Source organism: Bacillus rossius, chromosome 12, assembly GCF_032445375.1.
Source record: "Bacillus rossius redtenbacheri isolate Brsri chromosome 12, Brsri_v3, whole genome shotgun sequence".
Classification (NCBI taxonomy): Eukaryota; Metazoa; Arthropoda; class Insecta; order Phasmatodea; family Bacillidae; genus Bacillus; species Bacillus rossius.
In genome coordinates, this window is record NC_086339.1 from 14493194 (window position 1) to 14781551 (window position 288358).

A 288358-nucleotide genomic window follows, 5' to 3' on the forward strand; every position below is an offset into this window, starting at 1 on the left:
AGGAAAAAATAATAATAAAAAATAAAAAAAATTAATAAAAAATTTAAAAAAATAAAATAAAAAAATACATAAACAGATTCTGCTAGCTTGTGAACTTCTCATTGTTGAGAAAAGATATAGTTCTAGTGCAAGCCAGAATTTTATGTATTTTTTTATTTTATTTTTTTAAATTTTTTATTATTATTTTTTTATTTTTTATTATTATTCTCGGGAACCTACGGACAACCGAAGTCATGAGAGATGCGCTGGAACTTCTCGGATGTGAGTCAAATGTTTAACCGTTGCGTCATATCTGCTATATGAGGAAAGTCCAATAAATACACGTGTGGATGCGGTGGCGTTTGTTCGAGCCTGATGCGAGGATTTTTTTTTAAGTAAAATAGAGATAGGAGCCAATATACGTAATATTGTATTCAACAATTATTTTGTCAAAACAATTTTTAATCGATCAGTATTAAATAGTTGTTTTCGTTGGAGTAGAGATTACATTTTAAGAGATTTTCGTAAATATTGAATTCAGGCATTCCACCAAGTCGTGTTTAATTCTTTAAAGGAGACAAGTTTAAAAAGTGAAAAAAATATATATATATATTTATATGTAGTGGCCTAGAATATGTTTGAAATCAAGATGTCGTATTTCAGTCCTAATCTCTCCCCTTATGACGGCCAAAAATCCGCACGATGGTCACTTTAAACCTCATAGTTTCTTAAAACGATCGTTGAAAAGATTCATATTGTGCCAAGGATCCTTACAGAGTCTCCGATGCAGTTATTCGTGGAAGGATGAGACTCTTGCGTCCTTTGAGGATTTTGTGGCACAATCTTTTATAAAAAAACGTAACTTTAGTGTAATAGCTTAGCCAGGCTGCTTCCGTCTACGCCCTTTTCGTGTTTTTTTTCAGTTACCTATTATTTTTCTATTATTAACTATGATGTGCAAAAAAAAAGGATTTTTGCTTGAAAATAGCAAGGGATAGTCACGTATTCATGATTGCATGGTAACTGTGTGTAACTGATTATTTTCATTCAGCCAATTGCTGCGCCATAATGGTTTAATGGTCAAAAAATTAGTGGAAATGTAGTGTTTTGCATTGTAGAAAAAAAAACAAAGAGATTTTTTTTTTAGTGAAAGTGGCTGTTGTATATGACGGAGATTCTAATCCATAATTACAAACTATAACAAGCCCCATTTCCGCATTGTTTTTGGTGGGACAATGTGGCGATGTCAAGGTTAACAGGTGACAAACCCGTAACAAGATGCCGTCTTCTGATAATTACTTACTCAGAGGAAAAAATTCTTTAAAAAAAATTACTCCTGAAAGAAAAAGGAAGAAGTATTCCTTTGTTGAACAGCTCGTTGTTGTTTTACCCTCTCGCAGAATGGGCTTTCCTGATGTCTCGCACCAAGTGGCTGAGCCCAGACGCAGTGACGGCCGCCGAAAGTGCGCTGCCCCCCGGCTCCTACGTCATCACCGATCAGACCTACTGCCCCGCGTACACGTGGGCCAACATCTTCCTCGGCTGAGGCGCGAGGACGTGCCTGACCCTCCGTCTGCCCCCGAACCTTGCGGCGTTGTGGAGCGTCTCGAGACACCGGCTGTGATCGCCGGCCCCCCACGTTACTCCAGCTATGCCCCTGTGTGAGGACCTTGAGGAGATATTAAAAACTTCTAATTATTTACAAGATTCTGTGCGATTTATTTCTCTTCCTCGATGACACGCCTGTTACCTCCAGCATTCCTTGCTCGAGGAATTTTTATGACCCAAAATCCTGGTAGTTGAGCGAAGTGCATGTACAGCGTTCATAACAAATAAAATTAAACCAGAAAATATTATGTTGAAGGGGAAAACAATATTTCTCCGTCCCCAATTTCTCATATTAAGAATATTACATTTTATTCTTGGTTTAAAAAAAATAATTTAACATTACAAACATACCGCTTTATATTTTTTATATAGTTGTGGATTGAGTAAAACCATCTTATTTCATTAAAAAAATAAATGTTACAAAATTATTCTTTAAATTTATGAAAGCAGAGTCAAATTATTATTTATTATACTAATGTGTCAAATAAAATTACAGTAATTTAATTTCAATAGTATAAAAATATCATTACATAATATGTTATAATACATCTATAAATGCTTATGTATTATTTGGCATACTGGACTTCCATTGAATGACTAAAATATGACGAAACATGTAAATTGTTTTTACCACAAACGTACGAATATAACTGCATACAAACAAATTTATTTATATATTTTTGCTTCGAAAAACTTTTCTGTGACCCCGTGTGGCAGCAAGCCTTAAAGACTGGTTCTATTTCCTAATGCTTCCTTTAAACGCCCTTCTAATCTAAGGTTCTTTGAAAAGTTCCTTTAAAAGAGCCAATAAAATCGCCGTTCGAGGAAAGGACGAGTTGCCCGCATCCTGGTGGCCCTGAGGGCTTTGCGACGCTGCCTTTTACAAGGTGACACAGAAAAACGCCTAAATCGATTCTCGTGAACTAGGGAACTTGTCACCACCTCCTCCTACAACCTTCCCCCCCCCCCCCCACAAACAGCGATTTTCTAACAGAGAGAGCCCCGAACATCCATTCCAGGCCTTTCACAAACCTTCTGGGTCTCATTCCAGAACGTTTAAGCCCCTCACCCTTCTCCTACATGGTTCGGGCCAGCTGCGTTAGTCTCGGAGTGGCCACATCAGCATGATTACGTGCTAAAATGTGTGAAGCCGTTTTCCTTCGGCTAATTTTTGCACCTTATTGGTTAGACGCCCAAAAAATTGGCTGAAGTGTAGGGTTTGCAGTATGGAAACCGTTTTAATTGATATTGTTTATTAAAGTTAAATTTGTTTTAACGACGGAGATTCTGATCCAAACTTATTACCCCATCATCGGACTTGGTCAAGCGTCATTCCCGCAATGTTCTTTTTATGGGCGGAACGACATGGCGGTGGTAAGGTCACCCACGTCACAGCGAGCCGCCTCCTGGTGCTTCCCAACTGCGCGGGGTTGGTGCTCCTGCGGCTCGAGCTACGAGGGGCGGGCGCAGTGTCGCGGTAACACGGCACACGGCAGCGCGGCAGTCGCCGGCACTCGCCGCTGCCGAGCTGCACCGTCGTTGCTGCAGCATCCGCTCAGAGTCCGAGCCGCCAAAGATACCGCTCAACATTATTTGAAAGTGTGTTATTACGATTATATAAGACACCTTGCACTTGCCTATAACTTTTCCGTTTAATGTTTTAATCTATAATAATATATTTTTGTTTTGTTTTGGAAAGTGAAAAATTTTTAAAACTTTTTTCTTTTCAAGGTTTTATCATTCTAATAATTATCTTAATCCTTGGTCCAAAACAAATATTTTTATCTGACCACATATAATTACTTGAAATAAAAATAGTGTTTTCAAGGTCAAAAATCATTACTACATTAGTATGCATAATATGATTTTTTTTAGACTATTCAATGAAGGATGCATATAGTTAAAATCATTCGGAGAAATTTCACTGTCATGGTATATGAGAAAATGTCAATCAATTGGAATATTGGGAAACATATAGGTTGTCACATAACTACATTAAGATCTTAAAATGTTCCAGTAGTTTAAAGAAGTTCCAAGAACATTTCCAACGCCTGTAGGCTGTTCCAAAAGGGATTTAATTATGTTTCGTTTCATGGCGACAATTATTTTCCATACATCCACATCCAACTACATATTTTCAAGAAAATAATTTAACCAACAGCGATATTTTTCAGTGGTTTAAGATCTTTGTTCATTTAAACATCATTCCGATATTGGTACCTTATTTTACACTTTCTATAGTTGATTTGCATTTAAACAAGGTATTCCTCTCCAACTTCTAAAAGAAGGACTTTAGACAATAAGTCGAATATATTAATTTAAAAATTAAAAAATTTATATATATATGTATATGTATATATATGTATATATATATATGTATATATATGTATATATATGTTTTCACTTTAAACCTGCAGCCGAACTTTGTCGATCGAATTTTAACTAACGATGTATTAAATTTTAATACATATTGAAAACTGAATAATATATTTGAGTATACGGATACAAAAGTACCATAAAAGCATATGCCAATGTTTAACCTACTCCGTTCGTATTTGCAAAAGAGGGAGGGGGGTTGTACGGGTCACAAAATCGGTTTCGCTGATAGGGAAAAAAGGCTCCTGACAGTAATATTGGCTCTGTCTGTAGAAAACTGAACGAAGCCAGGGTAGGCCAGAAAGTACATGATTTGCCTCTAGTACTGCCATTATATTGAGGAACTGAGAAAATTCGCGCGTTCATTGACCTCTACGCAGGACTCACCAGTTCTTCTGCACTCTCAGGCACTGTATAAAATGTTTTTTTTTATGGAGAATAAACTTACACAACGTTTATTTTTGTTCATTTTAAAACAGTTTTTAATTTAAATCAGGGATACTGTGTTTATTGATGGTGACATTTTCTTTGATAAGTTTGAAGGTACAATTATACCTCTTGTAACACAATTTAAAGCAATAGTATGAAGTTAGTCATTTATAAAGTTTGTTGCACTATTTGGATCACAATATAAACTTGCTTTTACTTTAAATTTTCGTGTTTAAAAAATATTTTTGGAAGCTTCATAGAACTTGGAATTAGTTTATATTAAAAAATATTTTAAGCAGAGAAACTAACTGCATAGTGTATTACGTGAATGCTAATTTGTAATTTATCTCAGCGAAATTGCCTGAGGTCGATATCTCCTTAATTGAAAATTTCCCATTGGTACACAGCCATCCAGAGGAATTGTGGGCCGAATCGCAGAAGCACTATAAATATGAAGTTATCTTAAGTTTGAAAGCTTGTGAGAAATGTGTTCACGGCATTTTTTTCCTCTCATAATCTTTATATTATTACAGCATATTCTGTATACATAAAATTGGAAATCTTCATTTGGTCGAATTATTATAAATTTCATAACTGTTATGCAGAATTATGTAACTGGAGTAAAATTTGCTGATCTCGCTCAAAAATAAATTAATGTCACCCATTGAGATAAGAAAACAGGGAGGTGGCGTATGCAGTCAATGCGCTGTTAATAATCTTATATCTTTAAACGAGCAATTATTATATACATATATATATAATCTGAATCTCGGAAACAACTCCAACGATTTTCATGAAATTTAGTATGCAGGGAGTTTCGGGGGCGATAAATCGATCTATCTAGGATTAATTTTCAGAAAATGTCGTTTTATCAGTGTTTTCAATTATATATATAATCTGAAACTCGGAAAAGGCTCCAACGATTTTCATGAAATTTAGTATGCAGGGAGTTTCGGGCGCGATAAAACGATCTAGAAATAATTTAGATGTTTAACGTGAGCGTGCGTCACAACGTGTGGTCGCTGAAAAAAATATTCATATTTCATAATTTCATCAGTATGTAATTCGTATTTAAATATAAATTATAAAAAACACAATTTACTATATATATATATATATATATATATATATATATATATATATATATATATCGAGCAAAGCTCGGTCATCTAGGTATGTACTTGAATTTTAAAACAGAAAAAATTTAGCAAAAATATTTTTTAAAGTTAGTTTAAAGCTAGTTACACGATGATTTGTTGTTGGCGTCTTTGTTTAACAATACCTACTTAATTTAACAATACTTAACTTCGTTATGTTATTTTTACGATTCTTCCTAGCTAATCGTTTTAAAGGTATGAAACAAACTTCTAACATCCGATACATAGCTTTACTTAGATTTGTTAACCAATTGCTAACAAGAGCGACATCAACCTTATAAAGACACGCCAAACTTTCAGGCTTTTAGATATCCCGTGACTATTAAATAGCATGTGACACAGACGTTGTCGGTGTGTGTTTGTGTGTGTGCGAACACGTTCGAGCCTCCAAACCATTCCCCCACTCCCCCCTCCCGGAGCGATTTGATAATTCAGGGGCCGGACCCCGACGGACCAATGGGCGCGCAAGGCCGCGGCGTGGGGCACTCGTATATAAGGCTGGAGGCGCGACGCCCTAGACATAACCCTCCAGGAAATATTTGCTCGAGATGACGTCCGTCGCGATCCTCGGAGGACTACTGCTGGTGGCCGTCGGCTGCTTCGCCGCCTGCCCCGACCCCCCGGCCTTCTCCGGCCTCGACATATCCAAGGTGAGCTTCCGACCAACCGTCGACTGCTTCCAGAAGTCCTCAGGACAGAACATGGCTTCAATTGTGATCTTTTTACTAACTGGGATTGACACTTTCCATGTACTATACATGTACTTATTTTTAGGGTTCTTCATCATGCAAGACAAACACAGCGCAAGCCCGTTGATTAATCTGGCGAGGAACCATACCGGAGTTGTTTCGGGGAAATCGTGAAGGAAAATATTAATAAATAAAGTGAGCTAGTTTTTTTTATACTAGCCAGATATTTGTTATATTTAATCTATGTTCGTATGTTCTCATTTGCAAAAAAACATTTATAATATGAAACTCAGATACGAAATGTAATGTAGAATTCTTAAATATAATGCTGAGCATGACCAATATGTACACGTCAATTGTGTTTTCAACTAATTTTATTGACGGGAATCACACGTAGTTTCCGCACCCACCGCTATAATTAGCTGCTGGAGCAACTATGTCGACAATCGAATCATTCAGTTTGCTGGGCGAAATTTTAAATCAGATAACAATACATTAAAAGCGTAAAAAAAAAAAAAAAATACTTTGTATGAATACTCCACAACGAATTTTGAACCAAAATTATCAACAAGGTATTTCAAGAAAATATTGCCCCTTTTTAATAATTCATTTAACAGTTAATACTCTATAGTTTCCCTTTGTCTTTGTGAACTTTGGTTCGCGCCATCCGCTACACAAGGCTGCGCCGTGGTTGTAACACACGTTTCACGCGACTTCTGTTCCATCCACGGAAGCACTCCTGCCAAATGCCGCAAGCCGAGTGCTGAGATGCTGCACATCAGAAGGATGGCCGGGGTTTTGGGATTCCAGCCCGGATCCTCTGGTGGTCAGAGTCGCGTGTCCCGCGACTGCCCGAAGAGCTTCCCTGACTCTCCCTGTTCGTGACCGCAGGTCGCCGGCAAATGGTACGGCTACAAGCTGCCCGCCGAGTTCCAGAACGTCTACAAGTGCGGCGACATGGATCTGAAACCCAAGGACGATGAGATCGTCGACTGGACCATCAAGGAGTACGACGTTGCGTGAGTGTCTTCGGTTCGACCCTGCACTATGCGCCAGAATAACTATCTCACCCCGTTAGTATTTAAGAGTGGTTAGACCTCACCATCATGCAGTTTCAAATATTTTGATACAGTTTGCAATAATGCTTCCATAGTAAAGTTTCTGGTTTAACGTGGCATAGGACTTAGCTTTTGCTGCTTGTTGAAGTCAACACTTGTGAACTGGTCTGATAATCATGGTAGTTGCAGTCATCTCGCGAAATGTTAAGTTATTATCTCGCGGTGTTTACAGACTAGAGGCCAGTGGTGGATCCAGGATTTTGGTTTGGGAGGGGCTTGTTCCAGCTGAGGCTAGGATTTATCAAGGCAAACACTAAAACAATAGTGGACCCAGATGCTTTTGGAGGGGCTTGAGCCCCTTAGCCCCTCCCCCTCTGGATCCGCTAATGCTAGAGACTGTTAGTAAAGATGTGGTTACAATTAGGAATAGAAGGTCTGGGATCGATGCCTTGACATGCCAAAATGTTTGGCCATATTATTCAAGATTATAATTATATCAAAAAGAGGGGAAAATTCAAGAATATAATCCCTCTCATCTAATAGAGAATGCATGTTGAAGATTATTAAGCGATCTAAATATACGGCTACTGAGTCTACTTACTTTTGAACATGGGGTCACAAGCTTCACGTTGGCAAGTTAACAAAACCTTCAATTAATTGGAAATTTATGCAACAAACACTCGTCATACTTCTACGTACTTGAGGAAGTCGTAAGTAAGCGTATGTCTTCGAGGACTCTGCTATCTGAAATAATGTAAAACTTATTTTTTTGTTAAATTTCTTGATGAATATTTCGTGAATTTGTTACAATTTCCAGCACTGATAAATTGGGCTGTGGCGGATAGGTGGCTGCATAAAGCACCTTCCATCAAGGCGGGACTCAAATCCAGATTTTACACGAGAGAGAAAGTTCCTTGGTTGTTGCCATGAGTCGATGGTATTTTTCTAGGTGTACTTTCTTTCCCAATCTCCCCATACATTCCGTCAAGCATTCCTTTCTTATAGCATAACCCCTCGCTGCCTCTAATGACCCGGATGTGACTGGACTTTAAGCCTTAAATCACACTCTAACCTACAGAGTGTTTCCAGCCAGTGAACGTCCAACGTAAATAGGCCCCCAACTGCCAGGTACCAATGAAAAGAAAAACATAAATGGGGATTTTTGGGAAGGTATTGGAAGCCGCATCCAATTAATTCTAACAGGAAATTTTTTTGGTTCCATGCTAAGAGTACGATCTGCTGGACTTCTAGGGGATGTCATTGATTAGTTAGCTTTTACATTCTAAAAAATATTTTAATACTTACTGAATCACGTTTCAATCGTTCAGTGGTGATTATCTTCAAAGCAAGACAAAAATGGTTACTGAAATAATAATAATAAAAAAGGCATATGAGCTCAAATGAAATAGGTTTTACCAGATTGTATTGCGATGATAAACTTTTTTCCCTTACTAAATAATGTATCCCAATTTCTCAATACTAGTTTTAAAAAACTAGCTAAGATGGCTGCTTTTTGTACTGGATCCATGTGCAAATTTCTCTCCGTTTGAACTCCTTCCCACGACGTAATTACAACCCAGTTGTGTGCTTTTGTTGCAGGAACTACAAATGGAACAATCTCAGAGGCTCCATGCATAAGATTGGTGACGGAAAATACGAAGGTTTTCGCGTCGGAATCACCGGAAGTAAGAATTTTTTTTTCTTCTTCTTTACATCGTCTTGCACTCTTGTTTTGTTCAGGAGATCTAGTCACTAAGTTATATTTAGTTTTAAATTATCGAAATTGTTTTCACGGAATCGTAGGAATCCGTCGACGTTGTTAGAGCGTATATTTATTTTATTTTATTGGGCTTATCAACAAACACACTGTGATGTTTCTTTGTATTCGAACCCATCGTGCCTCTTTAGCTAAGTAGAGGCGTTCTAAAAAATAATCAGCTTTAATATTGGCACGTAAACTCGTAGTATCCGGTTGAATTAATCGAGCTTTTAGTTCGCCAAGTAGCAGAAAAATACTGATTTAAATCGCCTTAGAAACATTTTTACTGATATCTTTTTATTATTCTTCAATAGTCATCACAGTATAATCGTTTATGCCTTATCGTTCTTATGTTAAATATTTTGCCAAATTTAAAAATAATTATTACCCGCTAAGCTTTAAAATTCAAATAGGGGTTGTTATTCAAATAATTTACAAACAAAAAAATATACATTAAATTTACTAGTTTATTTGCATTAAAAATCTGTATAGGAAACCAATATGTTTCAATTACTTTAAAATTTATATTTTAATATTTAACTTGACTTTAATCTTAAAGTGTGATGTTAAAGTATTTGTGTTTATTTAAGATATAAATGAACATAATATTTTATAAATGAGTTTCAAATATAAACACCAAATCATAAATTTGAATCCATTGTTTTAAAGTTTAGCTTGTTTGGGTTTAAAAAAAACTAATAAAATATTTATTTAATATTATACGCAGAAACAATTTAAAAAAATGATAATCAGTAAAATTCTACTGTTTAGTAGCAGTTTTAAATGTTTTATATTAATTTTTTATTTAGGTAAGCCGCCTCTTGATTGTTCCAAGAGCAATGTTAGCTAGAATAATACATATGCTGACTACTCTTAGATATTAGGCATTATGTGGTCTGACTGAAAGTGATGGTGGTCTACTCGTTGCAGACGTGAAGTGGAGCATCTTGGGAACCGACTACAATAACTGGCTGGTCTACTGGCAGTGCCACGAGACCAACGAGAAACGTGAGTATTTTAAGAATCTGCAAGTCACGCAGAAACAAATAGATATGTTCTGTAAACACGTTGCTTTAATTGAAATTGTAATCAAGATAAAACAGATTTTGACAAAAAAAAGTATAATTTTATTTTGCTATGAGTTGAGAATAATTTATATTCAGTGATTACGGCAATAATGACTGGTAAATATTTATAACCAAGATATTGATCTGATTTTTGTAGGGATGCCTTCACTGGTTGAGATTTCCGCCAATTGTGTTTATTTCACAACATGTTATTCTTTAAAGACGTGTACATATATTTGTTTCCCGCTCTGTTTCTTAAGAGGCCGCGGTGTTCTAGTGGTCAGAGCAGTCACTTCGTATACTATGGAGATCCGGGTTCGATTCTAGGTGGGGATTAGATCTTGTTCTTCCTTTGCACTTACCCGATACGGGAAACTGAAAAACTTACGAATCCAAAACCGATTCACTCCTTTATTTCTCCAGTGGCAAGGTTCAATTACGTGTTTCAGAGGCCATCAGTTCATGAGTCTGCCTTCAAATGCAAAGTTGTTTAAAAACTATGTTCGAGGACAGTGTTGCAATTATGATGTTTGGTGGGTGATCGTATTTTCACATCATTAATTGTTAATTCCTACAAGTGTTTCACCATAGACGCATTGCAAATTACTTTTTCCCTTAAAATTTTTGTAGAAAGTAAAAATATTGTTAAAATTCAGGGTTTTATTCATTATTTAATTTTTTTTTTTCCTGCTTACTATCTTCAAGACCTGTCACTACAGGTGCGTCTTCTGATTGTTGGGCAATTCATTAATATTTAAGTTTATGGTCTCAGTTTCGAAACAAATCTTCGTATATATCTGGATAAAAAATTTAAAACATGTTGGATGAATCCGAATACTTAAACGCTACTTGCAAACTGACTCCACTAAGAATCCTAGTCCAGTTTGAAACACGCCTGAAAGTCGGCGCTACGTCTGGCGAACAAAGGCAGCTCCATGCACATCTCTTTGTTTTTGTTATGTTGCTCGTCTCGTCAAAAGGTGATGACGTCAGATATGGTTGCCCGCACTGAGCTACTCTTGGACGTGGGAGGAAATCGAACCTAGCGGAAATTCGTGACGGCAAAACGTTGGATTGGCGTTAGCGGAGGTTCGGAACTCTGTTCGGGCCACAAAGATCTTAGTCATCCATTGGTTCCCACGGAATTATCTCCAGGCAAACGTTGTGATGATTTCTTAACGATTTCTCACCTAGCTCTTTCGACTTGGCAGATGTTTGTCTGTCTCTTTAACGACCTCGTTGCACACGGTACGCAAAAGCAAAGTAAGCAACTGAGTCAAACTACGAAAACCTTGAACCTTATTTAGCTGATTCAACCTTGTTGATCAGCTCGTTGTTGTTTTGCCCTCCCGCAGAATGGGCTTTCCTGATGTCTCGCACCAAGTCGCTGAGCCCGGACGCCGTGCAGGCCGCCGACAAGGCGCTGCCCCCCGGCTCCTACGTCATCACCGAGCAGTCGGACTGCCCCGGGTACACGCTGGCCAACACCTTCCTCAACTGAGGCGCGAGGACGTGCCAGCCTCCCACCGGCCTGCGTGCGCCCCGGACCCCTCGCGGATGAAGAGCGTCTCTACTCCAGCCATGCACCTCTGTGAGCACATTGTCGGAGATAATAAAAACTCATTATTATTTTATTTTACCTTACACCATTCTGTACGACTTATTTCTCTTCCCCGATGACCCGCCTGTCACCTCCAGCGTTCCTTGCTCCAGGATCGTCGCTGACCCGAGCGCAGGGCAAAAACCGCGTTCATAAAAAAAATTAATTGAAACTATAAAATATTTTGTTTAAGGGGAAAACAATATTTCTCCGTAACCAAATTCAAAAATTAAAATTATTACATTTATATTCTTTGTTTAAAAAAAATAATATTTTAACACTACAAATATACTGCAGTAAATTTGGAAATTTTGTCAATACAAATCTTATTTGAAATGTAGATCTCATTAAAAGTTAAAATCGTCAAACGCTGTAAAATGTTTGTTTCCGGTGGTTTTCTTTTCATGAGGTTGATGACTTCATTCACAGGCCCAGGACTCAAATGCAGAATTGTAGCCCAATCTTGTAGTGTTGAAAGTCCTGGCAACTGAAGTATATAATTCTATAAGCTTTATCTTTAATAGAAATATATTGTGTTTATTTGTAAAATCTATACAAAGACTGTTTCTCGGGTAGTAACATGTCTTGTTTAGCTTTTGCGTTTACACGCATGTACCAAAATTTGAGCTAAATGTTTATTTTTGGGGAAACTATCATACTTTTTTTTCGCTCCCTTCCGATCTTTTATTTTGATTCGGTCAACCATGTACCGCACAATTTGGCAATTTTTACTTTTCAAATATTCAAAATTCCATTAGATACAGTGCTAATCCAGCGCAAATATCGTCTGCCGTATCTCCAACGTGACGTATGTGCGCAGAACGAGAAAAATAAAATGTCCGCGGATCTGGCAGGCCTGTATATTACTTAGGCCATGCGCACTACGCAGCGTATAACGCGCAGCCACTGTTTTCTCCGTGGCCCAATTTGACTTGTGAACGTGTTTCACACGCAGGGAGTGTCCGCGCGTGCTTTGATCCGTGGATACCGAGTGAAGCAACTCTTAGGGCCGGTTGCACCAATAACTGTTCGGATCCGAGATCGTAAGATCTTTGTTTCAGTGTGATCTCAAGTCGAATCTGAGATACAGTGGATATGTGTTGCACCAAAGTGAACTTACGAGTTCAGACATTCGATCTCACGATCTAGGTTTAGGTTGGTAAAGATCGATTGTAAAATGAAAGCAAGTTTTCTATTGGCTACTGAATTCCGTCTAGTCACGGAGAATATTCTTTAGAATGTTTGAAGTTCTTGCTGTAAATGTTGGCATCGTGATATTTACATACAAGCCTATTTGTTTATTGATTAAAAACTTGTGGTCGGTTGTGAGTTGACTGGGGTACACATGACGATGGAAAATAAAATTTCAGTACCTAAAAAAAGTTTTTTCTCTGAAAAAGAAAAAATCATCCTTGTCAATTTGGTACAAGAAAGGCTGGATATTTTAGAGCGTAAGAGAACTAATGGCATGTTTTGTAAGCAGAAGGAAGAAGTTTGGCAAGAATTGGCATCATATTTTAAATAAAATTATAATGATAATTACCATACTTCGGGCATACCTAAAAATATATCGGCCTCAATTTCCTGAAAACTATTGTAGCCAATTAAAATATCAATTGTAAACAAAGCAGTATCTATGCGAACACGACTACAAAACACAACAAACCAACGAAAAATACACAAGATCTCGGATCCAACTGCCCTGAACCATCAATTTCGGTGGTTCAAACAGTGGTTCACCTCAGTCCTCTGCCAGAATGTGAACTCGAATGGTGCAATCCGTTTGTGTGACAATTCTGGTTCATTACCTCGTTTTATCTCGGATCGACCAGCGATCTTCAATGGTGCAACCGGCCCTTACTCCAGCTGATGGAGTGAACCATGTTTGTGGGACGCCCAATACATCGGTCCAAATGTAGTGTCTGCGTTGTGGAGACAGTCTTGAAGAACTGTACTTCATGGAAGTAACTGCGTCCAACTACGGAAATTATAATTCATACTTATTAACCATTACCAGGCGCGGCCAAGCTCACAGAAGAAAAAAATCTGTATTTTACAAAAGATTGCCTTGGAAACAAGTTGCTAAGAAATAGTTTGTAATTCTATAATAAATATATTGTAATTTTGTACATATTTTTGCATATATGAAAAACGTTTTTCAAGATAATATTGAATATTTTTTTACGAAAATTCGCACATATTTTAATATTTTAATTGGTCCCTCATTATAAAATATATTTTCAAAACAATGGAAAAACAAGTAGAACGTGCAATAATTAGATTTTATTTTGTTTTACTGTGCTTATTAATGTGCGCATTTAATACTGGAAAGCTATTCAGGGAACGGTTTACAAATAACTTTAACTATTGGAGGTACTGGGCCAACACAAAGCATAAATTATCGGATAAGAAACCGAACCCAGTGTTACATACTACGAACACTAATTTGTATTGATACATTTGTTTTCATGTAAATGTACAAGTTTACCTAAAAAAAATTATTTTCTATGACTTTTTGTTTCATTTACAAAAAAAAAAATCTACAGTGTGCCCTTTTCCACGATGTATTGGGTGTTTCAGGGCGCGGTTACACGGGAGTCTGAACTACTTCAGGTGAACATGTTCAGCTGTTGAGTGCGGTTACACACAGTCTGAACATGTTTCGTTCGAGGCCATTTCGCATTTAACTTAAACAGGTTGGCAAAGTAGTTCAGATCGACATATCTTCTACATTAGCCTCTGATTGGCTGTTCAGAATATAAACAGTCCTTTGCAGAAAATCAAGATGGAAAGTGTTCCTGGCACAAGTTTGAGTAATATTTTACCGAATGCAACAAAAAAAATCAACAGGTAATTAATTGATCCTGACCTTAATTTTCTTAAAACTGAGATAGGTACTCTCGCTCAAAAAATAATAAAAAATAAGTTTAAAAATTTTTACTGATTTCCCGATTTGTAAAAAAATATTGAGCAATATGAAAACACATTCCATTTCTGCTGATAATGCTGTATAAACAAGTGAGAAAATCCCGCGTTTTCTGGATACAAAATAGAGAAGATCAACAACACAGTCATTCGTTGACAGTAGACAATCGGTTTTAGAGCTGAACACACTTTTAAGCATCTACCGTGTAACCGTGCACTTTCGCGTTTGTAAACGTGTTTACTTAAACATGTTCGCCTGAAGTAGTTCAGGGTCCCGTGTAACCGCGCCCTTAAACCACCCCACATCATGCCATATCATAACAAACCCGAACTCCATGTTTACACTATCCAATTTGGATATGGCTGGCGCCAGAGAATACAGCACACGGTGCGTTGGCTCCTGCGATTAAAAAAAGGCATTTTCCGTAGTACGCAAAGCGATTTGAAGTCTTACTGTTAGTATTGAAACCGAGAGATTTTCTAATCTCGTGTAAAAATATGCCTTGTTTTAAATAATTATTTACTTTTCAAGGCACTGTAGGCTTATTACTTCCGCTATTTTATTTGAAAGGCTACAATAATAAAATATGAAAAATATGTATGTTAAAACTGTTAGTTTGGTTTGTATTTTCTTTCAAAATTGCTTGAACTTACTCTAGTAAAAAAAAAAATACAAAAGTAGTGAAAATATGTGAGTTACCAATAGTCGTGTTGCAAATCCTACTACAATGCCAGAATTCAATGAAAATATGGTCGACGATATCCAACATTACCTATTTAAAGATTTTTTAATTTAATAATTGGTTAAAATATTAGTTTAAATGACAAAATTAATTAATTGAGGTATTCCACCTCCAGCTTTCCGCTTTCCAGTCTGGTTACGAGTCCAGTGATGAATTTATTCATGGCAGTAGTATAGAAAAGGGGCTCCTAACGACCGCCATCTTGGATTTGTGACGTTACGACGGCCATTTTGGACTAAAAAATTACTCAAAATGACTCAAAATTCCTAAAAAAAAATTCCCGTTTTCGTGGGAAGAATTCCCGTTTTGAGGGAAAGATTTCCCGTTTTTTCCCCTTAAAAATGCCATCGACTTCGAAATTCCTAAAAACGGCTTAAATTCCGCATCTACAGCCTCCGATAAGCCGCACCTAGGATTATGACGTAACTATTGCCATTTTCGTTACTGCCGCCATCTTGAAAATCCGTAATTATGATCAGGGCCGAACAAATGCGGGAGCTACAGAAGCGTCGAAAAGGTAATGAGAAAAAAAAATGATAATAATGCGTCATCAGTGGTTGAGCCTACAGCGGATAGATTGTGTGTGTGTACGTTTTTGTCGCGCAGTATTTGTTTTGCCTGTGACGTCATTGTAACAGTGTAGGCGCATGCGTGATTTTTACGATTGATAGTTATATTACATATTGATACGAAACACTTTAAAGCCGGTCCCATCTGGTCGCAAACACTCACTGCAAGCACTACTTGGTTACCAGATCACAAGTTAAACACTCGCTTCCCCAGATGAGGCCTAACTTGTATATTTAAAAAAAAAACTCAGGAGAAATAACGTAAATGCTGAAAATTTTAGAATATGGCAGAACATTAACCAGACAAAACAAGTAAGATCCATTATTCCATTGTAAATAAATATGCAAAACATTCCATAAACAACACCAAAAAATATGATCACATATACATTACGTTTTTCAGGTACATTGAGTTTTTATATATATATATATATATATATATATATATATATATATATATATATATACACATAAATCACACGAATTGATGTCAAAATTTTCAACTGTTAAAGATATATAACTCAAGTTACTTTTATAACATATGTTTTTGAGCGATAAGTTCTTAAATCTCTGAAAATCAACACAACATACAATTACAAATAATTTCAAGGCTTTGGAGAGTTAAGTTACTTTTACTACTCTGAAAAAAAAATATTGCCACCAAGTAAATAGCACAGAAGATGCATAAAGTGCAAACAAGTGCAGAGTATTGTGAGCACAAAAAAAAAACAACTAACATTCACTTTACTTAACCAGATGCATCACACACAAAAGACCGAGGGAAAAGGTGTCCGTAAACATTAGTGAAATTTACTAGTAACCTTGTACAACAGCAAACATATCAAACTTAGAAAAATTACTGGCCATTAAAGAAAGTAACGAACACAAAAAAACTACACTTAGCTCTCCAATAACCACCATACTCTCGTGGACAACCCCCCCCCCCCTCCTCCAACTGATGTCATTGATTCATGGTGACGTCGTCTTGATAGTTATTGGTGCTCCATCCTGAACTGCCTAAAATCCAGAATATTTACACCCTAAATTCCCCATCTCTCACTCTTATTGCATCTCGAACTCTCTAGGATGAAATATAAAGTCTGGGACGGGTTAGACGAAGCTCTAGAAGCTTCTTTACTGCAGTCCAAACAATAGATACACAGGTTGTGAGTCTTCCGATTGTATTATTCTTCTTGCTAAGATCTCGGTTGGTACCTCCGTGAGTTTGAGGCTGTTTTTGGAAGGAACCCTTGTGATTTTGCTTGAAAGGTTACTGTCTTAAACAAACACACAGCATTAGACTTGCGATGTCACGAGATGATGCTTCCACGTGGTGAACAGGTAAGGTTATGTTTCTCTCGTGTCCTTAATTTTTTTTTTAATGTAGAGAATCAAAATGAAACGTCTCGTCACCAGTACACACGGTCACATCTTGTAATGATTTCACAACGACGTTTGCGATAAAAATCTACGCATGAACACGAACTGTGCCTTTATTCTTTATTTATTTATTTATTCATTTATTTATTTATTTTGTTCGTCTAGCAAGGAGGTGCAGCTCGGGAGCAGCCCAAGGCCGAGATCCGCACGTGTGGAGGATGTTCTGGGTGCGGGAACGTGTTTGGTAAAGTCCTTGAAGGGGTGCAGGTGAGAGGGGGGGGGGGGGGGAGATTTTTTTTTATCGGTGACCCCCCTCCCCTTCCCTGCGCCTTCAAAGGATCCGGAAAGTCACCGACCCGTCCCGTCTTGTCCTCACAAGGACGGCGACGTTGAGGCGTTGAGGTATCCACACGTGGCGCTCCAAGGACGCGCCTGAATAAGCTGCCGCGCCCTAACACCAGTGTCGCACGGGCGCGGAAAAAAAAATCTCGCGTTTGGAAGGAGGTTTGCCACGTGCGTTACACCCTGCGGGAAAAAAAAAAACACATGGAAAATATTTAAACCTTAAAGTTCCGGTTCTCTGTTTTTGAATTGTAACGTCTTGCCTCTCCCGGTAAACTGCATTTGGTGGGGGTAATTTCGTGAATGGAACGGAAGTCGCATTGAACGGATATGTGTAACGATGGTCTGCTAAAGGAAAAGTTGTATAGTATAAACTGTTTTAATTTTAACAAGATTGGTCACAATGTTAGTATAATCCCTTGTCGAAAATCAGGTCCAAAGCCGGGGTTTAGAAATTTTTTTTTTCAAGTCTTTTTCGCTTTTATCGGAGCCGTTTTATTATATACATTAAAATTACGGTCTGCTTATCAAATTATTCAATGTTGACGTAGCTGCTCCGGCAGCGAATTCTAACGGTGGGTGCGGAAACTACGTGTGATTTGCGTCAAGAAATGTAGTTGGAAACACAATTGCTTATATTTACCACGCTCGGTATTATTTTAAAAGAATTCTTCATTACATTCCGTGTCCAAGTTCCTTATTATGATTGTATTTACAACATGATAACATATCAATTTGTTCGTTACAGAGGTTCGAAGTTACACTTCTCTGGCGAGTACTTAAAGACTCGCTCAAATTTTTTTTTTCAGTTACAAATATTTCTACTCTATTGTTTTTCTCGCATTAGCAGATCTGACTGTCGTTTTACTAAGAAAGCGGCAATTGCTGTGTTGGTACGCAGCATGGAGGGAGGGAAGATGATTAACTTTCCCAATATGGAAATTGTTGACAGACATCTTCTGGCAAGGAACAACATCCCCTTGGATTTGGAAGAGCTGAGGTCCCTGCTGCGTGCCAACTTTGAGAGGCTCAGAATATCCATTAACTTCGACGAGATCAAAAAGCAAGCTGAGATGACTTATGGTCGTTTCGTGTTCGACCATACCAAGCCATTCAAGGGATATGAATTGGTGAAAAGACGGTGAAGTCATCCAGCGAACAAATGCAACCACAAAACACGAACAAGGACGTGACAAAAACCAAGAAGAGGAAGAGGACGACCAATAACAGGAAAAGGAAGTGAGAAAATTTTTTAAGAAGAGACGAAATAATCAATTTTAATATCTGGACAAGCATTTTAATAAAGATTTTAGAGAAAAACGAAATCAATTGGATATCTTACATCAGGACTTGTGATATTTTTTCGGAGGCACATCAGAGATAAATTTTAACCAAAAGAGACCAAAATTCTTACCTGACTGACAACAGAAGAAGGCACAGGAACGCAAGGACAGGAACAAGAGAGCAGGCGCAGGAGTGGGCCGAAGGTTCGGCAAGAAGGACAGGAATTACAAAGGACAAGTCACAGAATGGCAAAGATCGAGAACACCCAGAAAGACTGTGGGATCATTGCCCATGCATGTACGTTGCCCCGGGTACTGGTAACCGTCCCGGAGCAACGGCATACAAGAGATCCCACGCGGAGTGACAAGCAGTGTTTTACCAACAGCCGTCGTGTTTTTAAATATTCATGGATGTAATTGACGTGGATTTGGAAAAAAAAAACTTGACAAAGCTTTATTCTGGCTGCAGGCACGGCGGCTCAAACAGAATGGATAAGTTGTTTCTGGTTGAGGCTATAGAATGGTACCAACCATTCAAATCTTGGCACATGGAACATCAAAGGCCAAAAATCCAGATGTCATCGAACACCTGATGCCATCTGGAGGAAGAAAAGTTAGTGCTCCTGGAATACCCTAACGGGTTCAGTCCTAGGAGGTGGAGGTGGTGAGGCTAGGCCGGGCTTCGGCCCGAAACAACTTGTCGTTTTACTAACGTGAACATAGGCTCCCGTGGAAAGAATTTAGATTCCAGCGGTCTTAGAAATGTTTCTCTGTTAAGGGTATATAACTCAGCAAACATTTGGTATACATAAGGCGCAACTGATTTTTTATGTTGCAGCTCCTATGCCTTTTTTTACTGTTGGAGACGAAGAATTTGGTATAACTTAATTTCTGCTCAAGCTTTACGCGGGTAATCATTTATCAGAAAGAAAAGGATTTCCAACTATCGCCTAAAATTTGCATGCAGGTACAGCTAATGTACTTTCGGAATTCTGTCTAATAAATGGAGAATATTCCATAGACCATTTGACATAGTTCAAGCCAGTTGTGTTTTACATAGTTATGTCCGTGAACATTGATGGATTTCATGTATATGATAAATTAAAGATACATCATAATCAGAAATTGCCAATGCTGGGCTTATATTCAAATACTTCGAGATACATTTGACAATTATCTTAACAGCGAACATGGGGAAATATCATGGTAATGCAGGTCAACAGCAACACAACGTATTTTGCAAAACTGAAATGGTGACCATACTGCTGTTTTAAAACCAAGGTAGGCAATGCCACCACTGCAAAAGCTGTGTTGGGAAACAAAATATATTAAACTTTGTTTTGCATAAGTCAGTGCTTCTAGTGCCGACATATGTAAGAAATATTGTTTACACATATGCGTATTTGAAAATATAATGAAAAAACAGTGTTTTGTACCATATCACGTTCGAATACCATAGTGAAATCTGTAGCAGATATGACGAAGCTGACTTTTTTTTGACAAAAATACGAAACATTTACATTGTATTAAAGAAAAATGTTATGTTAAGAATTTTAAAGTTTTGTACTTCTTCAGTATTATTTTTCAAAGACGTTCCTATTTCTAAATGTTAGAAATTAAGCTACAAGTGCTATTATATATGATAGTGCTTAAGGTTTATTTTTACTGAATTATAATAAATGTTTTAAATCGATATTTTATTCTTTATCTTTTGAGTACCTATATAAAATTATTCACTTTATAATTACAATTTTTTTATCTCTTTTTCCTTTTATGTCTATATTATCGAAATTCTACTGGTAACTTGGCTCCAACCTTCTAGATATTTTTTTTGGTCAGTATGTGTTTGTAAATATGAATCCCACAGCTTGGATTATGCTGACTAGGGCCGCACTTACGCATAGGCTATCTATGCCTATCAGCCCGCACCGCAAAGAGGCCTTCGCCACAAAATTTTGGAATTTTTTTTTTAATGTTTATAAACAAAAAAAAATTTTTATCGGGTGTTCTTCTCGACGGGTGTCCGCAGTGACGTACGAAATGTGTTTCATCGCAGCCCTGAAAGGACGCAACCCGCTGCTCTCCCCAGAGCGAGGGCAACTCAGCTCGCCTGTGGGTTAGGCAGCCCGCGAAGGCTCTTGTTCACCTTGACTGTTACGTGTCTTCCGCCCCGTGCTCATGCATTCTGCGCAGCTTCGTGTTCGTAATGACCGTTGCCCCTGGAGGGGTGTACAAACCCCATTTATTGAAAGGGACTAGAGAGAACGCCAGCACCGACGCTCCAAGACATCTGAATTTTTGCACAGTGGCAGAGACGACTATGCTTGACAGCATACCGACATTTTACCGCTGTAGACCTGGTGCAACGTCACCGAAAACGTGCAGTTAAGTCCTAGATGACAGCAACTTACAGCAGTCCCTTAAAATGCTTCCCATTTATACAGTTTTTGAAAACACAAAAACATTCAATGTTATATATATATATATATATATATATATATATATATTCCTAGTGTTAAGATTAAAGATAAGAATTAAATGATTAATTTATGAAATAAGTTTTTTTTTTTTTTTTTTTTTTTTTTAGCTCTGGCACCCAGATAAAAATACAAGCACACTGTAAGCAGGTGCACACCAGACCTGCTCACTTGGAGCTGGTGTATTTGGTGACAGCCTTGGTGCCCTCGCTGACATCGTGCTTGGCCAGCTCCCCGGGCAGCAGCAGTCTCACGGCCGTCTGTATCTCGCGGCTGGTGATGGTGGAGCGCTTGTTGCAGTGGGCGAGGCGGCAGGCCTCCGCCGCGATGCGCTCGAAAATGTCGTTCACGAAACTGTTCATGATGCTTCATGGCCTTAGATGACATGCCAGTGTCCGGACGAACTTGCTTCAACACTTTGTAGATGTAGATTGCGTAGCTTTCCTTCCTCTTGCGCTTCTTTTTCTTGTCGCCCTTCGAGATGTTTTTTCTGGGCCTTGCCCGCCTTTTTGGCTGCCTTACCGCTTTGAATATATATACTGTATAGAAGTCGCCAGCCCAGGTTAAAATTTATAATACGGTTTTGAGGTAGTTGGTTAATTCACCGCCGCAATCGCCACCATCTCTAGGGTATGGACTTGTGGTGGTCCCTAGCGGACAAGTGTCGAACTCTTCAAACACCCCTTCCCCCTCCCGTAAACGACGTTGAGCTGCAGTGAATGATGGGTGGGGGGTGCGGGGAATGACAGCGGGCTACAGCGCTGCGCTCTAACGTGTAAATAACAACTAAGACGATACAAGGCGTTACGGCAGCGCACTGCAGCGGTGAAGTTCCCAAGCTGCTCATCATACGCTTCTGAAATACGTAAGAGTAAATCCTATCCACTCGCGACTTCTATACAGTATATATATATATTCAAAGCTTACCGCTCGTCTTGGGGGGGGGGGGGGGGCATCGTAGGTCTGTACACACAACTGAAGAGCCCCTTGCGAAAAGCTTTTTTCTTAATTTTTTGAAGTGAAAACTTCTTTAACCGCACTAAGCGATTTTTGGTAGGGGCAAAACTTATGGGTTCGCGTCACCGACATGCTAGTGACGTGTTGCGCCAGACTGGCTACGCGCAGCGGCCTGTGTACATGTATACGCATATATGCACTAATACATTGCATATTACTCGACTGTATCATGTGCGTGTTGGACTCTTTTCGGATGGGTAAAATCTTGTGAGTTCGCGTCACCGACATGCTAGTGATATAATACCAAAATCATTTTCTTGCGTACATTTGACGTAGACATGATGTCATATCACACATTTAAAAACAAAGTTTTAAGTTTTCACTTCTGGCAGTCCCCATGACTGACTTTTCGTTTTTTTTATTATTGTTACTAAACGTAACAATTTTACAAATATTTGCCTTGAGTTCTTTTTTACCTGTATAGTAAGGAACATTTGTACTATCTTTGTTTTACCAATATTTTTCATCTTTTAAAATCTGAATGCTCTGTCCCCTCCCCTGCCTGCTCACCCCCTTTCCAGGAATGTAAAAGCCCCTCGCTATTTGAACCCACTTGCGCTTCAAGAAGTGTAATTGCGAAACAGGGATGTTAAATGTAATCCCACTCCCCCTTCCCAACCCTCAGAGAATCCTAATGATTTTCACCCCTCCTTGCGTCTATCGAAGAGATGATAGGTGAGGCCCTGTTGCTAGGGTCGCTTCAAACAGTACCCTGCTGTCAAGTATGAGTGCTTAGATTCTACAGCTCTTTTTAATTATATGACGGTACCTATTAATGATATTATAAAAATCAAGCGGCCACCTGCCAAATTTTTTAGACTGTTTCTCCCTACATCTGCAGTTCACAAAATTTACTTAACTAGAGACTGATGAAAAATTCATGCCACATTTTCAAATAGCTCAAAAAGTGTTTCGCGATAAATGCACACAATTTTAGTGGCCCAATTAAAGTGTGTTTGCAAAGTTTTTTTCTCTTTTCAACAGATAAATAATTTAAAGCTGTTTCCAATTTCTATGACTATTGCCTTCGACTGCAATAAAGATTTAAATTATTATTAAAATACACATATTTCACAAATTAGTAAAACCATTGTAATCTGTCTGCAGTAATTCTTAAATATGTTCATAACCTGTCTACGCTTGTGACATACCATAACAGAGAAAAAAATGTTAAGGTTAAAGTATAATATTTAAAATATAAATAATAGCTTTTCCAGAACCAGAATTAGTTTTAGGGAAATAATATTTAAATTTTAGTGTTAAAATTGTTTTTAAATTATTAATAAATTTTAATTTTCATTTTGTATAAAAAGATTTCTGACATTAAAATAATGCCATAACCTTAATAGTTTTTTCTAACTGCCAAAAATTAGAGTATTAAGATTTTTGGTTGAAAATGTCAAAACAGTACTTCTAATTACAACTTACCATTTAAGCCGCCCGCGCTCGGGTCGTTAGGGTTGCCAGGGACGCTAACAGCAGTGCCCGGCTGCCTAGTTTGGGAGTTTGTGTTCTATAACGTTCTTTATTCTATGGCTTTCATATTCATTTAACTGTTGGCCCTAGTTACACACTTTTGAAGCAGCCGCCAAAGATTAAACATAAAACTTTACATTAGCACTATGTATATAATATTAAACACAAAGAAAATATATAATTTATGAAACATAACATAAACTGATCTTTTACATAGACAAACATAGTAATTTAAATACTTCTATAAACATTGTATTCTTACAGTTAGGGAAAAAATTATACAAAGAAATGGAAAAAAAAACACACACACACACTTTTTGAAATATTACAGCTAAAGATGATGCAGAGAAATCATTGGCAACTGCATCTCCACTGAAGATGTATTTTTGCCCCACATGTGCCTGAAAGGTAGTTTAACTATTTGGCATAACAATTACGTATACACTGTATGTGTAATTTTACACAGTTTGGATGAGCAATTTTAATAATTTAAATGTAAATTTACTCATACATTGTTTATGTAACTATGCATACATAACATGGTGTAAAGTAACGTCAGTTTTATCGAGATGACGGACTGGATAATTTTTCTAACCGACCTCGGTCAACCTGAAGCTCTATCCACTCTTGAGTGTAGGCCCGATGCACCAGCTCGCGACAAAAATACTAAATTAATAAAGTTTAATTAAATTTACAGGTAAACAAATAACTTTCCCTTTCTTAATTTAGTTTACGCTGGCGAGAAACGATGAAAGTCACCCCCAAAACAACCAGTGCCACCAAATGGAAATGCGTACAGCAATGTCCAAGTGCCCAACCCCCCGCTCTTTTCTACTCTGTTCAACTCTTCTTCCAGATCCATCCTTCTGTTTCCCCGTAACCAACCAGCATGCATAATGCATGATTTTTGCACCCCGCCTATAAGAGCCCAGGGTTTTCCCTATGTCTATGTAGGTTTTACCTGGGCCCAACTTATCTAGTTTTAGTCTAGAATAGTCAGTGAGGGAAGATAGTCATGGCACCAATCGCTGCCCTTGATGTCCAATCCCCTCCTAGCACATGATGCATTCTACCCATCCTGCATGGCTACCCCTGCATGATTAGAGTGTATAGGCCTCGGCCTGAGACGCACTTAGTCTTTCCTACCCAGACCCTCACGCACACTCATGGCTTTAAGTTAGGTTTGGAAACAAAAATCACCCGTTTTATCTTTGTAAAATTATGCTGATATACATATGTTTCTACCAATCATCAAATAAAATTATAAATATTTTTTTTTGCACTTTGTACGGCATCATGGAAGGTATTGTAGTTAGCTACTATAATGTTGCTGGTGTGGCTTCTTGTAGATAATTTTATAAAATTCTGAGTGTGGTGGCATGGGCTTAAACTATGGTCACAGATCCTCATATCATGCTTTGAAAACAACGATCTTCACCATTAGGCTACATAATAAGTTCGGAAATTTGGAATTAAAAAAGAACTAAGAATATATTATTTCAATTATAGATAGGTCCCTAAGAAGCCATTGCGATTACTAGGCATCATACTCGTAGGACATAATGCCTCTGATAACATGACATCCTACCCTAGTACAGTCTGAAACCAAAGTTTTCGAGTACATTCACCTGATGTCCGCAGCACCGCGGAACTACTGGGCAAGTCTGGTCCCATAGTAGGGAGGACTGTACACCACACAGAGGAGGCTGGGAATGACCACTTACCTGGTGCACATGAGCAGAGAGAAATTGAAAAGATCTACTGGGATGTCCTGATACTGGCCAACTTTCCTGGATACAGACCACGTTGGAGTTGAAGACCCGTGACAACAACTAAGTATTTAGACGTATAGGGCTAGCATGGCACTCACCTCTCTCTCTCTTCCCCCCCCCCCCCCTACTAACACAACTCCGGGTCTGGAGCACGATATCGGGGATGCTGGCAACCTTCTTCCGTAAAAGCCACTTATAACAAAAATTAAGTTTAGAAAACTAATAATACGTCATCCTTGTGAAATAGTATAAAGAAATTTAATATTTATTAATAGTTTGCCCAATTTTTTTTATATTTTTAGAGTTGTCAACAATTTTGACTTTTTTTTATTTTCTGTAGTAGTTTTAACTGCAAATCTGCCACTCCATTCCCTGAACTTAACTAACATGCTTTAGACTTCTATACTTTTATTTTGTTATTTAAAATACTGGTAATTACCAACAGATGATTGTCTAATAATAAAAAAAAATTATTTTTTGAGTACGAGTACTATTTGTCCTGAAGGGAGGGGGGGGGGGGGGCAGAAGACTACCATAATGGCGGTATTCCGCCTGGCCTCTTCGAAAAAGGCGGAAAAGTACCAAAACGGAAAACTGCCAAAATTTCATAGGACGAGACGGAATTCTGCCATACTTTCTTTCTTATACACTCCATGGAAAGAGTACAGCGGCATTGCTCTCGAAGTAGTGTATAGAATACTCGGTAGATAGCGCTGTCAAACCTCTAGCTGTTTCTCAGGTTAACTTTAAACTTTACAGATAGCGCTTCTGACGGTGATTGTTGCAATAACAAATCATTTCCAGATCGCGGACGAGGAGAAAGAAATGTTTCCAAAAATGTATTATAGGGAGCAGCACAGTATTCTTATTACGACGATTTAAAAAACTAAATATGCTAGTTTTCCATTATCGTACATTTCCTCCTGTTTTGACGACAGAAAAGTACCATAATGGAAGACTGGCATAACAAAAATGGACGAAGGGGAATTCTTCTAACATTTCTTATACATTCCACGGAATGAGAAAAACGGTCTTAAGCATAAAATCGTAATGTCAATAACTGCATAGAATTTACATTTTTGCACACTGGAACAATTGAAGTAAATGCAGATAATTATTAAATGAGTGCAAATCCAACACAAATATTCAAGGGTTTTCTTATGTAATGTTTTCATTATTAGGGTGATGGAACACATAAATCTCAGATATTCAGGTTTTTAATGTCCATATTAAATTAAAGTCTACAAAATGTATATTTAAGTAGCTGAAATTCGATTGTGTAGTGTAGTTTGTTGGCACAGGTTCAAGCAGCACATGCACGTCTCGAGACATAGGCTCGTTTATCGAATATTGGTGGGCTTTACACAGGATTGTAGTCTTTCAAAAATAAACTCTGCTCAAATTTAAGTATTTTTTATGTTATGAAAAAAAATATATTACTATGCGTAGCATATCATTCTGCTTCTTTAAAACTGTCAGATCAATTTGAAATTCGGTTTTTTGTGCCTTTCGACACTTATAAACGAAATATGACACATTCATTAAAAAAATAAGTACCATATAAGCACATTAACACAAGACATACAATGATACATATCAATAACTTTACGATAAAACACGAAAGAACACAACACACAGATAGATATCGATTGATAAAGTTCATAGTAACTTATTGGTTTTAACAAGTTACGTTGGTTTTCACAAAAATCTTAAACAGAAACTAAAATGGTGTTTACAAAACAAATATGTAGATTATAAAAGTTTTTTAATAATGAATGTTTCTAGATTATTGAAAAAGAGTTATAATTTTTTACAAATTTTATAGTTACTAATGGTTTTAAAAATTGTCACTAATTCTATAATTGCATTTTGAAATTCTTAATCCAAACCGAGATATTATGTCTGAAGCATCAAAAATGGTAATAAAACGTATATACCTTAATAAAATGTGTATAACTGATTGAACGTCTAGAATATAGAATATTCAAATTATACTTATATAGGAATGCAGCATATTTAAAAGGAATTTAAAAGCCTGAAATTTTAAAATATTAATTTAGGAATATTTTTTTGCATACCTTAAATTCTATTACAATCCAAATTAAATATGTAATTCCAAATTATGACACAATATTATACTTCATAGCTAATCAAATTGAAGAACAAAGTATACAATCAGGTAATGATGCAGAGAAAGTTATAAGTTTAATAAGACCTAAGACCTTCAAGTGCATCTACAAGTTGGTGAAAAATAAAAAAACTCAGCATACAATATAACTCAAATGTATTAAAAGTGGACACCACGCTTAATGTCATTTCTTACTATGGGATAACTCTAATTAATTGAATTAGTTTTTTTTTACTAGATGTTATACAATAAAATAATTCAGAGACGTTTGTAACTTGAAAACCAGATCTGGCCAGCTGAAATATCTTGCTGAATAGTTTCACAAACATATTTTTTTTATCAGCATCTTTTCTTGATCAATTCTGATTACAGTTGGAATATCATTTATTAAATATTAAAGACTAGTTGAAAAATAACTACTACTTTGCAGAACATCTAATACCATTCAATTACATTTGCAAATTTGACTGCAAAGCGTCTATTTGTAAGATAATTAAAATAAATATATATATATACCACGCATTTCTTGACGAGACCTTAAAATTGATAATTTTTTAATAATAAGATAGGGTTGAAAAGTTCAAAGGCTTTGCTCATGTTGAAAAAATAGAATATGTTATTTATATCTGGATGTTATACTGGCGCACACGCGCGCACACGCATACACACTGATATATAATATAAGATGATTTTCCTTGTTGAAAACTACGTGGTTTTTCATAATTTTTTTTTTTCCACAAAACGTCTAAAATACTACATAACAATAGTTTGAGACTAAAATTTAACTGTCAAGAAAATATAAACCGATAAATGGTTGAACACACAACAACGGTAGGTATACAACAACTCACTGACTGATACACACTTAAATCAAATATTTTATGTACAAAAGAAAAAAAAAATGTTTTAAATGTTTGTTTAAGCTTTATTTATAACATGTTGGAATTATAATGCTACAGTTAAAAAAAACTTAAACGCTACAAAACTACAAAAAAATATTTTGCAAAACTGCGTTCCCCCGGAGAAACCCCCGGAATGGCCACTGCATGGGGAGCCCAAGAAAAGAAATGGGCTCCCCATTTGAAAGCCACCTGGAAGGTTTTTTTCTGTTCCACCCACCGTTTCTTTGGTAGCCTGACTTGTTACAAGGGATTATATTCCTACCAGAGAACATGCCACCATTTTGTCTGGGCAATCCGCCTTGGAGGAGCCGGGGCGCGAACCCGGGTCCTACAAGTTACTAGGCAGGCGCTCTACCCCAGAACCAGAGTGGTAGAGCGGATACTTGCAGTCTTCTTAACACTAACATGATTTTATTCCACGAGTTTACTGTATAGTTTCTTGTGTCATTAACACGTGCAGTACGTGTACTAACATCTAACCTCGGTAACGAACAAATTTATGTATTCTTATGTTCTTCGTTCAACATGAAGTGTGTAATTTCATAGCAGTGAAATATACTCTGGCAATTTTTTTAGTTTATTTTCTACAAACAAAATTACAGTCCCGCTGTACAATAATTATCTAGAACTATAGACTAGTAAAAAAATATGTAAAGAGCTTGCACTGTCGAGGGTAAAGTTATTTTGAAATAAATGTTAGATATTAAAAGAGTGTATTTAGTTAAAATATGTGTGTGCTTACAAGCATGAAGTTATTGTATAACATTTTATTTATTTGGTTTTAAAGCCACAGAAATGTTAACCTTGTTATTTCAATTTTGGCTTTTTTTTTTGTTGTTGTTTTTACCGTGCTTAATATGTGCAGCTAATACTGGAAAGCTATTCAAGCAACTGTTTGCAAATAGGCATTTTCGAAATCTTAAATTAAGTACTAAACATGAATCGCTCTCACTATTCCGTATTCACATTTGTGATTGTTTTGATCTAGTCTTAATGGCAATTGTTTTTCTCTACATCTATATGTTAAAATACTTTTCTAATGGTTTTCACAGCACATGCTATAAACATAATGCTGGAATCACAATACCCTGTAATAGCCCCGAGATGACAAAAACAACACCACAGCATTAAGAAGTAAGGTCGTAGTGAAGTCAGCCCACGAAAAGTGAACCCCAACAGCCCATCAGAAACATAATGTGGGTTTTATTAAAGATGAAGTAAAGTAAACATTTTTTGTGAAATAATTCATGCTTAAGTTTAGTTTATCGCTCTTTTGATAGACATGATGTCAAATAAATTCAATTTAATTGCCACCTCAGTACTATAGATGACTATACGCCTGATGGTGAAAATCTGTCGTGGCATTTCAAACATATGATATAAATCATGCAATAATTTACTTACGTACTTAACCATCAGTTGTCAGGTAATTGTGATTTTCGGTCACTAGATTGCATTTCATTTCAACTAGTTACCTGGAGTTAAAACATTAATTAGATTCACAAGACTTTGTATGCTACTTGTTTATACAAATTATTTCTAAGATAGACATAATTTACTCATGTTTTTCGAGTATTAGGGCTGTATGGCCGCGTTTTAACTTATGATAGTTTAACATTATGGCACTTTTCCGTCGCCCCCGGCGAAATTCTTTGATTATGGTAGTCTTCCAGTATGGCAGTCTTTCGTCGACCCCGTCAAAACAGGAGGAAATATGCCATAATGGAAAATTACCATATTTTTTTTTTTTACAGATCATGGTTATAAGTATACAGTGCTGCTTCCTATAACCCATTTTTGGAAAAATTTGTTTTTATTAGTGCGCGATCTGTTGAGTTGATTTATGACTGGAACTACAGAAAGTCACCGTCAAAACCACTATCTGTAATCTTAGTTAACCTGAGAAACAGCTAAGGGTTAACAGTACTACCTAGCGACGTGTTCTTTACACTACTACTTCGAGAGAAAAGCAGTATTACTCATTCCGTGGAGTGTATATGAAAATATGGCAGAATTCCGCCTCTTCCTTTTATAATTATGGCAGTGTTCCATTATGGTACTTTTCTGCCTTTTTCGAAGAGGCCAGGTGGAATACTGACGTTATGACAGTTTTTCAGTATGGCAGTCTTCTTTCGCCCCGTTAAGGTTAATAACCTTAGCCCCGTCTTGAAAAATGATGTTTAGATTTTAAATGTTGCTAACCTAACAAAACTAACAAATTATACCAATTTACAGTATTTTATATGCAGATTCCATAACTAACCAAAAATTTACATCATTTTACAGTGTTTGTAATAATCAACCATTCATACAATTTAGCGGTATTTTTAATGTAACTAAACCTAACTAACTATTAAAATATTAAAAGTATTTTATCTAATTTAATGTAACTTAACATTCTATTAAAATGATAAACTACCTGTCAAATACTTTAAATATTTAAATGTCAATTTACAGAAAAATAACATATCTCGTATGAATGCCAATTTACAGAAAATCAATTATCATGAAGTAAACAAAAAAAATACAATTTTCAAAATTTTCATTTATTTTTGGTATAAAATTACTGATTTTATAACCATCACTACAAAGTAAAACCTACTATGAAGCATAAATATTGATATTTTAAATTTATAAAGCTTTTTTTTATTAAAATTGATATCAACAGACCATTTCAGAAACTATACCTTAATTAACAGAAAATATGTCTCTTATTTTTAACAAGTTATAGGTAAGATCACTTTCTTAATAGAGGTGGGTTGTTACAGCAATTTTCGATATCTGTTCCAACCTGATACTGATACAGTAATGTACTAGTTATAAGTATCTGATACTTTTGTATCAGTTAGAGCAGTAGCGGTCCCAGGACCGTGGGACCGGAAGGAGAATCTGATACATTATTTATCACGCCTGGTAATTCTCTACCTCTGTTACTCTCATGCCCGCCTAATACAGCCAGTATCAATCAGTTCAACATTCACTGCAGTTCGTCCTGGCCATGTATTACCATGTACATTGTTGCGGGCTGTCATGCTTTGTAGTTAGTATATTTATAGTGAAATAAGGAATGGATAAGTGCAGGAAAAATACTTCATTTGTGTGGAATTTTTTCACGGAAAATAATGAGTTTGCTAATTTTAATTTGTGTAAACAAAAACTGAGTTATAAATCATCATCGACTAATCTGAAGAAACATTTGAAACATAAACATCCAACTGTACAGTTACCTGATCAGAATCAAGATAGTTTAACATCACTATCACTGTCCAGAAGTAGGAGCGATGATCCAGACATCGCAAATACGACACCGTACCTCAGCCGAAAAAAGATTCGTCCAGATATAGGAATTCCTTCTACAAGCAGTTCGTCGGTTCCCAAACAAGCTGTGTTGGAAAGAACCAATGTACATGACTGTAAAGTAAGTGATTTTGTTGTAAGAAAACTTTCTGTTTCTGCTAAGAAAAAAATTGATGACCAACTGTTAAATTTATTTACTGTAGATTTTCAACTATTCTCAGTTGTTGAGGACAAAGGGTTTCTAGGATTTGTTTATGCACTAAATCCGTCGCATACATTGCCAAGTAGGAAAACTATAACAAACACATTGTTACCAGCTGCTTATGATACTGTGTACAATAGCATTCAAGTAATATTAACAACCACTGAAATTAGTTGTCACACTAACAACAGATTGTTGGACTTCTGTTAATACTGAAAGTTTCATGGCGGTGACATGTCATTTCATAGACTGCAATTTCAGATGGATTTCTTTGGTGTTAGATTGTTGTTCATTTTCTGAGTCCCACACCAGTGCTTACTTAGCCCAGGAACTGAGTCGTGTAGCAAAATAATGGAGGTTAGAAAACAAAATTTTACTCTGTGTTTCTGACAATGCAGCGAACATACAGAAAGCTATAAAAGACGAATTGAAATGGAGGCATTTCGGGTGTTATGCACACACGATCAACTTGATAGCTAAAGATGGGTTGCTTAAATTGCGAGACCTTATTCAGAAAATTAAGGCAATCGTCCAGCATTTCAAACTCAGTGCAACATCAACAAAAAAATTAATGGAGCTTCAAACACAAATGGGCTATCAACCCAAGAAACTGATCAGTGATGTTGCTACAAGGTGGAATTCCACATATTACATGGTGGAAAGGTTCGTAGAACTAGAGAATCCAATACGTTCAGCACTCGCTCTTATAAATAAAGATATTCCAATGCTCAGTGCTGAAGAATGGAAGTTAGCTGCGAAACTACAAGATGTTCTCAAGCCACTAGAAGAGGTGACTAACATAATGAGCGGGAAAAACTACATCTCAGCATCTTCAGTCATTATCCTAACCAAAGGCCTTGAAAGTATTTATGCAGAGATAATGACAACAGAACTGCCAACAGAAATTCAAAGAGTAGTATTTGTAATCAACGAAGGCATTCGTACTCGTCTAGGAGATTTAGAGAACAGTAACACACTGTTACTTGCTACCTTTCTTGACCCTAGGTATGTTGGGTTTAGTAACAATAACACAGCAGAGAAAGCAAAGAAGATGGTTATAAATCTGTTGGCAAACAAATTACAAGAATCTGAATCCGAAACACATTTAGGTCTAGGATCAAAAGTGACAAACAAATCTCAGGAACCCCAGAGAAAATTTTCACTTTGGACTCGGTTCCATAAACAAGCAGCTGAATTTAAACCTGCTGGTACTTATCAGTCCAGAGCCATTGTTGAAGTACAGCGATACATTGAAGAACCATTGTTGGAACTTCATGAAGATCCGTTAAAATGGTGGAGTCGACACTCGTACAACTACCCACATCTCAAGAGAGTAGTCCTAGAGAAGTTTGCTACAGTTGCTACCTCTGTTCCTTGTGAACGATTGTTCTCAAAAACTGGAATTATTGTGTCTGATCGACGTTCCCGAACATCAAGCGAGAAAGTCAAAAAACTTGTTTTTCTAAATGCCAATAAGAAATATTGTAAATAGTGACTTAACTTGACTTATTGTGTCTGACCGATGTTCCCGAACACTAAACATGTAAGTTAAGAAAATAATGCAATACTTATTTGTTAAATAGTGACTGAACTTGCAAAGTGTTTTTTTTTATCGATATTGGCACTGCTATCTGCCTGATGTACCTAACTCAAATGTCTATTTATATAGTATGCTCACTAATGTACCTATCTGTTTTTTTATTTTTAATTTTTGATAAAATCGTAATCTTTTAATGTATGAAAACACTAGTTACTAATTGTTTTCGAAAAAAGAAAGTCCATATGTTGATTACATCTGTTATTAGTGTCAACTGAGAATTTATTTGCATTTTCATAGCTGTTAGGTGCACAAATATAAATATTATATCTTGTATTAATGTACTTTTTAATATTAAAATTTCATTAGTTTTATTATTGAACGAGACGGTGCACGCACTGCGCACTGAGCGTACTTTGATGTGGGACAATAAACAAAACGACTCGTAACAATTTCGCTCTGTGCCTCTCCTTCAACGCCTTCCCCTGGGCTTCCACCCCTACATTCTTTCCCTTCTTTATCCCTTATTCGTCATGCCGCTAACCTCCCCTTTTACAAGCTCCGCCCAAGTGACCTTCATCTGCGATCGGGTTCTGCGCACGCGCACATTGGCCATGGTGTTGTTCCAGGCGAATTCTAAACTGATACTAAAGTACTTGATACTTCAATAGTGTACTCGTTTGCAGTACCTGATACAGTCGTGTATCAGTTACAAAGTAGCAGGTTGATACTTTTCGACCCACCTCTGCGTTTCTTATGTTTGCCATATTACACTGCCATCTGGAAATGCTGAGTCAACAGTTTCAGCAAGACTGCTAGGAACGTTGTTTGATATCCAGACACAAAATTATAATTCTTATGTACAATTAAGCAGCATCAGAATATAAAGTCACGCTCTTCAGTAATTTTTACATGTGATTATATAAAACGGAACCCAGCCCAAATATAACAACAAACTTCCCTTTCCTAAAAGTGTAATGGCGAACGTGTTGGTCATATTGATTGTTTAGACGCCTTCGTCTTAATATTTGTGGGAATTATTTTATAAATTATTTGTAAGACATTCAGAACCTTCTGATAGTTTCCTCTGTTTTGGAGGAGTTACTTTCAATGTAAGTGCGTATTTTCTTTAATTGTATTTTGTGTTTAAGAATTAGTTGGGGAAGTAATGCCGGTTACTTAACGGAAATGTAGGCATAGCGACGCATAATGTGATTTAAAGCAATTGAAACGGAAACGGGAAAATGTTAGGTAATTACCTTAAGTGCCTTGAAGAGGGATGTGCTAAAATAAATAAATAAGTAAAAAATAATTAGAAATCCGTAATTCGCATTAATTTTATTCCTGACATCTAATCATTACCTATATATATATATTTTTTTCAAAACTAAACACTCGATAATGGAGAGGCGTTGAAGTCGAAGGAATTTGTGATTATGATGAGTTATTATTCCGTATCACGTATCCAAGTTTCTCCCTTGACTGATGGCATTATCTTGTATACCGGGGATACTTTTTTTTTTTAAGTATTTACAATTTAAATTTTAAATCGTTAATCTCCTTTGAAGTACTCTCGACTGGCATTAATGCAATTGTACAATATTTTATTCTATTCAAAACATTTTTTTTAATTTGTCCTCTGTAATGCCTGACAGCACCGTAGTTTTTTTTTCTTAACCTCGGCAACGTGGACAAAACACTTTCCTTTCATGTCTCTTCATTCTGGGAAATAATAAAAAAAAGTTGTAGGGGAAAAGTTGGGTGATTTTTGGTCAAAAATTAGTGCACAGACAGCTGTGTGAGCAGGGGCGTTATCGTGGTGGAAATATCAGTGCCTAACTTCCACAAATCAGGTCTCTTCTGCCGTACACTGTTGCACATTTTTTTTTCTAAATTCCTTATAGAAAGCATGTTAGTTGAGATTCTTAAAGAAATAATTTGTTGCTGCAAGAAATTTAAGAATATTGATAGCACCCACAGCTTATTTTTACTCTGCATGGAGTATAAATGAGTGTGAATTGCTGATATTTTGATGGGAGACCATGCAAAAGTAGAACTTAAGTTTTTCTGTTTTATGTGCTAGAGATTGAAGTTTTTTTTTTTTTCCCCAGTGTTTTAGTGTCTGCAGTGAAGGTAGAATGCCCAAGAAGCCTGATCCGAAGGAGGTGGAAGTGATTTGTATAAAGGAAGGAGACTCCTCTGATGAAATGCCAGCAGACGAGGCATCAGAGAAGCCCGAAGAGGGTGAAAAGGCCAAAGAGGACGCAAAGTCGAAGGAGAATGGGGAAGGGCCGGCTGGCAAGAAAGCCTTACTGCGACCTGTGGTGATTTCGCTGAAAGCAATCGTGGACCAACTGATGGAGATGACCGATCCAGATTTAGACGCGGAGCAGAAAGACGCCAACGTCTGCACTAAGGCCAGGAAGATCAAGCAGCTAGCAGATGACTTAATATCTCTTGCTCTTAGGGTATGTTTAAAATATATAGACTAACGATATGTAATGTAAACAGATTATTGTCTTGCGTACATGAAGCCAAAATTAGCTTGTTATTTGCCATCAGAAATGTCAGAATCAGCTGTAAACAAATGATTCTAAAACAAGTTAGAACCATTGAATGCAAATGAGTATTATATGCAGAAAATATTGAAATTAACTTTTAATGAAATAGCAAACACTAAGTGCATGGAACCTATTGACTAACAAAGTAATACAAAATTAATAGAGTTGGACAGGAATGGCATTTATTCTTCGAGATGGGATTGTCAGGAAAGATATTGGATTTTCGGGATAATTGGGAGCAACAGCATCGTAATTATGTCACTTAACTTGGTATAGAGGAAAATATATTTACTATTAAAATTTACATAATTATAAGTCTTGCATAAACCATCTAAATTAATAGTCAAAATGATTTTAAGTTCATAAAAAAAATATTGCTCGACACTTACGGAAAAATGAGTTGCACATAATGGAAATAAAAACAAATATGTCATGCCCTATTCTACTTCAAAATTATGTGAAGAAATACTAATTATTCAACATGTTTATTTATTTTGTTATTGACACTTTTGCCAGCACTAGAGCAAACATGTTCACTGAGTTGCTGTATTTTTATTGAAGAATGACTCACTCATTTTGTGCTTTAGAATGTTTATTACTTGCCTCCTGTTGAAGCATATTAATTTTTCAGGACAGAATGATAAAAGTGCAATGCATCCTGTTATTAGGTTATTTCTTGAATTTCCAAATGAGGGCTGAAGTAACACTAGGATCACCTTTGCCACTGCTGCCTGAAATGCCAAATTTAGAACCGACACGTTTTTATTTATAACTATGGAGGTGCCGGGAATTTTGGCAGAACTGTTTGAAACTTTTATTTCAATATGTATTTCCATTAGACAAGGCCAGTTAAGTTTCCCTCTTTTGCTTCATGGCAGGATTGGTAGCTGGGTTTTCTACCTCCAGGACAAAGGATCGTGAAATCGGAGAGTTCAGTTTTAAATGTTCTCTCCGTATATTGCAGATTAAACTACTAAATTGTCATGAAATCATCGAGTGAACTGTTTTTCTAATAAACACAAAGGTAGGTAGTCGCGGAGAATGAAAAAGTAATAAATGAGAATGAAAGTAATAAATGATTTTTAATCTCAGTGCTTTTAAATGGTGAAGTGACACTGGTCAAAGGTGGTTTTGGTGAGGTGTACAAATATTGACAACATCTGAAAGAGAGACTATCATGTAGTAGAGAAACCTGGTGCTATGGGATATGGTATTAATTTCACGGATGGTTTTTTTTTAACTAACGTAATCACAGTGATAGTTGTTAGAGTGTCTGTAAATGTATATATTTTATTCCTTACAGAAAACACAAACTAAATCTCCAGCTGAGTACCAGTATGTTACCAAGGTCCAAGGTCTTCGCCCACAACATTTCAAGGTATTTTCATTACAGCTAATGTTAAATTGGGAGGTCTTCAGTTGGAGGATTACCTTAGTTTCTTTTGTGTATAAAATTTATTTTTACATGATCTTACTGTGCTCTCGGTACCAAGAATGCAGGGTATTGAAAATTCTTGCATTTGCCTATTTTGTTATTCTTGGCAGATAAAAAGAAAAACTTTTTCTCCCAATTAAACAGAAAAGTTTTTAAAACTTGGAAAAATTAAAATTTGAGTGGAAATATTGTATTTTGACAGTCTTAATTTTTAAATTTTTTTCATAAACTGCTGAAATTTTTATGTGTAGCCAGGATATGTGGAAAATATCAATTGGTTTTAAGATAAGCATATACCTATTGGCGTGGGGGGGGTGGGGGGGGGGGGTGAAATGTTAGTAACGCTGTGTGTTGTGTGTGCAGGATATGAGGAACTTGCTTCAAAACGTCGTCGGCCTGGGAATGGTGAAGATCTCGACCGGGGCTCGCAACTCCCCTTTTGTGGACATCAACTTCCTCTCGAAGGAGTGCATGGAGAAAGGCCTGGAGATCATCCGTGACAAGCCTCTGGGCCTTTCGTTGAGCGTTGTGAGTTCAATTTTATTCCTCTCTTTGATGTTTGGGTTTATTGTAACTGGGCCTTCTTGTACGTTACGTGCACCACACCGCCTTCTAATTCCCTACTCAAAAGTTCACACGATATTACAAGGACCTGTAAATGTACTGGTTAATAGTCACGAAAACAAAAAAACCAGAAGCGGAACCTCTGAGGCGAGCGTTCAAATTTAGTGTTTACACTCTAAACCTAGTTGGTTGTAACGGTGGATCAATTTAAGGAAAAATAAAAAAATATAACAACACTGGAATTTTGTTACTTATCGGTCATTGTTTTAATGTTTCTTTCGTTTCTTTCTTTTTTCTTTTTTTTTTTTTGAGAAGGCAGTAGCGATGTTTCTTTTAGTTGTCATTAGTACATGTTATTATATTAAGTAATGGCAACTTGAAATTTACATTATCTTTGCAGAACAATAGTTGGACACACATGAAACTGTAAGTACATTGGCCAGCCAAACCTCTCTTACCTAGTAGCTTTACTTTGGATATTTATCTTTAAATTTAACCAATAATTTTATTTATGTTTAACGATGACATTTTGATAATCTTAACAGTTACAGATAGTATCTTAAATTAGAATGAAATTACATGTTATGTTTTCTTTTCCCATATAAATTATCTTCTTGTCACTACAGTAGAAAGTCCGTGCATACTGTACATAGAACTTACAATGTAAAAACAAACTTCTTACATTTTTGGTTTTAAACTTATCTGCCTGTGAGCGCGAAGTGGAGGCAGAAGAGATGGTCCTGAAGAGGTGGGGGGCGGAATGGAGACTGTTCGCCGAAGAAAAGTGCAGCTCAAAATCAGTACTCGGTGCGGGGCTCATAGTTGCTACATGTCACTGGAAAAACCCACTGTGAAACAAAAGTGGTAAAAAAAAAAGGTTAGGGTGAAGGGTAAATGCTAGGGGCAGCAAAGGGCTAGTAAAAGGTTCAAAAGGAGTGGAGTTGATGGTACTACTTACCAAAATGTGGGGAACTTGGGTGGTATATAATCCATCGGAGAAGCAGCCCGCGGGAGCAGAGACGCGGAAGCAGTAGACCGAACTACAAACTAACACACTACGAGAAGAGGAGTAGAAGGAAATTTTTTTTCTGTGGCTACATTTCACGTAGCAGACGGAAATTCTTTATCGCAAGAGATGCTGTAGAACGCAGAAGAGCTGGCAGCAGTTCCACACACAATCCAAAGGAGTTTGCCCGGCGACTACTCACAAGGGCCGGAAGAATCACCTAGTTAAAGGTGCCCAGGGGGCTTTCAAAAGGAGGGGTGGGTGGTTAGAGAAAAGAAATGTTGGCGGAGCTACGAGTCATAGGGAGGAGTAACTGCTTCCTGAGTGGGTAGTGGCCCCAGGTGTTAGAGTAACAAACAAAACAAAAGTTTGAACGGCCGCCGATAGCTAACGCGCCAGGATTCAGCAGTCGTGCGTGGAGCCTGTATGACATGGCTCCCGTAGAAAGTCACCCGGGAAGAGGGGTCTAGAGAGTAGGGATCTTGGGAGAGGGTAGGTCATCACTCTCGACACAATCTCTCGGAGAGACAGCAAAAACTGAGCGGGTGCAAAGTTGTGCTTGCGCTTTGCCACGCTGACACACACATACCACACCAGGCGTACTCCAGAAGCACTAAAACAGGAGCGGGGCGCCTAACCGAAATCACAAGAGCCCGTCCGGTACTCTACCGTTTCCTGTTGTGAGGTGGGAAAGTTTTTTTTTTTTTTCCCCCAAAGGAAAAAGCTTTATCTGTAGTGCGAAATTGTATACATCCTATCAGTGGAATCAGCAGGAGTTGTGGAGTTTGTGTTTCGTGTCTAGTTGCAAAGGTGGTGCTGGAGTGTCGGACTGGTGGGTGTCGATGCAGATCGAGACGAAGATGGTGGACAAGTCCCGCCTGCCGCCGGAATGCGTGCTGAGCCCCTTGGACAAGGACCTCGACACGACGACCATGCTGAAGGAGTCCCTGCTGCGCACCCGGGAGCTGACGGAGGAGGAGTGCAGGAGACTGGTACTGGCTTCCCTTCCCTTGTGTGCTCGTCACCTGCGCGGATCGTGGGCGAGGTTCAGGAGGTCGCGGGTTCAAATCCAAGTTCATCTCTCTTGATTTGTTTTTTATTATTTTTTTTCACTCCTGGCAAATGCTTCATTACAATAGGCTATGGCTAGAGAGGTTGGAAAGTAGCATTAAATAATGTACCTACTTGCATTTATTTAAATTTATATAGTGCTTATTAACATTTACACATTTTGCGATCATTTCGAAATATTGCTACTTTGATAGATTTCTCATATATGTTTTCCTCGAGTTAATGAGTTCAGACAGGTTTACAATATTTTAAAAGTAGCTGACAAAATGCTTATGAAAAATGACGCATCCGAAGTAAAGTGCCCCTGATTTTGTTCAGCCCAGTGTGTAATACGAATATGTTTAAACATTAAACTGAATTTGTGTTTATTCTGCAAGAAGTAAGTAAGTAAATGGTTTTCTCTTGTGCGAGTTTGGCATATGGGACTTTTTTGTCTTTAGGTGCATTTGTTAACTTTCTATTTCTGAATGATGTAGGTGTGCTTTTAATTTTTTTTTTGTTTTTGCTGAAAGATGTGAAAATTATTTTCATGTGGTGAATCTGTTTTGGTGGTAGGTGGAGTGGAAAGATAAGTTTGTCCGACATTCACTCGCAAAGATGTGCGAGAGCATGGACCCCGACATCCACACTATCGTCAAGGACCGCACCGAGGGGTATTTCTACAAGTTGGAAAAGATCAGAGCCACCATTCCACCTGAAACCGCTTCTGAGCGCTACCAAACGTACAGCGGTGAGTGGCTGTTTTCAACACAGAGTTGTTTCCTCTCTAACGACTTCTTATGTGTTTTTCAAATACCATGAGGATAGCTGTTTGGGTGATATTTTCATCGATATCTGCAAGTTGTTGAATTATTGATGTATCAGTTTCATTTTGTACGCTACCATGTAAGTGAAAACTAGCAAAAATGTTGTGTGTTTGGTAAGGGTTTGGTTTTCTTAGGGTGATTCTCGTATGTTAGTATTGAAGCATGCTGTCTGTCTTTGGTGACGAGCTAGCTGTCTTTTTAAACAATAGATCATACAAACTGATAAACACAAACAAGAGTTGAAAACATCTTGTATGCTGACATACCGCATTATTTTCTGGCAATTTTCAGACCCAAATGATCATATAAATCAATGTAAGTTACTTTTTAAACTTTTGTTTTTGAAGTAAATTTTCACTAATTTGTGAAAAATTTTGGTTTTCGGAAAAGAAAAAAAGAGAGAGAGATTCTGATAAAAATTCAAGTTATTGCATGTCCCTATGTATTTGGAACCATAAACAAACAACATTTTATATAGTCGTGTTAAAAAGGTCAATAAATACAATAGCCTAATTCCCGTATTTAACAATAAATTAAATACAAATAAAATAGTACTTTACCTTAACTGCTTAACTAGTTACCCTCTAGATCAATCATATTTTATTCTAGTTTGAATCAGTAGGTGTCTTGCTTATGTATTGTCCAGATTTGTTTGCAGTGTGGTCTAATATTGTGTACTTTTGTTTTTATATTTTATGTGTTTGTAATTGTATTTTTTTCTTAAGTAGTTTTGTGTTATGGTTTGTTTTTGTGATTATAACTGCTTATTTGTTTGTGCCCATCATCTAAGACATTCTTGCCATAGGTAGGCATGTTAGAATTATAAATAAAAAAATTAATAGTAGTGTGTTTTAAAATGCAAGAAAATGAAAGATGGCCAGACAAATTTAAAACAGAAACTTTAATTTTGAAAATTGTTTTGTTGATCCAAATTACAATTATTTATATTATAGCTAATAAAATTAATCCTAATCACAAATTATTTGTTACATATAAAAAAGCATGTATGTACAATGTTCCAGAAGACAAATACGTATTAACTTTTGAATAAATCTTGGATTCACACATGTTACACACATTTCATTTGATTTTTTTGTGCATGAATTCCATTTGCTGTATCTATTGGTGACAAAATAGGTAATTATAAGAATTTATTCAATTGAAAATGTAAAAATATACAAAAAAAATTGTAATAAAATTTTTTGAATACTGACAGTTCCCTAATAAGGTCAAGGTCCTTGAAACATTTTAGTTCCCATGAGAGTAGAGTAGCAGTGTGCTTTGTTACAAAGCCTTTCACAGGAATTATAAAATAAGGTTCTATTATAATCATAAATCGGTTGAAATGGTTTCAGGTGTGAATCCAGAGACTGGTAAATTGGAGATGGGCTATTGGGTGTTGGGTAGCGATGTTCCTTCACGGTACCCACGGAGCCCATGCATCAAGAGGACCTTAAAGGTGCGAGCATTGTCCTGCTCATTGCGCAGTTTATGGTGTGGTGCGACTTGGTAGAGGCAACATCACAATATGGTTACAATTTGCATTGAAACCCTAACTTTGCCTAAATTAAAGTTACCTTAATGCCTAGCATAAAACTGAAATTTTAATCAAAAACCATAAATAAATTCATAAATAATAATAAAAATAATGTTATAGATTTTCATTTGGTAGATATGTAAACTGTTGGGGATAATTATTTGATTATCAAAAGGAAATAATTAATTTTAAGCATAAACGTAACCAACGTTTTGAACACTTGAATAAAATAAATTAATCTTCGACTGCATATGTAACTAAAATGATATTCAGAAAAACGTCAAGTGATTAAGAAATTGGTTTTTCGACACTGCTATTTTTTATAATTTTTACATAAATTCCTTTTTATAACTTAACATAATTGGACAGTCACAGAAGATAAAATTGAGTTAATTAGTAAAGGAAACCATTACTTCAAACAAATAAACCCATGCTGTCAATTAAACATAATTATTTAAATAAGACATATAGTTACAAAATTTTCTTAAAAATTAGATGAAATATTGAGTTCATCGTTAATTTAAATATTTCATGCATGCTGTCTAATGCTCGTATTCAATTGATTTGAAAAAAATAAATTAAAAAAAAAATATTTAAAAAAACAACTATAAAAAAATTTTTTTACAAGTGTATTGGTGTAGGGTCTTCTCTTTACAGAATTCCAAATTTATGCTGTATGCTGAATACACGAAAACAGGAACATCACTGAAACGCTGTAGATATGCTGTTCTTGCTTTTGAAGTTAACTATTATTATGCATGTGCAATTGTGCATACAACCCACACTTTCCAACATAAAACAGTCATGCACGTAATTCAAACTTCACCATGAATTCAGACTTACTCATCAGCTTACCAGAAAAAACATTGGCATGTCATGGCCTTGCTACCTGCTGACTACCGTTGGAAAATAAACCGAAAATTTCTATGTTTTTCGACACTGTATTTCAGTATTTGTCCAACAAAAATAAATTAACATTTTTAGTGTATAATCCTGTAAATTTTGCACCATCTGCACTGAACTCAGAGTTTATCAATCACACTTTTCGAAGAACACAGCCTTGGTATCGAAGACACCATGGTATGGTAAGCTATTTCACAACACATTTCAACGTGCACAATGATTGACGTGGAAATTTTTGCGTGAGGATATCCTCTGTATTTTTCATGTGGGCATGCAAGCAGTTTGATACACTTGTTAATATTTTGTATTACATAAAATGACATCTATCTGACAGGGCCTTTCTGTCAGTGCTTACAGGAACAGTATTGCAATATGGTAAGAAACAATTTCATTAGTGGACCTGTTAAAAACAAAAATAACCGTTTTTATATTATCGAAGTCATGAGAATGAGGTTACTGTCATTGCAATGATCTTCCCTGACCATTGCTTCTCAAATACTGCTCTGACTCACTGTTGGTCAGGCCAAGGAAAAAAAATATCTTATGTGCCTCATTCACCTTCAGTGTGTGATTTGTCACTGTGGCATTGAATGTATTGTCTCGTAACGTGTGTAACCCTCGACTACCAACCCGTTACATGATCTTACATGCTTACGTAGCATGCAGGCCTCCACACTAGATACCCATATTTGAGATTAAGTCTTGGAGGTCAAGCGATAAATGCTTTGACTCACATTTGCTCTTAAATCACAGGTCAATCCAAGACCATTATGTTTTAACACATGGGAAATGTGACAATATATTATTACCAATGGACAGTGTATCTTGTCACTGTCACGTTGAAAACATAACCTCATTTCATCGGGTCGGGAATGCGACCGACCCCTCAAAGAGTCCCTTCCACGGGGCCCAACGCAATTTTTGCGGCCATTGCTCCTCGGCGCACGTATTCTTTTGGTAGTCGAGGGTGAGACTTGTACACTCCGGATCTGTCCTGCAGGTGTTCACAGAATTCATGGAGTCATCCGGGAAGCCCTTGTACGACCTGCGGGTCCGTAAGGGCTACTGGCACTCTATAATGTTTCGCTCGAATCACGTGGATGAGTGCATGGTGGTGCTGCTATTGCGAACCGGGAACAACGCGGACACGGAAAAGGACTTGGAGGCCCTGAAGCCACAGCTGAAGGAACTGGTGGAGACGGGCCCCGGCAAGGACTGCGGGGTCAAGTCCATCCACGTGAAAACTATCAGCGAGTAGGTATCACCCGGAGCCGTTCCGCCACACAGCGGGGGCTCGGAAGCACAGTCCTCTCCCTGCTCTGTCCTCCTTTCCTGTGGTCAATTCCAGACTGCACTGCCGATTTTACTCAAATTTTCGACTTTCTCTGCTCAAATTTTTCACGGTTTCTCAAAAAACGGTCGTATAAACAGAATGGACGCATCAGAGGGGGGGGGTCGCATCGGCGGGATTCTATTCTACTGTATATCTGATGGAATTTTTTTTCTCCTATCTGGATAAACACTTGCAAATGAATGTATGTTATTTCAAAATGTTAGTATTCGAGATAAAATTGAATACGAATAATAAACTATTTGTTTTCGTATCTGAAAATTTGAATATTCGCATGCCTAGTATTTGTTTCGAGCTATAAAAAAAAATTGCACAGGTCTTGAAATCAAAAGTATTGTGTTTTGATAAATAATAAATATTAAATTATATATTTCCTTCCCAGTTTAAATGTAAATACTGTTGTGCATTTGAGATTTTAGTTTAATTCCTTTAAATAATTCAGAGGTTTTAGTTTGGTATTTTGTTGAGTTAAAGGGGTTAAATTTGCATTACTTATTTAAAAACTTCTATTTCATAGGTACTTAAGTAATTTTGTATCAGTTTTAAATTTTTTTTTAGAAGTAGCTTCAAATATGTGTTAAACCATCCTTTTTGCTACCTTTGTACCTAATCTCCTCTTTATTTCAGTCCATCTTACTGTTTACACAGTCAGCAATTTTATTATTTTAACACTTAAAACTGCTTATGTTTCTTTCCAATGGTTCGGCTAGAGCACGATCTTACAATACAGATTCTACAAGCGATGATTGTCGCAGTTCCCTCTTAAAAACGAGGCGAAGTGGGATCAAACTAAAACCAAAAACTATGTGCCATTCTTGAAACTCAACAGACTTTCTTGAAACTCAACAGACTCACTCGTACCTCATTTTCAAGCAGAAATATCTGCTTTTTAATGTCAGTTTTACACAGAAAAAAAATTTCCACCCGGAACATCTGTGCCTTACATTGGCATGTATAGATAAAGGACAGAACATAATTTGTGATTATTGAATTGGTCCAAACCTGACCTACATATTGACACATCTACAAAACAGTAATAATGTAATCACAATATTTTCAGATATCCCTCAAAAAGTGGTTTAATAAATAATCTACATATTTTTGAATTTTTTTTGCGTGATATTGAGAGCTATACTATCTTAATCAAATTTTCATCATTATGGTAGTGTAAATATTTTTTGTTGTTTTTACTTATAATCGAAGTTAATGTAAGTGTGCTGTGTCAGCTGCTGTTGAAAGCTAACCACTATCTAATGAAGTGTTGAAATTCAGGTAAGTGTGTGATTACATTTTTGTTTAATTTCTTTTAACCATTTTTTGATCAAGAACATTAGCTGTTATTGCAGCTGTGTTGAAATTTCTACTTATCCTCTGATCGAAATAATGTCTAATATTTAATTATTTAAGATTAAACTGTTGGTTAGGTTCTGTGAATAATACGTACTGTTTTCTTTGGAAATAAAATAAAAGGCTAGACAACTTATTACTGTAAATATTGTTTCGCATGTATTTTACACCAGATTATCAAACATAAATTTTTTTGTTTGTTTATTTTGATTTTTATGATATTTCTTGTTACAGCAGTGTCTTTTCTTTTGAAGTTATCAGTGGGGGATCCAGGATTTTGGTTTGGGAGGGGCTTGACCCAGCTGAGGCTAGGCTTTATCAAGGCAAACACTAAAACAATAGTGGACCCAGATGCTTTTGGGGGGGGGCTTGAGCCCCTTAGCCCCCCCTCTGGATCCGCTACTGGAAGTCATTATTTATTTTTTATTTATTTGTAAAATGATTCACAGGCTAATTCCAAATGGTACCAGTCCTGAATTAAAAATTAATTTCTAACTGAAGGATTTCATAGATGAAGTGATATAATTTCAGTCTTTTCCTGAAGTACATTGAACTCGAAAAGCCCAGCCAGGACCCATGCTAGTTTTGAGCAAAACTGCATCTTTTTTTTTCCTGCTTTTCGTACTGCTTTATTATTTGGGGGTGGGGGGGGGACACCTGTGCCAAATTCTCTTTCCCCTCCCCCCTGTTAGGTCACCTTTTATTCCTGCACTACTTAAAAAAATAATAATATACAAATTTTTTATTCCCATTTCCCTTCCATGGTATTGCTGACTTGTTTAGTACAATGAAAGGTATTAAATCAGGAATTCTGTGGTTCGCCGGAACCAATTGATTATCCCGCGTTCAGATTTTTTCGGGTGGATTTTGGCAGTGCTAGGTCGCATTAACTGCACTGTCAGAGTTTGTAGTTCCCTCGGAGTTTATTGTTACTGTCGGTATTATTTTCTGTACAGTATTTACTGTTTTTTAGCGAGTTATTTATCACATTTGGTATTTCCCTTACATCTACAATGACGTTAGATAATCCGTAAAAATCACTGATCTGTAGGGACAAGATTATATGGTAAATTGCAATAAAACCAAAACGAAGCTGAAAAGCACATAAGAACACAGCATAACTCCGAAATGCAAGTTTATATAACATACAGTACTGAAATATAAGTTATATCATGGAATTAAGTTGCATTTAACCAAAACTTATTCAAATCATTAAAAAATATTAATCTTTTAATGTTTTAAAATGCAAGGAATGTAGATATTTTCGAACAAAAAATTGTACCAAAGTGCATACATCAGAAATATTTATTTAATTTTCTTTACTATGCATCCTTTATTGAATAAATTTTAAACCACAAATGCTTGCTAATTTATTTTTTATTTTTGCGACTGTATCCGTTTTAGACCATTTTATTAAAAAAAAATTATTTAATCGTAAAAATGCAACACTTAAATTTTACCCCTATTTTGGTTGAATAAGTATTAAAAAACGTTAACTAAAATAAAAACAATACAACTGAAATCCTCTGGTTTAAAAATGTAATTTGACTAAAAATAAAACCATAAAATCTTGCCTACTAATCCAGCATGATCGTAGTTCCAAACGTGCTGGATAAAGGGGCCCGCCACATAAGGGTTTTATCTGTGTTAGTGAGGCGGGATGGTAAGTGCGACGCTCACTGGTGCTTCTAGCACAATGTCGCCTCTGATCTGGCACGCTGTTTTTCTTCTTGTTGTATACAGGTCAGCAGTAATCATTATATGGTGGAGAAATTAAGATGAAGTTTTACTGCAAGTCCCTTTGAGTGCTTTTGATAATCTTGTAGCGGTTGTTTCATTTGTAAAATTTGTTCTGGAAAGAAAAGCGTTTCAGCCATTTCCACTCTTCTGAAAACGCAGTTTGGGGACAATTTTTTGGAAATGGAACCACTCGTCTGGCCTCGGTGTATACTTGAATGGTTTTCGTGGACAGATCCCACTCTCGATACCTCGGGCAGTTTCTTTCAGCCCTGCGCAAGGTGCGCGAAGTACCGGCAAGAGTCCAGGGGCGCAACAACAGGGGAGGGTGGGGGGCAAGGGTATTTTGCCCCCCATCCCCCCCCCCCCTCTGAAACCTTGAAGTGGGGGCAAACGGGGGGCAAAAGAAAAGTGCTGTGTAATCAATTTTTAGATGATAAAACTGCTTAAACAGCAACATTTTCCACCTTGAAATGCGAATTTTCCCTGGGGTATAGCTTCAATAGGGGGGGGGGGGGGGATCGATGATTCTTTATAAAAAGGTATATTGCCCCCGCTTCAATAGGGGCGGGGATAGATGATTCTTTATAAAAAGGTATATTGCCGGCCCCCCTTTGCGCCCCCGGGCGGAGACGGCGGAGACGGGGCGGGGACACGGGGGTTGGTTCGGGCCGCAGGTCTGGCCGGTCCGGCAGCTGCCACCTGGTGCACGGGGAGGAGCACCTGGACGACGAGGTGGCGGGGGTGAAGCTGCGCCTGTACCTGGCCAGCCTGTTCTGGACGGACTGCGGCTCCACGGAGCTGGTGTGCTCGGCGCTGGCCGGCGAGCTGGGGCTGGGCCCCGGGACGGGCGTGCTGCAGCTGGGCGTGGCGACCGCCCTCATCTGCATGTACCTGGCCCAGGTACGCGAACCCCACCTGACCCGTGGCGGGGCATCTGAAAGGGGCCGCTGTGGGATGGCTGTGGAGGTAGAGCAGCGCCACTCTACCTTGCCTACAGTGGTATTTCTTCAGTGAATACTAAAAAAAACATGATGTCCTCTGCATTGGCTCCGATTCACCAGGTCCAAGTTAAAAATGTTACAGGTAAACAAGTTGTAAAAAAACCGAATGAAATCGAGTTCTACGCATCTACTGGTACTGTATAATTTTAAATGAAACTTAAAAGGGCTCGATCACATTAAATTTATTATTTAGTCATATATATATATATATATATGTATATGTATATGTGTATATATATATATATATATATATATATATATATATATATATATATATATATATATATATATATATATATATATATATATATATATATATATATATATATATATATATATGTGTACACTTATTATTAAATATCAGCAAATGACATGATGGGGCATCTGAAGGGGGGAAAAAATGTTTTTCGCAAACTTTACGCAAACCAAACTACCAATTTCAAGAAAAGGTAAATTAGTACTCTTTACATCACACCAAATTAAAATTTATGTACATGCTGTATTGATACATTTATTTTAATTACTAGCACCAAGAACTTTGCTTTACTGTTATCAACTAGTGTTAATGAAGAGGCTGCATCTTATAACCAGCAATAATATAATACCTACTTCAGAATTGTCAGAGTCCAATTTTGAAATTTACTACATTTCTTTGATATTTTTTTTTTCAAACCTTTTTCCTCAAATATAAAATATTTTTTGAATATTAAGATCAGACGGTATTTGTATTTGGTGAATCAGAGCCAATGCAGGACATTCATTATGTTTTTTTTTGTATTTACTGAAGAAATACCATACCGTTCTTTGGTTGTCGTTTATGTTCAAAATTTACGCAACCAAATTTTTGTTTTCTTTTACTAAAGGTATTCCATTTTCCCTAAAGGTTTTCCATTTTACCAGGCTATTACTTTTTTTTTACTACTACTGCATGAGAGGGACTATCTTCTCCAAATGCATTGCAGTCTTCATATTGGTAAACTTTTAAAAGGTTATGAATTATACGGACGGTCTCCGGGTAAAAGGTAACAAGTCACATTTTGGTGATTTTTAGTTTATTCCAGCATTAAACACTTTAAGCATACTTAGAATATGTAATTGCATTTTTTAATCATTGGCAACTATGTTGGTAAATATGTTGGTGAATAAAAAGAATAATGCAAGAAAAATTTGTAAGTATTTAAATTCAATTTTTTATCTAAGAGTTTTTTTTTTTTTGTTTCTCCTGCAAAAAAGTGAATTCTTGACTTGTTACCTTTCACCCGGAGACCGTCCATGTGAGTTAGGGAAACATTTGGTTTTGACTAGAACCGAGTTGCGTTCTTTGAATGATTCTTGCAGTAGGGTAGGTAAAACAGTATTTTTGGGCGCGGGAAACGATTGTCTCTGGCGCGACCTCTGATCCCGGTGGTGGCCGTGTGTGTGCAGCGGTGCAAGGTGGTGTGCGCGCTGGACCGGATGCAGACGGTGATCCCGCTGGCCAAGGAGAACGTGGAGCGCAACGGCCTGAAGAACGTGGTGCTGGTGCAGGGCAGTCCTGCCACCACGCTCACCTCGCTCAGGACCCACTTCAAGGAGTGCGAGAGCGTTCACGCCGTCGTCCTGGAGACCTCCAGCAACTCCCGCAGTGAGTCTGTCTCTTCGCCTCCCCGTCGCGCCTTCCGCGAATCCTGTGTTTTTCTTTTGCGAGTACATCCACTGATATTTTTCAAATCTAATCTAACTTTATTTTCATACTAAACAAGTGTCCACAAAAAATTAAAAAGAGATTAATATATTTAATATTTCAGGGACAATAATACACTGGTGTAAAATGCAAAAAAAAAAGGTGCATAACTTTATTTTCATATTAAACAAGTGTCCACAAAAAATTAAAAAGAGATTGATATATTTAATATTTTAGGAACAATAATACACTGGTGTAAAATGCAAAAAAAAAAAAACTCTAGCAAAGAATTTTTTCAAACCAAGGAATTTCTAAGTTTGAAAATTGTTTTGTTGATCACACTTGATTGTAGGATCTACAGAACTTTTGAAACTCCCGCCAAGGTGCGGTGTGGTGCCAACCGAGCAGTGTGAAAAACTTGGCGGTACTAAACTAGGCGGTAAACGTGTTGGTGCCTCATTTTCAGAACTCAAGCTGTTATTAAGAGTATAATCAAGTGTTTCCCTTTACTACGTGTGTACGTGGTAAGAGATATTTGTTCGTGCACAGCTTGCTGCTGTGGAAGTGCTCATCGTAGGTTGCAAACGAAACACTGATTATATACACGAAAGTAGGGATGAACATGTCGGTTCTTCAGATCTACCTGGAATCGGAACCGTCGATTCTCGAGCTTTAAGAAAGAATCACCCATTGTTAACAGTCAGTCTGTTTAAAGTCTTTATTTTCTTGCCATAACTGTTATATTTTAAATTCATTTATGTATTATAATTAGAGTCCCGATTTTATGGTGTTATTTTTTGATCAATTTTGTTTTAAAAATATGAGATTTCGGTGTTATCGGTTTTATTTTTAGTAAAAGTTAAAAACCATTGTTTATTAACAAAACAAAATTAAACCAGCATTTTATAACTTACAAGAAACAGCAATATACAACAATACTCAATACAAAAACAGCAACTCAAAAAGATGTATTTTAAAATGTGTGAAAACTCAATGGCTAGACGCTAGAGTACTGTTTCAGTGTCGCAAAGTACTAGTATACCATCCTTATTGGAACATGCTCTGAGATTTTTTCCGCTTAATCTAGGTTTCACGTCTTTTCATTGTATGTATCTATGGACTCTATGAAGTGAAGAATCAAAACAAAGCACGGACATTGTACATATAACCTGTATTTCATTTTACAGTGGTCTAGAATGGAATTCAAAACATGCCGAGTTGATTCCAGCCATAATGATGCTACGGAAACCAGAAGTTTATGTTAAATAAATAATAACAGCTACTGAATGTTGCCTATTTTCGTGTTTTGTCGTGTGTTGACATGTTTTTCGGTGTTTTGTCGCACGTTAATGTGTTTTTCGATGTTATTTCGTTTTATCGCCATTCACCATATAATCGGGACTCTAATTATAATTTATTTTAGGTAGTGTCAACAAATGCCTATGTTACATTTTGTTTTATAGACAAAGAAGAAATTTTGAGTTTACGCAAGTCACTTTGGATCAAAAAGGTGGCATATATGATTATTTCATACAAGGACGTAACAACCTCTCTTAGGCTCTTGTGCAGTAAGAATACAGACACTTCGGAGCCATTTGTAATAGTTAAGGTATGTTAAAACACCTTAGTTTTTCATATTGTATGCATATGAGATGTGTTTTGTTTAACCTTGTATTGTATTGCATTGCATGCCACAAGCAAAGCTTTGTTAAAGGAAGCATATTTTTAGGGGACATTTGTGATATTAATTTTTTGTGAGTTTAACTCTTCTGAAAGAATTTTTCTTTGGCATTTTGCACAACTTTGACGTGCATTACGAATTAATTTATTCTTGGATTTTTCACAATTCATGATATTTTTAAATTTTACAATTTTGAAAGCCAGTATCTCTTAAAAGAAGCAAATCTCAGGGCTAAATGTTTTGTAAATATAGTGCATTCCTACAAATAAATGTTGAGAAGACTTTTTTTTTAAGAATGATATGCCTTAGAATTGAAAATTTGTAATTTTTAAAGCCTTAGCTTTAAGTAAATTTTTACTATTTGGGGTGCAATTTTACTTAAAATGTGTACGGGATATTATAAAGGCTGTGTTCCTGAATAAACTGGTTTTTGTTTCATCAACCAGGGGTTCACCAGTTCCGTGTAATATGAGTTCACGCAAAAATCAGCATGTTTTGTAAAACAAAGATGGCTGCAATCAGAATTCAGAATTCAGAAAAAGATAAAAATTTATAATTAGTTTTTTGGGCTCTCTATAATCATGTAGGAATCAGCAAACAAATAATCATTTGATTATAAAATGGTCAAACAACCACCTTATCACTTGACATGGAATGATATTTATAAGAAATAGTCAGTTGAAGAGTCAGCACATTTTTTCCTGTACCTTACTTTACAAGTGTACTTTCCTTTCATTATTTGAAAATAAAACTCTTATTACCCTAGTATCATTTATTTTCTAACTTCATTTGAGATACCTTACATTTGTAAATAAATACATTGTAACATTGAAAGATTTTAACTGTTATCTATACTCCATGCTTATGGTAATAACTAACAACCAATAAATATTAGATGTGTACAAGTATACAATTAAATAAGTTGTAAAAATTAGCATAATTATTTTAGCAATTATTTTTAATTATTAATTTATAGTAAAAAAACTTTTTTTTTTTTTTTTTGCAAATATGTCTATTATTTTCCCATCGATATCTAATAAATGAATATTTTTCATAAAATGTCCATGTGTACATGAAAAATACAATTCACTCAACTCGACTCAATTGCGAGGAGTTAAAGCTTAGGATTTTATTTGACTTCACTTGAAAAACCTTATCTCGATGAGGTGTCTTAATTTTTCTCTCTTCGATTTTTTATTTTAAATTTTTTTTTGTATTTACTGTCTAAAATTGAAATGAAGCTTATTTTTGTGTCCCTGTGCGTGTTAAGTGCGAGCTCATTTGTTTGGGACACCTGGGGGTGTTGCTCGGTGCCAGCTGGCCTCATCTTATATTATTGATGTCTTCAAATATATTTGAGGTTGTGTTTATATTTTTGGAATTATGTTAGTGGGAGGGTGGCGAAATATCGTCAGATATATATTGCAGAGGGGGAAGAGGGGGGAAAATCTCGTAGTGTGTCGGTGCGGGGGGTTCCAGGTGATCCCCTTCGACGTGACCTCGACGAGCTTCCGGCCGGACGTCCTGCTGATGCTGGAGCGCCCCTCGGTGCTGGAAGGCCTCACAGAGAAGCGGGTGCCCGCGACCAAGCCCGTCAGCCGGCCGGACGTCGCCAGGCCCAAGGCCGGTCTCCTGGCCAAGAGACCGCGGCTGAGCAACGAGATGTCGCCGTCTGGGCTGCGTCCCCGGGCGCTCTTGTCGGTACTGTGGCTTCGTATTACAAAGTGTTACATTATTTAAAAAAAATTTTTTTTTTTTTAATTTTTTAAAAACTTCATATTAGAGCATTATGGATTACAGTTCTTACCTTTTTTGCTTCTGAAATGTGGCATTTCAGAATTTAAAAAGTTACATAGCTAATTTCAACAGTCTGTCTGAAATTTTAAATTTGTATTTTTAAACTGTCTGTGACAGTTTTTTTGCTTCTTTAAAATATTTATCTAAAACTTTCCCTAATAATAAAATTAAGCTTATTGGCTACAAACTACCAAATATGCGATGCTAGCTGGTGTGTGCAGGACAAGAAAATTGCCAGTGTGAGAAAAAAAATTCAATGAAGAAATGTACAGGGTGGCCACTCAACCGGGAAATCGGGAAATCCGTGAAATAACCGAGAATTTGGTGAGCACCGGGAATACCTTGAAAAAGCCAGGAATTTTCGTAGAGAGTCGGGAACGTGTATGTGCGGTATTTTATCATCATGAAATGTATACGCATCAGCAGTAAATAACCTTAGCTTTCCAATACATTTGTTGTATAAACTTTTTAAATAATAATAATCTTATGAAATGTAAATTAAAATAACGCATTATGATGGCGAGTAACCACAGTTTTCGATTGTCTATGTCTATTGTTAAAAAATGTGACGAGCCTGCTTGTGCAGTTACGCACGCGCACAGCGATCGATCAATATTTCTCCCAGCATGCATTCTAGCAGTCAAGTCAAATGACTTGTTTGCTTCCTCGTTCGCACGCACGCTTCGCCATCTTTGTTGTACAATTTTAGTGCTCGGACAAGGTTATACGATTTTCTACGCAAGTGAAGTGTGTTAGATGTTGGAATATTACGTTTAGAAGTCCATACACGCAGCATTTAAGGTTTTATCAATTGAAGTATTTTTGTGCGTGGCTCAAGTCCGTCTTATTTTTACAGTAATTGTTTAATATAAATCGCCGTATTTGAGTTTGATTTTTCATATATTTGTTTTATGATGAATATATCCTATTTACGTGAACAACAGAAAGAGTTTGATGTATCAAATATTTGTTTTATGATGTAAATATAACTATTTTCTGTACAGTAAGGTTATGTGATCTGCAACAGTGTGTATTTAATATGCCGAAGTGTTCCGTTACCACGTACAGTGATAAGTACAAAGATGAATTTGAGTGGGTGGAAAGGGACCCCAAGTGTAGTACAAATGCATTGTGCAAATTGTGTAATGTAAAAATCACTGTTAGTAGTATGGGTAGAACTGCCCTTGTTAGTCACGCTAAAGGTTCAAAGCACACATTTGGGGCATCAAATAAGGCAAGATCTTTACCTATGAAAGTAACAAGTAAGTTGTCCATTTCTTGTTATCTTCTAAGTGTATATACCTAATTCAATTGTAATAATTCCTATGTAGTTCAATGATTTTACGGCGTTAAAAAAATCTTACAGCCATTGTTTGTTATGATTTATAATTTTTAAGTTTGTTGCCATGCAATTTCAGTAAGTTGAGAAAACCTGGAAAAAACCAGGAATTTCAAAATGTCAAATGGGTGGCCACCCTGATGTAGTTGTATCATGCAATTAATAAGTTGTCGATTATCAATGAAAGATATTCTCGACTAATATTTTGTTATTCTAAAGGCTTTTTGACAAACTTAATATAAACCCTTCTATCCTTTTCATTATTATCTGAATTTTGATTCACGATTGAGAATGCAAAATGGTAACATAACAAGCGTCCAAGTGAATACATATGCATGTGTTGAAAATTAAATTAATTACTTATACTATACTTCAAGTTCTTGACTTTCATCCTTTTTCCAAATAGGGTTGGGAAAGTTATGACTTATTTTTTAAAACCTTATGTCATGTCATAAAATTTGTTTACTAAGACCACTAGGGATGTGCAAATAGTGGATTTTGATGGTCGAATATTTTCGAATCGAATAGTAAAATTTTCGAATAGAATGCGAATAGTTTCGAAGTCGAATAGTTGTAATATATATATTTTTTTTATGTTACCACACTGAACAATGGCGGGCTTTCATATATTTAGTTTATACAAGATATTTTCTGTGAATGAAACCACAAAAAAATAAAAGAGTTCACTTAGTATTTTTAAGAGTTATTGAGGACATGAATTTTTATATCATATATAATAATATTTAATAATTGTTATCTATTTTGTATTTGATGCAAATATTGGTCCGAATATAAGGCGACCATTTTTACATAAACGAGAAACGAGAAACGAGAAAATTGGAAGTCGCCTTATTTTCGCACCTAAGACGTCAGCACCGCAAACATTAGTTCCAAGCTGAAAGCTACAGTAGAAACATTGTTAAACAAAATGTTCACGATTTTTTATATTAACTAAAACTTCGTTACCTCACACGGGGAAAACGATAAATCCACCCAATATTGCAGTAATTCACAATTGTTTAAAGTTGAAAATTAAAATATTTGTTCTTGAGTAAAAATGTGAATGTTGAAGCATCTCAAAATGGCAACATTTTATTATACATATCATATTTGTACTTTGTGTACAATCGCGTGTTAACATTTTCGTTAATTTAATTTCAGATTTTTAACGGAAATATTTGTACTAAAATATCACAGCAATTTTCAGAACGATTGTTTACGTTTACAAACAGAAAATGTTAAGTTAAGAACATTTCAGATGTAATGTTTGGAAATTCATGGCTGCCAACTGTCTTTCCACAATATTTCTTTGTTGTAAAACGAACGTTGCCGAACACGCACGAAGACGCCATATTTACAGGAATTCGGTACGTTGCTTCAAAAGCTATTTTAATAATTTCACAGTAATCCACTCTTTATTTATGTAAAAACCTCTCAAAAAACATAATTATCTTAGATTATTCTTTAAAATTCATAGGACAGAGACTTTCTGTCAGAGAGTAATATGGAAAAATATTCGCGGTCACGTCACCGAAGTTATTCATCGCCGTATGCTTCACCATGGCAGCTAGCCACTTGTTTTGTTCCGGCAAGCTGCATTCTTTGTTTGCTTTGTTACGTTTAACTCACTACTAAGGGCCGATATTATGACCTCCGGCTAAATCCTCAGGTTAGCTAGCCTCCAGGTAAGGCTAGCCTCCGGTTAACGAACGAGGGGTGTATTATGACCCATACTTAGCCTGCGGTTGGCTAACCGGAACCTGACGAAGCGTGTGGTGTAATAATGGGTGTGTTGGTAATGAAATAAACCAGAATTTGGTAACTTTTGTTGCAAGACAGTTTGTTTTTCTGGTAGAATGTTAGTCAGCTGTTTGTTTGTATTGTGATTCGGAATGTTTACAGCTGTAGTAAAGAAATATGCCGCGAACTTTATCTTGCAACAGATATAATTAAATTAACCAAAAACTACTTTGACGTCAAACCTGCTTTGTATTAAACCATAAAATTACAATTTACGATTCAAAACCGTGTGTTTTCAACTTTACTCTTGTATTGAAACTCATGATTTTGTTAGGTTATATATTAAGCCAAAACTAACGAAGTAATTCTATACCAACAAATAAATAGGGATGACATTTTTGCTAGAGAACACTTATTTCTTTCATAAATTTCTTTCATAATCAAATAATATAGACCCCGTTTCGGGAAAATACTTGGCGTTTTTCATTTCACTGGTGTAGGTTTCATTTTTGTACTAATAGTTTCGTATCACGTATCCAAATTAATCCGATCCTGATGGAATTAGTTTGTGGTATAGGATGCTTGCTGTTTTAATTTAGTAGGTCGAGAGATCCTAGATATATTCACTGGGGAAATAATTATGATTGTAAAATGTATACGAAATAAATATATTTTTACAAGACCTGACATAATTTGTTTGCATCGTGATATGTTAGGTATTTTGTGTTGTGTACAGGATTTTTCAACATTCTAAATTAAAACAGCAAGTATAATGTAAAACAAGACCAACATATAAAGGGTCATGCCGATAGGATCAAGGGATAAACTTGGATACGGTAAACAGAATAATTCCAGTGCTGTTTTCGTTTTGCACTTGCGTGGCAGGTAGATAATAAGTACCTAATGGTTTGTAAGATAGGGAAGGGATAATTGGGTAACATTTATTTTCACATTCAATTGTATTCATTGAATTAGAACCACGTCTGAAGTCGTATGAAGTGCATTTCATTCCCGGCATATGTCCACTGTATTACGAATAAAAATTCACAGATACAACTTCCACGAAAACACGCATTTTATAGGTACCTACCGGTAATAATAACCCTCGTTTTGCAATTTTAAAATTCACTTATTTACACATATTCTTTAGCAGGAACATTTAAGTTTATATACATAGCATACGTTTATGTACTTCGTGATCAATTAAAGTCAAATAATAATACACGACTCGACGAGAATAGAAAAGCGTGACTACACTTTCATGCCATGTAATTTTTAATAAAACTTTGACGAATGCGAAGCATTTTACATTTAGTAATAAATTATTCCATCGCATCCTGCAAATATTCAATAGAATTCCTCAAATAGTCATCATCACTAACAACAACTAACCTCGCCTGATACATCGCCATTTTATTTTCTGTTGCTTAGCCTCCGGTTAAGCAGCTAGCGGCCGGTTCATCCACCCGCTAGGTTAGCCGGAACTTTAACTGCAAGGTAGACGTTAACAGGGAGTCATAAAACCGAAATAAGAGCTAGCCTGAAGTTAAATTTTAGCCGGAACTTTAGCCTGAGGTCATAAAACCAACCCTAAATAGTAATACGTAGCTGTGAAACGGAAAGTTAAATGCGGTATACATAAATGCAAAAAGGATTTATCAACGCAAAATGTATGTCTAATGAATTTTCACATTGATTTCTACCAAAATTATTTTTACATTTTTTTGGCCTCCTGAAACTGCAGGTCGCCTTTTATTCGGGCATACAGTATTCGCAATTTTAAATTTTGCTATTCGACTTACGAATGCGAATAGTTCGTCAGTTACTATTCGCAACTATTCGTGTTTATGAATATTCGCACACCCCTAAAGACCACATGAGCAAGCTCTTCCTGTTAGTAGGCAGTTGAATTTATCCCAGTTTTGCCATTTTGTACTTTCACAAAGGGACACCTGTAAGTGGTAAATAAAATCTTATCAATTTCGTAATCAAAAATGTGTTGGAAGCGGTACTAAAAGTCTGTGAATAAACTGCAAAGTAGTGTGAAAATGTTGTCAAAAATTAAATAAAAATGTTAAACAGTTGTTTGCTGAAAACATAAAATTGTGTTAAACCATCTGAATACAATTTAAAAAAAAAAACTAAGATAAATATGTATATGTAGGGATCAAAGTAATACACAAATTACAGGTAAAATTTGTAAACCAAAACAACACCTAAACCTGTTATAACATGAAAGTGAGGTATTATTTTCATCTCTCAGTTTATGAAATTATTTCCAAAATGGCAAACATCACCGTGAAACAGTAACAGTTCCAAACTGAGTAAACAGGTATGGAGCTCGAGAAAAAATATATAAGGACATAATGATTTACCTGAATAGAGGCCGATCCCTACTTTTGGGTGTCTTCTCCACCAAAAAATATATTTTTGTTCTTAATCAGAATCTTTTCCACCAACACGTTTTTATACATCCGTTTATTTTTCCACATCCTCTGCCACTGCAAATTATTCTCTTGGAACCCTTATTGGTGTGTTGCAGCATAGTTGTTCATATGTTCAGAATGGTACACAACTTTGGGGTTGTAATTACTTTTAAGAGAGTTTCGTCCTTGTTTTGGAACCTGAGATGTAGAATTAGGTAACATGTTTTTTGACACAATCATAAATAACAGGTTAATATTTGTAAATCTTATGAAAAAATAAAATGTAGATTTCAATTTTGTGCCACATGTCTACCTTACAATAATTGAGGTTAACATTCAATTTTAAAAGAAAAATATTTTGAAGCTTTAAAAAGTACATCTACACAAGACATAAATAGGTGTTCATTGAGTGCGTTATTTTAGTTAACATACACAAGAACTTGTGCTTCACTTTTTTTTTCCCCTTCAGACTTCTAAACAAAAGTAATGAAACACACCCTGATTCAGTTGCCATGTTATTTTCTTTGTAGGTTTGTTATCCTTCAATCAAATATTCTGTTTACATTTTTTTCCTGGTTTGAGAAAAAAATATGTACATACGTAAATTTATTTTACTCTATTTAATACAGTATCATTTCTGTTTAGAATATTTAAATTTTCTGCAAAAATGTGATGGGCTATAAAGCTTGCACTCTACAATATTTGTAATGTTTATGATCAGTCATTGGTAACATTGTTTATTCACATTCATTTTTTTGCTTTTTCAAATATATATCATATTGCATTAAAAAAAATTATATGTGAATTTCACTTCTCATACTACTATTGAGAAAAGTGCATCTCCCAACTTGTATACCTTTTCCCTAGCAGCAATTGTAATTGATGTTTAGTTGTGACAAAACCAAGCCTCCTGGAGAAAACATTTATGGAAATTCTTGCTCTTTGTAAACTAACCTAAAATTTATTGGAACTTTATCATTAAGTTCTATTTAACATTTATAACAATTGCTATTTTCACGTACGTCTACATATTAATAAAAATGACGAAAGTTTGTTATTTGGTTTTTAATCTACATAACAATTATAATTATAATTATACTTTTGTTCTGCTTCTGCCATTTTCCTACGACAGTTAAGACAAGTAATCTCGCTCGTTCGGCAACCAGTGAACAGGCGACATCTTCCAGAATGTGTAAAGGACTGTTAAATTTATCCTGTATGTGACTGAACAAGTTTTTTCCAGTCACTTGTTCAGTTTTTAAGACTTGTTTTCATAGCACTTATTCAGGTGAAATGAAGAAAACCAGCAAGCCAGAGCAAAGACATAATACTGTGAATGATTATTGTTATTTTTAAACTGTTTTAGGGTCCCAGTGTTCGTCCCCCGCTGATGCGAGAACCACTCTTGCCAAGCAGTAGGTGAGAATAAGTTTACTTCCAGTGTACTGGGTTTCTCTGTTAAGTACTGGTACAGATTTTTTTTGTGTTTTCTTTATCGATTAAAGTGTAGGTACACCCATCCCTCAAAGTAACACTAATTCGTTCCAGGAAAACCAAGTACTAATCAAATACGTTTTTTTTTTTTTTTTTTCCAAAATTGCATGTTAATCAAGATAATTTGTTTTCCAATCAGGTAAGTGTGCCTGCTGACTACTTTAATTAAGACACTGCTCTCCTTAATATTAATTTTCAGAGTAAATGTGTGTCTTAATACAGTTGAATAAATACATTTAAATAAATGTTGAATAACATTTTGAGATTACACACTGTCAAATTAAATTTTAGGAAGAAATAAAAATTTGCGTAAAAGAAAACAGTGATATTTCAACTCAATTACTGCTCTACTTCAAATCATTCTATTATTTATTGGCGTCGTTACTTCTAGACTGCACTATGTAATCAAACAGCTTTACTTCAAGGGGTGGGTGTATTGAAATACAGAGTTACAGACTTTTCATTAATTGTGATACTGATGTTGGTTATTACTTTTATTGTTTTATTTCCAGCTCATATCAGATTCTGGATCTTTAGTTTACAAAATTTGTTATTTAAAAATTAGTTACACAATATTTCATGTGTTGTGGTACAGCTGAGGAAGTTAAGTTATTGTAATATAGGTTTAAAATAAAATAAGTAATTTTTAAAAAGACTACTAATTTTTAGTACAAAAAGCTCTAGGTATCAATGCTAAGTTGTGCCCTACTAAATACTATTACAGAGAAATTCTGTTACAACGTACTTAAGAATAACGTATCTTTCAGTTCAACGTATGATTTTAAATTCCCGCTCAAAACACCAATGTAAACAATGTAAAAATATTTCACTTTAACATTAAAAATGTATCCTTCCTTTCAATACGACCATTCTTTTCCAGTTATCAGGAAAATTTTACATAATTGTTACTGTGTTTGCGCAGGGGTTCTTTAATATAAATGTACATTATGAATAATTTTTATCACTTTCAAGAATCGTTAATAAGTATAAAACACTGTCTCAACGATTCCTAGAATCATAGTACAGTATAACGCGCCATTCTTCCTCCTCCATGGATCACACACTTTAGTGCACGAGACTATCTAAACAATCCATTGCTGTCTCGTCCCTCTTCAAGACAATAAATTGTTTTTAGCTGCGCCATCTTTTGGTTATTTGTAGAGCACGTTTTAATTAACGCAGATACAAACGTTAAATAAATATATTCTTTTTACTTATATACGAAATAGAAAATCCAATAATGTTAATTTATGCAGGTTCAGTTTTGAACTGTTTGGTGTCACAACATGGCCGAGACGCTTTAATTGTGTTGCCATGTAGGTCGGAATGTCGCCTGGCACAGCCATGCTTGCGACGCGCGCTACTAGTGCGGCGCTATGGTTATCTATGGATGCGAGGTTTGTTTACGTTTGACGTGGCGCGAGGCAAGCAATATTGTTGATTGAATATTTTAATCAGAATGGATGGCTGAAGAGATAAAAAGAAACGCAAGCAGTTCACTTGGAAGGAAAACGTGGAAATTTTAAAAGAAGTTGACAAAGGCAGGAAAAATGCAGATGTGGCACGGTCGTTTGGTTTGGTGCCCACTACACTGTCAAAAATATTAAAAGATCGTGAAAAAATTATTAAACTGTACAAACAGTCATCTTTATCTGCTGGTCGCAAGAGACTTCGCCTAGGAGATAACAAGGGAATTCTATCCCAATAAATGTGCATATCTGCAAAATAGTTTAACCCATTTGTCATTTTGTGTTCGACAGATATAAATTTTGTTTATTTAGGCCTAGAATTTAGGCTACTGTATTAAGTTCAGTAATTTTTTTTTATTCTTGTTGTTTTACAAATATTTGCTTCCAAGCTAATGTAACATTTGATCCCCTAATACTTTATTTTTAAAATTCAAAAAACAATGTTTTAAAGGTAAATATATAGACTTTCAGAATAAAGTACATGTATACTTTCATTACTAAGTATAAAAGTTGAAGCTTTATTGATGTACTTTATAATGAGATTCTACTGTAGAATGAAAAACCATATGTGTTACCTGTTTGCATGATACCATGTTTTCTCACATAATTGTCGCACCTTTTATGCTATAATCAAATTTGAAAACAAGGGGCATGATGATTATGTGTGTGTTCTTAAATTAATTATGAAACACATAAATACACGTTTTTGCAAAGCAAATTCTTCCTCTTGCCTTCAAAATGGTTTTTATTTTATTACATGATTTTGACATGGAATTTTATATAATTTTTTAACTGAGCCAAAGCAATATAAAAATATGGTGGTTTTCTATAAATGTTTTATTTTATAGTTGATTTGATAATTTCTTTTTTTCTTTCCAGAGGCTACATGGACAGAGGTTTTGGTCCCAATCCCGAACGCAATATAGGTTATGGGTCTCAAAGAGGCCCCAGTATGGATTGGTCGCAAGGTGGCAATGTAAGGCGTACATTGCTGCCATTCGACAACGAATCAGCCAGGATCAGGTACAACAGCTGTCTAAATAAGGAAGGAGACATTATGAAACTTTTTTTTTTCCATGACCCCCTTGTGATAGCGTGCAATAGCTCAAAAGCCCGTTAGAATATTTAACATGATTTTCTCAGGTACAGTGAAGCCTGCCTCTAAAGTTTCTGAATTTTTGAAAGTGGTAAAGTTAATATTAGAAAGGCTTATTTTTTTCCCTAATTTGTGCACAAATGTTTAAATGGCATCGTAATGTTTTTTTTTTTGTTCTAGTTCTAGAAAAGATTAAAATTAAAAATAAAATTGAGGCAAGTCTGTGAATTTCATATTAATAACTATTTAAAGTGTAATTCATGGAAATAAGATTTTTATTTTCATAACTAGGAAAATTGTAAGAGTTAAAACTACCATAAAAAAATTATTTAATAAAAAATATGGCATTACAATAATTAATAGAGAAAAATAGAGAAAAAAAATCAGAAATTTTCTTTCCAAATTATTTTAATGTTATTTATTTCATTTTGAAATTTCCCCCCCCTCCCCCCCCCCCCCCCCTATTTTGTTCAAAGTTACTGTTTCCTGACAAAATAAAAGCATATGTTATCATGGCCACTAGTAGCATTGAATATATATAATGTATAGAAGTCGAGAGCCCAGGTTAAATTTTCTGGCCGGTTTCGCAGAAGAATTGTTGTAGTAGGAAGCTCCTTCGCAGCGATCGCTTCAATCGCTGGGTATCGACAGCGCACGCCCCTGGCGTTCTTAGGACGTACTACGTTAACCAGCCAGTCATGCCACCTCCCTTCACCCTACCATATACGGGAAGCTGGTATCAGCACCGTTCGGCGTCCTTGACGATAAGTATTCATTACCACTGCCTTTGAGAGCCATGAAATCCCGGGAGAAGACAGTTACTGGGATCACTGTTGGAGGGATTGTGTACCCTAGTAACATGAAAATTAGCTCCTAAGAACTTTGTATCAGGCCTACAGTAAGTGTTGAGTTTAAAATATGATTTAATTTAAAAGTTAACTACTTATTTTAACTTTACTTCGCATTGATAATTTTATAATGCCAAACATTCTGAAGGGTAAGAAATGTGCGTACACGGGTTGTCAGAATACGAGAATCAGTTCACGAGGCACATCAATGTTCTGTTTTCCAGTTAAAAATAAGGACAGGGAAGTTGTGAATTATAAGTTGCCAATTTTGTTTTACATTATTTATCAGTTAGATACTATGTAAAAAAAAAAAGTTGACGCGAGTATGCAAGGAAAGTCCTAATTATTTGATATGACTTAGTAAAGAATACTTTTATTTTATATTTAAAATATCCACGTTTTATTTACTTTAAAATATAATTAGATTACAACAACCACGTATTTTTAATTACATCATTTTGACTAAAACCGAGCGAACGTGAGTTAATTTTCGATGTAAATTTTAATAAACGCAAAGTTTTAGCCAAGTACTGCCCACGTCTGTTTCACATAAAATGCATTTGTTAGGCAAGTGTTTCAACAAAACTTTTAAGATCAATTGCAAAATTTGCTTAAGAAATAACTAAACAATTTATTATTTGTGAGAAGATAGACTGTAGCTGCATTAGTATTTTTGTGTTTAATACTTTACAATATTAAGATGTTAATGGTATAATGATCAGTCAAAAAACGTCATGTCAAAAATTTTGCGATTATTTACCTGAGAACATACTTTGTAAGTGGATTAGTGTAAGAAAAACATAAGTTCAAACTTAAGTTTTATATAGGGATGGGAAAACCGATTCCCAATTTCATCGATACCTACCGATTCTACTTAAATAATTGATAATCGAGAATCGATGATAAAAGTCGATTCCCGCATGTAGCAAAACAAATCATTTCACAACATTGCAAATCAGTCAGATACAATTATTTAACGACTCTTTGAGGGGGGTTATGACTGACTAGACGCATATATAACAGTCATATTTCCCCAAATAAACAATATCTAAAACTTGGGTCGATGTTATACACAAGTCAAAGTACAAAAATTATATATAAAAAAAATTTCATTGCGTATTAGTAGGGGCCTGTTCTTTTCGCGATCGCAATTAAATGACGATAAACGCGAAATCACCGTAAAATACAGTTTTTACGCGAAATCGCCACAACACAGCGTTTTTCCACGAAATTTAGTATTAAAAAGCGAAATCATAATGTTTTACGGGAAATTTAAATACTGGGTAAAAGACTTGTCTCGTCACTGGTAAACAAACACCGCAACATGGCCGCCACTGAACATTAATCATAAATGCACTAAAGCAAACAAAATCTTACACACGCTCACGTTATAATGTTAAACCCAAAAATATACTGTAAAAATACGCAAAACTACGGCGTTTATTTTCATTTCCGGCATAATGTTTGGATAGATAAGACAAACAGGCGAAGTTTTAAAGCCTACGCACACCGCTCAGGGCACTGACGACAGCTTGGAACAGCGACAACGGATAAATACAAAAGCAAGCAAATGATTTGGCGAACGTTTGGAACAGCCTTACGTAAGTGGCCATACCACGTCAGACGGGGGCACTGGCATATGGTTGGAACAGCGTCGTAGTATCAAGCAGATTATCGGGCGAATCAGGTACCAGGCTAGGGGAACCTTGGGAACTATCTATTTGTCACCCAGCCGTATGGGACAGCACAAGCATTTTAAATCGCGCCAAAAAGCGGAAAAATGTAAACAAACATTCATTTTCGAATGGTGTGACGATGATGATTAGTTGGTCAGTGTTTTATAGATTTTGTTGGATCGTTACCACAACGCTGAAATAACAGTGAATGAATTTGTGTTTCTTAAATGTAACTTAACGCCGAAATACCACAATCAAGTACAACACTTTCATTTGCTAGTTCTCTAGTTGCTTAATTTTGTTACTGTTTCATTTCACAAATTTTTTAGTTAATTTGTACCCTTCTCTAAGTTAGGCAAGATGTATGAACGAAAATAATTTATACTGCTAAAGGAAAGCTTAAATTTTTTTTTATAGTTTATTCCATATTACAAAACAAATTTTAGATTAGTTTGACCCCTTTGACATATGAGCCATTGACTTCTAATGATGTAAACATTTACAGTGAAACCCCTTATTTACGTTACCGTTATTTACGTTTTCCCGTTATTTGCACTATATTCTTCAGGTCCCGTTTGGTTCCCATTTAATCCAATACAATACTTTCACGCGAATTACGTCTCAAAATTGAATCCATCCCGCTATTTACGTCACGTAACAACCATAGTAGGCCTAAAAACATTGTGAAAAACGTAAATTTTATAGACGGCAGTGAACATTTTAAATCGCAAAATAAACATATTTTATAGCATGAAAAGTTGCTTTTATTTCTAAACATATAATAATTTAAGCCTAGGCGTGTAAAAGTCCGAGTAATTTTAGCAGGAGACAATCTAAAATGCAATCGGGAAAAACGTAAACTCACGAATGTATAAACATTCTGATACTATATTTATGTCACAACTTAGCCGAAATACTGGTACGAGACATAAACTTCACTAGATAAAATGAGCGGAGTCTTGGTAACTGTTTTAAACGTATTTTATAATTTCGGAAATATTGTACAGTTGACGCATATTTTTTTTAAACTAACCATTTATTTCTGAGGATCGTAAATAATTAATTTTTGGTATCAAGACATCAAGATGAACGTAAACTTGAACACTTCACGGCAGCGAGAAAACTGGTGCGTATACCAATAAATTGGTACACGGGAGGTGGAGATTATATTTTTTTTCCGCTAAGCTCGCATCTATTGGCTGGCTGCTGATGGAACGTCACGAGTCTGGGCGGAGCGTTGAGTGAGTTATACTGCGCTAGGGTTGTGCGAATGTTCGGTATACCGATACCGAAATCGAAATTTTGCTACTTTCATTTTCGATTTCGGTAAGAATTTCATCTGTCGAAGTTCGTTTTTAGCGAAATATTTCGAGCCAAACGAAAGTTCAATAGCTTACCGAAGTTCGTTTGTTCTAGTTGAAAAAGAAATCGTAATTTAATAAAAATGTACAGTAGAATACCGGTACAATAACGTACCTTATTATAAAGTATATTTCACTTAACGAATTTTTTTTAAGTGCCCGCCAAAAATCGTATCTTCGCCATGCAAAACGGTTTCAGTTTAAAGTATCATATTTTCACTATAACGTATAAATTCTACTAGTAGCGTGGCATTACTACACCAAAATTTACTTAAACGGGTAAATAAATTTCCAGCTAAATGATTAATGTAGTAGAACAAAGATACACAAATACCACCGCAACGTATTTTCTAACCTCTAAATTCTCAAAACAAAGTTAACAAACAGTTGCGCGCACAACCGTAGATTATACCGTACGTAGTATGCGACGTGAGCAACACAACACCATTCGATACATCGAAAGACGGAGGTTTGAGAGAAGTATTAATTATTTAGACAAAAGTGTTACGCTACGCTAAAAATACTGTTTGATGTCTTTGCCGGGATTGTTTATTGTTATTGTTGAGTTTATTTTCAGGTTACGTTATTTAGACACCGCATTATATTTGTGCTACAATATGAATGATCCTGGAGATAAAAAGAAACGAAAGCAATTCACGCTTAAGGAAAAAGTGGATATACTCAGAGAACTAGACAAGGGGAAAAAAGCAAGTCGCAGTTGCGAATACATATGGCATTGCGGCTCTCCTGTAGCTATTTTTTTTATATATATTTTTCTCTTTGTAAAGATATGTATGCATGTTTCAGTACTAAGTACAAAAACTTGAGGTACCTGTAAGTACTTAGCACTGGGATTCTACTGTAATGTCTTTATATGATTTGCTTGTTATTACTAATAATGTAATAACATATGCAAATCATATAAAGACATTAATTAGAAAAAAGATTTCCATTAAGATTAATTTACGTGGTGATGAAAAAAACTCATGTTAATGAAAATACGGTAAAATCATAATTTGAACAAACATGGCAGATAAAGTAAACAAAATTCAACCATGATTACAGTAGGCCTAGGTATCAAAACAAAATCATGCAATATTTGAAAAATTACCTGATTCATTTGCTTTCAAACAGTAGTGTAGGTACTATATTCGTAAAACATACATTCCAGAACTGTTAGTACACTATTTAGTATTTACCGTATACACATAAACAAAGAACGTACCTACTTTTATTCGCGCACAGCCAAACAAAAACATTGTCGTCTGCTTTATTTAAAATTTACATACTCTGACTGGCATATAAAATCCTCATAATATACAGCCAATTAGACAAAAAGGTCAACAAGTCACTTGGCAGCAACCATTTGTTATGTTTTGTTTTGACCATGTCCCTTGCCTGGTTTACAGCTTCCTGAGCTAGCCATGTGTGACAGTGGTGCAAGATGACGGCCGTTCCGCAGTAGTCACGTGTTTTTTCATCAGTACCATGCACGTGATAAATATATTATCATAGACTGCGACATTACGACTGTAAAGGAAATAGTCTGTGCGCTGAAAGATCTGGATTGATTCTTGAAATTTACGAGTGACATGGGGCTGTGTTGTGTGGTCTAGGGCGGATGTTGACTATATTAAATAGTAATATTTATATATACATCAAAAGGTACAAAAATGATTTATGTAATAGAATTTATTACTGAAGAGCAAATTTTGGGGCACTTTTTTTCTTTGTTAATTAAAAAATTTCGCTTAACTTTCGTTAAGAATATATTTATCTCATAGAAAAATTCATTTTCGTTTCACTTTCGCGAAACTTGATAAATTTTCTTTCACTTTCATTTCGTGTGGATAAAGTCACTTTCGCACATCCCTATACTGCGCACGTGCAGCTCACAGAACAGACGCCATGCCGTAACAACAGCTGATCGAGTACAATGACCTTTCTCCGCGCACGGCGCGCTATTGACGGTAAATTTCCAATCTGCGGCCCTTTTTTTATTTTTTTTTTCTGTGGTGCAATGCGTATGTGTTAGAGGTGGGTTGTTACAGCAATTTTCGGTATCTGTTCCAACCTGTTACTGATACAGTAATTTACCTAGTTACAAGTATCTGATGCTTTTGTATCAGAGCTGTAGCGGTCCCAGGAAGCGACAAGGTATCAGCATTCTCGTTACAGGGTACACATCCTCCGTGCCGTCATCACCAGCGTAAAAAGGTTTCGGTGTTTCTGATACATTATTCATCACGCCCGGTAATTCTCTACCTCTGTTACTCTCATGCCCGCCTGATACAGCCAGTATCAATCAGTTCAACATTCACTGCAGTTCGTCCTGGCCGTGTATTAATTACCACCAAGTACATTGTTGCGGGCTGTCATGCTTTGTAGTTAGTATCTTTATAGTGAAATAAGGAATGGATAAGTGCAGGAAAAAGACTTCATTTGTGTGGAATTTTTTTACGGAAAATAATGAGTTTGCTAATTGTAATTTGTGTAAACAAAAACTGAGTTATAAATCATCATCGACTAATCTGAAGAAACATTTGAAACGTAAACATTGATATAGTATGCTCACTAATGTACGTATCTGTTTTTTTTTATTATTAATTTTTGATAAAATCGTAATCTTATAATGTATGAAAACACTAGTTACTAATTGTTTTCGAAAAAAAAGTCCATATGTTGATTACATCTGTTATTAATGTCAACTGAGAATTTATTTGCATTTTCATAGCTGTTAGGTGCCCAAATATAAATATTATATCTTTTATTAATGTACTTTTTAATATTAAAATTTCATTAGTTTTATTATTGAACGAGACTGTGCACGCACTGCGCACTGAGCGTACTTTGATGTGGGACAATAACCAAACGACTCGTAACAATTTCGCTTTGCGCCTCTCCTTCAACGCCTTCCCCTACATTATTTCCCTTCTTTATCCCTTATTCATCGTTCCTGCTCTCTCTCCTTTCACAAGCTCCGCCCAAGTGACAGTCATCTGCGATCGGGTTCTGCGCACATTGGCCGTGGTGGTGTTCCAGGCGAATTCTGAACTGATACTAAAGTACTTGATACTTTTCAAGTGTACTCATTTGCCATTCCTGATACAGGCGCGTATCAGTACCAAAGTATCATGTTAATACTTTTCGACCCACCTCTAGTATGTGTAATGTAGTCTGTATTTGTTATGAACGCTGCAGGATGTGAATGTATTTTAATTAACTTTAACGTATTTCTTACTTTTCCCTTTATTTACACTTTCCCGCTTTTTACAATTTTTTACGTTGTCCCCATGAAAAGTGCAAATAAGGGGTTTTGCTGTATATGAGTTAATGTTAATAACTTAGTTGTGTACTCAAATTTGATAAATATGAATTTATGATGTATGCTACATCATTAAATGTATTGAAAGCTGAAAAAAAAATGTTGCAAATAGAATTTGAATTATTTAATATTAAGTTAACTAGGTGAGTATAGAGTATCGAGAATCGAAGGATTTTTTAAGGAATCGATAATCGGGTATCGGAATCGAAAATTTTGGAATCGTCCCATCCCTAGTTTTATACAAAAATAAAAACAAAAACGTGCTAAAAATTGGTTCACACAACCATCTCAGTACTTTTTTTAAGTCGATAAAACTGTTTAAAATGCATTGAATTCTACCGTTACTACCTAAGTTATGAACAATTTAAATTCCAAAATATTTTATTATTTATCCAGAAAAAAATTAACATGGAAAACACTTATATTTAGATTCTAAAAAGTAGTTATTTCTTTAACATTCCATTTTTTTTCCCGATAAAAATGAGTTTCTGATCAACCATTTATATAACAGTGTCCTGTATTTTGTAATTTCCGCTTTGCATACATTTGGTTGAATTCATATTAAAGTGGATTCTTTGAGGTACTTTAATTAATTTGGTGAATAAAATCTTTATTTTATATCCAAATGGAACATTTTTTATTCAAATACAATAATTATTACACCATCTGGAATCAAGCATCAGTGAATTACTGATTTATGTGGCTGTTTTTAAATAATTGTGTAGTATTTCAAGGACTTATTTTTTGCTTTCGGTTCTTTAAACAAAATACATTTGTGTTAAAATATATTTATGCATCTTTTTGATGAGCATAACCTCCCGCCTTGTCAATGCGCTGGCCCTCCACACAGCAACGGAAACAAAATACAAAAGATTGAGAGAGAGAGAGAGAGAGAGAGAGAGAGAGAGAGAGAGAGAGAGAGAGAAAGAGATAATACATGCACGACCTTGAGACAAGCGATACTATAACGCTCTAGCGTGGGAGACACTAACCATGAGTGCCTTCTTATCGAAAGCAGAGCTGTCTGGCGGGGGAGCTTCCAACTACCTCAGTTTGGATTCCAAAACCGGCAGAATAAATCGTATCCCCTCGTGACTTCTATACGTTATATATATTGAATGCTAGTAGGTAGGGTCTATAAATGTAAATATTTCAGTAGTTCCTTTGTAGATGGCAGTAAATGTCGATTGCCACCAGTTTTCTTTTAATTAAAATACAGAAGGATGCAATAGTATTCAATTTTATTTCAGATAGTAGATAATGACTAATTTAACAAGTTACATTGTAAAAATTTTAGGAAATTATTTATTGAAATGATAGTGTGCATTTTCAAAACAATCTCTTGCTAACAGGTTGGGGTGGCTCTTCATTCACTGACTGCAGCAATTTCAGTTGGGTTTGGAAGCGATTTGAACTCTCAAGCCGTGAAATGTGTTTCCGGTCCCTCTGTCAGTATCTTTTTCCGACTACAATTCTGACGTGGCATTTCAAGGCCTTGTATAGTACACCACTGCTTGTAGACACGTTGAACAGTCCACTGCAAACACCAACAAATCCAGCAACTTGACGCATGGTCTGGCCACGGGCACGGCCAAACACGATTGCCCCTGTTGACGTACAATGTCAGCATGAAGCATGATCTCACTGATCGCCACTGCCTTATGCTCACATAGAGGCAGTGCGCGTGCGGTTGAGCGCTAGACTCGTTCGTTGCACCATCTGTACAGGCTTAAATGACCCACCTGTGCATGCACACTGGGGTGACCAATTTGTTGTCCGTTGAGCTTATTCATCCATGTTACCCTTCTTTTGTTTTAATTTTTAATTTTTTTGGGGAATGGGTCCTCTCTTGCTGTATCTATTGGTAAAAAATAATTAAAGGGGAAAAAATTATTCTATGTGAAATGTCTAATCGAAGATCAGATATTGACGAATTTTTAATGTATTTTAAATATTCTCTGACCCGTAATTTCTAGGCGCCCTGTGTATCGTGGTGCACCACGGAGGGCAGCTGCAGGTGTGTGTGTGCAGGGCTGCGGAGGAGGAAGAGGAGGTCTTGCTTCTGGAGCGCTCTCGGCAGAAGGAGTCTCAGCTGCAGCAGCTGCAGGACGTGGTGATGCAGGCCCAGCGGCGACGCGTGGCTGACGGTCTCCTGCCCACCCCGCAAGTCGCCCCTGTCATCTCTAACATCGAGGAGGTCTCTCACCACTACACACTACACCCGCCCTTCGAATATTAACACTGTTCAATTTGCACAGTTTTGAAGTTAAAACACCAGTAAAGTACAGCATGATTTGAAGGATGCAATTGTAGATTCAAATTAGAAATTTTTTTTTTCCCACTTACTTGAATTTTTATTTCTGCGAGCGCTTGTGTAGCATTAAATGCAATGCAAACTTAATATTGTGGTGAATCACCGAACAATATTTCGGTATTTCCTTAATAACTATTGGCTTCCTTCATTGCGTATTTACTTTAGTCCCTTTGATACAGTTCAGTGGTTTGTATTACGTGGAAATATCTCAAGACGTCCGTGCGTTCAGCCATTGTTTCTGTTGTGTCATCCAGCATGTCAGCTGCAGCTCTGGTGAGAAAAGCCAGAAGCTTTCAGGGCTACTTTTATCTCGTGCTTACCAGATTGCGCTAGTTCAAGTCGTGTGGTTCGCAAATAATGGCAGACATGCATTTAGTAAACAGCAGAGGCGGGAATTAACGTTAACAGGTTAAATCATTTTTCTAAAATAGAAACTGTTTAGTTAATGATTTTTTTTTTTTAATTCTTATTAGATTATTGAGATTTCTATTTTAGTAACATTATTATTTTGTAACTCAGAAATGTTTTTTTTAGCACCCTCTCAGATAATATTATGCCTAATACCTGTTATTTAAACAATGCAGTCCATGAATTTTTTTACATTGTGATTTAATTTTAGGTTTTTTAACCTCATTTGCAGTTCAAATGTTTGTTTGAGTGTAATTAGACATTTATTAATACTATAAATTGATTTTAATGGTAGTCAGAAAGCACACTTACTTGATTGGAAAATAATAATTTTGATTAACATACACTCGTATGGAAAAAATTTTCAATCAGCGCTGTTTTGATAAGCTTTATGTTTTCCAGGAACGAATTAGCCCATTACTTAGAGGGACTTATTTACTGTGAAAGGTCTTAAATCCAGCACGTTTGGAATAATGTTTCCTGTATAAGTGATTTTTCTCAATTATTGAGCACCAATATATTTTTAACAGGAATACTGAGTGAATTTGCCAGCAGCTGAGAAATGGGACCTGGCGGCCTAGGTCCAATAGTCCAATCCTCGTGGAAAAACTTGAATGCAAGCTGCTCGATTAATGCTGTATTACAGAATGGGCTGAACCTTAGAATTCAGTATTTAAATCCTATTACTGTACTGTGCATCTACTTTTCACCTATATCAGCTGGCATGCATAAATAAACATTTGGATTATAGCTTTTTATTTTATTTTTTTTAAAGCTTTTTGTGTTATGTTCAAATAATATTCTGTGAGGTTAATCTCATTAATGAAAACTGTTCTGCAATGTAAAAATTTCCACGTCCTTTTAATTTTTGAAAAAAATAAACAAAATATTTGTTGCTTAGTAAACTCATAAAGCACTTGCAGTAAAGATTAATTGCATTGGCAAATTTAATAGCATAGTTATTTATAATTAGGGGTAGGATTTACTAACACTTTGTTATTAGTGCTTTTTTTTTTTTGCTAACGTACATTTAATTTTTTTTTTTGCTAATGTCTAACATATTCTTAAAAAATACTATGTAAGACAGTTTTCAAAATTGTATTGTTTTATGTTTTACACTTTGAAGAAATAACCGGTCTTGTAGACTTTTAAAAACCTGGAAATTGATGCTGCCAGAAGAGTTGCCATCCTGATTTTCAAACGTAGCAAAAATCATATTTCGTAGTTATATACTTTTTTTCCCCCTCCATTTATGGAATCCATGTAGCTAGATGTCGCTGAAGATCTTTAGAACTGTCTTATGTATCTGTGATTCAAATTTTATTTAATCCAACAGTTACTACGATCTCAAGTGAGGTGTGGATATTTTGAAGTTGACTAGTTCTAGTTACATATTTTATTCTTTTAATCTATAGATATGTAGTAGGGCACAAATGTGTTAAAATAGAGAACTTTGTTTTAAAAACTTTGTATTATTTTTAAGTTATATTGAAAAATATTGTACTTTAGCTGTCACATGACATTTGAAATATTGTGGAAATAATTGTAACTCAAATATTTTCTAAACCAGTGGCCCAGATTTGGAATTAAGTTAGGAATTGAGGTAAGAATTGACATCAGCATTAGAATAGATTAAATGTATACATTTTGACGTCTCTATTTAAAATGATATTTTTATACAGTTAATTTCAAGGTAATGTAAAAACAAACAAGTGATATGTAATATACAGGGTTTTTTTTTGTGTAGTTTTCACAATTTTTTCTTTATCCCAGACATTTGTTTACTGGCTGTGCAGAGCTGACGATGGTCAATGGGCATGTTTGCCGAGCAGGTAGTGCTGACTGCGATCAAGAAGACGGGTCTGCTGGAGAAGGTGGCAGCCCTGACCGAAGCCCCGCGCAGCTCCCGTGTGGACCTGGAGTGCACTCGCAGAGACCCGGACGATTGGAGCAGGTACAAGGAAGCGGAGTCATCCGATCGTTGGCCGTCCAGCTACCACCAGAGGGGTGCAGGTGGGTTTGAATGTTACATCTACAGTAGTACACTGTAATTATGTGCTGCACAGATTAATTTGTATTTCCTTATGCTCATAAATACTTTTATATAAAGGATAGGCTTAAATTTAAAAAACTCAAGCCAAGTCGAATGAGTAGCTTCAGCTCTACTCTGCTTGAAAGTAAATTTTATTGAACTCAAAGGGACAAGATGCTACAGTATTTTTCTTAAAACTCTATGACATGTGAAAAAAATAATTATGATAACACTGCCATATCTTGTATTTATGTTTCCCTGTAATCCACTTGTTTTTTTTTTATTTACATAATTTATTACATAAAAGAAACAGTTTAGTTTGCATAATAAATCACCCTGAAAAGGTATAGCTATTCTCAAACATGAGAAATCAAAGCCATTTTGGAATAAAAGGCCGGCAGTATGCCATAAATTTGTAATACGGCAGTCTAACTCAGAAAGAAAATGTTGAATGCCTCAAATGGAAATTTTTTCCAATGGAAATTTCTTCCAGTAACTAATGGCTTAGTAACGAATAAGCCTTGCACCCCCAGATATTTAGACCATAACCAAAAATCTTCGTTGTTTAGAATAAGCCCCACACCTGACTTAAAAACAGAATTCATAAACATAAGTTTCTATAAAATGTTTATTTTGGACAAAGCTAACTACTCAAAGTTATAGAATTCCTTTAAAGTTTTTAGTAAAGCTAATAGCATTCTCTGCATTGTTGGTGACGTTCCCCCCCCCCCCCCCCCCCCCCCCCTTTCCAGATACTTTTAAGAGTACGTACTTACTACAGTAAAACTGGTTAAGCTGTTTCTGTATAATATGTTCATTTTTGTGTTTAAATAATTATTCCATTGATCACTTCCATTTATCCCTATGTTAATTTTTCCCATTCAAAACGTTTGCATTTATAGATGCTTCCCAGTTCCCACATATAACATTCATCATTTAAGGAATAAAATGATGTAATAAAGTTTATATTTACCATTAAACTTTTAAACAATTATTTTAAAACAACAAACCTGACCATCAAAATCTTTGCCTCATGCTGTTATAGTATATTTTCGACAAATCATTTGCTTACATTCGTATCCATTTCCCTTGTAATGTCTTGACAAATACACAACAAATCACTAGCCATTCATGACCTGTTTACGTGACGCAAATGGTACTGTTTGTTGAGCACTGTAGTAAAACGTTTATATGGTGTATGTAATGATGAACATTTTATTTTACTTGTCTTGCTATGAATTCCGTTTTTGGCTGGACTTGTATCATATTTACCCATAAATTGTGCACAATTTTTCATAAAAGTCTGTTGAATAAGCCTTGTGGTATGAGGCTTATTCAAAATTTGACAATGCCGCATGGTAACGCTGTGTAGTGCACAGGCTTCCAAGTCCTTCAAGTTCCAAGGTTGGTTGACCTGCTAGTGCTTAAAGAAACAACGGACAACTTGCATGTGTATTGTGATTGTTTTTCTGTGAGAGAATTTTGCAATGATTGCCAAAATATAGTGATCATCCATGCATGCTGAAAAACCTAAAATGATTAAAAAGCTCAAGATATGAAAACTCATGTTTGGGTAGAAAAATTGTATACGTGATTGTGGAGGGAAAATAAAATTTGTTTTTAAGTGATTGTGTTATTACAATGTACAGTTTATTTGAATGGTTGAGCATTTTTAACGTGTGCTGCTTCAGCAATTACCAATATATGACATTGATTTTGGTTGTCTGTGACAGATGGTTATGGTACTTCACTGCTGTAAACAAAACAGCTGCGATCAGTAACCATTACTTTCATGATGGTTTTTTTCTGTCCCTTCATGGTAAACGAGTTATTATTCACTGTTAATCCATAAATAAAATATTTACTACCCAGCATACTTAGAAGCATGTATTAGTGACAAATAATTTTACTGAAAATATTTATAAATTTTGTAATACACTTTGAAGCAAAAATTAAAGAATGGCAACCACCGTACACGTTGCATCAGAGCCTCAGGCCGGGTTTATAGAAAACGCAAGAACGCAGAAACGCAACTACGGTAAAAGTCCAACCTTAACTCTTCTACCAGCACGTTTATAAAAAACGCAAGACACGCAATAACGCAAGAACGCAACGCAGAAGTTGTTCAACTTTCTACTTCTTGCGTTTTCTCCTTGAGTTTCGGCCTTCTATACTGGTTGCTTTAGTATGTGGAAACTGAAACTGTCATGTAATGCATATATAAGGCTCTGCGATTGTAATTAATCGTTACGCTTGTGTTTATTTATGTTTTGGGCTGGCATTCTTCTAGTGAATACAGCGCAATGGAGGAAGCTGATGAATTTATTGTTCAGCTTATCCAAAAATTTCCCTGCCTGTACGATAAGTACAACAAAGATTTTAAAAAATAATCATGACTTATTCCTGAAATTTTATTTTTTGACGTTGGCGATGGCCGGCATCCTTGCGTTTTTTATAAACGACTGTGAATTTCTTGCGGTTGTCGCGTCCTGCGTTCTTGCGTTTTCTATAAACCCGGCCTCAGAGTGCCTCAAATGTGTGGTGGTCATGGTAACTTAAGAGGTAATTCATATTTTGAATAATTACTTAAATCCATGATAAACATTTAAAAGTTTGATGCAAGGTTTTTCTTAAATAACAAAGGTGTATTAGTTAATTATCATTACTTAATGCAGTTTTGTTATTTAAGAATTGATTCTATTTCCTGAGTGTTGAATGTCCCTGGAAATGTTTTGTATTTTCAGATGCTCGAACATCAATAAACGAATCTAGATATGAAAGCCAAGATTCATTAGGCTACCGGGACCGGGGCTCATATGGGTACAGCAACCGCGACGAGTCTCCGGAGCCGCTGGCCCAGGGGTCATTTAGGTACCAGAGTCGTGATGTCTATGACTATGATGATGGGGATACAACCAGGAAAGTTCCCGCGTACAAGCCCAGAGGGGGTTACTATGACTAATTATAACTGACCATACTGGTCTGTAAAACTGGGGTTTTTAGCCCTCCCATTTTGACAGCTGCCCAAGACCATTAGTCATTGGTAGAGACATGCATATTTCGCGATTGCGATAAAACGAATTTTTACGCGAATTTGAGTACATTTTTAAGAATAACGCGAATTTCTCACATTTTGGATAATAACGCGAAATCCTTGAATTTTCGGCGAACAGTCAGAACATTTTCCTCATTCGAACACGGCAATTCAATTTGTAAATACAGTAACAAACGTGAAACAACAAAAAACCAAAGATAACTACCCACACAGTGTATTTTATAACATGAAAAGTTGCTTTTATTTCTAAACATGTAACAATTTAAGCCTAGGCGTGTAAAAGTCCGAGTAATTACAGCAGGAGACAATCTAAAATGTACTAGGGAAAAACGTAAACTCACGAATATAGAAACGTAACGGAAATGTCGGAAATATTATCGTAACATTGTAAGTGCTGATACTGTATTTATGTCACAACTTAGCCGAAATACTGGTACGAGACATGAACTTCACAAGATAAAATGAGTGGAATCTTGGTAACTGTTTTATACGTATTATATAATTTCGGAAGTATTATACTGTTGACGCATATTTTTTAAACTAACCATTTATTTGTGGGGATCGTAAATTATTAATTATTGGTATCAAGACATCAAGATGAACGTAAACTTGAACATGTCACGGCAGCGAGTAAGCGGGTGCGTATACCAATAAACTGGTATTAGAACTGGACAAAACTGGTACACGGGAGGTGGAGCTTATATTTTTTTCCGCTAGGCTCGCTTCTATTGGCTGGCTGCTGATGGAAGGTCACGAGTCTGGGCGGAGCATTGAATGAGTTATACTGCGCATGCGCAGCTCAGAGAACAGACGCCGCACTGGGCCGCACTGTAACAACAGATGATCGAGTACAATGACCTTTCTCCGCGCAAGGCGCGCAATTGACGGTAAATTTTCATCAATTTGCGCCCCTTTTTTATTTATTTTTACTGTGTAATGTAGCCCGTTCTGAACGCGGCAGGATGCGACTGTATTTTAATTAACTTTAACGTATTTCTTACTTTTCCCTTTATTTACACTTTCCCGCTTTTTACACTTTTTTACTTTGTCCCCATGAAAAGTGCAAATAAGGGGTTTTGCTGTATTTTGATATTCGGCTCGCCTGGACAGTCGATTATCACGGTGTTTACAGCAGGTTGTTTCTCGAAGCGTTGTTCTCTTATATAGTCTTTAGCGTTGTTTGTCCATTGCGTCCATTTTTATTAACCAAATACCAAATTTAAAATGCAAACACGGTGACGATTCGTAACATTCTGTTGTGCGCAAGTTAAAGTTTAACGGGTCGAATTTTGTTACAGATAGTTTTCAACGTCTGTGAAATAAATTAAAGGTGTACAATTTAAAGGTCGGCTAAAACATTAGGCCTATTAAAATGCCTAAAGTGCCGGTAACTGCAAAACAGCGAGCCTCTGAATTTTCTCAACACGGACTTTATGCTAGTGATTCAACCACACTTTTTTGTCGTCACTGTAATGTCACCGTCTCTTGGGATAGGAAAGACTCATGTGAAAAACATGTAGGCAGTGAAAAACACAAGAAGCGTCTCTCTTCATTGCAAGGCTCATCTAGTGCGTCTGAACGCCAGTCGTCAATATCTTCAGCGTTTCAGACAGCAAAAAATAATGTCCAAAAAGACAAAAAGTTGGAATTTATAAAGGAAACAGCAGAGACCTTTATAAAGGCAAATATACCCCTTGAAAAGCTTGATGATCCTAATATCAGGGCATGGCTGAACAAATACATCGAAGGTGCTGGAGACATGCCACTTGCGAGAACAGTCCGTGAGAAATATGTAGGGGACATAGCCAAATGCAGAATTGAAGATGCCAAAACTGCATTAAAGGACAAAAAAATTGACATACTGTGCGACGAAACAACAGATAAAATGGGTAGGTGTGTATTTGTTGTTTTATTTAGAATTCTGAATCTTCAACAGGATAAACCAGAAATATTTGTTGCAGGAGTTCACTTTCTTGAAGCTGCTAATGCCACAAACTGTGTGAGGGCAATTTTAGATTCACTCAAAATGTACAATGTACAGTATGGTGATGTGCTCTCAGTAGTAACCGATGCTGCTCGTTATATGACCAAGGCTGTTAGTACTCTCGAAGTAATCCTTGGAGACCAGTTAACGCATGTCCAGTGCTGGGCACATAAGTTAAATCTAGTTGGCAATGTCTGGGTGAAAGAGTTGCCTGAGTTGAACAATGCTATGAGCAAAATAAAAAATGTGTTCAACAACACCAGGAAAAGAAGGCACCTGTATGCTAGCTTTCTTGAAGAAAAGCATGGAGAGAAACGTCCATTGTTCCCACTTCCTGTTGTTACTAGATGGAATTCCTGGTTCAACAGCGTTTTTTATGTAGCAGACTACATACATGACATTGTTGATTTCTGCAAAACAGATGAACTAAAGGCAACACAAAATTCAGGGGTTGAGTTTCTGTGTTCACTCACAGAAAATGACATTTCTCTCATTCTTTGTCAAGCTGTCTTTGTGAAAGAGCATGCCAAGAGCCTTGTAGAGCTAATACAGAAACTTGAAGGTTCTTTGTATCCAACTGCCCATTCACTATATGGGGACTTGCAAGGTATAAAAAAAAAATTTGAAAACATCACTCGTGGCATTTATTTTGAGGCAACCAGTAGAGCTTTGTCTAACATGCCCCCCGCTAAAGCTGCTGAAGCTAAAGTGTCCATCACAAGAACAGCAACACAAGCCCTTTCCAAACTGAACTCTCTCATGACAACTGACCCAAGTAGAAAGAGATTTGAAGCAATTCAAATTTTTAGTCAGGAAAGTTTGTTGCTTGCTAAATTAAACCCAGAAATGGTGCAGAAACTGAAAACTGTCCATAGTCTCTACTCCATAAGCACTGAAGAATTAACAGCTGGTTTTGGTCAGCTTCAGGACATTGTTACAAAACAAATGGAAACAGACAATTCAGTGGACGTAGTGAAGTCATTGAATGTAGTAAAGCTGTCACAGCCATTGTTTGCTTCCAGCTGCCTTGAAGCCATCTGGATGCCTTCTGCAAACGTTGACTGTGAACGATTTTTGTCCTCATATAACACAGTCTTAACAGACCGCAGGACAAATTTAAGTGAGGCTAATTTGTGTATCATGGCTACTTTTGCTTTCGAGAGCTAAAGTTTGAGGATTTTGTTCCATGTGTTTATGTCACTATTTTAGAGACTTCATATTTATTCTTGCTGGTTTAGGTACTAAAATATTTTCAATTACTGTATGTAAAAAGTGATGTGTAAATTCGATTGTAAATTACTGCTGCTAGTGCAACTGTACAATGCAAGAATGTGTCCAAAATTTCAAGGTATGCTTAGCTTAATTTTTTTAATTTATAGTGCTAAAACTATTTAAAAAATAACACCGCTTTTGATGTATGATAACACCACTTTTAAGGGTAAATAACAACGAATTTTGCTATAAAATAAACCCCAAAACTGCATGTCTCTAGTCATTGGTGAACAATATTAGAGGTTATGTTTTGTACGTCTCTTTGGATTGGTCATTTCGTCAGTCTAATTTATTGTGTTTATTTTGTGTGTATAGCAAGTTAAGATTTTAAAATGTATTTGATGGTGTGAAGGTTTTTTTCCATGACTACATTTTTATTTTCATAGAATTGTGTTAATTTAACATTTTCGTAGTGAAGTTTAAGAAGGGTTGAAAGTGGGAATATCTTAAACCAATTTGTTGGTTGCTAATAACTGTAAATTGATTACATTTATATGTTGTATTAGTAAATACTGAATGTGTGGCTTTGTTCCATCATTTACCATATGAAGAGAAAAATGACTGTGCCTAACTTGTAGGCTGTTGGAGAATACATTTAAAATCTGCTACATTGTGCCATTGGTCTGTCTGTTGGCTTACTATTATTATCCAGGTGAGAATACATTTCCAGCTGCCAGCTGGGTTTGCTTAATTGGTATTATTATGAAAATTGTAAATTTGGATTTTTACGAAGCTTATGGAATTTGCATAGTGGTTGTCATAAGATTCAAACCTGCTGTTAACCTAGTGCTTTGTACCTATACTATTTACAACCTATTTTAGTTCGGTGTTATATATTTGAATAGATTGAAATTTTACAAAACAATTACTGGCAGTATTCCACAAACCCAAACTTGAAATGTCGAAGTTAACAGAAAGAATTTTTATTGTGAATACAAACAATTTATTGCAGCAATCAAGATAAAATTGAAACAATTACTATTACAACAGAAAAGTGAAAAAAGTTTAATTACTATAATAGTAAAGAAATTACAAGTGACCTCAAATGGTCTTATTGGAGCCTAAATGCAACTGAGATAACAAACTATCTTCACTCCAAGATGATTCACTAGACAAATACAATCAAACTCTATAATTACCAATTTGTAAATAATATTGTACATATTAAAATTCAGCAAGTTTAGTGCACCTTGTGTACATTCTTTATCATACTAGGTCTTATTAGGTATGCTCAATGTGTACACTATATTGACAAACAGTAAACCCCTCTAAAGCAAGTGATGACTCATTCGACACTTGTCTTAATGATACTTACTGGAAAGTGAGGGTCCACTGCAGCGAGTTATCTCATAGTCTTGGTGCTTGTCATGTAGCACCCTGGCACAAACCAAGTGCAGAACACAAATTTCCAAAGATGACTTCTACATTGGCAAAACAGTAGCCACCCATCTCTCTTCCTAGTTGTCGGCATTCGTGACCTCTCTCTTAATGGAGAATTACCAATGCAAACATATCCACATTGTTCACCTTCCGAAGCTCTTTCCTCTTCGTCGAACACACAAGTCCATAATAGTATTTGAAAGTCAAATTCAGGTTATTATAGCACTGCCATTCTAGTATAGATACGCTCTTCCACTTGGCGGCAGGCAACTTGCCCTTACCCATTAGGTTGTAATTCTACTTGAGTGGTTTTTCAGAAATTACTCGCTCTACGGGTTATATCGACGAGTGTCTGAACAAGTGCCTGCTGGCACTTTGGCGCTGATTGGGCTAAGTCCATACTCTCTTGCAAAAAATTAAAGTCAAGCTTACACTCGCTATGCATGGCAAATGGGGAAAACTGGTATTTTCAGAAATCATTTTCCCCATAAGGCCAATGATTTTATTTACTGCATATAACATTTCACGAATGGTGCACATTTTCTGCTTATAATGTTATCAAGTCAATAAATGCACAAAATAAGTTTTTAAAAACCTAACCCATCTGTGAAGTTTTAATGGTTAAAAAGGTTTACTTTACACTTTATGTACACCTTTGTTAACAATCACTGTTTTACCAAAGATGTAGATAATTCAAATAGGATTGTATGGAAAAACAAACTCACATTAGTGGTGGCTATTGTTGTGCATTTTAATTATTGAAGGTACATAACATTTGCAGTTGTGAGTCTGTTGGCACCCATGTCTTGAAAAGGAAATTGTTTTGTTCCTTGCAATACTAATGTTTTTTCAGATGTATGTATGTATGCATGCATGTATGTAGTCATACAATATTTTTGTTTGCCAACTATTCCACAATTACAAAAAAAAAAGTTTTGTATTGCTAATTTCTTTCATTCATTAAATTATACATTTTCAAGTAGCGAAGTAATTGAAGTAGGCACCCCCCCTCTAAATGTCATCGTAACGAATTGTACAGAAATTTGGAAATGTCTCTTTTAAAAGACCAATAAAATAGAAGCTAAAAGCACAATGAATTTTGAAAAAACAGTTGGCTTGGTTAAGCAATTCTAGCATTGAGTGTATCCATCAGTGGTTTTAACATTAAATTTGTTTACATAGCTTGATTATTTCATTGGTAAAAAGTTCAAACATTAACAAGTATTGGTTATGTTTTTTTGAAAATCATTATAGCAGGGTTCTACTGTACAGCACATTGGAACTGAACAATTTGCCTTTAGTTAGTTTGGCATGGGCATGCATTATCAGTTTAAAGCACAGATCACATGGACATATGTCATGCCTGTATTGTGTACCACAAATTACATACTATATAAATAGAAAGTACTTGTGTATTTTAGTAGCTAGCATTGTGAACACAGGCCATTCAGCTTATGATATTAATAAATAATTTGTAATGTTGTGTAATTTGTTGTTAGTATAGATATTAATGTACTAAAGTGCAAAAGTAATTATTCCTACAAAAAATAAACTTGAAATCTATTTTGTGAGTGATAGAATGCACAATGTTTTTTTTTCAAATGCCCTTTTTTTTTAGGGTTTTCTTTAGCTATATAGTATTTTAAACAAATTCCCTTTTGATTCAGCAATAACTGAAATGCCAAGCAGGCTTCTTTGAAATATAAATTAACACAGGACTTTTAATTTAAAGGAAGGGTGATAGGAAATAAACGGCACAATCTTGGTTTCAACTGTTTTTAGGCCTTGACATATTTGATTTTGTTAAAACCTAGTATATAATATTATTAATGTCTAAGGTAACTTTTCCCTTGTGAAGTGATTAGCATTTTAGTCTTGCATTTATGACTTCAATTGTAATAATACTTTTTATAGATATCATGGTCATTGTTAATTTTTTTAAAGGCCATTTTTGATTTTAATAAAAAATTAATCATGGCATAAAAATTGTTGAAGTCAGTAAGTAGGGACAAGATTTTATGGTGAGTTGCAATAACATGGAAAAAATCTAAAATGCTGAAAATGATAAGTATTTTTAACCAAAACTTAAATTTAATCACATAATAATTTAATATATTAAATTCAGTGAATGTAAATTTTTTCAGAAGGAATTTGTACTAAATGTATGTACTACAGTCACGGTTCCCAGGAATAGGGTCGTAATACATGTTTTCCGAAACTTTCAGTTCATTTCAACCCCCCCCCCCCCCCCCCCCAAACCGCTACTCGTTAAGAAACCAGCCGTACAATGGCAGGATGCTGTCACTCACAATGCTAGACGGCTTTGCTTTAAACCCACTTCAACCTCCAAGACAAGTCTGTCACCCTACAGGCCACCTCTAAAGAAAATATGTCAAAAGACAGTTTATTTTTACTGTTTAGTTTACATGTACGTTTTCTGCTTGCCGTAGTTAAATACACTAGAACCCCGATGTCACGAACCCCGGATTTAACGAAGCAGTGATTTTACGAATACATTCTCGGGAACCGTCAAAAAAATTGGACATTTTGACCAAAATGTGAAAATTAGAAAAAATTTAAAAAAAAACTAAATGAAAGATCATAAAAAACTGTTAATTTTAACACACCGTATTTTTGTGTCAGCTTTAATACTTCCAATAATGTTCATGTAAGAATAACAAAAAAATAATGGGACATTTCCTTTAAAAATATGGCAGCAGTAGGTTCTACGCGAGTGGGCGCACATGAAGCTCGCCTGGCTGGCTGGCTGGCGGCAGCGGTTTCATGACGCATAAGCTCACCCCTCCCTCCTCTCGGTAACATTCTTCAAGGCTAGCTCATCCCTCCCAGACACACAAACCATCTAGTGTCCTCCCTTATAACACCCCAACTTCGCTTCCTTTGAAAAACCTTCAATGAGAAAATGCTCTTTTCACCCTACCTTCTCCCATAAAATTGGGCTATTATGAGGGAGGGGTAAGACCATTGTAAATATTTTCAGACCTCTCCCTCCCCACTAAAAAACACCCAAAAAAAGTATGTCAAAATATGTCACTTTTCACACCAAGTTCGAGTTTAGTCATCTCTGGCAAGAAATTTACAAGCTTTCAAACTTAAATATAAATGTATTTTAATAGCAAGGGTCCAATGAAAAGGAATGAAGAATCCTGCTGATGCGACCCCTCACGGTTTCCGGAAAAACGGACTTATAAACGGAATGGTCCCAATAGAGAATTCGGGCCAATTTTTACCTCCTCCCCACCCAAATATATCCAAATACAAAAAAAATTGCCTTTGTTCACATAAATTTCATATTCAAATAGTGTATGGTGTAAAAACGACAACTTTTTAAATTAATATTACAGTATTTAAATAGCCTGATGTCTCCAGAAAAAACGATACCCTAGAAAGCAATATTGCAGCTCATGTTGCCGAGAAAAAAAATTTCAACACAGTGCAACGTGTCCATTTTCACCATCTTTGTATAGCTTGTAAAATAACATTCCGCCCTAATCACATCACTGTCACGGTTACGGTTCACGGAAGAGAAACTACTGATTTTTTTTTGTTTTCTTCTGCAAGCTTCGCGTTATTTGCATGTTTCAAGCTCTTGACGTGATAAAAAATATCGTGCTTGCCGCCATAGAAAATAATGTCGCAACGACAAACACTACAAAATTAGAGCCTTTTTCACTCTTAGTAATGAAAGGAAATAATTCTGAGTAAGATGACCGAAACTCCTGTCCATATTGTTTTTTACTACTCGTAGCCATTATGAAATCATATCTTACATTTCGTACAAACGCTAACTTATAAAATATTTACCGCATTCGTACATAAACGGTTAAGTCGTTATCACTCGTCTCCAGCCAACCTGCTGTGTACCAACAAAACTCACAAAAATTACTTTCATGACTCTTCCGCACAAAAGATAGCAAGATCAGTTGCCATCCAGCCTGCTGTGTACCAACGAAACTTACAAAAATTACTTTCTTTTCGGAACAATTTTTCTCGGACTCTATTATTCTCATACTATCACGGACGCCATATTGTTAAACAATATCAAATGCTGCTCAAACGATACATTTATATGGGCACTAAAATATTATACTGCATTTTTGAACAGACAAAAATCTTAAGATGTTCCGAATTTCCGTACAATCGTAATATGAATTATTTTCCGTACAAATTACGGGAAAATCGTACAAGTTGGCAGATATGCATAAGGGATCAAAAACATTAATTTGTAACTCAATTACTTTATCATAGAAAAGGGGGAACTCAAAATGTTTTGTACAGCTGCAGTATACAGACTTTGCATCTGCATGTAATGTAAACATTACTTACTCTTCACAGTATTATCATTATCCAGGTAACATGTTATCTTCTCACACATCTCAACATAGTGCAATAAAATTTGGTATGCATATGCCAACTAATTGGCCAAAAAAACATTTGCATAAAACTCCAACAATAACTTGCAAGTTACTACACACTATATGAACAATTAAAATATGTGCTCACTATAACAAATACTGTTACGAATCACCTTTCTGATATTCTCATTAATATTTGAGGAGGAAAACTTACAGTTTGAAGCCAGATTCGAAGAACTTCACATGAAACAAATACCAGCCCAGCAACGACATTGCCAGCTGTCACGCACCCGGGTGTAGATCCGCATCCCGACGAAAACTCCAAGATGCCGGTGTATATTCACAATTCTGCCGACAGAATTAATACAGCCCGTACTGTATTAAATCGGAATGCAGTTGACATACCATCGTTGCTTCACAAACTTCCTTGCAGCACAAAACCCACGTATTCTAACTCATGATGCTTCTTTACACCACCAAAAAATGCTCCACTGCATGTCTCGTTTGAATCTCAGTAAAATTTCAATTTTACAATATTAGTTTGTGTGGACACAACCTTTCTCTCCCAGTTGTTGCCAGCAAGTCACTCCGTCCGATCAAAGAACTCATTCCCTACCTCCCCTCGTAGACAAACCACTTCACTCTTGCCTTGGCTACGAGAGCCACCAAGCACCCAACAAATTCAACCACAAGCAGAAACCACGGACCATCGAGTGGCTCGCTACGTGGCAGTTAACTGAACTACCAGAGCTGTGCAAACAGCCTGTACTTGAAAACTGAGCTACACTATGCTACCCCAAGCTGACCAACCTCGGTAAACAAAACAAGAATGTGGCAAACACCATATGTTCCTCACATCACAAACTCATTTAATATCCTAAACTCCAGATTAATCTGCCACCTAAATAATTAGAGAAACATTTAAATAGCTGGTACTGGTGATAATTTATCCCTGCTGAAATAACACACTCCAAAGTATGAGGTTTAGCTATTGACTAGGCCTATGCGATGCTTCGACTAAGTAAATCAATCAAAGCTCTTTTTAATATTACATTTGACTTCACTAGGAAATATGCTATTAGTTTTATTTCAACCTTCAGTTATGATGCAAAGATTTGCATCTAACATGAAGCTAGGCGTTTGTTGTAAAGCTTTAAAACATGGAATCCAAGCTTAAAAAAATTAGCATTTTATTTTGTTTTATATGTTTTGTATGAATGCTTAATATTAATAGTATACAAAGGTTATTATATAATTTTTACTGAATGGTGGTATATATAGGGCCCAAATGGTTATTTACTTATTAATCAATAAAATAAAAAAATATTTTACTTCAATCCAGTATTTTATGAAATAAGTGTTGCTAAGAACAATATTGACAATTATATTGGACACAAATATTTTAAACATTCATATCAATATTCACTTAGCTTCAAAAAACCAATATTAGCACAGGCTTAGAATTGATTAGCTTTACTAACAAAACCACTAGATTTGGAATCTTTTAGCATCCACAGATTACATAATTGCATTCACCCTTACACCTTATTTAAAAACTATCGAAAATACTTTATACTAAGTGCCAAAAACCTTGGGATTTTTCAGGTACATTGTATTGAGATTTCACTGTGTATACATACCATACAAATAAATTATACTGCATCAACAAACAAAAACAAGTGTTTAAAAGATTCATTTATTATAACCTGGATAATTCATAATAATTAAAAAATAATCATGGTCATGCTTTTCAGGAGAGTTGTGTATGACTTCAGTATTTTATCTTAAATGAATTCTGAGAAGTTTATTAATATGTTCACCACATACAATATGATATATCATGCAGTTGACACAACCACAAATACAAAGTACTAAGCAGTAACTTGTTCACAGTACAGAATAGAAAGGGTAGCACACCCATCAAAACTGCCAAAACAACACAAAAATCTGCACTGTCATGTAAGGATAAATTTCTTTTTGAACTACAATCTTTGAGAACAGTGACAAAAAACTGAAATTAAAATTTTTTAAAAACCCGAGACACAAAAAAAAAACTTTAAAAGTAAAGCGAACTGCTAAGCTGCACGTATTTTCCCTACAAAGAAAATAGTTAATGAAAATAATGACAAAATGGCCAAAACAGTAAAAATTATGAATCCCAATAACCTGGCACTCAGGGTCAAAAACCAATCAAGATCCAAGCTGTATGGGAGGACTGCTAAATTCAATAAAAATTGCAATTGTTGCTAGAGTCATGTTGCGAATGAATTTGAAGGTTTCAGAAGGGTTGGTCAATTAGCATGGACATTATTAAAAAATTAGAATGGACATCACAGAGATCAATTGGAGGGGAATTGTATAGACGAAAACAGATGGATTCAAATACAACCACAAAGTTTGACAATTCAAGGTCTTAGTGTATGGCAACATCAAAAGAATTTAATGTTTCCCATAATTTAAGTTGGGCTGTTACTGTCCATAAGTTGCAAGGGACCACTGTAGAAAAAACTGTCATTTATTTAGATAAAAGTACTTTTTCAAAGACCAAGCTCACGTAGGTTTAATTAGCGTAAAAAGCTTGCAGGGTGTTGCTATTTGTGAACTCAATCAAAGAAAGCTGTAATCTTCATGACAGATTGGCTTTAGCAGAATTGCAAAGACTGAGAAGCAGAACTTAAATAGGTACTTAAAGTACTAAGAGTCGTACTTTATTTTTCAAAAATATTTTGAAGTGAAACTTCTTTGCTGAGGAGGTAAAAAATTTCGAGCATTAGGAAAATTCAGATTGCCTGAGGGGAAACAGCCACGTATGTGGTGGGGGAACCAGAGGAGGAGGGGAATGGTAGAAATTACGCAGCATACTTGCACACTTTCATGTGCGTTGTTTTTACATTTAGAACACACACAATTCTCACCTGAAGCTACTATTAGTAATTAAAATGCATTAAACACTATCATTGTATTTTGTTATTGTAGTTTGTACCGTACTACACCATCCATACTATACTGCATCATGTCAAGTTCTCGCAATATTATTGTAGTAACAGGATCAGCCCTGTGGAAGTTGCTCACATCCCTTCATCAATAAGAAAATAGCTGATGATCTTCAAACGGCTGAACAGATTTTCTTGAATCATAGGTAACAACACTTTCAATCAGTTTTACCTATCCAACAAAATAAATAAATAAATCAAAATTTTTTGTTCATTTGGAAGTGCTCATACAGCTGAAAGTTCATAATAGTTATTATATTTCTGGGAAGGTAATATTTGCACAAAATGTAATAATTATAATTAATAATACGAAAAGACCAGTTAGCAAGGTAAGGTGACACACATCACAGTGTGCCTCCACCTACATCTCTGCCAAATAAGAGTGCGATTTCACTTCTGAGAACTGTATCGTGACCCACCATAGCTGCTGCTACTACCATAGTAATTATTTCCCCCACTGCTGGAATTATAATCTCCTGCGACGTCTTTGTTCTGTAAACCCGACGAGCTCCTATTCTGGAACCCATAAGAGTCTTGGTCCTGGTCCTTGTATCCAGAGTTGTCACGGGTCTGGAATCCTGTAACGTCCCGGTCTTCGTATCCTGATACATCTCTGTCTTGGTACCCAGAAACAGTCCTGCCCTGATAACTAGAAACGTTCTCATTGAAGGATGTTTGATCATCTGAAACGGAGGCAAAGAAATTAATTTTAGTAAACAGCATGAAAGAGTTCATGTGATAAATGCTTACTGCAAATTTACTAACTAAAACCATGTTTGCTAGAAGTCTGAAAAAGTCATGAAATGTTAACATATTTACATTTAAAAGTTAAAACTAGGGCTGGGTCGATGCCGATCACCGGTCACAATAATCGGCCGATTTTAACACATCGGCATCGGTACTGATCTGCAAATTATTTACCGATCACCAAACGCCGATCATTACATACAGAAGAACCTCGATGATACGTTCCCGTTTCATACATTTTCCAGTGTCATACGCCAATTAATTTTGGTCCTGCCGAAAGTTTTATATTTACAATGGTTTACTTTCCCGGAACATATACTTATAAAATAATTAATTTCCCGTTTCATACATTTTTACGAAGCGGAAAAGGCCTAAAATTCACAAATGTTTTTTATATTCCTCCTTATAAACTACTTTTTAATGCTTTTATTTTGAAAAACGTTCATTTACCTTTGCAAACGTAAGAAAATAACTTTATCGCACCATAGATGTGGATAGTATCAGGAAGACTGTGCACTTCGCTAGTAGCATCTATGGCCAGCACCAAACGAGACTAGTGGTGCAAACTAGCAGTGAAAATGGTGCACGCGCTTTACCAAGGAAGGATCTCATATTTTGTGCATTCATTAATCTTTGAACTGAATATATCCGTTTGTTATTGTTTTCTTACGATCGGATTGTTTTGTATTTTACATTTCTCAAGTTAAAATTTTATTGAAAATTGTTTTGTTGCTTTATGCTTTTAAAATAAAACAAACAAGCAAAAATTTCTGATTTTATTTTTACAATAGCCTAATTTTTAAAATTTTTAATTTATGCTTGGTGCTTTTACATGCTGCAAGATCTGCACTGCATTATTTAGACAAAACTTAATATTTATTTTGAAAGTAACCCACAAAGAGTTGTCAAGTGTTAATGTTTTGTGTGCATTGGTTAACAAAGTAAATGTGAAATATCAACACATGATGTACTGTTTATTTTCAAAACAATTCATCAAGAATTACCATGTGTGTTACTGAACTTGTGTATTGCATATTGTGTTGCACTCTTAGTATTGCACAGTAGCATTTAGTTATTTATTTGGAAAATCTTTTGTAGATATTATAAAGCACTTATTTTCAAGACCTGTGAAAAGTGTTGTATGGGTACTTTGGTTTGTGGGGTGGGAAGGTCTAGAAATAGGAAATACTTAGCTTACATTATATTATTGTTCATTTTTAAAAACCAATGAACAAATTGTCTTCTGTCAGAAGTGTTAAATAAATGGTAAGTTATCATAAGGTAACTTTTTAATTAAAAATTTTTTTAGATTTTTATTTTTAACATCAAACAAGCTATATAATTCTTAATTTGTCTGATCGGTAGGGGCCTGTTCTTTTCGCGATCGCGATTAAACGACGATAAACGCGAAATCACCGTTAAATACAGTTTTTACGCGAAATCGCCATAACACCGCGTTTTTACACTAAATTTTGTATTAAAAAGCGAAGCGAAATCGCAGTGTTTTTACGCGAAATTTAAATACTGGTTAAAAGACTTGTCCCGTCAATGGTAAACAAACACCGCAACATGGCCGCCAAACATTAATCATAAATGCACTAAAGCAAACAAAAGCTTACACACGCTCCCGTTATAATGTTAAACCCAAAAATATACCGTAAAAATACGCAAAACTACGGCGTTTAGTTTCCTTTCCGGCATAATGTTTCGATAGATAAGACAAACAGGCCAAGTTTTAAAGCGTACGCACACCGCTCGGGGCACTGACGTCAGCTTGGAACAGCGACACCGGATAAATACAAAAGCAAGCAGATGATTGGGCGAACGGTGTTTGGAACAGCCTTACGAGAGTGGCCATATCACGTCAGCCGGGGGCGCTGGCATATAGTTGGAACACGTCGTAGTATCAAGCAGATTAAATAGCGCCAAAAAGCGGAAAAATGTAAACAAACAATAATTTTCGAATGGTGTGACGATGATGATTAGTTGGCCAACAGTTTTATAGATTTTGTTGGGTCGTTACAACAACGCAGAAATACCATAACGCCGAATGTCAAAATTGACCACAAAGCCAAAATAACAAACAACTGAATGAATTTGTGTGTGTTTCTTAATATACCTTAACGCCGAAATACCACAATCAAACCTAACCTTACCTTACTTACCTAACCTAACCTTACCTTACCTTACCTAGCCTAGCCTAGCCTAGCCTAACCTAACCTAGTCTAACCTAACCCAACCTTTGTGGCAGCCCTGTAATGACATTTTTCGGCGTTGTGGTACACAGCAGTTTTCTAGCTGTCGTCGTAATCAATTTGACATTTCGGCGTTGTGGTGCGTCCTCGATTTTGTTAAAGGGATTAATAGTATTCCAGATTAGTTTATGGGAATTAACTAATAATCAGTGTCTAAATCAAAAGTATTGTCATATAAATATATGTAACCTATTTGTTTAGGGTATTCAGTAATGAGTAGGTTCAAGTAAAATTATTTAACTTAAATAATTTTAGATATATGTACGGTAACACACACTTTTTTTTTTATTTTTTTTAGTTTTTAGCACCGCTTTTGTGTTTTTAAGTGAATTTTAGCACCGCTTTTGTGTTTTAAAGTGAATTTTAACACCGCTTTTGGTAATTTTTAATGACGAAATCTGAAAATTTTATTTACCACTTTCAGGGGGCCCTACTGATCGGCAATGATCGGCGCCGGTCATCGGCACAAATGATCGGTATCGGAATGATTGGCAAATTTAGTGATCGGCCCAGCCCTAGTTAAAACAATTCAGGGCAAGCTTAATTATGTTATTAGAACTTACAAACTTTGGAAGAAAAATAAAACTACAAGGTGTTCACACAAATCAGTAATAAAATTTTCCTGACCATATTTTCAAATCCCCATACCTTTTGTTTTTATTTAAAATAATTTAGCTATTTGGCGATTTTCTAAAAGAAAAAAAAATTTGCAGCCTTCCATATCTGGCCTAGAATTATGTAACAAAAATGAAAATTCAAAAAGAACTTTGCATGTGCAATTTGATAATGTATGACTATGAACTAAAACATTTGAAAAAAAAAAATTGTTTCACAGTCTGGGTGATGGCAGCCTGGAGCACAATTTTTTTACCTCAAATTACTATAAAATTACTTTTATATGAGTTCAAAGTATAATACCAAACTTTTCGTGACAACTCCCTGACTTTCCAAAATGTGGACACCATGATCCATGTTGCACCATTGCATGTCAAACACCACTTAACACCGAAATGCAAGTTAATACATCATAAAGCACCAAAATGGAAGTTATATCATGGAACTAAGTAGTATTTAACCAAACTTAATTCAAATATTTAAAAAATTAATCTTTCATGTTTGTAATTCACTGAATGTTTTTTTTTCCGAACAAAAATTTGCAGCAAGTGCATGGATCAGAAAAATTAATAATTTTTTTATAGTCATCTCTTATGAAATCACTTCTTAATAGTGTTGGGCCGATTCTTAAAATATACCGATTCCGATTCCATTTTCGATTCTTAAATTAAAGGGTCGATTCTTCGATCCGATTCCGATTCCTTAATTTTTAGCTGACAATGTTCAACAGAGTAATATACTCAGAAAAAAAAAGGTTGTTTATGATTTTAAAAATATAATTGCATAATTATATATAATATATATATTATTGATATAATTGTGTTTCATTTTCTGTGCAGAAATTAACATTATATACAGCTTATATAATGTTAAAAAGTATGTTCATTACCATCAAGTTATGCTACCTTGAATTTCTAGCACAATTTGGCCTTTTAACCTTGCATATAGTTAGACGAAACATGTGTTCAAACACTGCCAATAATCAAATATGTCTTATGACGTATTTTGTAAATAATGTTATAACTTAACCAACTTTTGATACCTTACATTATCAACTCAATTAATTAATTGTAAAAAAAGAGGTTTGTACGTTTAGGTTAAGAATTTTTATTTTCAAGCGCAAGTAAATAATGATCCAAATAAAATGACAATATAACCTCGTTGATACATATTTCAAGGGACCATCTCACTTGGTGAAAAGAATAAATCCATCCAGTCTTGCAGTTCTTCACAACCGTAAAGAGAAAATAAATTTTCGGTTCTTGACTAAGAACATTCTGTGCATGTTTAGCATCTCAAAATGTCCACATTTTATGGTGAGATTTTCTTACACAAAATAATTAAACTCTTAAAAAAATCGCGTGTTAACATTTAATTCATTTCAAAAATTTATCGGAAACAATTCTGTTAAACACAACTACTTTCAAAAGATTGTTTATGTCTGGTAATAAAAATTTACGAACGTTTCAGCAGCAATGTTTGGAAATCCAGATTAGCCAACTGCCTTTCCAAAATATATCTAATGTAAAAAGAGCATCGCTGAACACGCACAAGAACGCCGATTTACAGCAATTTGGTTATGTTGCTTTTAAACTTATTTTAATATGGTCGCAGTAATCCACTGTCAATTTGGGTAAAATCTCGTTCAAAAATATTTCATTTATTTCTGTAAAGTGCAGAGATGTGAAACATCTTAATTTTCACGTTCACGTCACCAAAGATTTGGTTCATGGCCGTATGGTTTACCATGACCGGTAGCACAAACAAAAAATTAGGTTGTTAACAATGGCAAATGTAGCTGCCATGATCAAGTTGTTAACGTTTACGTTATTTTACTTGCCGTTTACATTTACATAATTTTCTTTAAACATTTATGGTTTTGTCTAGTTATTTTTGAAGGTTTACTATTAAATGCAGTGCTGCTGCAACGTAATTTCCGAAAAATGCTTTCGTTTAAAGCGGGAAAGTAGATACTGCATTTGTACTATAGGGAAAATGGCGGTGCAAGTAAATAAATACGTTAATTACCGTAATTCGTAAATCAGTTCCGTAAAAAAGATTGTATTATGTAGTTTAAAAATTATATTTGCATTCATTTTAGTATTTTCTTACGTTGCGTAGGAGATGTATTTTGTAAACTTAAAAACAATGCAGGAATCGGTCATGGTCGATTCCAAAACCATTGTATTCTGAATCCCACGATTATACTGGAATCGGTGGGACCGACCGATTTCGGAATCGGAATCGACCCATCACTACTTCTTAAACACAAATGGTCACTTATTTATTTATGGTTTTGAATATATCTGTTTTAGATCAATTTATTACAAATTAATTTATCATAAAAATTGAGCATATAAATTTTACCACTATTTTGGCGGTGTAAAATATTACAAAACAGCTTTCATTAAAATAAAAATTATAAAAAACCACAAAATTTTCTGTTTAAAATTAAATTGGACTGAAAATACAACCATATAATATTGACTATCTAGACATAATGTAAATTTAGGACTTCAATATTAATTATTTTATTTATATATGCTTTAAACATTCTTAATTAATAATTATGTGTATATCAGAGTATGGTATAGTAAGGTTGTATTATATTACTGTTCTTCGATTAAAAAATAATTTTCCATGCATTTTCTACAATTTACCGCATGTTACAAAATTTTCAGACACCCCCTTGATTTGTGTAGAAAAGTTGTTCTACTGTATATTGCACAAGTGCACATAATGGTTAAAATGACACTGTTGGTAAACTAAGTATTATGAAAAAGGTACTATTTATTTACTATTTCTTTGTTAATACCGTTTTTTATCACATTATTGTCAAAAATTTTATACTAAAATCAAGTTTGAAAAGTTGGGGTGCGACTTATGAGAAAAATTTTTTTCTCGTTAAGTAAAGTTATTCATAAAAACAAAACCCATTCATGGAAGGTACTTTTGTTAAAACGTATAGTATACAAAAGCACGCCAAACAATTTAAATTCATAAGTCATGCAACAAAAACCTTTCTACAACTTTAAATAAAAAAACATAATCTGTGACCCGAATGCCAGCTTGAACTAACGCACAACTATCGTCATAGTACACAATTACCACAAAAGAGTGCGGGCCATCAAATGTAGTTAACTCGGCACTTGACAGAGAGCGCACATTGCATGCAATCGGCAAGATATTGATATTCGACTACGTGTGCGCACTCTATACGGGAAGCAACATAACCAAACATGAACAATGCCAACTAGCGCTGACTACATTTTTGCAGGTGGTACACTGCGGGTTATAACGTTTAGAAACATCTTTGAAAGAAAATTTCATATCAGACAACTTCGTATTTCTGTTAATTAAATAAGTGGTAGCGAGAGGTTTTTTAATCCTAATTTTGACGCCCTAAAATATAGGTGCGACGATTATGCAATAAAGCAGGGTACACAATTTAAAAAAAAAAAACAAAATTCTTGTACCTTTGTGTATGACACTAAAGAAACACATTCATTTTGAAAGATACCTACACAAAACTTTTGTTTGGTAACTAAATTTTTTTAAACTTCTCCATTTCTTCCACATTTTCAATTCCTTGAGGATTCCTTGATTCCAGATCTCAACTATCTGTGGGAAGTTGTCACATCTCAAAGACAATAAAAAAAGCTGTGATACAATTTGCACACAACCTGACTTACTTTCAAACCACTAATGATTCCTTCCCACTTACCCGTATTGCGCTGGCTGTAATTGGATGTCCAGCGGTCAGATGACGGCTCATTGAACCTGGACCAATTGTCTGTCGTGTCGCTGCGGCCAACCGGAACATCCGCCTGGGCCCTCATTGGGGTTTCCGAAAGAGCATACATCCTTTCCAACAACCCCGTCTTTTTGATGGCAGACAGCACCACCTGTCCAGAACACACCCCGTCCTCAGCTCTACACAGTTTGTGAAGCCATACAACCACTAATACAAAACTCTGAAAACCTATAAACCAATACTGCTAGAGTCATGCATTTATTGCATTTGTAAAATTTCAATTTTTTTATTTAAAAAAAGCTAACTTTTTGCTTTTTATAAAAAAAACTAATAATTCACTTCCATAACCTTGGAATACTGGGAAATTGATGCTTAAAAATGAACTTAAACGTTTAAGTTTAAATGATAAAGTAGTTCCAAAAATTGCACGAAAACAATGAAAAAGCTTGCTTATATTATTTTTCTGACCACAGTTTCGTTTTTATCCATCCACATCAACACGCCACAACAGCACCATTGACATTACGTATGCTTCAATACAAAACTATGTGAATTGTTAGTAGCCAGATGCTGAAAGTTACATCATCAATAGTTCGGTCATTATAAAATTTCTTTACAAAACAAACTTTACAAGAAGCCTGTGCTAGTGCACAGTATGCAAGTACAAGTGTCCTATAACAACATGGCATTAAAGCACCCACACTCCTGAGCCCCCATCCTTGATACTGAGCTCCAGACCTTACACTTTCGTTACACTCCGACGACGGAAGTTTCCCAGACCTTAACCTATTGCCTGTAAAGAAGTTTTACTTCAAAACTACCTGACGGAGGTTTGAAGGGGGAGCGGAATTGTTGCCCCTTGGATGGGCAGTCCTTCAGGATTTTTCTAGCAATGGTTTGTTTGTACAGCGACTGGAAGGGCAGCCCATCCAATTTCTGAAAACATGTTTCTTTAAGTGTTTAAATAATCCTGAAAACTTGCCCCTTGGAAGGGCAGCCCATCAGGATTTTTCTTACAGTAGTGTTTTTGAAAGGTTGTCTGAATTGTTGCCCCTTGAATGGGCAGCCCTTCAGGATTTTTCTGACAGTGGTTAGTTTAGTTTAGTTTAGGTTAGGTTATGTTAGATTAGGTAAGGTTAGGTTAGGTTAGGTTAGGTCACTTTACAAACTAACCACTGTCAGAAAAATCCTGAAGGGCTGCCCATCCAAGGGGCAACAATTCAGACAACCTTTCAAAAACACCACTGTCAGAAAAATCCTGATGGGCTGCCCTTCCAAGGGGCAACAATTCAGTTGCCCCGGTTCGAACAGGGGAAGCACCGACCTCCTCTATGTTGTTGTTGACGGGGGGCGTGACGGGCATGAGGGACTCGACCAGCTGTCGCCGCTGCGCCTGCAGCAAGGCCTCCTGCAGCTGCTGCAGCTGCTGCGCCTCCTTCTGCTGCCTCACGCGCTCTGCCAGGGCCTCCTCCTCCGCAGCCCTGCGCGCACGGCAACACACATCACCATGAAACCGCAAAATGCTTCGTCAAACCAAACACACAGTGATGTTTGCAAATTACCGGCGAACTGATTCCTGAATGTCTTCGGCAACTTTCAATGAAACCTTTTTAACAACGTATAAATATGGGCAATTTATCCAACACTTACAATTAATGTCAATAATCTTTAAAAAACCTTTTCAGAGATAATTTCCCGCAAGATTCAGGTGGCAAAAAAGGCTGTGGGGGAATTAAAAATTTGCACGACTTCCAGCACCGTTGATGTTTGTTTCGGGACTTTCTCAACCAGTCCTACTACAGTTCCGTTACTTTTTCGTGAGTTTCGACGAGGAGACACCCTGAAATTGGCTTCAAACCAATACCAGAAAAGTTCTACACTTTTATAAAAGAACAACCCAGCGGCAAATGTTACAAGCTTGGAATTCCAAAATTCCCCGACTTTTCCAGGTTTTACAGACCTGAATTGACCTGACCTTTTACACACAAACAATTCTGCGACACGACTTGATGTTGACAATTTTTCTGCAGGAAAATGAAGTTATTCGTGCCGTCCAAATGTCCCATTTTTATCTTAAAATGTATGCATAGCAAAATAAATTAATAATTACATGATAAACCCTCTCTTCTTGAAAGAAAACATTAGCAAAAGCCTTCAACTGCACCTATATGTTTTTACTCTGTAAAACACTATTAAAATTAATTATTGGTAATTCTGAAAGAAATCTTTTAGTGTTTTTCAGCCACAGTAGATACTCGAAACAGCGAACATTCAGCAATGATTGCAATATATTTCTCACAAAAACACGCATTTTCCAACCACGAGCAATATGTCCTCCATGCATTAAACAGCCGGTTAACCAACCTTGTGTTATGTAGTATTGTCAAGTTATGAACTAGCCGTGCATCGTACTTTTTCAAAACGCATTATTTGTGAATACAGTAATATGCATAAACAATTCTCAAAATGTTACAACTAAACTCGAAGTATTTTTTATAACGAACTACGCAGAAACAATATTATCTCAAAAATTTCCCTGACCCCATCAAAAAAATTCCCTGATTTTTCCAGGGTTTCCTGGACATGCTTTAAATTCCCTGACTTTTCCCGGTCTGTAGCTACCAGGTAATCTAGCATTGATAGCATACCTCTATTGAAACAACATATATAGTAGATTTTTAAATGGGAACATTTGTTTTCAGAAAATATTGGGTTTAATTCCATAATCACAATTTCCGCAATCATCCCAAATACAGTAGAGCTTCATTATAAAGAACACGAAGGGACCAAAATTATGGCAGTTTGTTATAATGAAGTTCTTTATACCGAAATCACAATGATTGCCTGTTTTGGGGTTTTGAACATAACTCGATCTTGTTAAAAAACAAAGTAGAAAATCTAATACCAATATGAGTGGTACAAGCAATGCTGTAATAAATCAAAAATATAAAATTTAAAAGTTAGGAATTTTTTTTACATTTTATTGTCTTCCAAACTGGATCACTGGGTGAGAATTGTGGATAATGTTGATTTGGAGATACCTAACTTTTTAGCCACATCAGTCTTTTTATTTTCTTTATCTACTGCTTTTAACATTTCAAGTCGTTTCCTAGAAGACATGTTCAGTAGTACGGTTTTTTAAACTATAAAAACAAATGCACCCTACACATGTAAAAATAAGTTATACATGTAGTATAGCCACGTTTCTGGGAAGCCCACAACTCACGTAGTTTCGGTTCTCTGCAAGAATTTGCGAAGATTTCCGAAGTTTTGCGTTTTGGTATTAACGCCACTTCAGCCGCTAAATCAGAAGATCAAGCATGTTGTGACTAACCTAACACAACCCTACGATTTTTTAAATTTCAATTTTTGAGAGAAATCCGAAGTTGCACGAACGTGCTAGGGAACCGAAACTATGTGAGTTGTAGGCTACCGCACGTTTCTCAAACAATAAACAAGAAAACGACCAGAGATGTGTGTGTAGCAATACTTTATGATGTAGCACTTCGCATCGGTTAAACACGTCGTGCGAGCATAGAACAAAGAGTAATGTCAGCGAACACCACAATGCAGCGCTTTAGTCGCTACACTAGTTTTGTGCATTAATTTCAACACTAGTCCATTGTAGTCATCTATGGCGTGTATCAAAATAAATAAGATGGCAGTTTGTGGGTGAATGGCGACGATTTTATCCATTTGTCGTTTACAGTGCCGGGCAGAAATTGTTCGTTCAAATGAATATTTATAGAATATTTAAAAAATTTGAACGAGAAAATTCGTACTAGTGAAATTTTTTTACGTTATGTTATATGGACGTCTGACGGGACCAAAGGCATAGTTCGTAGTAATGAATTGTTCGCTCTAATGAAGTTCGTTAAAACGGTGTTTTACTGTAGATGGTTGCTGCAAAAGGCATATACGCAAAAATTTCATGTCTCTAATAATTAATTTTTAAAGTAAATCAATCACATTAAGTCAAGAAACACTGAAGAAAATACACAATAACTCTACCTAAATGAATCGGCTGCTCTGTTGTCAAATTGCATCTGATTTCGCATATTTCCACCTTGAGACCATGGGAACATAGATGGCGGCGGCTGCTGCTGCTGCTGATGATGCCCATGACCAAAGTTGTGTTGCTGGTTCTGACCAAACCCACGCCCCATGAAACCCCTGTAAAGAAACAACTCTCAGTACATAAAATTCATAATATAAATTATACAATCATATTTGTCACATAACTCACATTCCATGAATGTAAGGGAAGTAATTATATCTACAATCCCTAATGATTTCCATGGTAATTTTTGTAGGGCTGTTCTGATAACTCCTTTGCTGATAATTCCCACTACCACAACCAAGATCCTGATATGACAACCCTATAAGCATTTTCGCGAATATAATTTTACATCTAAATCTAGATTCAATGCAACTTTATTTTAAACATTGTCCATCATTTAATTATAAGGTAAACATCTTGATTTTTGTTGGCTTGTAGTTAAAGTGTTTAACAGTGCCACTGTTAATAACTTTTTGAGTTTTTCCTTTAAAAATGTAACCTAAATAATCCTAACAAGATATAAATATGATCAATACTATGGCAAAGACTGAGCGAATCTATGTTTATTGATAACCATATCGTACCACACACAGCTCTCTAATGACAATTACCGACGTGTTCACAAATCGCTGGGGGAGAGAAGCCACACTGGATAAAAAAAAATATGACACTCCCACCGAAAATACTGTCAGCTTAGTCTCGTTTCCTGCATTGTAGTTTGAAGAGGAAGGAAATTGTGACAGATAAGCCCATTTATTTTCTATAAATTACAAATGGTATTGTCCTGTTTAAAAAAAACAGCATTATAGGTCAGTTACGTTCCCGTTCTGCGTGTCTCAATTTGAACACACTTCCGAAAGCATACCTTTAACGGGCCGAGACAGATTTGGGAGGAGAGGGCAAACACACAGGCTATGCTACCACCTGTCAGAGGAAGAGAAGGGTTGCAAGGTCATGGTGGCTGAAGGGAAGAATGGAAGGATACTTGTTTGTTCTTGCAGCAAACAGAAGACGTCAGGCTGGTGTCCCCTGCTGCCGGCTAGCGTACGTCAAGTGGGCGGCTTTTAGTTTCCTCGTGCGTAAATTTGTTGCACAGAAAGATTACGAATACTGATACATTTTCAAATAAGCTGAATATTTAGTAGGTAGAATAAAAACCGATATCAGAAATCAATATCGGATATCAGAACAGCCCTAGTTCTTTTGTACATTCTACATTTTTCAGGTTAAACCACATATATTTAAAACAAAAGTGCAGAAATTGAAGAACATTATGACAAATATTAAACTAGAATTTGAAAATACGTTTTCACATGCTTACCTATTTTGTGGTACTAAGGGAGTCGGTCCAAATTTTCTTCCCTGAAACAGATTGAAATTATTCAATTTGTGTAACGCTATTAAAAATGTCAATAGATCTTCTCTATTCAAATTGATAGATTTACATCTCATTGTCAATGTCATTAGTGATAGTCGCACACAAACATACAGACCAAGGGTATTGGAACAATTGTCGACCATTACCTACTAAATAAGAAACCTAGGAATCATCCCAGCATTAGCATATTTAGCAGCAAAGGGTAACACACTTTATGCAGATTTTTATCGCTTTAGGTTTTTATATATACACACACACCTTTTTGGGGGCGACGCTTATGCAGGTAAATACGGTATTGACACAATACGACTAAATTTTTTATTTAAATAAGAAAATTGTACTAAAACATACTCCAATGACGTTGACGAAAAAAAAAATAACACTCAGCATATGAGTCTTTATTGCAGACAAACAGGGAGTTTATAGTTTAATTTTTGCAAGCACAGTTTTCTATTATATTTTAATCGCGAGTCATCCATTCAATTGTACTTATTCATGCCCTTTATTGTTTGTGCCGTCATTCAGTATACAGTAAAACCTCCATTAACGAATATTCTATTTAACGAAAAACCCCATACAACGAAATAAAATTTTGGTCCCACCGAACCGCCATAAGATCAATGCTGTTTTAACCTCTAAATACCGAATTTTATTTGTTCCAAAATAGTGAAATTCCCTTTACAACGAACTGCCGCTTTTGAAAAACACGCAAAAATAAACATCTCCTACAAGACATCCACTAATTTTTTTGCATTCACTGCTTAAAAATATGTGCGTATAACCTTAAAATAATAAGCAACATCGCGGAAGGCAATAAATAAACAAAGCATCATGGATAACACACGTCGTGTATACATGCCACACTTTGTTCAAAATGGCGGGTACATTTAGCGCTAGTGGCGGAAACCTCTCGTACCATCGCTCTGGCAAGACAAACAACTAGTGTATTTTGCGTTTCTATGGTTAAAGATGCGCACACGCAAATATTTTTAACTATGGTGTAGTACAATTTCCGTTTTTTCAGTTTTCACTGTTGTTTATTTATTTCCACACGTAGTTACGGAAATCAACACGTTACTACTGTAAAATGAATTCTAATCCTAAAAAGCTACGACAGATTAACGTTAAAATAAAATTAGAAATTTTAAATGCAGTTGATGAAAGTGGAAAAAAAAGTGATATAGCTAAACGTTTCGACATCCCGGCGTCTACACTTTCGACCATATTATCCAACCGGGAACAGATAGAAAACAACGCTTCTCTGGTAGGGACAAATCGAAAACGTGTGAAAGTATGTAAAAATGATGATTTGGACAAGATACTTTTTGACTTGTTAATGGAGGCTAGGGCATCAAACATCAACAAAGGCATGCCAGGAAGCACTGGGGATGGGAATTGATAATTTCCAAGCATCAAATGGTTGGCCATTAAAGTGTATTCTATGTACTTTTTCATGTTTAATTCCTCATATCGTATTAAACAGTCAGAAAGACAGTTCTAGCCATTTATGTGAAGCTTTATGGTGACTAGAAATATATCGTGCGAAACAGCCATTTAACAAACCCCTTTACAACAAACACTACAAATTTTGGTCCCTTGAGATTTGTTAAATAGAGGTTTCACTGTATCAAGGTTCGTTGCGAAAGTACCTGCAGAAGGGAACGGGGTCGCTGCCCCATTGCCTGGGAGCCTGGGTTCATCTTGAACTTCTTGGCCGGGGGACCAGACGACTGGGCAGGTTTGTTCTTCACCGCCACCACCTTGGACACTCCCTTAGGCACTCGCTTCTCCGTGTGGCCTTCCAGGGCCTGTGCCCGCTCCAAGAACAGGAGGATGTCCGGCCGGACGTTCGTCGAGGCCACGTCGAAGGGAATGACCTGCGGAGTCGATCAACCACAACTCTTACACCCAGATTCCTGGTTAGCTTGAGAAAATATTGACAGGAACTTTATTAATGTTTTTTTTTTTTTTCCATTTTAAATATTTCTTATATGGTAATTCTGAACAAGTGAACAAGAGCTCTGTCCCTAGATTTTTTTTTTTTAAATTAATTGTTTGCTAAGAGAGCATTATGATACTTCAAGTAGTTTACCAGAAGGTTCACCATTTAAACAAGTAGTTAGGTTAGGTTAGCTAAGTTTAAAATACTTAAAAATAGTGGACTGAAAAATTATTTGACTAGTTGTTTAGAATATACTGGTACCGGCAGTCGTTTGTATGCCTGAGCGCAGAAAAGCAGGGGAAAGAGCTACGCGTGCAGGTCAGACTATGTTATCAGCTGTTCAACAAACTTCAGCTACGAGTTTCGTTGCGTGGAAAGCTAGGGCGTGTACTCATGGGGCACATTCGTTTCACATTACCAAAGATGCGTCCTGTAACAATTTGCCTAGGGGCCCACGTTCGGTGCTGGTCTCCCTAGCACGAGCTTGGAAATGTAATCTCCGTGACTCGCAAGACGCTACGTAGTTTCAGAAGACTCTTCTATTCGATGTAACCTTGATATAGACATGTACTCGCCCAAGTACTCCATACTGATTAAACTATTCATAGAGAGTACTTAAAACCCTAATCATGTAAAATTTATTTGACTTAACATAAAAACAGTCTCTGTGACTGGAATATTAAACTTATTAGATATATGGTATAACAGAAATCTCTGCAAAGATAGTGATGTTCAATTTTTTGCTATACATTTTATTATTTTAATTTCAAAATTTTAGGCAGCGCATGCCAATAAATCAACCAGATGGTTAGTTTTTTCAGACTTCAATTACAGTTATTTTGATTTCTAACTGAAAACATATCTTTATCAGAATGAAAAATATCCTATAACCTATAGCTAAAGGTGTATGAAAAGAGCATTTAAAAATTTAATTTATAGGATCTATTATGTGATTTTTAGCATTTTATAGCATTTTCCATTTTGTGATTTTTAGCACTTTGTAGCATTTAAAAAAATTGTTTACTCACATTTATTTTTGTTGATTTTGTTGTAAATAATTAAAGCGTATGTACAACGCACATAGGTATTAAGTAATGACAGAGTGAATTTTAAAATGGAGTTCGCAGTTTTTTGGTGATTTCAGTTGCATGTTTTTAAATTACAGCAAAACCCCTTATTTGCACTTTTCATGGGGACAAAGTAAAAAAGTGTAAATAAAGGGAAAAGTAAGAAATACGTTAAAGTTAATTAAAATACAGTCGTATCCTGCAGCGTTCATAACAAATACGGGCTACATTACACATACGCATTGCACCACAGTAAAAAAATTAAAAAAAAAAAAGGGCCGCAAATTGGAAATTTACCGTCAATAGCGCGCTGTGCGCGGAGAAAGGTCATTGTACTCAATCAGCTGTTATGGCGCGGCATAGTCGCCGGCTGTCTCTCTCTGTTCTGAGCTGCGCATGCGCAGTATAACTCACTCAACGCTCCGCCCAGACTCCTGAAGTTCCATCAGCAGCCAACAAATAGATGCGAGCTTAGCGGAAAAAAATATAAGCTCCACCTCCCGTGTACCAGTTTTGTCCAGTTCTAATACCAGTTTATTGGTATACGCACCAGTTTTCTCGTTGCCGTGACATGTTCAAGTTTACGTTCATCTTGATGTCTTGATACCAATAATTAATTATTTACGATCCCCAGAAATAAATGGTTAGTTTAAAAAACAGGCGTCAACTGTACAATACTTGCGAAATTATAAAGTACATATAAAACAGTTACAAGACTGCGCTCATTCTATCTTGTGAAGTTAATGTCTCGTGCCAGTATTTCGGCTAAGTTGTGACATAAATATAGAATCAGAACTTATAAGCAGCCTCGTAAAGTCGTAATATTCCCGTTACGTTTATACATTCGTGAGTTTACGTTTTTCCCTAGTACATTTTAGGTTGTCTCCTACTATAATTACTTGGAATTTTTACACGCCTAGGCTTAAATTATTTTATGTTTAGAAATAAAAGCAACTTTTCATGTTATCAAATATATATATTTTGCGATTTAAAATTTTCGTTGCCGACTATAAATGTTAAGTTTTTCACAATGTTTTTAGGCCTACTATGGTTGTTACGTGAGGTAAATAGCGGGATGGATTCAATTTTTGAGACGTAATTTGCGTGAAAGTATTGTATTGGACTAAATGGGAACTAAACGGGACCTGAAGAATATAGTGCAAATAACGGGAAAATGTAAATAACTGTAACGTAAATAATAGGGATGTGCGAAAGTGACTTTATCCACATGAAATGAAAGTGAAAGAAAGTTTATCAAGTTTCGCGAAAGTGAAACGAAAATGAATTTTTCTATGAGATAAATATATTCTTAACGAAAGTTAAGCAAAATTTTTTAATTAACAAAGAAAAAAAGTGCCCCAAAATTTGCTCTTCAGTAATAAATTCTATTACATAAATCATTTTTGTACCTTTTGATGTATATATAAATATTACTATTTAATATAGTCAACATCCGCCCTAGACCACACAACACAGCCCCATGTCACTCGTAAATTTCAAGAATCAATCCAGATCTTTCAGCGCACAGACTATTTCCTTTACAGTCGTAATGTCGCAGTCTATGATAATATATTTATCACGTGCATGGTACTGATGAAAAAACACGTGACTACTGCGGAACGGCCGTCATCTTGCACCACTGTCACACATGGCTAGCTCAGGAAGCTGTAAACCAGGCAAGGGACATGGTCAAAACAAAACATAACAAATGGTTGCTGCCAAGTGACTTGTTGACCTTTTTGTCTAATTGGCTGTATATTATGAGGATTTTATATGCCAGTCAGAGTATGTAAATTTTAAATAAAGCAGACGACAATGTTTTTGTTTGGCTGTGCGCGAATAAAAGTAGGTACGTTCTTTGTTTATGTGTATACGGTAAATACTAAATAGTGTACTAACAGTTCTGGAATGTATGTTTTACGAATATAGTACCTACACTACTGTTTGAAAGCAAATGAATCAGGTAATTTTTCAAATATTGCATGATTTTGTTTTGATACCTAGGCCTACTGTAATCATGGTTGAATTTTGTTTACTTTATCTGCCATGTTTGTTCAAATTATGATTTTACCGTATTTTCATTAACGTGAGTTTTTTTCATCACCACGTAAATTAATCTTAATGGAAATCTTTTTTCTAATTAATGTCTTTATATGATTTGCATATGTTATTACATTATTAGTAATAACAAGCAAATCATATAAAGACATTACAGTAGAATCCCAGTGCTAAGTACTTACAGGTACCTCAAGTTTTTGTACTTAGTACTGAAACATGCATACATATCTTTACAAAGAGAAAAAAATATATAAAAAAAATAGCTACAGGAGAGCCGCAATGCCATATGTATTTGCAACTGCGACTTGCTTTTTTCCCCTTGTCTAGTTCTCTGAGTATATCCACTTTTTCCTTAAGCGTGAATTGCTTTCGTTTCTTTTTATCTCCAGGATCATTCATATTGTAGCACAAATATAATGCGGTGTCTAAATAACGTAACCTGAAAATAAACTCAACAATAACAATAAACAATCCCGGCAAAGACATCAAACAGTATTTTTAGCGTAGCGTAACACTTTTGTCTAAATAATTAATACTTCTCTCAAACCTCCGTCTTTCGATGTATCGAATGGTGTTGTGTTGTTCACGTCGCATACTACGTACGGTATAATCTATGGTTGTGCGCGCAACTGTTTGTTAACTTTGTTTTGAGAATTTAGAGGTTATAAAATATGTTGCGGTGGTATTTGTGTATCTTTGTTCTACTACATTAATCATTTAGCTGGAAATTTATTTACCAGTTTAAGTAAATTTTGGTGTAGTAATGCCACGCTACTAGTAGAATTTATACGTTATAGTGAAAATATGATACTTTAAACTGAAACCGTTTTGCATGGCGAAGATACGATTTTTGGCGGGCACTTAAAAAAAATTCGTTAAGTGAAATATACTTTATAATAAGGTACGTTATTGTACCGGTATTCTACTGTACATTTTTATTAAATTACGATTTCTTTTTCAACTAGAACAAACGAACTTCGGTAAGCTATTGAACTTTCGTTTGGCTCGAAATATTTCGTTAAAAACGAACTTCGACAGATGAAATTCTTACCGAAATCGAAAATGAAAGTAGCAAAATTTCGATTTCGGTATCGGTATACCAAACATTCGCACAACCCTAGTAAATAATGGGTTTCGCTGTATTTAATAAATGTTGAAGTATCACAAATAATCGCGGTAGTTGAAAAATTTCGCATCTATTTAGCATTTATCGCAATTGCGAATTTCATACACCTCTACCTATAGCACTTAAGGATAACGTAGCTTCCGATTAGTAAAACATCGTCGGAATAGGAACAGTAGTTTCAGAGATTACCCCCTACATCCAAAACTACAAAAACACTTTACGCTATAACATTAGTATAGACTATAAACACTCATTTATTTAAGTGTATTTTCCTCCCATATCATAACTCAATCTACAACAAGAAAACAAAATCAACTTGCACTGTTCAGAACGTAATACCAGTTTATTTACATACCTTAACAACTACAAAAGGCTCCGAAGTATCAACAGTCTTACTGCACATCAGCCTGAGGGAACTAGTTACGTCCTTGTAAGATATTATCAAATATGCAACTTTCTTGATCCATGCTGATTTTCGCAAGCCCAGAATTTCCTCTTTACCTGAAATGAAATCAACAAAAAACAAGTAATTGACAAACCCAACTTGAAAAAGCAATTTGGACACAAACAGCGAAGGTTTTACAAGGTGAAATAAGCTGACTGCACTATTTCATTAATACACCATAAAGCACTGAAATGCATCAAAAATCATGAAATCAATCAGCATTTATAACCAAAAATTATTTAAGTCAACCAAAACATAATCTTTTAATACAGCAAAATTCAATGAATGTAATTAATTTAGCAGAAAAATGTATATACTAAAAAGATTGGAAAAATATTTACTTATTTTATTTTGCAAGTGTTATTAGTAACTCATTGAATTATATAAAAAATGCAATATACGTATATTAGTCAAAATTTTTTAAGTGCCATATTTGTTCAATACTATGCTGTAGTTACGAATAAACAGAATTCATAAAAAAAATAAAAACATTAACACCAAATTCTCCTGTTTTTTTAAAAACAAAATCAACCTAAAAATATAACCATATGTATAATAATGTCCCCATTTTTTTTATTACTATCATTCATATTTGAAAATTCGACCATTCGCAAAAGCCCACCATTTGTTGATGTTGTGCCCACCTTAAGAAGTCTCACAACGGTCGGCAGGCACACAACACACAAACAAAACTTAAATGAATACTAGTGTTGGGCCGATTCCTAAAATATACTGATTCCAATTCCATTTTCGATTCTTAAATTAAAGGGTCAATTCTTCGAATCCGATTCCGATTCCTTAATTTTTATCTGACAATGTTCAACAGAGTAATATACTCAGAAAAAAAAAAGGTTGTTTAAAATTTTAAAAAATGTAACTGCGTTGTGTTTCATTTTCTGTACAGAAATTAACATCACACACAGCTTATGTAATGTTTAAAAAGTATAAAATAATAAAAAGAGGGAGACTATACTGGAATCGGTGGAACCGGAATCGACCCACCACTGACGAAAGCGGCACGGGGCGAGGGCACTCACTGCGGGCGTTGCTCGAGGTCTCCGTGATGACGGCGTACACGTCGTCGCAGTCCTTGAAGTGGGTCCTGAGCGACGCTACGGACGTGTTGGCGCCGCCCTGCATCAGCTCCACGTTGCCCAGGCCGTTTAGCTCGACGTTCCCGCGCGCCAGGGGCAGCATGCTCTGCACCCGGTCCAGCCCCACCACGGCCTTGCATCGCTGCAACCACCGACAGGCGGGGAAACACAAGGTATATAAAAAAAAAATTGGTTGTCTGTAAAGTCGGTTTACGGACGATAGTTTTTAACGTGACGTCATAACAAAACATTGATGAAATGATTGCATACTTTCATGAATAAAATTGAATCATTTTTAGTATCACTACTTTTGTATGGATACAAAAAAAGGAGTGAAGTGAAATCTACAATTTAATTCACATATTTACTTTTATTTGCACTCATTAATTCAAATATGTTTATTACTTTAACAAAGAGATTATTTTTACTATAACTTTATATACATGTTTGCTATTTAACTTCTTCCAATCTGTGTTATTCTGTTAAGGATAGGACGATGATAGGAAAAGTAGGAAACGAATGGGAGTGTTTCAAGTTTAATGTGCCTCGAAAAAGTCAAATTGATGGTTGTTCCAATCGAGTGGAAGAGAGATGGATGCGGCGCAAGCGTACAATGAGTGTAACGGGACACAGTGTAACGGGACACTTTTTCATGCGTGCAGCCGGCGTTCATCGATTTATTAGACGTTGTCACATCAAAAAAAAAAAAGAATTCTTTCCCTTTGCATATTTTGTCGGATACTGCAGGGATCAGTGCCCTGCGGCAATACAGTGAGACACGGACCATAAAGACTTCCACTAATTCACCAATTAAAAGTGTAAATTAGAAGAAAAAAAAAAAAGCAACTATAGCAAGATTGTAATTGCTGTAATTGCTGGATTGAAAGCCTTTAAATGTGTCTACCCCACAAAAAGTGAATTATTTCAAAATAGACTTTCACCTTCCTAGAGTATAAATAAAAATAACAGAGAATCAATCTGGAAATTTTGTTTAATATTAACACATGAGCACTACCTATTATCTAGTCTACACAAACATTGTAGAAATCACAAAATGTTCTCCTTGAAAACACTTCGGTCTTGATCTAACAATCCGCTATATTTAACAACTCTTCGTAACTTTATCTCTATTAATACGCAGAAGCCGGTAATCTCCAAAATTATTGGAAATAAATTTAGTGTTTGATTATTGAAGTTAAATAACCATTAAAATAAATGGCTGCAAAGAAAAATTAACGCTGTTTGAGATCAAAATACGTGTTCGCAAACAATTACTATCAATTCACCTGAAATTATTGAGTAACTGTTATCAAACTTATAGGCATACATGCCTAAATATTTTTTTCCCTTGTTCAACTACACATTTATAGTAAAATGCCTGACATTTCACGAAAAGATGGAAAATCAACCGAAATGCAAAATTTTTTTTAGGTGCCTAAAACGTTAACGTGGTATTTTCCTTTTCACTATTGTTAGCTCGAGAATAAATTCCACTAATATTATGTAATTTCCCTTGCGTTTCCCTGAATTCCTCGACGGTTTTAAACTCCCCGATTTTTCCCAGTTTTCTAGTCCTGTCAGGAGCGTGCCTAAGGGTGGGGGGACGAGCGGGACCGGACCCCCCCAGGGCTAAAAATATTTTAATATTAAATTCATAAAATGAAAAAAATAAATACATATTTAGACTTCATAAAACTGACTTTTATGAAGTCACGGCCAGTATTTTTTAGATAGCCTAAATCAGCAATATTGAACACGTATTTTTCAAAATTCCCGGGGGAGGACCCCCGGACCCCCGCCTTCCATACCCCCCCGGAAAGCCCTAGCCTTCTGCCTGCCTACCCCCCCCCCCCCCCCATCAGAGAAAAATCCTGGGCACGCCACTGAGTCCTGTAGCAACAGTGTCTATCCTTAGGAACCATCCCACAGAGTGAATTCAGGCAGGGACAGATGGACGGACGGATCGGCACCTTGGCCAGGTACATGCAGACGAGGCCGGTGGCCACGCCCATCTGCAGCACGCCCGTCCCGGGCGCCAGCCCCAGCTCGTCGACGATTGTCTCGCACAGCTGCGGCGTGCAGCCGCCGTCGCCCCAGAAGAAGGTGTTCCGGTAGAGGCGCACGCGGAGTCCCGCCACCTCCTCCTGCAGGTAGTCGTCCCCGTAGACGTGGTGCCAGGCGCCGGCCTTGCCCTGCCGGCGGCCCTCAGCCGTGTTCGGCTCCACCCTGCGGGGGCCACGCGCGCGTTGCAACAAACCACCAGTCGTCCAGTCCCATCGCTTTCCGCAACACGGCGACACTCCTAACGCTAAGCAAACTTAAACCATAATCAGAGACCCGTGAATTTCGCGGATTCATTTCGTGTTGTGCTAAAATTCAAATGATTATACCTTAGTGCTGCTTCTGTCGTTGGTCCACTGTTGATCTGGAGGACTGAGGGCCAGAGACCCCATGCTCACTGAAGTGTCGAATCACGGGCCACCCAGTCGAGACGACTCGCAAGTCAGCAGCCAATGAACATTTGGCATTTGCCCGAGTGTGTAGAGGATATTGGGGTCTATCCTGGAGGTAATTGAATCCGCGAAATTCATGGGTCTCTAATCATAACATGAAATATATCTATTATTTGCAAGAACATGCCATTTTTTTAATTAGAAAGCTGTTACTAGAGACCGGAAAAATTCGCGAATTCACTTCGCGATAGGCTAAAAATACAAATGGTTATACCTCAGTGCCGCCTCTGCCATTGGCTCACAACTCACCTGGATGACGCTGGGCCAATGAGAAACACCCGACCAAAGCTTTATTGAATCACAGGCTACTACGCTGGGACGTCTCACAAGACAGCAGCCAATGAGTGGGTGACATCTGACCGAGTGTACGTAGAACTATGGAGTTCATCCTGCAGGTCATTGAACCCGTGAATTTTTCCGTTCCCTAGCTATTACCCTTTCGGAGAGAATTTTGCGTGAATTAAGTTGATAATTTTTAGCTAATTTACATTTTACTAGCAAAACCCCGCAGATGTCCCGCCAGTGTTTATTTATTTACCTATATATACCTGTATGTAATCTAGAATCTATAAATCATTTGAAATTTTTTTTACAATTTTAATTCCCTCACCAAATACTTATCACAGTCCCTTTCACTATTTGTTGTAATTGAGGATTAAAAAAAGTAAAAATCACAATATACCCATTTTCATGACGATCGGTTTAACCCTGTAGAAGTTGATGCGCTGCAGTGCCATCTAGTGGCGAGTTATATCAAAATGAACAACGCAAAAATATTCTCTGTGTTCAAATATCTATTTTTTACAAATTTTCTTGGCGATTGGTTAAATGGCATAGGTTGATGAGCTGCCATGGAAAAAAACTTTGATGTGACAACATTCATAGAACAAATGGTGTAGTAGTTTATCAACGTCACATATATTCATTTCTATATATAGATATGCGACTAAACTGAAGCGAGCCGTGAAAGAATATAAATGCAAGTTAGTAAAAAAAGGCTGTTGGAAATCAAATAATAAAAGTTAAATTACTTCTGCACTATATTGTTTGTTTTGAGATTTTGTGTGACCGTCAAATTTCATGATAAAATGTTCCAAACAAAGAGAATGGGTTTTTATAAGAATTGATTTAAATTTTAATATCAAATAATCACAAATATATAATATTTTTGTACAAAATTTAAATTTTCGTTGAAAAGTCTAGATACAGCTCATCTGAGACTTTACAAGTTCAGAAAATGGTGTGGGGCTAACATTATCTGAATTTACATATCTGATTTTATTAATGCATTTTCTGAAATTTTGAGAATTAAATCATTTTAGGAAATTGATGACACTTTAAAATTTCTATGATAATCTTTATTAACTTGTCATTTAAAAAAAATATATTTTCTGAAGTTTGCACAACTTCATAAAAAAACACAAGATGGAATGTCCAACTTAGTCGAGTTGGCTCCACACCACTATACAACCTATTTTGTGGTCATTACGAAGGGAGTTTAGACACAAAAAATAGCCCTTTTCCTCGCTACTCGGACAAGGAACAGAGTAAGTACCCTGCCGTTCAGTTCAGAGTACCTTCTCAACAGCAGTTAAGAGGCCGTAAAACCCCACCATATGTGCTCCAGACGGCACACAAAGTTAACACGTGTCTACATACAAATCTGCCTCATGCTATTCTGTTGCAGCCATGCAAACAGGGGGCACAACTAACCAAATCACCTTTAAAAGCACTGAAACGTTAACAAGCAAGAACTTTTTTCCTGCTAAAAAAATGTGTAATGAACTGCAAACACTAGTACATTTGCTTAAAAAGTGATAGGAAAAACCTTATCCTAAAGTGTCACTTTTTTATTTTATTACCTGTTGAGTGGTCAAATGCCACAGTGGTAAAACCACTGGCAAAAAAATTATTTTTACGAGATTTGAACATGTAGTGGCCAGGGCAGTTAGGCACTGTAAAAGCAATCTTTTACAGCATACTAGCAAAGAGATAACACCAAATGGGAATCATTTGAAGATAAGGGAAACAATGATTATTTTAATGGAACACTCAAAATGTTGAACAATTTTGGCAAACATTAAAACTTGCAGATTTCAAATCTACATTAAGAAATAATAGAGCATATTGTGTTTTTTTAATAAATTTACTCTCAAAGGCACATCACTCCATGCCATCTTGGGTTTTATAACATTAAGCCTTGGTCTTAAATACCATATTTTTTTTTAAATATTTTTTAGTTCATTAATTTATTTAAGGGCTATTTCAAAAATTTTAATTCACTACTTCTTGTGCACTTATTCTGCTAGATATATTTTCAACAGATACTCACTTACTGTAAAATCATTTGTGTATACAGTAGAACCCCGATTATCCGCGACTCGATCATCCGATTCACGGATTAACCGCGATTTATGTCCATCAAGTCCAATTTTTTAGTTACATATAACCAAAGATACAAAATGTATGTAAATGTTAAAATACTTTGCAAAATGTATGTTGGTCAAAGTACTTTGACTCAGTTATGTTTATATACACAGAAAGTTTAAAAAAAAATACTAGTACATACATACGTATGTAAATAATATTTTTGTGTTCCATATTACGTAAATAGATTATACACTGGTGCGCGATTCCACGTCCGCTTGACCGGACTGTACACTCCCGCGCGCAGCACGGCGCCGTGCCTCAGAGATTACCCGGCGAATGGAGACAGTCCATTCCATTAGTGTACGTTGTTGAAGCGTGAAGGTGGTGATAATTTTATGTATTGTAACAGTGATCTGCATTCCGACGGATTATACCGTAGTGTTGTGCGGAAGTGTTGAGCGCAACATTTCATCATGTCATCAAATGAACAGAAAAGAAAGCGAGTGGTACTGTCCATCGACAGCAAAACAAAAATTATAGAATGATTTCAGAGTGGAGAAACGATTGCAAACTTGCGACTGAGTTTAATGTCGGTAACACAACAGTGCGCGACATCATAAAAAATCGCGAAAAAATCCTTCAGTTTGCTTCATAGGCTGACACTTCAAGTGGATTAAATAAACGCAAGACGATGAAAGAATCCACATTTAGCAGCTTGGACACTTGTTTGTTTGAATGGTTTCAACAGAAAAGGTCGGAGGGTGTACCATTAAGTGGCGTAATTTTATCACAGCAGATGTAATTTTTTTTAAAAAAACTAGGCTTGACAGAAGAACCATTTTCCTGGTATATTACTTCTCCGTTATTTTATGAGCACCGACTGTACGACTGTACTGTGTGTGTGTTGCAACTAGTGCTTGGCACGCAAGATAAATTCGGCCTATCACTTGCTGACGCGGCGCAGTGTTACGACGGTGTTTGTTTATTTCAAAACTCAGCTAAGAGTGAACGGAGAATAGATATAACGACCCCTCACGGTTCCCGAGATTAGGGTCGTTATAGAGAGGTGGTCGTTGTAAGATTTCCGACCCATTTGCAACACTAAGTCATAATAGGCCGTTTTTGCACTAATTCCACGTTCAGCAAGCTAAAAATAAAAAATCTAACATTTAAAATTCATATAAATAAAGGGGGATAAAAACACCGTGAATTATACCAGACAGAGACACCGTTTCAAAACCATCAAATCAAGTCTCAATGCACTGGTATGAAAAATCTTATCTCGAAAAGAATTTTGAAGGCAGTCGTTCTGTAAAACAATAACCAGCCCGATGGTGTTACTGACAACAGAGCAATGAGCTAAGTGTGGCAGCGTCGCTTACGGGCGATGAAAAGAATGCGTGACCTTGGCAGCTATCAGCTGTCTTGGGCCCTCGGACTGGCGGGCGGCTAGTCACACACCTCGGTGCAACAACGACTCGCGTGCCGTCTCCGCACACGAAAGACTTAAAAACCACTGCTGCCCAAGCACTAAGCAGTCCGCTTCTATGTCAACAACGCACACGCACACAAATAATGTGTATATATGTAATCTCCGAATGTCCACAGATGGCTGTCTGTGGTCTAATGACCTTTGAGGCAAGCATGACTCGGCTAACCGCGATTTTCGATTATCCGACTCACTCGTCCCCTTCATTAACACGGATAATCGGGGTTCTACTGTAAAAGACTAAATTTCTTCGTACTATCATCACTTGTACAATTTTTTATACCCAAAATATTACACTATTTGAATATCTATAGAAATTATTTGTGGCAGATCAACGAGTGCAATGGAGGTATCGAGTTCAAATTTAAGAAATAGCCCTTAAAATAATTATATGCATGTTTGTACCCTCTCATGCAATCAAAAATTAAGGAGTGTTTAAGGACCCATTAAATAATCGCCTTCACCACTATCGAGATGTAGAAAAATATTTATATCACAAAATACCCTAAAAAATAAATTAATCTTAAATAGTTAATGCACAAAAAATAATTTTGTCATTTGGTTCAATCCTTACGGATTAACTCCAAATACCCCATCACCCCCCCCCCCCCCCACTAACAAATTTTTCAGAATCATCTCTGGAACCCATATCTAAACAAGCCCCAAATTTTTATTTGATCATAAAATTACAGTAAAACAAAAACATACATTTTTAGCTTAAAGGTGGTAAACAAAAAAAAAGCTAAAAACACAAATTTTTATATATAAAATTTAATCATGAGGCTTGAAATTTTTAAATTGTACTGGGAATGAGCAAAGTATTGTTTGTTGCCAAGTCAGAAACAAAAATAAAACTATTAAAATATCTGCATTTATCTATTACTTTCACACTATCAGTCGATATTAAGGAGTTCTTAAAGATTCTTAGTGTATTGTAAGAACTTTTAAGGGCCTTAATTTAATCAAAGTCCAATAAAGGACTTTTTAAGGATATTAAGGAGGCGTACAAACACTGTAATGGAAAAATATAAATCAACATGGCATGAAAGACCACGCCTTAAGCCAAAGCTTGCAGGACTGCACTTTATGTCTCTACACTACGCAGGCAACTGCTGATCAAAGTACATCGATTGGTACAATAATTATACCAGAAGTAGTTAACTGCTTGGATTATGGAATTTTTTTTCCTGTTTGTTTCATACCTTAACGTATAACAAAAAAGGCTATAAGAAGGTACAAAAGCTAGGAATTTAGATAAACTAATAATTGAGTTATAGCTTAAAAATTGAAAACCAAAGATGGCAGGTGCTAATCCCCTTAAAAAATAAGTAGGCATTCATATAAAGCTGTACTAATTATAATTAGCACAGTTCATATGAAGAGAATTTTCAAATGCCAAAATTTTCCAAATCAGGCGGCCAGGGCAAAGCCCCGCAGAGCCGCGGACGGCCCGGAGTGATACCTACTCTGTGATAGTTTTCATGTGGATGGACTTGACGGCGCATTCCTTGCCGTCGCCAGACTCGAACAGATCCTTCAGCAGCGGCTTGAGGGACTCGCAACCCCCGGCCCCTTCCGCGCTGCCCTCGGAGTGCACAATCAGCACCACCATGCACTCACCCACGTGATTCGAGCGAATCATTACCGAGTCCCAGTAGCCCTTCCGGACCCGCAGGTCAAAGAAGGGCCTCCCGGACGACTCCATAAAGTTCGCGAGGACCTGCGGGACAAACCCCCCCGGAGCATACAAGTCTCGCCCTCGACCACCAGGGCGCTGCTCCGGCAACGATGGCCCGGTTACCCCGCGTGCCACTGTCCGGGTCACGGCGGGGAGAGGCCGGCTTCGACCATCTCGCCACTACCGAGGCAACTAGCGCCCACGTCACGAGGGAATCTTTTCCATTCTCAGGACCTTAAAAATGGCAAGGCTACAGAAAACTGGAGTGGACACTTATGTTTTGATTTCCCACGATGCCATAAACAGGCAATACGTATCAGTAGTAAAATTTATATTGTATTTCAAGATGGCTGTGAATTAAATACAATTAATTCGCAGGGGTAAAAATGCACTTGTTCACAGATTCGCTCATTGTACTACTAACGACCGACTGTTTTGTCACCTACAAAAAAAATTATAAACTCACAACATAATCACTTTCAACAAGTTGAAAGCACATACAAAACTCAGGTAAAAACCTGCTGGACGTGCTTGACTAGCAAGTGTCTGTGTTAACTAGTTATGGACCAATTTAAGGTTGATTTCAAAAGCGTTCAGATAAATGCAGAGACATTATATTATATGTTGTCAACATATAGATTATACAAGAATAACGTGCTTTGATGGATGAAAAAAAAAAAAGAGCAGATTTATAGAAAAAAGTACCTGATATTGAGGTTGGCCTCTATTCAGTAACCGGGCGGCCTGGTGGGTTTGCACCGCCACTGACGTCACGCGCGCATACCTTCTGGAATTAAGAGTGTCTAGGTCTCCTCACACCCCTGTCCCTGTACACTCCTTCCTCAGCTGTTATTTATTCCTTAGCAACCTGGGACCTCCACAGGCTTTCTGAGGCCACCGTGTGGGGTGACGTGAATAAGCGCCGCTGTTCTGGATGCTTCGAGTGTCGAGTCGGCCCTGGATGATATGACATGACATGTCACAACCACACCAGTAAGTTCCAGAAAGACGGCTACGGGTATAATAGCGGCGACGCCGGCCTCTGCGGCCGTTGAGTTTTAGAAGGCGAGTTGAGTGAAGTGAGAGTTCGGCGAGCAGCGCAAGACGCGGAGTGACAGGACTGTGCGCGTGTGACCGAGTGGCACGAGACTGTGTGTGGGGACAAGTGTGGTAAGGGAAGAACCACTGTTGAGCCTAGCTTTAGTGAGGAGTGTGAACTGTGGACTGGATAGATATTTAGTGATTTGTGAACAGACATTAAGTGTGGTGATTTAAATAGTAATGGAAAAATTAGTAGCAAATAAAACTGTAAAATTAACTGAGCTATTGATACGAACCTGTTTTTCCCCCCACTCATAATAATACGAAGAACTGCCAGATATATCAAATCAAACCAATTTTTTGTAGCAGAACTGATTAACTTAGGAATCTGTTGCAAAACTGAACTTATAAGTGAACTTGTACAACGACCCAATTTCAAAATGTTAACTGCTGTTAACTGCCATTTTTGAGGTCCCTACCAGCAGATCACACATGATACCACAAATTTCAGATGTAGTCGAGGGTTAAACTTCCCACACACTCAACAAATACAAATGACAAGCAACTTCACTGTGCCGTGAAAAATTATGCCTCAAGAGTGAACGAGGCACAGCTTCAAATGCTTGCTGTTAGTTTGACACCACTTGCTGAGGAAGCAACAGCCTCTTCCCCCTTCGTGTTTCCACAACAGACACTTCCCCTACTGTCTTTCACAGCCGCATGCTCCAGTGCAATTTAATGCACAATTAAAATAAACATTTACAACACAGCTCAATTTACGATATTCTGGTGCAAATCATATATTAAAAAACCAGATGAGCCACCAATACCGTAAAAACTCCACCAGTGGGACGTTTAAAAGTCACTTGCCGTACTATGGCATGGTCGTCAAAAGCCAGAACAGAGAAAGGCATCCCTGATCCGTCACTGACTGATGCCTCCATGTCCTCCGATCAAAATTTTGCAACCACGATTGGAAGTAATCTGTTAGCCTGTAGTTTACTGTACCACAGCATTACCATTGTCTCGCTGACAAACCAGCATCCACGCAGTACACTGAACCACTGCCATTCTGCACAGATGCCATGATGCAGCAAACACAAACTGTCATCACGAACATGTTTGCCATGACAATATGGTAAATATTGTCAGTGTAAAAATAACGCTTTATGAATACATACCCAGCTCTGAACTTTTAAATCTTAGAACAGAGAAGAGAGATGGGATAACGTGGTGGTCGCTACCGACCTCAACATGCAATAAAGGAGCAAGGCGAGTCCCTTTTCACTCTGCCCATTCCGGCCCCAGAAATATATAAAGATGCAGTCACTTTGGACCAACCACCTGTTTTAAGAAATAGCACCCAATAGCGAGAGGTGACACAGCAGCATTCACAACTCATAAACCTACCTTTCTATATTCAGTTTCTGGTTAAGTGCTGAAATTCCACTACTGTCCGATAAAGGCACACAGAAAGTGCACACATATAATGGCAAACTGAGATCATTTATATATAACAAACATTTTTAGATGGACAGATGGTAAAACAATTGTATTTAATTATACTCCATGTGTGCAGCATTTGTGCACAATAATCAAGAGTTTGAAAAGCATTACGGCATGATGATAAGACAAAAAATGTTTTTGCTTATCTGTATGGAAACAAACCTGAAAATGTCACAAAAGTAAGTCATTAGCTCAATTTCATAGTTACAGTTTAGATGAATTAAGAAATATGAATATGTAAATTAAAATACATGTACAAGATATAATTGTAAAAATATCAGGAATAAATAACTATAATCATCAATCAGAGAAAAGATTTTAGTTTTATTTTTAACTCAATTTTGTTTTTAAAATGGCTAATATTTTAGTGTTATTGGTTTTATAACTGCAGCTTGGTTATGAAAAAGGAAGTGTGATCCATATATGCCACTTAAATGTTTCTTAAAACTACTACACTAATATTCCAAGTATACAAACAGTAAAATTTTAATTGTGATACAAGCTGAATTGAGATGAAGTAATTTTTAGTGTGAATATCTAAAGCAAATACAGTGAAACTCTATTACGAGATTTTTCAAGGGACTGTCTAAAAAAAAAATGCTGGAAAAACTTCTCAGAAGCAAAATGGGAAAATTTCCTCTCTTTCACAGTTTACTTATAATATAATTGAACAAATTTGCAAATGGTAACAAATTCTTACAAAAAAATTGAGCCTAAGACTGTAACAACACAAAGATTAAATTTCTTACTGAAATAAACTAATCCTAGCTAATGCACACGCATGCACGCACGTGCGCGTGGCACTAATGTCCTCCGTCTTTCCTCTCTTCATCCTATATGGCCCTTCCTGCCCCCTCCCCCTTCTCCATAACACTATCTAACAAACAATACAAGAAAATAATTTATTTTTATACCCATGTTTCCCTTCCCATCTTCTCCAAGAGAGAAAAGGTGCAGACTGTTTCCTAGTAAAAATTTTTTTTGTGAGTTTCTTCAATAAAAACAAGCACGCCTTTACAGCAGTTTTGTCATTAATGAAATTTTGCAGTCGAGAGCGTAGGAAATCTCGCGCAAAAACACACATATTGCGTCAAAAAAAACCTGTCGAGATGGACGTGATAATTGTGTACCGCCGCACACACTCCCTTCCCCTCTTTATCACTGTCTGGTTTATTTATAGATTCCCCCCTCTTGCCTAGCACCAGCCCCAATGGCAGACAGCCTGATCACTTACCGGCATCGGGTGGGTAGCCCACAACAGGTGGCAGACGTAGGTTAACGGCACAGTTCACGATGCTTTACACTCATTGCTGAGATATTTTAACTACACAATTTATAATTTATTTACTAGTGACATATTCATTAAAAACCAACACAGTCTAGTTATTTAAGCATTTAATGAACCGCAACAGTGCAATGTTATTTTTTTTATATCGAAAATGTAAATTTTCGCTTATGGATAGCAATACATTTTACTAAACAAAAACTTGGCATAAAATCTGCACCCATACGCGGGTACAGTATCTTCAATTTCATAAATTAACCCTATTTCCATTTATATCAACTTTCCTTTCTGCGTTTTTTTTGTATTGACTCACTCTTCTGCTTTTATGGTTTTATCAAAAATTAACACCAAATCTTGGCCCTAATGATTAAAAATTCATAATTTTTAATGCCATGCTATCACAAAAGATGCCCAAAATGGAAGAATATTACATAGAAAAAAATACAGAATAGAGGAATTACAAAATAATTTAAATAGTATATTTTCATTGCAATGAGAAAATAAAATACTTTATCAAAGAAAATATTTGATAAAATAGCCAAACCTTTCTGACCTTAAAATCAAACACACTTTTGTTTTTTCAACAGAAAATCTTCAATACCTTACCTGAATTTCCAAATGTAGGTTTTACTCAAGACATGTTTGGCTTGGCACTTATATGAAGAGTGACTTCATGAATAACATTCAAACACTTAAATAATTGGTCAATACAAGCAAACTAAAAATAAATCAATTATTATGAGAGTAAGATTAGTACATGTATTCTGTAACACCAAAGTTTACCAGCAACCCTAAAATATTTATTTTGCATCAAACCTACTACTGCCACTAACAGAAGTGGAATAAATTCCTAACATATTGGGATTTCTACATTACAAAGTCATCAAGTTTAATTCTGAGAAAAAGTTTGTATCATGGAAATACATAAGAAGAATGTCAGGCAATAATGTCAGCAACAGATCTCTGCCCTTCCCTCACCCCCCAAGTACTTACTGGCGCCTGCAAAGTTTTATCTCCAAACTGGCAAACAAAAAAAGTTCGCTTTTTTATTCAAGCTTGCGTGGATTGGCTGGATATCCAACGCTTATACCGTTTTTTGATTCCCTACCATTTAAAAAAAGAATGAAAACCTTAAAGATAGATGTAACATAATATTAGAGAATTAAATTTCATACAACAAAAAATTAAACAATTAATAATAATTAAGTCTTCTTAGATCTGCATAAATTAAACTCAGTTAAAACTGGGTGTTCACAATTCTGTAATAAAATTTACCAATTTTTCCTCTCTCAAAATAATTCACCTTTTCATAATTAATTATCTGAAGGAAATAAAGAAAATCCAACCTCCACCATCACCATAGCTTGCCCAGTTCAAACGGAACCTTGCAATAATCCATTTTATAGGATGGATGACTAACTAAGCACTAAATAATTATCTGATAAAAGATAAAAAAAAAAATAAGAAAACACTTTCAGTCTGGGTGATGGTAGACTCTAGCATGGCATTTACCGCCCCCTCCCCAACGCAAATTACATTCACTGGTAAATTTAACAAGATTTTAAAGTAAATCCCTGATCAATTTCAACTTCCCTTAATTTCCAGAACGTGTACATCATGCAAAAAAATTATAGTTTACCTCCCAAAATATGGAAAAGAAGAAAAGGCTTTTCTTCTCGTGACACGTGGTTTAAGCGACCCACTCAGGTTAACGTCATCAGTAGGCACGGACCAGGGATATTGGGGAAGGGCTACAGCACGGAACCGACACAGGATCTGCCAAGGAGTGGTTTTGGGCAACAGAGGGAAACCAAACAGCCTGTATCTCGAAGGTAACAATTCACCCAACGAACGGCAAAGTGGGCAGGAACACGTGTGCACCTTCAGCACGGTCCGGATGGAACTGCTTCGCGGGATGCGCGAGGGGACGTCGCTGCCCAAGCTCCAGTAGCCCAGCTCCAGCTTGCCCGTCTCTGGGTTCACACCTGGAACAAGCCACCACTTTCAGTAAAATAAAAAAAGAGTGGCCCAAGACACAGCTGCCTTGTTAGCTACTGCAGGATAGGACTACCGTAGCACATTTCTCGACTTTGTGCAAGTGGATTACGATGTGCCTGCGGAGGATGAAACGACACGTGTTGATTTGTCTAATTCTAGTGCAGGCGAAGCTACTGATGAAACTAGAGGTGAAGAAAATGAAAATGATCAGGTACAATATGCATTACCTAACAAGGATATAACAAGTTCTTTAGCCACATTGGAATATATGCTATCAAACTGATGACTGACAAAGACTAATGGTGTAATGGAATTTGAAATAAACAAAAATTAAAAAAAAAAGACTTAAAAAAACTATTTCATAACATATTAATATGCACTAAAAAGTAAAAAAAAAATAATTGCGTATTCTTCTACAACTTAATAATCAACCGACTTTTTCTATTCATCGATTATAACGATAATATAATGTAGTTAAGTTACAATTATTGTTATTTTTGGAGTCGGTACTTAATAACGATGAGATATCAATCACCATCATTACTTCCACCAGCACTTCTTAAGATATCCATATCATTTAATGGTAGCACTTAAACATTATAAATTATTACAATTGGATCTTATATTAATTGAGAATCATTTTTACACTGAAAGTAAAAAAAAAAAATTGTGACATTTATAATAATTAGGGCTGTACGGGATAGGTAATTTTGGTTCGGGAAAAATTCAGGCGGGAAGCTATGATTTCCCTCGGGAAACGGGACGGGAACGGGAACGGGAATTATTTAAAAGTGCAATATGTATCCAAGCAAATTTATTTATTTCAAAAATGGGCTATCAAAACCATATCATTTTAACTTTTAAAAGCCATAGTATTAAAATAAAAATTTTGAAAAATAAACAATACTATGAAATGCCTCCATTTTCGTGTATGAACACCAGTTCCTCTGTATGTTCTGAGGAAAGGGACATACGCTTGGGGGATACAATGTTCCCAGCAGAAGAAAACACACGTTCACTTGCTGTTTCTGTTGCAGGGATGCCTAAATACTGCATTGCAACTTTACACACGTTAGGGAATGCATATTTTCCTTTTTCTCTCCACCACTTTAGGGAATCATCACTTCTTTGTATAACAGGCATACTGAAATAGCAATCAGTGTCTGATGACATGATCTGGTTACTTGATTCGCTCTCAGCAAGTTCGTCAAAAACACTCCAGAGAGAAGTAGAACTCTGTGCCAACTCACTGGTACCTGCAGTTGTTACTGAAAGAAAAAGAAACACCACATTCTTACACAATGCTATAGTGGCTTTTGTATAAATAAAATAACTAGGCCTACAAATAAATTAAACAATACCTGGTTGTGCCGTTGCCTGTGTGATTTCTATTACTTTTTTATCCAGGTGGTTACGTACCAAAAGTTTTTCTTCCGTTGGAATTACAACAGCCTTAAACCCCGGGTCTACTAACATTGCAGTATAGTATGGCTCTTTTCGATCGTAGCATGGAAATCATGCTTGGAGAGCCAGAAGTACCTCATTTGCAAACTCCCATCCCTGTTTTGCATTGGTGTTGATGTAGGCCTTCAGACAATTTTTTAGAGAAAAAATGACCGGAATGACCATTGATGATGATGGTGAACGTTCACCACAAAGTTGGGTTGTAGCATCATACAATGGTTGCAATATATTAATGTAAGAGTCAATAAGGTTCCATTCACTCAACTGCAGATTTTGTCCATGTTCAGTGTTGGTAAGTGACGAGAAAGAGGTATCTTGTTGTCAAACAATTTCAGCATTAAAAACTCTGAATTCCATCTTGTCTGACAGTCTTGAATCAAGTTTAGTACCGGCAGATCTAGTTCTTCTTGAATTCGATGCAACTGTTCAGTTGCTCGCGCACTGTGTTTGTATCGTCCAACAATCGAACGTGACTTTTTCAGTACCTCTTTGATCTCACATGTTACTTTAACAGCATCTTGCAATACAAGCTGCAGTGTATATGCAAAGCACTGCAGCTGCGTAAACTTAAGTTTGCATAGTGAAAGTCCCAACTTAAGGTTTCGTCCATTATCACTCACAATGTACATGTCCACTTTGTCCCCTGCATTTTCTAAGTCCCATTCATTGAAGCACTCTACTAGTTTCTCACTAATTGCTTCACCAGTGTGTCCACCAGGAAAGCTGTAACACCCTAAACAGTACTTCTTCATGTCGAAATCTTCAATAAAATGACATGTCAGCGACATGAATGCTTCGTTGCTAGCAGATGTCCACAAATCACAAGTGAATGATAAAGAAGCAATTTTGGATAAACTTATTGCATTGGCAATATGTTCAGACATTTTTGCCTTTGTTTTGTTGTACAGTTCAGGTATTACTCTTCTTGAAAAAGTGTTACGAGATGGCACTGAATAAAGTGGTTGAGCTATTTTAAGGACTGTTTGAAATTTATGATTTTCCACTGTACTGTATTGCAACATAGCATCAGCTATCCATTCCCCAATACAGTTCGTCAATGAAATGGCCCTTTCATGTGTTGAAGGCCATTTGTAAGCTTCGTCTAAGCGAAGTTGCTTCTTTGTTGGTTCTAAAGTTTTTTCCCCAATATTTCCGCCTTTCCGTGTTGCTTCTATCTGTTCAAGTTCTTTTTTCAAATTTGGATGTTGCATCAGATGTCGAAGCAACCCAGATGTGCTACCAAAATTGGTTTTTAAAACCTTTTTGCATTGTTTACACTGTGCAGACACATTATCTGGCATTTTTTGGTAAAAAGACCAGATAGGAGTTTTTAATTCGGTGTGGCGACTTTCCATGATGAAATTCACGTACGTAAACACACACACCTTATGTAAACAACTTCACACTAAAATACTCGCCAACACACATAATATCACAATGCGTTTAAAACCGGAGTAAAATACATTGAATATCTTGTTCTGTAGAGAAAGGAACCTGAATCTCTGGCGCTCGGCTTTGTGTGTGGAACAGCATCGGTGACAAACTTTACGATATGTAAATATTTAGAAATAAAATTTCACCACAGTATCTCTCAAAAAGTATCTTTGTTTATCTTTGTTTTCACCGTCGTTTGTCCTAAACACCAAATTTATGAACGTTCAAATACATTTCGATGTAATATACATCAGTGTCGCCAACGTCTTTCCGCAATATTTCTTATTCATTAAAACGAACATCACCGAACATGCACGAAGACGCCATATTTACAAGACTTTGAACGTTCACATCACCAAACGTTTTACTCATGGCCGTATGGTACACCTTGGCAAGTGACACAAAAAAAATGTTTACAATGGCAAACGAAGCTGAGAAATCGCCGTGGCCACAAACGCACGTAGTAAAGTAAACTAAATACAGTTTACACAATTCGCTTTACTGTTATTGTTCCGTCTAAACTTGTGTCACGGTTAGCTATAAAATGGAGCGCTAATGCAACATTAATTGCGGGAAATGCTTTGCATTAAACGGGAAAATAATGCATTATAACTATAGGGAAAATGACGGTGCCAGTATAAAAATACGTTAATTACGCAAATTCGTATATCTCAGGTACGTAAAAATGAGGTTCTACTGTAATCACAGAAAACTTATGTTCCGTTACGAAGACACCTAAAGATAGGTTACGCAGTGATTTTATCAGAAAAATTATCAATATACATTTTCGGGAAATATTACTTTCCCGAATAATTTCGGGAAAAATTCATTCCCGATATTTCCCGAAAAATCGTGATCCCGCCCAGCTCTAATAATAATTTGTTATTTATAAGTAAACAATTAGAGTTACGGCAAGAATGGTATGGAGTTACAATCAAATAGTTTTTTTTTTCCATCATTATGACATTATCAATGTTAATCAGCGCATAAAAACTGAGAATCTGCTTACCACTGTAGGTCTGGTACCGTTCAGACTCAGATGACAATGAAACAGTGGACCTAATCTTCTCCAACTTGAAAAAGTACCCTTCCGTGCGATCTTTGACAATAATGTGAACATCAGGGTCCAACTTCTCGCACATCTTCGAGAGTACATGACGAGTAAACTTATCCTTCCACTCCACCTATAGCAGAAAAAAAAAATTAAACCAATATTAGTTCCTTGAACACACTCAGCAACTGGCTGTAAATAGCTACTGTCGTAAGACAGTCTTATAGTAAAATATTACGAAAGCATGTACAATTCTATACACAAAGCACAATGAATAAATGAATAAAAGCCACAATTTTCCAAACAAGTCAATGTTAACCCTTACTAGAGAGACAGACATTCCATTGCAGCCAACATGAGGAATAGCACCTACAAAATGCTTTTTCTGCGAGGAAAATGATATCCTTGAAAAGCTACAAGCTTGCACACAAGTTTTACACTTGTGAAAATTCAACTTCTGATACATCAATATTCAAATCAGGATCATTTTGCAAAAGGTCTTAAATAATATCTTACACGGACGAGCAAAACATAACTAAAATTTATCACAATAATGGATATGAATTTTTTTTTTGTCTGCATGTGTACTAATTTTGTGTGTGCTGATTCCTTGATTCTCAAAATTTCATCCGTGTTGCACGTTTTAAGAATCCAAGGGCTCTTTGCCGGTTATTTCACCCACCTCCAAAGAAAAAAATATTATCATTATTTTCCATCATAGTACTGTATAAGTCCCAGTTTTCTGTCCCCTAGTTTATCTGCAATTCAACCAATCCCGGTACCTTAAAAATCTTTACAGCCAAACAATTAAAAAAAAAGAAAAAACAGCAGACTTACAGTAAAATGCAGTTTTCAGCACGTCTTTCCAGCTTCCCTTCAAAGAAATGAACAGATATTACCTGCGCCAACTCGCCCCAAACCTACATCAACATTAAAGGTAACGCAAAAAACAAAAGAAGCACGGCAACGAAGCCAAGTACCCCACCATTCTGTCGTGCTCCTCCTCTGTGAGCTCCCGGGAGCGCAGCAAGGACTCCTTGAACTTGACGATGGGGTCGAACTCCGAGTCCACTGCTTCCAGGATGCTCTCGGGGGGCAGGCGGTCCTTCTGCACCTTCCTGGTCTCCACCTGGAGCAGCACCCCCCCACTCCGCTACGGCCATCGGGACACAGATCCGTGCCCGACGTCACGGCACCCCTGACGGTTCCCAGCCAGTAGCTCAAGCCCCCTCCAAAAGCATCTGGGTCCACTATTGTTTTGGTGTTTGCCTTGATAAAGCCTAGCCTCAGCTGGGTCAAGCCCCTCCCGAACCAGAATACTGGATCCACCACTATTCCCAGCCCACTATTACCACTACACTTTACTTCATGGAAACTGTGAGCGACTACTTGTGTTACCGGCAATTTCTCTCTTTCCTTTGCTATTTTAATGTTAGAAAAAAATCAAGATAAAGTTAAATATGTTAACGTTGAGAGACTTTTAAAAAGTGACGTTCATATCAAACACATGCCAGCTGAGAGAAGTGGGGAATAAAGACAATAATAATAAAAAAAGAACTACAGTATCTACCCTCTCAAAACAAAATATTTTGTGGGCTTGTTATGGTGAATATAACAACATCTACACTGATAATAAAACTGCTCGTGGCAAAAAGTCTGTATAATGGGTGAAATGAAGGGGGAAAAAAAACCTGAAAAATGGCTATTTAAAATTATTTAGTACCCAAAAATTTAGTTTTTAAAACTTTTGTCTGTTTGCCTGATTGTTCGAGCATCAATCAAAACCTAATAAATGGATTTTGATGAACTTTGTTTCTATTTTAAAGGTCTTTGGCTAACTTATAAACTAGTCTATATATAATTCCAGAATTCCACCCTAAGATGGTGAAAAAGGGCAAAGTAAGGTTTTAAGATAATAAGTTATGAAAACGGGTAGTAAGGTTTTAAAGTTAATAATTATATTTCTGAAATAAATTAAGCATATTAAATAATTATGAGTATAATAATAAAAAAAAATTACCAACCACAATTTTTCCAGTTTGCCAAATTAAAACCCTAAAGTTGGTAAAAGGGGTAGGTAAATGTGTTTTAAAAACAAAAAACTAACACTTCAAATTCAATGAGAATAAAAAGTTAAATAGTAAAAAAACTTGCATCTAGAATTACGTATTGCGTATTTTTTTAGTTTATTAAAATTCTGGTTTTAATAGGGGTTAAAACACAAAAACTTTAATATTTGTAAATTTACGATACACACTAGGCTTCAGCAAATATATATATTTTTTATTTGATTTCAATATAAAACACTCTTTTAATGAAATTAAATATGGTTGAAATTATTTCTTTAAATTACAAAATAGAACCTGAAAAATTAATGCAAAAAACAGTAAACCAAAAAGAGATGAGTATATATATTTATATGGGAACATAAAAGAAATGTAAAATGCAAGAAAATGAAGAACCTAGCAATATATTTTCTTAGATCGGTAAATACTCACAGACCCTCTAAAACTTACCTAGCACATTTGACAAATTCATAGGGAAAAAGAGTGTGAGTGTACGCAGCTAAAGCTGAAGGCACACACACACCAAGAGAGCAGGGTAGAGCAGCACTCACCACGCACAAGGTGAGACCCAGCGGCTTGTTGCGGATGACCTTCAAGCCTTTGTCCATGAGCTCCTCGTTGGTGAAGTTGATCTCGACGAAGGGGGAGTTGCGGACCGTGGGGGAGAACTTGACCGAGCCCAGGCCCAGGGCATTCTGCAGCATGTTCCTCATGTCCTGCACACAGCAAGGCACGGCCATATCTACCCTCTCCTTCCTGGCACCATTTCTGCCAACAGCCGCTGTCCTCGTTCAAACGGGGGCCAAGAAAGTGCTGTGTAATCAATTTTCAGATAATAAAAATTGCTTAAATAGCACAATTTTCCACCTTGAAATACAAATTTTCCCGGGGGAGGACACCCGAACCCCCCGTTTCAATAGGGGTGATAGATAATTCTTTATAAAAAGGTATATTGCCCCCCAATTTTGGAAATTTAGTTGTTGCTCCTCTGCCATAGTACCATAGAGCACAAAAGTTTTAGTTTAAGGTCCGGAGTTTAGCTACTTTAACATGAGATAAATAGAGTTCTTTTCAGATGTAATACACAGTGTTCTTGAACTGAAAGGTCTGAGCCCGATTCGTTGGACATTTTCTTGTGTTCCTGATCATGTTTAACATCAGAGTTTGTGTTGTTTCTAGGCTTATGTGCCTATTGTAAAACAGTGTAGTTGTCAACATATTATTTTTTTTTTTTTAATTTTTTTAAATGTTTCTGAGACATTGTGATTTGTAACGTAAATTTGGAATAGAATTTCGAAAACATATTTTGCTATAAGTAGTTTCTTCTTAAAATAATTATTGGTGTTAAGCAATGAATTATTTTCTTTGGTAAGAATCAATACAACTGTAACAATACCGTCATTCGACATTAATTTATGATATAAGAAAAAACAAAAAAAACAAATTATTTTCATTTTTAAACTAAGATATTTAATGTCAAAAAGCCGGATAGTATCAATCTGGAAACAGTGGTAGCTATTTACTCTGTACTGCAATCTAAGCGTGAGACAGATTATAGTCTTTCCACTCTGCATTCATTCACAGTACTCATCCATTAATAAACTACCATAATCCAAAATGCACGCAGAACTTTCTGTTCGTCACCTCAAAACAACCCCAGTTTTTGTGGTTTTTCCACGATTTACCTTGCGGTGGTCGACAAACAAAGGTGGCAAATAAATGTCAAGTTTGTTTGTACCTATTTTGGAGAGTATTGTTTTCATAGTAGCTTGGTAAACTATGCCTTCCATTTTGTTAAAATGTTTTTTTCTGATCTGCTATTTTGTTTGGTTATGCAAACTGCAAACTCATTACCGGCAGCTAGGGTTGGAGAAGCGCAAGCATGGTGGTGTCATGTTTTGGTTGGGGAAACTTTATATCTGGGAAAACTTTTATATTGGCAATACATACTCAAAAGCATAATCTTAACTACACATATCCCTAAGCCAAGAAAAGAACGAATGAAAATACTCAAAGCAACAGTTTTATGAGCAAATGCAGATAGTTTTAATACACTACACATGTACAAACTTTCTATTAATGGTTCTTCGACATCGGCGTATTTTCCTTTTTTCAGGCGTTTAATACTCTGTGACGTATTCGCAGCTTGAGAAAGAAGATTGTTCAGCTTGTTTAATATTGCATTTAATGTAGATGTTGCAATTCCCAGTTCCTTTGATATTAACACGTGCGGGACAGTGGGGTTGGAGTCTACCTTTTTAACAATGTCCAGTTTATCTCGCACAGATAATGCCTTACGTTTTTTAATGCGTTTTTCACCCATTTTTATGTACGTATTTCTTATTGAAGCACATTTGCAGCTTAATAACACGAAATTCTTTTTACCGTCAAAAGTAAATAAACGAAAAATAACGAGTCTGGCGCATCAAAGATCACTACGTATCATTTAGTATCGCAGTTGCTAAAGCTGGAACGAAAATTTCTTACTTTCTATGGAAAACATTAGTCCACAGAGTTCTATCTAGTGGTAGTCTTACGAACCTTACTCAATCAAAATGTCCGAAACGTGAACGATAAAAATGAGACGAAAAATTTTGAATTTGTTGCTATAATGTACATACGTATTTGTGTGGCGGTAATTTATGTTTAATTTTGATAACTTATTAAATGTACACGCGTTCGCCCATTCTTTAACTATGCAGGGAAAACTATTTTTTATTTTCACCAAACTGAGCACCATTTCTGGCTACACGTAGCCTACCGAGGCCACTCGATTACGACTTGTTTATAATATGAACAGTGAACAATCGAGTAGCGTATTGCGGAGAAAAACGTTAATGTGATCCAGAATAGACGTTTTGTGAAAATACTTGTAATCATATCAAAATATTTGAGATAATTGTGCATTATGTCGGCAAAATTTGTTCGTGGTACACGGGAAAACGTATCAACATTGACAAAAGTTGTGCGCTATATCCAATAAATTAATACATAACCTCACATCATTTTGCCGGGACCGAGACGGAAATTCACAATAAACGGGAATTCATTATAGGCGGGTTCACTATAACCGGGTTCTACTGTATTTAATCCACAGGATTTTGTACCAACATTGTAATTTTTTTTATTATTAAACGCCAACATTCTATGTATATCAATTTATTTTTAATTTTGATATTGCCAAAATCAGCAAATAGACCACCACAAAAAAAAACATTCAGGCCACGATGGTACTGTCATTGAACATTAGTACATAAAGCAATGACCTTAATTTAAAATATAATAATATTTGATGTGAAATTAACTAAAATATCAATAACTCATTAGAAAACATAATAAGGACAAAAAGTTCACCAATGTAATGAAATGGACCATAATATTAAATAAGACAGAGCAAGACTCGAATTCAGTACACTGACAATGACAACCATTTAAACCAAACTGAATACAACTGACAGATCACTACCCATAGAAAGGAACTAATGAAACAAACAAATCATTAGCATTTTTTTGTCAAAACAATACCTTAAAATGTTGCTGACGAAGGCCTTGGATCTTCGCAACATACTGGTATTTATGGGCATCTGCTGCTTTTCCATCATTTTTTCCTTTCTGTAACGTAAATTAAAAAATTACAGACTACTGGACAAAATCACAAGAGATTGGGCTATTGATAGGGACAACATTATATCATGGCGAATTGCGATACAACCGAAATGGATGTCAATATAACTAAAAAAAACACCGAAATGCAAGTTAAAGCACTGAAATGAAACTGAAATCACGAAATTAATACCATTTTAATCAAAAACCAACTCCAATCACAAAATTCTGAACTTCAACTATAGTAAATTCAATTAATGTAATTTATCTAGCAGATAGTTTGTGCAAAAATGTATATGCCAAATACATTAGAAAAAAAATTTACTTACTTTAATCTTGCTACTGTTATTACTAACTCACTTTTAAACTAAGGCATTGGTACATTTTACAATTACACAAATACATGCCAATTTCAAAACACTGCCCTTACTTTCTTGTGCAAAATGACACAATGAAATGACTGCAGATGGATAATAAAAGTGGTTTGCCAAAAAAAACTTTTGCCTAACACTCCAGAGGACTCCGTTATTGTTTTAGATAACGTGTCATACCACACAGAATATGTGAACCGATTCCCATTCAACGTTGGCGTGTGAGGGATGTAAGACAGTGGCTCACGAGAAAACCATTTCCTACGATGTGAATATGATTGAGCTGTAAGTGCTACACACAGTAGGATGGGAAAGGCATAAATATAAAAAAAATATTGAATAGCCAAAAGTATAAGATGAACTGTACTTTACAACCCCCATATCATTGTAACCTGAACTCAACCCTATTGAAATGGTATAGGCCCAAGTGAAATCGTTAGCAAGACTGCACAACACACCTTTCAAGGAGCATGATATGGAGTTATTAACTAATAACACAAGGTTATGACCATGTATCAAAGAAAAATGGAAAAATTATGCAGAAAAGGTAAAAAAACATGGAAGAAGATTTGTGGAGAGCTGATGAACTTCCAAGATGATGAGAAAAGGTTTTAGATAAGTTTGGCTCCATCCAAATTCATCCTAGTCATCTTCATCACCCCAACCTCATTCTTCTGGTCAGCCCTGTGCTACTCTTATCGAAGGGGTATTGACTTTGGACAGTGGTAGCAATAGTGAATAGAAGGTATGAGTTATTAATTACTTTATAAACTTTTAACTTTCCAATTCCACTCTAGTATTTCGTATGAATTTGTACCAATGAACACGTGTAAATGGTTTCTAGTTATACGTTATAGAGTAAAAAAAGGTGGTGATTTATTACAAATTTATAATCATGATAGAATAAAATATTATAAATTATGATAAGAGTGCTTAAAATGCTTCTGGTACAATCAGAATTCCAAAGACAAACATATTCTGAAATTCATAATGTGAGATTTCACAACAGCGCGCACCATAAACCATGTACATACTGCAATCTATGAGTGAATCTGTATATAGCATATCCCACCCAAACCTCCAATTTCAATGTAAGGTTACTCTAGTTGCAGAAACCGCATGACACATGCGCAAATGCTTAGTACACAGAGAGTTACGTAAATACAATTATTGTACCAGAGCTATGTACATACTACATCATGGAAGTGCATTGTATTGTACATATGCAAAAATAATCATATTGTATTACACCATAGATATATCACTATTATGAAATATCCAAATTAATAAAACCAATTTCATGGGACCTTCTTATAATCGTATAATTGTAAGTTTTACTTCTCCTGGGTAAAGCTTTGTCATCCTCATATTTATTGCTACATTAGTCTCGATTAACTGGGTTCCATATTATCCAAGCAGACCTACAGCACCATTGGTGGCAAAGACTGTTGAAACATTTGCCAGAGAACATAGATCTATGTTTTAAACATTATAGAAAGCGTAAAACAAATTAACCTTACAGATACTATATACATAATGGGGAAATCATTAACTGACTAAAAGAATCCACACCAAAGAAAAACTCAAAAATCATCACCCTGAAAAATGATACCACTGAAAAAACCGATGACCAAAACTGATTTCTTATTATATGTGTTATCCGAGATTTTGCTTATCTGAGGTAGCCACAGCCCACATAAACTCAGTTAATCAAGAGTACATTGTATAAACAAAAAGTAGCTAGCTTTAGTAATTGCTTTACTTCACACTACTAAAGCCAGAATTTGCATTTTTTTTTTTTTTTTTTTTAAATAACGCCTCACCTGGTTCCCTGAAACCACAGACAGCTTGTCTGTCAACTCCTTGATCTTTTTGAGCTCGGAGCATATGTCCGTCACATCATCTTTGTCGTCGGGATCCAGCAATGTGAGCTCCGTCAGGTGGTCGACAGACTCCTTCAACGAGACCACCAAAGGCCACATCGTGGCCCTCTTCCCGACAGTTGGCGGGTTGCATTCCTGCGGCTCTACCTTGATCTTCTCTGAAATGTCATTACTGGCGTTGTCCTCAAGATCTACGACGTCATTTTCATCTGCTGACATGACTAAACTGTGGGCACCCTAAACAAAAACAAACTGTATCAAAAAATCAGCTGAACATATATTTAGCTTGGTAGCTAATCGATGATTGCTCCATCCAGAGGTGATTACTGCACTGGAGCACTAAACCATCACATGTGAACTTCAAACAAAACCATTAAAAAAAAAATCTTTCTTACTTTAATCTCTCAGCAATATTTTGAATATATTAAAAATTAAAATGCAAAAACCATACAAATTCATATGTTATTTTATACAAAATATTCTGCTCACAGCATCTGCAACCCATCTATACTATAACCTATAAACTCCATTTGTTACTTTTAACTAACACAAGCCCAAATCTGATTTTCTAAACTAAGCAAAAAGTCAAGATGCAAAAATGCAATGAAAGCATCTGCCAACTTAACTTCTTCTGTATTTCTGCTTGCATTTCTGCAGTCCGAGATTAGAGCAGTCATTTTAGTTGTAAATTTATAAAAGCTGTCGTGTAGTATTATTAACGAGTCATTTATCATGCTGTATATATACTGAGTTTAAAGATATTATTTATGTACAGTATAGTAAGTATAAATTTACTTCTAAAATGAGCATAAAATATAATGGCATTAAGAATGTTGGCACGTGTAATTTTATTGATACTTACTTTTAATGTGTTTAGTGTGTTTTTGAATAAAAATTCCAAGTATTAAAAAATTGAGTACGTACTATTGTGTTAGGCCTTCCCAATTGCATCTTCATATAAATTTTTGGTGAATAATTTTCTGCTTTTTGTTTTCTGGACATTTGTAGAGTGTATCTAGTAATATGCAAAATTAAAAAAAAAAAAAAAAATTGTTAAATTTTAATTTTAATTTTTTTTTGTATTTTTTGGTGGCCATTACCAGACAGGTGCCCAAGGTTTGGGGGGTTTGTTCCTGAGAGGAAAAGTTACTACACTATTTTCAGGATAAATAGAGGAACTTCTTAAAAGTGTTCAAAAACAACAATTTAAGGATTTCATTATTTTACTTACAGAGAAACTGCAACTTTAGAATTTTACTATCTACACTAAGTATAAAGTAGTTTTAATGTAGCTAGTCGACGTGACAGGAGCAGGAAGCCACGAAGACCAAGAAGAAATAGTGAATAGTGCTGTCCGATTACAACCAGCGCTTCTCAGAGGCAGAACACAAGAATTTATTTTTGGCAGTGTGATTAGAATGCAATTATTAGCATTTACTTTTTCCTAAACCAAGAACTTAATATTTATTGAACTGTCACAACTTCCCCAAGATAAATTAATATTCAAAACAAAAAAGCATACTCATTTACAATGCATAAAAACGTTAAACAAAATGAATTTAAAAAAAAAACGCCTATCTAAGCACTATAAATTTACAGCGCTCTAGTGACTACAAAATCAGTGCAATCGGACATCGCAAATGTAGGCAGCGAAGTCTTTCGGGCGACAAAGTGACGTCATTCACATTCGGATAAGAATGCAGATCGCCCACAGGTTCGGGCTGTTGTAGACGGACCTTAAATCTATAAACATTATGAGAAAGTTTATAAAAAAGTTTTTTTTTTCTTTTGAAAAACGCAAATTTTCAATTCACTTACATCAAAATACAACGTACATTGGGCACATTCAAATACAAAATATTTCAAAATGGCAGCTACTAAACCAAATACGACTCACAATATTAAATAAATGTTAAGTTAAAATAAGTTTTATTTTTTTTCACGAAGTCTATGTAAGTAGAATCCATTTCAATTTGAAATTATATTTTATAAACAAAACAAGTAAATGACATGACGCCGGTTATAAAACCTTCGATACTTATATACATATTTAAAATTGTTATGATTGTAACAAAAAAAAGCACAAATACTTACACTTTACAGAGTTTTCAGCTTCCAGCAACGGATATTTTGCCACTCACAGCAAATATCAAATCTTAACAATTAAAAACAATGCACAAACTTACAAAATGCCAGATAAGAACAACCGGAAGTACTACCAAAAGCGGAAGACCTTTTCATTCGATGGGAAAAAGAAAAGCGTGCCAACGGCCATAAAACATAAACCAACAGGGTAGGTTTCTGCTGTTTTTCTCTTTAATCTTTGAAAGGTTTTTAAACAATAAAGAAAAAATTATACTCAAACAATATAAATTAAAACCTTTTGACTCAGTTAACAAACTCGTAAGAAAATAAGATGTTATGAAAAATTTAAATGGAGAGCAAAGATATGTTTGATTATGAAATTGCTCTGACAATACAATAGAACATTAATTATAAATAAATAAATAAATAAATACTTTTTTAAACATAAACGGCAGTGTTCCAAAACCATCGGTTATTTATTACAAATATATTACTTTTAGATATAAATAATAACGCCTTATTATTATGATGGTCACCTTGTAACTGGAAGCCAAATAGATATTTATATTTCTCCTCGTAATAAGAGTCGCACCTTACAGAGGGAATATTAATATCGTGCTACTGTTATTTGGTAGGAGAAGTAGGGGTCGCATTGTTCTGGGTAATGAAGGAATGGCGTAAATGAATTAATGGTGACTCCAGTCACCAGTTAGTAAAGAGGAAATGTGAAAACCGTGCACCAGCTCGGTCGGTGGAGCATTCTTAATATCGCGGTCAAGGGTATGAGACCCATATTGGGCACCATATGTTGCACTACTCTGTTTTGGAATGAGATGCCGAGTTTGGAGTATTCTGATATAAGAAAAGAAATGCAAAAAAAAAAGTAATAATGTAGATGTGTGCTTGCTGAAAACGATACAAATATAACTGTGCGCCTGCTCACAGTATAGCATGAGGAGAGGGATGTTTCGGGGAGAGGGTTTCCAAAGTGGTGAGCCCCAGTGTGGCTCACTAAGCTCGGTTGCTTTACCTTTTGGTGAAGACTGAACATATTAACATCATCCTTGGGCGCTCCCTACACATAATAGGTGGTTGATTCCTAAGTAGGTTGGGATGAGAACTACTGAATAAAACAAATGTTTTGGCAGGCATTATTTATTTACACAAGCCGGTGGGCAGATATTAAGCCTGAATCGGTATGCGACAAATTACATTGGAAACACTGTTAACATAAGTTGCACTTCACATTACTGTGTACGTCTTCTAGCATCCACCCTGATATAGAAATACTGCACACCAAATTAGTCGGCCATGTATTCTTTTCAAAATTTAATGGTGCGGTCGCGCGGCAAAAAGAAGTTAGAGTGGGAGGGTTATGTCCTGCACAGTAAACTAGTTCAGGTATTAGTGGTGAATTAAGTACCAAAAGTTTCAGTTGATTAATCGGAGTTTCCAGCAGGCAGATCTCAGTGATGTAAGCTTTGCATCTTTCCCATATGTCTGTAACCCCTGTCTTGTACCACGAACTCCCAAAGACTGTTACAAGAGGGGAGGGACACTGCCCTCGTGCACCACATCCATAAAAAGCTAATAAATGTTTTACGTACAACTTAACATCTAAACATCTTATAATTTACTTTCCCGCGTGACAAAGGGTTTTAATATATATGTAATATTTATATGGCAATTTTTTACTTGAAAAACACCAGTTGCTTGTAATGTCTTGTAGAGAAGTTTATTAATTTGTCTAAGTTAATGTTATTCTCTTCAAAATAGTCGTCATTAGATATTATACACTGCCATCCTGTCACAATTTTCCATGTTAGTGGCGATGCTGATGACATTGTTCAGGGCGCCAACTAGCAATACGGCTGTGTGGCAGTACACAGTTTGGACACGGGACTCTGTCTCAGTGTGTGACATCGCATTTGTGGCCAGCAGACGACAGATAATGGTGTCACTGAATTACCTGACTGTATCAGCTGCCAGAGATACTGATTAAGAAAGTGGTGAGTGTGTGGCCATGTCAATTTTTAAATGCACGATGCGTTGGCATAGGTTTACTGACATGATAAGCTCTTTTATTGCACTGCTGGTGAAATATGCTATTGCTACCTCTAGAGCTGGCACTCTGCACGGCACGCCTTAATGCTCACTTATTCAGCAGTGGGAAGCGAATTTACATAATTGTGTATATGGTGTCATCATTGGTAACTCGGCCTTCTGACCATTTAGTACAAATGAAGTGGCACAGAAGGGGGCAGCACTGATGTCAGGTGGGCAGCATCGCTCACCAGAAACCCAGGATGGGTTCCAAACAGGTGAAGAAAAACCTCGCCTACGAGTCCTGGGTGGATGGGATGGTGGCCTTCAGAGCCATGTGATCGTGCATGGGGTAATCGGTGGTACCTGGGTGTGGCATCGCCGACCGACGACCCTGACGTGTCTGAAAACAGTTGCTACACAGTGGCCCGACTCGTCCATGGTGGGTGGGAAGGTGAATGTCTGGGTGGAGCTGGGAAGAGGGGGGGGGGGGGGGGGTTTGCCATGTGTGTCACCACTCCCTAGTTGGCATTTCCCAGAGTCATGAACTCGCCCTCTCATGACTGCCAGCGGACACACATTGGGCTAGTGGTGCTTAGCTCTGCGACAGTCTCCTGGCATTTTTGCCATGCAGCCTGGTTGGGTGAACCTGTTTGCGATGCCAAACACCTCCTTCGGGATGGGGTGTGTGCCTGGTAATTGTTGTTTGGTGGTGGTGGCGGCGGCTCTATGTGTGGAATGACCACCTGGGCATCTTCGGGCCGCATGGATCTTGTGCTGGTGGGGATGGGTGGGGCATAGTGATACCTCTGGTGGCTCAGGGCCTCTTCAGGTCCTACTCCTCATTCCTGGCTAGGGCGAGGAAGGCTTCAAGACTGTGCGCAGCTGCTCCACATAATAACGGACGTATCTGAGGTAGCAACTACTCAATGATGCACGAAAGTACATCGTCAGCATGGCCACTAGGCATAAGCTGGCGATAGAGACGAAGTTTGCCATTTCATTCACGACAAAACAGCTGTAAAGTGAGTGCTTGTTTTTATTGAAGGAACTGACAAAAAATTGACGAGGAAATGGCCTGCAGTCTTTTCTGTCTTGGGGAATACGAGAAGGGAAATATAGGTATAAAAACACAAATTCTTTTCCTTAGTATTTTTTGTTAGATAGGACTATGTTGAATTGACCCGTGTGTGGGGGGGGGGGGGGAGAGAGAGAGAGAGAATGGGTCATACAGGATTAAGAGGGGAAAGACAAAGGATATAAGTGCCATTTCTTATGCAGCAATAAGCTAAGACACAGACCATAAAGACTTCGCTTGTAGTCTACTGGATACATTTATATTGAATGACTCATATTCAAGGGTGACCCTTATGATAAAAATGTTAGGAATTTTTTTGCCCAAAATTAAGGATGCAACCCATACGAAGGGGTCACCCTTCTGAAGGTAAATACAGTACATACTTTAAAAGAAATAAATAGTAGAGAATCAGTCGATTCTTTTAATCCAAATCATTGTGTTGTATTTTGGTATTCTGTCATTAACCACATAATGAGTAATTGCATGGCTAGTACTTTGATTAGTTTATTGTAAATGCTTATTTTACAAGAATTTGCCACTTTAAAAAGTGCGAATTTTGCTTACCAATGAAATTAAATAACTGTGACTTGGCATATATGATAAATGTTAGTAAGTTTGCATTTTTTAAACACACAATTGTTTTCTGTATTCAAATCTTTGTCATATCTACCACATGTTTTCATAGATTTCTAGTATTTAGAACCTGCACAAATTTAAAAACTTAATTTGTCAAATCATCTCGAACACACAGTGTTATAAAGTTGGTGTGTAAAGTGGTTGGCTTGTACATTGACGTTTTATTTAGGTTGATTTCTAGGAAAGTGGTTAGGGGTGTGTGTGTGTGAAGAGGAGTAAGAGGGTGCCCTCGGGTTTGGGTACAAGGGAATCCCCGATTCAGTTGCAAATTTTTTTTTTTTTTGCGGTGCTTGAGTTTATGCTATCTCATCTCAACCTTACATTGCAATCAGTGGCGAGGCGTGAGGCTTACATGAGGGGAAGCAATAACTCCGTTCACACCAAAACATGATGAGGTTGGGGAGGGGGGGGGGTCTGGGGGCCCTCCGCCGGGAAAATATGGATTTCAAGGTACAAAATGGTGCTATTTAAGTAGTTTTCTTAACTGAACATTGACTATTCCACAGGTAGAAAAATTGACATTTTTTTTAAATACATTATTTTTGAAAAATAATGATTGACTTACATTATTCTGATAGTAAAATACCTACTCTACATAATTTATATACTAAGTGGGAGTGTAGTATCATCGTACGCCCACAAATCCCCCACGCACTGCCAGCCAACAGCCCGCGGGAGAGATGTGCGCGCCCCGAGAGACGACCGCCGACTGAAACGCGACATCGCCACCTGCCGTGCCGAACTGTACCGGACATAGCCGAAGCAGTCGGCGGAAAAATTCCACCGTCTGCTTCGGCCATGTTCGCTCCAGTTCGGCAAGAAAGCGTTACCTTCGTAGCTTCTACCGCGTATTTTTCCAGCCAATCCCCTCCCTGAACCTTTGTACCATGCCACCCCCCTCCCGAAAGGAAACTACTGCGGCAGCCTTCCTGCTGAAAGCGATCCTACCAGCGCTTCTAAACCTAGAAACGCTTCTAAAACAGCATGTTTTTGTGTCAACGAGTTCTTTTTTTATAGCGCACAGTTTACAGTATTGGGTCCCAAGAAGATAGTGTAAAAAATACATACACCTAACTGCACGAGCCAAAGTAAAATACTATTCTGAATAAAATATTTATTTAAAAAATACAATGTCTGGAAACTGCCTGGGCAAGCACTGCTTGCCTTGCTTGCCCTGACGAGACGCCACTGATTGCAATGTGTATTTAACTGGGAAATTATTTCCTCTTTCCAATGCACGATTACTGCCATTAGTGATGTCCTTGTTTCTGTGTGCTCTGTTGCGAAATGCACGTCATAGAGCACAAATATTTCAGACACAACATTGTAATGTTATGAAAATTTGGTAAATGCATAGAAAAAAAATTATTTTGTAAGGTAAAATTTGGAATGAGAATTGTGGAAATACTTTTTCCTAGTATATCTTATCAGGACGTCCATCTTATTATTTCCATTTTTTTCTAACAAGATGTAATTGAAAGATGCCATCTTAGTTTCAACAATTTTTTTGAACATTTGGTTTATTTAATTTAATTTTTAGAAGTTTGGCTCTTTCCAGCATTGCACATACTTTCATGGAATGTTTGGTTATTAAAAGTGACTGACTTAAAAATATTTGCTTCTGTGAAATAATAATTGGTGTTTAACGTTTAGAATTTAATTATTTTTTTTTGTCATTATGACTTTACAACTGTAATAATACTGTCAGTACACATTATTTTATAGGCTTAGAAAAATTAAGATATAGTATAATTTAAAAATATTAAAAATTATTATAAATAATGATGGTATACAATATGACCTAATTTTAATAACCAGAGTAGTACCTAGTTATCAATCTGGCAACAGTGTTCACCATTTACTCTGTACTGCAATATAAGCGTAACACTATATTGAATGGAAAGTACAAGTCTAATTTTAGTATAATGCAAAGGAAACCTTACAAGTAATGCAACATGCACAGATCATGCTTAGTTGTGGCTACAGTAATATTTACAGCATTTAAATATATATATTTATAATTATGGGTTTGGGAAAAATGTACCTACATTAAATAATACGGCAGTCTGACAAAATTATTTGCCCACAAGCCCTTTGTTTCTCTGGATGGTCCTGCCCAGGAATGGCATTCATAACTTGTACAAGCTGATATGATACAAGGTCACTGCTGTGACCACTGAAGCTTTGAAACATACCATCACTTCAGGGGCGCAACAACTAAATTTCCAAAGGGGGGGTAATATACCTTTTTATAAAGAATCATCTATCCCCCCTATTGAAGCAGGGGGTCCAGGGTTACTCCTCCGGGAAAATTTGTATTTCAAGGTGGAAAATGGTGCTATTTAAGCAGTTTTATTATCTAAAAATTGATTACACAGCACTTTCTTTGCCCCCATTTGCCCCCACTTCAAGGTTTCAGAGGGGGGGGGGGGCAAAATACCCTTCCCCCGCCCTGTTGTTGCGCCCCTGCATCACTTGGTATGTGTTTGACCCATTTACATCCATTTCATTGTTGTTTAACGGTCAAAATAATATAGGATCATGTAGTAACTATAGACACTGCAGGTTCTGATGCATCCCTGCTGCAGAGCAGTCTGAGAAAAAAATATTTTTTTTGGGTCACCTCCCCATTACTTAATGTACAACTTTTTTAACTTGCCAATTTAAAAAAAAAAAAAAACTAAATAAAAATTATTTTGAAGGAATTATATTTCTTATATTTTTTGCAAGCAAATCTAAATTGGATGGCATGCTTATGAAATTGTAAATTACTGATGTATTATATGATATATGATAAATACTAGTACATACTTTTGTTTGTGTCTATGCCCTTAAAATTACTATTGTTGTGATGCTAGGAACGGAATAACCACACAAACTAGATAGGTATTTAATTATGTATTTTAAAACACAGAATAAATTTTTAAGAATAATTTTTACACTTAAGAAACATAATTTGAATTGAACAGTGCAGAAACAGTACATGTTTACCAAATTCAAAACAAACACACTTTTTTTTATTAAATATTTATTTTTATTATGAATGAAGCCAATGTAGGCCTATAGTGCACGTCAAAGGTCTTGCGATTGGGTCTCCATAGTTCAATGGGAAAATGTTGGTAGGAAAGGACAGGCATTTTCAAACAGAATCAAATAGGGCTTTTTTGGGACGACTCAGTTACACATCAACTGTTCTAAAAACATAATTCTCAGTAATGACGCTTCTGCTTGTTTGTACAACGTCAATGTATAATTTTTTTTACCAGGATAACCCCTGAAGAAAATTTCCGTGCCCAAGGAGATTTTTCTACCTCCTTGGCCTCACTTCACTGATTGTATTTCCTTTCCCCTCCATTCTGCTTACCTCTCATGCTACCTTACAAGACGTCTGGCGTGTACTATATTTCACATTGGATTTAATGTCATCAGATTATTTTAATGTTGGTACCCATTTTGAACAGTTGCAAATTTCAGAAAAATGAAGCTATTTGGCACATTGTATTCTAAGATATAATACTACACAGCACATTTCAGCAAGATAGGGTATGTCAGTTGTAGTGAACCCTAACATAAACTCAACTCTTTGGACAGGTTTGGATTACTCTCTAGATATGTTTACTTTCAATTTTTTCTTGAGACTGCCTCAAACTTACCCCTTACAAGGCTGCATGACTTGAATGCTGGAATGGAAACATCAGTCTTTCGTCATTCATACCAGATAATACTTTCTCTATAGTGCATGCTATGTTTCAGATTCATGGTACCTATTGTTACTTTACCAAATTTTTTCAAGTTTTCTGCTGAATGTGTTTATTATTGGCTCAAGGCATATTGAGGGTTGTACTTATTCCAGTGGTAAACACATAATTAGTTATGGTAACATGATATATGAATTCATACTGTACCATATAAATTACAAGATTACAATAACATCATAAACATTCATAAATTTGTTTTACAATTTATCAAAAGTAAACTAGTCTCTTTTTACAAAAATTGTATTAAAATAATTACACTTAAATGATTTAAACATTTAAAAATATTATCTATGTTACAATTAAATGGTTTCATGGAAATTCTTAAATACATAAAGGTGTACATTATGTCCTTTTATTTTATACATATTGTAAGACAAAAAAATCTCTTGTTGGTTTTGTGATTACAAAATGTACTAATGAACCTTTGCATTTGTGAACAATAACTGTTTGAAGACTTTATCTAACATTATGTGAATTTGAACAATTAGCCCTAATTAAATATATACACACATTTGAATTTTATTTTACATATATACAATGTATAAATATATTTAGCACTCTATATAAAACTTCTCTCAGACTGTCTCAAACATAAAACATGATGTGTTGTGAATAGTTAGTGACTGCTCCTCCAGAAAATAAACCTGTATTTAATCCTGTCCTCATACTTAAAATGTGTTCAACTGTCTAACTGGGCACATAACGAATGGCACTGTAATTTCTAAAATATTTACTATTCACAAAAGTACTGTCGTAATGTAACACAACATATGTGTCTTGCGCCGTTTCTACATCCAACTGATCGCAGCGAATGTGGTGATGCATGTGATGCAAAGTATTCGCACACAAGTGTCGAAATGTGTCCACGAGTCATGAACTGTAACATGTTGCGTGGCAATGGACATGCGAAGAACGCGAACGCGAACATGGGTGGCGCGCCCTGTGTGATTTAAGGCGCCCCCCCCCCCCCCCCCCCCCGGACAGCACACAATATATCAGACACGTTCAAAAACATAACATAAACACTGCGATGTTCCTGCAACATTGCCATTGTAATGTTTCTGTAACATTATGTGTATTTATCTGAAAATTGTGCTGTGTGGGCCCGTGGTTTACCCTGTGTGACAGTCCACGGAGAACTTGCAGCGACCGCTCCACGAGTCTCCTCCCGCTAAGAGGTAGGTCTCTTTCCGGCCAAACCCGAGCTGGCAGCAAGAGAGAGGGGCAGACCCGCGCTTCACCCGTAGTAGTACTGGCTGTTCCCGCTGCGGTTGAGGCTGCGCGGCACGCTGGAGTCGAAGTCGGGCTGCTGCTGCCCGCGGCGGAGCGTCCCGCCGAACCGCACGACCTCCGCCACGCCGACGGGCGGCGAGTGGGCCGCCACCGCCGCCACGGGCCCCGTCAGGTCGATGTCGGCGTCGATCTCGCTGATGTCGTCGGCGAAGCCGTGCGGCGGGGCGCGGCCGGCCGCGGAGGTGGCGTGGAACTTTGCCTCGCGCCGCGCGCGCTGCCTCTGGACGAGCAGCCGGCCGATCACCAGCCCCAGGAAGAGCAGCAGGCCGGCCGTCACCGACAGGATCAGGTACAGGTAGAACTTCTCCTGGTTGCCTGCGCACGGGGGCCGCTCTGTCATGGCTCAGGTCACGTCCGACGCCAGAGAACTCCACTGCACTCGTGCAACACCTGGCGCCACTAGTACGTGCAATAACAAACACTGGACATCATGATGTTGGGAAGCCTTCTTTTCACAGGACGAGAGAGCCAAACGCCCGATTGTGCATCTTATGGTTTTTTTTTTGTTCATTGTAAAATAAAATGGCGGTGTTGTTAAAGGATACTAATGGTCAATTAGGTTAGGTTAGCTACATCAGGGGCGCAATAACAGGGAGGGGGGCAAGGGTATTTGGCCCCCCCCCCCCCCTTGAAACCTTGAACGGGGGTAAAGAAAGTGTTGTGTAATCAATTTTTAGATAATAAAACTGCTTAAATAGCACCATTTTCCACCTTGAAATACAAATTTTCCCAGACCCCCCCACTTCAATAGGGGGGATTGATGATTCTTTATAAAAAGGTATATTGCCCCCCCCTTTGGAAATTTAGTTGTTGCGCCCCTGAGCTACATTATAAATACTTTAAAACATTGTGGACGGTTGATTTGGTTAGGATAGCTACATTAAAGATACGGAAAAAAAAAGCACGAACTTCGGGTTTTGGCTCTCTCGTCTGTGAAATGAAGGCTTCCCTCATGATGTTAGCATTATGGTATGTGATTTAGAACACAAAACATCAAAGATTCCCATCGTCATATACGTACAGTTAAAATCACACAGCATCATAGCTTCTGCTTTTATATATGTAGGCACAGTAGACCATTGAAAGTTACAGTCTTTTAAGTATTATATAACTTTAGAAAAAAATATATCAATGTTGCTGAGTATGAAAGTTTGAGTGTCATTTTAACTTTTTAAAAATTTTAATATTTATATCTAATTTATCAAATTTTTTCTTCCAGCACATAATTTGAATTTTAGCTTGAAATGTGATTGCGTTTATTTTCAAGTAGCTTAAATATGTATAACACCAAAAACCATAGTTTACACTTTTAACTTCATGCACTTTAAATTCTCGAAGATTAATTTTGGACAGCTTAAGGATACTAAAATCTATAGTCGCTAGCTTCAATTATGAGCAATCATAACAAATTATTTAATAGTCTATAAATGTTGTTAGTTTTTTTTTTTAAGTATACCCATTTAGAGTGAAAATTCTTTTAAGTTTTAAGAATATAATATTTTAAAAACGATAAATTATGCAGAATTTTTGAGTCACAATATATTTAAACTCGCTTTGTGAATACAACTAAAGTATAATAATGTAAAGTACCGTATGTAATAACATTTAAGGCTCAACCATTCTAAACCACATCCCTCTTTTGGACAAATATAAGGCAACATCATTCAATGTTTGTCTTTAGTCCCTGTGTAAAAATTGTCAATGAGTTTAAAATTCACTTCAGTTTAATCTTAAACTATAAATGGTTCAGACCCATAAGGTCACAATATACTAAAACTTGCATTGTTAAAATAGTGTATATGTGTATATATATAAAATAGCAAACCATATTTGTTCATGTATAAGAGATGTGTTCATAAAGTAACGGGAATCAGGAATTTTGTAATTTTGTGGGTTTTATCAGTCAGATTCACAAAATTTTTCGTTGTTGTGTTGGTAAACAAGCCTGAAAATATCTGTACATTGTTAGCAATACCCCTATTGGATGTTTAGTTTGTTGTCAGCTATCAAAACGGTTAAATGTGTATTGGTACTATCCGCTATTAGTTATTTTTAATTATTTTTTTTTAAGTACATGAATCAGAGAATTTGTAATATATGTTGTTATAAGAATGGAGTTGAGTGTAAGAATGTTTTAGAAATGTTAACTATTGTTTTCACAACAGGAACGCTCAGATTCAGACGAGGGCTCATCAAGTCTGAGAAGCAAACATACACGCCAGCAAGCGTGCCTACCTGCGGAATGCCAGCTTGCCGCGGGAAGTAGCCATTTGCTGGCGCGTAACCTGTGTTTGCTTCTCGGATTTACTGAGACCTCGTCTTAAGCTGAGTGTTCATGTTGCAGAAACAATATTTAACATTTCTATAACATTGCTACACTTTATTCCATTCTTATAACAACATTTAATGCAAACTCTCTGATTCATTTTCTTAAACAAATAAATAAAATAACAAATTGTCAATGTTACCAAAAAACATTTAACTTTTTCGACAACTAACAACAAACTAAACATCCAATATAGCTAACAATGTACAGATACTTTTCATACATGTTTACCAACACGACAGTGAAAATAATTGCGCAAATCGACTAATTCAACCCGCGAAATTACAATATTCCACTTACTTTTTGAAAACACCTCTTATGATGCTATTTTATTCTAAGACACTGCCTTATTTTATTCCTTAGTCACTCTCTAAACAAATGCATGAGTTTAAGCCACACTTCAATTATTTTAGGAGCACATCTCTTTTAAATGTTACCTAGCATATTCTCGGCACATATTTTATTGAACGAAAATGTATTTACATATTACTTGGTCTCAATCTAAAATGAGGGGAAGTGGCATTTGACAAGTGCCCGGTGTCTTTCAAAAATGGACAGTAGCTTATTGTGTGAAAATGATTATTAGTATATTATCTTAGTATGATAGTTGATGAGGCATCTTTACTGTATGTGCAACATCCTGAGACACCGCCTCACTACATGACCTATCCATACTTCTCCTGGTGATGGTGATTTTTGCTTGTAAATACACAATGTCACCAAATGCATATCGCACCCAATATTTCCAAAGATTGAAATTCTCTAACACAGGTGCATCTTGGAATCGGGTAAATTTGGAAGGCAGAGGACACAATCAATGGTAAATTTTACCCTTTTTCAAGGTACAGTAAGTCACAAAAACAATGCATCTTAAAATAGGGAAATTTAAGTTATTTTAACGCATCTACATAAAATAAATTAGGGAAATACCCATAAAATATGACATTTAATTACAAACAAAGAGTTGTATATGTGGAATGCTGTTCACTTTAGTTGAGTCAGTGACAAAAAATAATATTTATGTTGGTTCCAAAGGTTCATAGCATACCAGTAAAGAAAAACATCTTATTTAATTATAATTTATATTACCCGTACGTGCTCGTGCACAAAAAATTTAATCACATTCAAACCAAGAACAAAAAGTAATAGTACATGTGCGTACATACACTCGCGGTCATAGTGTGATGCAAACAGAAAACTTGCCCAAATTCAGCATGCACAGCGATAAAACGTTAGTACGGTAATTGACATGAAAGAAAACAAAAATTGGTAGCAAATGATTTAAAAGAAAGAAAGAAAAAAAAACACAAGCAGGTTAAAGGTTAAAGTCACTGTAGGTTTGTTGTACTCGAAGTCTCTTTTTGACCTTTTAACTCTCGGAACAACCTTACACGTTTTACATGCCGGGAACAGTACGGCGGGTGGCCGTGCTACTCGAGGGAGCAAGATGCTCTCAGGTCACTCAGGTCACTCAGGACACTCAGGTCACTCAGGCAACTCAGGTCACTCAGGTCACTCAGGCCACTCAGGTCACTCAGGCCACTCAGGTCATGCCCCACATGCTCCCCTCGAGGGAGAGTTGCAAGGGCAAGTCGTCTGCCAGTTGCTCAGGGGCGGTCGTCCACTTCCGTGTTGTTCGTAATGTTCAGTGCGTTGTGAGTTTCAGGAAAATTAATAAATTACATGTGTGTACCAAGTTACAAATGACAATGAAGATCGCATATTTATATCTCATGATATTTTGAATAAAGTAAATTTTGTCAACATTTTATTTATTTCATTGCTACAGGTTATGTGGACTACATTCAAATTGACGAAACACATACAACATGATTTGATTAAGCTCTCATATTTTTTTGGCACGATATTGGGCATTGCTTAAGGGCTTAAGCAGTTTCAACTTCAAACGAATCTTACTTCGCAATTGTATTTTTTTCAAGATGCCTGCTTTTGTGCCATGTAAAAAAAAAAAAAAACAATAAACCTCATGTTATTCTCTTGGCCTATTTGAGAGCCAACTCTTTTTGGCTTAGGTTCATTTGATCCTAACACTTACCACTCTTAGGGTGAAAAAGAGAATGCGAGTAAAACATACATTGCACGTTTCTGGGGCGGTGAGATCAGGAAGGTCAAGAAACACGTAAATAGTACAGGAGACCTTGAAGCCTGTGCACATTTCAGGACAGCATTCATTTACAGCTCTCCGGTTTCAAGCTACAGGAGTTTCATTGTTTGTTTTTCGCACGTGTCAATCATGGCGGACATTCGTTTTGTTATTGTGAGTTTTCTTGGGGTGGTCCGATTCCCCATTCCTCATTACCTTCCAAGCTTTTCAGCGTAGTTCCATTGCAGGCTCTTTGCTCATAAACAAATAATACCATACCATGTGGTTCACCACCCACATATACCATTATTTTTTAATATAAATACTTTTGTGTCACCTATTTCTTTGTTTATATTCAATGTGTCAAACACTATATTGAATTTCTTTCAAAATATTACTGGATGCAGGGGAATATGCAAGATTTCATTTCATGGGGAAAAGGAAGGGGGAGGGGAAAAAAATAGAACTTCAAATCAAGTATGTAGTTAATTTCCTTACTGAGGAACACAAATATCATAAATAAAGGCAGAGGACTTCCCCAGAGACAATTTAAATTTTAAGGTGCAAAATCATTCTATTCAAATATTTTTTGTACTTAGCATTTAATATACAAAATAATGGGTATTGAAATTTTTTTTGAGAAAATTTATGTTTTTGGAAACCTTTTAATTATGACACAATTACCATAGGTGGAGCCTTGATGACTAAAAAATAATTTATTTTAACATCAGGAGAAATGTGAATGTTACACACTGCAACTAAAAAAATAATTGCATTGATGTTAAGGCTGTATTAAAGATAAAAATAAAATAAATTTAAAAAACCACATCACTAAAGCGATATAATCTTAGGCAGCAGAACCTGCAGTGCTATACTTACTTAGCTCACTGTTTCCTTTCAAATTATTTCCTTTTGTTGGTGGGAATGTTATATTGTTTAGGATATTGGGTTATATTTTTGTCATTTTACATGCAGAATGGGAGGATAATTAGTAATGATGAATAAACACAAATAAGTCCACCGCGAGCACAGGCAACGACGACCTTCTTGGATGCAACAATTCGAGGAGAGGAAGGGTTGGTTTGGACACAGAGGCATCTTCATGCAAGACACTGACTTGCCCCTGGACGACATGCCACTCTCATCACACATGTGCTGGCAGGGCTACATACATGCCACAGGGTGGGCTCCACAGGCAATTTTGGCAAGAGGAAACTGCCTATCGAGTCAGCCCAGGGGCGTAGCCAGGGGGGGGGGGGGTTAGGGTTTAGAACCCCCCCCCCCCTCCTTAGCACCAAATCTTTAATTAATTTCGTATTCATCACTCATACAAATTTCATATTAAAATTAATAACAATTTTACCATTACAATATTTAAATTTAAGTACCGAAAACTGCTACTATTTTACACCTTAAAATCCAAATTTTCCCGGGGGAGGACCCCCGAACCCCCTGCTTTAATAGGGGGGGGGGGGAAGGCATGCTTCTTAACATCCCCCATACACAAATCCTGGCTATGCCACTGAGTCAGCCATCTTGGAAAAAGTATTTTTGATGGACAGATGTGTAACACCTAAAATCCTAACTGCATCAGAGATATGATTGCATGAACAAAATAAATACTACCAATGTTAAGGTTCCGTTAGTAACTTTTGTACATACAAGTCATGATATATATCCACATAGTTTACTTAAAAACTATGTAAATATCACTTAAATTCAGTTACTTATAGTAGGTATGTGCTAACTGATACAATGTACATTTTTTTAATGAAGGAACTAACTTAGCACTTTCATAGCCTTAGATCAAGGCATTGATAATGGCTTTTCATTTTATTTCAGACTTAAATCTTGAGTCTTAAAAACTTTTTTTTCAATTACGTAAAACAAGTAGATGACTATTATAAAAAATATAAACTTGATTAGTTACACATTGTAACACACTAAGTACGAAACCATTCTTTAGTCATTCTCCTATGGGAAAGATTTATATCTATGGAGCTGTTCAAAATGCTTTTCATTAATGATTTGACTGTAATCTTTCTCGAGAAAGTGTGTGTAGTTGACGACAATGCACGAGTAATTTAGCAACGTGACTTGCCCTCGACACAGAAGGAAAGTGTATATGCATGTGCGTTAAAAAATCTGAGAACTTAACCTTTGATCAGAGCATCTGCCAGTTAGTTGCGAGTCGTCTTTCCTGATGCGATACTTTGTTTTAATAAGCAAAAATGAAAATTAAAAATTACAATTTAAGGCGAAAACACCATAAAAATTAATTTGATGATTGGAAAAAATTATAATAAGTATAAGTGTTTGTGACTTTTGTTGGTTTTACCATTGAAATATGGTATAAAAAATTATGTCAACAGCGTGAGTGTTGTTTCCATGTGTTCGTACATAAATTTTCTTTACCTCCCAAGTTTATTGCTATTCTATACATGAGGAATCACTACAAAGCATAAACAAAGTCTTGAGATGCATTCAAAGCAAAAAAAAAAAAAAGAAATAAAAGAAAGCCCGCTCAAGGGGGGTGATTTCAAAGCGAAGCACAGCATCAAAGCACCAGGTCTTATCTTTTTTTTTTTTGTTACTTACGTGATATGAAATTGTACGCGTTTATCCACTCGGATATGAAGCCAATGACCCGTGTTTTCTCGTTGGTGTAAATGGTGATGGTGCAGTTGGTGTTGGTCTCGTCTGATACGTGATCCCCCTGCATGTCTTTGGTCGTGGCGTGGTCGGCGGGGCGGTGGTGGGGCGGGGAGACCGGGTTAGGTTCAGGCCTGCGCTTGCCTACCTCTGCAACGCAAACAACACAGTGTTCGTCGGTCACACGTCCGGCCCCCAGCGTCATCCATGGACACCTTTTTTTTCTTTTACTTCCTCAATTTCCCAACTCTGCATCTCACTTGCGCACTGGCATTCTAGCACAAGAGCATAGTCAAGGAGGAACAGGAAGGTGTCATAGGACCCTCTCCAGAACCACAATGATTTCTCGATAACAATGCAACTCATCAACCGACTTCAAATGAGTCAAGTATGGCTCAATTTTCGGTGGACGAATATTCAAATTGAGAGAGCAGCCGTGTCAACAAACACGTGTTGGGACTTAAAAAACCATAAGCAGTGGCACGTAGTGTAAGTGGAGATTTTATATCTAAGAATTTCGGGTTTGGAAGAAAGTACTGAATGGTCATCAGAAAAAAAAATTGTTTACCCCATCATCTTTTCAATATATTTCCGGGCGAGAACCTCACGCTTCAACCTCCAAAAACAGGTTTAGCCAAAGTATATTCTCATAACTAACTTTGGCCACCATCTTCCACAAAACCTGGCTACGCCCATGTTCGGGCACTAAAATTTCAATTTAAGCGTCCATTCAATGTCGAGGCACGCTGCTTCTTTCCCGCTCGAGCACGCTAGTATTTGGGAAAAATATCAGCAACTTTCCAACTTTTTTTTTGTGAAGAAATAGCATTTGACTTCTCAGCTACGCTCGTGGACAATTGGCATGAATCTCTCTGTTGCTTGCTCCATTGCAACGAGCGGTTACTTGTTGAGAATTTATTGTGACCTAAAAAAAATTAATCATGTACTGAATAACAATCATTTGTAACTAATTTTAGAGTAACCATCATCTATAACTTGTTATTTCTGAGCAAACCCCACTCAAGTCTAGAACTCTTGGATGAGCCAAAATGTCATGGGCGTATCCAGCTGCCCCCTTCCATTTCGAAGTTGGAAAAATAAATAAAAAAAGGAGCAAGGCCTTGTTGTTAAAGAAAATATGGTAACCAATCTTCAAAAAAACTATTAACGTTTGTTGAATTCCGGAAAATAATCCCCCTTTCCTTTTTTTGCTTTGAGCTGGATACCAGAAGCGTACGCAGAATTTATTGTTATTGGGGGTGGGGAGGGAGAGAGAGAGGGAGGAATAGAACCTGTTTGCCTGCTGTTCTGCTGGTTGCTTTCAAGTTATTTCCTTTTGTTGGTTATGATAATTTTTTTTTAAGAATTTGTTAATATTTCAGCAGGGGAGGGGTGTGCATACCCCATCTCCCCCTGCATATGCCCCTGCTGGATGATGACACGTCCTTGAAAATTGTAGTAGAGTGGTTCAAATTCAGCAGAGTGCGCACAAACATCACGAGGAGCAAAAAAATATCGTAATGATGTAAGAGACAAACAATTTCCGAAGCTAGCTTGCCGCCTCGGAGCCCACAAATCACGAGTCGTGTCGAGTATAAGACCCACGCTCCATGCGATGAGATGCGCCTGATTTGGATCGCACACCCGAAATGCATCGAGTTAGAGAAGCAAAAACCGACTGCTGAAATAAAGGCGAGGGGAGTGAAAACCTCCTTCGGCATTTCTTGGCCAACATTTGGGCATCGAATGCCTTGTTTCACCTCCAGAATATCTCGGAAGTTTGCATCCAGAAATACTTCATCGGATAGCTGCATGCACTTGAGATGTGCTGTACTCCTGCGATTTGAACTGTCATTGCTTTCATGGACGATCCAAGTGAATTTTCATGCATCATACATAATTATAAGACGAAAAACACTAAATTGTTATTTAGTTACTTACCGTTCAACTATTAATTATCACAGTGTGCAAGAAGAGAAAATGTTAAAAAATAAACTAATATTAAGTTTATTTAAAACATTAAAAAAATAACTACGGAAATAAGTTTTACATCAGCAAACCTAATGTGGTGCAACAAACAAGAATACAGGATCATTTCAAAGCAACAGGTTAGTAGAAATACAATTCTAGCATTATTTTTGCAAAAACAATATAATTTAAATCAAAATAAATATAATATTTAGTTAGCTTCATAGCACATATATCCAAAGAAAAATTTTGAGTGTTTCATGAATAAATAAAAATTTAAGTGTAATTAAACTTTTAGGAATAATAACATTAGCAGTTTGACTGAAACTTTTGCGATAACACTATTACGAATATTTCTGCTCTACACATGTTAAAATCTCCAAACTACGTTATCACATGTTCTTCAGTATCACGAATGAGTTGCGGAACAGCTGAGCTGGAATTAGTCAGCATTCTCATAAGTTTTGAATAAAGCATTTCGCGGAGCGGGAGGTTAGCAGTCACATGACTGTTTGCAGTGGCGCAACAACAGGGGGGGGCAAGGGTATTTCCCTCCCCCCCCACCTCTGAAACATTGTAATGGGGGCAAACGGGGGCAAATAAAGTGCGTGTAATCAATTTTTAGATAATAAAACTGCTTAAATAGCACCATTTTCCACCTTGAAATACAAATTTTCTGGGGGAGAACCCCCGGACCCCCCGCTTCAATAGGGGGGATCGATGACTCGTTATAAAAAGGTATATTGCCCCCCCCCCCCTTTGGAAATTTAGTTGTTGTGCCCCTAACTGTTTGTGCAGTAATCACTGGCGCTCTTGTGAATTTTTTTTGTGCCCAAAGCACCAGAGGGCGGCACACACATACAGTTTTAAACCTACTAGCACAAAAGACCTCACAGCTATAAGCGCTAATTACGAAATCAATCGTTTCCAGAACATGTACAGCTGTCCCGAAAATCTGGGCTCATTGGAAAGGGGGGGGGGGAATAGGTGAAACACAAAATGGACTTTTGGAATTTTTCATGTCTAAGAAGGTCCGTTAAATGACTCGTTTTAGTCTTTCGCACTGTTCAAAAAATATATGTTGATGACGAAACCACGAAACTAAACTTGTGTGGACAATTTAAATGCTAATCACAGTCAGATAATGTCAAAAAATCGTGAGCGATTTGTAAATGGCATGTTATCACCCGTTGCTTTGCACACATTAAGGCTAGTTTTTTACACTGCGTTGATTTTTTGAAGTTATACTTCTCATACGAGGTCCTGGCATTTAACATTTGCGTTACTTTCTAATGTAGCTGTGGAGGGGGAAAAGAAAGAGAGAGATAACCGGTGAGTTACTGCTTGATAGCGCAAATCATAAATATTGCTCATTGGCACAGGGTTACTGATGGCAGCAACAACGTGTTTTTTCAAATACTTTCAAACACTTCTGTAAACATATACAGACTTTCTCATGATTTTTTTCATACTTTAGCCTACTTTCGTAACTCAAAACTCTCCACTCTGAGGTTAGAACCGGTGTTTAGAAGTTAAAATTGTGAAAATATGTATATATATTTTCAATACGGTTATTTATCGTAATTTTAGCTACTTAAAAAGACATTGATTCAGTCTTAGATAACCACTGAAGACATGGACAGACACCAGTAAAAGTGATTCAAATATTAGAGTGCCCTAAAAATTTCCTATCGCTCTTACGTGTGAAGTTGCACTTCTGACGTGTGTAGCTGCCACGCATCAAAGTTTTTTTTTTGAGAAATTAAAATAAGAAGGCAATCTTCAAAACCTATCATACTGCCATGATAACATATACCGAAGCAAGGGAAGTGTTAAACGCGAGAACCTCGTGTGAGAAGTATAACTTAGTCGAATTTCGAGGCGAGACGGAGCCTAGAGGTGGAGACAAGCGCGGAAAGCAACGACCACCCGAGCATCACACGAGAGACCGGACTCCCGGGGACAGCCTGGCGTCCGTCGCGACCCGCCTCCAAAGCCGCCGCCGCCGCCGTACCTGCGTCCGCCTTCCCGTGGGGCGGCGGCCTCCTGGTGGGGGTGGGGGCGGCGGGACGGTCGTCCAGCCCGTTGCCGCCCGCCGCCGCCGCCGCCTCCTCGTCCTCGCGGCTCGGGGGCGGCGCGGCGGCCGGCTCCCGGAAGAACTCCTCGTAGTCCTCCAAGGCGCCGCCTCCGCCGCCGTCGAGCCCCGCCTCCGACGCCGTCTCGTCGTCCTCGGGTCCGGCGTCGAACGTCTCCTTCAGCACCTTGCGCGGCACTGCGAGGCCGCACATAAAAAAAATTTCGAAAATTGAAATTTTTAAAAGTTATGATGCGTGTAGGGTGCAAAATGGTAGTGCCATCGGCACGTGGTGTTCCCAAGCTGTCACCCATCTAAGTACTAACCACGCTCGACGATGCTTAACTTCGGTGTTGAGAACCTGTGTGTTCATCGTGATAACACACGTCGCTCGCGTGACGTCAGCCGCTCTGAACCCGTCCCACCAGCGCTACGCCACGGCAGTCCACAGGCGGTGGAAATTGTAAGCGTCACGGCTTCCCCGTCAAATAAATTATGTAATTCTAAACGATTTTGGTTTTGAACTCTAAAGAAATTCTTCTATATGCCCCGACAACAGTGTTTCAAAATTACTACTGGTTTATAAGAAATTACACTTTGTATGTTACAATAGGTAGCCTATTCAGTGACATAATGTTTTAATAGCGTAGCCGTAACTTAAAAAAAAGACAGGGATGTTTAATGTCAGTTCATTAGGCAAAATAAGTGTGGAAAATAGTCTTAAACTCCGGCCGTACCGTACTGTCTTTTAATAAAGTCTCAGCTATGCGTATTCCTAACAATCTCTGGAGAACCACAGAATCAAGTTGCAGCTAGCATCCAGTAAACAGTAGACCAGAGACAACAGAATCAGGCATATCGTTCGTGTGAAACAGTCTCGGTCACGCTAAAACACAATGGCGGCGGGTTATTACCCGCGAACTTACGCATTGTATTGTCCCAGTGCCTCCAACTATTTGTAAACTGTTCCCTGAATAAGTTTCCAGTACTAACTCCTCACATCAATAAGCATTTTAGAACAAAACACAGTCCAAAAAACTAAATATTCGATTATCTTATTCATGAATTAAAAAAAAAAATGCTTGAATGAAACATTTTTTTAAAATATAAAATTAGGCGCCAATTATGCAAAAATAACCATAGCCGTGTGTTGTACAAAGCTGTAGTGTATTACAGACTATTTGTTGACAAATGGTTTCCAAAGGAATTTTTTTTGTGAAAGTAGAGAATTTTTTTTTCCGCAGGGTACCAACTTGTAGCGTCGTCTGTGGCGACGTGACAGGGCCGCCGGCAAAAAATCTAATTCAAAAGTCTTTATTTATGCATTTTTTTACACTGGTTTTACAATACTAGTTGGTACTCCAGCACTCAGTGCTCTTTTACCAAGGACTTAACATATTTTGTTAACATTAAACTATTCTCATATATACATATATACATTTACAATATTTACATTAAAGAGCAATCTTGTTGTTCGCACATGCACGCAGTTATATTTTTGATTCTGGTAAACGTAAGTTTTGGAAATGTAATTTAAGACAGTGTGATCAGGATTTAAAAAAATACTGTGAAATCATGTGAACTGTTAATTAGGTCAGGATAGCTACATCATAAATTGGTAATTCCTAAGCAAAAATAAGAAATATTTTATAATATTTTTAATGTAACTATACTAAACAAACCAACCGTCCACAACGTTTGAAAGTTGTTTTAATGTAGCTAACCGTACATAACTGACCATTCACAATAGCTGCGGTAGCGTTAATACGTAAGTGCCGAAAATTAAAATAAAAAAATGGTTGTCTGTAAAGTCGGTTTACGGACGATAGTTTAACGTGACAACGTCATAACAAAACATTGATGAAATTATTGCATACTCTTATGAATAAAATTGAATCATTTTTATTGAATTATCACTATTTTGTATGAATACAAAGGAGTGAAATTAAATCTACATTTTAATTGATAAATTTACTTTTATTTGCACTCATTTATTCAAATATGTTTATCACTTTAACGAACAGATTATTTTAACTATAACTTTTATACATGTTTGCTATTTAACTTCTTCCAATCTGTGTTATTCTGTCAAGGATAGGACGATGATAGGAAAAGTAGGGAAACGAATGGGAGTGTTTCAAGTTTTAATGTGCCTCGAAAAAAGTCAAATCGATGGTTGTTCCAATCGAGTGGAAGAGAGATAGATGCGGCGCAAGCGTGCAATGAGCGTAACGGGACAATTTGCGTAACGGGACAATGAGTCATCCTTTTTCGTGGGTGCAGTCGACGTTCATCGATTTATTAACGTTGTCACGTCAAAAAAAAAAAACCAAACCCTGCATCGATTGTAGATGAGGGCTCAAACAGGCGACTCACCGCAGGTGTAGACGACCTTGAGGTAGACGCGCGTCTCGCGCCGACACGGCCTGCCGAAGGTGGCCGAGTCTGCGGTCACCCTGCAGCGCCGCTTGCCGTGGCACGAGTGCATCACGGCCTCCGTGGCGTAGCTCACCAGGCAGGCTGCCGGGCACACGCGACACACACAACACTCACACGTGGCTTCACTCGCTTCGGGCCTTCTGACTGCACGCCGAGCTCTCCCGCCCCGTCTGCAGTTCGGCAACAGTGGAGAGGTCGGCAGCCGAGCCGTGGAACACGGGGACGGGTGATGGTGTCTTTTAACGGGAAGCCCACAACTCACGTAGTTTCGGTTCCCTGCAAGAATTTCCGAAGATTTCAGAAGTTTTGCGTTTTGGTATCAACGCCACTTCAGCCGCTAAATCAGAAGTTTCCAATGAAAACAAGCATGTTGTGACTGACCTGACCTAACATAACCTAACCTAACCCTTCGATTTTTTTAATTTCAAGTTTTGAGAGAAATCCGAAGTTGCACGAACGTGGTAGGGAACCGAAACTACGTCAGTTGTAGGCTTCCCGTCTTTAACGGAGTGGGAGACAGGGTGTCCACAAGGAAAAAAAATATTTCGTACCAACTTAGGCGAGAAAAAAAGTACTTGATTTGAAAAAAAAAAAAAAAAGTACTAAATAATAATTTGTTATGGTTTGAACAATTTTGGAAGTAATTATGACATTGAAATGCTCGAAATTAAATATCACACCACACACACATACATTCCTTAGTTTTTAAAAATAATTACGATTGATAATAAAACATATTGGAGTTACTGTAATGTTATTATATTAACGAAAAAAAGCACTAGATCTGAGCGTAAATGTACTAGACCACTAAAAGTACTAGATCTAGTACGAAAAGTACTAACTGTGGACACCCTGCTGTGAGGTAGAAGGGACGGTTATGAGGGAGGCAGCAGAAAATGGCGTGGCAAAGGAGGTGCGACTGAAGCGCTATCCTACGAGAAACGGTCGCATACTTAAACACTCGCATATTTGTGCAATATCATAATTTTTAGCGCTCGAATACACGATTATTTTTAAAATCTGCAACCTCATCCAAAGAGAATTATGTTTACTATACATACATAATTATAGGATAAACAAATAAGTTTCTCATCTGTCACGTGTGGACTCTAAGCACAGATTTATTTCTATGAAAAAAAAAGAATTTATTTTTCATAATGTTGGTACCGTGTGAATTAAACAAATAAATGTTACGTGGCAACAAAGCCAGGTTTTAACCTGTACTGTACTCCTTAGTAATTTACTCTCAAGTGAACAAAATAAAAATATTGTGGTGACGTAAGGATGCACTAATTATGTTGTCATGTAGTCAATACGCAACACGTTTATATTACAATACAATACGACCCTGAGACACTTCCTTCTAAGCCAACGAATTGGAAGAGCGATGCCACACACGCCTGAAGCCACGCAACCAGCCACTCTAGATTGTATTGCGGGTGTAGAAAACTCAGGCGGCACTCATTTCCCGAGTCAGCCTGACGCATATGCAACCAAACAAAACTACTTGCCTGGCGGTTCATCAGTCCTCAAGGTGTCTGCTGCGGCTCACTCATCTAATTAGCCGTTTGGTCAGAATTACAATCGCGGAAATGTCGGTGCTACAAAGCGGAGATTTTTCCGGGTTTCCCCAGAATATTCCAAACTATCGGGTACAAAGTATCAATAACCTACCGAGTGCCGGAATGCAGAGGTTGTGTAACATCTAACCTCGGTAACGAGCAAATTCATGTGGTCTCATGTTGCGAATACTTATGATATGAAAACCGAAAACGAATTTTAATGTATTATTGTTCAAATAATTCCGAAATTAACAATTTTTATAATTTTTTCGGAATTTTTGGTAAAAAATTAAAAAAATATTCAAGTTTACGTTTGAGGTCGTGACCTATGTGGCTTAAGGTGGCTTGCTTTCAAAATTCTTAAGCCGCTTTTAGGAATTCCGGTTCTTTCAAAGGCAATGTTCTTTTGAGGCATACAGAATTACGAATTTTTTGATTTTTGAGGAATAAAACGGGAATTTTTCCCTCTAAATGGGGAAATTTCTAGCAATTTTTAAGAAATTCGAGAAAAACTGACACAAAGATGGCCGCCGTAACGTCGTCGGAGATGTAGGTTCCAAGGCAGCAAAACCCGCCACCTCCACCTCAAACAGGAAACAACCGCCGGAGTCGCCGTTCATATACTACTGCCAACTTTGTATTGAATCATTTTATCAATCAGACAGGAATTGTAAAATATGTAATGAAACGGCACTGAAGGAAAAAAAAAAAAAAAAAAAAAAGAAACTTAAAAAAAATTATTTCTAAAACCCCGGCTTTGGACGTAATTTTCGACAAGGAATTTCTTGAAAATACTGCCCATCTTGTTGAAACTCACTAAACTTTTAATGCTGTAAAGTTTGCATTGGTCTCCGCGGGCTCTGGTTTTAGCCGCGCCCGCCACAGTTGGCAGCACCGTGGTCACGATACCCGCCAAACGCCGTACACCGAGAGGCACGGGAAGCCTTCTTTTCACAGACGAGAGAGCCTGATCGTGCATCTTCGGTTTTTTTTTTTGGTTCATTGTAACTCATGATACCTAATGGTCGATTAGGTTAGGTTAGCTACATTATAAATACTTTAAAACATTGTGGATTGTTGATTTGGTTAGGATAGCTACATTAAAGATACTGTGAAATAATGTAAACGGTTTCCTAGCCCGGGATAGCTACATATTAAAAATGTTATTTGCTAAGCAACCATAAAATGATTTTACAGAATTTTAATGTAGCTACACTTACCTAATATAGCCAACCATCCACAATGTTTTAAAGTATTTATAATGTAGCTAACCTATCCTAATCGACAACAAAATTTAATGCCACGCCGGTGTATACAATGAGATAGAAAGGAAAAAAAAGCGAGCATGAACTTCGGGGAACTTCGGGTGTGGCTCTCTCGTCTGTGAAATGAAGGCTTCCCGAGAGGCACTCGCCAGGTAAGTGTAAATGGTTACAACCAGAGACACAGAAGTGATCGGCATTGTTAATTTCTTGAAACCATATGTCGATGAGCCTAAGCGCCATAATGTCTTTAGGAGGGTTGGCTAATGGAGGCTCTCGAGTTGACGCCATGGTCCGTTCTGGCTTTGAATATATATACTGTATAGAAGTCGCCAGCCCAGGTTAAAATTTCTAATACGGTTTTGAGGTAGTTGGTTAATTCACCGCCGCAATCGCCACCATCTCTAGGGCATCGACTTGTGGTGGTCCCTAGCGGACAAGTCTCGAACTCTTCAAACACCCCTTCCCCCTCCCGTTGAACGACGTTGAGCTGCAGTGAATGATGGATGAGGGGTGCGGGGAATGACAGCGGGCGACAGCGCTGCGCTCTAACGTTTAAATAACAACTAAGACGATACAGGGCGTTACGGCAGCGCACTGCAGCGGTGAAGTTCCCAAGCTGCTCATCATACGCTTCTGAAAGACGTAGAGTAAATCCTATCCACTCGCGACTTCTATACAGTATATATATTCAAAGGTTCTGGGGAGCAGCGATAATGAGGTGGACGAAGCAAGACAACAGCCAAGCATCCGCACAGGTTAAAGCGATCAGACCCAAGGGTTGTCCTCCGGGAAGGAAGGCGGAAGAGGGGTTTTTACAGGTAGCCTGGACATAGTATAACTACTTCAGAGGTCGTACTATCCAGTGCATGTTTTACCCTTCTGGAGAGGGTCCGCCACTCTCTGGGAAAGGTTAAGCACCTAGTATAACACCTGTTATGTATCCAGTGCATGTTTCACCCTTCTGGCGAGGGTGGGGAGAAGGGTACTCACTCTCCTCGGGGGCTCCGGGCGCCTGCGGACACTGCAGGCTCTCGTACTCGGTGCGGCCGAAGCTGGCCGAGTAGACGGCGATGCGCGAGTTGGGCGCGCACTCCAGCATCACCGCCTCGTTCTCGCAGGCCACCTTGCTGCGGAACTCCGCTGCCGCCGGCCCGGGCACAGAACAACGGTCAGCCGCCGGCACAGATTGCAGTACACAGTAAATGACACGCGATATTTATTAAATTTAATATTTATTATGATTTTTCTAAGAACATAAAATAGTGTATACTGACTGTATTATTACAGTTATAACCATTCTAAAACAAAAAAAAAGAATAATTCAATGCAATTACACTATTTACACCTACTACGCCAATTTGTATTTCACTGAAGAAACATTTTGTAGCAGAATATCACTATTAATAAACAGGTATTTCATTAAAACTGTACTATGCTCAGACAGACTCAAAATTTTAAATGACATAAAAATTTTGTTGAAAAAAGAAATGTTAAAAAACTAAATTGCGTGTTTCAGTTACATCCTCTTCGAAGTAAAATTAATAAAACAAGAAAAAGTATTTTCTAAATCTCGTCCCAAATTTTCCTTTTAAAAATGCAATGTTTCAGAAACATTAATAAAATTTTCATTATATTATAAAAAATTGTGTCTAAAACCTTTTGTGCTCTATGGCGGTTATCTGGGAACAGAGCACGCCGATACAAGGACAGAGCTAATGGCAGAAATCGTACGTTGTAAAGAGAGGGTTAATGTCCATCTCTGTAGAGAACTCTGAAAACTAAGGATGAGACCCATTATAGGGATGTTTGATCTGACGGGTGATATTTAGAGTCATGATGCCACTCAGAAGTTTAATCAACGCGCACTGGTTCCAGCGCTTGGTGGGGTCCATGCGCACAAGAATTAGGACCAATTGCCCTCACAGCCAGGTAAAACTCTGTAAATACATAAGAGATGTAGGAAAAACTTCACTCATTAAAACGTTCAAGCAGTTAGTATTAAGGGTGTATGTCCTGTTCCAGTTCATTATTTCATATTTACGTTCCACAAGGTTAAACTTGCCGACTTTTTGTGTGGCTAAACTTTTACAAAATGAAAAATATATATATTAAAGCATGCCTTTTGCATAATTAGCTGGCATAGGTGCATAAATTTTTTTAGCGTTTTTATGCAGTATGGATAAATATGAAATGTAATATAAAGAAAGAACTTTTTAGGTTTAAAGTCAATTTTTACAGGCTACTATGTGATATTGTTAAATTTCTTTAAGGAAAAAGTTATTTAATTTTGCCTAACCTTTTAAAATTCTCAGAATTATTTTATTTTTAAAGTGCTAAATAAAATTAAATATGTAATTGTAAAAAAAATCAAACTAAACCATACCACGCAGTATCCACAGGCATTGCCTTTAAACCAAAAAAATATTCAATAATTTATTCCCTTTTAATCTTCTAACCCATACTTCACTAAAATGTTAAAAATTCAACTCTTTCATTATTTTGGGGAAAAAAGTTATATATATATAAGTTATATATATATATATAGTCGAAGTTCGGTCACTCAAAAATTATACAAGTTTAACTATTTTAAACGTAAAAATATAGTATATAAAAAAACCTGAAAATGAACATACCTCCTTAATGTCTGTCAACTATGTATAAAAGGTTCACGCAAACGGATGGGACTATTGGCAAATAATCCCCAACATGGTTTTAACATATACCTACATTCTGTAAATATCAAGAGTTCAAAGGAAAATTTAAAGTGATTGCAATAGTAAAAATGGTAGGAACACCCTCCGGAATGACGGGAAACCCCTGGCGTGTGGTGATCGGCCACCTGGGCACGTTATAATCGGACGGGCGGGCACTCACAGGGGCGGCACTTGTAGGCGACCTCGACGTACTTGCGCGCCCCCGGACAGGGGTCGCCGCCGAACGCCTTGGGCGACGTGTGGAACTTGCACTGCCGCTTCTTCTGGCACGCCTCCACCACCGTCTGCAACAGAGAGTACTGAGCCCCGTCACTCAGGACAGCTGTCGGGCGGGGCCGCGCGGCGCCCCACTCCCTATCCCCCTCCGTCGGCAGCCCTAGCACCGGGGAGGCCGTGGAGCGGGTGTCTGATCTAGAGTTGAGGTCACTCTGGTTCCTAGAGGTGTTGGTTAATGGAGCGGGTGTCTGTTATAAGTTTCTGTTCTAACGTTGAGGTCACTCTGGTTCCTGGAGGTAATTGGTTCATGGAGTGGGTGTCTGTTCTAACGTTGAGGACACTCTGGTTCCTGGAGGTAATTGGTTCATGGAGTGGGTGTCTGTTATAAGTGTCAGTTCTAACGTTAAAGTCATTCTGGTTCCTGGAGGTGTTGGTTCATGGAGTGGGTGTCTGCTATAAGTGTCTGTTCTAACGTTGAGGTCACTGTGGTTCCTGGAGATGTTGGTTAATGGAGTGGGTGTCTGTTATAAGTTTCTGTTCTAACGTTGAGGACACTCTGGTTCCTGGAGGTAATTGGTTCATGGAGTGGGTGTCTGTTATAAGTGTCTGTTCTAACGTTGAGAACACTCTGGTTTCTAGAGTTGTTGGTTCATGGAGTGTATGTCTGTTCTAATGTTCAATTCTCCTGATTCATGGAAGTATTAGTAGTCTATGGTTTCAGAGACTCTTCTAAAGTTGAATCACTCTGGTTCCTGAAGGTGTTGGTTCATGGTTCTGTTGTCTGTTTTTAAGTGAAGTCACTCTGTTTCCTGGAGATGTTGGTTCATGGATTGGGTGTCTGTTCTAAAGTTGAAGTCATTCTGGTGCATGGAGGTATTAGTCCATGTAGTGCGTTTCTGTTCTAACGTTCAGGTCACTCTAGTTCCTTGAGGCATTAGTCCAAAGAGTGTGTGGCTGTTTTGCAGTTAAGGTCACTTTGGTCCTGGAGGTGTTAGTTCATATAGTGGATGTCTGTTCTAAGGTTGAAGTCATTCTGGTGCATGGAGTGGGGTTTCTTCCAAAGTTGACTTCACTCACGTTGAAAATTGGTTAGAAAAACAATATGTAGCTGCATTAAGTTTAAATCTACAAAATGTTTATATTTACTTTAAAGGAAGCCGCTAGGAAAGAATCGTTATGATATAATCCTGAAGTGAGTAATAAAAAAACTTAACACATCGGCAAGGAATTAGATTTTTACAACATTATAACAAAGCAATTGTCCGCTAGCCAGATGAGAAAGTGGGATTGAGGGATGTTAACAGTTTGACTTCAATTATAAATATGGTCAAAATTTCACACACCCACTCCATAACTTACAACCTCCATGAATAAAAAACCCGGCAAGCTACACGAAAATCCGTTTATTTCCATATACTAATGATTTATACCTAATAAAATACTTTGTTTGCGCATCTGCTATTCTTTGTGTCTATATTGAGGAAAATATGTCGTGATCATAAAACTGTGTTTTTTTTTCAGTATGAATCACGTAACTTGTTTCAACTTTGACAGATCTCAAAAGTAGTAATGTGGTCTACGTATCCTTCTGCTAATGTTGTTCTAACAAAAGTGTTCGTAAACAATTCCGTGTGGTTGCCAGTGTGTCCTCGAACCAACATCACGTGATGCTCTGCGAGTGCCAGTTGGGAAATGGGGCAGCTCTGGCACCACTTCTAAGAACTGTCAAATCTGAGCCAAGTTGCGCGACCCAGACCAGGGGGCTGTCACTAGATAGGGATTACAATGCGCTTATTATACACTAACGATTCGTCTGTACGAACTTCAGAACGTCCGTCACATTCAGAGCTAAATTATAACCTAATTTTTAATAATGTCTTGTCGACAAAATGTAATTTTACTTTCTTAATATGATTATTTTGACTTGTAAAATATGTTGATGTTGAGAAAACCATTTAACTTTTTTTTTTTTTTTAAGAAACGTGCGAATCAACAAATAATACACCGTCAGGTTGGAGTCCTTAAAATTTTAAATCGTGTGCGTCAAAAGAATGTTGAGTTTTACAATTTCCTGTGTGATGTGTTTAAAATAATAAAAAGGATGCATGACTTACTAAATAATGGAGACCTAGGGAAACGTTTATGTTTATAACAAAAATTTATGTTAATTCTTTGGTACCCACGTGTTTGAATGTATCAGTTCATTCTTGAAAGCACTAGTTAATGGTACATTCCTTTTTGCGCCTTTGCTGTAATCAAAGCTACCACTTTCAAGAAATTATATTTGAGTGTTGAATTTATGTAAATTAATATCACGATTTTACGAACCAAAGATGGTTATGTATTGTGAAACACCTAGGTTGACCCAATATTATTTCAGAAAATCACTCATTTCAATCTTATGAAAATCCTTAATTTTTATGTCTTTGACCATCAAGACAAGTTCGACGATATTTTATTGAAACGTAGAAATGTATTAAAGAGACCTAGTTCCTGAACCCTGAGATTTCGGTTAGTATCCTACAGATCCTGATATCGTCCGGGACAAAACCAAAATTTATTTAGATTTGTGCTGTGGGGTTGGTAGTGTTAGAATCGTTAGCAGCCGATTTCAGAAGGGGAGGGGAAAAAAAGGAATTACGTTTAACCTGGGAGTGAAATATGTTTCCTTCTGTACTCCTTGACTATAGCGTGCGGCTACACCAACACCCCTCACCCCCCCCCCCCCCCCACCCGTGATAGGAGACGCGAACCGCGGCCTGGGGAAGCAGACTGTTTTTTTTTCCTAACCTAAGTTAAAACTAAGTGTGTAAGGGAGGGGTCTAGGTTGGGAAGACTCTAAGTGCGTCTCAGGGCAAGCCCTATACACTCTAAACATGCGGGTTTTTAACCATGCAGAGAAGGTCACGTGCATCATGTGCTAGGAGGGGATTGGCCAGCCATGGCAGACGTTTTCGCCATGACTAACTCCCCTCACTCTTAATTCTAGACTAAAACTAGATAAGTTGGGCCCAGGTAAAACCTCCATAGACAGAGGGAAAACCCTGGGCACATACATGCGGGATGCAAAGGTCATGCATTATTACAAGCAGGTGGATTACAGGAATAGAAGGATGGTCCTGGAAGAAGAGTGGGGCGTGGTAGAAGTTCTACTATGCAAGGGGTGGGGCACTTGGACTTTTAGTCCGCATTGGTTTGGTCAGGTCTGGTCTTTTTTGGGGGCGGCTTATGCCGTTTCCCGTCGTGCTGCCAGTTAGCACTCATTGTGGCTGTGTAATATGATCGTGACTGGTAGCTCCCGTGCTCGGCGGAGCGGCAGAGCCGGTGGACAAAGCGGGGCATTATGGGTCCACCCCTCTCGGACTCTTCCAGGGCAGATAATCTCCCGTCCTTAGTCGTCCTCTTTGACAGGTCCTGCCGTGGAACATGCTAGGCGTCACGTACCTCAGCCGAGAGGAGATTCACGTCGGCCTTATCACGTACACAACAATAATAATAATAATAATAATAATAATAATAACAATAATAATAATAAAATGAAGGGTGCATGTATTTTTTTTCTTCACACAGTAGTGTGGGTAAAAAAATTTTTTAACAGCTGTAGTGCGGGAAAGTTACTTTCTATAATAAGGAAAGGGCTTAAAAAAAACTATTTTTAAAAAAATCGGTTGATATCTTCTGGTACCAATAATTTATATATTTGTGCGTGTACTTATATACACACGTTAGAAGTAAAACATTTATTTCTGTTTAAATGTATATTTCGGACTGGAACCATTAGTTTGGAAAAATTAAATGAAAGATAGCGCAGCGTATGTAATGCTAAAGAGAAACGGCTAAATGTTAAATATTTCTGATGCCATGTTTGATCCAACACGATTTTCTTGGCTAATAAATTATAGGTATTTTTAAAGTTGCGATAACTTCTTGTTATGACTAGTCAAATTTATAAAGTGAATTCCAGATGATGGCTTCAAATTAGGCAGAATATGAGATCCATTCTTCAGAAAAATTCATAACCTAACTCTGCATATAACAAAATACAGGTCGCCTCTGGTTAACCAAACAGCCCATCCTATCAGAAGAGAAGAGGTCACTGATTGGCCAAACCAACAGGCCAACTAGACGAAAGGAAGTTTGTGATTGGCCCACAGCTGCAGCCAATCGGGAAATACTCCTCTCGGGCGAGAGTATTAAAGGGAAAAGAACTTGTAATAATCTCAGTTACCCATGCATGTTCTGTGTTCTTAGGGGTTCGGAGGAGCGGCTCGCACAGCTTTACAGTACACGCCACACCCGAGTTTAATTAGTTCACTTGCAAATACAGCACACTATCAAGCCTCTAATGCACACCAACACGACGCTACATCACGCCAGCTAGCCGATCTAGCTGGTGGGGAGCTTCTCTCCCCCGCCGAATTAGGTACACGTAATTTATATAGCATTACACAACCTACCAGTGCACACACAGGCCCGTGTGCCAAACTTATCCAACAAGGCACGCGCCCCGCCCGTTGATCCAAGTGATTTTACAAAAGTGTGGGGTGCACCTGATTTACAATGCACTAAGCGAGTTATAGAAACTTCGGTTTCTGGTCTCGCACACACTAACTGCCCCGGATGGCAATATGATGGATCGGCGAATAATCTCAGTACGTAACTCTACCCTGCAATGTCGACCGAAACGTCGGTGATATATTCGCCTTGCACGCGGCTATAACCCAGAAGCCAAGCTACCTCAGACAATAGCCGCGAAAAAGCCTGCGATCTTTATTATTCACTAATTTTTTTCCGGAATTTTAAATTTCTCTGAATATTTAAGGCTGGGACAATACCCGAACAAAGCATGCTACACTTCATGAATTGTTGAAACCCTACGCGATTAGTAGAGACCGGAAAAATTCACGGATTTCTTTCGAGACAGGCTGGAATCCAAACTCGTTTAGCTTAATGCTGCGTCAGTGATTGGACCGCAATTTACCTGAAGGACTCCGAGCCAATGGCAAACACTCAACAAAAGAAGTATCGAATCATAAGAATCGCAGTAAACAGGTGTCCCGAGTCGGTAGCCAATGACCAGGCGATAGTTGCCCGAGTACATAGAGAATCGTGGAGTCTATCCAGTGGTCATTGAAACCGCGAATTTTTCCAGTCCCTAGTGATTAGACCTCGGCCTGAGAAAGCGTCTGTTGTAGTCCCCAACCCCAGGCACGTACACTTAGTTTTAGTTAGGTTGGGAAAGAAAAATTTCTGTGGGCGGGATCCTCGTAGGGGGATATTATACGGAGATAGTAGAGGACAAGTGAAGAGCGAATGTTTGCGCTCGCAGCGCGCAGGTGTCGGAGGATGGGAAGCCTTCTTTTCACGGACGAGAGAGCCAAACGTCCGATCGTGCATCTTCGGTTTTTTTTTGTTCATAGTAAATAAATATGGCGGTGTTGATAAAAGGATACTAATGGTCAATTAGGTTCGGTTAGCTACATTATAAATACTTTAAAACATTGTGGGCGGTTGATTTGGTTAGGATAGCTACATTAAAGATACGGAAAAAAATTGGTTGTCTGTAAAGTCGGTTTACGGACGATAGTTTAACGTGACAACGTCATAACAAAACATTGATGAAATGATTGCATACTTTTATGAATAAAATTGAATCATTTTTATTGAATTATCACTATTTTGTATGGAAACAAAGAAGGAGTGAAATGAAATCTACAATTTAGTTGATAAATTTACTTTTATTTGCACTCATTAATTCAAATATGTTTATTACTTTAACGAAGAGATTATTTTAACTATAACTTTTATACATGTTTGCTATTTAACTTCTTCCATTCTGTGTCATTCTGTTAAGGATAGGACGATGATAGGAAAAGTAGGAAACGAATGTGAGTGTTTCAAGTTTAATGTGCCTCGAAAAAGACAAATCGACGGTTGTTCCAATCTAATGGAAGAGAGATAGATGCGTCGCAAGCGTACAATGAGCGTAACGGGACAATGTGCGTTATGGGACACTTTTTCGTGCGTGCAGCCGGCGTTCATCGATTTATTAGACGTTGTCACGTCAAAAAGCATGAACTTCGGGGAACTTCGGGCAAATATTGTAATAGGATAATATGGGAAACTCCGGCCAATTAGCATTGGCGAAGCGCGAGACATCAGACTGCAGCGCATTCTAGCGGCGTGGACTGAAGAAAGCCCCGCGTAATTCAATTTTACGTGCATATTAAAGGAAACATGTTTACACAATTAATATAAGTGCTGTTTTTACCAAAACTAGAAATTCAAACACATTTAATGCTATTATTCATACAGAACTGTTCTCAGGCTTTATTTAAAGGTATGTGTCAAAGATAGATATGTAATTATGTGCAAAATATAATCTATCAAAATAACTGAACAAGTAGTAGGCCTATGTAGTATCTAATTGGTTTTCCAGCTGTTTTATTTTTAAGGAAACAAGAACAACTAGTTTTAGTAACGGAAGTAAATTGTATGTATGAAATTAATTTCTCACCTGAAAATGTGACTGCATTTTAAATAAAAATCCTTAATCAAACCGAAAGAAACTGCTGCAAACAAATCATGTTACAAGAATGGTAAGGAATTATAATAAATAATTACTTTATAATAAGAGACAAAAATATAAAACAAAGGGGTTAAAATTGTGAATGCGCGAAACGCGAAACACTTACTGCGTTGGGTCCGCTGGAAATCTGAAAAAAGACTTTCAGCTGTTAGTAATGTTGTAATTTTTGCAGCCAAACACCGCACAAATATTTCCGGCCATTCTGAATTACTGTTCACATAATAATGTGTTTATTTATTCGCAAATAGAACCATCATCTTATCGCACCAAACACACTTCAATGCCTTTTACCGCCGTTTCCAAAGCGTAGGTTCAGTCCACGCCGCCAGGTTCGCTGAACAACATGTCTCGCATTTTTTTTGTCTGTTTCCCATATTATCCTATTACAATATTTGCTTCGGGTTTTGGCTCTACCCGTCTGTGAAAAAAAGGCTTCCCTCGGAGGATCCGACTGAAGAGCCAGAGGCGAGGACGCCGCGACGCGACGTTGTGACATCCTCTCGAGCAACAGCGCCCGTGTCGTCACCTCGCGGGGGGGGGGGGGGGGTAGGGGGGGTGTCACGCGCCATCTTGACATTCTCAGAAGTGTAAACATCTCAGCTTGTGGTGTACGGCGCATTTTGGCAGGAGTAAATTTCGTGAAAAATGGAACGGAAGTCTCGTGGGACGTAAAATGTGTGACCTCGGTGGCGGATGGCGCGAACCGAAGTTCACGCAAAGGGAAACTTTATATAGTGTTAACTGTTTAGTGTTTCCTTGTGGAAAATAAGATGCAAAGCCGGGGTTTAGTCTTTATTTTTCAAGTTTTTTTTTTTTTTATTGGAGCCGTTCCATTACACAGTTTTAAATTTCGGTCTTCAGATGGAGTGATTCGATAGTCGACGTAGCTGCTCCGGCAACGAATTCTAGCGGCGGCTACGTTAAACTACATACGTGTGATTCGCGGCCGGAAATATAGTTGAAAACACAATTTGCGTATATTTAAAACGCTAGGAATTAATTTTAAAGAATTCTACGTTAAATGTCGTGTTGGAGTTCCGTATTGTAAGTGTATTATGAATTTTCTCGTCACGGAACGTTTAGATGTGTTTGGCGAGCACTGAAAGGCCCCCGTCCTGGCACCAGAGCCACGCGGTATCTCCACGCTCATCTCACGCGAACCTCCGCCTGCCGGCGTGCCGTGTGGCCTTGGGGGCCCGAGGCGGCTGTGTTCCTCTCGCGTGCGCCGGACAGCACGCGCGACGTGGAAGCCTTCTCCAAACACGGCGGTCCGAGAGCCGTCCGCAAACAAGCGCCTGTGCACTTCTCCGGCGCGGCGGCCCTGAAGGCGAGGCCACACGGGCAGCTGCGCCATGTTCGCGATGTTCGCTATGCTTGCGATGTTCGCTGCGCCAGGTGGCCACACAGGCAGCTACGCAATGTTCGCGATGTTCGCTTTGTTCACTGCGCCAGGTGTCCACAGACAGCTACGCTATGTTCGCGATGTTCGCTATGCTTGCGATGTTTACTATGTTCGCTGCGCCAGGTGGTCACACAGACAGCTACGCTAAGACCTTCACCTTGAGATTCAAGATAGTTAGGAGAAAGATAAAGTGAGCCCAGGAGCACCTGACTGAATTTGGAGGAACAGAGAAGGGTAGTTACAGAGGAGTTCAGGATGAGCCAATGAAAGCCGAAGTTACCCTTATTTATTCCAAGAATGCTTTATGGAAGGTGTAAAATAGCTATAATCAAAACTATTAGAACTTTATATTCTAGGAGATACAGAACACTTCACAGCAATCAATCAGATTCGTTTTATGTTTATGTACAAATTTATTGTAAGTTGACTAATTGACAATTAATTAAATTAATTATTTAGCAAAGGTTGTACGTGGGGTTCATTGTGCTTCAACTTGGGCGCGTGTAGCTTGTGTGTATCATCGGAGGCCTGGTGTATACTCTCTAAACGTTCCTTAACACGTAATTGTGAGAATTCATCACAAGTCCGTAGAATGTCTTCTAAATTTGTTTGGAGAAAAGTCAAGTGCAAGGCAAATTTCCCATACAAATTAATTGTGTATGACAATAACTAGCATTACATGTGTAGGAAAGATACAAGCGCAAGGTGAAGGTATTGAGAATGTGTACCCGCATGAGATAGACGGGCTTCATATCGGGGTTCAAGATGAGCCTCCGTGAGGCCGAAGAATACTTTGTGGAAGGTGAAGGAATAGCGATGCCGGTTGCAGAAGCGATCGAATTTGGATTCACTTGGGATCGTATATCGTGCGTAGATCCCTGTAATGCTGATGTAGGCTCCAAAAACAGGAATTTGGTAACGTTTCTCAACAAGTACAATATATGTCCATTGGATTTGTTTGAAGAAAAAGTCAAATGCATTTTAGATGAACCATATTTACCTTAAATCAGCTGTATCACTACAAAATAGTGTTCGGATTCTTACCCGGGTTCTTATGCTTTGTTTTGTCCCAGTACCTCCAATATTTAAAGTTATTTGTAAACCGTTCCCTGAATAGCTTTCGAATATTTACTGCGCATATTAGTACGCAGAATAAAGTCGAGTTATTTAATATTCGATTATTCTTTCCAAAGGTTTAAAAAAAATTATGCTTGAACGAAACACAAATTAAAATATAAAATTATGCGAAGAAAGTATTTCATATATGCAAAAAACAACCATGGCCATGACTTCGATTAAAATAATACCGTCTATGTGGATGCCTCTAAAAATCATATTATACCTACACATTTTTTTTTCTTTATTTTTCATGACACACCATGTTTGCTGTTCTTTTTTTTTTGACGCGATAACGTCTTATAAATCTATGAACGCCGGCTGCACGCACGAGAAATTGTCACGTTCCGCCTGAGCCGAGCGTGCAAGAACCGCGGCCAACCACCGTGCGAGAAAATCTTCTATACCTAATATCAAACAGGTTAAGGCGTTTTTTTTAAATTAATTGTTCGTGATTATATTTTTAAAAATTATTTAAATTAAATTTTGCAAAAAAAAAACTGTAAATATTTGAAAATTAAAAAAGTATGCAATTTTTTATCAATGTTTTTTTTATGACGTTATAACGTAAAATTATCGTCCGTAAACCGACTTTATAGACAACCCCCCTTTTTTATATATGGTGAAGGAGCTAGTTAACGCAAAGCCCAGGGTTCGCATTCCGTTCAAGTCGTCCTAATTCCAGCCACGTACTGCGACTCACCTGCAGCGCGTCCGGCCAGAGGCAGGCCGAGTCGGGCGCCGCGGCGCCGCCGCCCCCGCCGCCGCCGGCGCCGCGGGGGCAGAGCGTCGCCGAGGCGGCGGAGCGGCCGTACTGCGCCACCTGCACGGAGATGCTGGTCCCCGGCGGGCAGCGCAGCGTCACCACGTCGTCGTCGCAGCCGGCCTTCTGGTAGGTGCGCAGCGTGCCTGACAACAGAGCTGGTCGGTGCGGCGCGCCGTCGTCACGCCAGCCCACCACCGGGTACACCACCAGCCACCGTCGGCACACCACCAGCCACCACCGTCGGCACACCACCATCGGCACACCACCAGCCACCACCAGCCCGAGAACAGACAGCGCGCGCCCTGTTAGCAGACCCGCCACGGCACCCACCTCAAACCATGGAGGTCATCTCCTCATGGTTGAAGTCCCGTCTGGATAGCAAAACATTTTCCCTTTTTTACAATTCACTGATCTATACTAATATTATAAAGCTGAAGAGTTTGTTTGTTTGTTTGAACGCGCTAATCTCAGGAACCACTGGTCCGATTTGAAAAATTCTTTCAGTGTTGGATAGTACATTTATGGAGGAAGGCTATAGGCTATATATATTTTATTATCAATAACAGTAGGGATCCTTACTAAAAGTCCAATTTAGAATCAAATGCGTTGGAGGGGGGTTAGATACAACATGCAGTACACGTACGAAGTGTGTGTTAATGCCGCAGGCGCTATTGCCTATTAACATTGTTGCCATGCACTAGATGCATTATCATTCTGAATTTTCCCATACAAGTAAAAAACACCCGTGTGATATTAACAACGAAGCAATCAGTACCCTCGTAAGAGTTCAATTAGTATTTAAATACTTTTTATTACTTTAAATCGCAAACATAAACTATTGTTTTTTTTCCTCTCTCTGTGTTTAATTTGTTTTTTTTATTGCCCTTTTTTTCAAGCATATATATTTTACAGACTTGAAACTTCACAGTAATGTTCCTTATGTTACGCAGGATGACGTTTTCCGAAAATTAGATCCCATGTGTGGTTAAAACCAGGCAACAGTGGTTACTTTGTCTGCATGAGAACAGGATTTTGCATTGTTCATGCCTTCTGTGTCTCCATGGCAACGGGCATCGCGCGGTAGTGGCGTACCCACAAGGAGGGGATGTATAATGAGCGGCCTGTAGACTGCCGTAGCGAAGTACGGGTACATCAGTTGTACGTTGCGAGCACGAGTCGGGAAACCATCGTTGCTATTCATTTTCTCTCCGGTACATTATACAGCATTGTAATAAATGTTCACTGATTTTTTTTAAATTTACCATTACTGTAAATGTGAGATGTGGCTTAATTTTCTTCCATTAGTATAGCCGTGTGAAGCCGGGTCGGGCAGCTAGTAATATTATATGTAAAAAAGTAAAAAATAAATAGTTTAAAAATCTAAAAAACACGCTTTATATAGAAAACCAAACTACAATATAGAAAATAAACTTTAATAAATTTTAATTAAGAATAGCGTAAAAAAATTTAATAAATATAAATTAATAAAAGTGTATATGAGAAGAAATTTATTTTATTTTAAAAATAGCGTGAGGTGTTTTTTAAGATATCGAAATGATAATCCTTCTCTCATATATGTCAATAAAATATTTATAACTATTGACACCATGCACCCCATCCGACTGAGCTGAAACTTTGTATGAGTTGTTGTTGGTACTTTCGCAAAAGTCTCTGACAGTACCATCAACGTACAATAGGTGGCGCGCGAGTTTTATCGGATTATATATATATATATATATATATATATATATATATATATTTAAATTAATTTATTGCCAATGGCAAAGGCCATTGCATCACTTTTTTTTTCATTCGATGTGCCGATCGTGAGCTGTGAGTGTTTTCTGCGTGCGGACTGCCGTGGTAAAGCACGGTTACATCACCCAGTATGTTATGAGAATCTTTATTTAAAAATGCTCTAATCATGATGGCATGTTAACGTTATGATCCGAGTGAATTTCTTTCAAAGCCTTTGATGGCACCGCCTATCTGTGCGCACATATGCAGAAGAGTAACGCGATTTTTTAAACTACTCGAGATACATGAGCGGTGACTATTTATGAAAAGCATTTGAGAAAAAGGTGGGGTCGGTATGTCGGTACTGTTTCCGTATTTCGGTTAGAAACAGTATTTTTTGACAGTAAAAATGGTTAAAAACGAATGTTTTCAGAATATATATATTTTTGGTATGGAACTAGTGGTAAAGATTCTTGAAAACACTCAAGGAACTTGCAATACACATTTACCTTCATTTCTATGCCATGTAATGTTAAAGTTACCGTTTGAAATCTCATAGTTGTACTGTGGGAAATGAGAAGACTGCGTACCAGTCCAGAGCCTTGATCTTAGAGGCGATACCTCACTAGAAGCAACAGCGAGAGTCGCACTTATCATCCCGTCTAACACAGATACACCCTCGCTAGAAGGACACCTTAAACAAACTTCAAGCATTTGCATTTACGCAGATATGGATTTTTTTTTGAAAACGAATTTCTAACCAGAGTGACTTCAACTTTAGAGCAGACACCCACTGCATAGACTAATACCTCCATGGTTTGAAACAATCTACACTGTCACTTGCAACAGTTTCGCAGGCAAATTAATTTATTGCAGATGCAGCATGCACAAAACATACCCATGCAAACCCTGCATGTTTGGCGCATGCACACTGAAAGTCTCTACCAACACTGTCAAAAACCCGATTTTCAATTATTCAGAAGTTTGGCACTTAAAACCATTAGATATTCGCGGATCGGATAATATAAGAATTCGAGTGCTTCATTTGTGAAGCACTCAACCAATACCACAAAGTCTTATTTAAAACAAAGTGTTCAAGTGTTTTAACAGTTAGGTACATAAACTCATTTATTTGGTATAGGTTGGATGATCGTAGGGAAACGAAAACATTCAACGTAAGGTAACTAGAACTTAGAGAGATGCGTCAAAGTGGCATGTGGGCCAATGATTTTAAACAAACAACGTGTTTGGTAAATGTGTTACTCCTTGAAACCTTTAATTTAAATACTTCATTTCAAAATATTTTTTTTTTCTTGCATAAAATTTGAGTTTGACTTTATTATCACATATATCAAATATAAGACTGATTAATTGCCTTCTGCGCATGAAGCCGCCATTGGCCCAAAAGTAATTGTCAAATTCACCAGTTGCAAACAAAGCTATGTGGGCTGGTTTTTTTTATTGGTACACCAACCGACGCACATATTGATGACGCATTTTTTTGGATAGCAATTACTGATTATCAATATGGTGGACATGGCATCACAATTAATAATGGCAGAAAGTTTCTATAAAACAAAATGGCGTGTTTGAAAATGGGGAATGTGATGTCATAATTAAAAATGACAAAGTTCTATAAAACAATAGGTATAAGGCGTCCGGTGTTAAAGTTAGAGGTCCCCAGAGGCTTACTAGCGGCTGGTTGTGGTAGATGGGGAATATAAGCCGCTTTGGGGACATTTAGTTCTTTTGAAGACAACACGAATTTTGAGACATTTCTAATTTTGAATTTTTTTTAATTTTAAATTTTACCTCATATTTTTTTCTAATTTTGATTATATATATATATATAATGGATGATGACAAACAGAAGCATGGAAATTTCCTCTGAAATCACAACCACCGGGGAATTTCAATTACTTTTTTCCTAACTTTCCACAATGCGGATACCCCGGTGTTAACAGAACAACATTTGCAGAATGAAAATGTAAACCATCGGCTCCACTTTCAGAACGGCAGACAACACTACACTAGACCGCGCGTATGGACAGAAAGTCATCACGCCCGCTCAGACGTCAGTTGCGGTTCGCGTCGCAAGAGGGCACGAGACGGGAGGCGAAAAGCCAATTCAGCGAAATGGCAGCGTGCATTTCCCGTCCCCCCCCCCCCCCCCTCTCGCACTCGGTCAGTGTTTCCCCTCTCTTCCCCCTCCTTCAGCGGCGGAGCTAGGCACCACACCCATCGCGTGACTACAAGACTCAACACGCGCGAAGGGTTGCTTCCGACGGGGCGATAACCCAATTGCGTTGGGAGCGGCTGGATTTTCAACGCGAGACGCCGCGAAAGGAACATTGAAAACGAACGGCGATTAGGGAGGGTTCCACACAAAGCGTACAAGCAAGGATTCGCAGGAAGGAAGGGATGCAGATAATTGGGAGTAAAGGTTGCCGCCTGGCTGGGCCCAAAGAGAGTTCTAAAAATAATCGGGGTCGCTAAGGGCGACTCTGGCTCGCGCCACCACACGTCTCTTGGCCATTAGTGAATTTCACTCCGGAACTGTTCGGGTCGTGTCTATGGCTTTGGCTTCCATGCCTGTGAACTTGTAGCCTACCCGGGACATGTTTTCGGGGACTGACCGGGAGCTGGTGAATCTCAGGCTCCCCTCTCGACCGATCGGCGAGAGATAATGCCCCTCCCTTCCAGTCTCTAATAATAGGCAACGGCGCGTCTGAGCCCTACCCTAGTCTTCTGGGGAAGGAGGCTCGACCCGATAGTAGGGGGGGAATGGGAAGATGGAAAGGGATGGAGGTTGGGGGGCGTCGTTCAACGAGATGTTTACGTCTGCCGGCGCGCAACCCAGCGCATAACTACGAATAATAACCAAAGAAATTAAAACAAAAGAGGAGCGCGTTAATACAGCGACGTACGCGCCGATGAAGGGAAAAAAAAAGAGCGAAGGGGGGAGGGGATGGCTGCTATTTCCGTCCGACCAACCCGTGGGGGGAAATCTTGTGATTCAAGTGGGGAGGGAGGGGGAAGTTCTCCAGTCCAGTTTTCCCGAAATATGGTTTTTCGTAACGAACCAAGACGAAGAGAACAATATTTCTTCTGTGTGCAAAATAAGACAGGAAGTTCAAATCATATTTCTTTAAGGATGCTTAAGACATTAAAATATATTTGACCAGTACAAATTCCCTTTGAATGATTTTGTTCAGAAAAATAAAATGAAAAATGGTAAATGCGTGGTCGCAGCCTTCAAGACATCGAGAAGCAGTATACTGGCGAATTTGAGGGGATAGTATCGATACTTTTTTTTTATGGAATGGCTTTCTTTCGACAATGATACTTTTGAAATCGATACTTAAAACAACCCTAAAGCAGAATTTTCATACTTCTTGGAATTTTATCCATTTCATCGATGATTCGTCTCCATGACAACGGGCTTTTGCATTGTTGACGCCTTCTCCGGGTCAATTGCGACGGCTTCTGTAACGGCAATGGCACACCCACAAGGAGGGACACGTATAATGGGCAGTGCGAGTGTGTTCTGCCTGTAGACTGCCTTTGCGAAGCGGATACTTCATGTTGATGACTTCAACGCCTCCTAGCAAAGGTGATTCCATTTTAGATGCGTTCTTCTTTCCACGGCAACAAATATTGCATTGTTGTCCTAAGATTTCGTGCGCATGCGGTTCTAACCGACTTGAATTCGCTATGAGTACCAGCAAAACACAGGGGCAATCACACTGTGGCAGGTATTAACTTGTAAACGCCATTTTTTTTAGTCCACACGGGACAACCACACGTAGCTTATTCAAGATTCGGCACGCCGTGTAGTTTGTTTGCTTACAGTCTGGATGGACGAACCAAAAATGTTGTGTACCCTCAAGCTTCGAAATAAAAGGTTCCAAAATATACAAAGAAAAAAAGGTTGTTCCTTTTGAATCTAAATAAAATCTACTGTCTACGTGATATTTTGGGGGAAAAAACTATCCCCATCCCACTAAAGGAAGTATCTTCACGGCGCATATGGCTCGGGCAAGGCCTGATACCTCAGCTAGTCTCTTAGGCCAGTACTCCAAGATAAGGGTTTAGGTGTTGGATATTCAATACCTATGCTACACCTGTATCCTAACCGTATGCCTAGTGCACGATAGGACACTGCCAGTCCCTTATTTATAGGGAACGGATTTTGGTGTCCTACCCGTTTTCCCAACAAGCTCGTCGCAGCGGCGTCAAGGGGAACTCTGTGAACGTAATCGCTAAGGCGTCGCACTCATGTGTTTGTTCCAACGACCCGAACCGACTAAAGTTTATGAGCACCAATTTAATGTCCAAGTGATGCAGGGTTATCTAAGACCTTGGAGGCCACGTCGCCTTACGCCTATATCTACATAAAAGTGCGAAGCACGTACACAAATTTTGCTTGAAATATTATTTTCAGCTCAGCGTCATTTTTTTTTGTCATCAGGACCAACATTTTCCGATAAGGCTTGAAGATTTCGTTTATGTAGAAATTTAATGGCAATATTGTTGAAATATATAATTTTTGTAACTTTGTAGGTATGAACTTCACTCTTTGGTTTTAAGTCTGCATCTAGCTCGCTAAGTCAAAGTATTTTTTTTGTCCCAACATCAGATTTTTTTATGTAGAAACATTTAAATAATGTCACAATATAATTTAATTTGCACCCTCACCATGATCATAAGCTACTTTTTGTGTGTTGTACTTACTGTAAAAAACGGTAGAATTATTTGTTAAGTTTCCCGTCATGCAACTGGTCTCAAATTCGACAGTTCTCGACGTAGTGCCAGTGGTACCTACCCATTTTTAAACTGTCACTTGCAAAGAAACTCCTTGATGTTTGTTCCGAACAATGACAAGCAAAAATGAAGCTGCTTACAAACACTGCTGACAGGAAGAAATTGGCAGATGGATACGCACACTGGTTGGTATTACTTTTGAGAAATTTAAAATTTGAGACAGTCCATATTTATGTAAATTAATCTTATTGGCATATCGATTGTTGTAGGGGGCGATTTTATTCATCCTGGATAAAGAATTCGTTGATACAACAATACGGTTTCGTCGACTCCGTTGCACTGTTGGATGGGTTTTACAAATATAAATTTTGTTTCGGACGAAACATGGTTAACAAAACAAAATATCTGTTCCGCCGAGTAAAAAATTCTTGTTCGTGACGAGGAAACCTTTTTATCAGCTTGGGACACGCCCAACGCCGCTAGGGGCGCGAGTGTAGCCCGACTTGAAGAAAGACAGCCTCTTACCACTCCTCCTCCTCTTTCCTAACCTTTCCCCCTCCTTTCCACCCTCCACGCCACAACGCGAAGCGCGCTCTTTTGCCGTGATTACAATCTCGGTCGGCGAGAGTCGGAGAACTTGGCAGGCAGCTGCTCGACTAATTACCCCTCCGCGTCACCCCCCCACCCTACTCCTTCCCCCCCTCCAAACCGTCAACAAACCTACCTCCCCTCCTCTCCCGACCGCGTCTCCAGACACCGCTACCGACTGTTTACTTGCTCGACCGTCGCGTCTTAACACCGCGCCTTTGTAACCCCCCCCCCCCCTTTTTCCCCAAACATCCTCTTTCTCACTCTATTTCGCCCCTTTTTTTTCTATCTTCGTTGCTTTTATCAGCCCCTCTCGCACTTACCGCATAGTCGTGATCGGTAATAGTGTTCCCGCACGAAACATGTGGCGCGAATGCCGCCGTAATGCACACATAGTCACGCTTGTGTACAGAAACACACGTGCTGGGGTCTCAGCGGATGTCTGAGGAAGTACTTAAATCTAGTGAATTCTATTACTTATTATTTGTTAGGTTTCAAGTTTGCATAGAGTATTTACAATTTATTTTTAATTTTTATAACTACTCTCAGTTTCTAAAATTTTATGCTGAATTCAATATTTTTTTTTTTCGATAAATTTCATTTTTTTTTTCAATTTTAATTTAATATAAAAACCCTCATAATTTCAGACTACAATAGCTATAATTCATTCTTAATATAAAATTAAGTGACGGGGATATCGGGTAAAAATAATCCATTGAACGCGGGGCAAAAGAAAGAAACATTGTATTGGAAATAGAGATCACTGTATTATCAGAAAATCTGGAAAAAAAACCACAAAAAATTGATACCCAATATTTTGCATGAGCGATGATTTTTAATGTCGTTAAAAAATTTTCAATTGGCTTAACTATTTTTTTTTATCAGAACAAAATAAGTTGTATCGGTCATAAGGTTTTCGTTCATGTTGAAATTGAATGATCATCAACAAATATTAAAATAATGTCTTGGAGTTACGGTATTTTTGTACCTTTTCAGGTTTTAAAGGTCGAATTAGCTCGCGAAGTAGAATTTTCCCTTACATCAGGTTTTATTGGATAAAAATTGCGAAGATGTGACCATATAATGTATTTCACTTTCATTAACTCATTGTTGAAACAAATGAACGAGCTTCTAATGGGTGCGATTGGCTCAATCATCCAACCAAATAGTTTTGCGTTTAAAATTCAAGGCAACGCAATATATTGACGAAATTAAAAAAACTAAAATGTTATTAGCGCCTTTAGTTCGCTAGCCACCACGAACTCCACTCAGCGGACGGTTCTTACCAAGGAGAACGATAGGCAATTGCCGTGTGTTGGACACAAAGGACTCACACTCATTGTTTGTGCATATATTACCTATGGTTTTATGTTATAAAAATGAATTTACTCATGGCGATTGGTTGAATGTTACAGAAGCTGATGCGCCGCAGCGCCATCTAGTAGAGAGTTATAACAAAAATGGCTAGCATAAAAACCTTCTCCATGAAAAAAAAAAAAAACTTTGATGATCGGCAAAACGGTATCGGAGTTTATCGACCTCACATATGTATACCAACATCCATTTTCAATTACGTACTCATTGGATAATTGCTAATTTGAAACAGCCTGAAGGATGAGACTAATAACCAACACTACAAAATTTCACGAGACCTAGTCACGTACAATCAGGTCGAAAGATATATTGTGTTTGCAGCCAATGTAAAAATAGGAAGACGTGTGTTGAGTTCAGCCTGGATAATATTTTAGACAGGAAATTAACACGAATTTGTTAGATCTCTAGTTACGAGGGATATTCATAAAGTAAGGTCCGTTCAGGTCATTAAAAAAATTAACTCGTGTAAAAAAAGGTTTTTATTGACAATTTTAGTTTACTGCATATCTACTTCGTTTTTTTTTTTCATCTAATCGACATTCATTTTAAGCATTTTTCGCAACGCTGCGCCAGTTTATTTTATCGCCTCTGCATAGAATTTCGCCGCCTGGGAATCAAAATGCCAGTAAGTGCGGCTACTCGCAGTGCAGACGTGTGAAGAGGGAAGCCCGCACTCAGGAGCATTACATCGGGGCAGGTGAAGATTTTTTTGCACGTGAAAATAGAATCAGAACGGGCGTCCTCACACACGTCTAACCATGCCCTCCTTGTCCCGTGGGGTTGCTTGGCGAGTATCCATGCCCGCCAGGAGTGTGACTCGCGAAGATGCCGTCGGCTTGATCGTCGTTGAGGGCATGAGGTGCTACGATAACAGCCCCTGTGTTGCGGGCTTCCCGCTTGACTTCTCTGCTCTGCGGTTAGCCGCGCTTCCTGGCGCGTGACTTCGCCTGCTCGCTTCGGCGATCCGAGATACCCGGCTGCTGTTGCCGCTGATTGCTGTCCGCAGGAATGTCTTTTGAGATGTTGCCACGGCCGCTCTGTGGGTGATTACGAACGGTCCTTCATCAAGATGGCGACAAGGATCTCAAAGACTGCCGTTGTCTACTGGTTTATTTCCCAGGCGGCGAACTTATATGCAGAGACGTTAAAGAAACCGGCGCAGAGTTATGAAAAGTGCTTAGAACTGAATGGAGATTAAGTGGAAAAATGAAGTATACATGTAGTAAACTAAAAAGTTAACAATAAAAAACCTTATTTCACGAGTTTTATTTCACAAATAGATAACAAGGTCACGTCCTTTGGATGGATAACACGTGAATCGGTAACTACTTTTTATCCTTGTTTATAATTGGCGGAAGGTCACCAAGGGCGTAAAAAGAGCCCAGTAGTCCAATCGTCAACTTGAAGTAGATGTACACGTAATTCAAAAGCGGGGTACTTTATATTACTTTTCCGCGTGTTTCTGCGGCATCAGAATTTGGACACAAGGTGGTGGTCATCGTTTGGAATAGAAGCGTGACATTAGATAACAGTGGGAGAAACCGTAAAGTTTGAAACTCTGCACAGTGTGTCATGTAATGTAACGTACTGTGTCATGAAGTTACTGCGAGAAACATACCCTAGTATCGCTGATGAATAAAGATTTTTTTCAAATCAAATACCTGTGATTCAAGTCTAATTTTTTTTCTAGTCGATGAATACGTGAAATAATCGTATGACTAGTTATGGCGTCGTCGGGGGGAGGGGGAGGTGAATGCGGAGGTGCGCTCGGTTGGAAGCGTGCAGGGCGGCCTCGCGGTCGCCTCACCCCGGATGCAAGGTCACGCGGGACCACCGCCCAGTGGCGGATACAGAAAAATCTCAAGGGGGGGGGCAGGTCTATCTCTTCCACACACTCCCTTGTTACGTCACCTTGGTTGCTTGGATGCAGCCAGAGATCTTTTTTCCAAGCTCTATCCGTTTCATTTACGTGCAAAGCTTAATAAAACTCCATTCAAACCGTTTCCAAGACATTAAGTCGTTAAAGGTAAGTGTATGAATGTGTATTGTATAACATCGGCGGCCGGGTGCGCGCCCTCCCCTTGCCAAGAACCATGCTTGGTGCTGGTCTGCCCTGGTCAATTGGGGGGGGGCGCCCCCTGCGCCCCCTCCCCTATGAATCCGCCACTGCCGCCGCCAGAGTTTTGTTTGCCGTTGGGTCTTTGTGGGCGGGCGCTTCGCATCCGGCGGGCTCTGGCTCGCGAACCTCCAGCGCCGCTGCAGCTGCCGCCGAGGCAAGACCCCGGGTACGCCGCGCCCAACAATTTAAGTTTTGAAGCAGGTCTCTCCCTCTCCCCCCCCCCTTCCTAACCAATCCCTCCGCCAACTCCCGCGGGCATCTATTTGCGTCCGTCCCGGCGTCGCGTCGGGGTGCACATGGCGGGTCGAGTGGGGAGTCTTTTTGCCCGAAGCGCCGTGACGGCCTCGCGTGACGCAACCCCGCGTGGCGGGGAAACTTGGCGGGCTGCCTAGACCTTCAGGGGCCACTTGCAGCGAACAAGCGTGCTCCCCCTTTCCAACAACGGTTAAGAAGGGCGCGTTCCGAGAAAATGTTCTTGTTTGGATCGTCTGGATGCTTACGGAGACTGCTGGTAGTGAGCAACCCCCCCCCCCCATTCCTCCTCCTGCTCCTGCCCCTTGGCAAAGAGTAAACTGACGCTCATCTCTGAAATAAACATCGATGACACCACAAATAAATGCGTCATTTTAGGCACCTCGCATTCCCCCTTCACGGTGAATTATTCTCTCCCCTTCCCAACCCCGGACCATTTTCTACGTCTACCAAACACCGTGACTTAAACAACGTAAGAGCATAACAGAGAAAACGCCGCCGGACTAGCACCAACGCTGTCGCAGCTAGTACACCACCAGACGCGATGTCTGACTCTCTCACTTGGGAGGTACACGATGTCTCCCATCAACACTGGGATGTTTTAACCAGGAATTAAAAGGACCCGCCCCGTAACGCACGTGGTTTTGTGAGTGTGCCACTGCGTTTGACGTTTTCAGGAACTTTTGCTATTTGATGTGTAACATCTTAGCTCTCGCTCTCTAAACGACATTTGGCGGGGTATAATTTCGTGAATACAACAGAAGTAAAGGAACGGATATGTAACCATGTTGCTGTCATCTGCAGAATATGGCGCGAACCAAAGTCCACAAAGACAAAGGTAATCTTTATAGCATTAGCTGTTGAATTAATTTTAAAAAAGATAGGCGGTATTTCAATGAAATTACTTGTTCAAGATCACGTCCAAAGATGTGGTTTAGTAACTTTACATGTTTTTTTTCTCTTTTTTATCGGAGCCTTTTCATTATATAGTTATGAATAGGGACAGGCATTTTTCGCGAATAAATCTTAACGCCTATTAGACTGCAACAAGGTATACTCGCACCAGTGGTTTTTCCCTTGCGATTGGCGGCCGTCTGCGGGAGAAGTCATTTCCTTATTTGACCGACCCACTCAGGACGCGTTTGCTTCCGCACTGAACTACTGCGATTGGTGTTGTAACAATCGACATGCGCCTGAAAGAAATTCGCCCAATCACGAAACACAGACGATGCTACAGTGTTTTAACTTATAACTAATCTCGGAATCTTTTCGCGAAATACGCAAGGCCCTAGTTATGAACGTTGCGCTGGAAATCGAACGATTCGATAGTCAACATAGCTGCTCCGGCAACGAATTCTAGCGGCGGGTGAAGACATTTCGCATGATTCCCGTCCAGAAATGTAGTCGAAAACACATTTTGCGTATATTTATTACGCTTGGCATTATTTCAAAGAATTCTAATGTGAATTTACTGTCCGAGTTTCGTATCATAAGAGTATTTGCTACGTGAGAACACGTGAATTTTCTGTTACTCGTTTAATTTTTTTTTTTCATATTTAACTTACCGACAAAACCTATGTCTAAAATTGTTATTTTTAACGTATTCACCAGTTATTGAATGAATATCTAAGAAGTATTTTATACCGGGATTATGAAAAGAATTTGGCTGTAAAATTATTAAATCACATAAGGAAAAGCTTCTATAACTAAATCTTAGGAACGAAACGTATTTTAAACTTCAAGCTAGTTTTAACTTATTTAAACATTATGTTATGCAATTGTAAAAGAAAAAAAATCATTAAAATATATTTCGTTCTAAGATTTGGTTTGTTTGCTATAGCGATTGTAAGGTGATTGCGGGGTAAGCTGCAACTGTACTGTTATCACAGCCAGCGCGGGCCCCGAGGTACGACCGCCAGACCCGTGAATCGAACCGCGGGCCAGCGAAGAGTAGTTCCAGGCCGCGGATTGCCGCCCGCTGCCTCTGGTTGTGGAAATGGATATACGGTTTTAGTGGTGGATGTAGATAACGGATGTTTGGTGACCCTGAGGCGCGTGTGTGTGTTGTGAGTTGGGTGGTTTGGCGGGAGTTGCAGTCAGGACTCGAACCCCGTGCTGTGTTGAGGGAGATTTCAGGAGCACGGTGGGAGAATATAAGTGTGAATTGGGTTCGTGGGTTTGGATCGGGGACGCACCACAACGCCGAAATACATTAACGCCGAAAAATGTCATTGCAGGACTGCCACAAAGGTTAGGTGAGGTGAGGTGAGGTGAGGTGAGGTTAGGTTAGGTTAGGCTAGCCTAGGTTAGGTTAGGTTAGGTTGTTGTATTTCGGCGTTAAGATACATTTAAGAAACACACACTAATTCATTCAGTTGTTTTACATTTTGCCCCCCCCCCCCCTCGCAAAACATTTTTCGGCGTTACTGTATTTCGGCGTTGTGGTACACGGCAGTTTTCTAGCTGTCGGCGTTGCGGTCAATTTGGTATTCGGCGTTATTTTACGTTCGGCGTTGTGCTAACGACCCGTTCGGATCCCAGTGGGACAAAGTCGACGTGGCGGCGCCGCCGGCGGGGAAGGGGAGGGGGGCGTGGCGTCGCCGCTGTTTCCGCGGGAGCGGCGGAGCGCGGCGGGACAGACGCGCGGGGGGGCAATTGGCGGAGGTCGCCAATTGACCGACGACGTCCAGCGCTCGCAGGCTACCCGTCGCACTGCACCAGGCACGTGCACGTGCACGTGACGAGACACGTCGTCTGCAGACGGAGGTGCTTGAGGTCACCCAGCCTACCCGGACACACACACACACACACACACACACACATACACATGTTATCTCTCCTGTAGCAGCTCGTCAGGAGATGCCAAAGGAGAAATGGGTTAGGTTTACTTGCGATCAAACTTAAACAGTTCGATGTAATACACTTTTTTTATTAGAATACCTGAGTGTTATACAACCCTCTTGACTTGAACTTGAATGTTTCGCAGATGTTCTGCCGTTTAGGGGCAAAATAGTTAGGTAGGGGTACCTACCATGACACACACACGCAGCTTCACGGGTAAAAAAAAAAAAAAAAACCGTGCGATTTGAAAACTGCTTGAGATATAATACACCGAGGGTGGATAAGTAGTTCTGTTTACGTGTTTCTTTTTAATACTGTACTTTTTTGAAGTGAGGATTTTTTTTTGGCGCGATGGCTGTAAATTTTAAAGGCCGGATGTTTTTAATGTCTAGAAATTACCATTTTAAATCTTATAAAATGAGCGCGTGTAACTCAGTACACGCGATAGAAGCGAAACTTTCATTGACTATTCAAACGTAGACTCGAAAGTATTTCGTAGGGGGTAATACGGCAAAGAGAAAGAGAAAGACAGAGAAATATAAAGAGGAAAAGAAGCAATTTTCTAACAATCACACAGCGCGGTTTTTTTTTGGGGGGGGGGGGGGGAATTTAATTTCTTGCTCAAGTATTTAATAATCATAAACGTTTTGTATTTATAAGAAATTTGATTACAATAAAAATGAATAAATAAATAAAATTATTACTCACTTGGAAATAACATCTCAGGATAGCAATAAAATATATATCAATGATATTTACAAGATTAATTTTGGTATGTATACACATAAAATATTCAAAACCATTTTTAGTCCTCGGCAAAAACATTTTTATTCTTCCGGTTGTGTATTTACATTGGGCACAACGAAACTGACAATCCGAAAGTCGGAATATAGCTATTTTATAGGCATTTCACATAATATATTATTACTGAGAACACTATTTTGCAGCGATAGTGTTGTTTTCATGTGAATGTACAAATTTACAAATATCTGTAATCACTAGGGGGCAGGCATTTTTCGCGAATAAATCTGAACGCCTATTAGATTGCAACAAGATATATCCGCAGCAACAGTTTCTTCCTTGTGATTGGCGGCCGTCTGCGAGAGAAGTCGTTGCATTGTTTGATCGAGCCTCTCAGGACGCGTTTGCTTCCGCACTGAATCACTGTGATTGGTGTTGTAACAATCGACGTGTACCTGGATGAAACTCACCCAATCACGGAATACAGACGATGCTACAGTGTTTTAACTTTCAGCTAGCCTTGGTTTCTTTCCGCGAAATATGCATGGCCCTAGACTAATCACACATGAATATGTCTGTTCCATTTACAAAAAAAAATTAATAAAGTGCACATGGCGTGTAAAATAGAGCCTTAATAAAGGATGATTTAATTTCCACCGGCAGTTCCTCGACAGCATGGGAAGCAGACGAACCCGACCGTGGCTGTTGGGCGGCTCTTCTCCCGTGAGGAGCAGCAGTGTGTTGAACAGATAGTGGGGGAGAGGGTGGAGGGGGGAAGCACTCGAGGTAGAGGGCAGAGAGATCCCGTCAGGACGCGCGGGAGATAAGGACCACTGGACCACTCGGAGCCCTGCAGACTCCAGGGGACGGCTCTGCGCATTGTCAGAGCACAGTCGGGACTGATCTCCAGGGGGACTCACGTCTCCGTGTAAGAACCCGCGGTCACTACTGCTTCCTGTGGGGAAACTTCTTCTTTTTTTGGGGGGGGGGGGGGGGAGAGAGAGCACACTTACTTCTGTTCGCCCGTCCACAAGCAACATACCTCGCAGCTAGGAACGACGACTCGGCGAGGAAAAGAAAATATAGTGTGTGTAGTCCCTCCGCGCGGGAGAAGTGAAACTTCGTAATGTGGAAATGAAAATAAGAAAGGGGTAGAAATAGATTTTTAGTGAAATCATATTGTATCAAATCAAACTAAAATAAATCATGAAATCATTCAACGATAAAACCTGTTTATTTAGCTAAGCGGAAGGGGGGGAAAACCTGGGCTCGTTCAAGCAGGATTAAACTATCGCAGGAATTACGTAGGCATGCTTAAGTACAGGACGAGAAGGGATGACCCAAGAAGAAGAGTTGGAAAGATTTTCAAATTGAAACCATTACTTAAATAGAATTTTTTTAATTATTTCTTCAGCGAGAGTTAATTTATCTCATGCAAAGGTACTTGTTGCAAGTAGTTCTGCTTTTCAACAACAGATGACGGTACGTGTTGCTTGCAGGTAAATAATATTTATTTCTTTTATGCGGGATCCTCACTAACGATCGCAAAAGAAGGATGGCTTCGCTAGACTCCAAGGAGAAGGAAGTTCGTCCTTCCTGTTAGTGCTTCTCAGATTTCTCAGAGGTTATTATGATTTGACTGAGTAATGATTTTTTTTTATTTCCACCTGATAAATATACTGCAAGTTTTGATTAAGTAGCAGAAATTCACTAATTAAATGTAACCTTGAATAAAATGACATGTCTCATTTAAGTAAAAAAATCCTTCATGCAGAGATCAATGCAGAAAGTACCAAGCCATGCTGGGGTCGGGAGCTTGGGCCCGACTCCCGTTGCGGTAAGCGGCGGACAGGGAAATTCTGGAAGGTGGAGGACTCGCACATGAAGAACGGGCGAAAAAGAGGCGGTGTCTTTAAAGCGTTTTTGCCCTGTATTTGCTGCCGGTGATGAGGAGGGGGGTGGAGAAAGCAGGCAGGGAAAGAGGGAGCAGCGATGTGACAGAAGCCATGTTTGACAGTGGCAGGAACAAGAGACGGTTAGGGGGATGCTCAGGGTTGAAGTTAGGGGGGGGGGGGGAGGTTGGAAGAAGGCAGCTTGTAACAACTGGAGGACGCGCAGGGCAGCTCTATAAATAACTTCCCCCTCCCTGGCAGATAGCCGCATGGTAAGCTGTTCGAGGGGGGAGGGGGGGTTGTGGGGGTGTAAGCTTGGTCCTGAGAGCGCGCACACATGGCCCTCTGGTGGGTTGGGGGGGGGAGAAGAGGAAGGGCATAACCTCCCCTCGCGGCTCAGATGGGCCGAGACGAGACGTCTAGCGTCAGCACGACGAATCTGAGCCCTTCGAGACCCGAGGAGCGTTGAAGGGAGGGGGTAGAAGATCCCCCGCCGATAACCAAACCAACGCTTCTTTTTTTTTTTTTTTTTTTTTTGAGTTTTTAAATTGAAATATTTTGAAATATCCCGCAGAGATTCGCCTTCCGCAAACGTTTGTGCCTTCTCCCGTTCACTCGTCATTGCTACAGCTTATGAACAGGGACAATATTATACGATGAAGTGCGATGAAACCCACATAACACCGGAAAGCATGCATGTAACATGTCATGTAACACCGAAATCCAAGATATTACACCACAAAGCACCGAAATGCAACAGAAACTATGAAATTAATCAACATTTTGATAAAACTTAAATTATCATAAGTATGTAATATTTCAATGCGTTCAATATTCAATGAATGTTACTGAGCATGTTTTGTACCAAAATGTATGGATTAAACGAACAGGAAAAAACCAATTCTACTTTTATATTGTATCTGTAATAAAAAAAATATTTTTACATCAGTTTACGTTGGTACATTTTTCTAACGTGCAAACAAGTGTCGATTTATCTTTAATGTTGGGATTAATTTTGTCCAAGACATGCTTATTACAAATTATCTAAACTATTGTAACAGTACATCATATATCAGTAAATTTATGAAAATATAATTATAAATATTTTATTGTCATATTTTAAAATAATACACTATATTATGAGGGAAATATAATTTATATAAATAATAACAATAAAATTGAAATCTAATTTTTAAAAACTATATTAGCCTAAAAATAAAACAATTCAATATTGTCTCTAATTATGATTTATTGCAAAAATGTTCTGCCCTAAATAGTATGATTAAAATTTAAAAAAAATTAAACATGCTGAATTCATATTCAAGCGAAACACAAACGTTCTATTACAACAGTGCTACTGTAAATTCACTTTATTTTCTGGCACCAGGACTTGCCACGCAAATAAATAAGTCGGTGTCTATTGTTCATTAATTGAATGTGATTGGGCCATTTTAATTTTTGTAATGATTGTTATTGGTTTTTTGTCCTACAGGGCGTGTCGAAACCACCTACGGTCCAATAACAGCAAAGTTCAAGTGTATATTGGTAAGCATTCCAAACTCTCATAGAATAATGTCTTTACGTATAACTAGATGCATACATATTTCGCAAAAAGATTCCGAGAATAGCTGAAAGTTAAATAAACTGTAGCATCGTCTGCGTTTCGTGATTGGGTGAGTTTATTTCACGTACATGTCGTTCGTTACAACACCAATCACAGTAATTCAGTGCGGAAACAAACGCGTCCTGAGTGCCTTGGTCAAATAAGGAAACTTCTTGTCTCGCAGACGGCCGCCAATCACAAGGAAGAAACCGCTGGTGCGGTTATACCTTGTTGCAGTCGAATAGGCGTTCAGATTTATTTTTTTGAATAATGTCTACCCCTACCTATAACATAACAACTGCGTTCTCATTGGCCAAGTCAAATGCGGCTAGAGCTTTTTTTTTTCGAGGATCAGAAACAATCAGGAAGGAAATTTTGCGGTTATGAAGAAATTACATTGCAGCTTTCATCCCGGGTTTAATTCCTCATTTATAGTCATAACAGAGCCACGATTATATCACGGATTATTTTAAGCACCGGAAAAAAAAAAAACTTTTCTACGCCCACTCAAGCCAATTTAGTGTGATTATTGGAATGCGCTTCCTTCAGAGTTGCGGGAATCAGAAACACTCCACAAAAGTTTAAACGTGAGGGAACGAAGTTCATCATCAAATGTCGAAAATGATTAGGAAATTAAAGCCGGGTTGATTCATTCGCTGGCGTTCATTTAGATATATGGTTTATGTACCATTATCATCTCTAATTTAGTTTTTTTTAACACAAAAAAAATTAACTGAAAAAAAAATTAGTGGACTTCACAAGTCAAAAAAAAACACTTCAATTAAGGAATTTAAACCGCTGAAATCACGGTGTTAGATCACATTGAAATCAGCGAAAAAAATCATTGTTCAATAACTGGTTGAATCGTTAGCGATCACGACAACCCAGGACCCTCGCAGCAGGCCTGAAAAATACTGCAATTCTGAATACAGGGTGGTATACGGAAAAAAAAAATTATCCGTTGGACGAATTAAAAAACAAACAAAAAAAAAGAAGCGAATCGGCGCAGACGGCAGGTAAATACCAAGGGCGCCAACTGCAAGCCACGCACATATCTGGAAGCAGATGTAATTAAGGAATTCCATTCTCGGTCGGCGGCAGAGCGAGTCTGACTGGTCCCCCGGGGACAAAAAACACCGAACACCAGGAGTTAGTCGGCGAACACCACGCGCGCCCAACCCACGTCTCCTGTAAAAAATTGGTTGTCTGTAAGGTCGGTTTACGGACGATAGTTTAACGTGACAACGTCATAACAAAACATTGATGAAATGCTTGCATACTTTCATGAATAAAACTGAATCATTTTTATTGAATTATCACTATTTTGTATGGATACAAAGAAGGAGTGAAATGAAATCTACAATTTAATTGATAAAATTTACTTTTATTTGCACTCATTAATTCAAATATGTTTATTACTTTAACGAAGAGATTATTTTAACTATAACTTTTATACTTTTTTTGCTATTTAACTTCTTCCAATCTGTGTTATTCCGTTAAGGATAGGACGATGATAGGAAAAGTAGGAAACGAATGGGAGTGATTCAAGTTTAATGTGCCTCGAAAAAACAAATGGATGGTTGTTCCAAACCAGTGGAAGAGAGATAGATGCGGCGCAAGCGTACAATGAGCGTAACGGGACACATCGTAACGGGACAGTTTCTCGTGCGTGCAGCCGGGTTCATCGATTTATTAGACGTTGTCACGTCAAAAACGGCGCTCCTGTGCACTGCAATCATTACTAGAGACCCGTGAATTTCGCGGATTCATTTCGTGTTATGCTAAAATTCAAATAATTATACCTTAGTGCTGCTTCTGTCATTGGTTCTCAGTTAATCTGGAGGACTGAGGGCCAATTAGAGACCCTCACTAATAGAAATGTCGAATCACAGGCCACCCAGTCGAGACGACTCACAAGTCAACAGCCAATGAACAGTTGGCATTTGCCCGAGTGTGTAGAGGATATTGGAGTCTATCCTGGATGTCATTGAATTCGCGAAATTCACGGGTCTCTAATCATTACTAATATTTTTTGTAATTGGAACAAGAAGTATTATTTGTATAATTACATATATATTTGTAAGTTCATGCATTTGCATTAGAACAAATGTGTCAGTACAAACTAGTGTACGCAGTAATACTGGGTTCGGATTCCTTACCGGGGCATTTATGCTTTGCGTTGTCCCCGTACCTCCAATGGTTATTTGTAGGGGCATGCAGATTAAGCGAAAAGATTTCGAGACTATATGAAGGTTAAAACACTATAGCATCGTCTGTGTTTTGTGATTGGGCGAGTTTCTTCCAGGTACATGTCGATTGTTAGATCACCAGTTACAGTAATTCAGTGCGGAAGCAAACGCGTCCTGAGTGGCTCGGTCAAATAAGGCAACGACTTGTCTCGCAGACGGCCGCTAATCACAAGGAAGAAACCACAGGGCGGGTATACCTTGTTGCAGTCTAATAAGTGTTCAGATCTTTTTGCGAAAAATGCCTGCCCTTAGTTATTTGTAAACCGTTCCCTGAACACCTTTCCAGCATTAACTGCGCACATTAATAATCATAATAAAACAAATAAAGTCAAATTATTTGATGCGTGATTATCTTTTACATGTTTTTTGTTAAATAATTAAAATATAAAATTATGCGCCAATAATCGTAAGAAATAATCAGTATTATCTCGAGAAAAATAACGTATTTCATAAATGCAAAAATACCCATAGCCATGTGTTGTAGAAAGTAGCATAATTTTTTTTTTGAAGTATTAAAACAATTTATTGGCAAACTGGTTTCCAAATGAATTTTTTTCTGTGTACTGATGCGTTAAGAGTGGATCTGCAGTTTGGCTTCACACGATTATGCACAGAAGCTTCAGGAGACATTATTCTAGGCACCGATTCAACTGGGTACCGACTGGGCTAACATGAGCGCGACGGCTGAAGCTCGTAACAGACAGTGAATCGTAGCTGGACAAGATGTGAGAAATGAGCAACCGAACGAGACTGCGAATTGTATATTGTGCATTTTTAAAGCGGGATTAGTCCTCTCCATTTTTTGCAATTTTCAAATATTTTGATACCACTTGCAATACTTTTTCTTTTTCTTTTTTAAATGGCATAGGGTCTTAGCTTTGACTACTTGCTGAAGTCAACACTTGTGAACTGGTGTGATCATAATTGATAGTCGTAGTCGTTCACGTGAAATAATAAGTTATTTCCTCGCGGCACTCACAGACTATATCCTGTTATGTTACTAAATATGTGGCTACAACAAGGCATGGTATGTCTGGGAGATATGATTCACGACCCTGACATGTCAAAAATTGGGATAAAACAGTTAAAAATTGGAATCTTAGCAAAGAGATGAATAAATCCAAGATGGTAGGGCATAATCTCCCTTAATTGTATTTTCTGTTCCCTAAAGTAGGGTAAAAAAAACTCTGTCGATATATGCAACCATTTAAAACGCAGACTCACGAATTAAAAACTACTCACAAAATTTTAACATAAAAATATGCAAACAAACCAATCCCCCCTAAATAAAATCAATCAACCGCACCAGCCATTTATTGTAGTCATCATGCAAAGATTAAATCCAAGCACCGATTAATTAAATACAAGTTATTTGAAAGACAGTTTTCAACCGCTACAAAAAAAATTTGTTAGCACATTCACATGGACCTGCAACATTCACGCTATCTTCTGGTAACAGGTTGAACGTTTGTCCTGATTGCGTTGTCATTCACAGTAAATATTTTTTTGTACTTTTACAAATATAGTTCTTGGAAACTTAGTTGCCAACGATATCACTTGTAAAATTTGAGGCAGATATTTGTGCCATTTTTGAAATTTTACAAAGCTCTGCCATGCAGTTTTGCAAGTGACTAGCAGAACCTGGCAGACGTTTTCATGCCAGTGTTTATTTATTCACCTCTATATATCTAAAAATGGATGGTTTTTATGTAATTTGTATGTAATTTTATCACGTTCCCAATCACTTTTGTTGTTATTGAGGATTAAGGACAGTAAAAATCACAATATACCAATTTTCATGGCGATCGTTTCAACGGAATTTAAGTAGCTGCGCTACAGCGCCATCTAGCGGCGAGTTACAAAAAAAATGGTTAACATAAAAAGCCTTCTCCATTAAAAAAACACTTCGATATGCCAACTTTCTTGGCGATCGGTCAAATGGTGTCTAAGTCCGACGTCATACATACCGGTATCCAATTGTATATACATAGATATCGTTGGCAACTGAGTGACCAAAGATTTTTCTTGTAAAAAGAACAATTTTTTTTACAGTGTTGGTAATGTAATTGTTGTGATTGGTTTCTTGTCATTCAGCACGTGTTGAACTACACATAATCCAATGAAAATGCTGTTCGAAAGTGTTTTTGTATGCATTCTATCGTGGCTTCAAATACAAACGTGAATTTTGCAGGTCTTTTTACAGACTATCCTAATTCAGCGGGACTACGTACTTTATTAATCTGTGAAAACTTAAGGTTTAGGAAAGTTCCTTCCACAGGTAGAAATGCGGCACTCGTCCTTACCTGAAACAAGAGGAAAGTTGCATAAGAAAATGTTACACAATAACAACAGAAAATACGTGATCGTTCTCCATGGCTACCAGATAGTACATTATTACTTATAATGTGATTAGATCACGGAGTTAATAATTGTCAGGATACGGTAAGTTGTGACGCAGTTGAAGTTACTTCTTCAACCTCACCATCAACATACTGCAACATCCTAAACATTGAGGAAATAGTGCTTGACCACGCCAGATAGTGGTTGTTGAATAGGCTAAGTATGAATGAGAATTCCCATCAATGCAGGAGTCATTTCCGTGCAATAGAGTCCTTTAAAACTGTCTCCACTATGCAAACACTACACTTCAGCCAATTTTTTTTTCGGGGTCTAATCAACATGGCGCAACCATGAGATGGAAAGTAAATGGTACCATCCGGTTACAATCTAGTCATACAGACATTCAGACCACTGGGTTAAACATAAGTCTCATCAGGAAGAGAGAGAACCAGCATAATAATCTCAAAATGCTACTCGTTTTATCTTTGCTCCAGCTTGCGTCCCACATGCTCCGGAGGTTCGTAACTGATATCAATCCGCACAGAGCAGTTGCACGTTAAAGTAACTCGTGGCAGTGGATTGCACAAAATTTTTAAAAAAAATTTTTCGACTAAAGCTAAGTTCCAAGGCATAGTTTCGATAAGAAAAAAAATATTTTATAATTTATTTTTTTCTCATTAATAAGTAGAGACCGGAAAAATTCGCGGATTCATTTCACAATATGTTAGAATCCAAACAACTGTACCTTTGTATTGCTTCTGTGATTGGCTTACAGTTTATCTGAAGGACTTTGAGCCAATGGAAAACCCTTCAACCAAAAAAAGTATCAAATTGAAGGGTCCCAGTTGACAGGTGTCACGATTCAATAGCCAATGAGCAGGTGGCATTTGCCTGAGTATGTAGGGGGTTGTGGAGTCTATCCTAGAGGTCATCGAAAGCGCGAATTTTTCCAGTCCCTTCTAATAAGCATACTCTTGTACTTTGACGGGGAAAATTTTTTTTTACTCAATCGCCTGTCGTGGCTCGTGCTGACGTTTCCGGGTCGCGGTATGTCTGTAAGTCGACAGAGAGTTAGTTCACTAGAATAATTTGTATTCGCGGCTTTCTTCGTAAAGTGCACGTAATTATTATTATTATTTTTTTTTTAACGGTGTGTGTATCTTCGTCCCCTAAATCGCGCGGTGGTTATCGGAGCCGGAGGGGGCGGTGTTTGCTCGAAGAGAGGGGGGAGGGGGTCTCCTGAATGTCGTGCGTCGGCGAGACATACCCCCTCCTCACCCATTGCTTCGGTGCGCGCAGAGGCCTAGACGTTTCCAGGGTGTCCACAGTTAGTACTTTCGTACTAGATCTAGTACTTTTATAACTTTTTTAGTGGTCTAGTACATTTGCACTCAGATCTAGTACTTTTTTCTTTAATATAATAATATTACAGTAACTCCAATATGTTTTATTATTAAGCGTAATTATTTTTTAAAAACAATGGAATGTATGTGTGTGTGTGGAGTTGATATTTAAGTTCGAGCATTGCAATGTCATGATAACTTCCTAAATTGTTAAAAACCATAACAAATTATAATTTAGTACTTTTTTTTTTTTCAAATCTAGTACCTTTTTTTTCTCGCCTAAGTTGGTACGAAATATTTTTATTTTCCTTTTGGACACCCTGAACGTTTTCCGTGAGAAGTCCTCGGCTTGTCTGCCGGAGGAGTCGCATCCCACGGGAAGCTGGTGAATAACAAATTATAATTTAGTACTTTTGTTTTTCAAATCTAGTACTTTTTTCTCGCCTAAGTTGGTACGACACATTTTTTTTTTCCTTGTGGACACCCTGGACGTGGCCCGTGAGAAGTCCTCGGCTTGTCTGCCGGAGGAGTCGCTTCCCACGGGAAACTGCCGTCACCTAGCCTGGGGTCGCGCCTTTTCAAAAGGGCTCTGCCGCCCTTGGACAACCAATTTCCTTCACTGCAAACTTTGAATATATATACTGTATATAAGTCGCCAGTCCAGGTTAAAATTTCTAATACGGTTTTGAGGTAGTTGGTTAATTCACCGCCGCAATCGCCACCATCTCTAGAGCATCGACTTGTGGTCCCTAGCGGACAAGTGTCGAACTCTTCAAACACCCCTTCCCCCCTCCCGTTGAACAACCTTGAGCTGCAGTGAATGATGAATGATAGGTGGTGGGGGGTGCGGGGAATGACAGCGGGCGACAGTTCTGCGCTCTAACGTGTAAATAACAACTAAGACGATACAGGGCGTTACGGCAGCGCACTGCAGCGGTGAAGTTCCCAAGCTGCTCCTCATACGCTTCTGAAAAACGTAGAGTAAATCCTATCCACTAGCGACTTCTATACAGAATATATATTCAAAGCTGCAAATGAAGACGAATTGGAGGGGGGGGGGGGGAGGGGAAATCAAAAACAAAAAGTTTTGTCCAACTTGAACTGGGCTAATATAAATTAAATCCCACAGTGGCCTATACTATTTTTTTTTTCAATTTATAAAATTACAGATATTTGTAAATTAACGCACTTAAATGAAATCACCAGTAATGCTGGGTTCGGATTCTTACCCGGGCATAACATGCTTTGTGTTGTCCCAGTAGGGGTACCTCCAATAGCTTGAAAGTTTTTTTTTAAACCGTTCCCCTGAACAGCTTTCCAGTATTTTTCCCGCGCAAGTAGTAAGCATGATACAACGAAATGAAGTCAAAATTGTTGAATATCCCATTATCTTTTCCAAAAAAATTATGCTTGAACGAAACTTCAATTAAAATATGAAATTATGCGCCAAATTTCGTAAGAAATACTCAGTATTATCTCGTAAAACATATATAGCCATAATATTTTTTATGTGCCCTAACCTAAAGAAACCTTACCTAGTGTTAACTTACGTAATGTAAACTTACCTAACATAGCGTTTACACAATAAATGCATAAAAACTTTTAACGCACTACTGGCGATATGATAAATCATTAATAAAAAAAACTTTCAAACCAACCCCCGTAATTAGAGGCTAATGCCCTTGCCAATGTGCCACTAAGCTCCGTGCAACAATTCTGTGGTGTTATGGAAGAGAGGGTTAAGTCAAAAACATTAAATTTTAAGAGATGTGGAAGAAAGTCTAATATTATTTTCACGATCAAATATTAGTCGTTATATTATTAATTATTGATATATTATACAGGCAACACAAAACTACAAACCACATAAAGTGTCTAAAGGCATATCCTTCAAATAATCCTTGACTTTCTTCCACCTCTCTTAAAATTTGATGTTTTTGACTTAACCCTCTCTTCCGTAACACCACAGAATTTTCGCTGGGAAATCACGTGTGATACATTTGTTGCTCTTGTGTACACTTTTCCGAACGTTCGAGGCTGAATCATGCTGTGAACCGGGCAGGCGGCTACAGGGTCTACGGTTTGGGAAAAGGGGGGGGGGGCATCTACACACTTTTCTCCCCCCTCTCTTTCAATGCACTCTCCCAGAACAGACAGTCGTCATCTGCGTGGGGCAAGAAGATGGAGGGGGGGGGGGTGACGGAAAGAGAGGGTGAAAGAGTGAAAAAAGGGGGGGGGGGGTCACAAATATTTACCCGCCTCGCGATGAGAGGCTGTCCGCAGATGGATGTCTGGTTTACTCTTCAGCGTTCTTCTTCGTCCTCGGCACACCACGTGTCAAGACGTGGTAGAGGAGGGGGGGGGGGGGTGATGGCTGGGAAGGAGTTTTCCTCCCTACGGCCTCCTACTACCCACCCAAAAAAAAAAGTACCCACATCTACTTCCAGGAATAATTTATTGCCGTGTATCTGATAACACGCCGCTGGCAGCGGTCGGTCCGCCGCTCTAGCTGATAGCTTCCGGTCGCGATTACTGGAGCTCGGTCCGAAGCCGCCGCGTCAGGGGTGATAAGTGCGCGGTTCGCTGGTCCTTCCGGCGCGGCATCGCCTCTAAAGGCCCTGTCAATACAGTCGGATATTAGGCTCCCAACCGCATTTGACCATGGAGTTGGAGGCGTGGTATTGGACGGAAAATCGCTTTAAATTTTTCTCCACTAAACAAAAGTTGTACAGATAACCTTCAAATATATATTTTTTAAAACATATCACACTATAAAAGTTTATTTTTGGTCTGAACTGTCTCACACTTTTCAACTTTAAACTCATTTTGAAAACCAAATAGCGCATCACAGTGCTGGATGGAATTTTTGAATTTGTTATATAATATAATATATGACATAATATATACAAATTTTAAGTATTTTTTTAAGCTATAGAAACATGATAATTTTTTTACTCATAAATTCATTTGGTACACGTCATTCATATCATTAATTTATTTATTCCATCTTTTATAACCTCTTAAATCGACCATGTGTTTTTCGTCATTTTAAAGATTCGTTGTAATGGAAACGGATGTCATTTCCGTTTTCGATGTGCACGATTTTGATTGGCTGATCGCAGCCAACATCCAACAACTTTTAGAAGCTGTCCCAACATGCAGAATACTTATTTGGTGGAAACTCGTCATCCATCTTGCCATAAAAAAAAAATGGCTGCACTAGTGACGTTTTCTTTGACGTCATAACCCTCCAACATAAACCCACAACATGATGGAAGGTGTTGGAAGCGAAAATTCGACAGTGTGAAAGGGCTCGAGGGGCAAATCTGTGAACTGGCGCGCAGTCTTCTCGTAGTGTATAGGATAACTTAAGATATTTGAGCGGTGACCATAACATTATATTGAGGAGAAATGAAGATGAAGATGTAATGCTTTCAGGAATGTCTACAGGATGCTTCATGCCTTGAAATACTTATGAAAACATGCGTTTCGGCCATTCGCATTTTTTTTCCCCTTCTAAAAATACAATTTGAACACCACTCGTCCGCTCTCAGCGCATTTAAACTGTATTTTTAGGAGAATGAAAATGGTTGAAACGCAAGTTTTCACAGTAATTTTTGGGCATGAAACACCCGGCAAAGATTCTTGAAAAAACACTCAAAATTACACCATAATATTAATTTATCCAGTTCAAAGGCGACAGCGCGTTAGAAGAACCAGCGAGCGTCGCACTTATCATCCCGCCTCACAAAATAACACCTCTGATAGTCGAGCCCTTTTTGAGAAAATTCGAGATGACCCATTAATATGCGAGAATTATTGATGAATTTGCAGGTAAAGCCCTCAAATAATAACAATGAAAAGAGAACGAAATAACCGACATAGCGTGCGAGACCTGAGTCTTACAGGAAAAAAAAAGGAAGAAAAAAAAGCCTTTGGGTGCCTCTTGCACATTATTAATACTGGGAGAGCGGTGTGGGAAACCTTGGTAGAAGAGGGGGAGGGGGAGGGGGTTCTCAGACACAGCAGCTGAAGTAAAGTAAGTTAAAAAAAAAAAAGCTACCAAGGCCATGAAGCTGAGAGCCACTAAATTTATTCCAACACTTGAGGAATGTTTTTCCACGTGCCCACCACTTGCGCCGACGCCGACGCCCAAAGTTATTTGCGTACATATGGCATGGACGGCAGTGGCGTTTCCAGAATTTGGTTAAGAAGGGAATGGGGGGAGGGTAACAAACGCATTAAAAAATGAAATCTTCGATATTAACAAAACGTAAAACAAAAAAAAAGTGATACGGAACATCAATCATCGCTGCGAACACTACTTTGTATAGTGATACAGTCGTTTTCATGTATGTAACTGTACAAATTTTAAAATATTTGTAATTGACATTAATTTTACTGTTCCATTTAAAAGAAAAAAGCCACAGGTGGCGCCCGCCCGTCTGCTGTAGGCACGGTAATCAGTTTAGAAAAGGCGCCTCTCTTAACTTACTGGTCAGGCACGTTCTCAGAGCCCGTCTGCGCGAAGTGGCGTAACTAGAACGCCATCGTTCTTGCAGCTTCGCGTTTTAAGTCTGGGTATCCTGATGAGGCGACACTACAAAGGGCTGGAGACCTTTCCAAGGCGGGGTTGAAGGAGTATAAACGGGAAGGGGGGACGTCGACCTACGAGGGCAGTGAGGTGAAGAGGGTGATTGACCCTCTTGGCGCCAAAAACAGCTTAGGCCCTATAGGAATCTTTAATTTCCTTTTAACAGTTGAAGTGCACAGCAATATATCATTTATTCAATTATTCAACAAGGTGAGTTAAAGTTTATTTTATATACACGGAAGCAAGCTATAGATATGTTGATAAGGGACAGAAAATAGTTCCGCTGTTAGCTATGTTAAAAATAAATAAATAAACTCAATAAACAGTTAAAAGTCACACTACAAATGTGTAAGTGTGCCCCAAACGTAAAACGGAATTTCGTTTTTCAGCATAAAGATTTACCAATCAGGTAAATATTTTAGAAGTTAAGTTTCGTAAGGTTTCCGTTTTGCTTTCCCGTCGTGCGGCACGACACGACGAAATTAGAAATAGAATCCTTTCCTTGCGGGCGCGTCGGCGCGCGTTATTTTGCCGGGGTGAAGTCACGGCGACCTTGTATTTCATTGGCTACTGAGCGTGTCGTGGTCGTTGTGGCATCGTGACTCCAGCTTAAATTCTTTTTTTTTTAACGTTCAAACGTTGAATAATTTGTTATCTTTAAGGCAGCGATAACACATGAAAAGATTTCCAAAGACCACAATATGACCGTATGATTGCAGTTATAGTTATTCTAGATGATAAATTCAATTCCAAAACGCCAATGACATCACAGCAGAAAACTATCCGGACCCAACCGGTCACTGCAAACTTCAAGCATTCCCTTTTAATTAAGAAATCAAACGGCAGAAAAAAAATTTTTATGGCCCATGAACTGTTGAAAAGAAAATGGTGTCTTTGATCAAACACAACGCTGGTAACGACAAGGTCGTCATACGTAGGAACATGTAATTTTTTTTTGCGGGGAAAAAAAAATGTTACCTCTTAAGACTGCAATTATATAGGCGGCCGTCTGCAAGAGAAGCCATTGCTCTGTTCGGCCGGGCCAATCATAGTTGGTGTGGAATTTATTTTTGACGTGACAACGTCTAATAAATCGATGAACGCCGGCTGCGCGCACGAAAAAGTGTCCCGTAACGCACATTGTCCCGTTACGTTGTGTCCCGTTACGCTCATTGTGCGCTTGCGCCGAATCTATCTCTCTTCCACTCGATTGGAACAACCATCGATTTGACTTTTTCGAGGCACATTAAACTTGAAACACTCCCAATCGTTTCCTACTTTTCCTATCTTCGTCGTATCATTAACAGAATAAAACAGATTGGAAGAAGTTAAATAGCAAACATGTATAAAAGTTATAGTTAAAATAATCTCTTCGTTAAAGTAATAAACATATTTGAATTAATGAGTGCAAATAAAAGTAAATTTATCAATTAAATTGTAGATTTCATTTCACTCCCTCTTTGTATCCATACAAAATAGTGATCTATAATATAAAAATGAATCGCAAAATGTGTTGGTAAGCGCATAACTCAACAACGCCTGGACCAATTTGGCCAATTTTTTTTTTAAATGTTCGTTGAAGTTCAAAGATGGTTTTTACGGCGAGAAAAATTCGAATAATTGCCGGAAAAACCCTAAAACCAGCCCTTTTCTTTTTCCCATACAAACGTTTTCTAACTAAAACGAGCACTCATTGTTGTTTAAACAATGTAGGTATGTTCCTAACGTCAAAGAGTCAATGTGCACTTTATTACCTCTGTACAAAGTTCAATCATATCTATCAAAACATTGTGCGTTGGAGCACAGATAAACAAAAAAAAAAAAAAAGCGAAATCGAATAGTTCAATTTGGTCGGCTTCGCGATATTATTTCATTTGTTTTATTTTAAAATGCATCAGTTTTCAAGTCATTACATCAGTCAAACAAAACCAGCGTTACCAAAAGTATTTCATAAGTTTAAGTTTTTATTATTTCATTTCCCTATTTTAAATACGGCTTGAACGATTTGACTCCAATTCATATCAAATTAAAAAAAAATTTGAAACAACAATAAACTGTCAATGTCAGTGTTTTTTTTCTTGGATTTTAGGTTACCTACCCTAATGAGTTTGCTTTTGTCAACTTATACACGAAACAAATTCTTACCTATATAGTGTTTTGTGCAGTGTTTATTTACCTATGATCGTTAATTATTGCATGTGACCAAATAATCTATAATATAGATATGCCTCCTATTAGACGAATCAATTTAGGTAGAAGAACCCGAAATGCTACAAACCAAGCTAATTACAGCTCTAATCATGCACTACAATGAAAATAAAAATTATTATGTTTCACATAATTAACAATAAAGGGATTACTTATTTTTTTATTTATCTTTTCATTTATATGTTTTATTTAATTATATTTCTTATTCACAACACCCTATCACCAGGGTGACGGTTCTGTTCAGGAGAATTTTTTGCCCCGACTATAAAATATGTATGAACAAAAAAATGTCACATTACAAATCATTTTGACAGGACTTTATTGCAATTTAATTAGGCAGTACAAAGTCTGCCGGGTCAGCTAGTAATTCAATAAAAATGATTCAATTTTATTCATAAAAGTATGCAAACATTTCATCAAATGTTTTGTTATGACGTCGTCACGTTAAACTATCGTCCGTAAACCGACTTTACAGACAACCCAATTTTTTTTTTGTTTTTATTTCCGTGAAAAAATTGCGTGTCCGTTGGGGAGGGTGACCGGTGCGCTGTACGCGAGGTATGGGCAGGCGGACGGTAAGGGGTGTCCGCGCGAGAGATTGCACAGGGAGAGGGGTGTGTGTGTGTGTGTATATATAGCCCCTCCCCGGGGGCCGCTCGCCAACAGCGCCGGCCGCCGCGAATACCTCCGGCCCCGCCGGCGTCGACGTGCGTCCGTCGAGGCGCCCGGCGTCTGCCGCCGACCTCTCCAGGCGTCCAAACGAGGCTTGCGGCAAGAAGGGCAGGAGGGGGGGGGGAGAGGTGGCGCGCAGCCACGCGGGAATCGCGAACTGTCGTGCGCACGCATCCGAAAACGCATGAATAGAGACCTGCAATATTCGCGGATTCATTTCGTGATATGCTACAATTCAAATAATTATACCTTAGTCCATTGTTAATCTGGAGGACTGAGGGCCAATTAGAGACCCTCACTCAAAGAAGTGTCGAATCACAGACACTCAGTCGAGACGACTCACGAGTCAGCAGCCAATGAACAGGTGGCATTTGCCCGAGTGTGTAGAGTGTAGTAGAGTATATCCTGGAGGTCATTGAACCCGCGAATTTTGCAGGTCTCTACGCATGAAATCTCGGTCCAATTTCACAAAGTTTAATGGTAGCAACTGTAAGCGTTTTATAGTGTGTCGGTCCCAAGGTCACGTTTGAAAGAGTAACTAAAAACAGTGCATGCGCGAATCGAATGCTGCTTCGTTGTTTTCTCGCTTGCAGGCTAACAGGCTTGAATCCAATGACTAGGGACTGGAAAAATTCGCGGTTTCGATGATCTTCAGGATAGACTATACAGTCCTGTATATACCAAGGAAAATAACGCCAGTTCATTGGCTGCTGACCTGCGAGTCATCTCTACTGGTTTGCCTGTGATTCGATACTTCTTTGGTTGAGGGTTTCTCATTGGCCTAGAGCCGTGAAGGCGAATACTGAGCTAATAGCAAAAACAGATTAAAGGTATAATTATGTGAATTATAGTGCATCACGAAAATAATTCGCGAATTTTTCCGGTCTCTACCAATGACACGTGTTCGTGTGCGCTGCGTCTACGATAATACGAAGGTGACAAATACGTCGGTATAAATGGCCCGTTATGCAATGTCACGGAATGGTAGACGAATCAAGTAAACCTAAACGGATCTCCCAGAACATTTCCCTATCGCTTCTGCTGCTTGCACACTGCACGAAAACGTTAATAATGGCAACCAATGAGAATGCATTTCAAGGATACGAAATATTAATTTAATTTAAAAACGTACATAAGTTTGAACCGCAGCCAGGTGGTGAAATATCCCACTCGGGCTCTGGATCTACACCCATAACTGTATTATATATCTATATAGGTCATATAGTATTTTAAATAATGATAACATAACCTAAGAAAACTTTTCATTTTAGTTACGATAACCTAACCTAATTTAACATAATCTCTTATCAAAAAAATTGGTTGTCTGTAAAGTCGGTTTACGGACGATAGTTTAACGTGACAACGTCATAACAAAACACTGATGAAATGATTGCATACTTTTATGAATAAAATTGAATCATTTTTATTTTATTAATAAAAGAATAAATACTTAAAATTATGCTAGTAATCAGATTTTGAAATGCAAGAATAATTAACCTTTATTGTCGAAATTATTGTTGTAATAAGCAATGAAAACCACATTTACTTTTCACTTCACTTTATAAACAGTCGACGAAACAGTTCACGTGTAGATGACTTGTAATTAATTTTAAAAGCTGGCGTTTAGCTATAAAGTTTAAATATAGTTACGAACAAGTTTTCATATAAATAAACTGTAATCAAATATCTATCATCAAATATATGAATCACCATAATTTTTTAGTCAATTGTAACATAACCTATTATTACTGCACTCGCCGACAGCGTACCGGAACATAGCGTAACGGAACAACGAGCGTAACGGGACACAGCGTAACGGAACAATGAGCCTAATGGGACACAGCGTAACGGAACAATGTGCGCAACGGGACACTTTTTCGTGCGTGAAGCCGGCGTTCATCGATTTATTAGACGTTGTCACGTCAAAAATATAAATGTATTATTATTCATTAGACTGACCGAACCTAACGTAACCTTTTACTTCGGTAAACTTCGGAATTGTTTGGGTTGTGGTTGTGGCTTTCATCCCTGTGAACTGTTGGCTATACTATTTTGATACGCCCTGAAGGAATAGGATAAATCATTGTCAATACAGGAAACGGGTAAAAAAAAAAACGCGAGTCATGTGATGTAAGCGAACCTGGGGCGTGTGGTGTCCCTACGTTTTTTTTCTTCATCATTTTCTTTGCGTAAGACTATTTGCAGTACCTAGTGGTATCTAGCGGCGTGGAGTGGGAAATAGCTGGAGAGCAATGAAGAACTTGTCACGCGCTACACCAATGATATTAAGCTATTCGATTGAAGCCGGTGACAAACACCCACAAATTAAAAAAAAAAAAAATCACGATGGACTTGAGCGGACCGGAGAGAGAATTTTTAAATGTGCCGGCAATCAAAGAACACAGACACGGCCCTCTACTCGAAACATGCTACACGTTTTGTGTAGTTCAACCTGGAGCTGCGAAATGATGCAGGTTTTTTTTTGTCCTTCCATGAAAAAATTTATTTATTCATGACATCACTAAATTATTACGTAACACTCATCGCGACGCGATTCGAATGTAACGATTTTCGTTTCGGGTTCCGTCGCGCGCGAGATGACCGGTGATGGTCCGCGCGGGGGGGGTGTTGCGAAACTCTTGGAGGGTGAGTGTGGTACAGGGGGCTAAGGAGGGGGAAAGGGGGGGGGGGGGAGCGACTCGGCGCGCGTGTAAATATAGTGGCGTCCCTGGGTCCCTCGCGCGCTCGCAGCGCCAAATGTCGCGGTCGATCTGCGGGCCGCCCGCCGATAGCTGTGGCATTAAGGGGCCCCGCCTCGTCAGGGGTGTATGTGTGTTGGTGAGGCGGGACGATAAGCGCGACGCTCGCTGGTGCTTCTAGCGCGGTCGCAAGGCTCTGAACTGGCGCGCAGTCTTCTCGTCGTCACAGGTTAACTATGAAATTTGAGCGGTGACCGTAACATTATATTGCGGTGAAATGAAGATAAAGGTGTAATGCAAGTCCCTTAAGTGCTTTCAAGAATCTGTACCAGTTGTTATACGCCTAAAAATTTCTCGGAAAACATGCGTTTTAGCCATTTTAACTCTTCTAAAAATACCGTTTAAAAAGTCAATCCGAAATCAAAAGTAATTTTCGGCCCTCGGCGAACTCTTAAATGCTTTTCGTAAGCAGACCCCACTCGGATATCTAGAGTATTTTTTAAATCGCGTTGTTTTTCCTGAAGCTCTGCGCACCGTGTGTGTGCCCTAGGTGGGCGGGCCCCTTAACGCCCGTCTACAGTTGCAATGTCCCAACCCGTGTCCGACGGACACTGATCGCTGGAAACTGGCCCAAGTGACCTTCTGACGTCATGGGTTGCAGCGGAATATGGCCCGAATTTTGAACATTTTTGTCCCGATACGTGGCCTCTTGTAGCACAAGGGAAGAACAACGCACGCTATTCGCTGTTTCCGGTTCCCGTTAAAAAAAAATAGTGGCAAACAGAAAATAACAGAATACATAAGACAGAGACAAAATACTGGATCAGCGCTGTCCGTTTGCTACCCGGCCTTTTTTCAAAGGCCGGACACGCGTTTACTTTTGCCTCGCGCGTTAAATAAACATTATTGGAATTTCCAAAGTTAAACGAGTATTAAAAACTTAACTGCGTACTATTTTCAATGCTTGAAAAAAAATAAACAATATTTATTTTGGGTGTTGTACATTTACTGTGCTCTTGTGACTACTTTAGAAATCAGTAGGTTCGGATGTCGTATATCGCAATTGCAGACAATGAAGTTTTCCGTGCGGTAATGTGACGTCTTCAACATTAGGATACGGACACGGACAGCACACAGGTTCGGACGGTTGTAGACGGGCCTGAACGCCTGTGTTTCGAAGGAAGAAATTTGACTGTTTGCTGAAGGCCCTGTCACACTGGCAATTTTTTTTCTCCAACTAAATTTGAAAATATAAGTGGAAGGAAAATTTTAGAATAAATATGTCTTTCATTTTTCGCTACCAAATACAGTTGGGTAGATAACATCAAATATGTTATAAATCATGTCACACAACCAAAGTTAATTTTTGGACTGAACTATTTCAAACGTTTAAAATATTTTCTTATTTTGAAATTTAAATAATCCACCACAGATTAAAATATTAAAATAAATTAAGTTTTCAATAAAAAATTTGTTTAATTAGCCTAAATTAAAGTGTTTGTTTATATTTATTAATTTTTCAAAGAGTTCCTTAGGCGCCTTACAACTTCCTAATAATTATATATATAAATATATATAATATGAAATAGTAAAAGAAATTAGAAAAAATATATACACATATAATGTGCATCTGTACTATCTACAAATAATTTTAGTAGCAAGAAATTAAGTGACCACAAAAGAAGAATATAAAGTAAAAATTCAAAAGGGCATAACTACAAAAAGAAAATATATTTATATTTAGAGCATATAAACGTATATTATATACATACGAGACAAAATTACCAACGATTTTTAATAAAAATATAAACTTAATGAATAAAAGCATATTTAAAAAATAAAAACAAGGATTTTCGAAAGGGCACGAGTAACAATCAAAATATCAATATATTCCCAGTAATGCACACTTATATTTGCAAAATAGGACAAAAATTCACTGTTTTTTAATGAAAATGTACAGGATAACAAATATCTGTAATTTTACATGAATATCTCATTTCATTTAAAAAAAAATAATAACAGTGTACGCAGAATTGCCAAGGTCAGAAGCTTTTCATTCTTTGAATTGAGTTTCATGCAATTGGGGTCAACACTTCCTCTCGTTGTTTGATACTGGCTCAAGGTCGCCCAGGGCACGCGAAAACAACTGTAGTCCAACAATCATCTCAGTGAACCAGACGCGTGTTTGTTTTAAGCATTCTTTGCCATCGAACGCTCGCTGGTGCTTCTAGCGCGGTGTCGCCTCTGGACTGGCGCGAAGTCTTCTCGTCGTGCATATAAGCAACTGTGATATTTGAGCGGTAACCATAGCATTACAGTGGGTGGAGAAATGAAGATGGAATTGTAACGCAAGTCATTTCAGCGCTTTCAAGAATTCTGTACCGGATGTTTCACGTTTAAAAAAATCTATTCTGAAAACCCACGTTGTAAAAATTTTCAACCTTAAAAAAAAATACAATTTAAAAACTATACGGAGACAGAACTCTTCAACCGCCCTAAGCGTATTCTTGAGTTTCTCTCGTAAACATTATATTGCGGAGAAATGAAGTCCCTTAAGTGCTTTCAAGAATCTGTACCGGTTGTTTTACGCCTAAAAATTACTCTGAAAACATGCGTTTTAGCCATTTTAACTCTTCTAAATAAACATTTTAAAAACTCAATCCGAAATCAAAAGTAATTTTCGGCCCTCGGCGAACTCTTAAATGCTTTTCGTAAGCAGACCCCACACAGATATCCCGAGCAGTTTTCAAATAGCGTGGTTTCTTCTGCAGCTCTGCACACCGTGTGTGTGCCCGGTAGGCGATGACCAATCAGAGCGTAACTAGAAATGAAAAGCTCAGGAGTAGGCGCTCAATGATCCTAGAAGGGATGCGGAAGGATAAAGAATAAACTTCAGAAAGTCAGACAACTATCTGAATTTTTGCAGTTTTTTTTCTTCGCCATGTATGCTATTTGTGAACCTCCGTTCGTGAACTGCCAGTGGGTACTTTTTTTTATATAGTTTTATCGTTTAAGTGAACTATGAAATATTTCAAAATCGGCTGCATGTTTTCGCGGCCGTTGTCAAATTAACTATCTTGGGCATTTCGAGGTTGAGCCGCATCGAAATGAAAGTGAAGATAATCAATTCATTAATCCTTCGAACCTTTGTGATGCCTGCCGCAATGTAGAGCGAAAAGTCCACGCTATCTACCAAATCAACGTGGCTCAACCTCTAAAGCCAGGATAGTTTATGATTTATTTATTTTTCGTTCAAGTCGATTGATTATTGAAACGGTAAATTTCAGTCCAGGTTATTTTATCTAGGGAAAACTTTAAAATTTTTCTTTGGCAATATTATTTTCTTTAATAAATAATTATAATAACGTGTTAAAATTTCATAAAGCATTTCTTACTACTAGCAAAGTAACCTAAAAGCAAATTAAGTTGAATGAAACTACTGATGGTCTTAAACTTCTGGCGGTAGCTTTATCTCTGAGAAGTGTCAACATTGAGACAAATTACGCGGCACGCACTGCACAAAAAAAAATTGGTTGTCTTAAAGTCGGTTTAAGGACGATAGTTTAACGTGACAACGCCATAACAAAATATTGATGAAATAATTGCATACTTTTATGAATAAAATTGAATCATTTTAATTGAATTATCACTATTATTTATGGATACAAAGGAGTGAAATTAAATCTACAATTTAATGGATAAATTTACTTTTATTTGCACTCATTAATTCAAAAATGTTTATTACTTTAACGAAGACATTATTTTAACTATAAATTTTATACGTGTTTGCTATTTAACTTCTTCCAATCTGTGTTAATCTGTTAAGGATAGGGCATAGGGCGATGATAGGAAAAGTAGGAAAGGAATGGGAGTGTTTCAAGTTTAATGTGCCTCGAAAAAGTCAAATCGATGGTTGTTCCAATCGAGTGGAAGAGAGATAGTTGCGGCGCAAGCGTACAATGAGCGTAACGGGACAATGTGCGTAACGGGACAATGTGCGTAACGGGACAATGTGCGTAACGGGACAATGTGCGTAACGGGACAATGTGCGTAACGGGACACTTTTTCGTGCGTGCAGCCGGCGTTTATCGATTTATTAGACGTCGTCACGTCAAAAAAAAAAAAATCCATCCCATGTGGCCGAGAGCGCTAGGGTCAAACCTCTGATGCGAGGTGGAGCGACTCCAGCAAAGGTAAAGACGAGCGTTAAGGCGCGTGCGAAGAAATCAATCAGTGTTGAATCCGTCCACCACTACCTGACGGCCTCAAAGGGAAGGCAGGCAGGAAGCCGGGCTCGCTCCCAGCCCTGCCAACTCCTGCGGGGTCTACTCTCGTTTCCACGACTTCCGACGGGCGACACGTTGTGGGGTTGTAAAACTGCGGCGGAGTCGCACGCGACTACCCCACATCGTGTCGCGGTTGAGCGTTCCCGCCCCTAACAGCTGACGAGGGCGGGTTTAAGAGTGGTAAGCCGGTGGAAGGGGGAGGACAAGAAAGGGCGGAAGACGACAAACACGTGCGAGCTATATATATAAATTATAGACACTGCGAGACGGGCGGTAAAGAACGTCCGTTTTTCGCCCGAGGTTTGGTTTTGGTTTCATATTCGTTTGAAGTAGCTCGGCTTCTGGGTTGTAGCCGTGTCCTTGGCGAATACTACTGTAGCAGCATTGAATATATATAAAATTGTATATATTCAATGGTAGTAGGTAACTGCTCCCTGATGATGGCGACTGCAATGTCGACTGAAACGTCGGTGAATTATTCGCCAAGGACACGGCTACAACCCAGAATCCAAGCTACTTCAGACAATGGCCGTGAACGCCTGCGAACATTATTTATATTCGTTTATTTACCGATTTGCACACATCGTTTACATATTAAAATACTTTTTTGTACACAGATTAATACTGTGATACATAATCCCAGACACATTTATGAACGCTGTGAAAAGTATTTCGTAAAATTACATATAAAAACGTTTGGTAGTTTCAAGTTTTTGATCTTTAAATTTTTTTTTAAAAATGTAGAGTGTGTGTAATTCTAATGTTTATGGATAAACAAAGGGTTAAAAATTCGTTCAAAGTACACGAATGTTAATATTTTATTGCATTAAGGGATCGTTTGTGTACTTACATAATGTTAAATAGATTTCCAAACGAATATCAAGTATCTCTCTTGTATGGTTAAATTTATGGGAAATTTACAAAATTTTTAAGGAATATTATTATTTATAGGTACATAAAGAACTCACAAGAAATGTTCAGGAACGTTACGAAGAACAGTTTTACAGTGTGTTACTTGGTCACGCGCCCCACACACAAAGAGGGTGCTCGAGATAGGGGCGTGGAGTGAAGCTGCATACACTGTAAATTTTTTTTTGTAAATGGAACAGTAATTTACATGCAAACTTACAGATATTTGTAATTTACTTCAAAATAGTGTTCGCAGTAATACTGGGTTCGGATTCTTACCCGGGCATTTATGCTTTGTGTTGTCCCAGTAGGTAATTGCAAACCACTTCCTGAATAGCTTTTCAATATTAATTGTTCTCATAATAAGCATAAAAAACAAAATAAAGTCAAATTATTGAATATTCTATTATCTTTTACATGGTTTGAAAAAAAATATATGCTTGAATGAAACATAAATTAAAATATAAAATTATGTACCAAATTACATAAGAAATATTTTCTCGAAAAACGTATTTCATACATGTAAAAAAAAATTACAATATCTTTCTCGTAGTATCACAAACTATTACCAGGCAAATGGTTTCCAAACGCATCGTTTGTTTAAGTACATACATGTTAATAATGTTCGCAAGCTTTCACGGCCATTGTCTGCGGTAGCTTGGCTTCTGGGTTGTAGCCGTGTCCTTGGCGAATAATCCACCGACGTTTCGGTCGACATTGCAGTCGCCATCATCAGGGAGCAGTTACCTACTACAGTACCTACAGTAGGTAACTGTTCCCTGATGATGGCGACTGTAATCTCGACCGAAACGTCGGTGAATTATTCGTCAAGGACACGGCTACAACCCAGAAGCCAAGCTAATTTACATATATGTTTTTTTTTTTTTTTTACCTCCTGTGTATGGCAAGGATTGTGAGTTGGTAGCGGGGGTTGAAGGAAGGCCCTCCAGTGTTAGTGACGGCTAAGGAGAAAGGGGGGGGGGGGGGGGAGAGGGTGGCAGACGCCCATTAGCGCGATGATCCCGCAGCCCGCGTAATGGGGGGTCGCGGTCCCATTTGTCAAATGTATTGGTGGGGGGGGGGGGGGGTGGAGGGGTTGTGGTGCGGTTTTGGTCGTAACAGGAGAAACGGGGAAGGGGAACGCTATTTCTGTGGGGTTTGAAGGGTGGAGTTGGGATCCCGCACGACGGAACAAACACGTGTGAGGGGGCGAGACTACCCCCTCCCCCCAATGAGCCACCCAGAAGAAGGGTGGGAGTCTCACATCGAACTGTTGAGTGGTCGTCCTCCAGTCCTCCGAGGACGTGATTACAAGCATTCAGAGCGCGTGATTGGCCGCGCCACTTCGAAGAACACTCGACCCGGTTTCACAAGGCGAGGAGGCGAGCCGGACTAGACTCGAGTATTTGAACTTACGACTACGTCCAAGCCAGAGCTTTTTTTATATATCTCCGGTGGGGAGGGGGTGGAGAAGAAGGAACATAAAGACGTCATCTTGGTTTCAACAGATTTTAAGGCCATAACCATTTCCCCCCCCCCCCCCCAATTTGATTTTCAAAATTTATCTCCGTTAAACCGACAAACCGTAGTATAAAAATTATAGTATATATTATTTTTTTTATCTGATAAGATGGTTAGCTTAATATATAAGGTAAAATAATAATTATATTTTTTAAAAGTTTTTTTCACGTAATACTGTGTAGTTTACATAAGATTATTTTTTTTATAAATTATAATTTATAGCGAAAAGATACGGTCTCCATCAAAAGCACTTCCTTGCTTATGTATAGACAACAACTCTGAGTAGACGGGTCATTAAGGCCCCAGCCCACCCGGGCACACATTCGGTTGTGCAGAGCTTCAATAATAATAAAAAAAAAGGATTTGAAAACTGATCGGGATATCCTAGTGGGTCTGTTCAACAAAAACATTTAAGAATACGCTGATGGTGGGTTAGTTCCGCTACAGTATTTTGCGTTCAATCTGTATTATTAGAATTAGTAAAAATGGCTAAAACGCGTATTTTCATAATTATTTTTAGACACGAAACGCCCGGTGCAGATTTTTAGAAAGCACGCAAAGTGACTTGCATTACACCTTTATCTTCATTTCTTAGCCGTCTTGTGTTACGATTACCGCTGAAATAATCACAGTTTCCCTGTGTGCACGACGAGAAGACTATACGCGTCAGTCCACAGCCTTGCGCTTAGAGGCGACACCGCGGTAGAAGCACCAGCGAGCGTCGCACTTATCAGCCCGCCTCGTGACAGGGCACGCCGCGCCGCTTAAAAACGCATAACACGTCAACTTGCAGATTCACTGTCTAACGGTCAACCTCGGTGGATTTTTTTTTTATTATTCCCCTCCTATCCTCCCCCCCCCCCCCGGGTGCGTTTTCACCCTAATCGTCGTCAAGACTGCCTTTCCCGTTACGTTGCGCCATCCATCTCCGCTGACGTGCGGTGCAAGAGAGAAAGATAGCGAGGGAGACGAAAAGTAGGAGCGAGAGGGCGATAGGGAAGGAGGATGGGGGGTTGTAAAACATGTAATAACCGCCCCGTGTTTAAGAGCAGCGCGATGCGAAGTCACCGGCGTTAAACGCGGTGGAATTTGATTGATGCTCGCCGAAACACACTCCCTTCTCATCCTCCCTACCCTCGCAACCAATTTTTTTTTCCCACCTCCTCCACACCTAACGCGGTAATCAATCACCTCGCGACCCCACGAATGTTACAACCCCCCCCCCCTCCTCCTCTGTCCCTTTAGAGGTTCGTTACATAATATCATAACAGACCGTGACCCTTACGGGCCCCCTCTCCGAGCCCTGGGAGAAAGGGCGTTGACTCGACGGCCTCTTTAACCCACCTCCCGAAGACGTATGTTCGGGGGCGTAACTTTCACCCTCGTGAACGTATATGCCGCCCGACACCCTCGGAGACATGAATCTCATCAGCAGAGGGCGGGTAAACACCAGTCTCCCAGCCTCGGAGAGGACATCATTCACCCCTAAACATTGCTTCCTAAAAAAACCACTCGGAACCAACGGGAGACAGTTGACGGATTTTTGCCTTCGTCTCGAATAACTCTCCATCCGGTTCTATTCGTCTTCAAGTCGTTGCCGCTGTGCGTTGGTGCGCTTTTTATTTGCGAAACTACATTGTATTTTTTTAAATAGTGTTCGCAGTAATACTGGGTTCGGATTCTTACCCGAGCATTAATGTGAACCGTTCCCTAAATTAATTGCACACATACCTAATAAGCATAAAAAATCTAAATTAAGTTCAACTATTGAATATTAGAATATCTTTTCCATGGTTTAAAAAAAATTAATCTTGAATGAAACATCCATTAAAATATAAAATTAATCGCCAATTTTCGTAAGAAAATCTAAAAAAAAAAAACATATTTCATAAATGCAAAAAAATATCCATAGCCAGGTGTTGTACATTTAGTAAATCGTTTAGTATTGCAAACTATTTCTTGGCAACTGGTTTTCAAAGGAATCGTTTGTTAGAGTACAGAAAACGTTTTTTGAGTATGTACTTCACGTAAGTACGTAAAATGTTTATCAACGAAAATAATACACACAAAAAAATATATATTGTGAGAAATTGAATTTTTAATATCTTACTTGTATTAGAAAAACAAAGGCGAGAAATCGATATTTTTGGGTCCCAATTGCAGACAACATAGTATTAGTACGTTCTTAGAATGTTTTTTTTTTTTTTGCAATGGGGAAGACTGATCCAGATCATTATTATTAAACATGCGCCATTGCTGGTTTACATAATTGCATAGAGGTAACCCGAAGAACGAAAACATAAAGATGAATACAAAAACACCCAGAAAAAATGCCAAAAACAGCCGATATAAAATGTTATATGTGCAGACAGCACAGAGGATTCTGTGGAAGATATTAGTCACAGCACTGACGAAAAAAACGCGACGGTGGCTCGCGAAGTTTTCTAACCAATCACTAGAGACCAAAAAAATTCGCGGATTCATTGACCTCCAGGATATACTCCAATATCCTCTAACACTCGGGAAAAATGCCAAATGTTCATTGGCTGCTGACTTGTGAGTCGTCTCGACTGGGTGGCCTGTGATTCGACACTTCAACGAGTGAGGGTCTCTAATTGGCCCTCAGTCCTCCAGATTAACAGTGGACCAATGGCAGAAGCAGCACTAAGGTATAATTGTTTGAATTTTAGCATAACACGAAATGAACCCGCGGATTTTTCAGGTCTCTACCAATCACGTTCGACACATCTACGACTTCAACACGATAAAAATGGCAGTAGTGACAGAGTTTCCAATTTAAAACATTTTCTATTTCCATGTCACTGGCGCGGCATGACTGAAACTGGTCTCAAAATTCGGTTTTCGAAAGACGGTTAAACGGGTGCATCGGTAATTCTAATATTATTCTTGTTTTTTTTTTTTTTTTTTTTTTTTAAGTATATGTCTGAAAAAAATGTATGTGTAAAATCTCTGAATATGTTTCCGCGCGGTGATCTTAACAATTGAATGTTATATTTGAATTAAACAAAATTACTCTCTCCATCATATCGATACAAAAAACTGCAAGCGTTGTCGCACGCAAGTTTGGTGCGTGTGTGACAGCAAAAAGACATTGTGCGTGCAGTCGTTTATTTTTGGCTGTCTCGTGGGTTTTAAAATCTAGGCATTACGTCCGGCAACTGCTCCGCTCCTGCGAACTCACGTAACACTGCGGTACGCGGCCTTCATGTTCCGGGAAAGAATTCAAACTCTCTGGCTGTGCGGCGCAACGAGGTAACGCTCCCCCACCCCCCCCCCCCCTCCAACCACCCTTCCCCGGGGAAGACATTAATCTTATCAGCGGAGCGGGGCGCAGAGTCCCTAGGGGAGGGTAGACATCATTCACCGCCGACTTAAACCCCCCAACCCCCCCCCCCCCTTTTGAATACGACCCCCGCAACACCACTGGCTGATCTTTGACAAATTGCCACCGTCTACTACCCGTACAATTCTCTTGTCGGGGAGACGAGATTGATTAAGATGGGCCTCGTTTACCAGATGTTCGGGGAGTTTGGCGCCGTCGCTACTAACGACCACCCTCGAGTAGTCACACGCCCTCAAGGTCGTAGTCAGGTCGAGGGGGGGGAGGAGGAGACTTTTGTGGGTCCGGACCCCTTCCCTCCCTTCAGAGATTAGGAAAAAAGAGAGTCCTTCAGTACCCGCTAGAGATGAGTGACATTCAACCTCGATAACGAGCCAATTCAAGTATTCTAATGTTGCAAATACACTTTATAATACGAAACTCGGACACGAAATATAACGTAGAATTCTTTCAGAATAATGCCAAGCGTGATAAACATATACTCACGCTAATTGTGATTTCAACTACATTTCTTGACGCGAACTACACGTAGTTTCCGCACCCGCCGCTAGAATTCGCTGCCGGAGCAGCTACGTCGACTATCGAATCATTCCATTCACAGATCAAAATTCTAAACTATATAATGAAACCACTCCTATAAAAGCGATAAAAGACTTGAAAAAAAATACTTAACCTCGGCTTTGGACCTGATTTTCGACAAGGAACTCCATTAAAAAAAAACGGTTATAAAGTTTACCTTTTGTGAAATTAAGGCTCACGCCACATACTAACAGGTGGCAGCACCGTGGTCGCTACACGTTTCCTTTCCTTGACTTCCGTCGCGACGACGAAATAACTCCCAACCGACAAAATGCCGAGAGCTAAGAGATGTTAAACGCATAAAAAAAAAATGGTTGGACGCACGTGCAGAGATTGGTACTTGGGATGTGGGAATAACTCAAACGCTTCATGAAGGATTTTTTTTAATTTTTTATTTTTAGAAAAGTCATGTATTTGTATTTCCAGTATTCTTATAATAACTGTGAACCCTTTTTAGATAACGTGGGTTCGGCGGGAGAGCCCCGCGCGACTCACGATGCACGTGTGGCGGAACGCAGCGGTGTAGGCGGTGTCTCCTGCGGGGTCGTTACCACAACGCCGAACGTACAATAACGCCGAATACCATAACGCCGAATGCCAAACTGACCGCAACGCCTACAGCTAGAAAACTGCTGTTTAGGTACCACAACGCCGAAATACAGTAACACCGAAACAATGTTGCTGCGGGGTGGAGGGGGGGGGGGGGAAGCAGCCAAATGAAAAAACAACTGAATTAATTTGTGTACCTAACCTAACCTAGGCTAGCCTAACCTAGCCTAGCCTAACCTAACCTTACCTAACCTAACCTTTGTGGCAGTCCTGCAATGAAATTTTTCGGCGTTAATGTATTTCGGCGATGTGGTGCACGGCAGTTTTCCAGCTATCGGCGTTTTAGTCAATTTGGCATTTCGGCGTTATGGTTTTCGGCGTTATTGTACGTTCGGCGTCGTGGTGCGTCCCCTCTCCTTGAGCGCCAGGTGTCAGGTGGCTGGTTGGTGGCCTGGGTGGGGCTTCGGTCGCGGGTGTCAGTGGCCGCGGAGGGCCATACGGCCGGCGCGCGAACCTCGGCACTTGTATGGCGCCCGCGGGGGTCGTCGAGTTCCATAACCGACACCCCTCCTCTCCTTCCCACCCCCAGGAGTCACGTCGTGCGGGTCTCTTGGGGGAGACGAACCAAGAAGGAAAAAAATAAACTAAGCTGGTGACTAACAAAAACGAGTGCACGTACAATGGGCGGCTCCAGGAAAACCTATCGGGCAGGCCTCTCTCAGACACAGGAGGATGCAGTTAATAATCATGACCATTGCCCTTGGGATATTCACTAAATATATGGTCTCAAATACTGAAATTTAGTATTTTCGTACAAATTTTGATTGAAAGAAGCGTTCAGCACATCAACGAAAGTATTTAAGTTAACATTAATAGGCCTATTCCCTACAAAGAAATAAGAAGTAAAATTCGGGCTCGGAAGGGGCTATCGCCCCCCCCCCCCCTGCGCCCTTCCTCTGGAGCCGCGCTTGTGCACGTACATATATATTTTGTAGTCAACTGAGAGACGAAATTTGTACGATTCAATACAATCTCTTGGACGTACACTAACTACCGCAGTTTACGCATTGGAAAAAACAAATTCACAAATGCAAAATAAGAAATTAAAAAAATGAACCCACAGAGAACCAGCCAGACAACCAATTTATTTTTTTTACTTTGCCACGCAGCCGAAAACACATCCCGCGCCGGGCCCCCGCTTCGGACCCGCGACATGCCGGGTTTGACCACCCCTGGTCGCGTGAGAGAGTAGGCGTGGGGCGACCTTGACTTTAGAGGCCAGCGAATGTGCCGGGGGGACGGGTTGGGGGGGAGGGTGTGTTGCCCGCGGGAGAGAATTTGATGAAGGGGGGGAGGGTGGGGGCCGATTTCCGGATGTGGGCTCGTCCACACCTGGGCCGGCGTCTCTCTAGTGAATGGACCCCGTCCGTGTTGTTGCTCTCTTCCTTCCTTTTTTTTACGCTCCTTTTCGAGACCATTTTCCCGTCGTTTCTTTTCTTCCCGTCACGTCCGAGACCAAACGTTATGGATGTTTTTCTCCTCGCGCCCATCGTTAACGGTTATATCCTTCCTTCCCTCTCTCTCTCTCTCTCTCTCTCTCTCTCTCTCTCTCTCTCGTGGTTGCTCGTTTTAACGATCTTTTTTAACATTTCAATTATTATTTTTTTATCGGACAGAAACAAGTATTTACTAAAGACCGTTTCACAACGACGCAGAAACGTAAAAAAACGTAAAACCGATGAGATTTTTTTTTTTCGAAAATTTCGTGTCCAACATAACCATTCCAAAGTTACGTAGGACCTACGGTAGGGATGTATTTTTCTTAATAAAACTCTTTCAACACTCACTAACTGACGCACAACGCACAGGATGATCCGGTGGATCTAAAGAATTGAAATTTGAAGGTAATATTCCTTGAGTACCCTAGGGGTTGCACTAAGGAGCGATTTTTTTTAAAAAATTCTCCCCTAAAGGGTTGAAAAGGGGTGGTAAAATTTGTATGAGAAAATTTTTATTTTTAAGTTACGATTTGAATTTTTTTAAAATATACCCTTCAAAAGAGATAAAATTTAACGTGCTTTATTATGTTAGAAACTTCATCTCCTAAGGGCAGGTTTCGGAGGGGGAGTCTTCTTTTAAGTTCAAAATTCCCGTTTTGGGTTGAAAATTCCCACGGCAACGAATATTCCATTGTTAATGCTTCCCTTATCTCCATGGCAACGGCTATTGCATTGTTGATGCATTCTTCGTCTCCGTTAAAATTTAGCACGGGCGGGCGCTAAAGACGAAAATTGACCGTTTTTCATGTAAATTTCCTATAGACTTGAAATTCGGCAGTGATGTTTCTTACATTACATAACCATAAACTGAAAACGTGGTTTTCTGAAAATCAGCTCCGAAAGATGGTATAGTCCAGGCAACGCCGCGGATACTTCAGCTAGTACATAATAAAAGTAAACCATGTGGTAATAATGGAAAACTAGTCATATGTACAGATATCCTTGTGCTTGAAACAATTCTTTAACGTTTTTGAAATTTCAACAAAATGGCTACCGCGGTGGCCAAATACTCGGCCTTTATACGTCGCACGAAGTGATGGGATTTGACCAGCTAGTCCGTAAGCGTCCGTATCCGCAGGTGTGCCATTGCAGACACTCTTTTCCGTATTCACGTATCGGTTTACATGATCCGTGTCAACATAGAATGGGTCTAAGAGCGATACGAACCACGGATTTAGTGCCCAGCCACCTTCAAGCTGAATAAATAAAAGTTTATTGCCCACCAAAAAAGTTATTTTTTTGTTTACACCATAGAACCCAACCAAATATTTTGCGAGCGACGATAGCAAATTAATTTCGTGATCTCAACATAATCACTTGGTAATGACGACATAAGTTTACTGTCAATAATAAGTCATTTCACATGGACAGTACAAAATTATTTTAAGCTGTAACACAAAATATTTCCCTGGGTTTATAGTAACAAAAATAGTACGTGGAGTCTATCCTCGTGCGAGAAAAATGCCCGAATTTTGCAGGTCTGTCTCTGTGCATGGTAGGTACATTTGTGAAACTGAATAAATACTGAAATAGAATGGATAAAATCTGTTATGTAGTTAGATTTTATGGCTCGTGTGGAAAACGAGGCAGCAATCAGATTGCTTTTTTCGGCTTAAGGTGTATCAGCACTCTCTATTTGGGGTATTCAAAATATATTTATTCGAAAACTGACTCCATAATGAATTCTAATAAGTTTTGTCACAGCTGTAACCACAACCAAGAGCCATTATTTTCTTGCATGATAAATAATGGACGTTACTTAGGACACGCTTAATCGGCTCATTGGAATATGTCTCTCACCAACTTCTCATTCAAAATAAAAATAAAAAGTTTTGCAAATACTTCAGAACGACATATATTATAGGCTTACTTGAGATTGGCTGGTTTAGCGTCAACAAACCATAGCTAAAAATAATAAAATGGCCAAACGTAAGTCATGCAGCAGCAGAATAATCAACAAGCAAATTATGAAGAAAAAAAAACTGATTTGTTTTGTGTGAGTTAACGGCAGTACAGAACAACTAAGTGGTACGATAACTTTAAGCACGCAAATGGAGACACATCAAAAACATATCGATCTATTCGAGCTGTAAAAATATCGATTGCCGTGTAACCTGACAAGCGAATTCTTCTCAGTCAAGTAAATTATTTCAAATATGGCTCACTCAACATGTTCACTCAAAACTGTTTCTCGTGTAACCGTGATCTCAAACTGTTATAATTACAGGGAGTCTGGAAGAAGCTTCTGTGTTCCATGGTAAAGTTCGATTTTTTTTTTAAATCATTTACATGCGAAGTAATTTACGAAATGATGCAAACACAACAACGCGTTTCGTGTTCGGCGTACCTTTGAACTGCACTTTGCCCTCCCACTATTTTTTTTTTCGCCCTCCTTCCCCAACCCGTTCCTTCCTAACCTTCTCTCATTACCATAATCAGAGGCGGGTAGTCTTTTTATCTCTCCTCCGCGGCCGGGGGCGAACACCTGGGTATACCCGGAAATATCCCGCGGGGTATTTCTGGAACTGGCAACTGCCTTTCACTCCAGTTGCGTGTTCCCGTCGGTCGGTCTGGAATGCTTGCGCCCAGACGTCAGTCAGGGTTTTCGGGGAAGGGAGGGGGGAGGGCGAAGCCACTCGCGATATCGACTGACTTTCAGTAGGCAGATTTCGAAGAAAGACTACATATTGCTAGAGACCGGAAAAATTCGCGATTTCAATGACCTGTAGGATAGACTCTATGATCCTCTATGCACGCTGGAAAATAACATCTGCTCATTGGCTACTGACTCCTGTAACCTGTTAACTGTGACGCTAGTGATTCGATACTTCTTTTGCTAAAGGTTTTTTTATTGGCCAAGTGTCATTCAGATAAACTGTGGCCCAATCACTGATGCAGTAAAGAGGCAAACATTGATGGATTCTAGTCTATCACGAAATGAATCCGCGAATTTTTCTGGTCTCTACATATTGCTATAGGGGCGCAAGCAATTTTTTTTTTCGAGGAAAAGATTCCGATAATTACCTGAAAGTTAAAAAAACACCGTAGCATCGTCTGTGTTTCGTGATTGGGTGAGTTTCTCTCAGGTACACGTCGACTGTTACAACACCAAATCACAGTAATTCAAGGTGGAATCAAACCGCCCTGAGTGACTCGGTCAAATAAGGCAACGACACTTCGTCTCGCAGACGGCCGCCAATCACAAGCTGGTGCGAGTGTACCTTGTAGCAGTCTAATAGGCGTTCAGATTTTTTTTGCGCGAAAAATGTCTGCTCCTACATATTGCGGTCGTTACCACGGCGCAGCTTCTAGAAAATTCCTACCTATTTTCGTTTCATGGTCTCTAAACCCCAAAAACGTCAACTCAAAAAAAATGTTTAAATTAAATATATCACTTTATGTACACGATAACTGCCGACATTTTACACAAATTACCTACTTCCTCCATGATTATACATAAAATGTCGAGATGCACAACATAGGTTGAGTTCTTTAATGGGCAAATCGGATAAATAGTTAGGTAAGTTTTATGAAGAAAAAAACTATTAAATATGTAATTTTCTCTTAATATGAAAAACTTGCATTAGTATCCCTTAGCGCAAGGGTCAAATTAATTTGTTTGGTGCATAGCGTTATGAGAGTTAATGAGTAATTTAATTGAAGTCTTCACGACTAAAAATTATGGTCATATAATTCTTATTGAGAATATTCTAGAAGTTCTACCGAAATACTGGATGAATTAAACAAAAAAAAGTTCGACACATTTTGGCCGCATGGAATAGGTATGTGAAAATGTTTGATAAAAACTTTTATAATATTCAAGAATATATAGGGTACTTTATTCTGTGGAATTACAGAATGTTGCAAAATAAAAGTAAACTCCTAAAAATCTACATGCAGCTGTAGGCCGAGCCGAAATCAATTATTTCCATTCTGTAACTTCGGGTTTTGGTCCATTCGCTGATCAGGTGCATGCCAAAATACACGCATGCGAAAGTTGTTCAAACAAAAAAAAAGCTGATAAATTTTGTGATGGTCTAAAATTAAAACATTTGAACTCAGGGACGAAAATAAGCTGATCGCTCAACAGACTGCAATATATATATATATATATATATATATATATATATATATATATATATATATATATATATGGTTTCCGCCAGGGGCGTAAATCCGTTGATTCACAAGGGGGGGGGGGTGCCCATATGTTGACCTATATGCACACAATAAGGACACAACTTTAAAATATACAGAAAGTTTTCCATTAAATTGAGTACTGGCGTCGTTTATCAATCCGTTTCACAGTCACTATTTTTGCAGGTTGAAGCGTCCCCTTTATCCCCCCACCACACTCCTCCCTCTATGCCCATGTGTTCCGCAATGATAGGCGTGCCTACAGTAGGAATGTTTCTGAAATCAAACCCAGCAAAACCACGAAACACAGGCGAGTGTGTGTGTGTGTTGCGCTGTTTCGTCTCTTGGATGCGAGTGACTCGCAGAAGATCTTTGTTGCAAGAGTGCATTTTCCGGAGCAAGCGAGTGCGACAACTTGTGCTAGGGCGGTGTTGAATCTCCATGAAGTAATATGATGTCAATTATGATTCTGTAGTGGCTTTTTTTTAGTGACAGCGTGAATTGCTTCTTTACAGGTAGTGTTAGGTGAACAGGTGTTGCAAATCCAGTGCTTAGCACATAAATTAAACCTTGTTGGTTGGTTGGTTGGTTGGTTGGTACTCACAGAACTGAATACTGCAGTAAGCAAAGATCAAATCAGCATTCCTCAACACTAGTAAGCGTACACGGAGAAAAAGGTTTGTTTGAATCAAACAAATATCTGTTTATATATGGCGAAACAAATATTTACTTGGTGGAACAAAATATTTTGTTAGCTTAGCCAAACTCGGTAAGTAACGAAAATGATTTGTTACAACCTAACCGAATATACATTTGAGTTGACAAAATCATTTTTGTTGGGTCAACAGAATCTTTCCCCTACTACAAAATATTTGTTTGAATTAACAAAAAATATATATTTATTTCGCCATATACAAACAAATATTTTGTTGAGGGAAAGAAACCTTTCTCTCAGTCAGGGGCGTAACCAGGGGGGGGGGGGTGTTTTAGGGGTTCAAACACCCCCCCCCCTTAGCACCAAATCTTTTAATTAATTTCTTATTCATCACTCAAACAAATTTCATATTAAAATGAATAAAATTTTTTACCATTACAATATTTAAATTTAAGTACCGAAAACTGCTAAAATAGCACCATTTTACAACTTAAAATCCAAATTTTCCCGGGGGAGGACCCCCGGACCTCCCCCGCTTTAATATGGGGGGGGGGGGCATGCTTCTTAACACACCCCCCCATACACAAATCCTGGCCACGCCACTGCTCTCGGTGATATTTGTGTTTCGAGAAACCGCCCCGGCTACGCGCCCTCGTCTCCGACGGCGAGGTGTTTTCGCCGCGGAGGCAGGAGAGGAGGAGGAGATGGTTAGAGGAGGCAGGAGAGGAGATGGTTAGAGGAGGCAGGAGAGGAGATGGTTAGAGGAGGAGGTGGAGGAGGAGGAAGAGGGAGTGGACGCCGCGAGGGGCTGCCCGTGGACAGCCCTGCGCGGGCCCGCGGACCCTGCCCGACGGAGGCTCGCGAGTCGCCGCGGGGGTCGCCATGTATGTCTCTCCTCGCCAGAATACCGCGCGGCCCGACCCGGCGGGACGGTTCCTCCTGCTTCCCGCGGGGTTCAGCGGCCTCCCCGCGCGCGGAGCCGCCTGGCGGACAGCCGGGGAACTACAACTACAGCGCCCTGTCCGGCCCGACTCTTCACCTCCACCTTCCACTCTACGTTCACACTACTTTAGGCGAAAATGATGAATATTTAATTTTGGCGAGGCGCGCATGTACCATGCAACGAAATTTTCACCGTATGGAAAAAAAAAACTATGCATATATTTGCTTTTTAAAATAAAACTTTAGTGAATGATATTAAATAATGATTAGAGTCCCGGAAATTTCGCGGATTCCTCTGGCCTCAGGATAGAATTCAAAGTTATAGGAGTGCTCGACCCATGTTTACTTTCCCATTGGTTGATTTATTAGCGAGAATATTTTTATCCTTATTTGGCACTACCTGATTCGCTTACTTCTCTCTTAGCTGGACATCGTTGGCTCACGGTCGTAGAGGGGCGTGTCCAGATAACTGCGGTCCAATCATGAACACAGTGCGACAGTGTGGAGGTTTGCATTCCAGCTGGCGACTAAATGAATCCGCGAAATTTCCGTGCCTCTAATAATGATCCATATAATTAATAACAATTTTAAAAAATACGTTTATTTATTGTGAATATAATTGCTAGAATAAGTGCGCTTATGTTACCGTGTGTATAACGATGCCAGGTTGCTTGTAAGCCCTCCGTTTGTTACTGAGGAAAGTTTAGTTTAGTCTCCTGGCCGTTCTCACGGGAGTGTTTGTTTGCGAGGTTAGGTTCCTGTGCGTATAATTCATTTGCACTTGGCGAGCGATAGCGGGCGACGAGTGACGGGCCTCGTGTGCGGGACTGTGAGCAGTGCGAGGCAGTGAGTCGGGACAGAGATGACAGGTAACAGACGAGCTGTAAGGAGAGAAACTGTCGAGTCCAGCTCCGTCGAGGAGTTAAACTGCGTGATTAATCTGCGGACAGACATTTTAAAGGGTTGTAATTTAATGGATAGTGTAAACATTGGTAATAAATAAAACCGTATCTAATTAATTAGGCTGTCCTTTCCTAACCTGTTTTCCCCACCTGTAACAAGAAGTTACGCACATTAAGTCCGTCACCTACTCACTTCCGCTACCCCGTGATTCTGATATTACTCTAGCGGCTGTAAAAAAAAAGAAAATAACTTCAATGAAATCTAAGCACTGTAAGCGTTATCTTTACTTCAAGCGTCAGCTGCGCGCATCCAACACAACTAGTAAGGTTTCCCATGAATTTTATTAGCAATTATTGAGTTGTAGTTTTTTTTGGTCCTATTATCAGTATAAAAACTCCAGCATTAAAAAAAAATTCTCGAAACTTTACCGTGCTACACACCAGTGCTAGGCCCCGAGGAACTTTGTCCCTTCCTCTTCCCCCCTTCCCCGTTGTGTAGTCCCTTATCGACGGCCCTGCTCAAGTGTCCTTGATCCTAATCATACTTGCGTGACTTTTTACGTTTCTGAAATAACGTTAGCGAAATGGCTAATGAGGACGAAAAAAAAATTCATGAGAGCTAGCGGAATAAATTTACAGGGAACGTCCTTTAAGGGTCTTCGCCTATTCAGAGGGTTGTATTTGCGTTGGAGAGGCGTCGTGAAAAGAGCGACGCTCGCCGGTTGCTTGTAGTTCCGTGTCGCCTCTTGGGCGCAAGGCTGGCTGTGGACTGGCGCGCAGTCTTATCGCCGTGAACAGGGCGGTGACCATAAACACGAAGATAAAAGGTGCTTTCACGAATCTCTTACCGGGTGTCTCATGCCTAAAATATTATTATTCTTGAAAAACAAGCGTTTCAGCAATTTTTTTCACTCTTCTAAAAAAAAACACAGTTTAGAAAACGAAACACATAAGACAGAACCACTCATCCGCCTTTATAGTAGGTACATACTTCTTAGATGCTCTTCGTGAACGGAACAAACTCGGATGACTCGAGCAGTTTTCGAATCGCTGGGAGGTTTTCTTCTGAAAGCTCTGCAAACCGTGTGTACGTGTGGGTCGTTACCACAACGCCGAACGTACAATAACGCCGAATGCCAAATTGACCGCAACGCCGACAGCTAGGAAACTAATGTGTACCACAACGCCGAAATACAGTAACGCCGAAAAATGTTGCTGCGGTGAGGAGGGGGGGGGGGGGGCACAGGAGCAAAATGAAAAATAACCTTCGTGGCAGTCCTGCAATGACATTTTTCGGCGTTAATGTATTTCGGCGTTGTGGTAATTCGGCGTTGTGGTACACAGCAGTTTTCTAGCTGTCGGCGTTGTGGTCAATTTTTGTATTTCGGCGTTATGATTTTCGGCGTTATTGTACGTTCGGCGTTGTGGTGCGTCCCCTGTATGTGTATGTATGTGTCCGGTTGGGTGGGTGGGCGGGGGGGGACCATGATTAACAACGATGTCGACGACGACGACGACAGAAAGTGAATAACGAGGCGCGTGAAGAAGGAGTCCACGCGCCGACTCGGGAAAGAGCGCGTGCATCCGGTCAGCGCGCTCGTCCGCCATGCCGGACAGCGCTCCGTGTCGTGACGGACATCTCCCCGCACGCCCTCTGTGTCCGTCGGGCCCGCCGGGGGAGGGGGGAGTGGTGGGGGGGGGGGAGCCTCTGTGTCTTCGCCGGAGGGAGGAAAGATCGCCGTGAGATGCACGCTGAAAACGACGCCGAGGTGACTGACTACATACTCATGCGCCGTCGTCCGAACGTAGGAAGAGAGGGGGGAAGCGCGTGAAAAAAAAAGAAGGGAAGAGAGAGAAAAAAAATTGAAGGTAGGAAAAATCAGACGTTTTCAACCGTCTGAAGACAAACAATATAATGTGAAGAAAGTGTTCTGTATTACAGTAGTGGAGAATTGAGAAACATTACATATGTCAAACACTGACATCGGGCAAATGCTCTAAAAAAACCAAAACAAAAAGGTTCCTTTTAATTTTTTTTTTCCTTTTACTCTCCAGCATTGTTTTTTTTCTGTACAAACTAAATTAAATAACCACTTATGTAATTTTTTTTTTGCAAAAGAGCACCGATTGCTGGGTGTCCATGTAAATAAAACACAACTGTAAAGTGCAAAAATGTTTCATAAAAAAGATTTTGAATTTGAATTTGAAAACCGAGGGAACCTCCAAGGCTCCCCATCCCATGAAAAGAAACGTCGGACGTGGTTTAAACGATCGCATAAACAATGCATTGGAGGCACTGGGACAAACACTAATCATAAAATAATGCGCGGGTAAGAATACGAACACCCAGTATTACTGCGAACACTATTTTGTAGCGATACAGTAGTTGTTTTCAAAGTTAATGAACGAATTTACAAATATCTGTAATTTTAAATATTTTTTTTCTGTTCCATTTACAAAAAAACAAATACAGTGTCTCGTGTCGAACGCTAAATGGCTAGCCAATCATCTGTCCATTTAGTATGACCGATAAGGCGGAGGCCCGTAATCAAAGATGGTGATACATTGCGGGACATATTTGGAACGATCGGGCGTCGACTATCTTCCGTCCATATCTCAAGCATTTATTTTCTTTCCGGCTGTGACAGGCGGAATATACTCGCTATTTGCGTTTGACTAACGGCCAGTTGCACCGTCGTTGGAGTGTCGATTCTCGATCCGAGATCACAATCGTTTATGAGTTAAGATCGATGAACAAAACTGTTGCACCGTTCGAGATCATCAGAACGATCTGACATCGACCCCGATATATTTGGAACGACCAAGATTTTTTTTTTCTGGTTCGAGGACTAGATACAAGATTATTGAAGTTCTTTGTATCAATGCAACTGTATAATTAGATTTAAAGATACTGTCAATTAAAAATATCATGGGGGGCCTATTTATAAAAGTCAACTGAATATTGCATAAAACAGTGATTAGAGTTATGAGCTACATATTCGCTTTGAGGTTATGTTAAAATAAATAATTGTTAAAGAACAAAATAATATATCTATTAAATCATTGCTTACAGCGCAGTAACAATGAGTGTTACACGTTTAACTTTCTAACTCAAAATTCGGAACCAAAGATGGAAGATTTCCGAGGCACAGAAACGAGAATTTATGCTGCATATAAACTGGGCAAGTTAAGACGGCCAATGATGAAAGCAAGTTACTGGCCAGATGGTCCCTTGTCAGTCAAATTCTTGTACACGAGGCAAGACCTGCCAGTCTGTCACTGGCAGCCAGTGACCTCGGCGTGTTACTATACAATTTTAAGCAATCTAATACTCGCTAAATTTAATGATCGCTTTTTAACGCTTATTTTTGTTAACATAGTCACTGTAACGAATATTCAACAAAAGTCCATAGTTCTGGAACACTTCCAAAAAACACCACTATGTCGTCAAAGATCCATTCCATTTCACAGATTTCTTTTTCTCTAGATACATGTGAATAATTTTTTTTCCCTTCAAAATATTCACATTAGAATTCATGTTGAAATTCGAGTAACTTAACTTCCACGCTGCCGGTGACGTACAACCGAATAACGGAAAAATCACTGTCATTCGGTGGCCAGTGCATGTTCAGACAGGAAAGTACCGGTCGCCAGTAGCTCACGTGACCACTGCTGTCCGTCTCAGGAACAAGTAAAAACCAAACATTTTTTGACATAAAAAATAATGTCTATTCGCTAGAGACCGGAAAAATTCGCGGATTCCTTTCGCGATAGGCTAGAATCCAAAAACGTTTGCCTTTATACCGCATCAGTGATTGGGCAACAATTTATCTGAATGATACTCGGCCAATGAAAAACCTTTAACAAAAGAAATATCGAATCACTAGCGTCCCAGTTAACAGGTCTCACGAGTCAGTAGCTAATGAGCAGTTGTCATTTTCCCCGCATGCATAGAGGATCCTACAGATCATTGAAACCGCGAATTTTTCCGGTCTCTTCTATTCGCTCGTTACTGTGATAGTCGGTCGAACTTTCTTCTTGTGTGACAGAATAACGTCAGATAAGACCCTTGCTACATGCGATAAACTTGTGATTGACCTATTCTGTAACCATTATACTACTATGTGTAACCATTGTATCACAGAGATTGATAATTTAAGTGCATATTAATACGAAACACGTGTGATAATTTTATCCTGACGTTTCCACGAAATATCTCAAGCGCGGCTCCAGAGGAAGGGCGCAGGGAGCGATAGCCCCTTCCAAGCCCAAATTTCACTTCTTATTTCTTTGTAGGGAATATTAATTTTAACTTAAATACTTTCGTTAATGTGCTAAACTCTTCGTTCAATCAATATTTGTACGAAAATACTGAATTTCAGTATTTGAGACCATATATTTGGTGAATATCTCCCGAGGGCAATGTCATGATTATTAACTGCATCCTCCTGTGTGAGAGCCCTGCCCGAGAGATCTTCCTGGAGCCGCCATTGAAATATCTACGGCGTGGCCCCGAAATGCACCTTTCTCTAGTTTTTTGATTTTACTGGCTGCCAAGTGAAAGTGGGCGCTGGGGTGGAGAGTAACCATTTAGACGGGGCAAGTATAGACGGACATTTTCTGGCAGCCAGTATTTGACTTCAACACTGGCCACCTCCACTTCCCCTTATGGAAGGGGCTTATTAGTTTGAAGAGAAAAAAAAATCACGTGTTGGCGAGTCTTCCAGTACTCGTCAGAGACGTTTAACGTCTAACCTCGGTAACGAGCAAGTTCACGTGTTCTCATGTTGCAAATACACTGATAATATGAAACACGGACACGAATTTAACGTATAATTCTTTTAAATAATGCCGAGCGTGATGAATACGAATATACGAAAATTGTGTTTTCAACTACAGTATATTTCGTGGCGCGAATCACACGTAGTTTCCACACACGCAGCTAGAATTCGCTGCCGGAGCAGCTACGTCTACTATTGAATAATTTGATTAGCAGACCGAAATTTTAAACTTTATACCTAATGAAACGGCTCCGATAAAAGAGAAAAAAAAAAAGACTTGAAAAAATACTAAACCCCGGCTTTAGACCTGATTTTCGACAAGGAAGTTGATCAAAATACTGCAAATTTTTTTAAAAAAATTCATTAAACAGTTAAAGCTATAAAGTTTCCCTTTGGCTTTGTGAACATTGGTTCGCGCCATCCGCCACAGATGGCAGCACCGTGGTTACACATTTCTGTTCCATGCGACTTTCGTTCCATTCACGAAATTACTCCTATCAAATGCTGTAAACCGAGTGCTTAGATGTTACACATCAAAAATACAATGTTTAAGCCTTCAGTAAAATTTTTCAATTGCTGATTATATAGTTTGACCCACGTTTATTTCGCGTGTTCTTTTTCATTATTAGCTTGACTCAACTGTGCCATACACACCGAAGTCACTACATTGAGCTCGTAGCCGCACACCAAGGTCAGAGATGTCTCATACTTTGGATGTGGTCGCATTTATTTTTGTTCACGTTGGTTTACCTTGTTTATCACATGGCGTGTCAGCAAGTACTGTAAACAATTCGTCAAAGTCAACTAAATGTTTGTGTGTTCAAAGTCCACTTCACTATCGAATTAATTCGCAAGCTCCTCGTGCCTTTAAGATAAAAGGAGAATTTATGACGCGTAGAACAATACAGAAAGTGTAGGAACTATAACTTTGTCACTTTGTCCACGACACTTTACCTTACGAGTAGTAAATACACTCTGAACACGAAACTGTTAAAAACAACTGCAAATCAGTGCAATTACACTGGAAACCTGCTATAACTTCTAAATACAGTTTCGAATTGGAGCAATTTAAACCGTTTTCAGTGAAATTCCACTCATTCGCAGTAGTTTTAAGAGTTTCGTGTAGTCTGTGCCATCTAACCGGGTGTCGTTTTTGACAATCCTTTAAAGTAGAACAAATGGTCTACGTATCATTCCGCCACTATTGTACTGTCGACAGTGCTTGTAACCAATTTCATGTGGTTATCAAAGTTCGAAAACCAATACCATGTGTTGCTTTTGCAAAAGACACTTAGGGAAATGGTTACCACTAGATACTAATTTTGAGCACTGTCAAATTGTATACAAGCTACACAAAAAAGTCTTTATTTAAGAGTGTAAGTCAGCCAACTGCCCAACGAAAATGCTGCCGTCTCGGCACTCGGTCTAAATAAGGATCCGGTTACATAAAAAAAGGGCGTTTAAAATAGAAAAATGGGTGGGATTAACAGACAACAGGACTGGAGTCAGGCAGACAGAGAGAGAGAGAGAGAGAGAGAGAGAGAGAGAGAGAGAGAGAAGCGAGAGACACGAAGGCAAGTCGCCAAAAATGTGATTGCGGCGAGACTTTGGTTCCGAAAAAGATTCACAGCAGCTGAAAACTTATTAATGTAAACCAAATCTTTGGGAAATGGTTAACGGGATGACGAACAAGTGGCTTATCCCAATAGCTTCTATGTACATAATCAGGAAAACGTTTGCCCTTTCATTGGTTGATTCAAGGTGATTCGATAGTTGAGGAGATCTAATTGGCCCAGTGTCTTCTACCCATACAAACTGTGGACTAATCAGAGAAGCATCCCAAGGGTAAAATTGTTTGAATTTAAGCATATCGCGAAATGATACCGGTTTCAGCAAATAACCCTTGATCACATTTTTTTTTGCGAATTTTTTTTTAGACTAGCTGTGTGCTAAAACACTGTAGTATCGTATGTGTTTCGTCATCAGTTGAGCTTTATCACCTCAGACACATGTCTACTTTCGGCATACGAATAACATAATTTTTTTGCGAATGTAAACGCGATCTAAATAGCCTGGTCAAATAAGCTGGCCAAATAACGCAATGGATTGTCTTACAGACGGCAACCAATATCATTGCAGTCTGATGAGCTATTAGAATTTTTTCACAAAAAAATACTTACTTACCTTTGAAAAACAGATAAGTTAAATGTATTCACAAGAGTTGGTAAAGTTGGCTCAGAAAACAGCCATGAGTATTTTTTATACTTAAGAATTTTTGGGCTTTGCGTGTCATCCATAGCGAGGCCATTGAAAATGGTTTTAGCCAAAGGTTTTGGTAATATTTATAACGTTTACAAACAATTTTAATTGAGTTGATAGCGTGCATAATGAGGGAGTTTTGAATTTTTCTGTCATTCAACTCCTGTGTATTCCACCCCTTGCAGTAATGGTTGGTCGTATAAAAAATTATTTCAGACGAATGTTGTAGATAAAAATTTGAAGTTTTAGAAGAAAACAGAACGGATTTAATACATAATACGGTTTTGGAGTCTATGGAGCATAAAAAGGAAAAACTGTACAAAAATTTACCGGAAGTTTCACCATGGTAACGGCTAAAATAGGTAGTACTACTTTGAAATCTACCTAAAATTAAATTATATGCGTTAGCTGCTGTGCTTTAGGTCTTGGCTAGATTTCAGGTGATCCGGTTTATTTAACTGTTGAGTTTTTGTAACGACTCGAACTTCTTCAGATTACGTCGCATAAACTTACGTCCAATTCCATGTGAACCACGCAAGCATGCATGTGTAAAATCTTACTACGCAATAAATATGTCGGCAAAATGCGTCCGGTATTTTCTAATGGTTTTGTGTTCTCCAAAGTTAAGTTAAAAAAATAAATAAAGAATGCACATTGCAACAAAAAACAAGGGGAAAAAAGTGGGGTAACAGTAGCCTTCTTGTGCGCGAATTATTCGTACCACCAACGCGATCTCGAAAATTGCCGCATTCCAAAACGCAGACTGCTTGGCACAATGCCACGAACCGAAAGTAACGGTGATCGCTCCTACCAGCCCGGCGAGAGAACAGGCAGTGGCCTGGAGAATGCGAGACACAATTATTTTCCCGGCTGCGACATAACGAAGATTTATGCTGGAATCGAAACAGCGTGACAAAGAGCGACGCCATTGGACGCGACGCGGAAAAGAATTAGTTTTCTAAGTTATCATGTTCGACACATCCGTGACGCCAGCACGACGATATATTCGCGGACGCAGCAGACTTACAGATGAGAATGTATTTTTTTTTTTTTTTTTTTTTTAAATCTCCATCACGTCACGGACGCGACGTTATTAAAAATAAGCATGGGATTTTTTTGTTTTGAATAATGCTCAATTTGGAAAGTACATTGGTCAAATAATTTTTATTCGGGTGCTTTAGAGGTTATGTTCACTGAATTTGTTTGCTAAACATTTGAAATACGGCCACGTTCCGAATAAACATGAAATTTGGACTCAATTAATTTTTTTTTAAACAAAACTTGTACACATTGATGGCTGTCGGGTATGCGTCGCTTATGTAATGACAATAAACATATATAGCGTTCTTTGTTTCTGTTTGCCCCGCGATTGAAAACCTAACTACCAGAAGTATTTACTTATTTTTTTATAAAACGTAAGCAATAAAAATATAAAATTTTAACACCACGTGCGTATGCACGAAATACAGAGATTAAAATGGGCTCTTGATCACGTTTATATTTTCTACTGAAAAAAAAAAATTGAACGCCTGTTGTACTGCAACAAGGTATACCCGCGCCTGTGGTTTCTTACTTGTGATTGGCGGCCGTCTGCGAGAGAAGTCGTTGCCTTATTTGACCGGGCCACTCAGGACGCGTTTACTTCCGCACTGAATGACTGTGATTCTGATTGGTGTTGTAACAATCGATATGCACGAAACACAGACGATGCTATAGTGATTTTAACTTTCATCTAGTCTCGAAATCTTTTTTCGCGAAATCTGCATGCCCCTAGCATTTGGCAAGTCCCACATTCTCTGGTGCTGAGGACATCGTAGGGGGGGGGGGGTTGCTATTTGGCGATTGGCACAGTTGCGTGATTCGTGACGTGTAGTAACGGGCCGACGGTTGAACTCAGAAGAATTAAAAAAAAAAAAAAAAAAAGCAGCAGTCACGAGGTAGCGTTATTTCCGCGCCAGAAGAACGTAGGAGAGTGGCGGGTGAGGATTTTTGGTTGGGGGGAGGGAGGGGGGGGGATTGTTTAGGTCTAGTTCCAAAAAAATAAATAAAAAAAGAAGCTATTTCCGTACCCAAGTTGTCGGTGCGGACGCCGGTCGAGGCCTGCAGCAGGAACAGTAGCGCGCAGCGGATAGCGCGGTATTCCATAACTGTTTCTGGTTGGCTTTGGCGGGCTGGGCGCCGTGCGCGCGGACCCAACCTTCACATGTTCGCGGCGCGGGACCGACTGGCGGCGGTGGAGGGGAGAGGCCCGGAGATGGCGTTGGAGGGGAGGCGGTGCGCGCGAGTCCCACGGCGCATGCGCGCGAACGTGGCTTTTGAGGGATCTCGAGGAAGCACAGGACAAGACACCCAGTGCTCTGATCAAAATCAAGTATATATATTTTTTTTATTATGTACGTCAGAGAAGGAAACGAAAAAAAAAAAAAATAAATTTTCATACCATATCTTTAGGGCCATGCATATTTCGCGAAAAGATTCCGAGATTAGTTATGAGTAGGGACACCTGTATTTCGCGAATACATTTCGTGTCAAGGTATTTCACAAAATACTGTAGCTTTTTTCCTGTGGTTATTGGCTGAGGTCGGTGAGAGGTGTCGTCCCGCTCTTGACGGGGCCAATGAGAATGTGGTCACCGTACTGCTGCACCCTCACAATTTGCCGTGACTCTTAGAATAAGCTACAGTGTTTTGTGAAATACCTTGACGTGAAATGAAATCGCGAAATACAGGTGTCCCTAGTTATGAGTTAAAACACTGCAGTACCGTCTGTGTTTCGTGATTGGGCGAGTTTCTTTCAGGCGCATGTCGATTGTTACAACACCAATAACAGTAATTCAGTGCGGAAGAAAACGCGTCCTGAGTGGCTCGGTCAAACAAGGCAACGACTTCTCCCGCAAACGGTCGCCAATCACAAGGAAGAAACAGCTTGAGTGGGCATATCATATTGCAGTTTAATGAGCGTTCAGATATATTCGCGAAAAATGCCTACCCCTACGTATGTATTTAAAACATTTTACCATCGAAAATTTTCCCTTCGTTAAGACTGAGCCTACCCGGGCCCACACACAACATGAAGAGCTTCAGATGAAACCACGCGATTGGAAAACTGCTCAAGGAATTCAAGCTGTGTATGTTTTTTTACGAAAAGCACATGGACAGGCAGTAAACTGTTAAAAATAATAATATAATGTATTCATTTTTGTAAAGATTATCATACTTGAGAAAATATTAATAAGTAGAGACCGGAAAAATTCGCGAGTTCATTTCGCGATAGGCTAAAATACAAATAGTTATACCTCAATGCAGCCTCTGTTATTGGCTCACAACTCACCTAGATGACTCTGGGCCAATGAGAAACACCCAACCAAAGCTGTATCGAATCACAGGCTGCTACGTTGGGAAGTCTCACAAGACAGCAGCCAATGAGTGGGTCACATTTGACCGAGTGTACGTAGAACTGTGGAGTTCATCCTGCAGGTCATTGAACCCGCGAATTTTTCCGGTCCCTATTAATCATTAGTGGCAAGCATTTTTGCGTGAAAAAATATCTGGACGCTTATTAGACTGCAATATGATATGCCCAATCAATCTGTTTCTTCCTTGTGATTGGCGGCCGTCTGCGAGAGAAGCCATGACCCTATCTGAACAAGCCATTCAGGGCACGTTTGCTTCCGCGCACTCAATTATTGTGATTGGTGTGCTGACCGTAGACGTGTACCTAAAAGAAACTCGTCCAATCACGGAACACAGAAGATGATACAGTATTATTTTTTTAAACTATCATCTAGTCTAGAAATCTGTTCGTAAAAAAAGGCAGGCCTATGGGTAGGCCTTTTTCGCGAATATATCTGAACGCTCATTAAACTGCCATAGGATATGCCCACTCAAGCTGTTTCTTCCTTGTGATTGGCGACCGTCTGCGAGAGAAGTCGTTGCCTTGTTTGACCGAGCCACTCAGGACGCGTTTTCTTCCGCACTGAATTACTGTTATTGGTGTTGTAGCAATCGACATGCGCCTGAAAGAAACTCACCCAATCACGAAACACAGACTATACTACAGTTTTTTTAACTCATAACTATTCTCGGAATCTTTTCGCGAAATATGCATGGCCCTAGGCATGCCCCTATTAGTAGGTAGATAGTAAGATGATTTAGCGGGTTCGTTCAGTAGCTACATAGAAATGAAACGCACATACAACTGCTTCACATAAATGAGTGAAACACAGCTGTCTTGACCCGTCGTTGAGAATCCGTCAGCCAGAGTCCACTAATTAATAAATAATGAGTAGAGACCTGCAAAATTCGCGGTTTCGATGGCCTTCAGGATAGACTGCACATACCCCTGTACACTCGGGCAAATAACGCAAGTTCATTGGCTGCCGACTTGTAAGTCGTGTCAGCTGGTTTGTCTGTGATTCGATCCTTATTTGGTTGAGGGTTTATTACTGGTTGAGATTCGTCCAAATGAAGAGTATGCCAATAGCAAAATTGTCTAAGAGGTATATGTGTTTGAATTCTAGCATATCACCGAATGAATCCGCGAATTTTGCAGGTCTCTAATAATGAGCAAAAAGTGTCAACAGAAATCGTTTGAGAGCCCATGTTGGTCTGTATGTTTTATAGTGTAATTGCTTCATGTATTTAATTTTATCCCTTTAGTGTTTATTCGTAACCAATTTCGCAGGAAGAAATTTTTACGTTTGGAATTGCAACTCTTGTGTAACCTGGTTTGTGTGTATTATTATTGTGTATATATTTGGCCTCGTTGCCTCTGTGCTCACTTACTCAATGAATAAACAGAATTTTTGAAAACCAATCCAAGGAATGGAAAGCTATCGGCCGATGAGCACGCTAAGGTGGATATTCGTTATGTACAGCAAGGTCAAGGCTAGCCTGACATGAAGAACGAATCTGCGAAATAGTCCGGGCCCTATAAATAGAGACCGGAAAAATTCGCAGATTAATTTCTAGATAGGCTAAAATTCAAATAAATATACCTTAAAGTTGCTTTTGTTATTGGTTCACTGTTCGTCTGGACGACTCTGGGCCAATGGGAAACACTCAATTAAAGAAGTATCGCATCACAGGCAAACCAGTTGAGACGACATAGATACGTCAGCAGCCAATTAACAGGTGTGGTTTTCCCGAGTATGCTGAGGACTGTGTAGTCTATCCTGAAGGTAGTCGAAAATGCGAATTTTTTCCAGTCCCTACCTATAAATGACAGGTTTCATGTTCTCAATACACAACATGTCGGTGTCGCAGTGAGCGGTTGAACAGGAGAGGTTGCCCGTTTCCACTCGGTGGTTCATTCTAAATAAATTGTTTACATGTTCGATCTTGATTTATTTTACTTCTAACATTCTCGCAAGACCTGCATTTTGCACTCGCAAGAAAAAGCGGTCGGAGAAAACGCCGCGGAAACGACAAACAGAATTTTTTTTTCTGTAGTTTGACAAAACTCCCTTTGGAAACCAGTTGCCAAGAAAAAAATTGCAATCTACACGAAAGACATTGCTAACTTTGTACAAAACACGGCTATGGTTATATTTATAATTTCAACTTTTTTTTTTTAAGATAACACTGAGTATTTTGCACGAAAATCGGTGCATAATTTTTTTAAATATTTTTAATTGATGTTTCATTCACGAAAAATTATTTTAAAAAACGAAAAAAGATAATAATTAGACTTGATTTGGTTTTATTGTGCTTATTAATGGAAATAGTTATCCTGGAAACTGGGACAAACACAAAGCATAAATTACCGGGTAGGAATCCGAACCCAGTGTTAACTGTGAACACTATTTTGTAGCGATACGAGTAGTTTTCATGTAAAATAAGAAGAAAAAAAAATCACAGATATCGGTAATTTTACACGTAAATATCTCTGTTCCATTTACTATATATATATATATATATATATATATATATATATATATATATATATATACATACATGCAGTGCACCGGCCTTACAGTTGCTCCATTACCGTGTTGATGGACACGAAATGGCGGCTTACTTTGAAACACACACGCGCCAGCGCTCCAGGCGAGTAAACAAGTAAATGATCGCGGTAATGGCTGGGCGGGCTAGTCGTTACGCCTCGTCAGAGGTGCGCGTGGAAGAGTGAGTCACAACCACCTCCACCTGCCTTCATTCCCTCCTACCTTCCTTTTATTTTCAACTCGTACTTGATTCGGAAATAACAAAATATTATATGTAAATTCAAGCTAACCCTTCACACATTTTTTTATAACCGTGCTAATAACTAGGGGCAGGCATTTTCCGCGAAAAGACCTGAACACTTATTCGACTGCAACAAGTTATACCCGCACCTGGGGGTTTCTTCCTTGTGATTGGCGGCCGTCTGCGAGAGAAGTCGTTGCCTTATTTGACCGGGTCCACTCAGGACGCGTTTACTTCCGCACTGAATCACTGTGATTGGTGTTGTTACAATCGAGTTGTACCTCGGAGAAACTCACCCAATCACGAAACACAGACACTGTGCTACAGTGTTTTAACTTTCATCTAGTCTCGAAATCTTTTAGAGAAATCTTCATAGCCCTACTGATAACCTGTTTCCGCGGAAAAGACCCCGATACTGGCTGTGCGTTAAAAACATTTGTAGAATCGATTTTTCTCTCTCTCGATTCTTCGTGTTCGATCGGAGTTTCTTTCATGCAGCGTGTCTGCAGGGCAATGGCTTCTCTCGCAGGCGACCGAAAAACACAATAAATAAATAAATAAATAAATAAATAAATAAAACACTGTTGGAGTCCAATGAGGGTTCACACATTGTCCACACAAATCTGCAATAAAATTTCCCTATTTTTAACAAATAAATGATATATCTTGTGGTTTCCTATAACAAATGAAAAACTGGCCTTGAATTATATTTAAAAAAAAAGACCTTTGAAGACCTTTTTTGATAGTGTGCATAACTATGCACTAAAATACCATCTGAAGAAATATTTCACAGTCTGAATGATAGCAGTCTGGAATAAGAAAATTTCCTCTTAAAAAAAAAACACTGGGGAATTTCCATTACTTTAACAAGATTTCCATTAAATTCCCTAACTTTCCCTGACTTTTCCCTGACTTTCCAGAATGTGAACACCCTGATTCAATTATTTTATTACATTTTTTGAAAGTCAAGTGTGCAAATTTTCTGATTTAAGGGATTATAAAGAGGTATGTGGGGTTTTTTTTTTTTTTCGAAATCGTTATTAAACATTAGCTTCCCTGTTATTTTGAACTATTGAAGATCAAGTATACAAAATTTCATCATGCTCAGGGTAAGACTGTAAATTTGTATAAAAACAAACATACGAACCTACAAATGGACAAACACACACACACACATATATATATACATATATATACATATATACACATACACACATACATACACTAGCTACAGTACCCGGCGTTGCCCGGACTGAACACAGGGTGATACATTGTCCGCGAGTTTAAGCAAAATGGATAGCGCTATTGTGACAGTGTGGTGGACACAGAGAAATGACACACAATTACTGTTTGTATGTCTATGACCTATGATTTTCTGTTTACCCATAGTGCTCGTTTGAACGGTTTAGAAGTTGATACGCTGCAGTGCCATCGAGCGGCGAGTTACAAAAAAAATTAATAGCATAAAACCCTTCTCCATAAAAAAAAACACTTCGAAGTACCAACTTTCATAGCGATCGGTCAAACTGTGTCGGAGTTTATCGATCTTCTGAAGGAAAATATGGGTTCATTTAATGTTTAGAGCCACGATTATCCGCGTATTCATATTGTAGCAAAGCAGATTTGAAGCACACAAACTACGGCAATCTTGACTCGCAATTGTCGCCCCTGGGCCAGTTATCAACAAGGGAGGAGAATACATCAACATTTTAGCGACCAGTGAAGCGTTCTTAAAAGGCTTGATTATTTATAGGAAAATTGATTCCATCTTGGAATGAAATAAATTCGTGAAATATTCGTGGCTCTATTGATGTAACACTGTCAATTGAAATAGCATTAGTAGTTAAATAGTTTGTTTAACGTATTTAGTAAGCTGGAGTTTCTTAGCTTCTGGGTTGTAGCTGCGTCGAAGGGCGAAGAATTCACCGGCGTTTCGGTCGACCTTGCAGTCACCGTCATCAGGGTAGCAGTTACCTACAGGAGATTCTCCTGCCTTTAAATACTCTCGCATGAGAGGGGAGTGTTTCCTGATTGGCTGCAGCTGTGGGCCAATCAGGATAATTTCCCAAAAAAAAAAAGAGTTCGGTAGATAACTGCTACTCTGATGATGGCTACTGCAATGTCAGACGAAACGTCGGTGATATCTTCGCGTTCGACACGCGGCTACAACCCAGAAGCCAAGCAACCCCGGATAATAGCCACGAAAGTCTTCGATCTTTATTTAAGTGAAATGTTAAAAAAAATTTTGATACAATCTTTGGGCTTAAATTATAACATTAGAGAGTGAAGTAAAAAAAAAAATAATCGAATAGATTTAATTCTTTCGATAGTTTAACGGCGTGGAACGGCCTTCAAGACGATGCGACGGAACAATGAGGTACGACAAATGAAACTCACTCACTCCCAGAACCCCCATCCCCCCTTTTTTTTTTTTATCAAACAGAGCGTGTTCCGGACGTCACAGCCGGCCCGACTCGACTCTTGATCACTTGACGGACACCCGTGGACGGGATCAAGCATGACGGACGATCGCTGGGGTCCAGAAGGCAAAACCACTCTTCCCCGCGTGACGTGCCATTTAGCCTATATCACGTAACTTCTTCTCTAATTTGACGGTCTCGAGAACAGTGCCATTGGTGTCCATTGCAAAAATTGTCACAGTTGAAGTTTGTTTTACGACCACTGCCAACCACGCTGTTGACACAACAACGTTGGCAGAAGGACACGTAGACCTTTATTGACGTGAAAACGTCTATCAAATCAATGAACGCCGTCTGCACGCACGGAAACGTGTCCCGTTACGCACATTGTCCCGTTACGTTGTGTCCCGTTACGTTGTGTCCCGTTACGCTCATTGTACTCTTGCGCCGCATCTATCTCTCTTCCACTCGATTGGAACAACCATCGATTTGACTTTTTCGAGGCACATTAAACTTGAAACACTCCCATTCCTTTCCTACTTTTCCTATCATCGTCCTATCCTTAACAGAATAACACAGATTGGAAGAAGTTAAATAGCAAACATGTATAACAGTTATAGTTAAAATAATCTCTTCGTTAAAGTAAAAAACATATTTGAATTAATGAGTGCAAATAAAAGTACATTTATCAATTAAATTGTAGATTTCATTTCACTCCGTCTTTGTATCCATACAAAATAGTGATAATTCAATAAAAAATATTACATTTTTTTTCATAAAAGTGTGCAATCATTTCATCAATATTTTGTTATGACGTTGTCACGTTAAACTATCGTCCGTAAACTGACTTTACAGACAACCAATTTTTTATTACTTCTGAGAACTTTGAGATTTGAGACAACTTACGTGACACATACTATACCACGTATATCTGCTTCGCGTCCATTCGGGTCTTCCAAAAGCATTACCGCTCAGTTCAGTGGCGGATATAGAGGGTTTAAGAGGGGTTTCAGCCCCCTACCTTCATATACGTCTTACCAGTCATTATTTATTTAATTTATTATATTATTTTAAGTGGCGAAGTTAAGGCGTGCCGTCTTGTCTTACCCTTGAACACATTCATATTTACCAACTATAACACTTTGTGATGCTAATATATAGCTCGTAAATCTGAAAATATAATTGATTGGGTTATTTAAAAAGTATTTAAAAAATATTCTAAGCAAGTTTTATGGTAAAAAAAAGGTAATATACTTTTCTTAACTTGAATTTGTTTAAGAGATTCTTTACAATTAAAATGAATTATTTCAAGTATAACAAAACGTGGTGACAGTTGCATAATTACGTAGGTAAAAATTCGAGATTACTGTTTGTTTCCTGTTTTCTGATATTAAATGATTTTTAAAAATAATGTAAGCAGGGTTCGGCCACAGAATCAATTGACCATGGAATTTTATTTATTTATATATTTTTTTAAATTTTACTTATAGCGAAGCAAAGTGCCTTGTCCTAAAATATAGCCTCTCAAGAGATATGTTGTATAGTATTCTGGTGAAATAATTCAGTCAAACAATTTTCACCAAATATTTCCGAAGAACACTGGTTGAAAAATTATTCAAAGATCTCCGTAAACTATACGGACGTATCCAATAGTAGAATGTGCTTGCATAGTATAATTTTTCATATAAACGCAAATTCTAACAAGTGCAGGAAGATTCACAAGAAGTTGCCACCACTCACGATGCTTATTCCTGACATCATATACGAGCATGTTGTGTCGTATAAATGAGAGGTCCCGTTCCCAATATTGAAGGGACAGCCCGAAAAATTGGACCACTCATTGCTTGTGGGGTTGGCTGAAGGACATGGGTCACCAAAGGACTGCAAAAACACGATTAGGGTTCAGAAACGGAAAGTACCGGCAATTAACGGTACTTTTGATATTGTAAAAGAATAAGGAAGTGTGATGTTGGCTCGTCTCAGTCCGCCCAAGAATGATGTTGGCTCGTCTCAGGAACGAATGATAGATTACGAGCAATAATTCTGCTATTTTGAGGTTAAATCGTAGCCAAGTTTCTGGTATTTCAAGTAGGTACGTCAATTTCACAACGGATAAAAATATTACGTTGAACAAATCATCAACCGGAAACGATTCCAAACAGAAATGCACTTCAAAATACAGACGATACGATGCTTTCGCGCTAGTTTTTTATTTGGCTGGGATTTTACGACCATTAATTCAATCATAAAATGGAGATGAATTAACCATGTGCTCGTCAGCGTACAGATTTAAGCTCATGATCTACATTTTTTTTTTTTAAATCGTAGACCCACCTTAACATTGTGAATATTGGGAACAGGATCGACGTTTATAAGACGTGTTTTGCTCGAATGATGTAAGGAAAAAAGCCTCGTGAGTGGAGGAAACTCCTCGTCAAATCATCTTGTACATGTTTTAACTACACTTTTTCGAGGCACATTAAACGTGAAACACTCCCATTCGTTTCCTACTTTTCCTATCATCGTCCTATCCTTAACAGAATAACACACATTGGAAGAAGTTAAATAGCAAACATGTATATAAGTTATAGTTAAAATAATCTCTTCGTTAAAGTAATAAACATATTTGAATTAATGAGTGCAAATAAAAGTAAATTTTATCAGTTAAATTGCAGATTTCATTTCACTCCTTCTTTGTATCCGTACAAAATAGTGATAATTCACTAAAAAATGATTCAATTTTATTCATAAAACTATGCAATCATTTCATAAATGTTTTGTTATGACGTTGTCACGTTCAACTATCGTCCGTAAACCGACTTTACAGACAACCAACTTTTTTTTTTTACGCACGGTGTTTGTTAGATGGACTACAGAAGCGAAAGTGTGGTGTTGATTCCATTGGTGGGTTTTCAAGAGAGCGGGGAGGCGGTAAACACCGGTGTACTCGGAATATCCAAGCCGCGCATCATAAGGCCCCCGCCACCCGGGGGACTGTTCAGTGTCTCGCGGCAGACAGCAAGTAGTAGTTCCGCGCGCCACCCGCCAGGAGGCAGCAGGTACGCTGGGGATGAAGAAGTCACAGGCGCAGCAGGCCATCTCGACATCTCGACAGGAAGCGAGCTCCATAAACCCGCCCGAGTCACCGGCAGTGGGAGGGGAGGGGGTATTCTCGGATATGAAAAGAACATCTGGGCGTCTCCTAGACTATACCATCAAACCGATCCCCCTCCTTTCTTCCTACCTCCTCCTTCCCCCCCTCCACAGTTCTTCCAAGAATTCCCGTCTGTCTCTTGAGTGCGACACTTAATTGAAGTTCAAACTTCTATGGAAAAGTTTGGATAAGGGAGTAAATTCATGTTAAGTCGTCATAGAACATGGTCACGTGACGTGTTAACGATAACACTATATCTGTTCCTATTAGTAGGTATAACTTATTGCGCTTATAAATCTTAAGTATACGATTGCTGTGCAGTAAAAAGTGAGTATAAAATATATTAATATTCTCATATAGATATACAGTTTGAATTACGAAGATAACGGAGTCTTTGTAGCAATGTAACCTAAAAATTAAGAACATCATTATTTATTTATTTTGATACCTACAATTACTATGCAATGCGCATTTTACAGTAATTTAAGAGTTATATTACTAACGTGATGAAACAAATTTGTTGCGTGATAATATTTTTTCGTAAAAATGGCGAAAAGGTTTTTACTTCTGTTGGCAGTCCTCATAACTGCTTTGAAATATATATACTATATATATATATATATATTAATTTATTTATTTCGATTTCACTTCTTGTCGACCTCGGAACCACTCTGCTGCCCATCCAGGACAAATTTGTACGACGGGAATCGTCCGTACCAAGAGAATCGGAAATTCCGCTGATTCTTTTGGTCGCAAGGTAGACTGCAAACATGTATACTTTTGGACCGCTTGTTTGGACACTTCTTTCTACGAGTGTGCGCCGGTCGACACAAGCTGGCAGTAGAATGGCCGAATAACACCGACCAACTCACACGGAAGGGGAGACTCTACAGTAATATTTCAGCCAATACACATGGCTGTGAATTTTAGCCTGACGACAAATCTTTACGCAAAATTTCCAGGTCTCTGTCTCTATCCATACCACATTGCAGTGAAATTGATCAAAGAGTTCTTTGCCTTAAAGGCAATCGATTGTATGTCACAATTGGGTAACCTGACAATACATGTAAAACTACTCTTCCAATAAGCACTGTTTTTTTTTCTTCCATTAACCTCCCAATGCTTAATTTCTTTCTAACGGCAAAAAATTTTCAACAGACATGGGTACCTACATAACATTGTAACTGGACTTTGATCAAATGAAGCTTCGGGCTTTTTAAAAACGCTCTCTAAATGGTTTAAAAATTATATTTTGATTGAGATACGAAATTAACGTTCAATATTGAACGAACTTTAGTGACATAATCTTTAATAAACAATAATCGCCAAATTTGGACGTAGGCTAGTTTGACTCTGAGGTACAGAGTTGACCAAAATCATCACAAAACGTCAAAATATTAAGACAACTTCAGTTTCTTAAAATATTTATAAAATAAATAATCTTAAAAAATAATAACTATAAAATAACCATCTTTTCTCTTAATTTTAAGTTAAACGTTCATTTTCACGGACACATTACCTGCTATATGTTTTTTTTCCCCTTTCGCATTATTCTTTAATCTTTACGTGGGATATTCTGGATTAAAATTTTTTCATTTTACTCTGGCACAAAATCCATTTTTTTTTCCATCGCAGCAGGAATTGGTTTTATTTTCGCTCGGATTACGCGCGACTTGGGTGGGGGGGGGGGGGTGAGTTCAGGTTTCCTCATTAGCGGCCAAAATACGTCCTGTGAATCCCTCTTTCTGAACCCCCTCCCCTTAATCAATCAGATCACAAAGCTGTATTGTTATAATTGGTTTAATGCGTTGAGCCCCGCTCACAATATTTCCACCGCCGCCGGGGCTGCATTCGTGTGCACCGTAGCGCACTAGTGCAACATCTCCGTGAACAGAATCCGAGGAATTTACACGATATTTATTATAATTTATAAATGAACTAGCTTTTACCCGCGGCTTCGCTCGCATTGAAGCCATTAAATAAGTATCAGAGATCATTACAATAGAAATGAATCAATAAAATATATTTCTCTGTAACAAAAATAAATAATTTTGAATTTTGAACTTTGACCGTCGATAATACAGTGCAATGGTATTACAGTACTCAGGGTTGGAACTTCATAACTGGAAGGCTAGATGGCGTTAAAGTAGCTAGATTTTGAGATTTTTTGACAAACATTTTTTTATCTTTCGTAAAATGTAATTATTATTTTTTCAAAAAAAAGTATCCTATGTTACTTCTAATACCTCCAAGAAAATTTGTACAAAGTTTAATGATGATCGGTTAAGTAGTTTTCGCGTGAAAGCATAACAAACAAACTTACATTCACATTTATAATATTAGTAGGAAAGTAGGTATATTGACATATCTGACGATTAATTTTTTTTAATCAGTTTCTCGCAGAAGAAAGAATTTTTATACAGGATGAGTTAGCATTCGAACGACAAACTTTAGATGCGAATTAAAAAAAAAAAAAAAGTTCAAAAATGTATACGATGTGTGGTCGAGAGTGCTTCTCAAGGCTGAACAACTTTTATTATTACCAATAACTGAGACAGTATTTAACGTACAACCACCGCAAAACCTGACATTGTCGCAATATGTTTTCATTAAAAAAAAATTGGAGATAGCGCCATCATTTTCCATTTATTTTGCTGACGTAATGACCCTGGAGCCAACTTTTGTTGGTCAAAATGTAATTAATTTTCTCTTCCAGCCTAAAAGAAACAGAAATGTTCATATAAAATTACAGATATTTGTAAATTTGTACATTTACACTAAAACAAATGTATCACTACGAAATAGTGTTCGCATTTATACTGGGCTCGGATTCTTACCAGGGCAATTATGCTTTATATTGTCCCAGTGCCTCCAATAGTTAAATTTATTTGTAAACCGTTCCTTGGATAGCTTTCGAGTATTAACTGCACGCATAATAAGCACAATAAAACAAAATAAGGTCCAATTATTATATACTCGATCAATTTTCCATGGTTTAGAAAAATTATGCTTGTCTGAAACATCAATAAAAATTATATATAAAATTATGCGCCACTTTTTGTAAGAAAAACTTATTATTATCATCTCGAAAAAACGTATTCCATACTTGCAAAAATAACCACAGATATGTGATGTACAAAGCTACAATACATTTATTGTATAATTACAAACTATTTCTTGGAAACTAGTTTCCAAAGAAGTTTTTTTTTGTAAAAGTACCAAAAAAAATTATTTGAAATGATTTTTTTTTTTTTTTGGATGCGAAAGGAGTAAAATTTCAATGCCGAATTTTTAATGCAACATTTTCGTGAAACATTGTTTTGAAAACGTTTCTGACGCCAAAGAGATACAAACAAACAAAAAGAGCACTTACGAGTCGAGGTTTTGATTTGCCAGAGAAGTTTCACTTCTATCACGTGTACTGAGTTACACGCGCTCTTTATTTTATTTATTTATTGACGTGACGTCTAATAAATCGATGAACGCCGGCTGCACGCAAGAAAAAGTGCCCCGTTACGCACATTGTTCCGTTACGCTGTGTCCCGTTACGCTCATTTTTCCGTTACGCTGTGTCCCGTTACGCTCATTTTTCCGTTACGCTGTGTCCCGTTACGCTCATTGTTCCGTTACGCTGTGTCCCGTTACGCTGTCGGCGAGTGCAGCAATAATAGGTTATGTTACAATTGACTAAGCTTAAAAAATTATGGTGATTCATATAATTGTTGATAGATATTTTATTACAGTTTATCTATATGAAAACTTGTTCATAATTATATTTAAACTTTATAGCTAAAGGCCACGTGAACTGTTTCGTCGACTGTTTATAAAGTGAAGTGAAAAGTTAATGTGGTTTTCATTGCTTATTACAACAATTTCGGCAATAAAGGTTAAATATTCTTGCATTTTAAAAATCTGATTACTAGTGTATTTTCAAGTATTTATTATTTTATTATTAAAATAAAAATGATTCAATTTTATTCATAAAAGTATGCAATCATTTCATCAATGTTTTGTTATGACGTGGTCACGTTAAACTATCGTCCGTAAACCGACTTTACAGGCAACCAATTTTTTTTTTTTTTTCGGTTTACGTGGTTGACTTTCTCAGTGACGTGTGGATCAGGCTGGGAAACACTGCGTTGCGAACTCGTCGCTTCTCGCAAGTTGGTATCGCCAGTTGGTACCGCGGGATAGCATTCGACGAGGCGCCACAGTGATGGGAGATAGACTTAGAAGGGGGGGGGGGGGGTGGTCGCTGTGTGTATGGTGCCTGACACGTGGGCGCCGATGTAAGATACGCACAGGCCTCGAGAACACGCTATTCACTGACCCCGAGTCAGGCACATGGACAATCCGGGGAAGCCTAAGATGTACATCAAGTTCTGTCCCTGCCCGAACACGCCCGAATATCCACCTTAGGCCAACCTCGGGTTTATTTATATATGATTATATTTCTCTGTTTATTTTAACGTAGCTATACCTTTGAATATATATACTGTATAGAAGTCGCCAGCCCAGGTTAAAATTTCTAATACGGTGTTGAGGTAGTTGGTTAATTCACCGCCGCAATCGCCACCATCTCTAGGGCATCGACTTGTGGTGGTCCCTAGCGGACAAGTGTCGAACTCTTCAAACACCCCATCCCCCTCCCGTTGAACGACGTTGAGCTGCAGTGAATGATGGATGAGGGGTGCGGGGAATGACAGCGGGTGACAGCGCTGCGCTCTAACGTGTAAATAACAACTAAGACGATACAGGGCGTTACGGCAGCGCACTGCAGCGGTGAAGTTCCCAAGTTGCTCATCATACGCTTCTAAAAAACGTAAATCCTATCCACTCGCGACTTCTATACAGTATATATATTCAAAGGCTATACTAACCTGACTAACCGCCCATTGTGTTTTAAAGTGTTCTAATGTAGCTAACCTAACCGACCACTTTTAATATTGGAATTAATTTTTTCCTGCGCAAAAATAAAACAAATCCCGAGGTTGGCCGAAGGTGAATATTCGGGCAGGGACAGAACTTGATGGACATCTTAGGCTTCCCGACAATCCACTTTCCTGCATCATTGGAAATCCCCCCCCCCCCCCCCCACCACCCCGGGTTGTTGTAAATTTTAAAAGTAGTTTGGGTGACTTACATAAAAAAATATTGTTTGCGTGTACTTAGTATGTACGCGCGTCATACAGTAAGTTATACTTACTTGGTGTAGTAAATAAACTAACTTCAATCTTTCATGCAAATAATTCATAGAAATAAAATAATAAAAGCACTGGAGTGATAGCTACTATAAATACGGCTGTTAAGTATAATTACAATAAATAAATAAATAAATACCCATTATTCATTATTAATATAAAAACGTGTTATAATTTATTATTTAAATTGTAAAATAAGCTAGATAAATTTTAATTAATAATAAAAATGCTAAATGCTAATTTTAATGTATCAATTTTAAATCATTTTTCAAATAAAAATATAATATTTTATAATGCAAATAAATTATACATACAGGAACATAATCTCACATATACAAATATAATTTAAAAAGTTTTTAAAAACAATTTCTATCACTAATATTCACAACACATACTTTTTTATTTATATGGACCAGTATTTAGTATAAATAAATAAAGAATATAACTTTAAAAAATATTATAATTTTTATTTGTATGTAGTCATTTTTCATTCTGTCAATTTTTGTTTCATGTTGCGCCCGCATTGTAAAAATTCATTCTTATCTTTTTTTTTTCATAACGAGTCTAAAGAGGTATAACTACAGGCAATTGCTTCGCTTGTAGACGGTCACCAACTACTGAGTGCGGGTATATACCTTATTGCAGTCTAAAGACCGTTCAGATTTTATTTATTTGCGGAAAATGCACGGCCCTGGCGGTAACACGTGGGCTACAGCAGCCTCGACTTCACTGCGCGGGAGTTGGCAGCATTGCCCCGAACGCGCGGGTGATGGATAGGTTCGCGTTGGTGTTTGGAGAGGGGGAGGGAGGGGGAGGGGCAGTCGGAGCTGTGATGGTGGTCCAGGCACGCAGCCTCTTCGCGAACAGCCGCGCCCGCACAGACTGGCGCCTGGCGTCTCGGCGCGTCTTCGCGCAGCGTTGCCAAGTCGTGCACTGAAGGTCAGCTGGACACCGTTGCAAAATACACACACACACATATATATGTGCGTGTAGGTGTGTAGGTGTGTGTGTGTGTGTGTGTGTGTGTGTGCGAGTGTGTATTTCAGTACTCGCCAGAGATGCTGCGAAATCTAAACCTAAGTAACGAGCAGATTCAAGTGTTTTATCATGTTGAAAATTTGGTACACTTGTAATACGAAACTCGCACACCCAATTCAACGTAGAATTCTTTAAAAAATAAAGCCGAGCGTGATAAAATGTACGTAATATGTGTTTTTTTTTTTCGACTAAATTTCGTCACGCGAACCACACGTAGTTTCTCCACCCGCCGCTAGGATTCGTTGCCCGAGCAGCTGCCTCGACCATCGAAATCATTCCAATTACCGAGCGAAATTTTAAACATTTTAATGAAACTGCTCCAATAAAAGCGAAAATACTTGAATAAAATAATACCAAACCCCAGCTTTGACGTGATTTTTCGACGAGGGATTCAATTAAAATACTGCCTATTTTGTTAAAATTCATCGAACAGTTAATACATTTTTTTCCCTATGGCTTTGTGAACTTTGGTTCGCGCCATCCGCCACAGATGGCAGCACCGTGGTCACACATTTCCGTCCCATGCGACGTCCGCTCCATTCACGAAATTACTCCCACCAAATGCCTCATACCGAGAGCTAAGATGTTACACATCAAAAATATGCTCAAATACATAACTATGATGCAAACTGCTATCCGTTAATAGGCACACCAGTACTTACTGGGAAAATCTTATGTTTGTTATACTTCCACAAACACTACATTGTGTAAAAGCGCCTCTCACCGACCATAGCCAATAATTGAAGACCTGTAAAATTCGCGATTTCAAATCCCTAAAGGATAGACTCCATGATCCTCTATGCACTCGTGCAAATTACATCTGCTGATTGGTTACCGACTCGTAACACCTGTTGACTGGAATGTTCGTGATTCTCTAATTCTTCTGTTAAAGATTTGTCATTGGCCCAGAGTCCTTCAGATAAACTGTGGCCCAATCCTTGAAGCAAAATAATGTCAAAAGTATTTGGACTCTATCCTATCGCGAAATGAATCCGCGAATTTTACAGGTCTCTACCAATAATATAATGAATTGTTCAAAATACTAACGTAGCTACAGTGGTTTGAAACATATCTCTACACAAAATATTTTCCCTAAAAGAAAGTAAAGAAAATTGCATGATTCTAATAATGTCAGAGTTGATGCCGTCTCACCAGGAATGCCTGGGATTCGATACTTCATTGGTTTTTGGGGGTTTATAATTTGGTTTGAAAGTCGTAGAGATGAACAGTGATCCAACAGCAAAAAAAAAAAAAAAATCAGCTTAAAGGTATATGTACTTGAATTTCAGCCAATCACCGAATGAACCCAAGAATTTGTCTGGTCTCTATACATGCCTCTAATTATAATACGTAATTTTGTCTATATATCATATAATACTTTGCTATGCAAAATTTCTAGTTATGTTTTTCACTTTTCTTTCATCATTAACTGCCAAATAATGTAAAAATAAATCTTGTTTATGGACACTGGAACAACTTAAAGAGGTGAGTTAAGGAGATAGAAGCCATCCTAGCCTCTATTGCTTGTTCGATGGTGTAACTTGGTTTCGAGAGCCGAGCAATCCGTTTATTCTCCGGGTCTCGAGCGAGCTTGAGCATGGACCGATCACTCCGGTCCCAGCGTGTTTGTTATTGGTTGCCGAGCCCTTCTACACGTGTCAAACAAACTTTAGGCCCATCCCCAAAACCAACACAAACACGTGCGCACGTGCACGTGGTACGTCACCAAGGGGGCTCTGGATTACCCCCCCCCCCCTTCCTTTTTCCTTACCTTTTCTACACATCAAACACCTCTTTCCAACCCATTCGTTACACCGAGCCACGTAATTGGCAGTTACGTAATCAATAGGGAGCCTTTGTGATTGGATACCGTGATTTATCGCGAGAAAACATTCCGTGGGCGTTGCGCTGATTAAATTTCACTCTGCTCTGGGCACACCTGTGGTTAATATTTATCTAAAAATATATATATATATCCTTGCAATGGCAGTGAGTCACTTATGGTTGAAACATATATATATATATTTTTTACCTTCATATACCTATTCAGAATTATGTTGTGACGTTGACACTAAAATTAGAAAAATACAGAGCGAATACTGAAAAAGAAAATTATTATGTTAGGAAGCAAAAAAAAATCTCTCGGCTACAACGAAATAGCAAACCCGTGCCAAAAAAAACCTAGAAAATTGGTTCATTATAATCAATAGTAATTAATAAGTTGAAAACGGTACTGATCTTTCCACTCAAAATTTATACAGTATGCACAGTGTACACTCGAAATTCAAATAAGTTAAAACTGCTCTAAAACTCAATGTCACTGTTTTGTAAGTTTCCTTCTTTAATATAATGTTGATATAGAAGTACGCTGATCTACCAGACAGTGACCACTTGTTAGCAAAATATTCAGTTACATTTTACTGATTCGAATAACTTATAACCTATAGTTGTTATACTCTTTTGTAGGTTAATAGTAAATGCTTTAAACACTTCAAAAGGCTAAAAAATAATAATTAGAGACATGATTCATGGCAGGGAGACAGAATTGTTTATTAAGCTTCGCTAAACTTTTTTTATGTCTGCCAAATTTAATACCTCGCTGTTTCTGTTAGGCGGAAAACGCTTGTATTGCTGGCAAGAACGAACGAGAACGCGTGTAGTATAACGGAACATCCGTGATCGTCTGGAAAAAAAAATCTATGTCATTCCATGAACATTTATTCCAACCTAAAGAGCACGAAGGAATTACAGCCTTACATGAACTACCTTCATCGGAAAAAAAAAAAATTCCGCGGTTAATCATTATTTCTAACAGCGAAATATTTAAAAATATTAGAAAAAAAATGCTAAACGTGTAGTGAATTGCGATTGTTCATAAATCTTGTAGCTGTTTATGAGCGAAGCGATACTGCGAAGAAAAAAATTGGTAGTCTGTAAAGTTGGTTTACGAACGATAGTTTAACGAGAGAACGTCATAACAAAACATTGATGAAATGATTGCATACTTGTATGAATAAAAGTGAATCATTTTTATTGAATTATCACTATTTTGTATGGATACAAAGAAGGAGTGAAATGAAATCTACAATTTAATTGATAAATTTACTTTTATTTGCACTCATTAATTCAAATATGTTTATTACTTTAACGAAGAGATTATTTTAACTATAACTTTTATACATGTTTGCTATTTAACTTCTTCCAATCTGTGTTATTCTTTAAAGATAGGACGATGATAGGAAAAGTAGGAAACGAATGGGAGTGTTTCAAGTTTAATGTGCCTCGCGAAAAAGTCAAATCGATGGTTGTTCCAATCGAGTGGAAGAGAGATAGATGCGGCGCAAACGTACAATGAGAGTAACGGGACCATGTGCTTAACGGGACACTATTTCGTGCGTGCAGCCGGCGTTCATCAATTTATTAGACGTTGTCACGTCAAAAATGTTAGACGTGTTGTGGATTGCGATTGTACATAAATCTTGTAGCTGTTATTGGGCGAAGCGATACTGTGAAGAAAAAAAACTTTGAAAATTTCGCCAAAAACGTACTGGAGAAGAACTCTAGGAATAGATCTGCCACGTTCGCTTCCGGTCGTGCAGTGAGGACTTCCAGACCCACGCATCCCAGTCACTTCCGGTGCCGAACCGAGTTTATCCTGTTGAGCTCGCGATCAACACAAGCACTTCTGTCCCGAAAAAAAAAAAACACATAGCTACACTATAGAGAACAAAAAAAAATGTTCACCGGTTCAATGACACAGTACACTGTATTTTTTATTTATTTTTGTAAATGGAACAGAAATATTCATGTCAAATCACAGATCTTTGTAAATTTGTACTTTTACGTGAAAACAACTCTATCACCACTATATATATATATATATATATATATATATATATATATATATATTCTCATGCTTTTGTTGGCCCAGTACCTGAAATAGTTCAAGTTATTTGTACACCGTTCCCTGCACAACTTTCCGGTATCAACTGCGTACATCGATAATCATAACAAAACCAAATTAAGTCAAATTATTTTAATATTTTATTATATTTTTCATGGTTTGGAAAAAAATGGTGGTTGACTGAAATATAAATTTCTGGGCCAATTGTCGTAAGAAATAATCGAAACTATATCGAAAAACGTATTTTATATTTGTAACAAAAAAAACATAGCTATGTGTTGTACAAAGTTTATATATATATACCTTCGTACAAAATTTCGTACTCTTTGGGTTGGAATAAATGTTCATGAAATGATGTAGATTTTTTTCAGACGATCACGTATGGGCCGTTATGTTACACTTGCGTTCTCGTTCGTTCTTTCCAGCAATTCAAGCATTTTCCGCCGAACAGAAACAGCGAGGTGTGTGTGTGTGTGTGTGTGTGTATATATATATATATAAATATATATATATATATATATATATATATATATATAAGTATTACAAACTATTTATAAGCAACTGGTTTCCAACGGATTTTTTTTACAAAAGTATATATATATATATAATTTTTTTTTTCCTGTGCTGTTAGTCTTGTTCCTCGATCCTACTGATGATGGATGATTCTAGAGCAATCTAAAAAGTAAAGTAATTGCTTCACACAAAACCCTCGGAGGGCAGAGAGACGCCACTATTCAGCTGTTGCTTCGCCTCCAAACCCCTTCGGCCGCTTCACAAATAACGCCCTGAACAATCTCACAAACTTCTTGTGGGAGAGGGGGTACATCACTCGGCCGCAGAATAAATAACCGCCCCGACCGGGGAAACTATCCGCCGGTACCTTTTGATGTATCCAACTAAGCGTGCGCTGCCCGAGGCTGTAGGAACGGGACTACTTTACTGTCTGAAAGGATGCATCCGCCGAAAGCTCAGTGAGTACGCTTTTTTTACTGATTTGGCGAGTCACCGACGCCGGGTGAAATATTACCGAAAATATAATGTCATCAACCCGGAACTGTGTAACGGAAATTTTAAATCCAAACAGAATCACGGACAAACACAGGAAAAAAAAAAGAAACATTTTTTCTTTACTTTTACGAAAGTTTTTTTTTTTTTTTAGGAAACAGCTGCCAAGAAATAGTTTGTAATACATGAAAAATCACATTGAAGAGTAATTTTCTTTTAAAATCCGGGAAAACGATAATCTAATTTTCCATAATTTTACTTTATTATGTTGTATCATTAGAGACCGGAAAAATTCGCGGATTCCTTTCGAGACAGGCTCGAATCCAAACTCGTTTAGCTTAATGCTGCGTCAGTGATTGGACCGCAATTTACCTGAAGGACTCTGAGTCAATGGCAAACACTCAACAAAAGAAGTATCGAATCATAAGAATCGCAGTAAACAGGTATCCCGAGTCGGTAGCCAATGACCAGGTGATAGTTGCCCGAGTACATAGATAATCGTGGAGTCTATCCTAGTGGTCATTGAAACAGCGAATTTTTCCAGTCCCTATGTAGGCTATCATGCTTATTAGGTGCGTAGTTAATACTGGAAAGCTATTCTGGGAATAGTTTACAAATAGCTTTAACTATTTGAGGTACTGGAACAACAACAAGCACAAGTGCCCGTCACTGCGAACACTAGTTTGTAGTGACACAGTTGTTTTCATGTAAGTGTTCAAATTTACGAATATCTGTAATTTTACATGAGTTTTTATGTTTCATTTACAAAAAAAAAGTTCGTGTTTAGTTCAATGGAGCTCCACACTGCTAATCATAATCGAAATATGGTAAGCCATCAACTGGCCACAGCTTTTGTTAACCATTAGCTGGAGGTATTCTAGGACTTGTCGAATAAACGACCGTTAAATCACGCATGGGGACTAAATATATACAGATGTTTTCAGGGTAGCCTGTAGGTGAAATGTACAGAGACAAGATTGCGTCCTCGACTATCGTCTATAGGCCGGTGTCAGACCATGTTGTTGAACCGGTTATTTCTTCGGCACCGAACTTTTGCGTGTCGATTAGGATAAAATTCTAAGTGCATTCTTGAGAGACCTGCATTTTGTATTCTAAGAACAGTAGTCAGAATATTCAGATAAGAAAAACCGCTACGGAAGTTTTAGCCGCAGTGGAAGGGGAGAGGGGTGGTAAATATAGTCAGTGTCAAGGTGTGGACGACCTATAGGAAGCAGTGAGCCAGTTTTTACAATAGCTTAACGCTTAATCTAACACTGGGATATTAAATAATTTTTTTATCCTATTGTATTATATTTGTATTAAGGACTTTACATATTATACATGAACAGATTTTTTTAAAATTGTTATTATGTGTTGCACATGTTGGATCATGCCAAAACGAAGAAGACAACATGGCGTGGTGAAAGTAATACGTGTACCAGCTGCGAGGAATCTCATTCGGAATGTTTTTGTGAAATATGCGTGAATTTTATATGCACTCTAAGTGTTGTTCTAAAAAGACAGGAGACTAAACAGCTTTTCTTCACTTTACCAATTGTTATGTTAGCTAAATAAAGTGTTACAAAAACCTGAGGAAACCAATTCAGGGCTGCTTCTCAACATTCTAACGAAAAAAAAAAACTACCCTTCTCATACAGATTTAATACACATTTCTACTATCAAGACATTTAGTTGATGAATAAAACACATCATTTATTGAATTATTGCCCGTTTTTTTGTAAAATTAAAAACGTAAGAAAACTAAAATTAGGTTGGTAAGGTTTGCGATCTTGTAGCACAACGTTATGAAGGAAAAACGTAAATAATCAATAGCATCGAGGTTCCACTATGCACTAGTACTTTATTTACTTTATGGGCAGTGCCAAGGCCAATGGGGCAAAGAATATCTCCAACTACCACTTAGCGATAATATTCCAAAACTTGCGTAGTTTATATATATGCAAAAAAAAACGTTGCTGTGGTGGGACATACGAAATGTTCGCTGTAACGTCACGTTAATTGTAGTTTTGTAAACTAAAACATTTCCCCGTTAAGATCAACATTTAGTTAAATAAACCACAATGTATTATACGCTGTGCTCTTGTCATGTTGTTAGATTTAAAAGGAAATTTCCTGGCTACTGTATTAAAAAAAAAAGGGGGGGGGGGCACAAAACGTTTCGATTCAGCCACGCAATCTGCGTTCCAAGGGTTTTGGAACCAATACGAGTAATCAGTGAGGGAGGCTTTTTTTTTGTTTAATTTTATAAGGAAGGTGAGAAGGGATAAACGCCAATGATGCCAAAGAACATCTTTAAAAAAAAAAAAATCACAAGAAAAAATCATAAATAGAGACCAGTGTGTTTGCCTCTGTTATGGAATCCCGAACTCGGCCAAAGTAAACCTTAACCCGTGGTGGGGGGGAGGGGGGGGGTTTGTCGAACCAACGTCCCGCCGTGAATCCAGGGAGTTTTTCTCGCCTCGCGTAAACAACACCCGGTGTTGAAAGTCGCCCTCGTCGTCGGCCCACCAGGTGTGATGGTAAAGGAGAAGGTGGGGGGTGGGGGTAGTTTGTTCACCCCCCCCCCTCCACAAGAGGTTTCAAGGGGCACGTGGCGAAGTGTTATGTTTACTCAGGGGCAAACACCGCAGGCGACGAACGAAACAGCAAGCAGGGGAACATTCTTAGTCACCGTCCTCCCAACGCGAGGCCTTCATTATCGATGAATTTATTCCTGGAAGCAGCAGCAGCATCTCAGTGGCGACGTGCGAGCGAACATTGCGGGAAGGGGGGCTGTTAGGATGTGGCGAAGAGAGAGGGGGCGGGGCTAGAGCGCTTCGTTAACCGTCGCACAGCGAGGCTCGTTATGCGCTCGGACAGCGGGCACCAATCATCGAAGCAGGCGGTTGGTTGGCGCGGTCCGTCGGGGGCACCACCAAGTGTCCAGGGCACCACCACGTGTCCGGGCACCACCACGTGTCAGGGCACCACCACGTGTCCGGGGCACCACCACGTGTCCGGGGCACCACCACGTGTCCAGGGCACCACCACGTGTCCAAGGCACCACCACGTGTCAGGGCACCACCACGTGTCAGGGGCACCACCACGTGTCAGGGCACCACCACGTGTCCAGGGCACCACCACGTGTCAGGGCACCACCAAGTGTCCAGGGCACCACCACGTGTCCAGGGCACCACCACGTGTCAGGGCACCACCACGTGTCAGGGGCACCACCACGTGTCAGGGCGGGTCCGCTTCGGTAGTTCAGCTAATATAAAATAATGACGTTCACATCGCGATGTGAGGAAGGGGGTAATTATTAGAGACCGGAAAAATTCGCGAATTCATTCCGTGATAGGTTAAAATACTAATAGATAAACCTCAGTGCTGCCTCTGCTATTGGCTCATAACTCACTTGGATGACTCTGGGCCAGTGAGAAACACCCGACCAAAGTTTTATCGAATCACAGGCTGCTACGTTGGGACGCCTCACAAGACAGACAGCCAATAAGTGGATGGCATTTGACCGAGTGTGCGTAGAACTATGGAGTTCATCCTACAGGTCATTGAACCCGCGAATTTTTCCGGTCCCTAGTAATTATACATCTTTCGGTCCACTGCGTTTCAGTTTAGCGTATGTACGGGTGTGCTCCGGTGCGTGCCGATGCAGTGCATGACGGCCCAACTGCTTGCAGGTCGCTCCCTCGGCCGGGCGGGAGGGTAGCAGGCCGGGCGCGAGGCTAGCTGGCCGGGCGCGAGGCTAGCTGGCCGGGCGCGAGGCTAGCAGGCCGGGCTCGAGGCTAGCTCAAGGAGCATACTGTATATTAGCTCCATGGGCTAGCTGGCCGGGCGCGAGGCTAGCTGGCCGGGCGCGAGGCTAGCAGGCCGGGCTCGAGGCTAGCTGGCCGGGCGCGAGGCTAGCTGGCCGGGCGCGAGGCTAGCAGGCCGGGCTCGAGGCTAGCTGGCCGGGCGCGAGGCTAGCAGGCCGGGCTCGAGGCTAGTAGGCTGGGCGCGAGGCTAGCTGGCCGGGCGCGAGGCTAGCAGGCCGGGCGCGAGGCTAGCAGCTGGCCGGGCGCGAGGCTAGCAGGCCGGGCTCGAGGCTAGCAGGCCGGGCGCGAGGCTAGCTGGCCGGGCGCGAGGCTAGCAGGCCGGGCGCGAGGCTAGCAGGCCGGGCGCGAGGCTAGCTGGCCGGGCGCGAGGCTAGCAGGCCGGGCGCGAGGCTAGCTGGCCGATGCCCCGCGGGTGGCACGAAGACCGCGGACGGACGTCTCTCCGAGGACCGCGTGGGCCCGCGAGGCGGCAATGACTTTGGCGCGTGCCTTCCTCCTTCTTCCCGCCTCCCCCCGCGCGCGCAGCGGTCGGCAGCGAAAAACCGAAAGAAAAAAAAAGCGAGAGCGGTTTTTGGAAGGCCCTGGTGATGCAATCGCGCAAGCCACATCCTTAATTACGCGGTTATGGGGCTGCCCCCTTCCCCCCCCCCCTCGTCACTTCTGCGCGGCGCGGAGCGTCCCTCCCACGGAAGAGAAGCGAGCCGTGATTGGACGCGCGCGCCTGGCCTCCGACGCGTGGAGTCCGAGTTAGTTAGTCTCTAAACATGCTTACAGCTCCTGTCACACGGTCAGTCTGTCGTCAGCATAACCTGGTCAAAAAAATGTTTGATGCTAGTTGGTTGTAAGGCGCCTAAGGCGCCCGTTGGAAAATGAAGAATTTAATATTTATATTAAAAATTACATTTCTTTTAATATTGTGCAAACGAAAATTATATATACATATATATTAATAAAATTATAAAAAAAAAATTTGATTTTAAAATTTTAACTGAAATTTTTCCTTACGTATTCTATACATATGCACTTATTGACACATATAAAAAAAATGGCATGTGAAGCGGAGTAAGTAGAATAATTGTCGTACGCGGTGGTACAGCACAGAGTTACTGAGCCAGTGTGCACGTCGTATCACATCTTCTGTTAAAATGGCCGTTCATGCCACAGTTTACGAGACTGGGTCCCTCTTAAGGTTCAGTCTCACACGCGATGTGTTTATTATTTTTATTATTTTCTCATTATTAGATACTATTAGTTACGGGCCATTTGGTCGTATCTAAAACAACGCCTCTCTTTCATTTGCTGCCCTGTCATAAAATTTTCCACAGATACTCGCCGAGTACGATAAAACGGCTGTAAAAATTCGCGAAAGTTTCCGTAATTACCATCACTTTCGTGAATTTTCACGGTTGGAAAAATTACGTTTCATAACTATTTGGTGGCTTTAATTTGTGACACACGAACAGAGATGCAAGAAGGCTACCTGAATAAACGTACAGGAAAATCCCTTGAATAATAGTAATGACAAGAAGATGAAATAACCAAGTGTGAGTGTGAGACCAAGTCTTACGTAGTCCGCCTATAGTCAGGGGTGTATCTGTGTTGGTGAGGCGGGATGATAAGCGCGACGCTCGCTGGTGCTTCTAGCGCGGTGTCTCCTCTGGACTGGCAAGCAGTCTTCTCGTCGTGCGTAGGACAACTGGGAAATTTGAGCGGTAACCACAACATTACATGGCGGAGAAATGAAGATAAAAGGTGTAATGCAAGGCCTTTCCCGAGCATTTCATTACTAAAAGATTGTTCTGAAAACACGTGTTTTTATCCCTTTTCCACTCTTCCAAAAATGCATTTTAAAAACAAAATACGGATTCAGAACTACCCATCCGCCCTCGGTGCATTCCTAAATGCTTTTCGTAGGAAGACCCCACTCTGATGTCTTGAGTAGTTTTCAGACGTGCGGTTTCTTCTCAAGCTCTGCATTGGCTCTTCGCTTTGGCGGTCACCGAACTCCAGTACCACCAACAGAACGACCCATTGTGCAGAAAAATTCTCAACCATGGTTCATTAACAATTACATGTGTTGCAGGAAGACGTGGATGAAACCAACCACAACCTGGGCAAAAGAGCAATTTCGTGCCCAGTTTTTGACGGCAAAAAAAAAATCATGACATGGTGGACGCAATCGGCACTTTGTTGCGGTGGAAAAAAAAACTTGAAGCACTCTCTATGTTTGTGTTTCAATTCATAAAGAGTTCAAATATTCTATACAAGTTTATTTATATACGTTCTAATTAATACGTACTTCAGTTTAAAGTATAGTTTGAGTGCCATTTGTAAACAAACACTCATCAAACGACGCCATATTTTGACAGTTCATTGGGAAAATCGCAAGCAAATGTTGGTGTTATGGACAAATTACAATAATCAGTATGTGTCCATGTCTGTGGCACCAACTACCTAACAGTTTAACTGTATCCGACAGAATTACGAAAAAAAAAAAAAAAGACGTCTAAGTGAAGCCTGTGAAGCTGGATCTGTACAACCAACTATTTTGTTTAGTGCAAATAGAGGAAGTAGCTATTTAAATTTGAACACCAGGCGTATGGATAGTGTTTAACTGTAAAAATTTCCACAACCGCACCACAAGATTGTAGCTGTCATTTACGGATCTCATTGAAATAATTTCGGGTATAGCCATTATTTACCAAAAAAAAAACTTACCTGGCTTATAATATAGCCTATATGTTCCCAACTAAATTTTTTTCCCCACGTAGTTCAAGTTCTTTCGGTCGATTTCTGACACTCTGTATGAGTCTGCATTGCATTCATTGTCTGTGCTAAAAGTTGGTTCTTAGAAACACACTTATTTTTTTTTTCTTCCTTCGACGAACATTGGCATAATCTCTGGGATAGTTCAAGGTACAGAAGCGCTGCTAAAGAAGACTGGTAAAAGGAGATCGTAGTGCACAGTACCACCGCTTCATGTCCTGGGGGAACGCTTCTTAGCTTGATTTGCTTGTTTTTTTCTCTCTCCCCCTTCTTCACCCGGTGCTCTCGAAGGAGCAGTGACGAGGGGAGGAGGAGGAGGGAATGCGTGGAATGGGCTGCCAGCTAAAAAAAGAAGCAGACCATTTGTCGAGCCTGGAATGGACCGAATCTCCCGTGCACTTCCCCTCGCCGTGCATTTAGGCCGAAGAGCACAAGCAGTGTCAAAGGGAAGCATATCGCTCCGTTTGATCAGCCTGCAAAGTTTATGCTCGTATTTTTGTTTTGTTTTGTGGATTAGCAGACTAGAAACTACAAAAAAAAAGTTAGCTACACAGAAAAAAAAAATTCTGTACTTCTACAAAATATTCCTTTTTGAAACCAGTTGCCAAGAAATTGTTTGTAATAATATAAGGCAGATATTGTAACTTTGTACAATAAATGGATATGGTTTTTTTATAGCATGTATGAAATGATTTTCTGTTACGAAAATTTGCGCATAAATTTATATTTTTTTTTTATGTTTCAGGTTTAGCATTAGGCAAGAGTTAAAATTCAGGACGAACACTACTTAATACCAATACCGAGCTTGTGTAAATGATTGCAGCTCGTCAGATTGAATCACGCGAAGTTAAACTGTTATGTGTAATACTGTGCTGTGCTTATGTTGATTGTGGCCGGGCAGGGAGTGCATGAGCGGTTAACGGACCCATCTGTGCCACAAACCAGCCTCGCTCCTGAAGGCTTCAGCCTCAGGAACGCTGGCTGCAGGTTCTTGCAGTGTCAGCTTGCTTGACATTTACGACCAGCCTCTTGCGGTTAAGCGCTAGTGACCTTACACTTAACTTCACATTCTCCCCCCCCCCCCCCCCCGGAATATCCTTCTCTTTCTCCCTCGGGTAGTTTTACGTCTGTTTACGTCTTAGACAACTGACGTCTCTTCAAATGGAAGGGTTAGAATCCGGACACCATATTCAATTCAACTTTTTTTTTTTAGGTGATTATAATTTGTTACGATTAAGCAAATATTACATCAATACGGAGTTTAGTATTATTTAAAAGAAAATCTGAAGTTGATATTGACTGGCTGAAAGAAATTTTACCCCCTGCGAAGTTAGTGTGAATTTATTTCTTTACTTAATTATCTATTTAACGGATTTAAAGCGGAATGCTTTCGCTCATACTTAACTACTTTTGTTTTTTAAGTGAACTTTTAAGTGAACCATCATTCCATTAGTTATTCAATGGCAAAGATTGATTTGACTACAAAATAGATAAATTGCTGGGAAACAAACCTAAGCTTTAGTTAAATGTTCGAAAACAAACCTAAGCTTTAGTTAAATTTTCGAAAACAAACAAAGATTAAAATAAATCGTACAAACGTAAGTTTTATTTCGTTATTTTATGTAAAATTATTTTCGCAACGATAAGTGTCATAACAGCTTTGGGATCATGAAAATAATAGATAATTCATTATCTTTGCCGAAGTGTTCTCCGACAATGAGTTTTTTTTTTAATTAATTGAAAGGGTAAGACTATTTTAAAGTTTTTTTTATTTGATATAAGTACATTTTTCTCTAATATTCAACTTAAAATTTTTTTTACGATTCTTGTTGTAGTATCTGCATTCTTTTAAAAGTGTTTTAGTTTTGTATGTTCAACACTGACAGTTGGATACAGCTGTTCTAGGGAAATTCACTCTACTTATTCCTACAGGAACAACAAAACCAAAGAAGATTTATTTTGTCTGTAGTCAGAAACCAGGAGAGGGAGAGAAATTATACGCCGGTCTTGTTAACCCGGTCGTTCATCAGAGGAGCGATTGTAATTATTATCGTGTTGCTAATTCGAGACAGGCGCGTGGGAGAACATCCTGATGCCCCTCCGCCCATACCTGCCCATTCTTCGCGCACATGGCCAGGGTGACTGTGGGTGGCCGAGGGAGGGGAGGGGGGGGGTCAGAAACAGTCAACGACCTCTCCCGCGGTACACGAGCGCCTTCCCAGACTCCAGGGGGGCCAATGTTGGGGAGCACGAGGAAAAAACAAAAGATCGAGAGTTCGTCGATTAATCGATTCGAACGTTATTGTTTTTTTTATGTGTAACATTAAAAAAGGATAAGTAATTTATAGGGACCGGAAAAAAAAAATTCGCGGATTCATTTCGCGTTATCCTAGAATCCAAACAACTGTACCTTCGTGTTGCTTCTGTGATTGGCCCTACAGTTTGTCTGAAGGACTTTGAGCCAATGGAAAACTTTCAACCAAAAAAAAAAAAAGTATCGAATCGCAAGCCTCCCAGTTGACAGATGTCACGAGTCGATAGCCAATGAGCAGGTGGCATTTGCCTGAGTGTGTAGGGGGTTGTGGAGTCTATCCTAGAGGTCACTGAAAGCGCGAATTTTTCAGTCTCTGGTAATTTAACACCTTTGTATTCTAACATGTTCATACAATTTGTTCAATAATTTATTTAACACGTTAGTTATTAAAATGTAGGCTGTGTAATCGTGTGATTTAACTGTTTCCCGTAATACAGTTTGGTTTCATATAAACAATCATGTGAAATTACACACTTGTACTAGTTTTTTTAAAATATCACACGATAAGAACTTAAATGTAATTTTGCGAATTTTTTCACAGTGTAGACGGACAAACAAAATATTCACGTTTATTCTTAATGTGATAGAGTAAGAAACACGACATGAGTAAAATTTTCCCGCTGTTTGATTGGCTCGGAACGAATGGAAAAAAAAAAACTTTATGGGTTTTGGCCCGTGCGTAACTTGACTGAAACCCGCTTGAAAGAGTTTTTATTTTATTGCGCGAACGAAATTTACGGCCTCCTTTCCATTTGCTACGTTTGTCCGCGGGGGCCGTTTCGCCAACACAGTCGTTTAGCGATGTCGTTACATGCGGATTCAACCGGTTCGATCCCCACGCGGCTATAAAACACTTTATAAGTGTCGCAACTCCAAACTCTGTAGCATTTTGGTGCGGGACTGTACTCGTGCCAAGTTTGATTTTCGCAACGGGCTATACCCACACCCCCTGCCCCCTTCTGAACCATATGATGTAAATAGGGTTATGCATTATTTTGCGGAAAGATTTCCAAAGTTAAAACTCTGTAGCATCGTCTGTGGTATGTGATGGGTGAGTATCTTTCACGCACAGGCAGCGGTGGCTATAGGCTGGTCAATACCTTTACGGTTTCAATTGAGATTTCATGATTTCATTCTAGAAAAAAAAATTTTAAAATTTGAATGGGATTGTAATGTCGTGATTTCACCGGAATTTGATCTTTGGAATTTACAAAATCAACCTGAGTGTAATTTTTTTTAGAGGAAAATATTAAAACATTTTTTTTTAAGTTGTATTATAAACTTGTAGACATTGAAGTTCCAGAATGGCTTGAAATATGTTATTTTAAAGATTTTTTTTAATTTTATTTTTATACTTCCCTAGGGAGTTTTATTATTACACATCCCTCCTCCTGTCACAGCTGCAAGGACCTTCTCAAAAATATGAGCGCCCCGCAAAGTCTAGTGACGATACTGCGTATATGTCTACTGTCGGAACATCAATCACAGTGCATAATACCGTATGGAAGCAAACGCGTCTTGAATGGCCTTGAAAAACAAATGTTTGTGATTAATTAAAGTTTCTGCTTGTTCGAAAATTGAGTTTTCTCTTTTTTCGTCAGTGTTAGGTTTTAACCTCGGTTGTGAATGTATCATCATTTCAAGAATGTTGGCATTTAATTAATATCTATGTACTTACAACATTTTTTATTTGGCCATCCGTCTGTCTTCTACCAAGAGCAGCACCGTAGAGTGGGTTTTATCGGATGAGTCTGCATACGCCCGACAAATTTCGACTGCAGATTCATCACGAAAATAAAATAGCTGACAAACGATTCACAACTTATAATTTTAGTTCTTTTCAAGTCTGTTATACTCCTTAAAGGTAGAGTGGAATTTTTTTTTTATTCAAATAACAGATAATTATTCAAGATGGAACGCTAAGCACTTAGATTATTTTTCATTAAACTAATTTACACAACTACTGAAAATATTTTCAACATCACAAAATTGACTCCTTGAAATAATTCGGGGTGTCAACAAGCCAGAAAATATTTACGGAAAATGAAGGGCGCAGAAAAAACGCGCATGCGTTCGAAACTGTCAGAAAAATATTTCTACCTCCCCTCCCTCAACCCTTCTAAACTTACTCCCCTCATCAACGTGGTAGGTGAGAGGACAGGCTCGCTTTTCGTTTTGTAATCGCTGAGGTGAAGAAAGGGAAAGAGGGATAAAAAATATTCGTCGATGGCTAATTTTATCGAGAACATTCTACCCGCACGCACACACGCACGCACGCACGCGATGCAGCTTAGTCAAGCGTGAAGCCAGTAAAAACAAAAGAAAGTTGGACACGACGGCCCAGGAGGGAGATCGAAAAACAAAAAAAAACACGAGGGGTACAAAAAAGGGGGTGGGGGAATCTGTTCACGCTCCGGAAAGTAACCTTATTGTCGTCACCTCTAACGCGAGTGGAACGACGAGAGAGAGAGAGAGAGAGAGAGAGAGAGAGAGAGAGAGAGAGAGAGAGAGAAAGGGCGGTTGGGCGATGGGGGGGGGGGGGGGGGGGGGGGGGCTGTAAAAGGTTAACGTGATCACGGGACCGATAGATGGCGCGAAGGCGAAAATACTATCGGCGGCCGTTACACTTCGTGAAGCAACGCCTCACAAAAATGGAATTCCCCAAATGCTGCAAGAAAAAAAAAATACGTGGCCTGGCTCGGTAATATCTTTGAATATATATACTGTATAGAAGTCGCGAGTGGATAGGATTTACTCTACGTTTTTCAGAAGCGTATGATGAGCAACTTGGGAACTTCACCGCTGCAGTGCGCTGCCGTAACGCCCTGTATCGTCTTAGTTGTTATTTACACGTTAGAGCGCAGCGCTGTCGCCCGCTGTCATTCCCCGCACCCCTCATCCATCATTCACTGCAGCTCAACGTCGTTCAACGGGAGGGGGATGGGGTGTATGAAGAGTTCGACACTTGTCCGCTAGGGACCACCACAAGTCGATGCCCTAGAGATGGTGGCGATTGCGGCGGTGAATTAACCAACTACCTCAAAACCGTATTAGAAATTTTAACCTGGGCTGGCGACTTCTATACAGTATATATATTCAAAGGTAATATGAAGATTAAGTGGGGAACCTTTCATTTATTTGAAACAATTTTATGGACATAAGCCATTGCTGGTTCCAAAATTTCGTGCCTTAGAAAAACCTCAAGAGCGGACAGCACTTGTATTCAAAATCCAGACACTATTATAAATTATGAAACCGGACCTGGTGTCAAAATGCCCAAACCTCACAAGATAGACGCCTTTCCTTCCACGATCAGACTTTTCATCCAGACCATCCTCTGTATCCTGAATACTCCTGTATCCTGTATACTGCTACGCAAATAATGCATGCCCATTGCACTCGGCATGTCTGTGCCCAGGGTTTCCCCTGTGTCTATGCAGGTCCTACCTGGGCCCAACTTAGCATAGTTGTAATAGGGAAGCTAGTCGTGGCGCCAACCGCTGCCATGGCTGGCCAATACCTTTGAATATATATCTTTATATATATATATTTCTTGTGTGCGTGTGTATGTCACTGAACTCCTCCTAGACGGCTGGACCGATTTTGATGAAATTTGTTGTGTGAGTTCACGGGGATTCGAGGATGGTTTAGATTCACAATTGTTTATTTTATCTCGATTCTGAGTTAAGAAAAAACTAAAAAATATAATGTGTGTCATAGATATACAAACTGTTAGCTTTGAATATATATACTGTATAGAAGTCGCCAGCCCAGGTTAAAATTTCTAATACGGTTTTGAGGTAGTTGGTTAATTCACCGCTAGGGACCACCACAAGTCGATGCCCTAGAGATGGTGGCGATTGCGGCGGTGAATTAACCAACTACCTCAAAACCGTATTAGAAATTTTACCCTGGGCTTACGACTTCTATACAGTATATATGTTCAAAGATATTACTATTTCAGGTAGGTAGATTTTTTTTTGTTAATTAGAATAGTTACGTGTAATTGCCATCTTCCTTTATTTCATATTAAACATTATGTTTGGTTGAGTGTGAGATAATTTTATTTATGTATGTTTTAATTTCATTTATTTTCTTTAATAAATATATATTCTTGCCTACCTACGTCTATTAAATTTCAGGTGGATATTAACATTGTCATTCCAGTTGAATATTTTTTTTTGACAAATTAGTTGTTATTTATACTTTTTGTTTCATTTTGGACTATGTTTTTTTTACTTAATTCAAAGATTTGTGGTGTGTACAGGGAGTGATATCTCTATTAATTTCTATACTCCTTTGGATAAGCGGAATATGGCCACCACAGTTTTACATATCAACAAATCCTACAAATGTTTTAAACATTATGACAAATAAAAAATAGTTTCACAAACATCCTTAGTTTTTTTTTGGTGTGTATAGTTTGAAGTTTAATATTATGTATGTAGGTAAATTCTTAAACATAGAATTATTTATTAATTTATTTAGAAAATTATTCATAGGTAGGTAATAAGTTTTCCTTTATATCTCTTTCGATTTGGAGTGTTTCCGAGCCATTCGGGGTCCTCAACATCACCCCCTCCCCCCCCCCCCAGGTGGTTAAAGCCCCAATATTTCGAAAGTTTAAAATTTTTAAAAAATCTTTCTCTTTCGATTTTAAGCGTTTTCGAGCCATTCTGGGTCCTAGAACCCCCCGCCCCCCTCTGGGGAAAAGCCCCAAAATTTCGATAATTTTAGGAATTTCAAATATCTATTCTTTCGAGATGGAGTGTTCCGAAACATTCGAGGTCCTGAACCTCCACCCCCCCCCCCCCCTCCCTTTTCTCAAATGTGAAAGTCACAAAATTTCGAAAAATTGGGGAAAATTGTATTAAAATTAAGTCATTACGAACTAAAGTGTCCGGGGCATGGTGGAACTTTTACCCAAAGTCGACTTCGCACCCAATTTTGTGGGAGGGGGGGGGGGAGTGCAAAACTCCAAAATTACGAAAAATTTCAAAAATTTCTTAAATTTAAATATACTTTTTTTACTATTTGGAGTGTTTCCGAGCCATTCGGGGTCCTCAAACTACCCTCCCCCCACAAGGAGTCAAAAACCCAATAATTAAAAAATTTCCCAAAATTTCCAAAAACCTATTCTTTTTCGATTTGGAGTGTTTACGAGTCATTCGGGGTCTTCAACATCACCCCCCCCCCCCATTCTCAGGGGTCAAAGCCCCAAAATTTAGAAAATTTCAAAAATCATTTTCTTTCGATTTTAAGTGTTTCCCTGTCATTTAGGGTCCTCAAAATAACCCCTCCCCCACTGGGGACAAAGCCCCAAAATCTCGAAAATTTCAGGATTTCAAATATCATTTCTTTCGAGATGGAGTGTTCCGAACCATTCGAGGCCCTGAACCTCAAAAGTGAAAGCCACAAAATTTCGAAAAATTGGAGGAAATTGTATTAAAATTAAGTAATTACTAACTAAAGTGTCCGGGGGATGGCGGAACGTTTACCCGAAGACGTGTTCTCCAACAAATTTGTGGTAAGGGGATTGGGGGAATGCAAAACCCCAAAATTTCGAAAAATTTCTTAAATTTAAGAATACTTTTTTACTATTTGGAGTGTTTCCGAGCCATTCGGGGTCCTTAAACTACCCTCCCCCCACAAGGAGTCAAAAACCCAATAATTAAAAAATTTCCCAAAATTTCCAAAAATCTATTCTTTTTCGATTTGGAGTGTTTACGAGTCATTCGGGGTCCTCAACCCTCAAAACACCAAAATTTAAAAAATTTCAAATATCATTCTTTCGATTTTTATTGTTTCCCAGCCATTCAGGGTCCTCAAACTCACCCCTCCACCTCTGGGGACAAAGCCCCAAAATTTCGACAATTTCAGGAATTTAAAATATCATTTCTTTCGAGATGGAGTGTTCCAAACCATTCGAGGTCCTGAACATCCACTTTTCGCAAAAGTGAAAGCCCCAAAATTTCGAAATATAAGAATGTATATAATTGGATTTTGGTATGTATGACGTCGATAAACTTTTACACCGTTTGACCGATCGCCATGAAAGTTGTCACATCGAAGTGTTTTTATCATGAAGAAGGTTTTTATGCTATCCATTTTTTTTGTAACTCGCCGCTAGATGGCGCTGTAGCGCATCAACTTCTAAACCTTTCAACCGATCGCCCTGGGTAAACTGAAAATCATAGGTAACAGATAAACAAACAGTAATTATGTGTCATTTCTTAATGTCCAACACACTGGACATATCGCTATCCATTTTGCTGTAACTCGCGGACAATATATCACTCGGTGTTCAGCCCGGGCAAAGCCGGGTACTGCAGCTAGTACTGTATATAAGTCGCGAGTGGATAGGATTTACTCTACGTTTTTCAGAAGCCTATGATGAGCAGCTTGGGAACTTCACTGCTGCAGTGCGCTGCCGTAACGCCCTGTATCGCCTTAGGTTGTTATTTACACGTTAGAGCGCAGCATTGTCGCCCGCTGTCATTCCCCGCACCCCCCACTTATCATTCACTGCAGCTCATGGTCGTTCAACGGGAGGGGGAAGGGGTGTTTGAAGAGTTCGACACTTGTCCGCTAGGAACCACCACAAGTCGATGCCATAGAGATGGTGGCGATTGCAGCGCTGAATTAACCAACTACCTCAAAACCGTATTAGAAATTTTAACCTGGGCTGGCGACTTCTATACAGTATATATATTCAAAGCCAATCCCCTCCTAGCTCACGATGCATGCGACCCTCTCCCTGCATGGTTCATCCCAGCACGACCAGGTGTACAGACTTCAGTCTGAGACGCACTTAGGTCCCTTCCTAACCCGGACCCCTCCTAAAAATACACTTAGTTTTAGTTAGGTTAGGATAAAAAAAACGAAGGTGAATACATACATAAACACTCCGACAAATCATCCCATGTCGAATGTTACATGATTAGACAACAGAGAATTCAGTTTTGACATCAACTGATTTCGTCTTGTTCTCCGTGTATTTATGTATTCATTCATCTGTGTTCATCGTTCTCGAGGTTTTTTTTCTTCTATGAAATTTTTTCGAAACAATCTTCCCTACTGCAATAATCACCATTTAACGAACAAGGGAACCTAGTAATCGATACCAGCGTCCGGTCTGAAATTGGAAAAAATAAATGCATACCTACTTCAGTTTTTATCACATATGCATGTGCGTTAAATTTTACAAAGAGTGTTCCAGGACAGTTTCACTACCATAAAGTTTCAGTTGGCATACCAATAGCCTACGCTTAGAACCTCCCCCGACGTTCACGAAAGTGAAAATAAACGGGCATATGCTGCCACGCGCGGTTCCACCAGAAACGTGCTTGCGCATTGGACTTCAGCCTTTTAAGAATTCCGTTGTATGATGTGCGCGAATTTCGTTTCATTTCCGCCGGATGGTAAAATTTCACCCTCAAAGCGCCTAAGTATAATTTCAAAAATAAAGTAATAATTATTGTGAGGATTTTTATTTACTTAACAGATCAATCTTAACTTATATTTTTGATTTTTACAGCTGAAAATGAATTATTTGGGCGCCTGGTTCGACGTAAGTGAATCTTAGGCTTATCACGCGTCGACAGATAACCCACAGTTCACAGGGATAAAAGCCACAACCAAAACCCGAACAGATCCGAAGTTTACCGAAGTAAAATGTTAGGTTAGGTTCAGTCAGTGTAATGAATAATAGTTCTTTATTTTTTTTTTCGGGACGGGATAATATGTTAGGGTATCGTAACTAAAATGAAAAGTTATTTAAGTCAGGTTAGCGTTTTAAAAAAATATTCTATGACCGTAAAATACTTGTAAACGTGTATTTCAGTACTCGCCAGAAATGTGTAATATCTAACCTCGGTAAGGAGCACATTCGCGTGTAATCATGTTGCAAATACACTTATAATAAGAAACTCGGACACGAAATTTAACGTAGAATCTTTAAAAATAATGCCGAGCATGATAAATATACGCAAATTATATTTTAAACTAAAATTTGAACGCGAAACACACGTAGTTTCCCACCTGCCAGTAGTATTCGCTGCCGGAGCAGCTACGTGTACTACTGAATAATTTGATTCGCAGACCGTAATTTTAAACTAGGAAACAGCTCTGATAAAAGGGAAAAATACTTGAAAAAATACGAAACCCCGGTTTTGGACATGATTTTGAAATGGAACTTTATTAAAATAATGCCCATCTTGTTTTAAAAAAATATAAACAGTTAATACTATAAAGTCTCCCTTTGGCTTTATGAACTTTGGTTCGCGAATCCCGCCGCAGATGGCAGCACCGTGGTTACACATTTCCGTGCCATGCTACTTCCGTTACATTTCACGAAATCACTCCTTAACCAAACGCCGTATACCGGGAGTTAAGCAGTTAAACATAAATACATAAATCTTTGCAGTACGTTTTTTTTTTTTTTTTTTTTTTTTTTTTTCCACGAGCGATCGGAAACTTCGGAGACGCCAGGCTGTACCCGAGTCGCACATTCGCCGTCACTAGAGAATCTACAACAGGATCGACCGTGAAGAAAGAACGTGGTATCCCACGCTGGGCCTGTGGCAGCTCGGAGTGGCATGCGGGAGATTTCGAATAAAGATTTAGCAATCGCTTAATCTTTTAGAAGTACATTATAAAATCGTTTTGTTTGCCACAAAAAAAGTTTTGTTTAGGTATATTCCACAGGTAAGTAATGTTGCTTCCAAAAATAAAGTTTGTTTGGCATGCGTGTTTACAGAGAAAAAAAAATCAAGCTTACATTGACATTAAAATACTGCAAGTTAATACTATAGCTATAAATAAAAGTGTGTGTTACGATACAAACAAAGATATTTTTCCCTAATAGAAAAAGTTATGTCTAAACGAAGCAAATATATAAAAGAAAATTATATAAGTTAATACCTGGCCATATCAGGGTTCAAAATTCGGGTGTGGCTCTCACACCCTGTGAACTGAAAAACTTTCCGGCGTCGACAGCGCAGCGTTCCTTCGCGTCGGAAGCAGAAGGGCCGAGGCAGAGAGTCGAAAAGGGGGGGGGGGGGTGAGGGAAGCCACGAAGAGCAGCTGGCGCGTAAGTGACTGGCGCGCACGGGAGACACGAACCACACTTCCTGCACGACGAAGGGGGAAGAGGAAGAGGAAGAACAGTCGTCACGTGACGGGTAGCGACTGCCGCCTCCGACGCGACGTGACTTGACGGTGTGTTCGCTGGGCGAGAGCCGCGCTCTCCTCGACACCTCAACATCGTTCCTTTGCTCGTAGAAACCTTAGCGATGTCGTTGGTCGCATACAGCAAACATAAGATATTGCAATATTGATAGAGACCGGAAAAATTCGCGGGTTCAATGACCTTCAGGATAGACTCCAATATCCTCTACACACTCGGGCAAATGCCACCTGTACATTGGCTGCTGACTTGCGAGTCGTCTCGACTGGGTGGCCTGTGATTCGGCACTTCTATGAGTGAGGGTCTCTAATTGGCCCTCATTACTCCAGATTAACAGTGAACCAGTGGCAGAAGCAGCGCTAAGGTATATTTATTTGAATTTTAGCATAACACGAAATGAACCCGCGAATTTTTCAGGTCTCTTAATATTGATCACGGTAGTAGTGATACCGTGATGATTTTTTTTCTCTCTCACACAAATATCAATATTGTAACTAACGTCGATTTGGGGAATATTACAATACAAAATATTTTGGCTGTAGCTCTAATTACATTTTCAACACACTGAAATTTGTGATTTTCGAACAATATCGTATCGTGGCAGATATGCATCGAACATCAACCCAGTTCTACGCCTAATAAATAAATAAATAAATAAATAAATAATATGGACACTTAATAAAAGTCTAACACTGACTTACTGACAACGCACAGCTTAAAAAGTTGAGTCTAGAAACATGAAATTGTGCATAGGAGTTCCTTATAAAACTTAGGTAAGCAGTAAATAAAATGGTTTTGAAAATTCATTCTCTAAGGGAGTTAAATAGGAAAAGAAAGTGTGTATGAAAGTTTGTCATTTTTTTAAAGTTAGAAATATATAAATTGGTGTTTAGGCTTCTGTTTATAAATAATTATCAGTTGTATCGGCGTTGGTAATTCATCAAAAATGAAGATCAAATACTTTCGCATCGGGCACATGGCTAGTATCACACATATATGCATACATACTTATATATATTTATACATATCGTGTAAAAATATTTATGCAGTAAGATTATTTTTAGCAGTGATGAGCTGAAGAAAGTATTATACGCCGATTTTTATCTTGTAATACATCGGTAGAGCAAGTGAGATTTGAAGATTAAATATGTGTTTCTGCCGCTGCAACTAAAACTTCCGCATCATTTTTATTAATTTTTCGTTTTTGTTCGCTTTTCTTAAGAGTGCAAAATGCAGGTCTTCCAATAATGCGCTAAGAACATTTATCAAAATGGAACATGCAAACAACTGATCTAGAATAATGCACAGATTTTAAACTGGCAAACGCTTCGGTTGAACCACTTAGGGCCGGTTTCAGCAACGTACATAGTTTAAGCAAATTAATCTCGATTAGCTTCAATATAAACTCGTTTAGTCGGTTGTGCGTTTCACCACATGCGTAATCTCGATTTTCCGGAGTAAAGCGAGATTTTATATTAATTGGCCAAGTACTTCCAGTTTGCGCAGATAATCTCGCTTAACGTATGTAAACAAATGGCTCGAGCAGCTTACAATGTTATATTTGAAGCAGAAGAAGATTCGGATGGAGAAAAAAAAGGCCACTGCAACCAAAACAATCAGCATGAATGCCATAAAATACCTTACCTGTGCATAACGTTTCAATTCGGTTGTCGGCATTTATCTTTCTCGTCAGTTTCTCCCACGACGATTTCAGCTGGTCTGGCATTCGGTGGTATTGATTGCAATAATCTCCCATTCTTTCGCCTTCTGCTTTGTGTGACAGCATCTTTAAGACGATTTTCAACCACAGAGAAGTGTTCCGTTACCTGATCTAATAAAATTGTCTTCTCATGTGGTGAAGATTTCGACTTCTTTGTCGCTTTTCTTTAATTGCAGCTGAAACTGCACCATTGCCAATCATGTTTATATGCGATATGACAATTTCCACGGTATTACTAATTTTTCAAAAAAATAAAAACAATTTTTTTTTAGGTTGATGCGGCCACCATAAATTACGCTCGACCAAAAGCTGCATCTACAAGAGGGGAAAAAAAATACATATTCGGGTATCTCCGACAGATATTAGGGTATATTCGCTAGGTAATGGGTGTTTTTATGTGGAAGGCATATATAAATCGAGTTTTGGAAATCTCGATTAATTTAAACTTATGTAAAGATGGTGAAACACACGTCGGAATTAAACTTACGATTATTCTTCATCTAGTTTTGTAAATCTCGTTTTGTAACAAAATTAAACCTGCTTGGTGAAACCGGCCCTTAGTGTGACACCGGCCTACAGATCATATTCATTTGTAAAAATATGATGCTAGCTAGTTTAAAAAATTAAAATTAGTGTAAAACGTACAATTTATTTTTTCTTTAGACGGTAATTTTTTGTGGAAATGGAACAGATATAGTAAAGTAAAATTACACGTATTTGTGAATTTGTACATTTATATGAAAACAACTATAGCACTACAACATAGTGGGTTCGGATTCTTACCCGCGCATTTATGCTTTGTGTTATCCCAATAGTTAAAATTATTTGTAAACCGTTCCCTGAATAGTTTTCCACTATTACATGCACACATTAATACTAATAATAAAACAAAATAATGTTTAACTATGGAGTATTCGATTATCGTTTTTATGATTTAAAGAGTTATGCCTGAATGAAACATAAATTAAAATATATAATGATGCTTAAATTTTCGTAAGGAATAGTCAGTGTTGTCTGAAGGAAAAAAAACGTATTTTACGTACATAGCCGTGTGTTGTACAAAGTTTCAATATATTTCTTGTACTATCAAAATTTCTTGAAAATTGGTTACCAAAGGATTTTTTTTTTAACGTACAGGATTTTTACTTTTCCCCCATGTCTACTGCGCAGACGACGCGAGCCCTGACTCAAAACACGCAGCAGACTGTCCAGTCCACGCAAGAGAGACGGTCTCCAGCAACGAGTAACACAAGCTCTGACATTTTGGGGAATGGGATCATCTCCCCCCTTTTTTTTTCCACCCTCTCTAGGGGGCGGGGGTGGGGGGGGGGTGTTGTGCGTGATCGTAAAGAGAAATTAAAAAAAATAATAATAATATTGAGATTAGGGAACGCGCGGCGCAGGTCGCTTCAAAGGCGCGGGCGAATCCCCACCAGGCTTCTGTCGGCCCGGCGGCGGCGGTAAAAACCCTCGGAGTCCGTCCTAGGCGCAGAGGGAGGGCACTGGAGGAAGAGGGGGGAGGAGACCTGTTGAGTCAGAAGGGGATCAGAAGGAGGGATGAGGGATTGAGGTGGTGCAGGAGGGAGGGAGGGAGGGAGGGAGGAATGGCTGCCGGCGAGGACAAAGAGAGGCAGTGTTGCCCCAAAGTGCGATACCGCACGGAGCGCGTGTTGGAGGTCGTCGACGGACACGGCAAGAAAGCGCGCCCTCCCCCTCCCCCCCAGTTGCTCCTGTGGACCAGCGGGTGGTTCCCGCCATTTTCCCGGGGAACGGCAGCCCCCCCGCTCTTGCCGCTCTTGGCAGCTGTCACGTTGCACGTCTCAAAAATTCGACGGTTATCAAAAAAAAAAGTACCGCTGGTGGCCTACTGTACGTGTCCCCGTCGTACCCGTCGACTGCGTTTGTGAACAAGCTTCACGTGTGGTCGCCAAGGGGCGGCGGCTCCAGGAAGACTTTCATCTCGTACAAAGAGAGGTTGCAGCGGGAGCAGTTTCCAAAAGGCGTGTTTTCTCCCGGAGCTCTGCACACCGTGTGTGCATAGAGCAAAGAGGTAGATGCAGAAGTGGGACTCTTACAGTGGAAACTGGAACCATATTTTTCGCGACACGTGACGCTGTCTGTCGGGTGGGCCCATAGCTACCAGGAAAAAAAAAACTTGGACGGGAAGTCCAAAATATTAGGTTTATATTGTTAATTTAACTACTTGACGATTAAATTCTTTGTGCGAAAAATACAATGCTACTTTGTAATAATAATTAAAAAAAAAAACATGTTCTATATAAATTAGTAGGAGATGCAACATTTTCCGGCACACCACACCACAAAATATGTGGCCACTAAAATAAAGTAAATTAATTTTCAATGGTTGCATGATAACAGCTCAAGCATCTCAGAATAAATATAGCTGTGTTGGTAATATATATTATGAATGCTGCTATCTAGCAGTCGGGCCCAGAACTACATAGTACATTAGTCTTCGGCAATAAGGAGTTATTCCCACCCGCGCGTGCGTGTGCCCGGGGTTGTCAGGGGGTGGATGGGGGGGGGGGAAGACCGCAGCAGCGCGTACGACTGCGGGATCACGCCGCCGACCCGCCGACAACAGCTGGGGTCAACGATCACGAGTGGAACAATGCGCAGGGCTGACCACGCGGCGAAAACCCCCTCTTCCCCCCTCACGCTGCCCCGCGGGGCGCCCAACATGGCGCTCCGCCAAGACTTCCGCCAGACGAGGAGGATTTAGGGATGGAGGGGGGGGGGGGGACAGGGAGCATTAAAAAAAGAACTCCCGATCATCCTCGTCGGCGCGCGAGGTCCACGCCAGAGGCTATACAGTCTGTCTTCACGCCTGGATCGCAGTGCAGGGGGTAAAAATGGCGAACACTGTTGCCACATTCATAGATACTGCCCAGGTTTGCTTCATTTTGTATAGCATCGTTAATCATAATACATTTCAATGTTGTTTTTTTTTTCCTTCTTTTAATCACGCTGTGTCATGATTTTTCTAAGACCATAGACTAGTGTCCACCGACAGTATTATTACACTTAACGAAAAAATGGTTGAAACCGAGATGAGATCATTCAATTACGTCTCCTTAGAAATAAAAAAATATATACATATATATAAAATGATGCTCTTGTTGAAAAACAACTGGAAAATAAAGTACATATTTCTTCAGATTTGCCAGCCAGCAGTGTACGCGATGACATCATCAGAGGGTAGCAAAAAAGTGCATCAATTATTATCTATTAGCGGGGCGTTCGAAAGAATGTTTGGCATTATAGAACAATTACATATTTGCACACTTCCATACATGCACAATTGCATATATATATATATATATATATATATATATATATACACACACTTGCATACTTGCGCGCTTGTGCACGCGTATGCTTTAGCACTCGCATTCTTGTGTACTCGCATACTTGAGTTCTCGCATACTTGAGCATTCGCATAGCGCACTCGCGTACTTACACACTACATATACTTCCGCGTTTATATACATTATAACGCACTCGCACACTTGCTCGTACACAAGTGCAATCCTATAATCGTACTGCATACTTGCACACTTGAGTGCCCTCGTATACTTGATTACTGAACATGATTGCACTCGTGTACTTGCTGACTCGCATACTTGCACATCGTCTCATACGTTCTTACGTACGCCTCTCTCTCTCTCTCTCTCTGTGAAGTTGGGGAAGCACCACAACGCCGAAATACACTAACGCCGAAAAATGTTATTGCAGGACTGCCACAAAGGTTAGGTTAGGTTAGACTAGGTTAGGTTGGACTAGGTTAGGTTAGGCTAGGTTAGGTTAGGCTAGGATAGTCTAGGTTAAGTTAGGTTATATTACGCTAGGTTAGGTTAGGTAAGGTTAGGTTTGTTTGTGGTATTTCGGCGTTAAGGTAAATTAAAGAAACACACACATATTCATTCAGTTGTTATTTCGGCGTTGTGGTACATCATTTTTCTAGCTGTCGGCGTTGTGTTCAATTTTGACATTCGGCGTTATGGTATTTAAGCGTTGTGGTAACGACCCTGTGAAGTTTCACTTGGTAATCCGCTTGGCGGTCACGCAGCCATGTTTCTTCACTGTTCAAGTTTCTGGCACAGTAACCAGTCGGGACCCCACAAGGGTCGAATCTCGGACTATGGCGCATGAGCTGACTTTTATGTCAGCGGTAAACAGCTGGATGGATGGGCCGCTCCGCCGGTCCGCCTTAATCGCGCCGCCCCTGGTCGATTAGGGACGCCGGCCACGCAGCCTAATTAAGCGCATTACGTCCCACACGGGACACGTGAAGCGCCCAACATAAACACAGCGCACTTAAGAAATTTTCCCGAGATTCTAACGACGGTGACTAGTCGGATCCGGTTTCATCATTCTACGAGAGGCAACGCACGAAAAGGGTTCTCGACCTCGCGAGAAAAAGTTCGAGTAAAATAACTTTTTTTAATGTTAGTTTGTTTTTACGTCTCGCCGACGAAGTCATTAACAGACGGGAATACACCATACACGACAGGGAAACACAGAAAAGAATTGAACAAGATCTGTAGTTAAAGCCTATATTTTATTGTTTAGAATTTTAAAATAATTGTGTAATTTTTTTAAGATAACGTTATCGTTTTTATTTTTATGAATGTTGTTAATTTCACAGATATCATTCATAAATAGGGTGTGTATATAAAAATAGCCCTCGTGTTAGTGTAGCTACTAAATTGACATGAAATCTGTAGCATTTCTATCCTTTTTTTTATTGATTGCGTGGCGTTTATTTTTTTTTTATGGTGCTGAGATAGCGCCAGTTTGAATTATACCTTCTGCCAGTGTCTTGTTACTGCATTAGCCTAATATTAACTTGAATAAAGAGTGCAATAATAAACGTTAAAATCTAGACTTTCTTAATCTTTCATCTGCTTATATCATGCTTAATTTTTAATATTCCACTATTAGATGTAATTGCAGAAAAGTGGTTAAGTGTAAAAAAAGGCGTACCGCCTTAACTTCGCCACCAATAAAGACGACAAATAAATAAATAAATAAATAAATAAGCATTTCCTTAAAGTGTACATATCAGATATTGACTGATTTTATTTAATTCACTTTTAGAGTTTTTCAATTAACCCGTTTTTAAATTTATATTTCTTTAGGCGCTTTGAGAGTGAAATATTAGTATTCAAAGTAAACGCAACCAAATGCGAGCGCATTACTCAACGGAATTTTAACAGCTGAAATCCAGTGCGCATGAGCATTTCTGCTAAGGGCCGTGCCGCGTGTAGGATTTTATAATTCTTCATTTACGTGGTTGTGGAGTTGGTTGAGGAGGGGGGGGGGGGGGGTATAATGTAAACTTTGTATACTACTATCCCAGCCACATGTGAAAAATGACATTTTCATATGTGGCTGCTTGATTTAAAATTATTGTAAATATTACCTGTAATATTATCAATATGGCGACTTAAATTTGTGTTGTGTTTTAATGGTGTAGCCGAGACTGTTTTCAGTGAGAGATATCTCTGATGCTGTCGTCGCCGCTTTACTGTCTACTTGTTACTACATAGGTGCAGCTTGATCCTGTGGTTCTCCAGAAATCCTTAGAAATACCGCGTAGCCGAGGCTGTTTTCAAAAAGGCAGTGCGTTACCGTCAGGGCAAAAACTCTTTTCCACCCTAATTGATTTTCCAACTCACGAGAATATTTTCCAGTATTTTTTGAAGGTTATTTTTTTTTTTCCTTTTTCATAAATTCTGGTACTTTTGTGTACCCTAGCGGATCTTCCCGGTTACCGGAACAAGACAAAGTAATTCGGTTACGTGTACCCGAATTCGGGTACGTCTGGCAACACTGCGGCGGCAGATTTGTCACTAGGCATTTTCGTCGTTATTTCAGGAACGCGCGGCGAGGAAAAAAAAATACGCACGGCACAGATCACAGATGGTCTCGAAAATAAAAACGAAGTAAAAAAGAGTGGTTCGTGGTTGAACATTGAGGGGGGAAGGGGTGATAGGTGAGGCATGCCCTAACCCCCCCCGCCCCCTTTCTACAGTCTCTTGACCCTCGAGCCATCTCTTTTTCCTTCGGCAGGATGTTTGTATCTTTCCGCCTTCCTGCTCCGCTCTTTTGAGCTGTTTTCTCGCCGCCCCAGGTCCGCCAACCGCCCCGCCGGGTGTGTTGAACTAGGCCAGTCCTGCAGGTCCGGCGCACAGAGAGAACAGGGGTGGCCAAACAAACTTCCGCCACAGTCTCGCGGGGGGGAAGCCTTCTTTTCGCAGACGAGAGAGCCAAAACCCGAAGTTCCCCGAAGTTCATGCTTTTTTTTTTTTCCGTATCTTTTATGTACCTTAGCTATCCTAACCAAATCAACAGTCCACAATGTTTTAAAGTATTTATAATGTAGCTAACCTAACCTAATTGACCATTAGTATCCTTTTATCAACACCGCCATATTTATTTACAATGAACAAAAAAAAAAAAAACCGAAGATGCACGATCGGGTGTTTGGCTCTCTCGTCTGTGAAAAGAAGGATTCCCGTCTCGCGGGTGGTTCCCTACACTGTTAGAAATCACGGTAAGTTAACTACTTTTCAACGAACAGTTATTCGTTGATTTCGTGGAAACCACGCCGTTTGTCAACTTCCGATTCTTTTTTTTCTTTTCCTGTACAAACAGGGTGAACCCACACACGTGGAATAAATGTGTATTTGACACGAGTCGTAACCATATTTTTGAATGTTTATTTTTCTTATATGCCAAGATTAGCTTGTGGGTTCATGTTCAAAGCAAGAGAACTTTGTACCCGTAAATTTACGAAGATAACGTTAAATCTACGGGTAATTTGTAACCAGAGTATTTCGTAAATTTAAAGTTAAAAATTTTAACATAAGAAACTTGCGCGTTTTTTTTCTCACTCTATTGAGCGAACAGCCAACTCTGGAAAGGCAGCCCATCAGGATTTTACAAACTGTATGCGTACAAGGAAAAAACCTGAAAGGCGACCTTTCCGATGGGGTCAGGTCCTAAATTAAGTTGTTTATAAAATTTCGTGTTTTTGCAAGTGATTAAAACAAATTCTCAATATAAACATATTAGATTGGTTATGAAAGGGTCTTTATACAAAAAACGTCCTTATTTAATGGTTTTTATAAACTTAGAGGAAGTTCAAACCATTCAAAACTATAATTTTCTATATTTCCATCACTCCGCTCTTTTGGCACTTTTAAATAATTCTCGTGTTAACATCGCCCATTACTCTTTAGTAGAAATGAACAAGACTTCATGAGTTTTCTTCGTGAATTCAAAGTTAAATTTTGTGTGGAGATGAAACAATAATAAAAATAAATTCAATTTTATTTCAGATACCTACTTTCCAGGTTTATACATCGAGTGTGCTAAGAACAGGTGATCTTGCTGGCAAATTGTAATTTAATTATGGTATAACCGCGCCAAAATTTACGCCACAGTTGTGGTACGCGCACCGTAATATTCGAGGCTTGCCGAGAAAATAGTGATCCTTGCCTGTTTTCTCCCTGCCTTCTCCTTCCCCGCCCTTCCCCCTCACACCCCTCTCCCAAGTCCCGACGTTACCTAATCGTAAATACGGGCGCGGTGTTGCGAGTGTCGCTTGTTTGTTTGCGGGTCCATCAGAGGGGCGTTGCACTTGTTTGGTGGGGGGGGGTGGTAAGGGGGAGGGGGGAGGAGTGGCAGAGGCCAGAGCCCAACTTGCTTATTTGCCTCGGGCGGCTTCTGAAGACGCATGCGCGTATACGAGTGCTGCTGCAGCGAAGAAGCATGTGAGGGAATGGAAAGAGGGGGGGGGGGGGAGACCACCCAAGGCTTGGCTTTCGGGATGACCATCACTTCCGCCGGTCGTGAAAAGGACACGGGAGACGTAAAAGAAATACACGCGTATTTCCGCCTCCTTCCCCTCCCCCCTTTCCCCGCGCTAAACTTACCCTCCTCCAACA

The 288358-nt window shown here is 38.4% G+C and overlaps 4 protein-coding genes across 5 annotated transcripts; 2 read left to right on the forward strand and 2 right to left on the reverse strand.

Moving 5' to 3' along the window:
• Positions 1-6075: 6075 nt before the first annotated feature.
• On the forward strand, positions 6076-11766 carry LOC134537183 (beta-lactoglobulin-like). Its single transcript, XM_063377443.1, has 5 exons — positions 6076-6199; positions 7130-7257; positions 8896-8981; positions 9986-10063; positions 11478-11766. The coding sequence occupies exons 1-5, from the start codon at positions 6098-6100 to the stop codon at positions 11621-11623; spliced, it is 540 nt and encodes a 179-aa protein (XP_063233513.1). The 5' UTR covers positions 6076-6097; the 3' UTR covers positions 11624-11766.
• A 22969-nt stretch (positions 11767-34735) lies between these two features.
• On the forward strand, positions 34736-78802 carry LOC134537585 (uncharacterized). Its single transcript, XM_063378173.1, has 17 exons — positions 34736-34884; positions 35884-36240; positions 37637-37711; positions 38132-38296; positions 40187-40330; positions 40965-41139; positions 42571-42674; positions 44656-44909; positions 48768-48993; positions 50520-50718; positions 52221-52366; positions 53918-54139; positions 61107-61159; positions 63583-63726; positions 73041-73206; positions 75564-75744; positions 78508-78802. Exons 2-17 carry the CDS (start codon positions 35911-35913, stop codon positions 78723-78725), a joined length of 2802 nt encoding a protein of 933 aa, XP_063234243.1. The 5' UTR covers positions 34736-34884; positions 35884-35910; the 3' UTR covers positions 78726-78802.
• Positions 78803-89507: 10705 nt separating this feature from the next.
• LOC134537586 (uncharacterized) lies at positions 89508-139359 on the reverse strand. Its single transcript, XM_063378174.1, has 17 exons — positions 139211-139359; positions 137057-137353; positions 134785-134871; positions 131811-131975; positions 130179-130322; positions 129152-129326; positions 125128-125231; positions 119203-119456; positions 113335-113590; positions 111308-111506; positions 110181-110326; positions 105282-105509; positions 103576-103616; positions 102206-102367; positions 99519-99675; positions 98165-98345; positions 89508-91506 (listed from the first exon to the last, which is right to left on the reverse strand). Exons 2-17 carry the CDS (start codon positions 137333-137335, stop codon positions 91214-91216), a joined length of 2871 nt encoding a protein of 956 aa, XP_063234244.1. The 5' UTR covers positions 137336-137353; positions 139211-139359; the 3' UTR covers positions 89508-91213.
• An 8338-nt stretch (positions 139360-147697) lies between these two features.
• On the reverse strand, positions 147698-239869 carry LOC134537587 (uncharacterized). 2 transcript variants are annotated; one of them, XM_063378177.1, is made up of 8 exons: positions 239728-239869; positions 177140-177345; positions 167274-167412; positions 165390-165539; positions 161510-161653; positions 159074-159331; positions 155038-155241; positions 147698-148324 (listed from the first exon to the last, which is right to left on the reverse strand). In XM_063378177.1, exons 1-8 carry the CDS (start codon positions 239801-239803, stop codon positions 147954-147956), a joined length of 1548 nt encoding a protein of 515 aa, XP_063234247.1. In that variant the 5' UTR covers positions 239804-239869; the 3' UTR covers positions 147698-147953. The 2 variants fall into 2 exon arrangements, with proteins under 2 accessions (XP_063234247.1, XP_063234246.1); XM_063378176.1 differs by having other exon boundaries at positions 177140-177357.
• Between the last annotated feature and the right edge of the window lie 48489 nt (positions 239870-288358).

What these genes read in the sequence shown, in the direction of transcription:
- LOC134537183 (XM_063377443.1), top strand. Translation starts at nt 6,098, where the DNA reads ATGACGTCCGTCGCGATCCTCGGAGGACTACTGCTGGTGGCCGTCGGC. An exon ending in TCGCGTCGGAATCACCGGAA is followed by an intron (nt 8,982 to 9,985) that starts GTAAGAATTTTT and finishes TACTCGTTGCAG; the next exon opens with ACGTGAAGTGGAGCATCTTG. An exon ending in CCACGAGACCAACGAGAAAC is followed by an intron (nt 10,064 to 11,477) that starts GTGAGTATTTTA and finishes GCCCTCCCGCAG; the next exon opens with AATGGGCTTTCCTGATGTCT.
- LOC134537585 (XM_063378173.1), top strand. Translation starts at nt 35,911, where the DNA reads ATGCCCAAGAAGCCTGATCCGAAGGAGGTGGAAGTGATTTGTATAAAG. An exon ending in TAATATCTCTTGCTCTTAGG is followed by an intron (nt 36,241 to 37,636) that starts GTATGTTTAAAA and finishes TATTCCTTACAG; the next exon opens with AAAACACAAACTAAATCTCC. An exon ending in TGGGCCTTTCGTTGAGCGTT is followed by an intron (nt 38,297 to 40,186) that starts GTGAGTTCAATT and finishes GTGTCGATGCAG; the next exon opens with ATCGAGACGAAGATGGTGGA.
- LOC134537586 (XM_063378174.1), bottom strand. Translation starts at nt 137,335, where the DNA reads ATGTCAGCAGATGAAAATGACGTCGTAGATCTTGAGGACAACGCCAGT. An exon ending in CACATGAAAACTATCACAGA is followed by an intron (nt 113,591 to 119,202) that starts GTAGGTATCACT and finishes TGGCCCCCGCAG; the next exon opens with GGTGGAGCCGAACACGGCTG. An exon ending in CCCTTAGTACCACAAAATAG is followed by an intron (nt 102,368 to 103,575) that starts GTAAGCATGTGA and finishes GTTTCTTTACAG; the next exon opens with GGGTTTCATGGGGCGTGGGT.
- LOC134537587 (XM_063378176.1), bottom strand. Translation starts at nt 239,803, where the DNA reads ATGGAATACCGCGCTATCCGCTGCGCGCTACTGTTCCTGCTGCAGGCC. An exon ending in CGCCTACAAGTGCCGCCCCT is followed by an intron (nt 165,540 to 167,273) that starts GTGAGTGCCCGC and finishes GGCCGGCGGCAG; the next exon opens with CGGAGTTCCGCAGCAAGGTG. An exon ending in GCCCGGAGCCCCCGAGGAGA is followed by an intron (nt 161,654 to 165,389) that starts GTGAGTACCCTT and finishes TGTGCCCGGCAG; the next exon opens with CCTGCCTGGTGAGCTACGCC.